General features: G+C 42.7%; 5 protein-coding genes across 8 annotated transcripts; 3 read left to right on the top strand and 2 right to left on the bottom strand.

The window, feature by feature from the left end:
* The first annotated feature begins 15,062 nt into the window (after positions 1-15,062).
* TMEM233 (transmembrane protein 233) lies at positions 15,063-32,467 on the top strand. Its single transcript, XM_076353396.1, has 3 exons — positions 15,063-15,297; positions 22,475-22,609; positions 30,622-32,467. The coding sequence occupies exons 1-3, from the start codon at positions 15,109-15,111 to the stop codon at positions 30,631-30,633; spliced, it is 336 nt and encodes a 111-aa protein (XP_076209511.1). The 5' UTR covers positions 15,063-15,108; the 3' UTR covers positions 30,634-32,467.
* A 7,354-nt stretch (positions 32,468-39,821) lies between these two features.
* Positions 39,822-49,249, top strand: PRKAB1 (protein kinase AMP-activated non-catalytic subunit beta 1). Of its 4 annotated transcripts, none has more exons than XM_076353390.1 (9): positions 39,841-39,856; positions 40,396-40,433; positions 41,411-41,585; positions 42,472-42,638; positions 44,388-44,481; positions 45,407-45,521; positions 46,801-46,934; positions 47,443-47,511; positions 47,594-49,249. In XM_076353390.1, exons 3-9 carry the CDS (start codon positions 41,421-41,423, stop codon positions 47,669-47,671), a joined length of 822 nt encoding a protein of 273 aa, XP_076209505.1. In that variant the 5' UTR covers positions 39,841-39,856; positions 40,396-40,433; positions 41,411-41,420; the 3' UTR covers positions 47,672-49,249. The 4 variants fall into 4 exon arrangements, with proteins under 4 accessions (XP_076209504.1, XP_076209505.1, XP_076209503.1 ...); XM_076353388.1 differs by lacking the exon at positions 39,841-39,856 and adding an exon at positions 40,537-40,757 and having other exon boundaries at positions 40,251-40,433; XM_076353389.1 differs by lacking the exon at positions 40,396-40,433 and having other exon boundaries at positions 39,822-39,856.
* A 2,415-nt stretch (positions 49,250-51,664) lies between these two features.
* CIT (citron rho-interacting serine/threonine kinase) lies at positions 51,665-125,973 on the bottom strand. The gene is made up of 47 exons (XM_076353365.1): positions 125,878-125,973; positions 124,974-125,115; positions 123,536-123,711; positions 122,096-122,197; positions 121,738-121,880; positions 120,699-120,792; positions 119,102-119,305; positions 117,733-117,886; positions 110,054-110,234; positions 102,659-102,764; positions 101,643-101,786; positions 100,162-100,281; positions 96,413-96,583; positions 96,088-96,141; positions 95,470-95,523; positions 94,164-94,304; positions 93,665-93,790; positions 90,628-90,723; positions 88,765-88,881; positions 88,212-88,321; positions 85,100-85,274; positions 83,454-83,651; positions 81,172-81,225; positions 73,152-73,349; positions 72,487-72,680; positions 71,843-71,978; positions 71,312-71,416; positions 69,771-69,911; positions 69,432-69,539; positions 68,579-68,741; positions 68,170-68,334; positions 66,771-66,908; positions 66,313-66,493; positions 66,013-66,104; positions 65,612-65,716; positions 64,563-64,732; positions 63,503-63,583; positions 63,156-63,291; positions 61,736-61,875; positions 60,763-60,855; positions 58,910-59,018; positions 58,649-58,777; positions 57,729-57,809; positions 57,024-57,102; positions 56,728-56,910; positions 55,534-55,837; positions 51,665-55,028 (listed from the first exon to the last, which is right to left on the bottom strand). The coding sequence occupies exons 1-47, from the start codon at positions 125,971-125,973 to the stop codon at positions 55,005-55,007; spliced, it is 6,213 nt and encodes a 2,070-aa protein (XP_076209480.1). The 3' UTR covers positions 51,665-55,004.
* Positions 125,974-152,007: 26,034 nt separating this feature from the next.
* BICDL1 (BICD family like cargo adaptor 1) lies at positions 152,008-206,725 on the top strand. Its single transcript, XM_076352969.1, has 11 exons — positions 152,008-152,709; positions 157,435-157,650; positions 185,495-185,611; positions 186,301-186,312; positions 187,682-187,828; positions 188,844-189,023; positions 189,334-189,552; positions 190,730-190,873; positions 194,264-194,394; positions 198,208-198,328; positions 202,495-206,725. The coding sequence occupies exons 1-11, from the start codon at positions 152,038-152,040 to the stop codon at positions 202,693-202,695; spliced, it is 2,160 nt and encodes a 719-aa protein (XP_076209084.1). The 5' UTR covers positions 152,008-152,037; the 3' UTR covers positions 202,696-206,725.
* Positions 206,726-208,107: 1,382 nt separating this feature from the next.
* Positions 208,108-225,046, bottom strand: RAB35 (RAB35, member RAS oncogene family). The gene is made up of 6 exons (XM_076352657.1): positions 224,906-225,046; positions 221,033-221,083; positions 220,144-220,267; positions 211,200-211,324; positions 210,981-211,105; positions 208,108-210,430 (listed from the first exon to the last, which is right to left on the bottom strand). Exons 1-6 carry the CDS (start codon positions 224,955-224,957, stop codon positions 210,302-210,304), a joined length of 606 nt encoding a protein of 201 aa, XP_076208772.1. The 5' UTR covers positions 224,958-225,046; the 3' UTR covers positions 208,108-210,301.
* Between the last annotated feature and the right edge of the window lie 5,029 nt (positions 225,047-230,075).

The following is a 230,075-nucleotide window of genomic DNA, read 5'->3' as shown; positions in this document are numbered from 1 at the left end:
GATGGTTTATTTTTGCATTGAGTTTATTCTGTAGTTATTCTGTGATCATGGATTAATTCTTGCCTTATTAAAATCAGTATTGAAAAACCAAGCATCCTTAGATGCATTTCCCAGGTTTTCACCTGACATGTTTTCCCCCAATGACCTTAGCATATGTTTGCCATTACTCTGCTGGGTAAGACAGTAGAATGACACCCTCGAACTCACAGGGATAAATATATGACCTTTGTGAACCTGTCTGGGCTTAACCATGTATTTCATGGTGGGTCACAATTGCTGGGTGATGGAATCAGTGACCAAGGGACCTTCTAAGCTGATGATCTTAATGAGCTGCTTACCTGCCTGTCAAAGCTTCCAGAGGACTCACTGGGGAGAAATGCTTTTGATCCTTCAGCCGCAATAAGGGGAAACAATGCCAGCTTAGGGTCCAGGTGAGTATAGTGACCACTGATGTGCAATATGTTATTGATTAATGGCCTTATTTTGTCCCCTTCCTCATTATCAAGAGATAAATGCTTTTCAAGGAAAAGAACGAAGAACACAGATTTCTTTGACTTACAGGCATCAGAAAAAAGTAAGCTCTTAAAGTTCTGTTGTGCTCCCTCTTTTCTCATTCTATATGTGGCGGTGATAAACTAGCATTTGTACAGGTAGTGAAGCCCTGTTTTCCCCTGTCCATGCTTTTCTTTCCCTGCATCTCAAAATCCAGTAGCAAACTTTCCTCCAAAACTCTGTAGGACTGATCCTAGTGCCCAGTGAAATCGGTGGCAGTGCTTCTGCCAGATGACCAGGATGAGGTCTCGTTCTGACCTGGGAGACCTCAACTCCCCTGTTCACTTCCATTTTTTTTAACTTCCTTGCAGCCTTCCATATGTTCTGAGAAACCCTAGTTCTGCTGTTCTTTTGGGATCATTTCACCACGGTCTGAGTCAAGTTTCATTGTCAGTGCTTTTGTGTTACCCTGTAGTAACAGCTGATATTACATGCAAACAAAAAGAAATCTTAATTTAGCAGCTTGGGAGCTCCTGGTTGAACTGTGGTTGCACGAGGTTAAAACCTTCATGTTGGTCCTTCCTCATTATATGGAACTGCAGATACAAGATTGTGAGTTTTCTTACATACAGGAAATGGAAACAAAGGGGCTTGTCCTCAGCTGGAGTACATGAGCCATACTGCTGAAATCAAAACTTTATACCAGCCAAGCATGTGACCTAACATGTCTGCCTGCATGTGAGATGAGATGATTGTGCCAAACGTAATTAGCTAATGTCTGAGCAGCTCTTTGAGATCCCAAAGCAGGATGCCGATGGTGAATGTTAAGAGTCTCTAATGTTTTTGTGGGATTATGAAATATCTTATGTATGTATTAGTTTGACAATGGCTTTTCTCTCTCCTATTGCCACTAGGTAACAAAAGGGACTCCTCCTCTAAGAAGAAAATAGATTGTCTTTTCTCCTCCTCCAGCACCAGCCTAATGGAAAATTTTCTGCTTCTTTTACTCTGAGGTGGAGAAGAGCTCCTCTGGAGCAAAATAGCAGCTTCCCTTTTCTTGCTTCCTGACAAACTTACAGTTTCCTCAGGCAAGATCCTCAACCCTACTCAAGTCTTTGCCAATTTAAAGGACTGAAACAATACAAAGAGGGTAGAGGTTCACACCCAGATAAAAGAAGACTTGGGCTCTTTAAACTTTTGGGGTTTTTTCCTGCAGATATCTTGGATTCTCCCAAATACTTCCGTGAACATCTCACAGTCTTCGACTCACTGCTTCAGTAGACTCTTGCAAGGTAGGTTCAAAGTAACCCATTTAACACATTGGAGATGGATGGACCAAGAGTCCAAGCAATTTGCTAAAGGTCAACAGAGCATGTGGTAGAGCTGCTGGATTAGTGTTCTGTCTGCTCATCCTTCCTCCCATTCCATTCTGGTCCTTTACAATTTCAGCTAATGGGCCAGTCATTCACAAAATCCATTAGCCAAAATAAACTGTGCAAGCTTGGGTTGGTCACTTACTTCATGCACTGGATGGATGTTTGCGGGATTCAGATGTTGAACTCACAGGCAGAGAATCTTGATCCTGTTTCCTGCTGCCTGATGTGTTCCCAGTGTCATTCAAACCCCACCCTCCTCAGATTACACCTCTGTGAAACTGAAGTAAGAACATTTTCCTGGGTCTCACTAGTATCAGGGCAGAAAGTTATTGCTGCATGAGAATTGCTTGGACATTAGGCTGGTAAGTGTTACAGGAAGACTCATCAATTAAAATAGTAAGTAATGCCTCTTTCACCATTCACCCTTCCCTTCCACTTCACAATGGTTCTGAAATTGTCATCTCTACTCTCTTTTCATAGGAAAGATTTCATCATGGTAGAAAAGACGCCAACCATCCTATTATATCAACAGCGATACTCCCACTGTGTTTTATATTGGAGATAAAAAGCAGCATCTTATAAATAGGGATTATAAAATAAACATCTCTGTCTTTCTTGGAGATAGGCTGTTTTATTGTACATAAATTGTAGGGGTATTCAGAAATCAGGGTATGTCTTTCTAATTGGAATTTCAGCTTTATGTATCACCGCTCTATTCTGCTGTCTTGTAAATTAATGGCACCATGCCAGCATGTTAAAGAGATGCAACTATATTTGGCCTCACACATTAATAACAGTGATTCTTTTTGCTAAGTTTTAATAAATATCACTGTTTTAGCATTGCAGGAGATAAAAGCTCAGGCTAACAAACCCCAGAATATTTGGGACCAGTGCCAGCTCCTATTAAGGTCAATGGAAAGGCTCTTATTGACCCTGTTGAGTATCGATTACTGTAAAATCAGAATAGGTTCTTATGACAAGTGCAAAGGCTGATCTTGTAACCAGCAGCTCGATCTTTTATTCAAGGCACTAAGTGTTTGTAGACATACTTTTTGCTATGCAGCAAGCCTACACAAAGCAAAATAAAAATACGCTTCCCAGTAGGAAAGCTGACTAACCACCAAAAGGAAGCGATCAAAGAGAAAAAAAGATGTGACAGAAGGAATGCAGCTGGAAAGGATTCTCAGATACCCCAACCTTAATTTCCTATCTCTGGTGATATTTCTTCTCGTGTGCCTAAAAGCAGCTTCCAAAGAAGGACGAGTGCTGGACTTGTACCAAGGGCATGAAGTCATTGATCTGGACAAATCCTTTAGCTGTTCAGTGGCAGAGAGGTTTCTGTACAGACACATTCTTCTTGCTGAAGTCCCCATCCTACTCCTCTATCTACAGACTTCCAAAGACTTGATTTCCTCTTTCTGGATGCTAAAAGGTTCAAAGGCCCCTTCAAGAGGCATTTTACTGGGAAGCGTGTCTGAGTAACGATTTAGTACTATTAAGGGCTGGTTTATGGAAAATAGTATCAGAACTGTTTTGAATCATCAGAGTAGAAATAACGATGCCAAATGTATATGTAGATAGGACTGTTCTTCATCCACTGCCTGGAGTGCAATGAGCGGAAGTAAAGCTTAATCTTTCCCGCTTTGGCTGGAACTGAATCTCACCTTTGAAAGTAATAGCAAGCTCTGTATCAGGGAAGGTTACCTTAGCCAGCCCAGCAGGCTCATCATCATAGAGAAGCTGGAATAACAGGTTTTGGGCACACATCTTCCCCTCTCCATTTTTGTTATAACCCACACAACGGTTGGCATGGCTTGTTCCATCCCACCCCTCAGTTCTGGGTAGGAAACATAATTGCCTCCTATTTTTAAATTTGCAGCCCTGTATTTGGGTGTTCGTTTTTCTTTAGCAAAACCTTGGCTTCCTTGATTTAACTGACTACTGGCTGAAAGAAACCAATGTGTAACCTTCTCCTGAAAAGATCATAAACAGCTGATTGCGAGAAGCTGGGAGGACATACCAGGGGTCTGAAACACCCTGAAATTGCCCTGTTTCTTGTATTCTTCTTAATCATCTGTCATTGGCCAATGTCAAAGATGGGATGTAGATGCATTTTGGTCTACCTGATGCTTGTGTTTTATGACAAAATTGGAGAGGGAGGGAAAAGTTGATACTGTTGGGTAACAGTCCAACATACCAGTGTGACTGTAGCATGTTTGAAGTTGTATTTGTCTATTCATCAGGGTAACAGGAAGCAGAAAGGATACTCATTCAGGAGCCCTTTCAACAGTGAGAAGCGAGGAACGCTCTTTTGCTGCTATGCCAGAAGGGCAGGGAAACAGCAGCATTCATCCCATTGAACCACCCACTGAGTTCCATGTTTTGAGGATGCCACCACAGCTGACTGTGACTCTCTTCCTCTTTGTGGTAAGTGGCCATTTCCATACTAAAGTGCGGTCTTAAGGAATAAAAGGCAGATCCTAGATTATTCTGCAGTCAAGAAGGGCAATAAAGGGTATATTCCACTGGAAGATAAAGAATTTGCTCTTGCACAAAGCAGAGCAACCTCAAAGTTAACTCTTTCCCATCAGAATATGCCTTCCAAAGGAGCTGGCATGCTATAGCTACACAAATCTCCTGCAGGCTTTAAACTGATTACTGCATCAGCCCCACACAATTACATTATTTTCAGTGGTGTCAGTCCTGATTAACAACGTCAGTTTTCAAGATTCTGATTTTCCATTGTTGAACTAGACCATTGCAGTGCACTTCACAGGGGTAGGATTAGACCCTAAAGGAGGGAAAGGCTAAAAAGAAAGGCTTTTTTCTTTGTTGACATGTCTTTCCTTTTTTTTTCTGGCAAATGGTTGTTTGTTTTCTATGTGATTTATATAGCTTTTTATTAGGGTGGCTATATTTTAGTACATCGCATTGTAAATTACACCTAACTTTATATGACGGATTTAATCATTGTGCTATAAATTGTAGTGGATTTTTAAAAGAACCCATCATGGTTGACAACTGGGGCATCTAATTTATTTCTAATGCCAGATTACTGTAACAGTTATCAAAACATTGTCTTGCACAGATAGTTTATTAGAACAATTCTCAGAATATTCTAACAAATGCTTGTCTTCAAGAGGCTGTTTCCTACCTATGGTTCTTCAAACCATGTTTACAAAGTAGGGCAGGTTGCAGCTAAGGGAAATAAGTATGGTCTATAATGAAAACTTCACGCAAAAAGTGTGGAGGGAAGATTACAATGTCCAACTGTTCCCATTTGTGGTAGGAAAAGAGGAAGAACTGTGACCCATATAATCTAAGTGGCTGAGATAAAAATGACAGAAAAGCAAGCTTTTGCTCTTGAAAAAAGATAGACTTGATTACTGCAGGCTTGCAGTGCATTCTGCGGCACCCTTATAAAAAGAATCCAGGACATGAGCAAGGACTGAATATTGTTCAACTTTTTTAAAAGCCCTCTCCAAATTCCACAAGAGAATTACCAGATTTCCTCATGCATGAAGTGTAAAAAGAAAATACTGGAATTATTAAACAAAACAATCATTTAGTATGGAAACTGTGTGGGGATGAGCAATGGGTAATCAGACTCCTCAGTCATAGGCAAGGAACATTAGCCAGGCAGTCTTTCTCTACAGTTACAGCCCCCTCTATAGCTAAAGGGGTCAAGAAGCCCTTCACCCCCACAGAAATCCAGAAGTACCTACACCCACACAAGTTAGTGTAGGTACTCTGGATTCTGGTCATTTCTGGAGAAGCAGTTCTCTCGCTGTTAGCTATAGAGGGGGCTAAGAGAAATCACCTGACTAGAGGTATATGGGTACAGTTCAGTTTTCTGAGTAGCCCTCCAAGGAGCATTTTTTCTGTGATAGTATTGCATCTGGATTTTTGACAGCCATGGAGCATAGTATGGCAATACTGTGCCAAAATAGAATATTTGCATATTTATCAGTCTGATGTGCTCATGTCTACCCAATCAGTAGCTTTATCTGCACTGCAGCTTGACTTGACATCACAGGACAAAAGCGAACACTGAGTTTATACGTTTGAATAGGTTTTTTGGAATTATGATAAATGTAATGTATAAATTAGGAAAAAGAATCACGTCCTGTTATGTCTACATCCAGGTCATTTCCTGGTGGGCTCCATATCCCAGAAACAGTGTCTCAGTTGCTTTTTTCCCATTAAATGACCTCCTGATGCAATAGCTAAATGAGCTCTGAGCCATGTTCACCAGTACACTCTAGGTCACTGCAATTACATTGAAATAAAGCTGGAGTGGCATTGATCAGTCAGATCCAAATCTGATGACTGTTCTAATTGCTGTATTTGGGAATCCTTAATGAAAGAAGAGTACACGTGTATATGTGTGAGAGAAGGAGAAATGGTTCCTATGGGATGCTATGCAATGGAAAAGTGCTAAGTATATTAATTATTTATAAGGGAATTACTATTCAGCTTATCCCACAAGTTCAGATCTGAGTCCAAACCCAAACTTTCCCTAATGGGTGCATTTAGCCTTTTGGTTCAAGCCCTGCCCTACTTGTAAGTAACATAACTGACCTAGTCCAGCCACAGAACAATATGCATAGCCACGCCTGTGTTTTGCTCGTTTGTATTGTGTGAAGCTGGAGCTGATCCAGAGAAGTCTATGAAGAGATTCCAGATTGACTGTGGGGTGAGTGAGAACTAATTAAATTCATTGTCTGTATCCAATGCCTTAATTAACAGAATGAGATCAAATAATATTAAATAATCCTGAAACACTTTCATAAACATTTAAATTTATGAAAATTATTCAAAACAGCATTTTTCAGTTATTTGCTGGTACAAATTATTTTGCAATTTCTTTGATAATACAAATATCATTCAAGTTGGCAAAATTGTTCAAATTCTTAAACTAACAGGTCTGTTAAAAATGTTTTCAGAAACTCCTAGAAAATAAATGTTCATGAATATTTCCAAAAGGCTGCATTGCACAGCCCTGCATTGCACAGCCACATCTGAAATCAATTCTAACAGCAGGAAATCTGAAAAATTAGGTGCCCAGTTTAAAAGAAGAACGATCTAATTGAGAAGGTGTCTGCTATTAAACCCCCTAGTAGTAACTATTCCTAGGAGAAAACAGGTAAAATTAGATTTAATGTAGTACAGGCTGTCCACACACAGTGACAGAGAAAGAAATATATTTTCTTTACAATGTATTTTAAATAAATGCTCTATCAACATTGTTTTTAATTAGATTACATAAACGATACTGTCTACCAGAAACTAGCACTGGAACCTCAGTGTGTGATAACATTCTTAGCAGATAAAGGTCTAAATTTGAAAAACACTACACTTCTTAGCTGTAGAAAAGTTTCAAAACATAATCAGTCTATTTTAACATCTTCCAAATGTATTCAACTAAACTGCTAATATTTCAGTCCCTTGCAAAACATGAGTGGAACACAATGAAACATACATAAGTATATCTAAGAGTTTTAATAACTGCTAACTCTGAGCAGCAAATCCAAACATGAGTTCAGTCAGGCAATTAGTACACGCTAAGGTCCGTGGGATTTTTTCAGGAAAAAAGTCTCAATATTGCCAATGTGTAAGGAATAGGGCAGCGTGAGAGCCGGAGTCAAAGCAATTAAGTCAACACCAGCACTTACATTATGCCAGCAGAGAGTGTACTGCCTGCTGTACATCCCTGAATATTATCTCTTTTTGGTCAAAAAGCACAACCCAGTCCCTGATCAGTCAAACTTAACAGCACGAAGATACTTTTTGGTCCTTGCCTAGCTGTCAAATAGCAGGTGTCAACGAACACACAAGTGTTATTGGCTGCATCCAGTCACCCTGTATCCCAGACAGGCCCATAGTAACCAGGGACAAGCCTACCTGAGGAATAACCACCTGGCCCAAGAAGAAAGATAGTGACCAGTGAGGATACGTATGCTAGACTCCTTCATTAGAGGAGAGGCTTGAATGGTTTTTTTGCAAGGGTTCTTAGCCTCTGCAACTGCTTCTATTCAGCACAGCCTAAATTTTATAGCTTTTCAGGCATGCTACAGAAGGCAGCTGCTAAGAACACTTCTTAGCATGGTAAGGGACTTAAAATGTGCTTTAGAAATGACTTATAAGCAAAATTTCTGCCTAGGATTCATCTCCCCTAACTTTTAATTGTTAAGGCATGCAAACTCACTTTGGGTGCGTTCTTCTCCACATGGATTCTAAAGGAAATCTGACTTAGCTGAGCTTTGATGCTCTGTTTTCAGATGGTTAAAGTGAGGTAAGATAAATCCTGCCATTTCACTGCTGCAACAGACTGTCTTGTCACAAGGAGAAAAACTTCCAGGAACATGAACTCATTTGCAGGGAAATGGAACAGTGAGATAAAACAAGGGCTCCTCACAGCACAACACAGGTCACCCACAACTCTGAGCAGATGCCCACTGCTGTCTGAGCTGGCTTAACAGATCCTTTAATGTTGATATGTGACTAAATCAGACAGGTCAGAAGCCAACAGATAGAATGGAAAAGGATAGATCATGAAAAACATATAAAGACATCTTCACCTGCGTTTAAGTGCTAGCAGGTTTGCACAGTCAACTTATTTATTGGCTTCAAATTGTGACAGTACTTCCTAAGTTTATCAGTGAATGAAAAAACACTCTCAGACCGTGAAGGAAACTTTCATTTTTATATGGACATTTTCCTGTTCACATATTTATTTACCATGAATAATTTATCAAAGTAACAGCTCATCATGGATCTTTGATGTTTGCAAAGCCACAGCCCACAGTTATAGTTCACAATGAAAAATAAGAGTATACAGCTGCAAGGGTAAAATTGCAGTTATGTTTAAGCTAAGAAAGGCATTTCTCTCACAATACCTATTACAGCATCAGCGTACACTAATCCCAGTGGTAGAATAATGCATCAGCCCCACAGACACTGCTGACTCAGTAATACCCACAGAAATACAATAGCAAAAAGAATCCTGATCCACCATTTTTAAGGAATGGAACATGGATCCTTCCAGCCATTACACTTTGATTCCTGAATGTTCTCATTTATTTATGGCAGAGTGTTAAAGGGCAGATAGACCTCTTGATTCAACATTTGTGCCACGCACAGATGTTGACTCTATCTGTTTCTCATGGAAAAGAAGTAATTTTCAGACAAGTTGTCTCTGTCTTCTTTATAAGTCCACCCACTGCTGCGCCTTCCATGAGAAATCACCATCAAAATTATTCTTGTAACTCCTTAACTACAGTATTCAGTTAAATAATACAACAGCTCCCCGTCTAAGTATAATAAGTATAATATGCGAGTATTTAATATGTACGAAAACCAGTAAACTGTACCTATCTGATTCAGCCTCATAAATTAATAACACCTTTGCTAGGCTCCCACTGAATCAACTGGAATTTAAGGGCCCTCAAGTAACTTTCTGTCTCCTGGATAAAGGGTTTTTAGCTTGTCCAGCACTGCCTGAATGGAGTTTATGAACATTCTGTGATACTGTCAATAGAGAAACTTACTTCAGAGCTAGGAACAACTGATAGCTTATTACAACAATTTCCTTTGCGTAATGTTGATGAAGAATTTGATCCAAATATTCATTTTGAATTGCTAAATGACAGGTAGGAGTAAGCAGCCTAAAGCAGCCTCCCAAATCTCTCCCTTCTCATTTCTTTTCATGCTTAAGTAAGTTTAGTGCTTTCAACATGCCTGTACAAATTGCTTCTATCTACAAGCTCCACTATACAAACAACATTATCACATAAACAGCAGCTAGGAGATACCAAAACATCTAAAATCAAAAGCATAATGGCTACTTCCCAAAGCCTGCCAGTAAACCTTCATGGTACAGCTGTGTTGGGGTTAACACAATGAATTACAATAGATTTCTTTCTTTTTGCACGTCTTGAAACTGTAGTAGTCCTGCATTCCTTAGTACTGCTTAGTCATCTGCTGTACCTGTTTTACTCATTAACATAATCTCCTTTTTTATCCAAATTTTCTGTTGGTTAATAGTAGTATATTCACTGCCATCACACTGAGGCTATCTCTTTATTCCTTATTCTGAGTTCCTTTATTCCTTGTTCTGAGTTCAGGACGAAATGTCACACTCAAATAAACATTCTGTATTTGCAGTAAGTTTCCTAAGAGCCAACCAAATAAGATTACAAAGGATTATCTGAAGATCAATAACAACTAGGGTAGCTCTTTCTTATATCTCACCCCATTCAGGATTCTCTGTAACTTCTGTTCAACTCTAACTGCAATTTCGATTCAAAAATATGGCTTCTCTCTTAACGATAAGCACCAGGCACAGAGTTCTGGTCCAAAACTTGAAAACCCCAAACTGTGGAGGTATGGGTTTAAGGCCTCCAAAAAAAACCCCAAAAAAACCCAGATAGAATGTTTTCTGCAGCTGAAGTTCAGGCAGAAGTAAAAAAGACAGTTCACCTCAGTTCAATATAAATAGAGGCTTCTAAGCAGAGACCTATCAGTGCAAATCAAATTTGGACACTGAAATGTACAAAATGTACAGAAGAAAGGACTGATTTAGCAGTAAGCCTGCAAAGAGGAAAAGCTGGAGACCCTGGAAACACTGGTTCGTTTGGCGTTGCTGACTGGGAACAAACAGGGAGTCATTTCCCTCCAATAGCTGCTTGGGTGACACAGATTTCTTTATAACTTACTAGCAACAGGAACCAATAATGCAGTTCTGTCTTTGTTCCTTCATAGCCACGGTCTCTGAATTTGTGAAGTGTTGCTAAATGGCCTGACAATCATGAGAATGAACAGCAAGCAGGGAAGGGATGTTTCCACGTACTTGTCAAGACCAGAATGACCAGATACAGAATTGTCTTTAAAAATGAAAGGGTGGATTAGTTTTCCCCTGCTCCCCTGTAGAAGAATACTTCTGTACAAGCAGTTATTAAATCAAGCTGAAATACTACTTTTTGGAATATGGGAGGCCTCCATCCAATCTCACGTGTCCCATCTCCAGGTGATCCCCCTTTTGGGGGAAGGGGAGAGTCAGAGCATTGAGCTACATGACAGAAGTACCAGCCCTGCTGTGTATACATAGCCTTGATCCCCACGGGCTTGCTTGTTCCATTTGCAAAACAGGGATGGTTTTTACTATCATGAGATATTGCGATGAAGTATATGAAGAATTTTAAATTACTGTGCAATGGATACAGTATGAGAATTTTAGACATTGAATTACTTAATTTCCAGTTCATAGTTTTCTCTTCCCTTGGGATTACAAGGTAGCCAGGTTTACTGTTCTCTCAGGAAGGATAAAGTACGGCTAAATGTTGGAAGATGCTGGGGAGGATTTTTTCTTCAGGTAAGTAGAACTCAGCTTGGAGCCTTATGTAGCCATTGACTGTTACTGTGACCTCCTTCCCTGAAAGTGGCGTTTAATTCTGGGTGGAGAAAGGTTCCTGCAAACATCTTGTCTGCTGTATTCAGAAAGGCTTGAGTCCATGATCTAGCCAGAGAACAAGAGTTCTTTGGAAAAGTATAAAAGTGTTGCTCACAGGTCTCCTTTATTATTTCTATAGTCCTTTTTTCTGCTTAATAACCCAGAAGGGCTGGAAACAGAGGCAATGATAGGCAGCTGTGTGACCATACTGAGAAATAACAGATAGCTTGTTTTAGAAAGATACTGTTTGCATTACTGTCAGGTTACTATTGCTCCGTTGGGCACGCTGCACTCTCTTAAAAATTTTCAGTCACGCTCTTTTTTTTCTAAGAGTAGTTGGGAAAGAGCAATGTGCTGATTTTTGCCATAGGAGAGCAGAGAGCTTGATCTGAAATTAGGTTTGTTGAACGTCACCAGCTCTGCTGCGTAGGGATTGACTGTGCTAATCAAACACAGTCCCATGTAAGGCCAGTTTGGTGACACATTGCCACATTGTTCCCGCAAGAACTGTGATCTGGAAATGCCTCCCTCACCTTACACTGAGCTAGGGAAGCCTAGCCCATCTGACCAGTCTCTCAGGCCAGTACGAGGTCCCACCAGCTCCTTCTGACGTGACTCTACACTTGAGAAGAGTTCAGAGTGCTCAGGATTTGCAGAGACTCTGCTCTCTCAGTGCTGTGGAGAACCAATGAGGACGCTCCTTGTATCACGTTGTCTGGACATACATGTTAGTACCAAACAACCCCTGAGCGTTAAACTACCATTTTTGTTCTTTATGTGGGCTTTGACTTGTGTGTGCAGACACTGGAACTTCTTTCCAGAACCACTGCGAGCCATGAATATGCCTTTGAGGAGAGTCCTACCAGCCAGCAATACAGCAAAGTGTGGTGGAGAGACCATTCTGCCTTACAACAAATCCTGCTGTCAAGCTATAGCACCCTCTGAAATCAGGGGAAGAAGACCTTTTAAAAAAAAAATAATACCTTGAAACTGTCATGTGTCTAGCCCATCTGCTTTGCCCATCATGATAAGCAATTTAGCCAGCATCTTGCCTTACTCATATCACTGGGAAAATCTCTGCTCTGTGCAGAGTGATGTTTCTTTTTCAAGACTCAGCTTGAAGTGCAAGGCTGTAAGCAAGAATATTGGGTACTCTGACTCATTCTCTTGGAGGCCTATTTTTATGATTGTTCTCCGTGGAACTACATCTTAAAACTGTCAGTTAATGTTCTTAAATAATTTTCACAGCTTTCTGCTGAGCCATCTCAGCACAGTGGTTCTTCCCTCTGATGTAAGAACCTTTCCCAGGTTCTCCGGAATATAACTACCCTCCATCACTGCAGTCCATGAAACCAAACTATTGACTAAATACCTCCTTCTTTCTCTTTACCTCAGTAAGTAGCTACAAGTCAGTGCCATTTAAAATTTAATCTTGTCCTAACAGGATATATTTCTTGGTTTTTAACCCATCTTCTGTATAAAACAAACCACTAAATTCAGCTACAACAACTGCCTCATGACAGAACCCTTTGTCTCAAGAACCTCTTAATGAGCTCTCATTATCACAAATTGCCCCTGAACATCTATAATATCTTTTGTAGCTCCACACATCTCACCACTTCCTCTCTCCTGCTTTCTTTACAATCCATTAGCATCCCTTAGCAGCCTCATTTAACAATTAAACTTTACTGTTTCTAGAAACCCACAAGGAACCCCAGGTTCTACTATTAGGTCTGTGTCTTTGAGAGACCTGGGAAGGGATTCACATGGTCCAACTTAACAGAGCACAGATTCCTCCTACAGATCATGGTCCTCAGAGAAAGATTTAGTGCAGGTTGTTGGCCTGATGTGACTGGTAACTCCACCAGTCTCTGAATCGCCCTCTTGGAGGTCCCCCATAAAGGTGCTTCAACTAAATGTCTGACGTTAGACAGTAAGAATCTCCATCCTTTCCTCATACCCTAGTTTCAAGTCTCCCTGGCTAATCTCTGCACACAACTTTGCCTTCTCTATAGAGTTGATTTGCCAGCAGGTTTTTGTTGTGCTTATGTTCAACATTAATGGCTCAAACTGTCCCATGTAAGCTGGATGTTCTCGTTGACATGCCTGATAATAGGTTCTTACTTACCTGTGAGTGTTTCCGCTACAAGCAGACGAACTCAAACTCATTAAGCCATTACAGTGTTTCCCTGAAAGTGCTCTCATGGATTAAAGGCTCGAGTGGCCCTGGAAGATGCTGATCCCTTGCAGAGGGTAAGTCTGCAGCCTCCATCCCTACTGAAATCAATTCTAAAAGTAATTGTGTGGTGTGATGTGAACTGTGTTTTCTAAGCTTGTCTGGTGGCTGTTTAAAGTCCCCTGAGAACAAACATATTTTAGATTTTACAGCTACAAAGAGCTTGTGCCTGAACACTAATGGGTACATTGGCAAGCAGATATAACTTTGGTATTTCTTACTCTTTCCTAAAGATATAGAGTCTTTTCTTTTGACGTTTTGATAGATCAGCAGATTCTCATTCTACATTATATTCCAGGCATGCAGCTGAGAGATGATTAACGTCTAGGGAAGTAAAAATACTGCACCTATATTTCTTATGTCTTTACTGTGTTGACTGCATTTTATCTTGTAGGATGACATCCAGAAATGGGAAATCGTGGCTCCATTCAAGTCAATTGCAAAACTCCCAGTGATAGAAGTAGCTCATTCATAAAGCTCTAAATACACCTTACTATTTTCTGTAACTTTAATTAATGAAATCCTCTCAGGAGGAGCCAGGCAGAGCAAAATCTTAACTCCAACCTTCATCTGATTGGAAGTCTCTCCATTTTGCTGCAGCTCCACGCAGGTATAAAGTTCTTTTTTCTTGTATCACAAGGCAGAAACAGAGCCTGTTCCTTCCTGGGTGCAGGCTGTTACACTTTTCCTCACCAACTTCAAAACTATGATGGAAGCAGATCTTTATTTACTTGTTTTGTGGTTGTTTTTTTTTTCCATACAGTAGGTTTTGGAAATAATAAAGATTCATTTCCTTGCTCCCCCTCCTGCATCCCCAAAATTGGATTTCACCTTACAGATGTTATGTTCAGTAAGGACTGAATCACTTGCTAAAAATTGGCCAAAATACTCTGGGCCTGCGCCACTAAATGCTTTAAGTTGGTTATTTTCTGCCACTCCTTCATGGTTTTACTAAGTTTAGCAAGTCACTGGGGTTAGGAGATGACAAATTCAGCCCAGATCAAAGGAAATGCCTTTGCAGACTTTACACCACTTGCTGATGGAGCTCACTGACGCTAGAAATGAGAGTCTAAGAACGCAGCGAAGCTCTCCCCGGGGGTAATGCAAGCTCAGTTAAGTCGTTTAACTGCAAACAGTTAAAAAGTTTCGGAAAAGACCGGAACAGCCGAAGGCCATGTGGCTCCGGACCCCGCCGTGCCAGCGGCGGCGCGGCGGGGGAGGCTCCTGGGACAGGACGGGGATAGCCCGGGGAACCCCCGCCCGTCTCCGGCCAGCCGCAGCCGGCTCACGGCGCTGGAAACCCTCGACGGCTTTGGTTTTCTTTTTTTCCGATTCCTCCCGTGAATTTACTCCGGGGTTAAAAGATTTCGCGTAAGAGGAGCTGTCGGCGGGCAGCCCCCCACCCCCGCCCTGCAGCGCTGCCGGGTGCCCGTCCCGGGGAGGCGCCGCGCCGCGCCGGGCGGCTCCCTTGGCTCGGCGCCGCGGCGGGGTCACGCCTGCCCGGTGCGCGGCGCTGGGCTTTCCGAGCCGCTCGCTCGCCGCACCGCAGCCCCATGTCCGCGCTCCCCGCCGGTGCCGACATCAAGAGGGCTCTGGAGAACAGCCCCGAGACCAACATCGAGGATGAGCTCCCCGACGGGCCGCCGCAGCCGCGGCCCAAGAACTACCTGCTCCTCAGCATCCTCGCCTGCTTCTGTCCCGCCTATCCCGTCAACATCGTCGCCTTCGTCTTCGCCGTCATGGTGAGTAGCACCCCCGCCGGGTGCCCAAGCGACCTTCGGCTTGGGGCTGGGTGTTTGGCGGGGCGACCTCCGGCTCTCCGCGCCGGCCCGGCCCCCAGCCGCGGCGCTCCCGGCCGGGACCTGCAGGAGCAAAGCGGGGCTGGAGGAGCCGTCAGGGTAAGGGGCATCCAGCCGCCTTTTTAACCCCTTGTCCCTGGCGTGTGTGGACAAAGTTAGGTGAGGCAGCGAGCCTGAGAGCATCAGCAGCTCAGTCAGGGTGTCCACTTAGCTATCCCAGCAGCAGATATTAAACGTGGAGTGAAAGGCAGTTGAAAACAAGTTTTCAATATTAGGCTGTATAAGGGAGGGAGGTTTATCCCAATTAATGGGATTTGTTACATCAACTAACTCGCACACTGAATTGGACATCGTATCTATGTGTGAAAGTGGCAACTGGGAAGCAGAAATCAGATTTGCAAAGGAGCAGATGTGGTTTCTACTTCAGCTAATCAAATATGATAGAAGTGCCTTTTTTCCAGTAAACAGATTCTTTAGCCTGATACTAACCATTGCCTAGAATAATACACACAACAATAATTATTGTAGGTTGTTGGCAAAAACCCTTATAAAATTGAGTATCGAGTACACTGAGAGAGCAGCCTCACTCCTACAATTGATTTGCATAGTCCTTAATAATCTAGCAATCCTGTTACCTTCAAAGGGATTGTTAGAACAGAATCTTCTCTGAGTTAAAAGTTGCAGAGTTAGATCCAGACTTTTCTAATAGGATACATGATCAGTGTAATCAGTAATACTGCAATGTATTTCTGTTGTTTAGGAGCTGAAAAGGGTTTAAAACATGTTGTGTGTTTTCATCCTTTTCTCTGACAGCCAGGCTGAAAAGGTAAGTAAAAATATAGTTGTTTCTTTTTGCAATTAAGTATAAGGATAATTACATATATCTAAAAATATACTAAAGCGCACACTTTTAAAACTAGTAAGATTGATCAGAAATCACACCTAAATGTCGGGATACATGCTTAAGCTTGAAAAGCACTTAAAGGAGCTATTCCAAAGCCATCTTCACAACCTTTTTTGTCCAGATAAGTATTAGCTGTCATTTTATTTTTTCCACGTTTATTTTCTTTGTTGTTAACTTAACTACACAATATGCTCTTTTCCTTCATTTGAGAAGATTTTGTTGTGCTGGTACCCAGCATCCTTTCTGTCTGTGGACACTTATGGTGCTATATAAAGTAATGAGAGCTGATGATCTGGGGCTGTGAGCATCTGTTCACTGTGACAATGCTTTCGCCAAAGCAGTGGGGCTGCACAGAAGTTAACTGTCAAGGACAGAATTTGGCCTCTAAAGATTTTTGCACCCCATATGGAGAAATCTCCACCCACACCCTAGTTGAAGTTCATGCAGGCTTTTGGAGTCAGGCTTAAGTAACTGTCACCAGGGGATATGTAGAAACCAGGGTGGGAAGAGCACTTCCTGAATGTTAAACAGTCTGTGCAGGTCTCAGCTGCCCACTCCCTTAAAGGGGGGAAACAAAAACCAGAACAATAATCTCCACTGTATGTGAATGCCTTCTGTTTCAACATAATTCTTACCTAAACCCTCTCCTTTTCCATGAAAATAACATGTCCAACTTACTTTCCACAGCCCGATTCCTCTGCCTTTTAGAGCTGCAACCTGTAACTGCTCCGTTAACCTGAACTCCAGGTTCTGCGTTTTAACCTATGCTGATAGTATTTCTACTTATGGGATCTACATCCTCCCTCTCTTTCTCAGCTTGTTTCCTAGAGTTGCTAAGTGGGTTATTTTCTTTTCTTACGGAAGATACCTTTATAGTCTGCAGAGCTTGCCTGAGATCTTGTGTCAGAAGAGAGAAAGACCCATAGAAGTGGAGTTCTTTAGAAAATTTCCACTTCCTAGAATGGGCCTGGAAGGAAGAGTGCTGTTGGCTTCTAGAGGGGCATGGTTCAGCACCCTGTTTGCCTGTGTCATGTCCTCCTTAAGTGCCCTCAATTCAGACAATGTTTTCACTCTAAAAGTAGAGTCTGGGCTCTAACACACCCCCGAATTAAATGACAGTCTCTTCTGCTGCCCCATTTACAACTCCAGCACTGGTTTCCTCACTTCTTTTTCACCTTTGCAGGCACAAACCTTACCATTTCAGATCTTACCTCGACTATATTTTTAGAATCAACCTCTCCCAAGTTCTCCCTATTGTGGTGATAACCTTTTCTTGTTCCTTACCTCCTTTGTGAAAGAAATTTGTTTCTCATGATAGGGGTAAGAGGATAGCTAGTAGAACAGACACTTAATGGCATCAGTGTGTTGATATATTATTGGCATTACAAGAGCAGCCCCCTCAAACTTGTTGCTGGTCACCTGCAGGTGCGAGGGTTGCTTGGCAGTTTTGGCAAATGCAGATCTGTTTTCCCCAGGGTCCTGGCCAGGACTCCTGGCTGTAGGATTACTGTTCTCCTCAGTACTCTTCTGCAGTTCCAGCCAGATGCTGTCGGTTCTCCTGCTTCCTGTTGCTTCCAGCAGCTGTATTGTGTTGCTGTACAATTAGTTGGCTCACTCAACCCCAGAGGTGCCTCGCTCAGACTTTCCTTATTCTTTCTCACGTAGGTGAGACCACAGGCATCAGGGCAGGAGTGTGGGGTGCAGGTACCAAGTCAGGAGGCTCATGAGACAGAAGAGACTTCTCTTGTGCGAGGCTGTGGCTAGGCAGTGTGTCACTGAGCTCTTTGGCTCCTTATCTGCAGTCGTGTCTTTTCCCCCTATTGTGAACCCGAAGAGCACTTACCTGGCAGTGAACTGGCAGTTGTATCTGAGAACTGGCTCAGGTGGACTGGTTGTATCTGACTCATGGAATCAGAGCTAGAGGGAGGCTGTGGGACAACTCTGAAAAATGAATCCTTTAGATATTTCTAATACCAGCACTGAGGTCTGATAGTTGAACAAACTTTGGCCTTTCTCAGTACAGCACCTTCAGTTGTCTTTATTTCAAAGATCCGTATGTCAGACTAGTCATCTAATTCCATAGGGGCTTAGATTTGTAACAATTCCAAAACAGTCTCTCAAAAGCTATTTCTCCCTGATTGTTTGCTCCTAACTCCCTCTTTATGTTGACATATTTCTGTTTAATCATTTGCATGTTTCAAACAACATATGTGGTCAAGCTGTGACAGTCTTGGCTCATTTGCCTCTGATAGTAACAAGTTCAACTGTATTTGTTACCCTTGGATTCAGATGCCTTGTCTGTATGTTAGTTTCTTTAAGCAGAGACAACGAGCAAGAGGGTGGTAGAAGTCATGGGACAGCAAAGGATGGAACTTGCTTTCTGAGGGGGTCACCTCTTCTAATTGGGATCCTAACGAGCCATGTACAGTGTGTTGGCTTTGGTCAGGTCAGTGACTAGCATAGTGACCAATGTTCCTGTACAGCTGTACTTCTCTTTAGTTAGAAAGTTTATTTGGAAAGTTTATTATTTATACAGCTTTTTTTTAAGTAGCTTGTAGGTACCTGGACATCTAATACCATATGGGACAGCCTGTACCTACTTCAGGACTATTAAACAGCAAGGCTCAGCAGCTGTTCTTAAGCATTTTTGCACGGCCCTTATCTTTGCAAACTGGTAAGCTTTTCCTCTGCAACGCCACTTTCAACCTGTCCCCAGAGACACAGAAGTCCAGCGTTTGCTTGCATGCTGCTATACAACCTGCAGAGCAAACTCCCCTTTCATTGTGTCCTGCTCATCACCTGCCTGTTTCATTTGCCAAAAAGCAGAGATCAAGCCTGGTTCTGAATCGCTCCCCGAGTCGCCCCTCTTCTTCTCCTTCCCTGTAAGTTGTTCTCACGGTGAGGAGTCATACTGAGCCAGTGTATCTCATTCTTCCTTTGATCTGAACTAGAGAGAGTGTTTCATTTCCAGGCACAACCAGATAAGGTTTGTTACAGCCTGGTTCGTGGAAAGCATAGAAAATGTTGATCGGAGAACCTCAGTCTGGTCTGCCCAGATTGGTAAGAGATGTAGAGGAGGATTTCTGAAGTAATTCAGTATTCTTTCTGCTTTTGCCATAAACGGTGCTCTGGGAATGTGGAACAGAAAATGCACATTAAAAATGATTAATAGTTTGTAGCTAATTCAGCAAATTTCTGTTCATATGAGGTTAAGTTGCTTCATTGTTGAACTGAGAATATCTTTTATAAATAGATGTGTGTGAACCTGATGAAGTCACTGAGATTGCTCAAGTAAATAAGCAGCTGCAGAACTGTGGCTTTAATTTAGTTTATGACTTCATAGTGAGTGAGGTAGCAGAAACCTGAGAAATCATATGGTATTAGGTTGAAAATGGCTGAAATTTGTTTTAAAAGTTGGACAGACCAAATGTTGCACGCAGATGCGGGCACCTATATTGCCTAGCCCGTGGAAATAAACAGATGTAACATTTAAGGTTTTAACAGTTAATGTTGTCTATGTCTAACGTTGAAAACTGGAAGCTTGATCCAAGGGCCCTTTGAAGCAGACGGAAGTAAATGAATTTCAAAGAGCTTTACATCAGACCCCAACCACTCCCCCAAATCTCTTATTTTTTCTTGAATGCTGTCTAAGTTATGCCATTTAATTTAAACCTCTTAATAAAGAAACTGTTGTCTCCTTCTTGTCTCTCCCAAATCCTCCTCTTTATCATTAATGCTGTTTTCCTCCTCTTCATCATGGATTTGTATTAAAATGACATTATTTATTAAAGTGCACAGGGTGAATTATTTATGCAGTACCTGCAGAAATCACATGGACATTGTCCAGACTTCCTAAATACATTAGTAAAATTGCACAGTACTGCAAGCTGGTGCTGCCGTGTCTTGCTTACAACTCTGTCTCAGTCTTGAGACTGCATGTATGGAGAACTGAGTTTAGAGTGTTTGCAGGACCACTCTCGATGTCATGGGAAGCGAGTCCTTTGATGGGTGGGGAGAACAAAGTCAGGGCTGGGGTGTCAGCGATGCCTCTCCATGTTTCTCCCTGTAGCCACAGTCACATTCATAGTTGCTGACAGAGGCAGGAGGAGAAGTCAGCCTGCTCAAGACCAAGCCAAGCCATGTTTCTCCTGATACTCCTTTTATTGGCCTTCCCAAATGTATTTTGAGAAAACCTAAGAAAGCTTTTCTCCTGCAGACAGGACTGCTGAAAACAGTGGAGTAACTTAGGTGAGAGGAACTGTGCCAGCCACCCTTTGTAACAGGAGGCCGCACTGGTGGAGAATCAGAGGTGGCATCATCCTATTTGACTATGTGTTTGTGTCCGTCTCTCATTTTCATCTCTTCCCTCTTTCCCCACTACATCCTTTAATCCACTAGCCAACCTCAACGAAATTTGACAGCAGAGCAGAGGTATTAGTGATATTCTTTAGGGAAATAAAATAGAGAAATGTTTAGGCACGTAGGCTTCCAGGAAGAGAAAAAAATGTATCAGTGCTCTCTTTAAGGGCAAGAGTGTGTCAGCAGGTCAGCCTTTCTTAGACACTAGAGAATAACTACCTGCACTTATCCTTGAGATGCAATTCTAGGAATATAGGCTTCATTGCTTTGGGACTGTCTTGGCACGAGTGATCTTACTGCAGTGCTAACACCAAGGATGCATCTAGCCCATTAACTTCTGTGTGCTCACTAATTGACAGAACACACACAGATAATGTCCCTAATTATTTTTCTGCTTGGGAAAAAGGCTCTACAACAATGCTTGGTATCCTCTGAAGTTCATTCCTTTCCTTCTCTCCACAGTCTCAGAACTTCAGTCTGTTGAATTAGCTGTTCTGTCTTTGCTACAAAAAGTGATTCATAACTAAAGCACTTTTGTAATAGCAGTTGGTGATACCTCATGCAGTCATTTTCTAAAGACAACCGGAATTATTTACTCCACAGAACAGTTCATTTGATCAGATCCCCATATTTCACCCCCCACACCTCCCATTTCTGGGATACTTCCTGGAATACTTAGAGATACTGAAGAACAGATTATGACTAACCTGATTCCCTGAGGAAGCATGCTGAGATAGTTCAATAGTGCAATCTGATAAAGAAATCTGGACTCGATGTCATGGTTTATGAACTCAAACTCTCCTGATCTTACAAAATAATTCTTAGTAATAATACTCTTTCTTAAAATTCTTTGATAGCATCTTATTCTTGGGAAAAAGTTATGACAAACTGTGTTAGACTCGTGTACTAGAATATTTCCGTGTCCTTCATTGAATCTTTTCTTTTAAAAATATGGTCTGGTTAAAACAAAAATTAATTCAGAAAATCCTACAGTCTGTCTCACAAAAGACTAGAAGATCAGAGTGGTTCTATCACACCTTGCAATCTCTGCATGTAATGAATATAAAGTATCTGCTAAATCATGGGTGGATAGAGATGAAGTCAAGTCTGTTGAGATAATATCCGTATGTCTGATGCATGCCTCAGGATGTATATGATAATAATTATCAGTGTGTTCCGAAAATGCAAAGGGACAGAATTTCTAGCCCCTGAAGATGGCACTCAGATGTTTTGTTCAGATGATCTATATTTCTTTGTTTTGTTTTTTCTTTCCACCACCAGCAAACTACCTATTAATTCTTCAAAGTTTGTTTTGGAAAGTAAAACACTGGAAAAATAGGAAATTAGTAAGCTTTTTTTAAGAAGTTTTCCTGAGACTTTCTGTAAAAATGCAGCCTGTTTATGCTCCTTTTCATGCCTATGGTCCTATAAAGTGTAAGAGTTTATTTCACCGCTAGTGAAGTGGCCAACTAACAGTTCACATATACTGCAAAAATATTGCCAGAGATAAAAGCCACTGATTTATGCAAATGGATGGATTAGAGTTGATTTGACAGCTCTTACACTGGTGTGTACAAGAAAACTCATCATATGAATATAGCCTCACCATTGAAAATAAAAGAACTGTAGTTGCAATGAAATGTACTGAAAATGAGTGGAACAGAAAACTGGACTCCCTGCTTACCTTGGACTGTTGGCAGTGCATGTTTATTTTTACAAGGCAAATCACCCTTTTCTGAAGTCCTTTCTACAGTACCAACGTGCACAGAACTTAATGTTAGTTCAAAGCAGTCACATTGGTTTGTGTACAGATTTCTGTTTAAAAAAAGTCACAAACTCTCTGTTTCTCTTCTACAGGCTTTAAACAGTTATAATCAAGGAGATATAGAAGGGTCAAAAAGACTGGGTCGCAATGCACTCTGGGTTGCTGTTGCATCAATTATCATTGGCCTTGTCATCATTGGAATCTATTGCGTAGTTCATTTCACAACGGTAAGCAAAATGCTACTAGTTCCAAGGCAAGCAGTTCTTCTCTGTGCACAGGCTTCAGAATAAGAAGATTGTCAGAACTATCTACTAATGTTAAAATTTAGGGATGCATGCATGTTTTCCAGAAGAGCAATTTTTACTTAGTTTGCAATTTAGAAAATTCTATTGTCTATGGTTAAATGCAAACGACTGTGTCTTAGCAGCAGTGGATTTTCTAGAAACTCTTGCAGCTTCCTTAGTTTTTTCCAGTTTAGGCCAGTTGCTTTTTGTTTTTTCTGCCCCTCAGTTTCACCATCTGCAAGGCTAAGTGCATAGAGATCCTTAGATTTCAGGTAATAGAGTCTCCCAGTGCTAATTTCCAGTCTCATAATCTGTCCAATATATCTTTTAACTTTGCAAGGAGAAGATGACAGTCAATTACTATTTTACTGTTTGAAATTAAGGTGACCATAACTATATCAAAAGTGATCACAAATGTAATTTTGACTTGGCTTGCTGTGGGAGAAGGTCGTTTGCTCTCAGTGCTGTGCAATTGACCTGCCTTCGTACACCTGGAACAATAGTGAAGAAGCTCGACAAATGAATCTCTCTATACTCAGTGGTTACCCAGATAGATTATAAGCTTATTTGGAAAAGAGGACAGAAGTAATTCTGGTATTGATATCCTTTCTTAAGGTTGTGCAACAATATGTTCTTTTCTCCATAGTAATGTGCACTTCTCATTAAAATAACCAATTTAAATGAATTTATTATTGGCTGTTTGGGTTGGAGAGCCTTTCAGTGCACTGTACAAACTTATGTATAAACTATAAACGGAGATCACCTCATCCACCACTGATACGCAAACATCTCTGGGGAGTGGAATGGAGTAGTTGGTTAAACATATACAACATTTTCAGACAAAATCTTGAAGTACGCCATATTGAATTGCAGGGACGTTAGTGGAGATGGGGTCCATTTCTGTAGGATGTTAGTTGATGGTGCTGTAGAATCAGAAGCTTACTGTATATTCATTAATTTCCCATGCATTTTGCAGGCATGAATCTCTCTTTGGTTCAGCTTGTGTTCAGTTTGTTCGCCCTCAAAGGTTTAAAACCAAGTCACCTCAGGCTGGGTGTGCCAAGTTTTGTAATTGACAGCAGCAGTAAATTCCTCTGTTCACTTCTACTACCTTACTCATCATTTCTCAGACAAGGATAGCAGCTCAATTTTTTTTTTAAGTAGGAGGAGAGAAGGGCAGCATGAGGAGTGGCAGACAACACTGACCTGAAGCATTCACATTAACCAGGGCACGTGCATTTAACCAGGGCACATTTAACTACCTACGTTTAGTTGTAGTCAACATTTCACTTCCGCTACAGTTAGGACCCTGTGTGCTGAATGCGTGAATGCTTCTTTGTGCCCACTGCCAGGTATTAGTGGTAGTTAGCACTTTACAGCTAGCTACTATTTGTAAGCACCTCTCTCTCTCCTACCCTCAAGGAAGTAAGCAGCAGTAAATCAGTGTAATAGGACTTTATGGTTTTTTGTTAAGTTTTGTCTTTTGAGGATTTTTAAAATTGGTTTTGGGTTTGGGTTTTTTTTAAGAGAAAAATCTCTGTGTTAGATGGAAGCATTGCCTAGGAACCCTCAGCACACTGCTGGGATATTAATTTCTGTATTCAGTGAAGAGTTTCCATAGAGGTCTCTTGGCCAAATGGTACCTTGAGTTTTGTGGGGACTCAAGGTTTACTGGATTCGCCCTGCTCTCTGGCTTTCCAGTCTCTTTATTACTCCCTTTCTCCCTATCACCTGTCACCCTCCAAAGAGCCCTTGCTTCTAAGAAAGTGTTTGATGGAAGCAACAATCTTCTTTATTCTTCTGATGTGAAAATGAGTTAACAGGAGCACCCAACTGGCCTTTCTACCCTCCTCCATGCTTACCCGAGTCCCCTTTGTTGCCTTACTCTTGGACATTTATATTTTATGCTAAATTGTCTTTGAGTTTGACATGCCACTGGTGTGGATGACATTGCATGCTCCGTGCAGTTATCTCACATCCATTTGTACCTTGGTCATGATTATTTACTAACAGCCACTTTGCACTCTGCTAATGTGAAGTGAGTGTAAATTAATTCTGTGCTAACTTTAATATATATGCTTCAGTATTAGTAAGGTAGTACAAAATAGCCTTAATGGAATAATATGACAGTCAGCCCCGTAACTGATTTATTTGATTACCATTAGGCACAGATTTGATGTTTCCATGACCTACACATGCATTTTTCCTGAAAGTTAATTTAGACTTCAGCAATATGTATGAAAAGCTTGACCCTTCCAGGATTCATTACTCTGTGTTTTATCCACTTGAATTCATCAGCTACCATATTACCCAGTTGCTCCTGCTGGCATTCCTTGTGGCTTCTTTTGGTCTTCAAAGGATAACAAGTCTCACTGCAAATTAGCACTGGGAGTACCCCCTTGTATTCTTCCATAGTCTTATGTGTCTCTCCTTAGAGTTTGTTGTTTACCATCCTACCATCTCATTTCTAATCTGTGTTAGTACTTTATCTGTTCTCCCATGGCTGCTAGAGCTTCTCACAAAGGGTGTTACTTGAGTATTCATAAACCCTTTGATAAATTTCACTAGCTCATTCTGATTTATCCATGGTTCTGCTGACGGTATCAAAGGTGCAGGGTGTAATGAGTTTGAGGGCTGAATGAGCATTGGGAGTTCTTGCACAACGTCCCAGGTCTGCACTTCTGGAAAGCAACGAACCTGAGACATCCAAGTCAGGTTGGCAGGAGGGAATCTCTATCAATTGTTACACAACTTTTCCTCTTGGTACATAAACTTGGTTAAGGCTCAGCTGGCTCTGAAGTCTCCTTTAAAACAACTCCTCACCTTCTCCCAGTGGGCTGGCTACACATGTCTTGGAAATGCAGATCTTCGTGCCAGAAGTCGCAAACTTCAGATCTTCCCCATCATGGAAGTCTCCATTCAGGTCTTGTTCAAGTATAGTCTTTAGTTGTTCATCCTTTGCTTTGTGGAGCTCAGGCACTCCCCTCTCCAAAGTCTCTGTGAAGACCCTGTTGGTCTCCTGTTTGTACACCCTGATGCTCTGCAGTCTGCTCACCTCCTCCTGAAGCCCTTTTCCTTGGAGACTCAGTGCTTCAGTCAGAGTACAGCTCCCACCAGAGAGGCCACCAACATCCCAGCCCCAAAGACAGGCAGCAGGCACTCCCTGCCTGGACAGCTACATCCTCCTTCCGAAGCTCCATCTGGGTCAAGGCATCCAATATGCCAGGCAGTTGCTCCAGCAGTTCTGGGGACTGTGCCCCATGGCTTAACACCACCACTGTTGCATAGTCCCAAGCAGTCCCTTGCTGTCTTCAGCAGAGTTTCTGGGTCTCCTTCTGTGCAATCTCACAACTTAATTGCTAAAAACCTTCTTTGCTGCTCTTGAGCATCTCTCATTGAAACTACTGTGAATTGAACACTCAAATACTTCTCCGTCTCTAGACCTGGATTCCTTCAGCATTCACTGGAAAGTAATTTCATCTCTATGAATGGTATTTCTGGAAGACCAGTTCAATGAGGTCAGGTTAGGTTCATGCCTAACTTGCTGAATTTCAGTAGCCTCTGAGTATCAAAACCCACATGCCCTATTAAAAATTCCAACCAAAGTTATCCATTGGTTCCCACATCTCCTTTTCTGGCTTTTCAGTACCCAAACCTACCATGCGTTCCGTCTTGCTTAGGAAAGGGGTTAAGTCCTGTGCTTTAAGCAGAGCTGAGGAGGGCTCCCATGGTACTCCACATGCCTCAGCCAGGAGAAAAACGTCTAGTCAGGAGTGCAGAGGGTAGAAATGGTAGAAGCTGCAGAGGGAGGAAGTGCAAGAAATTCCTGCTTTGAACAAACAGTGTCATTATACCCCCAGTAATACTGATAGTCTCAGGAAGAGGAAGACCCTTTCATTTCTCTGAAAATTCCTACTTCTGAACCCCGAGCTTCCTTGCATGCCTTCTTTGGTTTATTCAGTTGCAGAGCAATGGTAGCACAGGAATAACAGCAGGCTACACCTACGTCTGCATGGAAGAAGCAGCCTTGACTTTTCATTTAGAAGATTTACTCGGTGCTAAGCCAACTCTGGGCTTCTACTGCTGCCTTGGAGAGCCTCATTTATCTTTGATACTGGCATGTTATCTTTAGCAAACATACATTAAGATATATAGTGATACATATATATATAGCCTGGAACAGGGCCCAACCAACACTTGGGAACCATCTACCTTCCGCAGTCGTGGCCCTGAATGTAGACAAAGGGGAAGCTGTCACTTGCATCACTGGAGTTAACAGCCCAGCAATAAAACTTGTCTGTCTTGATCAATATAAACTGGCGTGTTCCTCATTATGCTGAGGAATCACTGAGCGTTAAGCTGTGATGTGTGCTGAAACAGGGCTGTCCCCCATTCCACACTAGGCCAAATTTATTCTTACTCCATTCTGTAACTTTTACCCTCTCCTGTCAGCTTCTCCTGCACTCCTGCCTTGTCAGTCCTGAATGCTGAATTACACTTCCACTGCTTGCTCAGATGTAACTTAAACCAGTATTTGTGTCACCACTGAGTCTAGCCCTGCATATGTGCCCAAAGGCGTGTTGTCCATCAAGAACTGCAGTGAGAAAAGGGACATATTTGTCTTCCATAAGGAGACACCACTACGAACTGAAACAGTGCAGAGCTGTGCGCCCTAGCCTGCATGTGGGCTTAATCTGCTGTAATATGCCTGGTTAGAGAGTAAATGGCAAGAGACCTAATGACAGGCGACACTCAGCTGTGAACCACATCCTGAATCCTGCTTCTCGTTCTGATGTCCTTGTCTTAAGAAAGACGTGTATACACACGCAAAAAAAACCAAAGAGAAGGCTGCAAGGTATGAAAAAACCTTCATATGTGGAAAGACAAAATAGGCACTATCTCTTTAGCTTGGGAAAGAAAGACTTAGGAATCGGTAGTTAAAGGCAGCAGTGAAATAGAGGGATTATTTGTTGTCTCTTATGAATGAGCTAAAGGGACATCAGAGGAAAGCAGCTTTAAACAAGAAGGAGGTACTTTTCCACATGACATACAATGCAGCTGTTGGACTTATTCCTTCTGGTTGCTGTGGATACCAAAAATACAAATTATTTGAAACAGCAACAAGTGAAGTTACAAAAAAAGCTTAAATGCAAAGATGCAGATATAATCTTGGGCTCAGGAAGTTTCTAAGCTGCAGATTGCCAGAGCTGGAAGGCAGTAAAGGGAGAAATATCACCCTGGACTTAGCCTTTTCTTATACAGCTCCTTTAGGCATTTGTAACATGTCACTGTCAGAGATGGGATGCTGCGAAGATCGCTGTTTGCTCCAACCCAGTACCACTATGCTTATGCTCCTTCATGAAGCTTGTTAGTAGCCTTTCTACTGACTTGAATGGATTTGGAGTCAGCCTTCCTGTCTCTTGCTAAGTATTTTGATCAGCAAAAGCTAATAATTTTGTCAGTGAATGAGGGTTCTCCAGTAGTTCACACTCTGTGTTTTCAGAGCAGTCTCCAAATTTTTGGAGCAGATTCCAAATTCTGTTTTGTTCTGCTTTTTGATAACACAAGACGCTTGGTGTCTTTGGATTTCACTTGAGTCCCACTGGCAGATTCAGAGAAACATAATCCTGGGCTGGAACCTCCTTAGTTAAGTGAAGGAGACCCCAGGTATCCTAAACCCTGTTCTTAACTGGGTTAACATGTCATATTCTACCATGGGAATCATGCATTCTTACTCCATTGCTGGGTTTGCTGCATAGCCTGTTACTAGTCTGAAACAATATGCAGCTTCTTACAGCACATACTTTTAGACTATCTCTAGCGTCTGAGTGACGCTTGACAATGCTGCTCAGGGCAGAACTAGAGCTCACGTGAGTTTTGCTTCCCAACTGAACCACAAAGCATATCATATAAGGCCCATGTCTTTTGTGCACCTCTCTAGTGGTTCTCTGCAGTCTAGGCAAGTAGGAGTAAGTCCAGTAGAAATGTGGAGAACTAATAAGAAGTGTTAGAGTGACGTAAAGACACAAGCTTTTCTGTAGAGCTCTGGCTGAGATAGCGACAGTTTTGGTCTGAGGAAGGGTAGCCAAAGTACCGAAGGAAAGGAATGCAAGAAAATCCTGCCAGTGGACCAGTGTCCAAGACTTTTTTCATTCACATCAAAAGTTCATTGTCTTTGTTTATCTTGAACCCTAGGGCCACAGGCAGGGTAGAATTATCTTCTGGTAATAACTTATGTGAGAAGGGTAGTCGTGTTCAGTGACTTTGGAATTTCATGCAAACCATTATGATATTTTAATGCTCTCATAGAGGTGCGTGAACTTCTGACCCCTTCTTTAATCTCACTTGATCTAGAACTTCACGCCAAGGAAGTCACAGCAATACCGCCTGTCAGCATGGCTTCAAAGGAAGACAGAGAGACAGCCAGGCTGTGCAGAAAGTACTAGCCTATACTGTTTCATAATCAGTAGGGTCTTAAATCAAGCATATGTGCAGTAATGCAACATTGGTAATTACTGGTAGAAGGAAAAGGAGTAAACATTTAGTCTGTGCACCAGGGACAGATGTATACATACATTTTTCTTACTAACTTATAAATAATTCTTCAGGCAAAAAAGGCACGCAAGATTATTTTTAATCTCTCTGCTGTCCCCTTCCTGAGGCTATTAAAAGCCTTTGCAGCCATTTCACTGAGTGACTGTCTCTCTCTCAGAGACAGAATAAACTGAGGGCCAGTACGATGGCAGGAATTACACAGACAGCCTCCAGATCTTTACATTGCCAATCCTGTTCTCTGTACCTTACCATAGAAAAAAAAGAGTTGGGGAAGACTACCTGCTTTTCGCTGCAGGGATTGACCTGCCAGTAACTGGTAGAGCACAAAGTGTGAAGTCAGGGCATTCCTATTGTCATTTACCCACATGAATTCTTGGTGTCCACCTAGCCGGTGAGCTCATATTGCTGCTTTTCTACCAGTAAGGGTAGATTATCTGATTATCTCCTTGATACCCTCCCTCTTTTTACTGGATTTGTAAAAATGTAAGAACTTCAAGTCCTCTACCTGTCTATCAAATGTGTTCAGTCAGCTCAGAGGCTGACAGTGGGCAGACGTGTAGATGCACAGAGGCAATGTGATTACATCAGCCTAATTTCCTTAGCAAACCATATTAAAAATTCTGGCCCAGTTGTTTCATCTGTGCATGGAGGAAATGTCCCCATAACAGATTCTGACCATTGGAGTTCCGAGTAGTGTCCAAGAGACAATCAACAAAGGAGTTAATGCTGTCTGCAGGATATATTTACTGTTTAGTGCCTCATGTCCTAGATCCCTCTTTAAGGAGCTGCTAAAAGGTAGCTGCTTGACAGAAAAGATATCTCAGGACTCCAGCAGAGAGCCCAGCGTCCAGGGTCAAGCCAGTGAATCTCAGATCGGTACATCCATGGGTAATGTCTGAGACCCACCCCCAATACAAGAATTTGAGGGAATTTCTCAGATCTTTCCTCTCCTAATGCAGATGCACAAGAGAAGTTACCCAGCCCTTTTAAAACCTCTGTCATGTATTGCTGTCGTATTTACCAAGTTGTCTACTGCTGAAAGTATTGTTCTTGCCTTACTGTTTTATGTACCACTTCAACGAAGCAGAGATGCTGTTGACCTCATGAAACTTTGTCAAATAAGAGCCCATTTCCTGGCAATGAAAGATCCTAACTAGCATTGATTCAGGTAACCCAGTTTAAATATTCAGTTCAGCTTGACAGATGACCATTAGAAATGTAGCTGTTTGATTCAGAACTGTATTGAACCACTAACCTAGAGGGATGTTTGTTAAGAGAACAAGTTGCCACTAATGTGGCATAATGTATCCATTAGATCTGTAGAATTAATAATTTAAACTCACAAGGCAAACTCTCTGTCTTGTCCTCCCTTAAAAATACATATTTTTGTGTCCTTGCAGCATGCTATCTGAAGACCAGGACTGCACTTGGAGGATATCAGCATGTAAATCTCAGGAGGGGAAAAAGAAGAAGAGAAGGAAACCCTTCATTCCAGACTGTTACATTTGACCCTACAAGTCTGCAGAGGCATGTTGCTGGTGGATGAACTGGTAGTCCAGTTAGTTAATCAGCATGGCGTGACCAGGTTTTCAAAATTATTTATTTATAAGGAATCTCAGTATAAAGCAGCATTTTCTCTTTTACCCTAATGTATAATGAGATCTTGCCCTAACTCCCTTTTCTTTCTCATTTACATGGAATGTATGCTGGATCCATGATGTTTCCTGGCTGACCCTAGCCAGACAAAGCCAATATGTCTAGACTGTTTATAGTGCACAGTGTAAGATCTGATGCACAGTCTGCTGAAGCTAGCAGAAGAACTCCTGTTGCCTCCAGTGGGTTTTGGATCAGGCCATTAAGGATTTTTTTTATTCCTTTGAAATAGTCTCAACACAATCATAACCATGGGTTTGTGATTTTATCCTGCTATGTGATTTTATAATGCTGTGGGCGTACTCTGACTCGGCGGCTGCTTTCTTCTGTCATCCTCAGCTTTTAGGTCTTTACCTTGGATTTTTAACCACCTGGGACCGATTTCAGTCACTTGATTATTAAGAGACTCTTCTTCCATAGCATCCATATTTTTCTTAATGTTTTTTGTTTTGTTTTGTTGTCTTTCATTGTTGAACTCCTTTGACTTAGCTCCAGTCCTGCATTAAAGTTGCACTGATCGTATTTTCCTCTTTAAACTTCACGTATGTAAAAAGTTCCTGGTTTTTTTATCTGACAAAAGATCTTTTTAAATAGATGTTCTTCTTCATCCCTTTGTTATTGTTCCTCTAGCAAGTCATAGTTTCATTGTGTTCTGCTTTGTTCATGTCTTTTTTTGTTTAGTTCATCTTCTCATCTTGCTATGAATAGTCTATATATCAATGCAGTTACAGATGGACAGACTTTTGTACCCTTACTGACGTTACATAGACTCTTGCCAATCCCGAGATATTACTCAGTGAACAGCCTTAGATTACAGAACTGATGGCCTCTAAATTACTGCAGTTTCTTGATACCCCATGAAAATTTAGCACGGGACAGCTGTTTTTTATTAGCTGAAAACTGTTTGAAAGAATGTTTTGTCACACAAATACTCCATGTTAAAAGGAGTAAACTCTGGTGAGCGTTAAGACAGATGGCTACATCTTCAGTGGTTGTTGCTCCATTTGCTTTAATTGTTACTACATCTTCAAGCAAGCTATGCCAACTTACACTTACTCTCCTTGCACTAACATAAATCTGGACCGACTACCTAGAAATGCATGGGAGTTTTGCAGGTGCAAGTGAGAAAAGAATCATGCCTGGCAGGAGTACAGCTACCTATTGAAAATAATAATAATCTCCCAGAAACCTTTACCTGTTAAAGCATATGCCTGGAAGTAGCATGTATTTTCTGTGCCTTGATATTATACTTTTAATGTGCTTTTTTGCTTTTCTTTCTGCCAAATTCTGTTTTTCATTGAAGTCAGTGATGCATCGCCTATCCTTAATTACTCCAGTATAAAACTTCACGAACACTGGTGAAATCAGTTGATTTCTTCAGCATTTACACTAATCAAATTTGTCCACATGGGAGTCTTGCCACTGAATTTGATGATCCCAAGAATTGGCTGTTCTGTGAACTCCTCTTTGGTTTTTGAATCCTATTTCAATGGTCTGATATGTCTTGTGGGACTTTTAGTAGCTTGCCTTATTACCAGATATGATAGAACTGTCATTGAGAAGTGGAATAAAATTACTTTTAATTCATGTTCATTCTGGTATGTGGGAAGTGTCTTTCCTAAGTTTTTTTGCCTCTTCTATTTTAAAGAGTAATATCCCTTTTTCTAACCCCTTGGACAGTTTCAGAATAAAGTGAATCAAAGCAAAACCAGGATTTCTGGCCTACGTGATACTATACAACCAGTCTGTACTGTAGCTAGTACATGCAGAAGTTGCTAGAGATCAGTTAATGCTCAAAATACTAGCAAGGCAGGCTCTTTGCTTCATTTTCAAAATAGCATCCGGAGTGTTGAGGCCTTTTCAAAATGGTCCCTCGGTGGTCTTTTCGGGGTTTTCCTACCATGAGGGGAAAGCTGTCAAATGAGATCACCAAAGGAGGTCTCTCAGCAGTCTGAGAGACAGAAATCTGACAGAGGTCAGATTTCCACCACCTTGAATTGCTGGCATCAAAGTAAACCCCATTGCATTGCTGTAGTAATAGTTTTCTACGTCAGTGTACTAAAAGTCAAAGTGTGTACAAAAAGTTTCATCCTTCTGCAAAATACTAAAGTCCAGTACTGTAAACTAAACCACAGCTAGTGGTGTGAGAGGGGAGAAAGATTTCCAAAGTTATTTGGACACTAGAGGATAGGGATAGGCAACTTGAAGTATTTTTTGAAAGTGCCTAACAAGGATTTAGATCAATAGGAGCTAGACACCTGACTTGTTCAGATGCTTTTGAAAACCATACTGGAATTCTAACTTGCATCTTGATGCTCATAAATATCTTTGAAGTCTTGCTCTTAATATAATTGAGAATTGAGCCATTGTGTCTTCAGTGCTTCTGAAGATAAATGTTGCTACCTTACAGTGCTATTGATCGGTATAAAAATAAAGGCTTTATATTAAACCACTTAATGTGACAGACAGGGGAGAATGCAGCAATTCCTCTAATGTTCTTTAGTGCTTCTATGTCATAGGTAATCTTATTTTTGCTTTACTAATGTACTGGTGTCAGTTCTCTTCATTTATTTATGTTTACATAAATTTTCAACCATGTTTGAGAAATGCAGTCAAACACAGCTTGTGCTGGAAATGAATATGGTCCTTGTACAACCAAATCATTCTGTTGTAAGTGTGAAAGACCCATACAAAGTGAGGTATCAAACATAGGGGAAGCTAAATGACATCTTACTGCCCAAATCAGCAAGACCCCTGGTGACAGCAGTGGGTGTGGAAGGCAGAATGCAGTTGTCTGACTGAGGAATTGCTGCCTGCTTTATATTTTGAGGGGCATATAAACAAATTTCATTATCTGTGACAGTCTCTGGAAATTACCTGTTCTTCATTGTCATGCATCTAGGTTTGGATTTGGCCCATTATTATTCTGCATTGCACCTACCATTTTTTGCTGGGGGAAAAAAAAAAAAGAGCTGTCATATGTATGCTCTGAATGATGTTATTGCATGAAATGGCGGGGGGGGGAGTGGTAAAACGTATTTCAGCTCAGCATCTGTGTCCTGGGCAGGTGAACAGAGTCTTCCTTCCACAAAGCTGCTCAAGGCTTCCTTTTTTTGATGCAGTCTTCCTGCACCAACTAATGCCTGAAATCCAGTTCTCTTTTCCTTCCTGCATGTCTTACAGGCAGAGACAGATGGAAACTTGAAATTGCTGGCCTCAGCTCCTGGATCATGTTAGCATCTTTCGCTTCTTACAGGGCAGCTGCATTCTGCAAAACAGCAGTGTGCACGTATCTTGATATGTAACCCTAGAAGAGGGCTTCTAAATATAAGAGGAGTCTCTTTGCTGCCATATGAAGGGGGTCAGCCAGACGCTTAAACAACATGCGGTGTATGTTTAATCAGATTGCACAGCAAAAAAAAATGAAGGGGACAATATGAAATTAAATTCTTAGGGTGCCTCCCTGCAGTCACACCCAGGAGTTTACAGCTGGTAAGTTGAAGATCAACACTGGCTCTTCAATTTATGTGGTTGCAACCACAATCCATGAACAGTGTGGCTCGAGGTTCCAGAAGCTGTTGCTTTTGTACCTGTATCTTTGGATATGTGCTCACAGTGTGAACCGTGTTCTGCCTCTCAGCCTAGAGATAGTTTATATCTGATTGCTACCACAGTGTCCGTCACTCTCAGAATCAGTCCAGATGCATCTGCTGGAACAGTGTGCAAGCATCTCTCTCTAGGCTCATTTCCTCACCTGGACCCTAACTTTGTCAACCAGTTATTTAAGATGGATTTTGTTACTGATTTGCATCAGCAGGGGAGAGACTGGGTCATCTTCCCAGTTAGTTTTTACTTTGCGTGCATTGTGTGTGCACACATGCACAAGAGGATGCATTTGAAGGACTGGATTCCCCGAGGCAAGTAAGATTTAAATACAAAGAAAGTCACTGGATTGATTTGGAGCCGAGCTGGTAAGCCACATCCTGGTTACCTGACAGCTGTTCAGGAGCCTGTGTTGTTTCGTGGAGGGAAGAGTCCATATCACCAAACCTTCACTCCTGATAATAGGGTAAACTAAGAGGAAGGTGAATAGATGTGGAACCTACCCTGACTTTGGAGGAGATACCTGCAGGCAAAGTCAGAGACATCAGAAGGCGTGTGCAGGGTAGTCTGCATGGCTGCTGCCTAACCTGCAGCTCTTCTGAGACTGAGCCTTCAGTCTTTCACGGGCAGTACCTTCAGGCTGAAACACTACTTGAATGTTGGTTTCCTCTTACTATCTTCCCATCTCCAACCTCATTTTTAATTAGTAGGTCTCTGAAGGTGTGCAGTGTTCTGTTGGAGTAGAGGAGTTGAGAAGGGATGCGATGGTCTATGAGTGATTTTTATGTGCACTCACAATTTTCCGTTTCCCAAGCACAACGGCATGTTCTGCATGCACAGCAATGGCATGTGTCCCTGAAATGTGAGTGAGCCTTTAAGGAGGCTGCCCAACTTCCTCTGCATCGCTCCCTGGCAGCCTGGCAAAATGGGCTAAATTCAGAAGTGAGCTAAAAGGAGGAGGGGGGTTGGAAATAGATCACTGAGCCAATGTAAAGGTGGAGGAACAAGCTTGGGAGCCCAAGGTAGAAAGGAAGGTTATAGTAAGAAATTTATGCGGAAGGATTGTGCAGTTAAATTTATCCTGTCTTGAGCTGTAGGATAAGTTCTGCTGCTGCTACTACCATCTAACTCACTCTCCATGGCACAGAAGCTACAAGAAGCACTTGCTCATGTGTCCTTTATTATGTGATTTATGGCATGTCTGAATTAGATCTACCAGCTCATGACTGAGGATGGCTTTTCTGGTTTTGTCATACCTAGCTGTAGGGCCGAGTCAGCTTCCACTTCGCTTTCAATGACTTCTCTTTGGCTAAATAAGCTTACGTCACGTCAAGGAAAAAGAAATTGCCAGATGTCAGTGGATTCATCAGGACTTTAAACTGCACAGTCTGAGACTTCAGGCCACTGCATTTCTTTTTCAACACACACTCTGGGATAAGAGAAGGGGAAACTCCACTGAAATGAAGGGATGGACACCAGAGCAGGCTGTGTGGTAATGGTTGAGCCATAGCAGCCTCGTGTACACATATCTCAACCAGTGTTCAATGGGGGCTTAATTGCCTTTTGATTTTAACCAACTCCAGGAGATAATCCAAACAGTGAAAATGAGGTTCTGGCCTGGAGCACAAGTGGTTGGTGAGTGCCATCCCTTCCTTGGGGCTAGCACAAGAGTTTAGCTTTGACTTTTTGTGCCTGAAAGGTTTGTAAGGCCATTCTTCACCCCATTTAATCAAAGATACACATTCCCCTAACACAGATCTCTCCTGACCTCAGATCTATCCTGTTTGGTCCTTATTTTCCTTAAAAATGAGTCAGCTGATGAAGAAAGACGGTAAGTGATATCTCCAAGGGGGTAGAATGACTCAGTGGTAAAGATGTCACTTCACTTGACCCCTCAGCCTGTACAGCACCGAAAGTGCTCTGTCATGATTGTTAGAACTTTGACAAAGTCTGCTGAGTCTTATGATCTTGTGAGCCAAGAGCCAAAATGCCTTAAAATTAATTTCTGAAGAAGTTGCTCTGTGCGTTTTAATAGTCAGGCCAGGTCTAGTTGATGTTTATTAAAGAAGATAGATGTGAGTAAGGGAAAAAGGAGCTGACCTTTGCTTGTGGCTAGTGACATGGTAAATAACATGGAGACCATGGGGCTCTTCATATCCTGCAGGTGTTTTACACGCATCTCCTTTTAAAACCTCACATTGCCCTATGAGGTGGTGTAGCGCAGTCATGACACCTGATAAAGCATTTAATCAACTACTTTTATCTTGGTTTATGGGTTGTGGGCAGTCTCAAAGTGGATTGTGCTTTTTTTTTCAAGGGAATTTCTTATTCAAAATTATTCAGTTACATTTTCCCCTGATCCTTTTACTCTCCAGCCTGTCGTTTGCAATTCAAACTGTTGTTGTGATTCACCATACAATTTCCATGATACCACTTCTTTTTCCTGAGCGGACAACCATAAATCCTAGGGCATTCACATTGTTGGTGTGCTTGCTGATACCAAGATTTCGTATTTGTTTTTGTGATGTCTAAATTTAATGTTTACTTAAGGTGAGTATTTGTGCTATGGAAATGTGGGTAGTGAACACAAGCAGGCCCCTGAATACACCAGAACAAAATAATCTGCAGTTCTGAATTTGTAATTAACTAAAAGATTTTGCAATATTCACCCCACCTAGCATCACCTTCCTTTGGCTGATGGAAAGCTAATAGCTAAAGGCAAAAGTGATTAAGAGTCTTCTTGAAGGTCATGCTGGCAGTTAGCGTCAGAGGCAAGAAGGAGATTTTTATCTAATTCTCTCTCTCCTCAGTGAAAATGCGTACAGTCACTATTCTTGGGCATCCCCCAAAATTGTAAGGCAGTGTACACAGCTAAACAACTGAGGAACAAATTATTCTGGTACCAACGTCAGGAGTGCTTAGCGAGGGCAAAGCCTAAGTGGCCTGCTGCTCTGTCCCCCATCTGAGAGATATGGCAGTTTAGAAAACTAGGGAGAGTTGTTGCGATAAATTATTTCAATGGCAAGTGACACCTCTGACATTCTCGCTAGGGAAGTTAACCAGGAACCTCATTTGTGACACATATGGAAGTCTTGATGGAAGAATGTGAACCAGCTCCCCATCTGTTACATCCTCATCTGGCAATAAGAAAAAGAAGGTTAAGACAGGTATGTAAAGGGGCAGGGGTAGAAAAGGTATTTGGTAGTCTTCCTTTGGAATGTGGAGGCTGGTCCTGGATGGAGTGGAGGAGGGGGAGTTTTTATGCCCTTCAAGCTGCGGAGCATGGAAGGAGGCAAAAAGTCACAGATGCTGTTAAAGGGAGGAGCAAAACTCCAGGGTTCCAGAAAATCAGTGGGTGGATGAGCTCTGCCAGGCCCTTGTGGCATGTCTTTAGCTAATCTCCTGCTTCCCACATCTCCTGCATTAACAGCTGTAAGGGAATTGGGCTCCCACTCAAGCTGATGGGAGAAAACAATACTCCAGTGCATGTGAGGACCATGGAGACAGACGTGGCCATGAGGAGGCGGAGTGATGATTTAGTGGGCAGCAGTGGTGTAAGACTCGTTGTTCATGGTGTAATGTCATCCAGCCCTCATAATTCATGGGGACCAGGCACCTCACAAAATGAGTTACAGGCTGATTGCTCTAGGACTGTGCTACACCCACCTGTCATGACTGACGGTGAGGGAAAACAAGAATCAGGGTTGAAGATGAAGCAGTCACAGGGAAAAGAGGGAGGAGAAGGCAGCAACAGTGAAGCCCAGCCACCAAGAGGTTGAGATGCCTGTGTCCATTGCCTCTGTCCTGTCCACAGGCCAGTAACTCCCAAACGTTTTGGCATGTAGCACACCATGGATGGATGGTTCATCCCTGTGTAGGGAGGAACCATCACATTTTAATACCAGAACTTCAAATTGAATAATGCTTGGACCTACCACAGACTAGTTACCACAGCCTCGTGAGCTATTAGCAGTCCTTATCCTCCAGTTTATTACCTATCTGTTGTTCTTAGAAGTAACAAAAACCATTGCAAAGAAGTGAGGATGGGCCCCGAAGTGAAGGTACCGTTGCTTGCAGTGAGTCTGGCTGGCTGTTGTGCACATCATCACAGTGGTCCTACTGGGCAAGTGATGGACGAGACATGGTAGTGTGTACCTCCAACCTACGCTGCAGACAGTTCTGCAGACATAACCGGCACACGCAGAGGCATGTGCATTGGTGCTGGCTAAAAAAAACCTGGGGAGAACAAAACAATCGGGTTTGGAGACAAAGAATTTAGGAGTGCTAAGCTGTGTGAAATATCACAATAACAACAGCTGCATTTTACAGCAGTGTAACTGTTCTGCAGGGGCTGGGGAAAAGCTGCCCACACACATTCCCCTCATGCCCCCCCCGGCAGGCTTTCCCGTGCCGAGGTATTCTACCCGTGAAAGACAAACTAGGAGCAGCTGTTCCTCAAAACATACTACGGGAGCCAGCCGTGCCCTTGCGATTAGGCGTGGTGAATCTGTCTATCCCAGCAGAATTCTTCCCACAACATAACAGCACGCCACAAGGATACGCTTCGGTTTGGTAGGAATCCTTCTGTCTGTTTGCAGGTTGCTTTGATTGGTTAAGAAAAAACCAACAATTTCCTTGTAAAGAGAACTGCCGACCGAGGAACCTGCAGTCCTCACGACTCTATGCCTGTTAGAAAAGTAGAAGAAAGACAGCAACAGCAGATGAAGAGCAAAGGGTAAAATGAGATAGTGCAATTGGAAGTGCTTAGAGAAATACATGAGTGTAATTTAATTTGAGAAACATCAGTTAAGGACTTAAATTTCCATCTGTGCTTCCTCCGTGGAAAGAGCTGTGTGCTGGTGGTTTCGCAGTCTGCTTTGACCGCCTGACGGTCAGCGTCCATACAGCTGGCTCTTGCTCCCGTTCCATGAAGAGGGGAAATGCATTTATTGCCTAGTTCCAGCATCCTGGTGCTCACTCATCTGCAATTCTGCAGATCCAAAACCTCCTTGTGGTGGTGATTTGGAGAAAACGGCTCCGAGAGGCAGGTGAAGAGCCATCACGCTTCGCTACTGAGCTCATACCTAAGGCACCAGTTTAGCAGTTATATTAAGTAGGTATGGGATAGTCCTGGTGGGACGGTCGGCGTAGAGCCTGGCGTCAGGGGCCTGATGGAGGCTGCCCGGCCCCAGAGCGCCCGGTGAAGGGGCTTGGCTGCTGCAGGGCCTGAGGGCCGCCTGCCTCGGGCGGGGGCCGGCGCCGGAACCTGCGCGCCGGGCTCGGGTTCTCCCCGGGGCGGCAGCCCGAACACGCGGCCGGACGGAAGCGGAAGCGTCTCGGCGGCGGTGGAGGGACCGCGGCGGGCTGTGAAGGCGGGAGGTGGGTTCCCTCGGCCGGGCGGGGCCGGGCCGGGCGGTGCGGGAAGCCGCGGGGCGGCCGGCTGGGAGTGGGGCCGGGGGGAGAGGCGGGGTCCTGGCGGTCGCTATGGGGACGGTTGCTATGGGGACGGCGGGGCCGGGGCGGGTTGCTATGGGGACGGCGGGGCCGTTGGGCCCGGTGCCGCAGCCCCGGCGTCCCCCGGCTGCAAGGCCCGGGTTTTGCCGTCCGTGCGAGGAGCGAGTGGTCCGTGGCCCGCGGCGGGCGCCGGTGGTCCCGCTGCGCGGGGGTGCCGGGGTGCCGTGCGGGTGCAGCCCCGGCGGCCTTTGTAACGCGCTCCTGGGCGCTTGCGGGGGAACCCGTGCCATCTGCCGGTGTGCTCGGCGGGTCCGGGGAGAGGTGCGGGGCGGAGGCAGTGACTGCCCGGCTGCCCACGTCGGAGCGTGAATCAGCTCGGCAGATAAAATACACAGGTGTGTTTGCTGATGAGAACTTCATGGCTCTTCGATCTCATTCGGGCCTTCTCTCCCACTCCTGCCAAGTCTGTCTTGCAGAATCAACAGGTCGCTATTTGAAGAAGGTACGGAACGCTCAAAGCTGTTGCAGTTTCACATAGTCGGTTAACATTTGCACGTATACTTTTTTTTTATCGTGCCAGTTAAATTAGTTGTTTGTTTACTTAGGTCACGGAGGCTGAGACTGGTTTCAGGTTGTGACTGAGCTGAGATCTGTACAGTTGAAAGTTGGGCAATGTCCATAATTTGAGCTTACAGGAAACAGGGCAATATCCTGTACATGTACTTGTACTCTGCTGGGCGCTCTGCAAGGCCCTGTCTGTATGGTTCCCCACGGCCACCTTGGCCACCTCTAAGTTGCTGCTCTTCACCTGTAAGTAGTCTTTCAGGTAAGATGCGGCACGTGCATCCAGTCTCATCCCTTCTCCCTGTGGATGTGGCCACACGGGCTGTGGAGCGGGAAGAAGTGTTGTGTTTCTTGTACAGCAGGCCCCTGCCTCTCCCAGAGAAGAGCGGAGACTGGAGGAAGCCTCCTCAGCAGGACTGTGCTGTTTGTGCTTTGGAGCCGCAGCCAGCCACTATAAGGATCCTCAGTAGTTTGGCACCTGAGATAACTTCATTTTCTAGTGAAATCACATTTCTACTAGGCTGTTTTTGAAGCGTTCTGACAGAACATTCTACTGATGCTTCAACTGATGTGGTAGAACGTTATATGCATGGGTATTCAGAAGACAGAAGAACAAGCACTTAGCTTGGGAAGACAGAATACCAGGTGCTGCAGTGACAGATACCTGCTTTTAGAGTGGCTAAGTCTTGCAGAGATGCTAGGATATCGAACCGTAGCACGTTATCAAGAGTCATTTAGCGTCTTTGTTCTGAGCGTGATATAATTTTAAGATGCTAGCATTTTGGGTTAATCAAGTTTCTTAGACGCTTCAACTCAGAAGCAGAGCCCAGGTCTACTGATGAGCCTGCTTTCCTGCCTACTGGTGTTCTGGCTTCAAAAATACATGTGCTGATCTGGCTTTTCCTCCTCTTTTAGGCCCTTAAAAATGGGGAACACAAGCAGCGAGCGAGCTGGACTGGAGCGTCATGGGCATAAGGCATCCCGAGGTGACAACTCAGGAGGAGCTATCAGTACGAAAGAGGGTGATAGACCAAAAATCTTAATGGACAGTCCTGAAGATGCAGACCTGTTCCATTCAGAGGAAATGAAGGTACTGGTGGCTTGTTCCTGTCTTCTAACGTTGCTAGCTTTGGGAATGCTGTCCAGTTGTGGTGCTGTTAGCAACCTTCAGTAATTCTGTCATTGAGTTTACACACAAAACTCTCCCTTGCTTCCCACGCTAAGGAGAGATACTGCATTGACGTTCAAGCAGATAAAATGAGTGTAGTGTCATGGTTTCCAGCAAGAATTAACTGTAGAAAAACTAAAACGTAATTGGCTCAAAGCTCTAAGTACAGTGCCTCTGCTTCCTTCGGGTCCTTAATGCTCTTGCAGTCAGCACTGACATCTTACTTGTCTATTATTTTCCATATGAAAAGATTTGTTAACTGGTTTTTTTGCTCAGTATTAGATGGATTGTTAGAAACATCTTGCTGTGTGTCATGTTTCGTAAGAATGTCTAATGGAAAATTACACTTAGATTTTGACTGTTGGACAGAGCTGTTTCCTATAGACAATTCATAATCTTTCTGCCAACTGCAAATATTTTGTGCGTATGATATTTGTATAATCTAAATACTTCTTAAGTATATTTCTTCTTAATTATTTTTCTCCCTCTTCTTATATCTGTGTATTTTGAAAACTCTTGTGAGCTCAAGCCATTTCTTTTTAACCTAATTTAGGCTGGAGGGAGGGGGATTATTTTGCCTTCCACTCTTTGTGCAAATTTGGAAGGCTTTAATATCTTTGCAGAATTTGTGCAAATGAATTTGTGCACAACATGAAATGCACGGTTTCTAATCTCTATCTGGCAAAAACTACCTGTAGACTTGTACCTTAGACAATCATGTCTGAGCACAAAAATACCTTCAGTAAAATATAGATTATCTAAGTCTGCCAGGAAAGAATTCCTTTCGATTAAGACATTGTGCTTGTAGGCTCCGTTGGAGAAAGAAGAATTCCTAGCTTGGCAACAAGATCTGGAGGTGAATGATAAAACTCCCACTCAAGCTCGACCAACAGTCTTTCGCTGGACTGGAGGAGGGAAAGAAGTTTATTTATCTGGGTCCTTCAACAACTGGAGTAAAATTCCTCTGACAAGGAGGTAATAAACTGCTGCTGCTATATCAGTGATGTTCCCCATGGACTGGCAATGCTTAGTGCAGTGAGAAAGGTGGTCAGTCAGTAAGATTGGTATTGTGCTTGGATTTACCACTTTCCTGCTTCTCTTCTCAAGCCCTTGATGAGAATCTGACTTTTTGATTTTTGGATGGTACAGGATGAAGGTTGAGCTGTGTGTCAATTTTGAAGGAGTGATTTGTTCACTAGGCACCACGCACAAATGACCCAAAACAATCCTTGTTGTGCAGTCTGCTACCTGGGATAAAGTGGGGGTATGTAAGGTGAAGTTGGTTTTAGGCATAGTGTCTCTGATGGCAGATGTACTTTCTTGCCATATCATTGGCTTTTGCCCAGCTCAAAGGGTCCAAATGCTACTTAGGAAACTCTGAGCCTGGGATACCTGCTGGTAAACTACATGAACAAGAGAATAAATCTGTGTTAAGGCACCAAGTGCTTTTTCCTGCCAGAGAGCTCTGGAGCTCTGCTTGATTCTGTACCTGAGTATTTCATTTAAACCAATGTTTTTTCAAAAATTTAAAACTTAATGGATGGCAGAGAGTCTGAATTTAACTGTCGATCTGAGCCCTGTTGTCTGTCAATGATGACATATCCATAAAAGATTGGTCTCCTGCCAATTTCTGGTGTTTCTCATCTCAGCGAGTGCCTACCTGCATTGTCATTGTTGCAGAAGTGTCTTAATTTCTTAGGAAACTTGAGAGAGGAGCATAGTGGCCTGATGAAATGGTATGGGAGGATTGTTCTGTGCATGAGCAATGTGAAATATCAATTATCAAGACAGGAGCTGGAAGGAAGGCCAGTGGAACGTCAGTATTACTGTCATACTCTAAGCAGAAAGCCTGGGAGACGGGAAATGGTGAAATGAATCTGGAAGAAGGACAAAAATGTCTCTTTACCAAAAAAAAAAAAAACCAGGTTTGTCTCTCGTCAGATTAGGTAGTCTGGGAAAGGAGATATTTGGACCTCCTTAGAGGCTGGATAAAATTGTGTTTCTGAATCAAATACAAATATGCTCAGGTAGAAGAGTTCATTATTCCAAACTGAAATTTCAAATCCAGCTCTGTGGTGGTATGCTTACACTCCTTACCTGAGAAGAAGTAAAGAGAGATACTGGCATTGTGTGGCCTGTTTGAATTGTTCACGTAGAATCAACTGTTTCTCGGCTTCTTTGAGATGCTGGTAAAGACTTCTGAAGAATCAGGAAGTTCACAGCACAGGAGTATCAAAATTAGCAAGCAGCAGCTATTCAGACCCAAAGTAACTCAGAAGTATTGAGTTGCTGCTTCTAGTCGTTGTTCATTTATCTCATGGGCATTTGTGAAATGCAATTTATGATGGCAAATTCTGAAATACGAGTAAGCTGATCTTGTTCCATCAACAGGAGTCTCGCAGATAAAATAAGGTCTCACATACTAACAAGTAGCATGAAGATGTGATGATGACTTTACAAAAGCTTAGTGCCAATTCCTTGATGCCAGGAATGTGATACTAGATGTGCTGGGACTTAGTGTCACAGAACAAATGATCATTAACATTAACCTTAGTTTGAATCTTTACCTTTAGGTTGCATGAGATTCTCTTAAATGTGGCACTGCCTTTTTAAGTTTTTGCATGTTAAGGAGGCTTGTATTCTGCGTTACAGTGTTCGTCACAGTTTATAGATTGACATACTTCTCAGAGTATTTCAGGGCTGATTGTTTGTCTTAAATTCCAGTCACAATAACTTTGTGGCAATCCTGGACCTGCCAGAAGGAGAGCACCAATACAAGTTCTTTGTGGATGGGCAGTGGACGCACGATCCTTCAGAGGTAATGTTTTCTTCGACTCGCTGTATGTATTCATTGAGGCAGCTGAAGATGAGAAACTGGCTGGTTTCTCTACCAATAGCTGGCCTTTTCAGGGAGAAGGTATTGGTTAACAACAGAAACTGACCTTTTAAGCTGGTGAGAGAGAGATTTCTGATCCCAGGTGGCGGCATCAGCCTCAAAGGACAGGAGATTTTGTAACAAATGGGTGACAAGATCTCTTGGGTATTGGTTTATAAGAGACGGTGAGCTTTTCTTGTCTAGTGCCAAACTGTCTTTTAAAGCACTGTAGCATTGCTGACAGCCCAAATCTCTCTGTGCTGTACTTGCTATCTGTGCCAGAATGTTGCTATTGCTGTTCTAGATATTTTCATAGTCCAGTAATTGTGCCAAAAACTACCAGGCCTTTTCCTCCTCCTCTGCTATAAAATGAGCTTTAACCCTAGCTCGCCCAGCAGTGCCCACCTGCTTCAGAACTAATCATTCACGGTTGCTGGTTCCAGTCTTCTCGCTGTCTTGGCAAACCTTGCAGAACCTTGCAGAATTTACCTTGCAGTAAATTTAGCTCTTAGAACCCTCTGCCCTGGATTCTAGTCTTAGCTTTAGCAGTAAACCAGCAATACCAACCATACTCTGTCCTACATCAGGCCATGCAGATCTTAGCCTGGCTCTGAAAGCCCTGTAGAAGCTAAAAGTAAAGCTTAGCTCCTTCTGTCCTCACTGTTAACTTTAGCCCAAACCTGATCCTAGCCTTATCTATAGCCCAAGAATTTATCAAGTGCTGTGGACCTAGCAGGTTCAACTGACATGCATGCCCCCCGCAACCCTAAATCTTGCACTTGCCCTTAACCTAGCACTGTGTAGTTTTGAGTATCTAATAGTCCTCTCAGCTCTTTTATTCTGACTTTTGTATCTTGTTTCTTCCCAGCCAGTAGTAACCAGCCAGCTAGGTACCGTCAACAACATCATACAGGTGAAGAAAACTGACTTTGAAGTATTCGATGCTTTGATGGTGGACTCCCAAAAATGTTCAGACATGTCTGGTATGAGCGTACTGGTAATTTTATATCACACTTTTTAGAGCTGTTAAAAATTCCATCTTCCTTTTCATCTGGAGTTAAAGCTCCAGTATAGATTAATCTCCGCTTTTGTCAGGCCCTGTGGACGTGTGCAGGAATCACAAATGCACAAAGGAAGAATGTGGAATGCATGAAGGAGGAAGCCTCTGACAGAGCAACACAGGTCACTGTAGATCTGATTAGGAGGAAGTCATGGGTGCTTAATAGCTGTTTGTTTGCCTGTGTGATGTGAAATAGCTGGTTTTGGTGCACTCGGTGGATCAGTCTCTACCTTACAACATCAACTCTATGTTGCCAGCCTACACTGCCCCTAATACCATCTTTCTCTGCTAAGGAGACGGGTTGAGGAGGTCAGAACTTGCACATTAAGAGGTAGAAATTGGGTGCATCTTAGTAGTGCTGTCACACGCTCAGGAATATGTCATATCCTCTCAGTTTAGTATAAATGATGTTTATCTTAGAATAATATAAAAATGCTATTTTTGCCTGAAGTTTCATATTCTAGTGTAACAAAAGAGAGGTAAGGTTTGGCTTGAGTCATCTCTGAGATCAGCCTTGCCACCTGTTCTTTATAGACCGTTATAGGGATGGACACCACGATTGAAATAGTACCTTAAATCCTCCTTCAGAAGACCTGTCCTTTGAGGCAGAAGGTGCTTTTGGTTGTTTTTTGCTATATGCCACTTTCCCCTGGACAAAGCTTTTTTTTTTTGAGAAAGAGTGTTATTTGTGAGAGGGACAGTGCAAGAAGCCAGGAGGAGATTCTAGTAGATGCCTTCCCCCCGTGTGCTGTAACAGCCTTTCCTTATATTGCTTTAGACTCTGAAGAGCTCTTTCTATTACCCTGTCCCTGCATGGGAATAATACCTGCCTTTTACATGTGCGTACCATGTTTTTAGTGCTTCCCTTGGAGGTAACGTTGTGGAGCAATGTTTACTACTAAGTGTTTGCTGGAGAAATGCTGGGCAGAGATGACAGTGACGTTCTGGAGTGCAGTAGGTCCCTCAGAACTCCTCCTCCCACATCTTCGCAGCTAGTCTCAAGTCAGACAGACTTTGGACATTTTAAATCACTTCTTGGGCAATGACTGATCCTCTGGCACTGCATCAGCTGCCACTGATGTCTTTTGGCCACATGTTCCTGGATGTGAAAATCGACTTGGAATACCGGTAAAAACGTACCTATAAAGAGCAGATATTCTTACAGACTATTTAAGAATAAATATTTAACATCTCTCTGGCAGAGTTGTCAAGTTCACCCCCAGGACCGTACCACCAGGAGCCCTATGTTTGTAAGGCAGAGGAGCGCTTTAAATCGCCACCTATTCTTCCCCCCCACCTCTTGCAGGTCATCCTGAATAAGGACACGGGCATTTCTGTGAGTACATTAGTTTGTTTTGCTGAATAATGGCCTTGAGGATGTGAACAGATGGGGAAAAATGTGGGTGCAGACAGGGGACAGGCAAGGAAAAACCTTAGCGTAGTTGCCATGTTGGTAAATTCCTTATTACATATGTCCAGATGGATCTATCTGAAGTAAATTTATTTTTCTACTTCACTCTCTTCAAAATTGAAAACTAGATTGCTATTTTACTCCCAGAAACCCTAATCTTCCCACTGCAACACTATTAAAATGTCAGAAGCACATAAGAAATAATTGAGGTCTGTTTCACGATCGCAGTGAGGATGCAGAGGGTTTCACCCCAGAGGGATCTTGGATTGTTCTGAAACTTTGTCTACATTTGTTGATGGACTCAGCGTAAGAAGCAGTGTGATGTATTTGAGGGTACGGCTAGTTACAGTCGGTGTTTATCACCCATCAGCTGTGATGAGTAAACTGTGAGTTCTGTTATTTTCACGCTGTCTCACTTTCTCTTTTTTTCCAGTGCGATCCTGCTCTACTCCCTGAACCCAACCATGTCATGTTGAACCACCTCTACGCACTTTCTATCAAGGTGAGAGGCCAGGGCATGTTCTTCACACTTGCAGCTTTTAGATAACCATGTAATATGCTCACTTGTTTTCCATCTCCTGTAGGATGGAGTGATGGTGCTTAGTGCTACACATCGTTACAAGAAGAAATATGTGACTACTTTGCTGTACAAGCCAATATGAACATCACAGTAGTTTGTGACCAATTGTTCTGGGCCAGTGCAGTCTCAGAAAAAAAATTCCTCTCTTAACCAAATGTACTCCTGCTCTGTGCTGTAGCAAATGAACTCTGATTTCATATTGTTTCTGAGACTTCCAAGTTCTCCTATATTTTCCTTATTTTCCCAGTCCCACCTTGGAAGTTCTTGGGAGATGGCAGCTTCATGGCAACTAGACAGATGGCAAAGGTGTCAGTGCCCATTGTCAGCTCAGTTAAAAAAACCACCAATTTAATTAGGCTGAAAAATGTGAGGGCAGCAACAGATTAAAGACCTTTAGCAGTGAGGCAGACTGTAAGAAATAAACAAGCCAGCCCAAAGTCTAGAAAGTTCAGGATTCTTGTGGAATCTTACTTGACCTCAACACTCAGCAAAAGCAAGCCCATTGCTGCTTTCATAACTCATCAAACACGCAATTATTTCAGTAGCAAGTTCCAAACTTGCATGGCTGAAATAAGTGCGAATATTGATGATCTTTTTGTAGCAGCCTTTCTAGGCAAAAATCAGCGACGCAATCACCGACAAGCTCATTTTTATTTTACGGTAGACTGGGGTGCACTGTTTCTACTGTGAATAGCTCTGTAGTTTTTCTCTTCGTGAGAACTGAAATACAACTTTTCCCCTGTGGAATTTCTGGTAAAGAATTGTTTTTAATGGCTAGATTTTTCTGTAAATCATAAATGTGTCCTGCAGTAATCTGCTTTTTGAAACCAATTTCTCTTGCTGTCATTGATAAGGACTTCCTTAAGCTGGGATAGGTAGCTGTAAGGAAATCAATGTGTTCAGTTTAGGGATTAGTTCTTCAGTAACAGCCTGAAGCCTGTAAGTCACCTGTGTCGCAGTGGCCAAACTTGTCCCTTGGTGTAAGCAGTTGCAGTGTGCTGGTTACAGCAGCACTGCACCCTTCTGTGCCCAGGGCTAGAGCTGGGCCTCCGCTCCAGGTTGCAGTGTTGGCCACGGGTATAAAATCCCTGGTGCTTCTGCAGCCAGGGCTGTGGGGATCTCTGCAACTTTTTATTCTGTTTATATTTTTCAAGTGATTATAGTAATGCCAGGTTGCCTGTACGTGGTACTGACAGCCTGTTTTATCCCAAAACAAATGCAACATTAATGCAAAACTGCCTGCCAGCGTGCCTCGGGCCTGCCCTGCAGGAGCCAGCTCAGGAAGTGACCTGCTGGGTCCTTCCCGCTGTTTGTTTTTTGGTGCCTGAGAGTGCCAGTGACTGTGCCAATGATAACCAGCCCCCGTCCGACTGCGGGAAGAGCACATCGCACAAATCAGTAAGGAGTTCGAGGGGGGACAAAAGCTGCAGCAGCCAGCGTTCAGTGGAACCAGCCACAGTGGAAGGGTGGTTTGCCATCCTCGAATCTGTTCACTAGCATGTTGCAATATCTTGAGTAGCTCAGTAGATCTGGGTATAGTGCAATGGTTTTCTCCAAAAACTCTTTCTTCATTCTGTGCTATGGATAGTATTTGGTATTCTGAAATACGGAATTGCTTTTGTTTTCAGCCTCTTTAGAAACAAATAAAACATTTTCAAGAAAAGTGGGTGACTTGCTTTGTTATTTATTATCCTTCCCATCTTTGCTTGTGTCGGCTTCCGTGAGTTTTCTTTTATAACCTGTGATCGCCTCCTTGCAGTTTTATGCCTTGGTGGATTGTGCAAGCTTTTCATTCCTGGATGCAGTTTGAAACACTTTGTCCACTTGCAGTTAATCAGCGAAGAAGACGAGGGAGGTGTCAGTGAGTATTTGTCATATAAAGCTTACAGGAAGAACAAGAGTCCAGTTACTTACAGGCTCCAGCGATGAGTTCCTTGGGCTGAAAAACTTGGTATTGGCCTTAAGCCTCCCGTCAGCTTCCCTTTGTTCCAGCCAGCCACTCTTCAAGCAGACCTTTTCTCCCAAGCCTTTCTCCTTGGCAGCTTGTAATTGCAGGTTGGATACAGTTTGTGGTGGCACAGGAACATGTATGGCATTGGGTTAGGCTGTGCAGTGGGGCAGCCTGCACCTTCTGTAGTATTTATTAGCACCAGAAAATGCTGGCTTGGGAGGAGATCGGGAAGAGGCTGGGGGATGCGTGATCAGTGCTAGTACCTGCAGCGCAGCATGTACTGCAGGGAGGCCCGTGTGCTTTGCTGGGGCCGGGAGAGGTAGAGGTTCCTTTTAGCTTGAGCTGGTTGTGTCAGGGCAGTGAAGAAAGATGCATCAATAGCAGAGAAGGAGAGCAGGTTGGAACAGTTCCAGTTAACGAATTTAACAGGATTGCCTTTTGTTGAGATGTAAACTCAGTCAAAACACCTAGCAGTTTAAATACAGAAGTATATGCTGGTAGATAAATGTGCGACCACAGCCATTCGTTGTCAGTTCCCTGCCGTAGAGAAACCGTATGCTTAAGTAATATTAAATAATGATGTGAAATAATGGCTTCTCCTTCCATAGCGCAGCGTCAGCAAAGGCGTGCCAGTTCCCGATGTCTTGTAGGGCAATGGCATTATTCACAGAAGCGGCATGGTGGGGGTCTCTTGTGACATGCTCTGCTGTCGGCATAGTAAAAGTGGTCATGGTCTGTTGTCTGAGCTGTTTAGTGGACTGAACGAGGGCTCAGTTTGAGGAGTTGTGGGCAAGTGAGCTCTGGTACCTGGCTGTGCTCATGCCTTTGCTTGGCGTATATGCCACAGTTAAGGCATGGGCACAAAAGGCTGGGAGCGCTTGGCCAGCCACCGGGAGCCAAGGCATCAGCAGTAAATGCTCCTGGGTCTCACTATGGGGCTGAGCTGTGCGCTGCAGGGTGCCAAATGCAGGTTAAATGCTATGGAAGCAAACTAGGTGAAGGCATTTGTGCAGAACTGAGTCTGTTTGGTAGGATAAGCGTCAGCAAGGCAAGTGTTGGAAGGAATTTTTCAGCTGTGTTTGAAGAAAAGTAAATGTGGGCATATATTGGCAGACAAGTCATGCAGTGAGTCCTCTTAAATGCTTTTAGTGCCAGCAGGGAAATGATACCACAAGTTTCTTGTTTGAATGACCTAGCATTAATTTTTTGCTAGAAGACAAGAGGAGCTTAGAAAGTTTGGTTGGTTGGTTGAAGTTGCAAAACAGATTTTTCACAAGTCAAAGACTAAAGAAGCAGAAACTTTGAGAAATGGAGAAGAGAATGGAAGGTTGAAAGTATGCAAGACTTAGGGACCTGGTCTCATTAGTTCTTGCTAAGCTTTGTGGATTTTTTTTTTTCTATTACATATATGCGTGACTCACTCCAGGCTTTTCACTGGTGTTGGTATGGTGGAACCACAGGACAACCAAGTATTTTATAGAAAATGTTTTTTGTTTTGTTTTTTTAATTTGCAGCCTATAGCCATGTCTCAGATGGTAAAGAGCACTTGGTACATGGTGTGCAGCTGGCACTGCACCATTAGCTTTTGCAGCCCAAAAAAAGCTTTGTTTGTGCGCCTCAGAAACCAGGGTGAGGGGCCCAGGCTTTGTGACCAGCAAGTGGCCCAGCACACCACCCGAGGGCTTGCAAGAGTAATTAATTCTGTGATCACCGCCACCTTGCTCTGCTTGTCTGGGGTGAGTGAGCGCAGCCGCCCACAGGCCCGAGGGTCTTTCCCAGGGAGGGGCGGGCAAGGTGACAAGGCATGTTGTTCCCTGGTGCCTGTGGCCTCAGCTAACTTCTCCCAGGAGCCACAGCCTTCCTCCAGGTGAGCCACAGCTGCCCCTCAGCCCCCCAGATCCCTTTCTCTTCAGCAGGAGCATCTGCGGGAGGGCTGGCTGCTGGCAGGGCAGGGGGCTGGTTGGTTTGGTTTTCGCTGTGGGGTGGGTTTTGGGCTGTGGGGGGTCTTTTTTGTTTGTTTTTTTTGCTCGGTTGTTTTCTGCGTGACAGGTGAATGAATTGGATTAATCACACTGTGTTCCCTTACTGTAATGGGATGAATCAAATCCCTCCAAAGGCAAAAGCTGGATCAAGAGTTGGATTTATTAGCTCACTTACATTCCCCACCCACATCTCACAGTCTGTGCTGTTATGTTTATTCTTGGCTGTTGCTAGGAGAGCACATTTTTTAAGGTAGATGAAGAGACTTTTGTTTTGTTACAGCCATTTTTGGGACTCTTGAGTAAGCCGTTACAGTCTGTGTCTACGGCAGAAATAACAAGAGCTCCCTGCCCTCCCCGACCCCCTAAATTTCAGCACAGACAGTGCTGACAGTGGATTTGTGCGGGGTTCTTGGTAATCAAAAGGCTCAATAATTTTTTTTTTTTTTACTCCACCAGTTTCTGGATTATTTTAGTTTTGTTACAATTCTGATCATGCATCATAGGACTGCAACAATGAGCTTTAAATAAGTATTCTTTGTGCACAGTAAAATAGAAATAAAGGAACATTTAACAAGTTAGCATTTCATCATATACATCAGATAGTAGGCACAATAGATAAATCAAGCAGCTTGGTTTTTATGTAGAGCATTTTCATGAAGAATGTCATGTAGACCAAAATGTAAGAGGAGCTATTAGTAACCCACCCACACACCCTCCAACAAGCCCTTTATTGGGGGTAAGGGGGTGGGTATGTGCACAAAACCAAAAACACTGAACAGTAGGAGGACAAATTAAGTTACCGTAGGCAGCAGTGTGAATATTAAAAACCTCTTCCTGTGAAAGAATACTTCAGACCCTGTAAAAACTGGTTCAGTTAAAAATAGATGTATTTACATTTAAGTCTGATCTAGCAAGTTTTCCCAGCAGGTGTAAGTTAAGATGTACAGTAACTCTGCAGGTTGTACTCAATCTGACTTGATTTGTGAATGTTTGGTTTGTTTTTTTTTAAAGTTGCAGCTATTAGGCCTTAAAGCACCAGCACAGCGGTGGGATGAGTAACTTTGTGCGCTTTGCAACCAGTACACTGCTGGGATAAATCCCAAACCTGTCATTAGATCACACTATTGTTAACTAAGATGTTTTTTTCCAGCTCAAGATGTGTGGGTCATTCACCAGGGCAAGATTGTTTTCCCAGATACTCACATGTGTCTTACCTCTGCCCCATCACTAGTTAAGTACGCGAGGGCAGAATTTAGCTGTAGGTGTTTGCAGCTGACTGCTGCTATAGTAAAATATTTGGACAAACGCACCTGTTTTAGTTCATATGAACATGCTTTGTTTTTGTGAAGCCACTTATGCTACTTGTTCAGGGAATAACAACTTTTAAAATGCTAAATATTGTGAAGGTTAGCTCTTTGGTAAGCTTTGACGCCTATAGATTACACAGCCTCTAATGCTGGGTGCAATGGTAGGATGGCTCAGTGTTACTCTAGATTGAAGGAAGCGTTCATTTCACCATGCCAGTCAAGATAGTTATTTGTTTTATTTGGTTATTGTTCAACAACAAAGTTCAATACTTTCCAGGTGGAGCCTTGAACTGTCCCTCTGGTTCCCTCCCTTGTCAATAATAAAAAGGTAATGAAGAAAAATCCTGTACTTTTAGAGACCTAAAACCTCATTTATGCTAACAAGCTTCAGTTGATACCTAATGTTACAATATTTCTTCATGGGAGCGAGGAGGACTAAGCTGAGGCCCCTCCAGTGTCTGAAGATGGCTGTCCACAACCACCATTAAAACAAAAAGCTAGTGTTGAAAAACGCACAGTTTACAATAAAAAAGTAGAAACCAATTCAATTCCCTTTTGTTACGAATATAAAGTTTCTTGTAAATATGTACAGTCCTTTGAGCTATTTCTATAGCAGGAAGCATTTCACGAACAAGACACAAGATACACACTTTCAGGACTCAACAAGCCCGTTTCTGAGGTCTTGAAGATCTTCCATGAGATGCAAAGATTTAAAGACTGATCTCAGTGACCTTTCAAAAGATTCAGACCAGGAGACAAAAACTTTCAGCAAGTTTCCTGCCAAATCATCTGATCTAAAATAACCCAACAGACGAGAACGGAATAACAATATTCATGAAACTCGCCAAAGGACACTGACAAGGCATTTGAATTTTTATGGGTTTCTAGAACAGGTTAGCACAGGCTTGCAAGGGACTAGCAGAAGTTTAAGAGTGTGGCCAAGGGAAGATTGGATGCAGTTTTGCTCTTTCCAGTTGTAAAGAACATGGTTGTTCACTTAGAATGTTGCTATTGCAGATTGAATGGTCAAAACCTGCTTTGAAAATCATTTGCTCTCTGCTTCATGTTCACAGCAAAAGAGAATAGAAAGCAATAAATGGCTCAAGGTTAGATACGCAGAAGCAAAGGCGAAGGTGTGTTCAGTAACTGCTAAAGCTGTTCATTGTGAGTATCCTCTCGTGCCATGACATTTGGTTCTTACTGTACGACAAGTTACAGGTCACGGGAAGAGCCAGCCCTGGGCTGCTGTTCTCTGGGGAGCGTGGGACTGTCAGGACTACGGTGCCATTTCTGAAGGGACCGTGTTCAATGCTGAGAGGAGAACACAAGTGTGACTGTAATTCTTGTCATAGAATAAGGCTTGTTAACTCTTCGTTGCCAAATTTCCAGAGTAATTAACGGTTATTTTGCAGCGTAATCTAAAGGTTCCGGTTAATTTACAAGTGAGGTACAATACACTACTCAGCAAAGCAACCTAAAAGGAGAGAGCAGCCAGTGATGGTGCAGCAGCATGCAGTGAACTGTCATGCAGAAGACCTGGATAAAGTCTTACACCCCAGTAGCTTATAGGTAATGCACTTTGTCTCAGGGCCGGGCACATGGGATCGTTTAAAGCAGGGTTCTTCCCTCCCCATCAGAGCTGCTCTAGAGCAAGTTTAGTGAGAACAAAATAACTTTCAGAAGTGGCAGGTGAACAGACTAATCAGAAGTAATTTTTCTTGTGTTCTGTAGAGAATATCCAATCGCACCTTCTATTGAAAGACTCACTCACCTTGGCCCTTCTGTTTCCAGGCCATCAGGAATTCCCAGCATGTCTCAGAACTATGATCAATTATCTGGTAAGGGGTGCTAACCACATTAAAGACCTGGGGTGGGACTCTAGTCCCATTTAATTTCCTTGATGAACTACTAGGGACTAAAGTGAATACAAAAAGTTCATGAACTGCTTGAAAGAGTAACAGTAGTACAAAGTGCAAAAACAGGAGTGCAGGAAAGTGCAGAGAAATTAACTGAGATGCGAACAATCTTCAAAAGCGTCACGTCTCCCGATGCGGAGCTAGCTTTGGCCCAGGAGTGCTGTTTTGGTAACCGGGCAGCAGACATGGAGTGCATATGCTCAGTGTATTTCCTTTTTTTTCCTGCAGGTCAAGATGACTAACTTTGTCTAGCTGAGACTTACACTGAAGACTGGTCCCAGACCTGGCAGGGAAATAAAACGACAGTTACAGGTTGCACGTATTTTTCTCACATACGCACAGGTGCCAGCAGCAGTACATCACCTAACTGCTGCTGCTACCGCTGAGCAAGTGCTGTATGCCCGCTTGCTTCTAGGTGCCATAATTCTGACAAAGGCAAGCGCTATCAGCATCACTCTGAACACAGCAGGCTCCCACTTTCCTTTCTCCAGACATTGTCCCCCTTCAAGTCCTCAATAACTTGATTTCTGTTAGTAAATGCACCTTTGCTTTCAGATCTGGAGGGCTTTAGCCTGTTCCAGAGTCAAGCTGCTTTTGCGGTTACAGAACTAGCACAAGGGAAGGTGTTCACAGAGCCAGCGAGTTACACCATGCGTGCTCTGTTTTAATGGAAGCTGGGGTGGAGGGGGGCGAGATTTGATTTGCTGTTGTACTTTACAGTACCACCAGCTCTTCTGCAGTACATGCCTTTTCCTGAGAACAGAAAAGTTCTGAGCCTCCTGACTTACCTTATTGACTTGAGCAAGAGGAGTTCTGGCACCACTCACAGGCATTCGTCCTCGGCTGCTCTCTTCAAACAGTCTCCCAGGGGACCTTTCTCTGCGGGTGCTCAGAAGCCGGCCTGGAGACTTCTCCCTCTCCAGTGGTCGCCCAGGTGACTTGTCCCTCCGCAACTCTGTCCTTCCCTCGCGGTACCGATGTGGTGTGCTTGGTTCTCGAGGGTGGCTTGGACCTTCCGGTGGTCCTGGGCTTGATGCTACCCGCTTGGTTATGTGCTCGTTGTATGTGGGCGGACCTCTCTTGTTAGGGCTACTGTCATTCAAAAATAATGGACGGGAACAGCTGAGCGACAAAAACCTCACGTTACATTTTCTTTTAGCAAAAATGTAACTTTCCCCAAACACCCAGCAGTGTTGAGGTGAAAAAGCATCAGACCTCCCTGAGCCAAGATGAAAAGTGCAAAGATACTTTGACAGCTGAGTATTCGTTACATTAGCCACACTAGTAAAGTGCCTTAATGAATTGCTAATGTAAGTCCTGTCTATGTAACAGGCTGGAAAACCACACGTTTTCATATACTTCAGCAGTATACTTTTCCATGTAGAAGTACACTAAAATTTGATCTATGCCTTTCCACATGCAAAATTTTCAGTAGCTCCAGGGTGTTCGGGCCAGGTTAGGATGAGCTACAAGCCTCAATTTCTCAGTTTCCAATGCACAGTGGCACTATCAACCCCAGTATTTATTCACCTGTCTGAAGTATCGCTGTTCTGCTGAACAGAACAAGATCATATCACAGCTGCCTCCCTAAGGCACGCTCATTATTTAAGAGGAAGGGGCTCTTGCTTTAGAGACCTTACAGTCAATTGATGTTCAGTGTCATATCAATAGCATCTAAGCTCACCAAGCTTTGAAGTCACAGCTGTATCAACGTAAAAGTAAACCAGCTGAAGATCACAAAGCATTTGTGGAAGAGATTACCCACATATTCCTACAGAGTTAATGTTTCTGGATTTGCCTTCTGGATTTTAAAACAGCAGAGACTGTACTCCTTGTTCTATTCCAGCATTACAGTAACTGGCTAACGCCAGCCTCTCTAAGAATGGAACAAGGGCATCCCACAACATCGGGGGGAAAAGCCATCTGGAGCGAAGTTTGCTTACGGGGTGCACAAGGACCATAACACACGGCCTTCATCATACCTGCGTGTAGCAGAAGATCCTCTGTGGTGCTGCTCATTGTTGGTCTCCTTCACTAGATTGCCCTTACAGCAAATCACCCTTAATTTGTCTTGGTAGGAGGAGGCCAAGTAGATAGCTCCAGATGAAATTGCAGGCCCTAGATACCGCGGATTTGGTATCTCCAAGTGGGCTCGTGCCGGAGTTCTGGGTAAAATTGCAGGAAAAAGTCTTTACAATGACAACACTGTACCTTTTCCTGGCAAGTACACAGTCTTGCAGCCCATGCTGTTCAAAGTAATGAAAAGAGAACAACTTACCCTAGAGAAGCTCGTGCCTGGATCTCGATCACTTCAAGGGAATTGAAGTGGGTCACAAACAGATAGGGCTCCCTGTAGGCTGAAGGAGCATCACAGAGGGAGGAAAAAACACAAAATACAATTCTCTATTAAAAACTTCTAAAAAGCATCAGCGAGCACAACAGAGCCTCACAGCCCCTTGGGAAAACTAAGGGAATATATTTTCTGTAATAAGACATAGACACTATTACTAAATAGGGAGATGCAAGCTTAAAGAATTGTTGCTTTGAAACTATCTGTATCTCAAGAATTTTACTAACCAAAGTATCGTGAAAAAGGCATTAAAAACAGACTATTAACTGAACAAAATCCCATTGGGTAGTGCGAAAGGCCTGAGGGAACCACACTGACATTATATATTCTTGACTATTTCAGAAACTTCCAAGCATGATTAAAAATTCCCCTAGCCAATTCAATCACTGTCAGACTAGGAACATTAAGGAACTATAACTTTGGTTTAGTTTTCCTCAAATTGTTTGTACTTCAGAAGGTTTGCCATTTGGATTTATAATGATCTTAAATCATGGGAAAATCTCCATAGTTTCTGGGAGAATTGGGAGAGGGAAGAGGAAACGGAAGCGCTGGGTGAAGAATACCTGTCCCACAAGGATGCTTCCCCCGTTTCAATAATTTCCATAATCCAAGTGAATGTCCCTCAACACCTACCAAAAGCTAAGGGCAAGCGATTCCATTTCAGGTCATCTGTCCTACTGCGTCTTCCATAGGAATCCACAAAGACACCAAACTCTGCCAAGAAAAGTAATGTCATGTCGTGAGCATGCGCCTGAATTTTATTCGTTTATTTTTGAAGGGACAAAGGCAAGTGACCCAGGGCTTCCTAACAGGGACAGTGTGCTTACTATCTTGCAAATCCTAGAGTGCCGTGAGTTAACTCTAATTGACGTTGAATTGGCTAGATGTAGGAGTACTTTCAGTATCAAAAGGTACTGCAATTCTAGGTCTCTCTATACCGATTAAGGTAAGGTTATTAATCTACGGTTGGGAAGAGTCCTACTGTAACTCACCCAAAATTACTGCTAGTGGGCTTTTGAAGACTTCCTGTGCATTTCCGTGACACTGTCCTAGAGGGCCAACAAAAGCCACTATACGAAAAAATAGCACCCTCTTACTTCATCACAAGAAGATCAAAAAGTCTTATCTGTCTGTACGGAAACCACACAAGAATGCCAAAGTTTGAAAACCCTTTAACATTTTATCAGGAAAATCAAACACCTGTTTGCACTTAACAGTGACTACAATCCCTTCCCTTCAGGCACAGAAGCCTACTTGCGGTAACTCATCCACAGGCACGGAGAACTTTTAAGCCAGAAGCGAGCTGACCAAAAGCACCTCAGCAAGTGCTATTTTGGTGCCAATGCCCTGTGCATCTTACTGCTTAAACCACCAGCCACAACCCTTCCAGGGCTTTTAGATTCACAGTCTTCAAGAAATCTTCGTTACCAGGCACTAGAAAGTCAGCTCTGTTCAGCTCTCCTTTACAAGAGTACTTCGGTACCGTCTGGCAGTTCACGTACCAGAGAGAGCAGACGTAGTGCAACAACTGCACAACCATACAGCACGCTTACCATGGAAACACAGCAGATACTCCTCCCTCTGCCCCGTTGGGTTCACTTGGATGATACTGACTGGAAAACTGTTGGTGGAAGCAGCAAACACAGCAGAGGCCAAAGTGTGGTCATTTTTATCCAGAAACTCTGCAAAGAGAATGGAGAAAAACAGCCTGATCAGCGCCAACTTTTTTTTTTTCCCCCTAAACTGCTTTAGAAAAGCCCCACCAAAGGAATCTGTGGAGCCACTTGGTGCATTCCTCAGGAAACGTCTCCTACCCTCCAGCGTATACTGCTTCATCTCAATTTCATAGAACTTGTTGGTTCCAATGATGATGCTGTAAGTGGTCAAATGGATGCAGCTGCAAGGCTCAGAGGTTTCAATCTCCTGGAAAAGAGGAGGAAAGTACAGACCAATATTAGTTCCCTGTAACAGTTTACAGATTTTTCTTGTTCTGGAAGATTATATATTGCCACATTTATCTCTTTAAAAGGGAGAGATGGCAACCTCAAAGTCACTAACTGTCTCTCAAAAGCAAAGTATTTCTGCTGTTAACACTTAGGAAGTTAGCTTGATGGCTCCCTTAAGCAAAAGGAAGACAAACATACACAATCTTCCTTCCTTCTTTGTACAACGTAATGCAGATACATTGTCCACCAAGATTTGTATTGTGATTGAACAGCTAGGATAGCTCTGCAGGTTAGCCTGAACACACAGATCCCCAGATCTTCTGAGGACAAGATTCCTTGCATAATTCCTAGTTTATCTGGGAATTTAGTTGGCAGAACAGAAAAGCAAATTCTGGGCTTGCTGCCATCTTGTTAGGATTTAAATTCAGTTGTCTGGATTAGCAGAGATAAGGAAAACCTGCCTTCTGAAACACGCCTTTACATGTTTTGTGTGTAAGCCCTTGTCAAGGCACTTGGCACCACGGGGGTGAATGGCAGCACTAGCAGAGGACGGTGACTGTACATCTTCAGTGTTTCCTGCCAGCTGCTGCTCCATTGTGAGCAAGAGCTACAATACTTGTAGATGTTCCAGGTTTGCTGGCATCCACATTGCTTGTGCCAAGATCATCCCCGTCAAACCTGTCTTTACTTTCAAGAAGGCCAGCATCTGAATTACTGTGCCGACTCTGCTTCCTTACGGCAGTGCAAGTGGGGATAAAAGCCTCAGTCAAGCTGTAAATTGAACCGGTGCCTTCAAAGTATCCTGCAGAAGCTCACAGGGGTATGTAGTTCGACCTGAACATCCCTTAATTTGTGAACTGGGGAGGACATGAGTTTCTGGGTACCAGCCCATTTTAAGGCGGGCAGCGTTTAAACACTCTGTTCTGAGAGTTTCTCTCCTGGATGTGTATGAGCGTATAAAATTTTTTCATGACAATTCATTGGACTTGTCTTCAAGAGGAAGAGCGGGTTAGATGCTCAGAGTATTATCTGCCTGCAATTGGCTGTCTGAAGAAGAGTTGCCGTAGTTCTGCTTTTCATACCCATGCCTGGCAGAATGAAGCAGTACATGTACGAGTACCGTACAGTGCTGCGGGTAGAGAGGGTTACGTACAGAGGAGGTGTACACACAGCCATGCAAGATCCGTATCTCACTGACTTGTTTGCTGGCCAGGAGAAAGTACACGTAAATCAGGGTAAGAATGGGAAACAGCTGCCTATCCCGTGATGGAATAATACCAAGTACCCTTTGATTTTCACTGGTACGGTAAACAAACTCAGATACCCATTGCTTCCTTAATGGAAAAGAAGAGAGAAGTCATTTGTTACGGATTTCTCCAAAGACAACAGAGGTGAGGGAACACTGCTGGATAATTAAGAAGATAGCCTTTTTTGGGTAAATAAGCGAGGGTAGGATTACAGCTGAGTCCAGTATCTCAAAAAAAAAAAAAAAAAAAAAAAATCACAGTTCTGTTCTGCATCTCTCCAAATATGCCAACTCTTATTAAAGGAAATCGCTGCCTACTCCAGTTTTAGTCAGTGCACATTGCAATTTGCTATCACTTTAGCTGACAAACAAATGTTCTTACGCATGCAAAAAGGTTTAAGATGTTTGCTCCAAAGCAAAGCCTTAGTGCAATGTGTGAATTACCTTAGCTACTGAAGGGAATTACTCAGCTTACCTTTCTGATGCAGAACTTGCTCAAGCTCTCATTGTATCGCAGAACAACCACTTTATTGGGCATGGCTGCACAGATACACAGACCGTTCTCAACCTGTAAGGAAGATTACAAGCACAGTTCAGGATGGTAATGCAGAGTAAATTCTAATGCTGAGGGTGTGAAACGGATCTGAGTACCTCCTGCCACAAAAAGAACTTTGCAGAGATAAGCAAGTACATTTTTAATAGGATAGTTATTGTGAATTAGTGAAATAGCGAAAAGCCTCTTCACATTCTCAAAAGAGAACGTGAATTTGAACTGCTTCTATGATTTCTTTTGTACTTGAAAGAAGTTAATAAAAAAATTCAAAGGTTTTCCACAGAAGAATGTTTTGTTAAAAGGGATAAGAAATTCACACAGGTTAGGTCTAAGTTTTAACCCCTGAAACATTTATCTTGAACATCACTTTGAAATGAATGATGCTCAGTTTGTTATCAAAGTAGTCCGCAGAAGTAACTGTTAATGAGAATTTTTGCTGTGGCTAAATGTTCCATGCTAAAACTGGGAATTAATGTAAATATCAAGCGTTGTCAAGTGATGCAAACACCTAAGTAAATTTGCTAGCCTGGAAACTGTTACATGACCTTCAAGAATAAACAATGGATGGAATTTGCTAATTATAAATCTCAAAATTGAAGTCAACTGTGAGGAGGCGGTTATACTATGCTATGCTGTATTTCTTATTATGTAGCAGTTTGGGCTATACCATCACGTCATCCTGACTGAATTTATTCACATTAGTAGTAGATCCTCCGTACCATCTCCAGCTCAGCCTCTCTCCAGCCCCTATACTCTTCTTATTTGAAGAAAAAGATGTAAATGAGAATATAGACCTTGGATTTGTTGCCAGTGAAATAAAGATGCTGATTCCATTAATATTAAACTCAGTGCAGTCTAAAGGGTGGCCTGGGGGCACGAGGAAGCTGTATCCTACCTTGCCAGCAGCAAAAAGGTGACATCCTTTGACAGCCTCAAAGACATTTGGTGAGATATCAGGCTGGGCTGGGAGGTGAGACTGGGCTAGAGATTGCTTCACTTTCTTTACATCAACAAGACAGAGAGCCCTTTCTTCTCCTAGAAACAAAAGTGGTTACATTTTGTCAAGGGAAAACTCCCTATTCTCTACAAAAGTCTGTTCCGTTACCTAAGCAGCAGCTTATCATTACAGGCTGTTACTGTGGTAACAGTCACAATGTACCACGCAGAATTCATTCCATATTATTCCTATTAAAAGTGAAACAGAAAACTTACAAAAACCCAACCACACAACAGGCAGTAAATCCACTGGGAGAACAACCATTCTCTCCGTGGATTATTAGTATTGCCAAGGTCTAGTAGATCACAACACAACAGGGGCCTCATTAGGACACTATTCAAAATTAGCCAGGAAGTTTTATTTTACCCTTCGGAACTTCTTAAAGTAAAAGGTGCTTTAGCCTCTCCGTGCCAACAGAACCGGCAATGGAGTTCCAAGAAGTGCCCTAATAAATTGCAATATAGACCAAGCCCAATTCCCTTCAGCAGTCTAGCGATACAGGAACATAGCCGCCTCCTAATTTTGTGAGAGATTTTCTTTTTCCAATTGCTTTTTTCTCTACCACCCTGAAACAAATAAAGCATGGACAGCTTACATCTTTACAAGGGGAAAAATGCAGAACAAACAGAACAAGAGAGAGAATTTGTTTTTCATTCCCTACAAATGTCATACAGACACTTGGTAATTTGGGCTTTCAGATGAAGACACGCCCTAATCTTCAGCATGCCTACATCCGTGTAGGAAGGATTATCTCTGGAAACCACAGATGGAGAGATTAAAGCTGGTGCTCCTTTCATAAAGGAATCTTAAACAAACCATGAAAGAAGTCCCAATTTTGTTACATGGATTAGTGTTTAGGGCAAGAGAGGTTCAGAGTTGTTGGCCCTAGGCCAACATGATCGCATCGTGGTCCTCAAATGGTTAACTACGTTAAAAAGAAAGGGTATGGAGTGGTTAGGAAGAGATACGCTCACTGATCACCTCAACACTTTTTAAATTGAACTTAAAATGACGACTGACCCCTAAGCTGGAAATGTTTTGCCTCTGGTTCCTCCCTCCCTCAGCTTTGGAAACTGAGAAATCACTTTCTGAAGGTTTAACTGAGCCTTCATTCACACATTCATTTACAAAGAAAGCCTCAGACAATACTGTGTTAACCACAGTAATTGATTCCTGACAATATACTGATTAAAAAAAAAGAAGACGACCTGTAGTGAATCTAAAGGAAGGCCGGGCCCTTTGGCACCACAGTACTCTAGCAGTACAAAGCAATTACCGTCTATTTACTGCCGGACAAAGGTAACATATGGCCCCCTACCTGCTATCATGAGTAGCTTCTCCAGATCCTTGATGAGGTGAATTTGGAAGACAGCACCCATTCCTGGGATGTGCGTTAAGGAATTCTTCAGTACATTCAGGGCATAGAGACCTTCTTCTGCACCCACCAGTACTACCTGCAGTGACAACGGGCAAAAAATGAAAGCAGCACTATGTGAGGAGAACGAGGAATGCTCCAAGAACAAGTTTGGACGACACTGTTTACCAGAGAAGAGAAAAAAACAAGCCAACTAGCAAGTATGTAATTACACATATTGCTCTTAAGATACCGTTTCCATGAATGAAATATCCAATACTCAGGAAGGCCCAACTGAATATTATCATTACCTGGTCACTGAAGGGCATCGTGCAATTTATATCCAAACGGTCTTCACCCTCTAGCTTCAGCAGGGAGTTTCCGAGCAATTTCTGCAAATGACAAAAAGATTTTGTTATTGTTGAGTTAATCTTTATCCCTTTCTCTATCAGTATTTTAACCATGTAAGGTCATCATTTCAGACAGGCAAAAAGCTTGGCACAGATTTCTTTATCTCAGAAAGCTAAAAATTGCGGGGATACCGCCTGCAAAAGAATTAGTAAACTTTTATCTACCTGAAACGCAGTCGGGCAAACCGATCAGAATTAACCTAAACTCAGACAGAACCTATTGTTGTCTATCCTTTCCATTTCCCCTAATCTGCTGCAATGGAGCAGCGAAATTTTCCTAGGGGAAGGATTAAAAAAGAGAGTCCAAATGTTGGTGAGAGCATGTATTTTCCTCAGAGACAAAAGGAATGCTAGCATGAGAAAAGAGATGATTTCCTGCTAGTCAGATATTCCCTACCTCCAGAGCTAACATTCCAATGTGCAATGCCATAGAATGAAATCTCCCTTTATCAGAAAATAGAGCGTTATCAGTGCAACAATGGTGAAAAAGGCTATCCAAACCCAAAACAAATCCATTTAACCTCGTCAGGAATAAAATTCAAACTAAAACACCCCCCACACACACACCCCAAGAAACACAAAAGCCCCGACTCCGTAAGAATGGGAGAGGAGGGAGCTTTCTGCTTGTTTGTTTCTTTCTTTTAAGCTTTACTCATTCGATGTGGTACATTATGAGATTGGATTTAAACCATGTCCTAACTGCGCTTTCTTCCTTTTCTGTTTGCTGGAATTAGAGAGGCACAATTTTGGGATCCTCTTACTATGCTCCAAGTCTCAAGAAGGGTATTGTAATATAAAGCATCGTCACAATGAACTAGTTTCCTGGTACTCGTACATCATAAGGCAGAAGTAATAACTTACCTTCACTTAAACCTCAGTATGTCAAATACCGAAAAATTATTTTTCAAAACTCTGCTCCCTCCCAGAATATTTTATTATTAAATGAAACTTTTATACTCACAGCATCAGCCTCAGCTTTTTCTCTGGAAACTCTCCCACCTGCCACTATTGATTCCAGTGCTGTGACCCAGCGCTGTTTGTCAGGGAAGCTGGGTGCTAACAGGTAGAGTGTTCTACCAGGCCAGCAAGTGGTGTGTGGATGAGACTCCAATTTTAGGATATATGGCACATCTGAGATGTTATATAGATAGAATAAGACTTAGATTAGTTTGTGGAATATTGTCAGTGGATTAAAATCAACACCTTTCAGCCTCATTGGAGAGAAGTTGTATTTATCATCATGACGTGTTACCATGGCAATTTATACATAGGTTTCTCCTTTACAGGTCCTGCACAGGCTAGCTACTTAAAGCTAAATATTAGCTGGATGTATGCAATCCATACATACAATGCTGTCTCTACTAAATAAAAATAATTTCTTGCCTTTTATTCAAAAGAGAAAGAAATACCATTGTGAAAAAAAGTACAAAAACAGCCACTTGACTAAAGTTTTCCCTGTACTGTTCAAGAAAAATCTGTAAAAATTGGTTATGGAAACCTTTGTTTTTAACAATCTGTATCCTTTAATGTTAAAGTCAAACATACATAATCTTTTCATCAGTTCTATTCAATACATACAAAGCAAAACATCAACATTTTTTCAGAATAAGAGACTGTATACACCCCACAGTATTTCTAAGTTAATGACTTTCTGGTTAGAGCACAATGGTGGCATGAATTACGACACTTCACACTTGATAGAGAGCATTGAGAGAAGAAATTTAAATAAACCGAGTGCTTTTAAGTATGTTACAAAACTCTTAAAATTTACTTCCATTTGGCTTGATGATTGTATTATTTGCAGTTCAACTACCATGACAGAAGCAACAGCCTACGTGTAACTAAATCTAGATGACTGACCTATTCACCTAATTCAAATAGAGGTAACCTCAAAATTACACAGTTACAGAATGGAAGTTAAAGGGAGAAAATTCTGTTCAGCCAAACAGAATGCCAACTGGTGGCAAGCCAGATGAAGTCCATTTGACCTCATCTACATTAGATTCTCACCTGTCTTTGCTGTATTGGTAAGTTCAGTAGCTCCTACAGCTCCATGGACAGTTACATCACCATCAGGAAGGCAGAGCTCAAATTCCTCCAGAGGCCTCTGTCCAGCTGCAGGGAGAACGGGGAGACAGATTACGAAGAAGAACAAACACGTAAATAGCAAGAAAATAATTGTGATAGCAAAATGAAGTGGATACACACTGGATGTTTCACAGCTGGATTATTACAACGTACCAGCTAATAAAACTTCAGGATCTGGAAAAACAACAATGTTGCCTTATTACAGAAGATTTAGCTAAATTAGGTATGGCCACAGCAAACAGTAACAATCTTTAAGCCTCTGAACTCACCAAACAGTATCTGAAGATTAAAAAAAAGTGTTCTTCCTAGAAATGCTAAGTTACCTTCTCTTGCTTCTGCATCATAAATGAGCACTTTCGTTCCCTCCAGGACAATATACTTCCTGTCCCAGCCCTGTTGCCCACGTTTATTATTCCTGAAGAAAATAAGCACAAAGTCACGTTGGATTTTCTGCTTGGATTCTGAATAAAACAAGCATGCAACTCCTAGAAAGACGAATTTCTGTGGTAATAAGTACTTATAACGGGCATGTACCGATTATCACATTGTAAGAGCCAGGATAATATAAGGAACCGTTCCAAATGTTTCAGCACCCGATAAGGCACCAAGATTCATGTTTATACCTTGGCACTTTCATCCATCCTTCAAGTCGTAGACTGCTGCTTGGCTCCTTCAGCTGCAGACCGGGAGAATTCATTTTATCCCGGCAGAACGCTTCAGAGAAGTGCGTGGCATATTCTGCTGGCAGTCCACAAGTAGCTGGCAAGCAAGTGGAGCATTTTGGGTGACACATCACCTGGCATTCTGACAAAAGGACAGAGAAAAACTTCTGTTCAATGACAAAAAAAATCACGACACAGCTGCCTCAACTTCTAATGCACAAACCCCGGCTTTTCCAAGACTCTCCTTCTCCTCTAAACCATCAGATGTTTTCTAATGTAGAATGTTTGCACCAACTAGTTTCAAAGTCTTCATACTCGGCCCTTTCTTCAGCTTTTACTGAAAATCTGCTCTAGACGGCTGATGCTTTTTCATTCTACCGTCCAGTTACACTTTGTTTACGCGCACACTCTGCTCTTACCAAGACATTTCGATGCTTGCCGTCCAAAGTGCACAGTATCCAGACACACCGCACATTTTGTTGCTCTCATATTTAGCCCCACGTTAAAACGATGTGGGATATTATGATGCATTCGCTCTTTTAGGCGTCGGCTGTACTCTGGAAGGGACAAAATTTATTATCAGGATGAAAACTGTGATAGGGATGAAAATTATAGTAGGTTTTGGCATTTTAAGGCCAAGGTGACTACATATCTCTATCAAAGCCCTGCTGAACATAGACACTATTTTCCTTTGCAATCCGCAAATCTTAAGCTACGTTACCACCTCAGTAATTACCTTATACAGATGCACAGAATGTGCCGCTTGAGAACAGACTGCAGAACTGAAACGGCTAATGGTTGGTGTAGCAAGATTATGTCAATCAAACCATCTAAATTTCAAGTCTGCACTCAGCTCCAAGGCTTACGATGTGCTAAACTAATCTCTCAACTTTGCTTATAGCTAACAAACCCTTCAACACCTATACTGTTGCAATCAATACACAGCAGGCCTTCTTCAAACAGCCTTCATGCTAACCATCAGTGCCAGCGTATCTTAAAGCATACCTAAAACCCCTGTTAGTGGATCTATATTGAGCAAAGTTTATCCTTCGAGGCACGGTCTTTTACTGATGAACATGATTCTCTTCCCTGCCCATGATCTGCCTCTTGAGGACACCTTCCCGTGCCAATGTTACCCATCCTCATAGCACCCTGTGCCTCCCCAGCTATCTGGGACGCTGGACCGGGGCGTGGGTTCTGGCGTTTTCCAGCTAAAGGCTGGAGGTTTTAGTTCAGAGTCTCTGGCTTCAACACTCACTCTGGAATACTGCTTAACTAACAATAAATGAGCAGAGCCCTCAATCCTTTAATTTCTTCTGATGACCTTCTCCCCTCCATTCTCAAGGATATGGAAGGGTATCCCCTTTTTCTAGTTAATAGGATATTAATGTCGTCTTTGACCTGGTATCTTCCTTTTATGCCTAACTGAAGTCTTTTCCCTTTGCCAAAAGTCTTGATAGAATCTTTCTGCTCAGCAGAACAAATCTGCAGTTTAGACAAGTGAAAGTGTTAACTGCTAAGGAAACAGCCATAAATCCTTTTGATCAATGCAGAGAGTAGTACAGAAAACATACTCCTTTGAAAAAAAACAAGCTCTTAAAACAATTCATGCCAATAATTACTTTGTTGCTGAAGTTTTCAGAAATAAATTATATAATCCAAATAGAGAATTTTAAACCAAAAACGAAAGCAAAACTTATCATCTAATATTCCTATCATGAAAAAAAATCTGGTTTTGAAATTAAAGAAAAAAAAAAGAGATAGCATTGAAATAGTAGACAGAAAAAACAGTAACGGAGAAGTTCACCACGAACCTACCCTCTGGTGTGGAAGATTCCTTCCTGCGACTGGAGGGCGGAGCTAGCAAACTGATCGGAGTAGGCTGATGCTCTGGTGAGCGGACTATGGCAGACATGATGATCTGCTGCCTGGCTGTGGCTGGAGTGGATGGATGGGGGTGGTCTGATATTTTCCGATGAGCAGCTATAGACGAGATAAATGCCACTCATTAACATAACCAATATGAAACACTAGTTCATAGCAGTGGTTCTGTATAACCATCCAGCGGTTACAACCCGCAGAAAAAAGTGCAGCCTTATTGCATCTTCACAGCAGTAGATAAGAATTAAGCAACATATGTTACTGCTACAGTGGCACACAATTAAAGCACGTTTTCAGACCAAAAAAGTGCGTCTCCTTCCAGATTCACCTTTTCTGTAACCCCTACCTTCTTCACGAGCAGATCTGAGTTCAATGCGTGTTTTCTGTAGAGCCTCCTCCAGCTCAGCAGAACGAGCCTTCTCCTTCTCCAGTGCCACTTTCAGCTCATTGTATTGCAGGGGAACCTGTGTGGGTAAAGAAGGGTCCTCTTTCCGCCGACTAAACAGGCCCTAGCAACAGAAACACACAGACAACTCCTAACTCCTAGTAAGAGATGGCTTAAACTAGGCAAAGTGAAACTAGCTAGTGGCAGTCCGGCCAGAGGGCCTAATGGTAATTCTGATACGTGTAAGGATGGATTTTTAGTTCACATTGGCACTGGAGAGAAAATGTCGAGATATGGATTAAAGAGGGACGTACATTACCTGTTAGTACTCACACCTTGAGTTTCCGAAAGCATCTAAACAGAGGATCTCAAAATACGTGGTTAAAATTAAATTACTTAATTCAAAATGACATAACGGCTTATGACAAAGATGTGACACAAGTCACATCCCCTGACTAATCAATCCTATGCTGTAACTACAAGACAACTGCTCTAGATAGCAATATGTTCATACACACATACATACTTACCATTAAAAAAACCCACACGGTTAAAATTCTATATTCCTACAGCCTCACTGAGGTGTAGCTACTGGGTTGTAACCTAAGTATTGTAGGAATAACAAAATACTGGAAAGCCACAAAGAACACATTCTGCCTAGTAAAGTTTGCGTTCAGCAACTCAGAACGCTCTTAAATGAGGACACATTTGTGTTACACAAAGAAAGGTAAAACAGAATATTCTGAATACACAGCACGTAACTAATCACAAAACCATCATTTAATTCCATGCCTCTCAAACCTTTTCCACCCACCTTTTTCTTTTTTGCTGGTTGGTCCATCTTTGCCTGCAGGAAATCAATGAGTTTGGTTTGCTGAGAAATAGTGCCCTCCATTTTCACTTTTTCATGGGAATAGAGAACCTGTGAACCACACACACACACAAGAAATTTCATCTTAATAGAAGAAACAAATGGATAATGCAACAGCAGAACAGAGCTAAAAAATAGTACAAGGAAAGTCTCACACAGAAGCAGTAGATCACATCCTAAAACCCCACTCCCTGTGGGGATTAAAATTTAGGATTAAACCCCACAGGGAGTGGGGTTTTAGGATGGGGAGCAGAGTCCTGCCCACTGTTTCCTCACCCTCACCTGAATGTTTTCCAGCTGATATTCCAGGTCACTTCTTTCAGTCTTCAGAAGATCTGCTCGATCTAGAGCCTCTTGCAGACCTTGAGTTAGGCGGAAGATGTGATTCTTTTGTAGATCCATTTGCTGCTGCAGCTTTGCCTGCTGTTAAGAGGAAAACAAAGGTCAGTGTCTTGGTTTTGTTGTTTGCTTGTTTTTAAATAAAAGCTATTAAATGTTATCATTCCTTGTAAAATAAGCATCACTGCAGAACTTAACAGTAAACAGACAATTCTTTAAAAGCTGGAAAATTACAATATTCTAAAAGTTCTCCTTCCTCTCAGAACACATTATGACTAAACAAGCATTTCTGTGCAGTGTATTTATATTAACTTGTAGCAACACCATTTCTTTCAACTGCATGTTCAAGTTATTTGCTTTTTTAAGCATTTAAAATCTTGTAATTGTTAATAGGACTGCACATATATGAAGAATTTCTCAATGCCATTTTCTCAAGCTCTCTATACAATCACCAGAAGCCATCTCAGTACTTTGTAATAAATAAAAAAAAAAAAATATCTTTCCTATAAACCCAGGTAAACTCCTTCCTCTATAGTCGTATGAGATAAGGAAAATTATGTCCAATTGTTTACATCTTTGTCTCCAACTAACAACAGAAAAGGGCACATGATAAACGGCTCCTAATTCTTTCAGGTTTTATACTTCTTTGATGAGAAAGTCCCTGAGTATGAAAACCATTAACGCTCATGTCTTATGAAGCAAGAGCCAGAAATCTTTCACTGTGATGCATAATGGAGTTCTCAGCTCTAGGACAACTTGTCAGTACCCCAACTACACCAAAAGGCTCTAACTGCCCTCTCTAATTGCCTGCAACCACCCTTCCCCTGCAACCTCTTCCCCCACTACCCGGGTCTGGCTGCCTGCATTCAATGTCTCACTGACATGGTGCAGGTGTGTAACCTTGGATCAGACTTCTGTGAACCAAGCTAAAGCATGAAAAAAAGAGCTGCGAGAAGCCTCGCCTGTGGCCTCCACCCAGGCACCCTCAGCACGTTGGCTCCCGAGCTGTTTTTAAGCTATGGTGCTTGCACTTGGTCTGGTCAGAGCTATGTTGTAAGAATGCTGTGCCTGGGCACAGACCTTGCCTTGCAGACCTGACCTAGGACGTGCCTCATCACTACAGGCTTCTGTAATGATCACCGGGCCCCTGGCTGAGCCCGATTACCTTCACCAAACCTGCTCTGCTCTTCTTGTTCAGGCACTGTGGGACTGTGCCCACTGGCTGCAAGGTTCCTGTCCTTGCCTGATTTGCTGTCACCCTTGGCTCCCAGCTCGCCTTCCCTTGAGGAGCAGTTCACTTTTACTGCTCCCCGACGTGGTCGCACGCTTTGCAAAGTTTTAAGTAAAAACAAACCCCCCAACTTTATTAATCTCCCCAGTTATATAGAAGAAGGATGGATGTGTAACACTGCTATTCACACAACTTCCCCCCCTCAAGATGTGGAACCTTCTTCTGAAGCTATAACATGAATTTCCAAGGTTACCTCCTCCAGAAGTCTCTGCTTGAGCTCCCTTTCTGTCTCAAGCTTCTGTTGTAAACTGCGTGCATTCATCTCCAACATAGCATGCTTCTTCTCCAGGTCATTGAGCTAGGCAGGTGGGATAGATGGTCAGAATAGCATTGAACACTAATAAATATAGCGTTCCACAACCTTAAAATCCAATTTCACCAAGCACACACACTAAAGAAAATGATACAATTATCCTTTACTTACTATAAGGGGGAAAAACCAACCAAACACCACTTTGGTACGCCATTGCTCAAACGCAGATATCAAGTTATTGAAGGACTTCGCTGTACACCCCAGGCATCATAGGCTGCTTTCTGCTTTAGTCTTTTTCAAAAGGAAATCCGAGGTCTTTGACTTGAAGATATAATTCTATTCTATGACGTCCAGTCTTTTTAATTTGCTCTAACATCTTGAAAAAGCTGCTCAAGACCACATTTCTACAAGTAATCTCTCTAGAAAAGTGTCTCATCTAATTATGAAAGTCTAGGGTCAAAAGTTACTTACCTTATCAGAAAGGCTCTCAGCTTTGAGTTTTTGTTCCTTTAGTGCTTGCTGGAGGGCTAGAATCTCTGCCTTGTGTTCTTTGACAGCTAGTTCTACCACCTGGCGAGATTCAGTAATACGCTGATCTGCTCTCACTCTGTATTAAAATGGAAAATAATGTTACCTAACTCCTTTCTGGGCTTGACCTCTTCCTAGCAGGCAGTGGCATCACTAACTCTTTCAGGGGATTGCTTCAACTTCAAGATGTTACTTTATAAAGCCAGACTGTTTGCTGCAACGCTGTTATATTATATAACCCTGTTCCTGCCCCTGCTAGAACTACAGCCCGAAAATTTCCAGACCCCACAGGAACAGTTCAGAGCGAAGACTATTTTTCCATATAATAAAGTAGAAGATAATAAAGCAAGACATTTTATAAGTTACAATGATAAATACCACTCCCCATGAATCCCTCACTTGCAAAGAAACAAAAGGAACAATATCACTGGTGAATGACTATTAACTAATAAACCATTTTTAGAACTACCTCACAAGATTTTATATTTAGTTCCAACCCCCATATCCTGTTCTAAATATAATTTTTGTATTAACTTCTATAGAGCATTTTGATAAAAGTTAATAAAAGGGGGAGGAGGGGGAGAGACCTGCTCTGTTTCTCAGTATCCAGCATCCTCTGCAACTCTCTAACTCGACATTCAAACTGGGACTTCTCATCCCCTAGAACACTTCTCCATGCTTCCCACTGACGCTCTTTCTCCAGGAGTTCATCATTCAGGGCCTCCAAGTCCATTACTTGCTCTTCCAGCATTGTACATGTTGTCTTCAAGGCCTCCATAGTCTAAAAATAAATCCTCCTATCAATTCTCACATCCCACATCAAGCGTGCACTTTAAGCTTCAGCCTTACCATTTAAATTACAGTACATGCAAATTGGCAGCAAACATAAGCTGGTAAATCACAACCCATTTATTTCAAGGCTTCCATACATTCGCTTGTGATTGCCGTTAATGTCAGTTCTATCTCATTATGAAAATTTTGAGATTTCCAGGGTCACAAAATTAAAATGAATAATTCTAAATTACAATATATTCAGAGTGCAAAATTTCTAAATAAAATTGCATAAAAATACAATGGGAAATACCAAAAATTTCCATTCGCTCAACTGCTCTGGGAAGGAAGGCTTAAACGCCATTGCCCCTGGAAGCATAGTCATTCCTTACAGGTTTCCGGATTTAAGAGAATTTTTCGCCTTTCAGATAATTAACTAGCTATCGCGAAGAGATTGTGGTCCAGACTTATAAAGCCTTACTTGTTTCTGACTGGTAAGCTGCATCTCTCTCTCAGTGATCTCTCGACGGAGATGGTCAACTTCACTTCGCAACTGGACAACCTCATCATTGGCCCCTGAGGCCTCATCAAGTTGTTTGGACAGGAAGAAATTCTGATTGTTCAGTTCTGCATTGTCTTCACTGAGCTGGTTCAGCTGCTCTTCCAAGTCCGTAATCACCTAGAAAGAAAAAGAAATTAAATTACATGTCAGTGAGTACAGTGTTTTGATGAAGTGTTCTCTCTCAAACCATTTATCGCCAAGCAAGGAGACAACCTGGCTCTTAATTTTTTTTCAAATTTAAGCAAAAGCAATATTGTAATGGTAGATTTTATGCATAGGAGTGTACTTCGATTAGGAAGAGAGTTTTGTTTCTTACAGAAAATAGCTTGGGTTTTTTTGTTTTTAATTTGATTTAGAGTATAAATATGCTGCAATGGAATTTATTATTTGAGAGAGAACCTAAAGCACTGGACCGGGAGTCAGGAGTTGTTTGTATTCTCAGATCTGCTGCTGACTTACAGTGTGCCTTTGCCAAAGCACTTTACCTTTTTTCTCCTCAATTTCCCCTTAAGTGAAATAAGGCTAATACCTCTCAGAGAGGCTTTCGAAGCATGATATTTAAGAAAGCTAAACAAGAGGGACAATGGAGGCAGTTCAATCTGATGAATCTGCCTAGCACTTTTATTACTGTATGTAACATTGTAGGTAACCAGGAAAAGCAGAAAAATTTTAAGAAATATATTCTATCAAAGTAACAGCATTATGGATGGCAGCACTGGGTATATGAAGAAAGGAAAAAGTGTGGCAACACAACAGACTAACAGAAAATCAGTGAAAAGCAAAAGCTCGACAAGGACAATAGCCTTGCCTTTAATGAAGTGGAAGCGTCCATTTGTTTCTCAGAATAGCATTATACTACACGCTTTAAACCACATTCCCCTTCAATTTAAAGAAAAATATGAACAACGGTGGGCCATTTTCACAGTCCCATTTGATTTTTATGAATGAAAGGCCATGAACACGGGATGGATGAATACCTGAACCTCCTCCTAACTCAAACACAACGTCATCACAACAGAAGAGAAAGAAACCTCAGTGTGATCTTGAAATAAAAGGAGTTTCAGAAACTGGTAAACTCTGTACAATTCAACTCTTACAAATGTGTTCTAGAGGCATTTTTGCCTAGATGTCAAAGAAAAGACGGATACTTCATTAAATGGGAAAAATTAAAATCCCAGAGCACAGTTGGCCACACATTCACATTTAAATGTTCCAATTTCCTACACAAGCCAAGGACTTAAATATCTAAAGCAGCAGAGCATACAGCTCTTCCCAGCTATCTGGAAAGATGACAACCATTTCTTTTTGAAGAATCTGTAACGCATATTTTGGCAGCCTTTTACCATGCCTCTCCTAGATCTAAATTAACAGTATTTGATTTTTAAACTGTCAGCAGAAAAAGTCCAACTGACATTACTCCCTGCTGGGGGAAGGGGAGTTCCTGCTACCCATATGTTCAGGGCGAAATCAAAATGATTCATACTTTAAAACCACAACATTTCTCATGACAATCTGATCGTGTGGTTGTTTCTTGAGCACTCTTACTGCCCTGTTCAAAATATACATTTTATTCTGTATTGTATGCGTCAAGTTTTCAAAGAACGCAGAGTGTCTCATACGGATGTGTTAGTGTCTATATTGCTGTAGGGTAAGAACTTAGAAGTGTATTTATACAAACAAAAAGGAACAAAATTACGTTTGTTTTTACAGTGTTTTACCCGCCATTCTTACAAGTAACATCTGAGATTTCTACTAACTGCCAGATAAGATAATCTCTCTTTTTCTTCTACGTGTTTTTATTTTTGTTTAACTACACCACAGATCTAGGCAGTTTTAAGATATATTTTATACATCCATGGTTTCTTCCACATATATTTTATATATTAATACAAGTACTTTCTATAAAAATTATTAAACCAGTTTTGAAATACAAGGCGGCAGAGGTGGGGGCAACACAAAATGGATAAGGTGACGTGCAGAGTTCATGTGTCAAACTACTTAATTTTTTTAAACTGGCTGTATTTCAAGTTGATTTTATCCCTTAAGGGCTGGAAGTTAAGCTCCCTTTCGCCTTTATTCTATGTTCTGAGATTTTGACTTCTCTCCCTGAATATAACTAAAATTAAACCAGACCATTTCATATTTCACCGTTACATTTTATCTAGTAGGATATTTCTGGAAAACTTAAGAGAAATAACAAAGCAGCTAAGAAAGAAGGGTTCCAGAAGAAGTGACGTGATCTCCTTTCTTGAATATTTTCCTAACAGTATATTTATTGACAATTCCAAAATGGCTTGGCTTAAATTCCAAATATATTATAACCTATATAATGTAATCTATACAGATTGATAGATTTTAATTTTTTTTTTTAAGAGAGAAAATTTGTTGTTCTCAGTACAGTTTTCCTTTTTTCATGGGGAAAGGGGAAATTTGTTAACAAATCCAATTTTTAAAAGCTCTCTGCAGCTATGTATAACCCAACAGGGTTACAGAGTTTATAAATACTATAAAGCCTAAATAGTAATGGGTAATACTGACACAGGAAAATGGGACATGGTGTGATATAAAAGCCTGTCCAGGGAACCAAGAAGAAAGAAAACACAGATCAAAAAACCACATTTGATAGGAAATGTTGTCTTAGGCATACATACATACAACCTATGCCAGAATCCTGTACCTGAAAAGAGTTAATAGCTTTAGGTATTTTTCTTTTCAGTTAAGGAAATCCCCAGGCAAAAAATTCGAAATAAACCAACCAACCCTGAGCTATTCTGGAGTTCAGTTTGAAGTATATTAAAGGAAAGTCTGTAAGAAAACACTATTTTATCCTTTAGAAAACCATACTATAATTACAAAAATCTTCAAATTTAACGTTTATAAAACAGCGCCAAACACTGGAAAGCTTGGAAAAGCAATTCTAGACAATCTAGGCAGCCACTGTATCATCACTCACAGAGCGACTGAAATTTTCTCTTCAATCTATGCACATCTTCATCACAACTAATCCACAAAATAGAGAGATAATCTAACTATACCACGCTAATCTTGGCAGACTGCTCACTACATGCCACATCTAAGCGCACAACTTATCTTTATACTGATACAGAAGATTGTATCTCATTTTTAAATATTACAGAGCAACCCAAGCGTAACAGCTCTTCAGCGACAGTGACCACATTCGGCACAACTCCCTCCCCACTGCACAGTTTCAGAAAAGCAAAGGGTTTCTCTGTTGTGAGATTGTGCAGATTCACAGCTATTACACCTGGCCCTACAAACTTCTCCAGGCACGGATCACAAATTAAATATCGTAGCACCAAGCAGTTCAGGGCCACGATGATTAGCTTTGCTTATCAGACACAATGTACAAAATTTAACCCATATGCTCCACGTATCAAAACCACTGGCAAAATAATGAGGGAGAGGAGAAAAGGAAGCAGTTTTAGAATACTACTAACTGCAGCTTGCAAACTTCTCCATAACCTTATTCCTTCAGGAAGACCTCTCACTTCTCAGATGCCACCAATAAACATGCTGGAAAATGCTAGGACGCAGCAAGGTAAACTGTTTCAGGATGCTATCAGCAGCATGTTATTTGGAGTTTAATGCAATTTTTCCTACAACCTTGATTCAGAACTTCCAGACTGATGCATAGTTTTACTCTATCCATTTCCACTCCTCCCCATCCCCACTAATCTTTACCAGAAAGCTAGCTGTCAGAAGTAAATAGGAAGGAAGAAAAAGCGCGCTCTCAGCCCCAAATTATTGTGAGGAGGAAGCAAGAGCAGGCATCAGACTCGCTTCGTCTTAACCTACTCACATTTGGATCCGAGAGACAAAGCTTTCCTAGCAGAGAAACACCACGCATCGCAATGGAGGAGAATACCAAGCCTCTTAATGAACGCAGCTGCAGCTAGACACCAGTCTGTATCTCTACCTGTTTGATCAATATATAACAAGGAACTCCCCACTTCCCTCCCCTTTCCATAGCCAGACAACATCTGTGACTTGAAACATACCTTACACAGAGATCTCAGTCTCCAAAACCTCATCATGGCTTAGCTCGAGGGACATTGCTCTCATTAATAATTGCAGAGTAGTAGGACATTGCACAGACCTCATTCCTTTCCTTCCCACACCAACCCATTATTAAAACATACCGTCTCCTGTACTCCTCTGTCAGCTCACAGAAGATGAGCTGCCTCTACCAACCATGAGCCTCACCCTCAAATGACGATATCGTTGTCCATGATGAAGGTCCCGTTAGCCTCTTTCACAGCAACCCCTCATCAACACCCTAGAAGTCTCTGACTTTTTGTCAGGCTACAAAAACTACAAAGCTCCATTTTTGCCTATGACTGGCATCTGCCATCACATTTTCTGTGAAATGAGAAGCGGGGATAACCCCACCCGCCCAACAGCCAATTTTTTTTTCCTTCCTCTTTTTTTACAAATTTAACAAAGCCATATAGAAGTTTTTGCCTGGGTATTAGCCTTGTTACAGTGGGCAAGATCCCTTTACTCGGAAACATAATTTAGCATCAAAGTATATAACATCTTTAGACATAACTTTGGAAGTTCTCAAGAGCACAGATTATGCTTGTATGCCAACTCATTTTGCCAATGTGGAATCAGGATCTTAGACCAAAGTCAGCAGGACTTTATGCGTGACTGAAGTTATACATGTGCCTAACGGGCTTGCAGATTTAATGCCTCAATATCTGACCTCATAGACAAATGCAGAATCAAGCCTGTTAATGCTTAAGATAGGAACACAAGACGATGACAAAAGAACCTCAAGGAGGGAAGATAAACCTTGTTTTATTGGAGAAACCTTGAATAAATGGAAATGCAATATCCAATTAGTATTAAGAAATGCCACTCGCCTTGCTAGAGTAAAAGCAACAGCCTGTACCTGAAAAAAATTTGAAGATTCAGATGGTGGTTCCCTGGAATAGCAATAGTATTTTACTAAGCTGAGTGTAAATACTTTATAGGATTCCTTTCTTCTAAATATTTATAGACTTTACCACCCGCTTACTGAATGTTTTCTTTCTCAAACAATTCTACTATTATTTAGATAACTTAGTCGTATTTTTCACTTCAAATGTGTTGACGACCCAACAACAAGCCATAATTAAGAGGCAGTTGGAAACAACTGACAAATACGTAAATTTTCCTATTTAAGAAAATGCCTTTTATTTCTAGATCTTTTTCTGATTGCCTGGAAAATATGTTTAACACTCAAACAGATCATATTTTTGGTAGAACAATTCTTTAAATGTAGGGAACTAGTCCTTCTCCCTCAACAGATCCGCTGGATGAGCTATCGTGAGAAGATTATGATAAAATATTGCTCTTTGTGTGTGCCCACATGCATCTCTGTGTGTACAGCAGGTACTAAAATTCATAATTTTTATTGTAATTATGTATCCTATTATTTCTTGCACAACTGAAAGACAGAGAAAGCAAATGCTAACATTTTCTTTTTGACCCCCAATAGCAAAAGAGAGATGTTACAAGATGAAACAATGCAGAGCTATCAGAGCAACTGAATATAAATTCACAAACAAGGCAGAAATTATGGCCAACAGCATAGCAATGGTCTCTGTGTGCACCCCAAAACACAGCAAATTTAAAATGAACAAATAGGAGAACCCAAAAAATGTCTACTTGGTCAGAGACCTCAGCAAAAGGAAAGAACAAGAGTGCAATGAGGGTACAAGGAAAGCAGACACGCATTTGAGGTGTAAGCCTTCTCTACAATCAGAAGCTGTGACCTTTGTGAAGCTAGAGAAACCGAAGAAATATCAAAGAAAGTAGATTAAGTATTTTTATTTATCTTTTGAATACTACGAAAGTACTGATGTAATTCAGTCTTTCAATTTTTTTTTCCCCTGCCTAATCTTATTTTCATAATTCTTATGCTGTTTTAGGCTTCTCAATAAGACTAAATAAAAAATAATCCCACACCAAAGATTGCCAGACTAGTTCAAGGAGTTTGTTTCAGCTTAAAAAGGATATCTTTTGAAAACTTGCTAAAAGAATAAGTCCACTCCTTATCATGCTGCATAAGTAGCAGCAGATTACAATTATTCCCTTGAAGTGTTATCTTATTTTAAAAGGAGTATAAATTCTAATCACCTTCAGGTAGAATCACATGGTCACCAAAAAGCAAAGCCTGCATCATACTGGTCACAATCAGATGAAAGTGAGGCTGGAACATCTGGTGAAGGCACCACAATAAGCGTTCCCTGATCCCTCACTGTCAATAGAAGATTGTCCTCTATTTTCTCTCGGTGCTGCTCAGTAGACAGGATGGACAGCTAGAACTACTCATAACACAGAACAAGAAAGTTTCTATCCATGGTCAATTACATTATACATGCATTCTCCTGGGCTGGAAAGAGAACGTATGATGAGCATGTATTATTCATTTAAGAACTATTTAATTAATTTCTTATTGATGAGGATGTCTGATCCCACTTATCCCACCGAAGGGCCTTACAATGCACAACACTTTTAGGAATCTGTTTATGCAGAATCTTCGAAGCTCTCAACATTCTTGAAATGTTATGGGTCACTCTTCACTGCTGGAGATTGTTCACCACACTTACAGAGCCAACGTGTTACTAGATAATGCGTTACAACCTCTGAAAGGCAGCCTACCATGCAGTGAAAAGAAGCTACAGATTTCCCACAACTGGTTTTTGCCTGCATGGAGATCACATAAGCATTTTCACAGAAAGCTGTCGTTCTGTATGAAGGGCAAGATAGAACAAAAGAAGATAGCTATGGATGTAAGATACACAATAGCACAGATGGAGCTAGAGGATCAGCCTAAGAAAACGAAGGAGTGAACAAAAAGTAAAGTTTCTTGTGCAGGATTTCTTTTAGATATAGGTTAAACACACTTTGGTAAGCTCTACTTCCTCATTTCTTCATATCAGTATATTCTATGAACAGAATAGAAGAATCCCCTTGCTTAGTGCTAAAGAACAACTGAGGAAACCAGAGTAACTCTCATCCTGAAAGGATATTTTTGAAAGATGAAAACCTGTACATTAGATAATTTTTCGTGCTGTAGGACTAAGTAAGTTTGAGGAAGTCACTGGAAGGAGGGAAACAATCAGGATAAAAAAACCCAGCAATTAAGCCCTGCTTACAGGGTGGGGTAAAGGAGAAACAGCCTAGAAAGATCAGCAATCAATGCTGATGCAGAGGACTGTGGTCCTTATTCAACATTTTTGTAATTCATGTCATTGGAAGACAGATGCTCTCCACCAACCATCATAAACAAGTTTGAAGATAGTGTTAATCTGCAAGAATCCCTATTGATAGACAAGCCCCCGGACATCTGTCCTGGATTGATGAAATGAATCTAAAAACAGGTCAAAAGACCTCAAGCAATAGAAGGAGCAAATTAAGATCCTAGAGTCCTCTCTGCTCTTTGAGCAGACGGCTACATGTCAATGTATTATTTGGAACCATAACATCTCCTGCCTCTTCAAACAGTGTTGAAGTCCTCCTTAAAACCCACAATAGCATGAAGGCTCTTCCACTCTGGCCTAGATCTACAATGCAGCTCAGGATTTGGACAGGTAGATCTTTTCTTCTTGTGAGCAGAAAAGATCTTCACCTACAATCATTTTTTGCAGCTGCTACACCATTCTTATTAGCTGCACTGCAATGAGATATTTAATTTACTTTCTTCTCCAAAAAGAAGAGTAGTGTTAATTTCATGATCAGACTAAAACCTCAAAATTGAGGTTTACCTGAAACCTAAAGGAAATCAAATCCAATCCATCTAGCTCCTACTAACACCTTGAAGCCAAAAGTCCACATTAGGAACTAGTGTCATCAAGGATTAAATAAGTAAATTGTTTGTTTCCTCATCCTTAATTTCAAAATAATTCAATGATCTGTATTTAATACTCACTGTGCAGCTATTACGAAGGGCTTCAAATTTACGCTGGATTTCATCTCTATGTGCCTAAAGGAGGTAAGAAGTTAATCATCAATTTTTCATACATTAGAATTCGAATCCAACAGCTGTTGCTAAACAAACTGCAGAACAATCTACCAGCAAGCAAAGTTTGGAAGGCAGACGCTGCAGGCTATGAAAGCACTCTGTAGTGGCAAAGAACTGATTAGCAAAAGTCACATCCTACTTAATCAAAACACACTTATGCTCCCAATTCTGAACTACTTTAGAAAAATGTACAAACTCGAGAACTGAATTATGTAAAAGGTTCCATCTGAAATGGTCACCAGAAGACATGTCAATTCCACGTTACGTTTGTACATTCTTGACATTTAAATTTGAGTTGGTTTTACTTTCATATCCAGATTGGTATTTCATATAAAATAAATACTGCATACAATTTAACGCTTGCAAAGAAAAACTGTAACGAAGTATTATGCAAGCTATCCCAAACAGCTCTGCCAATCTACCTGAATCCTACCATAAGGTACCATTTAATTCCGAGCCTCTCTAAAAAGCAGTGATGAAACATAATAATCAATTCTTTGGAAGACAGCATCCAAAGTATGGAAGAGTGCAAATACTTATTTTAAAGAATGCAGTATTGCATGCACCATTTTACCTCCTAATTTACAAGCAAAGCATGGCAAAGCAAAAGTTCTTGTTTCAGCCTCATGGCCTCTCCCAAAATTCATAAAACTGATTTAACAAGTGTCTAATGTCACACGCTATCTGAAAACTTAACAAATGAAAGGTCAGTGCACTAGCACATCCAGCCACCTTTCTTCATTCTGAAGATTTTCCTTAGAGCCAAGAGACTAAACAGGAAAAAGCAGAAGTCAAATATGAGAGCTAAAAAGCTATCTTACCACAACAAGCAATGTGAAAAATAAAAAAAGCATATTAAAAAATCCATAACAGAAATACTCCCGAGCCCACTGAACTGGACTATCTTACAACAGCTGGTCCAAAAGCACTACCATTTTGCCAAATTAACTGAAGCAATAACTGAGTGAACACAGGTCATGAATATTTATCTGTTTCACTGGCGGTGTAGAGCAAAGATATCGAGCACATTGCCATCCCATTGGCAGTGATATTAGTTGTTATGCAAAGCTTTCAGCTGGGAGGGGACCGCCTCAGTTTTGAGCAAAAAAGAAACTGATGCCATGTTCTATGCAGTTATTCTTAAGCCGTGGTGTTGTTGCCGTACTTTCCCAGCATGTACCCGCTTTAGAACAACTCTGAGTGAAGAGTTCTTCCATTCATCTACCCAAACATCGACCTAATACAAGCACCTATCTCAGCTGAGCCCACCATCCCTTCCGAAAAATAGCAATGGCAGAAATATTCGGAACAGTTCTTCAATCAAATGCCACTGGAGCAAGAGAATGCACATTTTCAACATTTCAAAATAACTGGATTTGAAGGTCATTTAAGACTGCTGCTCAATGGGGGTTAGCTGGTAGCAGGTCATATACTTCTCCACTCTCTCTCCCCACAGCCCTGGGAATCTTTTATGAAGGAAGTATTTCTTAGAATCAAGCAGTTTGAAAGCATCTTTTTGTATTCAAGAGACAGCAATCAGCAGCATATAATTTAGAATTTCATTTACTGGGAGTGGGGGAAAAAAGAAAATGAGGGGGGGGTGGGAATTGAACTTTTTTTTCCTTTATATCATTCACACACCTCACCAGAGACTGCAAGACACACGTGACAATTTTCAGTGAAATAACCATTGGAATAAAATTACATGCTAACAACACTATTTTCCTAGGAATTTGTTGTTTGTTTTTTTTTCCCCCTGAATAAGTATCCTCAAAGCAGGGTAACTGATAGGAAAAAAAAAAGAAATATCAAAACATTTATGATCATCAAGTACTTTCAAACTCATGAGATATTATTTAAATAAGTAAATCACAGAGTAAAACTCCTAACAATAATTTCGTATGCAACTTTCACCTCATCACAGAAGTAATAATGCTCTTACAAACAATCAATCCGTTTTGGCAGCAATGAACCACTACTAGGAAGCATTCATATAGTTAAAGATAATAAGACAGACAAAATTTGACATTTCAGCCATCCCTGCCTCTATCAGCACAAGGCACAATTCATGTCCTGTTGTGAAAATTAAAAATTAAATAGTATAAATCCATTTTAACCTCTTTATGAAACATGCACCTACATAATTCTAATCTGTATATACAGCTCATAGTACAAATTTTAGGGCTCACCGTGAGAGCTTGAATCTCTTCCTCTGCCTCAGCTGTAGTCTCCTCTAGTTCAGTTTTGGCTTCGCGGAGCTGATTCTCCAGAGCTGTCCGTGCAGCCTGCAGCCCAGTAATTTGAGATTCCCGCTCCTGGAGTGTCAGCTGCAATTCTGTCAACTGCCTTTTGAGTTCCAGCTTTTGTTCTTCATGCTCTAGACTAACCTGAAGAAAGAAAAGTAGCATCCGGATATAAGTTACTACCAAAGAAAATACAGCCAATGTAATCTCATTTCAGACCTCACTTTAAGATGCCATTGCCATGTCTATCCCAAAAATCACATCTTGACAGATTGCTTAAGTCACTGAGAAGTCAAGGACGCAGCTTTGACTACTACCTAAAAACTACTGGTTTGCTTTGCAAAAGGTTAAAAGCAACCTGGCATTTTGAAACAACAACAAGGGCACATGAATTGTTCCAGCTGTGACTCCAATATCACATATCAAACGTTGATATAAAAAGCATAAAAGCTGAAGTAGTTTGGGGTGAACTTTCTTCACTGAAATTGGGAATCTTTAAGTATCTTTCTATGAGAACCTTCAGGCATAAACATCAATACTAATTCTTTACATGTATGTAAACATTACATAGATTTTGCAATTGACTTTCACATTTCATTTTCCCTTCAGATTCTTTTTAAAGAAACCAACCAGATCATCTGGCTCTGGGTTTATTTGAATGGCTTCTGTTGAAGGTTTTCTTGAGGCATACTCAGGGATAAACATGTCATTTCCAGAAATGGATAAGAAATGAACAAGCAGCAGAACAGATCTCAGTGCTCAAAATCAATTCCAAACCTTAGCACCTTCTTCAGGCTGTCTGCTATCCCAAGTGAATCTGTCTGTTGTGGTGTAGATGCGCGACAAGCCTGCCAGAAATCTTACACTGGTCCCAACCAACTTCCGGTCAAACAAGGACATGTGTTGGTCGTCCAACCCTCTTAGCTAAAGGCAAGATTTCAGTCTTAGCTGAAAATTAGTGGAGTGAGACTGGAGAAGGTAAAAGAAGATTTGAAGTGGATCCAAACTAGTTGATACAAAACTAAAAATGAAGCACAGCTCACAAATCTTTAAAAACGCATATTTTCATATTACTGTTAGGTTTCCTTTCCAGAAAACTTCTGAAAAATGTGCGTGAAGCAACAGGTCTCCCGTTTTCTTACAGCAGTTCTGTTGTGTCCTTTGCTTTCTATTCTGTAGACTCTAAGGCTATGGTTAAGCTGGTCATTGTACATAGCTAAGGTTTTATTCTCTACCCCATAACCACTCTAGCTGGACAACATTATAAGAATATTGTACAAAAAAAACCCCATAAATATGATTCTGAGAAAGCAAGATGATATAAAAGCTCAGACTCAGTTAGGTCTAAGAATGACAAATCCTTAATACTTACTTTTATCTCCTTCTAATGAGCAATTTTTAATTTTTTTTTTTTTTTACTCCTTGGGGAAAAAAAAAAGTACTGCTAGACCAAACTAAATCAATACACCTTAAAAAACTATTTTTTAATGACACACAGAACTAAAACAACTTAATTCTAGTTCTCACTATAATACTCAAAATGGGGTACATTCAAGTAAGTTTGTTTGGAGGGATTAAACCCAAGTTTTCACCTCTCGCAGCCTAGTCTCTAACTCCAGCAGGCGGTTCTTGTCAGTGTGATCTTGGTGACTCATCTTTTCCAATTGTTCTTCTAATTTTCGATTCTGGGCCTCTAACTTTCCAGCTTGTGTTTCCAAGTAGAACTTCTGTTGCCTGAGCTCTGAAATCATCTCCTCTTGGGCTTTCCTGATAGAAGAAAAGCACAAGTGACAAACCCAAAATGTCTTTAACATATGTGCTTTCACGGGGGTGAAGAAGGAATAATATACTACAAGTTTCCTGTTAAGTAGAATAGTTAAGTTCATAGCTTAAATTCTACATCCCAACTAAAAAGTCAACTCTTTATTCCTGTCTGCAAAAGATCCATGTACTAGTGCATTCATCAACATACGCCCAGAGCACTAAAATTCCATGTTTTCAAGTTGCACAGAAAAATTAACCTTGTATGCGGTAATCTACAACAATATTTAAGCTACAGTTCATTCCTCTCATTTCACCAATTCCTTGTTACATGTTTTTCTATACAGGAAAAATAAATGCTAAGAATAGTTGCTTTCACAAAATGTATTTCCATGAGATAAGAGAAACCCTATGGTTTAGAGTTTGGAGGCAGAGGGGGGTAGTGTTGTGGGTTGTTTTGTTGGGTTTTTTTTAAGTTGTAATGGACCTAGAACTTGACCTACACTGAAGCGAAGCTTTGTTGTCTCTGATCAAAGTCTTAATCTACAAAGTGAACAAAAATAATTACTTGTGCTCATAGAATTTTGAGAGCTGGCAACGATTAATTATTACCATAAGAATTTGAAATGGATAACCTGATAAAAAAAAAAAAGAAGGAAGGAAAAAAGGTCTTCTACATTATTTACAATTCCTGGAATCATTTTATCATGCACTGGAAAGTTCTGCCTCACAGTATGCTTTCTACTTAGAAGCCTCACAAAGCTCTACATATATTAATGAATTAATATTTTTAGAAGTTCACTGTGAGATAAGCTGATATTAATCCTATCCCAGAGAAATTATGTGGGTTGCCCAAGATTAAATAGGAAGACTTAACAAAACTAAAAATAGAACTTAAGTCTTCTGACTCACGTTTCTGTGCATTGCACACAAAACCACCCTTTCACCCTTTCTCTTTTTTTAATTTACCTCTACAGATTATTGCCAGCCAGAACTGTCAAATGGTGCTATTTCACTTCCTAGAGTTTACTGGGCTATCTTCTCAGGAACCTGATAATCATTAGTTTCCTCAGATACTGATGGAACAAAAGCTAGCAGAGTTCCCCTCTCCTCTGAAGGGTTTAATCACTAGTTCTCCTCTTCACACATGCTCAGATTAGCTGTGGCTTTTGTGGATTCAAAATACAGTCCAACAACAGATTTATACATTTTCTCCACCACAATTCCCAAAATAAGCACAAATTCATTAGCTATCTGCATGCATAATAAAGCAATTTTCTCCTAAAATGTTTTTAATTCTGTACTATCTTCTACCAATCCTGCAAAATTGCGTTACTTGACAATATGTCTCTCAATAATCTATTCTAAGTAGTATGTTAAAACATTATTATATTTTTCCTTGTTTTCTCTGGATCTCCAGTCAAGTGTACTGCTCTCAGAGGATGCATCTAGCTCAGCTAAGTTCTTACACTCAGTTCAGCACCAATGACTGTGACACTAGACCTTGCATATGCTTCCCAGGCACACATTGAGACAATACTTCTGTTTTATTTCAGACTGAAGGCAAGTTATGGCTTTTGCTGCCTCAACAAACTTCCTGGGTGATTAACTGGAGGTCATCTGGAGCATAAAGCAACACAATTATATTTCACAGCTATTTCTGTGAAAATTTTTGGCTGCTCAGGCTAAAATAACTTGCCAGATACTTGAAATACAACAAAAATTGGAGCCATTACATATCTGGAGGCATAATCACCACTGGAAAGGAAAAAAAACCAAAGCAACTCTGCCAAAATTCATCCTTGCTTGATTCTATTCAGTATTATAGGTGAATCTATCCAAGCGCTTCCCACAGAGACACTACCTGACATTGCATCCAGCAGTTGACGGACACGGAAAACCTTTCTGCAGACAGCCAATGCTGATCAATCTCTTAACTCAGTAAGAGCATACACTACTTTAGCCCTACCTTGCAGGACGTATCAAACAATCCATGCTTTTTCCTATACTTGAAGTAGAATGCCTTTAAATCATTTATGAAGGAAAACCATCATTATAAGGACAAGGAATCTCAGCTAAAATCCAAAGCAAAATAAAGTTCAGGCAGACAAAAAGATCTGACACAGATTTCCTCTGTGTTTAATAAGTAAGAATTCACCACAAGAACAATTGCTGATTACACAGTGATTCAAGATGACATTAGATCTTGACCAGTAGTATACCCCAAAAACACTGAACTGACTATTACACCGGTCATTGATGAGAACTAAAGAGAGGCTGAAGCTGAGAAGGCAAGAGAGATACATGCAAGTGCTATCTGGGTTAGGAAGAAAACAAAATGAATTGAAGCAGCATTCTGAAGCTGGATTATCTCCTACTTCACATTACTTCTGCCCGTTTTAGTAACAAAATATCTCACTCTCGCAATCAGCAATTCAAAAACACGCAGAAAACTCTTTGCTTAAAAATCTAGTTTTCTTACTTGTCTTCTCACCCATCAGGGCAGGATGGAATGTTTGTGAAAGAAAGGTGTTTAATGTTTTCAATTTCAACATCGTAACTGTCACAGGAACCAAGGAAAATATAAATCTATTAGCAATATGTAAGTTCAAAAAGGAATATGCGCTTCTCCAGAGGTATTTTAGACATTAAAATTATTAGTATTCATTTAACATGTTTGGTAAACCTGCACAAAGCACCAGCCTTAGGGAAGGCTCCAAAGTAAACACTGTAATACAAACCAATTTTCCTAGTCATGTTTGAGGAAACACAAAACACACAGTGAACCACAACTGTCTGAAGAACAAGCATATTTTTGCATCACTGAAAAACAAGCAGGGAGCACAGCAGGCCTGCAAAAAAGAACCACTTTTACATTAAGAGAACAGATCTTACTGAGAACTGCTCAGTAGTGACCAGTATGATAGCAGTTGCTATACTTACATGTTCCTCTGGGTAAAAAGGCTGCTATTTGCTGCCAGTTTATTGGCCTCAGACAATTCCACTATTCTCTGCTCCAGTGACCTAATCTTCGAATCCATTGCATTGATCATCTGAAACAGAGCAGTGTGCCTTTGAGACTGCACAACAGAAGTGATTATAAAAACAACGTTTAAAAAAAAGTCTGAACTTTTTCCAGAAACAAAAAGAAGTAAAGGAAAACCGATCAAGTGGCCAAAAGAGCATCACAGATGCAATTACTGGAGCTATTTAGAACTGCTTTCTACTGCTTTAACATTAGGGGAAAGCAACCATTATATTATCAATGCACAAAATGATGGATACACAGCAAGCTACATGGCTACTTTTAAGGAAATATTCTTGAAGATACCTTGAATTAAAAAAACGTATCTTTTAAAATTAGTATTAATCAGTGGATTTCCTTCAAAACAGCTCAGCAGCACTAAAAAACCTCAAACAAGATTATCTTGATTGAAATCAGAGTCTCAGAAAGCTACTCTTAAAATGTTTTGATTTCCAATTCAACTATACATACCGCCTTCTGTTCAGCCAGGACTTTACATTTCTCACGTGCTTCTTCTTCATGTCTTCTGAGCATATTCTCAAGTGCTTCCTTATCTGCAAGATCTTTCTTCATCTGATTTTCCAACACCTAAATGAAGACATTTCTTTTGTCTAAATTATATCTGTTTCACTGGGCAAAGGGCAAGCAGAAAGAACATCATCAAGAAAGACAGAATTTTTTTTTAAGCAATTGATCATCTCTCAAGCAAAATTAAACCCAAGGAGCAATTGCATGAAATCCACGGAAGAGCAAACTCCAAAAAAGAGAACTCCCTCAGTTATCTCTGAAGACTGAATTTAATGATGGAATTTTATGAAGACATGGAGATACTGTAGGTTTTTTTAATTATTAATTTAAGTCATATAAACTGTGTTCAATACATATTCCTGACTAACGCAACAGAAAATAGAACAAATCTATACCCCAATATGTACAGTAGAGGAAGTAAGGAAGCACACATCCTTTGGCTGCCCTACCAATATGGCTCAGAAGTATTTGTATGTTCCGTAAGTATGCATGAGAAGGCACCTGAGACCCCATGAATTCTTCAAGTCAGAGACACCAAATGAAACAGCTAAGTAAAAGGCTTCTTTTTGCAGCACGAATACCTGGCATTAGGAACAGGACTAAAGCAACTAATTGTTACATTTTTTTAAAAAATGCGTGTTATGTATGTATGTCCAGAGCTTTAAATCAGTTGTTAAACTGATTTCCTTCACAGACAAGTTTTCAAAGGCACAAAGTCTGGACACCACAGGATATTTTTTACTGTTCCAGTTACAAACATCCCATGTCCTCTTTCATCCCTTTGAACCTTTTTCACCTGGCTTCCTGATTCCTCCTACTAAACCCTGTATCATGTGTCTCAGTAATACACTGGCTCTCTTTTTCTTTTAATTCTTCTTCCAAACCCTATCCTCTTTTCCAGTTTTTATGTCACCACTTCTCCTTTCCCAACATCTACCTCTGATCTTCCTACTTTCTATCACTCTCCTCTCATTTCTGATTACCACATGCTCTGGTCTGCCAGGAAACCTTCTTACTTCTCTTTTTTTCCTTCACATTTCTCCCGTAGAAATTCCTTCTCCCCTCTTAAATACTACATCCTCTCACATTTAAGCTGAAATGTAGAATGAAAGTCCTAGGTAAACGTACTAAAAGATTGCCAAAAACAGATTATGCTTAGTAGAAACAAAGATTCTTACAAAATGCATTTACTGGCTGACGTACAGCAGGTTCTTTAGAAAAATCCTTAGCCAGTGCACATACTCCTATTTCCCAATTTGTTTTCCTAATTTTAGATGGTGTCTATGATTCTATTTCTAACTGTTTGTTGAAGTCTCATGCTACCCTGGAAAAGACAAAAACAAAGTGGGTGGTTTCTGTGGCTTCTTGGCAGATGTTACAGCTCCAAGAAGATGGAATTTCAAAAACGTTCGAGTATTTGCTGAATTTAAAACTTGCAGGTAGGCTGTGTGAATACTCTTAGAAAATCATCAGTAGGAACTGAAAGCTTTTTCAGGATGTGAGATCCAATAGCATTAAGTAAGTATTATTTAGTCGGCAACAGTCAAATTACAATCAACAACTGCCTTCCTATAGTTCTGACTTCAAATGCACCTGTTTTAATGCAGTGCTACGGACAGATAAGGTACAACAGCATGGACTAGAAGAAAAACTTATTCAGATTCCACTAAGCCCTCTGAACATTTCAGTGGTGGTAAGCAAGAAGGCAACTCATAAGACAAAGCAATCAGAGCCTAAAGGCAACTGTTTTTCCCTGAACTCATTCTACCCACAAAAGCTTGTAGGAAGACGGTAAGATTTTTTTACTTTCAGTTTTTCCTCATAGAATTGTTCCTTCTGTTTCAGCTGCAACTCCAGATGTTGTGCTGCAATCTGAGCCTCACGATGCTTTTCTTCCAGCTCCTAAAAGCAGCAGAGATTCATATTCAGACACAAAGAAATAGTAGGTGCTGTATGTGTTACACAGGTATCAAACATTCATTCATTCTCTTTAAGGCTTCACACTATAAAAATCCCAAGACCAGGGCTGTCGTCGTAAAAAAAACATTATGAGAGCTGCACATTATCACTTTTAAGCTTTGCATATTGCTGCTGACCCATCTACTGTAGAGCAGATATACTGCTAAAGACAAAGATTTCTACTTCCATGGTAAGAATCTCCATTTCCCAGTAAAATATTCCCAAAGATGGGCCAGGGATGTTTTGTGAAAACAAGCAGTTATAAACACTTTATAGCTGCAGTGGCATCACAGGAAGTTCACATCTATTTTTAACAAGGTCTCTCACTTGTTTTCTCACAGAAGACCTCCATAATGGGGCACTGCTGTCTATGCTATTAATTCTACATTCATAGAATAGGAATAGTATTTACTTTGCTCTATTCCTCAGATGAATGTTGCCAGAATAACTATTTATAAATTGCTCGGAAAATGAAAAGTGCAGGATGCAATATAGATGGTAGAACATACCAGAATATTTTAACCTCTTTACTTCACATCAGATAGTTTGAGCCATGCACAGTAAGGATCTAAATAATTCTGTATCTCAGAAGTTACCTATTTCTGCTGTCTGACTATATTATTCAGGATATATCTATAACCACCTTTCAACAGGACACCTCGCAAGAGTTGAGCTTAGAACTTTATGCTCATTCATTGCCATATTTGCCATTCCAACAATTTCCTTAGAACAAGAGGCAGATCCAGGTCTGTCATTCACTACCACTGGGTTGACTCTTGCACAGACAAGTTCAGGTTTGGGGATGCATCCAGGCCTCCTGTCTGCCTTCATTACTGCATAGCACAGGAAAATTTCCTGGCATTTCTACTTTAGCTCTTTTCATATTCTCTTTTCTGATCTTCCTCATCTTGAAAACATAGACTTTTTTGCTCTTGTAATTGCAATAGACCTCTTTTTCCAGAAGTGAGAATCAAAGAGGAGGTTCACCAAAAGTAGGTCATCTCCAGTGCCTAGTACCCGACACCTCTGCAAGGAATGGAGATTGCTGCTTTTTGCAATTGAAATATGTCTCCCAGCAACAAGAGGGACAACTCACCTCCCCCAGAAGCCCACACGTTTCAGGTCCTGGCAGAGAATCAGACAACCAGATCAGCAGCAGCTTCAAAGCTACCAGCATCAGACTGCTCATATTGTAGCAGAAGCTTCACCAGTTTCTGCAGTGGCACTTAACAGCCAGTGTGGGCTTAAAAAGGTAATCTCTTCCATTCCAGTTCTCACTTACTATTCTCTGTGTAGCACTAACTTTGTTATTAGCATCATAGCAATGATCTATGCTTTCAAGCAGTAATAAGCATCTTCTCTAACTTGTTTCTTACTTGTTATTCAGTTCTCTACAGGCAGATCAGCAGGTACTTCTCAGGTACTGCTAGATGAGTGTACATGAAACCAATGCCTTTATTCAACAATTTCCACCTTATTCTATGCAATTCTGTATCTTCGGCTCCCTTCCTACCTTTCTATACCAGGAAAGGTCAAAAGCGTTTGAAGAGATCAACTTGAGGGAATGAACAGGGTAGAAGTGGAGAAAAAAGGAAACTATTACCCTGTGCTCCCAGATCAGAGCTGCAAGGGACTAGGAAAGACTCTGTAGAACTATTTCTTCAATGCCTGTTTGACTTTTTTGTAAAATACTTCTGTGTGTCTCCAACATTCTGTCAGAACTCCATGGAAACTATCTATAAGAGCAGCTAAACATATCCCATGGTGTAAAACAATTAGTGGATATTTCTGCATTCCCTTCCAGTTTTTCCGCCACAGAGAACGTAATCAAAACCAAGGAACAATCCCCAAATATACACAAGAGGCTTATGAAACAATTCGAAGTTTTACACTATTTCTAAACATAAAGTTGGCTCCGTGCCCAGCAAAACCATAGTCTCCCACTTACCATGCACTCATGTTATCAAAACAATTTGAAACAAACAGCACTACTGAAGAACTGATTCTACCTTTTCTTGAGCACACTCAGGCATTCTTATGCTAAAGTCTACATACGCAGCTATTACCCAGAACAAGTATGGGTCATCTGTCGACTCCAAATACAGTTATTTATACATTTCCATTTAGCCTTCCTCAGGTGTATCTATGCTCAGGATTGCTATCAATAAAATGTAATCTTTTTTTCTTTGTCATATTTGCAACACAGAAAGAGAACTCATGAGAAACACAAAATTAATTTAATTATTCCACTATAAAATTATGCTTCCTGTCCCAGGGAAGTAGAAGTATTAGAAACACGCTCTGCTTGGTTCACTGTAGACTGACATACCAACTCCCTATAAAGATTTAATGGGTTTAACAAGGAGAGAAACAAGAAATTGCCAACGGAGAAGGTATGTGGGTGAAAATGGATTCCTGACAAATATTATCTTTGGAGACGAACAGTTTAGATGACTAATTTCTCTCTGCTTCAAAATGGAAGCATTTCAAGTAGATCTGACCTCTAAATTCCTTTGCAACTTAGTTTAAAAGCTAGACATCAACGTTTTCATCGTTGCAGTATCCTGTCCTGAGAATGTTTTACTTCTGAAACAATCATCAGGTAATTAATTTAAATATTACTAAGTTGACTTAAAAGTGCTCCCACTGAGACAACTAGAATTTTAAAGTAGTATTAAGACTAAAGTTACAGGAGTGAGTTTGTAACTAAAGGTGCAAATAGAATTTGAACGCTTAAACTTTCTCCAGTATGACTGGTACAAGAAACAAATCTCTTTATTCAACAATTTCCACCTTATTCAATGCAATTCTATGTCTTCCGTTCCTTTCCTACCCCTTTCTTACAAACTCTTACCCTTTATCTTTCATTTTCACCTCTGCTCACCAGAATTTTTTCTGCCATCTGTTGAATCTGTTGAGATTTAGTTTGAATATCTTCCTTTAGACGGTTTTCTCTTCGTTCCACAGTCTCTAATCTCTTCACTTGATTCTCCAGAGAATGGCGTCGTTCCTGCAGAGCAATTATTAACTGCCATTTAGGCTAACCAACTCTGCATTATCACAAAGCAATGAGTAGTTTCTAGAAAAAGTCAGCTGAAGCAGTCAATATATGGTTATCTTTTATATTTGAAATCCTCATCACGCCTCAAATCCCTTATGCTAACCACACGTCCTTATAGACTCCTCACTGAAAATAAAAAGCCACTCTGTTTTCTTTGAAGAAATATATGCTTTTTAACTAAAAAAAATGGACTAATGTCTAACATCACTTTCCCATGAATAGTTACTACAGGAATACAGGCTGTTCACAGTCATCCAGATGAGACAGAGACTGAGACACATCCCAATAACTGATTTACTCTAGATAGACATTCTCCACTCACCTCCGCTTCAAGCAATTTCTTCTTCATGCTTTCATTAGAATCTTCCCGATTCTGCAGTTTCTCTAACTCCTTCTCAGCTCTCTCCTTTGCTTGACGGATATTCTGAAGAAGTTCAGTTGCCTCTGAGCTAGCTTTCACAGCCTAAAGGTCCAAAGGGAGAAAAAAAGTTAATACAAGAAAAACACACAAAAACTTGGTATGTGAAAAGTTCATAACCTCAAGATGGTCAACATTCTGAATAAAATTGCTACAGAACTTTGGCCTAGCAGTCTAAAATTAAGACCACCTACAAACATGTGCAGGAACCCAAATTCTAATTTCTGTTACATAATTCTTTTCTGTTTTATAAAAAAATGAAAATCCAGGAGATCTACATGTTTGTCTTGCTGTACTGCAAGTTTCTAATTGTCTTTATATGCTGAAAGTAAAGTCTACCCCAAAATTCAGCTCAAGTTCTTGGAAAGAATTCACAAAATACTCTTACTAAAACGCTAGGAGAATAACCTGTTGGCCTACAGATAATTCCTTTCATTAATGAAAGAAGGGGAGGGGGGATTAAAACATGACTGTTTTGAAATATTAGAAGTACTATTTCTACATCGTTTTGGCCTCCTATTCATATTCTAGATCACTGACCTTTGAAAAAGCCCTCTCTCAGCAGATGCCAAGTTTGAAAAGCGCTCTCAGTGGATTATTATGACAACCCCTTTCTTTTCTGCTGAAAGATCCCAATAAGAGAAGTTCCCCTACTGTTCTTACAGTGCCCTCTTAAGTGACAGACTGACCGCAACTGCAAACATTAGATATTATGTACTTCCTTCAGCTTACATTGCTAAGGTATTTTAAGTCTCCTGTGAATCCTTATCATTCAACATTTTTACTGTGAATAACTGAACTGGAAAGTGATTTTGCAATTAAAACAGAGTATACTGGGAGACTAAGCCAAGTCCAACATGTATTTTACTAGTGAGCTAAAAACATCTGAACCCTGTCTTCAGAAGCAAGAGACCAGTGCATTGCGTACAGTATACCCAAACTGGCCTTTTAAATTAGAATTTCTCTACGCTACTCCAGTTCTGACTCAGCTTCATTTGTAAAAATAAACACTGTTGACATGTCTCAAGAGCTGAAAGCATATTGAGAACACCAATGATTTCAGATACCAGTTCCCACCCCCTTTTCCTTATCGTCCCCTATGCTATGACTAATTCTATTTTTGAGGATAAAAAAAAGTGCATCCCTCCTCTGCATTAAGGTTTCACTGGAAAATCCTGTGGAATATTCACTTTCACCTCCCAGACATTACCTTTGTCAGCTTTTCTTGCAGCTCCTGGATTTTGGCCTGCTGCTCTGTATTGATCTACAGTTAAATAAAAAGATGGGGGGAAAGAGTGTCGTAAAACCAACAAGGAAAAAAAAAATGCTCTCTACTTATGATACCATATTTATTTTAATTCACTTCCCAAAAATCTTTGTTTCTCCCTGTACATTCCAACACACTAAAATGCTCCTTGGCAAATCTACTCCCATTTTACTAACTTCTGGTTGATTTCATATTTTGGTCACCGAGTAGATTGTTCAGTGTGAGAATACTCAGAATTCCTTTTATTTTTCATTTGCTATTCTTTATTCATAAAGAAAACCCTTATGTATCACTAACCTAACTCCAAACTTGGATTACGCATAATAGCCTGTCTTTGCCTAGCTTCTGAACACAATCCATTAAGAACAGGATATCCAGACACAGCTTTATATCAAACCAGAAAGAACAGTGAATCACACCAAGAAAAAGATTAAAAAAAAAAAAAAAAATAGGGAGGGATGTGAGGCTGTGCATGCCATTGACTAGCCAAAGACACTCTTGGTTTCTGTGCATAATATGAAAGACCCAGGAAGCAAACTCCAGGACACTGAAGTAGCATACCTTCTCCAATTTGGAATACAACTCTCCTGCTTCATTTTTTCCTTGATCTTTAACCTGTAACTTAAATATAAAATATAATAAAGTCTCAGGAAAAGTTGTAGTACACTGGTCTTCTATCCAGTCATCACCTCATGCAATTTAAACACGAGCAGTTACACAAAGTATAAATTACATTATTCTGAGCGTACAATTGAAAGACATTTTGTATTAGTTGTACAAACCATGCTAATCTTTAGAGGACACACACACAACTTTTGTGTGTGTGTAAAACAGCACTAGAAATTCAAGCAAGCATCAGTCCCCTCTCCCACGAAGCCTAAATTACCTTTTGCAATTTGTTGTGACATTCAGTAGCTTTACGTTTGAATTCTTCAGCTGCCAGTCGGGACTCTCTCAACTCCGATTCATAAAGATCACTACGCCTGCGAGCTGAAATAAGATCCTCTTCTAACTGATTCATCATCAACCTCATTTCTTCTACTTGAGCTTGATATTCCTGTAGTTGTGGTGGAAGGGAAGGAAAAGGTATTACATTTTAGAGGCAACAGGGGAAATACTTGGAGCAGCAGATCCTGGAATACTGATTGCAGGCAAGAGGCGCATTTAAGAATATGTGGAAGAAAAGTAAAGTACAAAATAAAACAATAAGACCTAAATGAAATAACATATCCATGATGTTCTGGTTTGAGTCTTGCCATTTTCAAGTCAATACCTCATAAAAGTCAAAACATTGACTTTTTGAGAGTGGCTTCACTGCAGAAACACATACATACATCTACATACAAATGATAAAAATTACTTACATTTCTAATTTCTGAAACAGAAATGTGCCTTTGAGTTGATGTCTCTACTAAGTGCCCAGATGCTCCCTCAAGATATATTTTCTCAGGCTGATAACATGACAGTTACCACAGATCTGCACAGCTTGGGTAAAAGGAAAGAAGGAGAAGCAGAGGGGTAGCATACTGTGGCTTCTAGCCGTCAGTTATTTTCTCTTGACAGAGTTAAAAAGGATCATATTGCTCTTATGGGACACAACCTAAATTCAAATATTAACTTAGAAAAACTGTCTAAAAATCACATTGCCCATAAAACATATTTGCCTATACAGGCAGAAATAGTGATTCCCCATACAGGACACTACAAGTTAGGGCATTTGGATGGGGGAGGTTGGAGAAGAAAAGAATATCTGAATTGACTATTTCAATGAGACTGGGTACTCCAACTGAGACTAGCTCACGAGATTGCTTCTCGTATCTTTACTGGAAAAAAAAGAATTTAATTATGTTTATTTAGCATTTACTAAGTCCTGTAAGTGTACATTTTATAAAATTACTCTAAACAAAAACAAAAAAAACCCCAAAACAAACACCAAAACCAGAGTATTTTTAATGAAGCTGAGAACAAGTAGAAAACATGCACATCAAGAGCTAGGAAAAAAGATTATGAAGGACTGACAGTGGGGGAGTCTATCTTTCTTTCCATTTTAACATCTTGCGATGCACCTGACTACCCCCATATTCAAAAGAGTAACTGTCTCATGTCAAAATTGTGGTTTGTCATCACTCCTTCCAGACAGCCAGCTGTCTTTATAGTTAGACAAGTGATTGTGTGAACACTGACCCTAATGTCAGCCTGTGATTCTCTAGCAACATGGAGACCTTATGCAGATATTTAAAGAAGCTGGGTCTTTAACAGATTGCGTTACTATCTGTTATGGGGAGGATGGCAGAATGGCTCTTTGGTTTGTAATCCCCAAATTAGTTCTCCAGTTTGTAAGGCAGACAGGGAACCTACTCTTTCCAGTTAGTCTCTCTATGGATGATCTTATTTTCTTGCTGGAAAGAGTTAGACCCTTTTTATAATAAGTGAGAATACATTAACGCAAATATTCGTTTCATACAAACACATTTGTGAATAAAAAAAGGCAGAATGGTTTGAAGGTTCTGCTCAGAAATCATAATTTGTTAAGACTTCCTGAAATACTCAGCTTTTATATCAGCAAACACTTGACCAAAGAATTACAGGTATGACTACAGTTGCCACTGTGAAAATGAGTGTTTGGGAAAGGAAGAGAATGGGGAGGGAGAAAAGAAGGAAGAAGAGGAGATAATTAGTAATATTTCATTTTTTCTTGTTTCTTGATGTTTGCAAGACTATCTTTAAATAAATCTCATGGTCAGGTCAGAGGAACAGGCCGCATCACTCAAGCCAACACAGAACAATACCTCTTGCATATGCATCGGTCATAGTTTAAAAACTATCAAGATGTACTTAAGCACATATTAACGGACAGGCAAAGCTCAGGGCATATACCTGAAGCAAATCACATCAGGGTAGCTGCATACAAATGAGTGGGCCTTTCAAAAAATATAGATTCTGATTTGTTGCAAGTTCATCTATTCATATGGGTCTTCACCAAGTTAACAACCAGAACACAGGTTTAGTTAAAACAAAACAAAACCAAACAAAAAACAAACATACACCCCAAACAAACAAACAAAAAACCCTCACAAAAACCACAAACCCACCACGCTCTTCTATTCAAGTACCTGGGGTTAAGTTGAACCTACAGTCTTCCCCTGAAAATACCAAATGCCTAATTATTCGTTTTTGAAGATTCTGATTTGCTGTTAATTTTACGCGTTCTCTCTCAAGCTTCAGGTTTTCAACAGCAAAACTGTAAAGGACTCTTCCATCTCACCTACCAGTTCCCTCTGACTTAAAAATAATGACCCAAGTCTTTAATGGCTAAAATCCACCTGCTGGTATGAGTCAGCAAAAACATCTCTGCATATTTTATTGCAGTGTTCTTGCACGTGAGTTTCAGATAGCTCAGAAGACCACCCCAGATATGAAAGTCTGCAGGATATTACAAACTCATTTGTTGACCTAAGCAGCATTTTTATGTCATCGTGAATCTTCACAAGCCAAATTAAAAGATTCTGGGACAAAATATTTGATTAAAAATTACTTGCATTATTTTTCCTGTTACATGCATCTGTACTGCCTAAGAATCTATTGATATTTATCATCACCAAAAATGTTCTACACTTCAGTATTTAAAGCAACTTTGCTAACAAAGCACCAGAACACAGAGTAATGAGCTTCAGATCCCTCTATTACATAAAACAACCATCCAGAAGAATGCTGTAGAATGCTGTAGGGGCCCGAGACATCCAGAGGGTTATTTTTGCATTTCATTACTTTTTACATAGGAGCTGCTCATGTCTGGAGAATTATTACCAAGGTTTCTGGGCTTCCTTGTCTCAAACACTATGAAATTAGACAGTTGATGTTTGTAAAGTGCTTTGAAGATGAACAACAACAGATAATTGCAAAGAATTGTTTGAATGCCATAGCAAATTTCAATTTCTTTTTCTCAATACAATATGTTGCTATTAATTCATAAAACTGAATGGGTTCTGTCTTGTAGACCATTTTAAATCCTAAAAATGTCCACATTTGTCACCGTATTTTCATTTAATTTTGACTTTTTTTTCCTTACGAATAACTGTATGGATTAATGAATTTTCAACATTCTTCTGGTGGAAAAAAATATGAACATCTACTTTGCAAATAGATTAAATTAGGAAAAGAACAGTTAGGCAACGCGGATTCTATTTTGAAAGACTATTAAGCATTTTAAATGGCCAGATAAGAAGAAGAAAAAAAAAAAACACACAATGAAGGCTAGCTCAGTTCTCTCCCAGGTGAATATTCATGAACTTGTTGTGAAATTTTTATAGCTTGACCATTTAAAATGGCTAGTTCATTTCTAATGCAGCACATTACTAAAGCATTGCAACTTTCTCCTAAGCTGGGTTTATAGACAAAGGACTTTCAGGACTAGGAAAAGAAAAACTTGAAGTTTGGAGTTTGTGCTGACTTGCAATATACACAAAAGTGTAATTTTGTTGCTTCCCATTTTGTTTAAGAAACCATGTGAAAACACACAGATTGGGAGTCATTGCAGCCTACCAACATAAAACGTAATCCTGGCAACAGAGCTAGAATATGCCAAGAATGCCTATGTGTAGATAGCCACTCTGCTCCCCGAAGAGACAAGTATACCTGTTCTTTGATCTCTTGCAGTTTTCGGCTTTGCTCTCTGATATCATGAAGTAGCTGTAGTGCCTTATCATCTTCCTGAGACACCTCCATCCGTGCCTGCTCCAGGCTTCGCTTTAAGCTCTGCAGAAAGCAAAATGTTCAATACATAGTCTTTGGTTTTTCAGATGGCTGTATAATGAAGATCTTTAGCTATACAAATGCCTCCTCGACTGCAGTGAGGCACCACCAACAACAAACAAAAAAAAAATTGAGGCACCAGTGATGGAACCCTGAAGAAATTCATGGCCAGTGCTGCTTCTCTCTGGATAGAAGCAGCCCATTTTACAAACACTGTTTACTACACTGAAATCCGAGTTCAAATCTCTACTTCGTCACATCAGGTTTAGACAAAACGCAAATAGAGATCACAAAAGGCATCCGTTATTGACAGCATTTATCTATATTTTATCTAGCACTATTAATTCACAACCTAGATACAATCCTTCAACTTCATGTTACCAACAAGCCTATTCATTTTTCTTGTTGCTGTTAAGTCAGTTAAATCCTTTAATCATCGTTAAACTTCTACAAAGAACGGAAGAGCTGCTTCTGTATCTCACCACATACCTTACCTGCAAATTTTAACAGACCAGTGGTCCTCCTATGAACTGTATATTATTCTTCAACAGAAAGATACAAACTTCATTTTATTTATTTACCTAGTAGCATCTGGTATAGGAAAATCACTCAGCCCCATTTTAAGATATGCTTCCCAACAAACAAACCCATCAGAAATGCTTTTCAATTCTCTGAAACAGAGTATTATCTGGATTTTTGTTCTTGGTACGAGACAGGAAACAGAATATTATATCCAACTGAAAGAATACAGAGACTATTAACTACAATGAACATACCCTCGCTGGAATCTTGCCAGGACAACTGGGCAGACATTCCAGCTCCCATGAAAAATGCCAAATGATTTTTGAAGACACAGTTTTAAGGCTTCATTTTTATATTCTGTCTGAAAAAATAGCACCTGTCCTAGCATCATCCCTGACATGATGCTGGGGAACTGGATCAGTCTGAACTCAGAATACCACAGATGGAGGCAACACCATTGTTTCCTAATCTTCTTATTTGTCCTTGAAGATTTCTGTCTAGGTACTGGTCAGGCCCTATCCTCTTCTGGCTAAGAAACCTGCAAGAAGTCAAACCCAAGCGTGTTCTAGCACAACCAATAAGACAAACATCACAAATAGTTTCAGCGAGACCAGGACAGTAGTTATTCCTGTATGTTCTAAGCACATGACTGTGAAACAAAGTTTGACTAAAACTATCAAGCAAGCCTCCGCAAACAATTCAGGGCTCCATATTCAACAGATATCCTCTCACATATTATTTTCTTTCCATCAAGTACCCCACTGAAACCATGATGGAAGAGAAAGGCAAAGACCACCAGATTTCAGGCCTTCAGAGCTGAAAGGACTGCTGTAAGGGCTCACACTGCATTCTGTGATATAGGTGGCCAGGTCCTGCTCCAGGAGGGATCGCTGGGTCTCAGAGGCTTTCAGTTCCACCTCCTTTTGGCTAAGTACAGCCTCCACCTCTGACACTCTCCGGTGCAACCGCGTCATTTCCTGCTCCATCTGCAATAAATATCAAGAGGTTATAAAGGGGGCTTCAAAAGCTTTGTTTACTGCTACTTTCAGAGCTCTCTTTGTAAGGAATTTGTCTCCAAGAGACTTCTAGCTATGTTTCTCCAAATGGTGTTTAAAGTCCAATACCATTGTCTCTGCTCCAGGAATGCACAGTTCTTCTTAAGGACAAGTAGTAAGTCTAAGTCACCCCATTCATTCAAGCTGCTTGTTCATATTCAGCCATTCTTCGAACCCCAGTTAGCAAAGAAGACACAATCATTTTTCACCTGACTTGCAGAGATGGGTCACTTTAACCTTATCCCAAATCCATGCTGGACCAGAAGATGGTTTCCCCCCATCTCCTTGTCAGGAGCAAATGGTCAAATCCAGAACAGAGAGGGGAGAAAAGTAATTGAACTCTCATAAAAGTCTCAAACAAGCAATAAGTTTTAAAAATACTCCACCGGCTTCCCTTTATTGGAGCACAGCAACTGTTGTAAGATGTTCACCATAACCAGTGACGTGACAACAGTTACGTAAGTAGAAGCTGATGAGTTAGGAAGAGAACCTCAGAACAGTACTGTTGTAATTGTGAGTATGATGAAGAGGCACGGCCTGCAGGAAGAAGCAGTTGTCTGTGTCACGCTGAGAAAAGGACTGTTTAAAATCCAGAGCCACTTCTTGTTAAGATAAAAGTATCTAGAGCAATAGCATGGCCTAAATTCATCTCCCTTTGTATTGGACAGGAAGCCACCTCACTGAAGGAAAAGCACTTTGCCCACCACGAGTCTGGATGATCAGCAGCATCTGACAGATCCCTGGACATACAGTGGTTGCAGATTCCTGGAGCAATGGAGATGGCCAATCGCATAAATAAATACCTTGTGACACTTGTCCTGGGCGTCTTGGAGTTCTTTGCTCTTGAGAAGAAGTTTCTTTTCCATGGAGCTGACCTTGGCTGGAGAATCCACACTTGAAAAAACAGATCTAAAAGAGCAAAGCCAAACAGCACATGAATATAGGCAAAAGGTACAGAAATCTGCATTTATGCAGCCTTGGTAAAGTCATTGGGTACTTACTTATACCAGGATAAAAGGAAGGTGCCGCAATCACAGTCTAACAGCCATCATTTCAGATCAAACATACCATAAAACCCGATGACAGTACATCATTATTAAATAATCCATGTGTACTTCTAGTTACAATATTAATATTTTCCATCAGCGACTTTTATGTCAGAGTGCAAAACAATAAATCACAGCAACATTTTTGCTTAACTTGTATGGATTTATAAGTGTAACAAAAACAAAGCATAAAGTCAATGTAACCAATTTGGAAAGACAACAAATTTTCAGATAATTGCTTTTTATTTTGTACTTCATTTTTAAACAGGTTTTAAAATTATCATCAAAGTACAAAAGCCCTAAAAACTTTAACATGTCATAATCTGTACCACAGGAAGAAGAATTCAATATCCTTCCTTACCTTCTGTGAATCAAAATTGAACTGAAACGTTCCTAACCCAATTCATATGACCCCTACGAACTCAATCAATATCAATATGATTAGTCACACTGCAGAACTTCAGAGAGTTCCACTTATATGTAATTTTTTTCATGAGACAACTTAACTGTACTATGCAAAACAGTTTGGCTCCAGAAACCTGGGGAAAATATTTACATGTTCTTAAGCTTTCTGTCTAATTGGGACTCAACATTTAAGAAGTTTACCATTTGTGTTAGTCTAAATTCTTTCTAGAAAAGGATAGGAAGCCACTCAATGTTTTGGAGCATATTTTTAGTGCTTTGCAGTCTTAAATGTGTAATTTGCAACCAAAAAATTAAGCACACACATCAAAACATAATTTTAAAAATCACATTCTCCCTCACATAAAACGATTCAAACTAGATATTTAAGCAGTTAATGATGGAACCAGTGTTAACTGATGGATGAAAATGCAGAAGTACAATGAAGGTGCTAATAAAGGATCATACAGTCTGCCCACACATTGCTTTCTGCTTCTCCTGGCCACAGTTTGGTATGCAGCCAGTTATCCCCATGGAGAGAAATGAGCTTTGAGCAGCTCTCTGCATATAGCCATACACCCACACGCAGCAGCACAGTCTCTTCTTAACACCAAGGAAAGTTTGATTCCATCACCACCATTTTCTGAGAAAAATCTACTCCTTAATCCAAATAGATATGCAAGATAGTCACAAAAAAAGACACATATGGATTTTTATGAAAATGCTGCAGCAACGTATCTGTATCAAAACAGATCTTCAGTACCACCACCTTAAGCAGTCATTAGGAAACACTGTTTTGATATTAGCGAACAAACATAGCAAAATCCACCAATTCTGCCTTGAAAGGTCAAATATTAATATTTCTTCAGAAACCTGATGTGGAAAAACTTAGAAGAAAGAATCCTGCATGTCAACAATACATATATGATCAGGACTTAATAAAAAACAAATGCTAGAAGTGAATGCTTTTGTAAAGCATTCCTTTTGTCCTGGTCCAATCAATCTGATCCATCAGATTATCATATTTAAAAATCAATTTATAAAGCATGTCTATACTCCTACAGAGGAAAGGCAACCATCTGAGAAAGACGCATATTAAATCCCATAACAGCTGGGTGTACAAACAAGGCTAAAAATGAATAGTTGAGAAAAAGCAGTCTAAAAATACAAATTAAAGCTCACATTAACTAAAAAAGACGCTAAGGAATCTGCTTTAAAATGTTAATCAAATATATGTAAATAGCTGCAAATGTGTACTGAGACAAGTCTGAAAATCTTTTTATAATAAAAATTGAGCTTTACAGGTCTGAACTGTACTGGCTAAAGCAATTATATTTTTTTTCTTTTATTATAGTTTCAACATTATCCATCACCTTTTTACTTTTATTCTTTTCAAAGCTGGGACATTACCTAAGAAAACTCTAGCCAGTTCTCACAGACTTGGTTTTATTTGCTGCTTCTACTTCACCTCCCTAAAGGGGCTAATTTTATTTGTTATTTTTGCTTATTTATTTTATTTGCTATTAAAAGAATTGGAGCCTAATATTACAGGCACCATTTTGCATTTCAAAAATTTCTCCTAGCAAGCCAGCTTAAAGCATCCATATGCACTGCACAGATTCAGGCAAGAAGATACAGAGCTCTGCAAAGACACGTTGTTCAGCCAGGAGTGATGGGATGGGACAGAGCCCAGGAGACCAGCACTGACAGAAGTTTGAATTTCATCAGGTGACTGTAGAGGGAGCTGCTCCTCAGGGTTGGTGTCAGTTTTGTAAGGAAAGAGAAGGCTACAAACTAGAACTACAATCTTTCTTCCTCATCCCTGTCTAAAGGGAGGAAGAAATCCCTTAAAAATATATGTCCTGGTGACAGGACAATTTTCCTGCCATGGAAACAGTACATCTTATACCCAAGTGAAGCTGACTGCAGTTAGCACTGGACACAGTTTTTAAGAGACATCCTTTCCCAGTAATTCTTTCCTGTGTACAAATTATATTAGAACAACTTCATGAACATCCATACAACCTTCAACGTATCAGAAAGGGGGCAGACAGAGGAAATCAAAAGAAATGGAATAGTGACTAATCTAATAAGCCTTGTCATGGTGATATAAGCTCTCAACACGGCATGACAAGGTGGAAAATACCCACATTGCTGGGGCACTTATATTCTTCCTCAGTCAGCATCATCTCAGAAATTAAACACATACAATCCGACATCAAAAGCCATGATGCAAAGCTATCATTCAGGCTGGTACCATCTCAGAATATTTCATGTAATTAACTGCTACATCTGGATCAATTCTCTTAGCACAACAGAGCAGTTTCTGCTGTTTCCTCTGAAGTGCAAAAAAAAGATTAACAAAAGGTAACCAGCACACATCAACAAGAAAATTGCAATAAAAGATTAAAAAAAAAAAAAAGCCAGCCAAATTCAAGTCTATAGTACCAAGCGCTGATAGCACTAGCTGTGCCAATTTACTTTCAAAAGAAGCACTGCCTGCATGACTAAAAAACAGGTTAACTTACAGCTAGTGATTTCACAGCTAGATCAGCAACAGCCTCAACCAGCAGAACTATCAGAAATGGTGCTAGTTGTGTAAAAACTCCTCCAGCCTTAATGTGGCTGAGATGAAGAAAAAAGTATTAGTATAGGAAAAGCTATGAGATGATTCTGAGGTATTGAACTCGTATCTTAACCCCTCTTGTGCATCATACCTTTCTTTGTCCTTTTATGCCACTCTTATAAACCCCCAACTCACCTATGCTTCTTCCTTCTCACAACGATTGACACCATCTGTCCTAATCCTGGCCCCCACACAACATGCCTATAATCTCATCCCCCGTCCCTCATGCTCTATTCTTTTTAGCATTATACTCATCTGTACCTTCCGCCCCCTCGTAAATGCTTGCTCAGGCCTAAAAAAAAACCAACCAAAACCAAACAGTGATACCATCAATCTGTGAATAGAGCTAGCTGAAGCAAAGCATATTTTTGGTATGCTCATCCTCTGCTTCCTCTTTAATCTATCTTTGGTGAAAGAGTTTACCAGAACCTGACAAACTGTTGGAAGAAATCAGTAGTCCTTCTTTTAGGAAGAATGGCCCATTTTAACTCTCAGTATTTTATAATGACAATCACAAATCCATATCAAATTTTAAAATTTGGAAAAAAAAAAGAAATCTTGAAAAATACCACTTCTTAGGAACCTACAGAAAAGATCTGGACCATCTACCAAAGCCTCACAGACCACAGTTCAAGAATTACTAGGATTACATTTATGACATTCTGAAAGATAATTAAAAAAAATAAAACCCTGTATCAGCAACTGAGATTAGGTACTAGTCCCACTGTCAGCCTTGCCTGGGAATATAGCTCTAGGTTGTGGTTTAGCAAGTATTTGCTAAACTACTAACCTAAGTTTTGTATCATAAGTAGTCAGGCCCCTTTAGCTCCTTACTCCAGTCTAAGAGAGGACAGTGCAAGCAAAAATTTACATCATAAACTATTTTTTTTAATTAGGTACTTTTTTTATTAGGTATTTCGGTATATTTTATTAGGTATTTATTTTTATTAGGTATTTTGGTAGATTTGGTTAGCCCTGGATTTATAATGTTTTTATCTTATGCCTTAGGGCTTCTGCTAGTCACCTGCAAAGGACAAGAACAATTTTATTTCACCACTTGATGCATATTTCTGGCATCTACGGGGTTTTCTCACTTGTTCTAAGCACTGGAGATCAGCCGCAGTTAGGGACAGGAAGTAAGGTGGGGCTGGCTTTTAATGGAATTAAACTCTCAGTTGCCTGTTATCTTGTCACAGTCACACACTCACAGCCAAACCAGCAGCCAAATTTGCAGTCAAACAGGCATTTCTCCCCCAAATCAAGAATTCAGAGGCCATGATGGGAGAAGGAGTTAGCTGGTCCTTCTCTGCAGCCCAATCCCAGTTCTTAGAATCATATAGGAGATTTATTTAACAAACACTTTGCTAGTACAGGAACCTACGACATAAGCAATGCCCTTGATTTCTCCTGATGGCTTCCTACGACACATTATTGTCATGCCTTTTGCTCTTTTGTTAGATCTTACATTTGTTACAGGGTCACAAATTCTTCCCAAAACTCACGGTATGGGACAACATACAGAACATTTTCATTCAATGGACCCTTCTAAACTACACACCAACTATATAATTTCTGGCAACAGGTCTAAGTGACTTAGGTGAACCCTTCTAGCCCTAAGTGGTTGGGAGAAAGAGAAGAATGGAAAAGAGAACTTCTTTTATCCTTCTTCTGTCCTTTTTTTTCCAACTGTCCTTTATCTGAAGTATTTGAAATTCCTAGCTCGGCTATGGCTTCTTACTGTCCAGTGAACAAGGGCAAGAGTATAACCCTAAACTTCATAGCTTTACAGCTCTCAAATTAAAAGCAATGAAAGTTTCAAGGACCTTTTTAATGGCACTCTGCAGTTGCCCGGCCTAACTGTGAGCAGCACTAGAGGCATTAGAGCTATCATGCTGCAGACACAGGAAAACAGATCTGCATCACTTAGCAACCATAAGGGTTAGACTTTCGGAAGAAAGATTTTAAGAAGAAAAATTCTGGACTGATAAACTTGATGATTTAGGACCTTCCAGAGAAGACATCCCAAAATCCACAACAGATAAGCCTACCCCCCCATTTACTGTTCTCTTCCCCATCTAGAATTTGATATTCAAGCTAGTGTGGGCAGAAACAGTACTTTATTTCCTCAAGTAAAACATACACCACACTATTTTGTAAGAAAGAAGTTATCTTTATGACCCAGTGTTGCAGTGATATTGAGAATAAACTAGTCACTGCATTATTTAAATACAGATATTTTCAAGTCTCCGTACACTCTTTGCCATATTTAAATCACCTTCTTAGAACAAAATGCAAGTATTTACTGCTAAAAATATCAAAGTGCATTCATCGAGATCTCATTCAAAAAGAGATCTAAGATCTACTTATATTAAAATTATTTTGGGGAAAATTAAGTACATGATGTCTTTCTGTTCCAGCTCAGGAAAAAAAACAGGCCACACCAAGCAGAAATTTTACTTCAGTCAAAATTTCTCCAGAGCACATTAATCTCTATATTCTTTTGCTGTACCCCTTCTCATCTATTACCAAAATTCAGCTATAACTTCAATACGCATCTTCGGTACTAGCTCCACAAAGAAAGCATATTAATTAATCTGCTATATCTATATTACTTTTCAGCCTTCAGCCTCCAGCACGGTTACACCACTGTTCCCGAGACTTTACCTCACGCTCCTCTTCAGTTCTAGTCCTGAGCCCCGATTACATATACATTTTTACCATACATACATCTATGGTCACTGTTGAGCCTCTTCTGACTGTCGTGAATGGTCATGTAGCCTTGATAGATGGATTGCAGTTCCCCAGGCAGAAAAGATAACACTGTAAGTTGTTTCACTCCTAAATCAAGATAGATTTTAACTCCAGGTATCTACAGACATAACATTCCATTTTTCTAATTCTGCTGACCATTAGATAGATCATTTCACCAAAAGAATACTTTTTTGGCTGTTATGTCCTCTCCCTTCCTTCCTCTATTGTCATAAAAGCAACTCTGCTGATAAGGGACAATCAAAGATTCCTTTTTTATTACTGGCATAACCATCACATAACCTTGATTCACAGCGTGGGCAAGATCAAACATGTCAACAGTATCACCAGATTTGGTTACACACTTACCGCAGAGCAACTATCACCACCAATATGACAAAAATAATGAAAACTTGATTAAGACAGATTGACAACGAAGTCCCTTAAGGGAACTCACTAGCAGCAACGAACGATGGTTGACACGAAAACACAGTGCCTTAGTGCATTGAGTCACTAACCCAGCTAAAGCCATTGCATTCCTGAGAGGCCTCACGATACTGAGGTAAGGACTTCTCAACTTAACGTACTGCACTAATACTTTTTTTAATAGCTCTATCATCAGAAACTAACCACCCACCACACCAAATGGTTTATACCATACACTATTTATATTTTTCTTTTTCTCCGACTCCATTCTCTCAGAAAGCATGTTTTCTTTCAATTGAAAACCATTTTTTCTAGATCTTTACCTGCCTCCACAAACACATACCGTGCATACTTCATGTGAATCTCCAGTCTCTTAACACACAATACAGCAGTCTTCGTATTTAACTTGACCCAACAGCACACAGTCAGCTGCCGTAAAGCTCCTTCTCCTGTTCACTGACCCATCGCTGCACATTCCCAGATTAGTGGAGCTCCATTTCTGTGGATCACTGATTCAGCCTTACACATCCCCAGCACTTGGTGCCCACTCTCTGACCCAATAAAATAACAACCCCCCACTTTTCCATCTCTGAACTCCTCAGCATTCTCCTTCTTTCAGGGATCTGCAATACCAGAAATGCGATCACCTACTGCTCCCTGGTTAACAGCAACAACTAATTCAAAGTATTTGAACAACAATTTTAACAATAACTGTTTTAGAATCAATCTTTCCGTTCTCTTCCCTCCCCCTCATCCCAGAAATAATCACAGAACAGTAGGACATGCACAAGCTACAGCAGCAACAGATAAAGCCAGAATCTGGCAGCTTCCCTAAAGCCGAGTACAGGCCAGTTGAAACAGCTTTTCCACACACACACACCATCCCCACTGTAACAAACCTTCACATTTTTCCAGTGGTCCTGTCCACCTAAGCAGGAATTCGTACTTACTCTGATCTGAGGATCCCTAATGCCTTGATGAATGTAAACCCCACAAATGGCAAATCTTCACCGGAGAAGCCTGCTGGGTTCAACTGGCGCGTAGAGGATAAAACCCGCGAATTCTTCTCTGGTTCATCAAAATTTGAGGTGTCATCATCAGATTTGAGAGTAGGAACGAAGGGGGGAGGAGCTGGTGAAAAAAGCAAGAAGAAAAGACAAAATTCAGCTACAGTTCACTCTGCTACAGTCCCACTCATTCAGTGCTTGCGATGGCACTGCAGCTCCTGCTTTTAATCTTGCTAACACAAGCAGACTGAGCTGCTGCTCTCAAATCGTATTACAGCAACAAGAGATTAACCCTTAAGCTACCAACATGGCTACCACTCTGCAGGCAGAATGTCTCCCACACTGATTAAACTGGGTTTTAGGTTGGGGATTTGGGATTGTTGTTTTTTGGGTTTGCTTTTTTTTTTCCCCAGGTTTGTTTTGGTTTTTTTTAAACACATACATTAAATCAAATCAAAGCACCAGGCTAAGAAAATCATTACTGTAATATAGCTAAAAGTAATTCAACTCTGATTCATCTAGAAAAAGAAAATGTCTCCAACCTAACCAATTGGTGACACTACGTGAGAATGTAGCCTGATCCTTTGCTAGTCATCTAAGGGATATATCTACCCTTTAATACTCCCAAGAATCTTCCCAGCATGGGCTTCTAATCAGCAGCAAACTAGTCTTTCCCCTGGAAGATTCTAATAAACTATAGCTACCAGAAGCTAACTGGTCTTTAGGAAGGGAAGAAATATCAGTAAGATTTTATTTCTCTAAAAGAGCTTGTTAAAGATCTGGAACTCTTGTTGGGACACCACTGCAGTCTGGCTCTGATACAATCAGCTCTAAAGAGAGGTATAAATAGCAGGAATTACAGTGTATTTCTTACTATAATTTCTAAATTGGTACCACTTAACTTGTTAAGCAGTTGCTTAATTTCAGCTGATTTTCTCATATTTGCTTGAGTTTAATTAACCAACAGAACAAAAGAACAAGTTCTTCTCAATGATGTGCAGCACCCGAGCTACCTGCTGGCTTGGCTATGTGTGTGAAGGGAATGAACACAAAAGCCTGCTGTGCAATTTCTACCTCATTAAATCACATTTTCTAAGTTTTTGGGGGGTTTGGTGTTTTTATTTTTGTTTGTTTTTTTTTAATTTATTTCATCACTCAGGTCCTCACTCACTGCAAATCTAATCTCTTTTTTGCTCTATAAAGGAGACAGCTCTTCAGCCACCAACTAGAACACAGCCCATTGTCACACGCTGATGGAAGTGTAGTGTGCTAAAACCGTTACCATGGATCCAGTATAGATCTCCTGTAGCTGAAGGGCTGATGAGAATTGAAGAACCGGGAATAAACATTACAACCCCTGCAGTGCAGGCTCCCTGCTCCTCACTCTCTGCATGCTCGGAGTTTAACCCTACCTGCCCGCATTCGTGACAGATGCTGATGCTTATCTGACTGACACAGGCAGAATGAGTCACGGCTGGAGCTTGCTAGCTCCCTCTAGGTTGCCAAAGCCTTTCACAGCCCGCTTTTTAACTCTTAATTCTCTAGACAAACGTACGCTTAAACTACCCACCAGACCAGCATTAATAGCCCAAAAAAAAAAAAAAAAGAAAAATCTGTCTGTATAAACTGCCAAATCACAACTACACACGCAGGCTTTGTTAGCAGCTCCCCAAGGAGCCATTCTGACGCTGCTCCCAAGCAGGGAAGTGAGAAGAAATTCCATGAAGCAGATAGGATGCTGCTCACGTACAGTAGTTCCAAGTACATTAGAATGAGATAAACAGGGGAAATATACAAATTAAATAGGTTCTGTAGTAAGCCGTTTTACTTACTGGCCCCAGATCATTTAATTTTTCTGTCAATATCATGAATTTATTAATTTCTGCTATTTTATTGGTTATAATATAAATTTAGATCTAATATAATGCTGATATTTATGTACTGTAAACATAGCTTTGGAATGTTGATTGGGATCTGTTTTTTGTGTTTTTTTTTTTTAATTCACTTCATGTCAGGATAATGTCCAGCTACTCTTTCATATGCTCTAAATGATCAAAACAGAGAAGCAACAGAAAACAGTTTGTAAGCATATCATCTTTAATGTAAATATAAGCCCAAAGTTACAGTTAATTCATAGCAGAGGAGGGGAAGTTCAGGAATTAATATTTTTCCGTTTAGGACCTCTGCTGAAAGAACTTTGCACATCCCCTTACAGCAAGGGGTTGCCATGGGGTTTTTAACATTGTCTTTGAAGACAGATACTACCTATGAGGTAAAGTAATAGAGAAAACAGCAAACTATTCACTTCATCTCGGGAAGTCTAGAATCTTTCTTAAAGAGGTAGCAAAAAACAACACAGCTGCCTTTCTATAATGGTATAACAACCCTGGCATATACTCCTCAGAGTTTGACAGATAACTTGTTCTTTGAAAGAGAGATCTAATGCCTTACTTCTCACCAGAAATTAGCTAAGAAGATCTTAAGAGTCATCTTCAAGCCCTTGCAATTAAAAAGAGTCTTTCCTCTTACCAACAACAAGAATTCCTAGTCAAACCACATGCATAAAAGGAAATATAATTTAAATATGCCCAAGATCAACATGCACATAAAAAGATGAAAAGCACTCAATAGGGCAACAATGGATGCAAAAAGATAAAACTGAATGTGAGATAGAGCAAACCTTTGGGGCTTGTGGAAAACTAGTTTAAAGAGCACAATGTTTTACACTACAGTTTCCTCTAATGCTTAATAAAAGACATGAACAAAGAATTGTGAACACTAGATTAAAAAATAATGAAAAAATCATTTGCCCTCTATTTTGCATTCACTGAAAATCCATGACTAACAGTTCAAAAACTCTTGAACTTTGCAGTATAACCTTGTTACAATATTGGTATCAAGAAATAGTAGCAACTAAAAAGAAAACTTAGAAAGAACAGTCATTCAACAAAAACACCTCTAGATGTCAAGTAAGTCTGAACTGTCAACAGTGACTGGAAATGAGAAGCAGAACTTCTTCAGAAGTTTCAGGACACTGGAGGAAAACTCACTTAGGAGTAAGAGGGAATATCTTTAAGGAAAAAAAGCTAGACCCACTCTGTCTGATTTTATTAATTATTTGGTAGCTTCTTCATAGTCTTTTATTGCTAAGACTATGGAGTCCTTTGACTGATGTCCAAAATATCTACAAAATAAATGGAGTAGTCTTGTAAAAACAAGCTAAAACAGACGAGCCATTTTGTTCTCAAATGTGGGTCACATGGTGACATAATCTCTAGTTAAATAATTATTTCCTGCTTAAAATCAGAGGACTGTCACACAACTATAGTATTTTCAGAGCAAGATGAAGATTGGTAAATGCAAATATATTGATATGCTCATCAGTTGCTTCTTTAAGGGGAAGAATCCTTTAGTGGAGGTCAAGATAAGCTTCTGAGAACTAAATGTTAAAACCATGCCATCGCATCTGACAAGGTGAAAAATTTGCACTTTTTTCAGGCTCAGCCAAAAGGGAGGCAAAACTATTACTCAAAGAGATGGTAAACCTGATGCTTCCACTCGTACAAACTGGTATAAAGACCTCTTTTTGTCTCCGATATGTTACAAACGAACGTACATGTTCTGTTTACCATTTAAAGTATCTTGTAGAGAACTGCATGTTTTAAAAAAGCCAATTGCTTGCCTAGATACCTCCCCACTTGTGGAAGGATGTAATCCTCTTCCATCTGTTCCAAAGAATGACTTTCAGAGGAAAAGGGGGTGTTGTAGGTTGCTAAGTTTAAAAAAAAAAAAAAAAAAAAAGCAAAAAGCAAAAACCAAAACCACCACACATACACTGCAGTACTTTAACCAGTTTATTATTAAGATTAGATAAAATGTCTCTTATGGAAAGTCGCTTTTCTTATTTTTTTTTTTTTTTTTTAAACTCTGCACTAGTGTGTGTATTTATGACTTGTTCAAGGAGCATTGCCTTAATCGGGTCTTTCCATCCTTTCAAAATATTTTCATGCAAATTCAGAAAAGAGATACTGCATTTCCCCTGGGACAGTGAAAGACTTAACTGAAATAGGAAATTTAAAGGAAATACAGAACGTTTCTTAAGAATAAAAATGGGTCTTTTCTTGATCTACAAGGTGATCTACACGTGCTTTCTGAGGAAAAGCATCCACACAGCCTTTTTAAGTAGGTTAGGCATTACTCTTCCTCAGGCTTTAAGAGGCCTATTTGAGCAAAGTGTTATGGAAGAAAAACAGAAAATAGAAAGTCCAAGACACATAGTTTAAGGATGCTTTCTCTAAGACCACTTTAAAAAAGGCATTATACTAGTTCTAACCAATCTATACAATACTACCTTAACATCTTTTCTGTTCTGTCAAGACAATGACCCAACACATACATTTCTGTTAATAAAAGTGATCTTCAAGCTGACATGAAAGTGATCTCCACTTAGAGAAACAAGTCAAGACGTTTTTCTGAAGGCAAGCATTCAGCAGTTAAACATCGAGATGTTTCATTTAACATACTGAATGACAACTTTGGGTTCACAAGGATAAGGAAGTCTTGGACTAATGAACAATGAGATTTGGGTTCCTGCCTGTTTAATAGCAGAAGACAGCCTAAAAATCAGTCTCCAACACTTTCTCAAGTTCTTCCATTTGCACAAGACATTAATTCTTTTCATCTCATATATATAGTTCCCTCATGCAAGTCCAAATACGACATTCCGTTTTCAAGACCTCTTGGACTGCAGTTACAAAACAATTCTTAAAATGAAAGATTCTTTATACTGTACATACATATCGCTTAGATGACAATGACAGCCTTCTGACCATCTCTCACCTAGCCTTCAGCAGGCGGATTTTTGGTTCCAAATTAAACAGCTGATGTAATTTATGGATTTCAAATAACAAAAGGTGATTAACAAAATCCCCAAATTATACAGAATGCAACCTTGTTGTCAATAACTCAAGTATGTCATCCCCCATTCTCTACCTCTGATTTTAGATACTTATCAAGTACTCAAATAGTTCTGTTATCAACTTTCCAGTTAAAATCCTGATCATTTAGCTGAAACACAGATAGAAATACATTTATTCTAGGTAAATAAGTTCCAAAATATTTTCAGAAAATTCTGTCAAGTAAATCAACACAATCTTTCAAAAGTTTTGGTTTGTTTTCTTTCGGTTGGGGGGTGTGTGGTGGTGTCTGGTTTTTGGGAGGTTTTTTAGAAGCTTTAGAAGTCATTAAATAGCAGAAATCAACAAATACAGAGAGCAAAATCTGTAAGTATGTTTCCGTACAATACTCCAAGGAAGGGGAAAATTACCTGTTGAGACAGATTCAGTTAAACCTGACCTTAGGTTTAACAGTTGGATTCTGTTTCTGTAACTTAAAAGCTGCTTCTACAGACACATGCTACTTGAACCCAAGGAAGCCGGGAGCTTTTTTAGAGAAAACTGTCTTTTGGGAAGGGGTTTACTGAAAAGTGTTTCATAGGTTACCATGACAACAAAATGTAACACTGAAAAACCCCTTAATGACACATTCTTAACCAAAATCGGTGCATTAAGAATGGTTATCCTGGAGTTCCCAGCATGATCATTTAAATACCTGCAAAGCAAGGATACCTATTTTTTCCCTACCTTTCTCAGTCTGAAATAGGAAAAACCATCATTGCTTTTATAGACTAGAGGAAAGTCTGACCATGCTGACACAGAATTTATTTAACAATCATAGAATCATTTAGATTGGAAAAGACCTCTAAGATCATCGAGTCCAACATTCCATACCCCCAAAATCTTTGACCAGATTAACTTGAGGGAGTGAGATTCTTTAAATCTAAATCCTGTGACCTCTTCCAGCACTCACTAGTTTCCTAATTTTCTCAGGCTGCCATTGCTCCAGTTAAACACCACTATCAGCAGAGGGCAAGATAAGAAAGAAACTTTTAGATTTTAGATAGCCCGGGTCAAATCCGACAAGGGTTTTGAATAGAATGACAGCGACACTGCCCTGAATAAACCAGCAAATGGAGAATGACTGCAGAGAGCAAAGCAACAGGTGATACATTGAATCTGCTACTAAAAGCAAGCAGACCGCTGTGTTTTGTGCTAGTTACAGTGGGGTTTTATGAAGTTTGAGACATAACAACGAAGTCAGGGGTCAAAACTGCATGAATCTTCACAGTAGGTAGGTCCAGATATTACAGGGAATGATGCAATCCACTGGCCAGCTGCAGACAGAAATGGGATTTTTAAATCCCGAATGATTATTTCGACATTATAATCACATCAGGGCTGCCTACCAGCTTGTCCATCAGTATCACTGTTGTCACATGAAAAGGCAAAACACTCAATTAGCTTGTGCAGTCGTGTGAATACTGGACCAACGATTGCCAAGGAAACACCAGAACATATACTCACGTGTCATTTATTTTCCAGATCTGAGATAATATGATACAAATGCAATACAAAAATTTCAGAAACAGAAACTGGTGGCTTAGGCAGGGTTCTGGGGAAAGAAGGCAGAGCGAGCTGAAGTCTGGGAAATGTATGCTAAAATGATGAAAAAGACTCAAGGTTCAATGGCTCTCAAAGGGCAGAAACAATGGAATTTAGCAGAACAGCAGCTCCACAAGTTTAAAATTAATGAATCAACAGAAAAGTGAGTAAACATTCTGTGGAGCTGACAGCTGAAGTGCTGAGATAGTCATCAAAAGTAGCAGCATTGGCTTAGCAATTTATCATGGAAAATGGAGCACAATCATTGCTCTTACAGCATATTTGATAAAGAATATAAGGCAGACATGTTCCTTGCCCAGATAATCTTACAGTCCAAATAATTTAAAATACTGTCCAACACAAGTCAGGTACTCATACATAGATCATTGATGATCTGTGAAATATATGCTTTCGCCATGGAGCTGGTGCCTCAGTACTTCCAAATACTAAATTCCATTGCTCCCATAGCATTATAAACAATTTTCTGCATAGAAAATTATGTTTCACTGATTTTATTCCATTCCTAGTGAAATGAACAGATTTTTGACAAAAAATTAATCATGTATTAGCCATGTTAACTTTGAGGAAAAAAAATCCAATGCCCCTATGACCACTGACATTTTATCACCTACAGGAGCTAAAAACCAAACAAATAAAAAGCAACAAAAAAACCCAAACTTAAATGAAGCTGGATCACAAGCAATAATAGAGAAATCTGAAGATACAACAAAAAATAATAAGCTTAAGCCAAAATTAAGCAAATTGAGGTGGAAAAGGCCTGAAAGAACATACTGATGCATTTTAATCTGAGGAAAGACATGGAAAGGACCATTTTGATTTTCTAGTCCAGTGCTTGCAGTAATACGGCAATTCCATCAGAAATTCATATAGAATTGTATTAAACTTCATCTTACCTTACAATTTTCACCTGAGAGATGTTAACATAGCCTATCCAAAAACCAAAATGAATTGTTTTGTTAAAAACACCTGCTCCAGGACACAATCCTGTTTCATTACGAATAATTATTCAGAACAAACACAATTAAATACTCACATTGTACAAATTTTCATGTTACCCAAAGAAACAGAAATTGTTTATAAATGCAGTATTATTCTACTTACAGTTACGGATATTATTCCAGTCAATTTTAGAAAAAAATGGATGGCAGCAGAGTCCCTCATAACCCAGCCTTTCCTTCTGCCCACAAAGCAGGCTCTGGATCAGATCAAGAAATTCACTACTAACTTTCACATCCTCTGGGAACTTCAGAAATCTCTGCATTAGAAAGAAAAGGATTTCTGCTCAGTAGGAAAACAGTCTTAGAACAGTAAGATTAAGTTTCATTATTCTGAGATATGTCAGGCACAAAGAATAAATATTTATAGCATGCAAATAAAAGCATTGTGTATTTTTTCCAAACAGGTTTTCATATGCATTTACTGCAGTAAAGATAAGAACATAGGAACAACCATACCCAATGAGACAAATGGTAGACCCAGATCACCATCTTATGCTGAACAATGGCCATACACAAGTGGAAGAATAAAACAAGACACTTCCCCAGAAAATTCTCCCAAACTTCCAGGGATTTGTGGCTTAGGATTTTTTGAACCAGGGATGATGTCTTTTTATTTGCCAGATCTCAATGGATTCTTCTTCTGTGGATTTTTCTCGTCACTCCTTGAACCCATATAAACATCCAGTAGCTGCAAACTTATGGCAAAGAGCTCCCCAGCGCGAGAATGTGCCATATGAAGTATCCTTTTTTGTTTGTAATGTAATTACTGCTGGCTACTTTCATTTGATGCCCCTAATTCCCATATTAGAAGAGGTAATGGGCAAGCATTCTTTGTTCACTTCCTCCCATCTATACACGTGGTTTTTTTCTTTCCTACTAACTCCTACCATTCTATGTGCTGCTTTTTGGACTGCTACCAAGAACTAAACTAACACTTGCATAGATTATAACATCAAGATACTGTTCTTGAGCCCACCACTGGGTAAAGTAGGGATACTTTTCCCTTCATATGCATTGGTTTAAGTTTATTTACACTAAATTTCACATGATGTTTTAATCATGCAGACACTCAATATCCTCAAGCCTTTCTGCAGCTCTTCATAGCTAGCCCTTGTCTTTACTACCCAGAAACACTTAGTAAGATTCAGGAACTTTATCAATCCACAATTCATCCTTTCAATCCCTTTTCTAGATTATTTTGGAGATGCTGCAATTATAGTTGCCTAAGATGGACAGCTAAATCTTTTTTAATTCATGCATCACAGATGGCTATTTTTAAACACCTGTTACAAAAAATAACTTGATATCTACAATGCGGAGACATATAAAAACAACAGAAAGCATATATTCTAAATATTTTACGAACATGACAAAGTAAGAGACAGCCATAAGCCTCTTTTTTCAACTGTAAAAACACGATCTTTAGTTACAGCCTTTCTACCCAAGAACATGGAAGGGGTTCTCTCTACTACCTGGAAGTTCATGATGTTATTGAAAGTTTTTGCTGAAGTCCCTTCAGTGAACGGAGATCTTCCATAAATCATTTCATACGCAATGACTCCTAGGGACCACCAGTCACATTCTGGACCATAAGAAGCTTTGCCATCCCCATTCAACCCCGTTAGCATTTCTGGTGCCATGTAGTCAGGTGTGCCAACAGGTAGCTTGGCACTTACCTAGAAGCAAAGATATACCAAGTGAAATTACAGCACTTTCTGTTCATTGTGATCTTGGTAATAAAACAGGTTGGTTTTTTGGGTTTTGTTTTGGGGGGTTTTTTTGGTTTGGTGTTTGTTTTTTGTTTGTTTTTTTTTTTTAATTAGACACAGTTTTCAGCCCTCCAAGTGAATTTTAAGTAAGTAATTTTAAGCAAGGCTGTTAAGCAAAAAAATGCAAGGTAAAGGAAACTGCTGATAAACAAACAGAAAGAAAGCTATTTGGTATAAAAAAAAGAAGAGTCAAATTATCAGAGCTAACTGTTACTAGAAACTGCAAACAGCTCAAGTAGAAAAGCGGCATTCCAAAAAGCACAGGATTACTAAACGCTAATGTTTTAAGCAGTATACGTACTCTAGCACTACTGCTTCAACTGGTATTAACAGGGACATCATAGCTGAATTTCAAAAATAGTCAAATTTAGACATAAATATTCCCTGCCCTCATTCCATTCTGCGTCATCCCTACTTTTTTACCTTGTGTTCATGGTCAGCAAAGTACTAGTATTTGAATTTCTGGAGTGCTTAGAAAAGGTAATTCAGGAGCCAAAACTGCAATCATTTTTGCACTCAGTGGCATAAAGGATGAAACTAAACAGCAGGCAGACTAACACAAAAACCTGAAGATGACTGAAAAGATAATGTGAAGAAAAAAATTAAAAGAAAAATGCAATGCAGAGAAGTACTGAAAAGGGAAGAACACAGAAAACAGAATATTAAGAGTCACAATACTAAGAAAATTGTAAACCAGGACAGGAATCTGGTATAGAGCTTCATATTCTCACTCAGATATATTTTAATTTCAAATTATCACTTGAAATTGTATGCAGTTACCTAAATTTACAAGCAACTTATAAAAAACTCAGCCGACTCACGGCTTTGAATATAGTGCTTTCTGGTGAGTAAAGCCCAGAACATTGGAATGTGACTCATTTCAATCAAGAGCTCCCCGGTCTTCAAAACTATGCCACCTTAGTTACAAACACAGTTTTCAGTCCAGTTATGAACAATTATAAATCCATGTCCTTCTTTAAACACAGCATTGAACAGTTGGAAGAATCTCTAGAAGTATGACTTTGTATTGCAGTGCAGCACCATGAGAAAGTAGACTTGCCTTTACCTTACTTGCGTATTAAAATTTTAAGAGGCAAATATATGTCTACTGAGAGCTGCAAAAGATACTCAAGCTCATGTATGAAAAGCCATTCATAAATGGAAAAATACCACTGTGAATAGATTCCATATTGGACAAGAAAGGTAGAAGAACAAGGTGTAATCAAGGAACAGATATAAAGTTAGTTTTCCCTTTTTGACTGGACTATCCAAACAAGCCATTTTAAATCCACATTATTACCATTTTGTTCACTGTCATTTTGGCAGCTGACCCAAAGTCCACCAGTTTAATGTGTCCTGTTCGGTCAACAAGAACATTCTCTGGTTTGATATCTCTGTAAGCAAGAAGAAAGCAATCAGTACCTTTCCATACCGTTCCCCACTGTCACATCTAGACAACAGGACATCCCTTTTCAGCTACGCTCAACCGTGTGCTCAGTTGCATAAAATCTTAACAAGTGGGAATCTTATTTCCAACTGTTGTTCTGTTTCCAAGCAAACATGAAAGTAGTAAAGATCCCCTTATTTCATGGAAAGTTAATAATTATTGACAGAGGATGGAAAGAGAAGGTGGTTTCACACCTTGACTACATTCTAACTGAGTTACAGTGAAGTATTACGTAGCTTTCTTCCCAAATCTCCTCACAACTTATTCTGTACATCTTTCAAATCCAGGCAGCTACCTTGCATTAAAAAGCCGCAGTCTATGCTCTAAGCGCAGCCACTACAGCTGCTTGGAACATAAAACACTTCATAACGTTTCCAAAGCCTCAGAATGGAATAAATTTATTAAACACCAACGTGATTTGAAAATGCATACAGTAACAGCCTTCAAGCCTTGATATGATCTTTAGAAACCTCTGTGATATTTAACTACTCCAACATCCTATACCGCCCTGTTCACCAATCAGCACACAACAAGTTTTAACAATTACACTAATTTCCCATACTACTTGGTGCTAAAAGCAACAATCTCTGGAAAAGATTTTAATTTTTTTTATAGTGCAACATTAAGGCTTCTTTTTACTAAGCCTCCAGAAAATATATGTAACAATCCTTTCTTGATATTAGTTTGAACTTTACATCAAAGTTAATGCCTTTAGCTACAATTATAGTTGAGGTCTGATTAATTTTCTAATTTTCTCTTCTGTTACAGCATGTGAAATACTGTCCTGAAAGAGGACGGAATATAAAAAAACAAGAATGCATCACTCCAGAACGCTTTTTCTGGAATGATACTGATCAAATATTACGTGCAACGCAAAGCAACCTTTACCTACCGGTGTACATAACCCATCTGATGGACACTGTGAATGGCTAAAACCAACTCTGCAAGATAAAACTGCACCATATTCTCATCTAGTTGGTCCTCATATCGGTTTAAAAGTGACAGTAAGTCCCCTCCAGGCTGATACTCCATAACCTACATAAAATTTTAAAGGAACAGATAGAGTCCAGATATACAAAAGACATTCCATTCAACTCCTTCATATTACACCGGACACATATCAAACAGTTGCATGTAATGCAGGAAAATTTACAGAAGATGTGCACATTTCAACCATCACATTGTTCTTCAACATAACAATGGCAATAAGTGTTCAATAGAAGAGAAAAGAAGCAAAGACTAGGCATTACCAAGTAGAGATTTTTCCTGTCTTGAAATGCATATTGTAACTGTGGAATCCATGGACTGGTGCTCTGAGATAATATACTGCGTTCTTCCTCAAAAAATGACACCTACAAAAAAAGGAAGCATTCGGTTATATCATGATGAAAATGAGTTAGAATACAGTAGAATCCCCTAGCATTAGAAAGATTTGAGTCTGTGCCAAAGGCACCCACCGCAAAATAATTACACAGAAAATATTAAATGTTATTTCCTTGTGATGTGCACCTTAAAAAAAAGGTAATTTCACTCCTTTGTGTTTTCCGTTCCCCTCCCACCTTCTGTTGTCTAGCTTGCTTTCAGCTGAATAGTCCCTGCAAAGGCCAGCTCCCTTTTCAAACTGGTGAAGCGTCTGCCAGTCTGGAGTGCAATCTTGGTTGACCTCATCTGGACTGGCCCTAATAAAATAAAACTAATCTCAAAAGAATCAGACAAGCAAAAAAGAAGCTAGAGCAATTATGGGATAGCATCTTACAGCTAATTCAGTAAGAAATCCATTGTAAGGTATTAAAATACAAGGCTTTCTTGAAATCCTCTAGCAACGATTTAGTTATTTAGATGTGCAGCCAGACAACAAGAAAATTCATTTTATTACAGAGATACTGCTAGTTCATTTAGATCAACATTCCCTACTTTCACTGACCCACACGCAACAAGATTGAGCAAGTGTCATATTGAGGGTAGTATCATACCTTGCTTTCTTGTCAACCTATGCCACAGCAAGAGCAATTTTAGTTTATCTTCAGTTCTGATAGCCACAAACAATGCTAAGGGATCTCAGGAGCAACCTAACCGCACCAAATATTGGGAACAACTGATGTAGGTATTGCTGTATAAATTCACAAGGTCTTTCGTGGAGTATCTCTGTTCTACTTATCTCATGTCAGTGAAAGATTAACTTCTGTTTCTCACCAAACTATGATAACAACCTCCATTATCCCTTTTTTAAGTTTTCAAGTAACACATTTCTCAAGCTAGTGAGAGGCTCTCCATAAAAATCCAGTCACCACAGTTTGCCTTCACACCCACTCTTGACATTCTATGTCGCTCTTTAAAATAAAAAAAACTTAATTAATAGATCGCCTGAAAATTCAAGCCATTATCAAGCTGATCAATACTGATCCAGTATTTTCTTCATCTGTTTTTAGTTGTCTTGCAATTAGATGGTAAGCTCTTTGAGACAAGGGCCATTTTTTGTTTCGGATGGCACCTCACCCAATAGATTCATGGTCTATGACAATGGCTTTTAAACACAGCAAAACTACATACAAATATATTACTTCACTGAAACATGGGATGATCCTTCTCAAGATACATTTTTAACTTAATTCTAATAGTAGTGACAAAAAGGAAATGTTCAATAAATTGTAATTTATCGTTCTACTGTCATAACAGAAAGATATACATACATGCTCCTGCACCAACAAGGACTCCTTGCTCATCACCTTCATAGCATATACATCACCAGTAACTTTCTCTCTTACTACTTTTACATCTGCAAAGTGACCACAGCCAACCACGCTCTTTACTTCAAAATCCTTCACACTGGGTTGCAGTTCCCTTAATTCAGCTATAGTCTCTGCATCTATAAAAATAAAACACTTATTTTTACATTAGCCAACTGGCATTTCATAACGAACACAGCATCATAAATGGGGAATAAAACAAAAAAAAAAAGTAGTTAGTTCCAGACTCTCAAGAAATGTTAAATCATTCCAGAATATGCTTCTTAAAAAAAACAGTATGCATAAGAACTAGAAAAAGACTGTATTAAGGCATAGTTAAGACTGAAATATGGTACATACAAAAGAATCGGGAAATGGTAAGACGGTTCCCATAGCAACCATAATTCTGTCCCATTCATAACATCATAGGCCGATAGCCTCTTTTGTTTCCAATTTCTTTCCAACCATCCTTTACCGATACAAAGTGTATGCTCTAAATGAGGGCTTTACCCAGCTGAGTGCTACAAGTCAAGTGGCATGGTTTTCTCCTCTGCCTGTGGGAGGCACTAGTCTATTGTCTAACAAATAACCACAGACGTTTTATTTCAGATATTCCATTCAAGTTTTCCATTGACTAGTTTCAACCAGCATGCACTATGACAATCAATTGCTCTCTGTAGATTGTTCTAAAAATTCTTCAGACTAGCAGAAAATTACTCTCTGCTAATAATATCTAGAAACTGTTGGATGGAACTATTATAGAGGGCATGGTAAGTTACTTTTAACCAAACGGCTTTCTGGTATAACTTAATGGAAAATTGATGAACCTCCCCCACCGCAAAGAATCTGCGCAAAGAATCAGTAAAGTATCTACTCCATTAGAAATTATATTTCTGAAGGACAGAATTACTATTTACAAGCTACACATGCAAAATTTGGATAACGCATGCAAACCAAAAGATTACTTCAAACTGAAAGAGCCAAGTATTACCAAATTTCTCTCTAGATCTCTTTTTTCCTCATACCTCTAGTCACTGTCCTGCTCTCAACTTCTGACATCCTTCTACCGTGCAGACTTGGAGCTTTGCTGTATGCAGTACTTGGACACTTAAAGACAGTGACTCCTCAACTATAAATATAGTACAGACTAGGAAGGATGCACATTCAAGTCACAGCACTTCAGAAGCCACTTGCATTTGACCTTTTTGGACCTGAACAAAGCCCTACTAAGATTGCCAAGGTCCCCTTTGCAATGTTGGGTCTGTCCACAAAAAGTCTGATGCTCAAAGTCCTGGGTTACAATCATTAATGAATCAAAGCAACTAAAGCATTACTTAAGCATTCAGATTCTTAAGCAATACCTTTTAAAATGACACCTGAAAATTAGTCTAAACAAACTTACACTTCTTGACAAAGTTGCCAACATGTTTAATTTTCATTAAAGCGGGGTTTCTGCATTCTTCAAAAAGAACGAATAAAGAATCAAGGATGCCTTCCCGGGAGAGAGGAGACATCTGCTGTTGAGTCACAAAGAGTGGCTTCCCCTGGAAAAAAAAAGAAGCAACAGCAGATGGAGTCTCAGACAACAATGAAAATCCTCAAATCAATAACATATGTATAGAGCAGATTATATATTATCCATTTTAAAAAATCACTACTTCAGAAATTAGACAAATGATGCAGAAGTGTGAGGTAAATATATCAACTATGTCTATCTGTAATAGCTGTTACAGGTATTTTACTTTTAGACAAAACAATCCTTTAAAGATTGTTAAAGTTCAAATCACAGCTTTCTTGAAACTATCTATGTCCTACTGATGACTCTGATCAGAGTGGCTTTTTTCTTGACATTGTACCATGTGTTTTTTCTCACGGTACAAATAGTTTAAGCAATCAGTATCAACGTTAGCTCTAGAATGAAAAACTGCTGAACCTCAGATGATCAAATAGCAGCTGGTTAGGTAAATCCATCTCATGACAAACCCTCAGCTACATCACCCATGAAAAAACTACAGATTACAGGGCACAGGATGCAACATTTCATCTTTATGTGGGAAAATCCACTCAGGCTAAAACATTAACAGATGCACATAAATATAAGACCAGCTACTCTCCACTGAGCTTTGTGCAAACTAGATACACGCTTTGAACTTCAACAAGTTATCCCCTTCTTTTACCCCTTCCTCCAAAGGACCGCACAGGCACACTTTGAGTGCCCACATGAACAAGCAAAACCGTATTTTGATACGCTGGGTATGGACACCAACGAAACCGAGATCAGTAATCCCACGCCAGATGCTCTTTACCTGAAAGAGCAGATTTAGCCGAGAAATTCGGCTGGTGATGGGCTCCATCGGTCCTGCCTCTACCAGATTTCGGGCGCCGCATTTAAACTTCAACATCTTTACAGATTATCTTGTAGAAAAGATCACCTGAAAAAGAGAGCCGGGACTTTCAAGCAGAGGCAATAACAAAGGGGGTGGGGGGGTATAATTTAAGCAACATTTGTATTTCCTTGGAGACAACATTTATCGAAAGTAGCAAGTTTGAACGCATCCGGAGTGTAACAGCAATTAACGCGTTTTCTGGGAAAGGCGGGGAGAGGGAAACGCTGCAGACGGAAGACAAACCCTGGCGGTGCAGAGCCCCCCAGACGGCGGCGTTTGCGGTTCGCGGCGCCAGAGGAGCCCGCGCCCCCACAGCCGCTGCCCCGGCCTCCCCTCAGCGCCGGCGGCGCCCGCCCCGGCCTCCAGCCATCCCACAACCCCCCGCGCCGCTCTCCCCACCTGCCGCCCCGCTTTACCGCCACCCAGGTTTGAACGGAGCGAAGGGCGTATCCCGGCGACCATCACTTCCGATGACGCGCACCAAGCGCCCCCGCCTTCAGCCAATCCCGAGGCCGGTCTGGCGGGAGCGCAGTCGTCACGAGGCGCGGCCTTCCTAGAGGCGCGGCTAAGGCCCCCTGGGGACGTCGGCTGCGCGTCACTCGCGCGAGCGGGGCGGGCGCGGTTAACGGTTTTAACCGTCAAGTCGGCCGTCTGTCCGGCCTGCCCGCCCCTGAGGGGGCCGGTGCCGCGGGGGGGGGGGCGCGGGGCTTCCCCCGCTCCGCTCCGGGCCTGGCAGCCGCTCGCTCACGCGGGGTGGGGTGGGGAGGCCGCGAGGGGCCATCATCGCTCGGCCGGGGGGGGGGGAGCGGGGGAGGTGAAGGGAAAGGCAAGGCAGGGCCCCGGTAGCCTTCAGGTGGGGACGAGCTGTGCCAGGTCGCGGCTGTGGGAGGCTGCCGTGTGCTGTCACTCGGGTGCTGCTCGGCTCCCGCGGTTTTCTTCCCGTAAGGTGTTCGCCGCTTGTCCTGTATTTCACCTCTTCTTTTCTTTGCCAAATCTTGAAAGGCAAAAATGACTCATTCTTAATAGTTCTAACTGGAGCTGGCTCAACCGTAGACTAGACGTCATAGTTGGCAGCAGCTAACTGCCAGGTAGGACAGCCAGAGGGGAAATAAAAATGTTTTCAGAAGCTTTAAAATTTCCTCTCTAAAATGCTTCTTTGACCTTTATATGTGTGTGTGTGCCCCCCTTTTTTTTTGTGATACGTGCAGTCATTTTATTCACGTATAGGGTAATTAGCTTTCAAGTGAAGTATCGGTGAAAATGTTCCAGCTCGGCATCCCCTCCAAAGCGCCTACGTGCCATTCATCAAAATGCGAAGCGGGAATGCAGCATGACCTTGTTAACAATGGATCAGTACAGTGATGTCAGTGGAGAACATCAGCATGAAGCATCGATGCTATCTGCAAACATCACAGTTATGCAAAACAGGATGCTATTTCGAAGTACAGTTCATTGTTACACAGTGTCTTGGCAGGATTTAAGCTGGTAACAGAAGTCTAGGTGATGGGGTTCCTTAAAAATAATCATGTGGCTGTGTAGTGACATAAAACAAGATGTTTTGCTATCCAGCAGTCATTTTAATTAAGCTAATACTGGCTTGGCATCTAGCTGATAATAAATCCATCAGTGCATTACCTTATATTATGACTTTATACAAATCACTTTACAGATTTGTGCTTCCTTCCAGCTCTTCCAGTCCACCCCTGGAACACTGACGTATGTTTGGTGTATTTCTTGTCTCAAACTTACATATACGGGTTCATTTCAAGATTAAACCTGAAAGAGTTGTTAAAATTGATTTATTGTCCACCACCTGCACTGCCAGTTTGCTCTTGGGATTCCATTCAGAGCACTGTCATTGTCTAGGTCTCATCCGCAACGGCATTGCACAGGAGAGATCAGCTCTTAAAAAGAAGCACAATAAAGAGCTTCCTTTTCGTAAACCAGTCAATTTTCATGCTAGTGCATTTTAGTAAAATACCGCATCCTGCCTTGATACCTGGAACCCTATCACGTCTAAGGGTACATGTCCTAGATTTTGGTCGAGTCTCATTGTCTGACATCCAAACTAGGAGGAGAACTTTAGGCTCCTCTGCCTTTCCCCTTCTGCACAAATGCCATTAGCCCTCTCTCTTTTAACTGCCAAAATTACTGTTAAATATCCACACTGTTTCTAATGCCACTCGAGAATTTACCATGTCTGCACATTAGTTTAGATTTAGAAAGTGGGGGAAGCAAAAGAGCTGGGTTCTCCTTCTGACAGCTCATTTCCATATTGCGTTCAAATAACAAGGTGTGGCTGATTCTCTTTCCATCTTTTCTGCAGGGTGGTGTAGAACAGCTGATCCACAAACTGGATGAGGAGATGGGTCGTTAAAGGTTTCCTCTCATCCACGTTAGGCTACCCTTTCCCTTCTACAACACGAACACTACTTCTGGGACGCCCACACGATATCCCAAATTGGTTTGACCAGCCGGGTGCGTTGCACAGCCCTTCTTGGCTAACAGGTCTGCCTCAGTTATCTGACCGGCCTCTCAACTGCCCAGAAGGTTCACCTAGAGTATGAGTTTAGTTGCTACAATTTTCATGTTTATAACTTAATCTTCCCAAATAAGGATTTCCTTGTTTGTGTACCGTTGAGTGCTTGCAATTAAGGAAGCTGGCTGTTCATTCTTTGGGACAGATTCAGTTTTCCTCAAAATTTAGGTGAGGACTCAAGTTAGATCAGTTCCCTGCAAGAAGGCCCTTAAGCACATATTTTGCTAGGAGCAGCCACGTGGCGGAAGATCACTTACTGTTTTTTTCTTCTTTGTCGCTGTGTAAAAGACTCACATAAACAAGAATGTCTACTAGCAAAATGAAATAGTAGCAAAAAAATACAGCTGCACCAGAACTGTTACCAAACATTAAGAAAAGAAGCTGAAGTGGCAGATGGAGGGAGTAGAGGAGAGAGAGAAAAGCTGTGCAGTTTCAGTGATAAAACCTCAGTACCCATTTCCGATGTCTCAGGTAAAATATAATGTATTCCATTTTTCTTTAAATTGGTGATCTGAAGTCTTCAGAGTGAAAGTGATGATTCCTTCATACTTTTGGTATTTTTATCAAGAGCAATCATAGTACACTACTTCTTTGTCTTTGTAACGGTCAAATTATATATCACTTCTTGATCTTGGCAGCTACTCCTGTGGATAACCTCACTTAACTTGAAGGATCATCAGCAGACCTCCAGTTGTACAAAACAAGGGCTTATTCCCTACTATTAAATTAATAGGTCATTCAAAAGCGTAAGAGAATAAATAGCTCTATGATTTTCCCTAAACAGGTCCCAATATAGTGTTCAACGTGTTTTGACATCTCGCCATGCATTGAATTGGTTACCATCTGTTTGGCTTTTTTTTTATTATGAGTAGGGGGTTCCCTTTATTTCCTCGGCCAACATTCTCCTCCCTCATGCTGTTGTATAGTGCACCAAGGTGACCACCTTCCAAAGATTGCTTGTCACTGTAACACCCTTCAGGCTTGCTCGGGGTCTAAGACACTAAGTAAATGTAAAAGATCAGGCCTGTAGGTATGCCAACTTTTTGCCCAGAACCTGGCACTCAGATTCTCATCCAAACTAACATCGCCATATTTTAATGGGCAGAGAGATGCCAAATCCCCCCTAACACCATCTGGCTGTGAACTTCTGTATTTACAGCAGCATCACTCTTAAATATCTTTGGAGCAGCAAGACACTCATGACTGCTCCCAGGAAGCTAACTTCCTCAGATTTGCATATGGCTAGAAGGTAATAAAAAAGGCTTGTGTTCTCACAATTCTAAGAGCTAAGCATGACCAAAGAACTCCTATTTTTTTGTCTGTCCTGGTTTCGGCTGGGATAGAGTTAATTTCCTTCCTAGTAGCTGGTACAGTGCTGTGTTTTGGATTTAGGGTGAGAACAAAGTTGATAACACACCGATGTTTTAGTTGTTGCTAGGTAGTGCTTACACTAGTCAAGGACTTTCCAGCTTCCCATGCTCTACCGACTGAGAAGGCTGGAGGTGCACAAGAAGCTGGGGGGGGGCACAGCCAAACTGGCCAAAGGGACATTCCATACCATGGGACATCATGCTCAGTACATCAACTGGGGAAAGCTGGCCGGGGGGGGCCGCTGCTCGGGGACTGGCTGGGCATCGGTCGGCGGGTGGTGAGCAATTGCACTGTGCATCACTTGCTTTGTGTATTATTATTATTATTACTACATTATTATTCTTATTGTTACTATTATTCTATTTCAATTATTAAACTGTTTTTATCTCAACCCACGAGTTTTTCTCACTTGTGCTCTTCCGATTCTCTCCCCCATCCCACAGGGCGGCGGGGGGAGGAGTGAGCGAGCGGCTGTGTGGTACTCGGTTGCCGACTGAGGTTAAACCACAACATTGTCCTGCCCTGGAAATCTCTTCAGCTCTGTTGTTTCCAAATTTTAATGCTAATCCGTCTATGCACCCTGGTAGCAGTTTGCAACCTAGGCTTCTAGAGTATGTGGACCCCAGAAATAAATCGTGTTCTTCAGTGATTCTTTTGTTGAATGTTATGGCTGGCCTTTACCATAGCTAATCTATATGCGTATGAAAACAAAGCCGGAATTATCCCTTATCAGCTCTATGCCTTTCTCTAACTCACGAGTATTTAAAAGATCCTGTAATAAACCAAGCTTTTCCAATTTTTTTTCCTAGCCCTAACCCTGATCATAGCTGGGTTATCACTTTCTGCATCAAAATAAAGGGTTAAACTTGGCTGACTTGAATACTGTCATAAACCCTTGCTAATAGTAGCTCTCACCATTGTTTAATTGGACCTAAATAATCCTTAGATCCTAGGCACATTTTTTTCCACTTTGTTTTCCCAAACTATCACAAAATAGCCAACCTAGATGCAATAGTCGTGCAAACTACAGGGGATATAAATATTTGCACAGTACATCTTCAGGAATAACAGTTATGGAAGAGGTAAGTAAATTCCTTTTCGGAGAATATATGCAGCCAAAGAGAAAGAATTGCCAGGAAAACAATGATACTCTTTCCTTCTGCAGTATTTTTAATTTCCTCCTTAGAATTTTTGGAAAAAGACCACTCTGCAGTCATTCTCCTAGGATAAGCAGAAAGGAAATGAAACTTTAAAAGACCTAAATGGCTGTTAGGTGTTTTTTCCATAGACTTCCACTAGAAGTTAGGTACAGAGATACATCCGATAATATTCTTGAAGATTATTTTGATTGAAATATTAAAGGCCTTTTTTGTTTGTATCAGCTATATGCTAATAATAGTATTATATTATTACTGATGTTCACTGGGGGGGTTATACGTTGTTTTTATTTTCTTCATATTTACAGAAGTAAAATCCATTAAAATAGTGTTTTAAATACACATGGTAGCCTTCCTATTAGATACATAGCCATCATCTATCTTTTTATTTATTTCTAAAAATGCACACAGACACGTGATGCTCTTCAGACCTAATCCCAGTTCTGAGGATTCCCCATTCCAGCACACACTCTTCAGGGACTACCCACGTTTTCTTACCAAACTCCCCTAACAGACAGCCCTATGTTGAATTTCTCTAAGCCACAACATAATCATGCTGAATTTCTGGTGTGACCAAAATGAAATGGTAACTGCGTTGGGTCACTAACAATCCTTTTTATACGCAAACTGAGCATTTAACCACATGAAAGTGAAGCGCTTTTTTCATCCTAACTGTCTTCCATGTTAATTTTTTTTATATTTATCCTAAAACAAACACTTCATTACTTACTGGAGAAATAATTTATTAATTTTTAGATGCAGTGAAAAGCAAATGATCTTTTACTTAGCTTCAGGCTTCCTTTGTGCTATCACAGGAACACCCCTGATTCCACAAAAATTGTTTTATAGAAAGCAATTTATTAAACCTCACGATCTGTCAAGACACATGAATATTGATGTGTTCACATTAACATCTCCTGGAGCTGCTGAAAACTAAATTTGTCATGACTTAATGGGAATTATATGTTGCAGAGCAACAAGTGACAGGGGCTTAATTAAAGCAAAACTGACAAAGTATCTGAGCAACTATAATAAACGTTTTGTTTTAAATGTAGCTAAAGGACTACTTGCATGGTGTCATTGACGTGGAAAGGAAGGCAATGTTGAACTCTGTTTTAGAAGATAAAACCTAGAATGGGACAGGTGCAGTTTATCATCTGGGAATTGCATATAACAAAATACTCAGTTACTCTGGAATTTAGATATGGTAATCATGTAAAAGATGGCCATACCAAATTACATTTTACCTAGATTCCAGAAGAAGATATGAACTGAGATACCTTTATAGTGAAGATACCAAATTCTTTTGAGAGCACAATTAAAACTTACTATTAGAATTTGATTTTACATTGGTCCTAAGACAAATGAATTCTAGATGTTCACAGGAGGACTTTTCCCTTGCCTTAAATCAACAAACAATAATTTGCTTGCTTGTGGGATGGTCATCAGCGCTTCATTGCCGTGTGTTGGAATTCCATTTAGAAACCTGGCATTCCCCACCCTCCTGTGGGCTGCAGAACACTCTGTATCCTGATTTGTGGTGAAAGAATTTCTGACTCAATCCAGTCTGTGCACTATATTCGGAAACTGGAAATCTGACCGTCATCAAGGGAAAGAGCCCAAAAAGATTCATTGTGTCTTAATAGAAGTAGTAGGCTTTTAGTTGATCTCTGTCGCTGAGATCAGCCAGAAACAGAGATGTGCCAGACAGACATCTCCCTATCCAATACTGATGAGTAGCGGAGCCATGCATACCCATAAATCTCTTTGGCTGACTTCCAGAAAGGTGTAAGAATGTGAATTAATTTAGGAGCTAGCTAGATGGCGTTGAAAGATACTCATATGTCGCTATACCATTGTGATTTTGGGGAGAACAGGTCTAGTTATTGTTTGGAGTTTTCTGGAATAAATAAGGTTAGACTGATGTTGAAACTACACTAGGTAACAAAATGGCAGGCAGCCATCTGGGGAGGGAAGCATCGCTAAATCAGTTTTCCACTGGAGTGGAAAACATCCCCCTTTTTGAAACAGGGTTGGTTGGTAGTGTGGTTTTTTTTAAATAGGTCAGTTCAATGCCAGTTGCAAACTACAGTTCAGTTAGGAAGAGCCTGCTCATATCAAATCCACACACTGAGGCAGTTGCTCCAGTCGTCTCTGCTGTAGAAGTCAATGGGAAGTATAAGGTGCTTTCCTGCAGCCCAGTGTTGGCTGACAGATGTAGCTACAGCGTACTACAGAGTTCCAAGATTTGTTATCTAAAAGCAAAATAAAACCACTCACACTTACCTACAGTTTAGTAAAACAAATACTGTCAGACTGAAGCATCAAAATTAAGTATTAAAATAGATTAAGCAAAATATGTCTGTTAAAATTATGTAAGCTCTTTTTTTTAAAAAAAAACCCAACTTTTTACTAACTCTGGTGAATTGAGATACAGAGGTAGACTTGGCTTCTTCATATAACTGAACTTGAAAGAAATTCTATCTTTTTTCTTTTGAAGATTTATTCCAAAGATTCCAGTAAACAATAATCTGTGCACTGTAGCCTTATAGGCATGGTGGCAAGAATTAATAGGGTAGAAAAGAACAATAGTAGCACTTTGTTCAGGGTATAAATAAAAGCATCAGATGAGGCAATGACAGCTTGAATGTAGAAGGACTCTTCCAGGTAAGACTAAAAGAAATTTAGATATGATTGCCTGTCTATTTTTTAATTTAGAATCACGATTTTGGTACTTTACAGATCTAAGATGTTCTTGCTCTGAGTGGGTGTGTTCATTCCTGTCTTGAAGAACTCAGCAATGACAGCCTACATGTTACTTTATTTAATTCTTCTAGAATTAGTTCTATACTGTTTGCTTGGAGGCCAAGAAATACTTTACCGTGACTATTGTGGGATTCTGATTTTTAAACAGCCTTTGCATGTTCAGAATTGTGATGAATAAGTGATTAAGAGAGAACACTGACAAACAGTGAAGTAACTTAGTGTTCATATAGGGATTGGATGACAATTTCTGGCTGCTCTGGAGGTCCCTGCATGGTCAAATCGCTCTTTTTGGAGCGCTGTTCACCATTCCTGACATGCTATTGGCCTGGCTCACATTGTTTTCTTACACTTTTAAATTTCCTTTGCTACCTGGAAGGAAAAGGTTACAAAACCAGTATATTCTTCCTCAAACAGAAAAAAAAAAAAAGTGTGGTGGGAGGTTGTCGCAATGATGCAATGTTCATGGTCTGCCAAGGAATTGCATTTAGCCATTTTTAGCCAAAGGCTGGATACTAAAATAAAAGTCTTGAAAGAGGAACGGAAACTCCATGCAAAAGAGTTTCTGTGGAATAAACATTTCCTGGAAAAAAAAAGGGTTAAGGCTACCTTTCTTTTTTCCTTTGTTTTTAAAGTACTGCAGATGGACTTAAAGTTTTAAAAATCACTTTTTAATAAAAGGTGGGTTTATGCTCCTGTTTCAAATTCCTCTATAATTGAATGAATTACGTGAGTATTAAGGTAAAGTATTTTCTACTTTCTGCTCTTCCCATCAGCTATCCAGTTTTCCTTAGAGGAACGAGTCTTGTGCATTGATTCTCTGAAATTTTGAAATGGATCAGATGCAGCATTTATGAATTGTGCCGGTGGATGAGAACAGCAAATAGCCGTTACTGTCTTGGACACAAAGAGAGAGGTGCAAACTTTTTGGGGCATAGTAAACATTACAATTCTTAAACCTTTTAAACATGAAGCAGAAAGTAGTCAGTTTTTATAGCAAACAATTATCAGAAAAAGCCTAATAGCCAACCTCAAAATGACAAAAAAACAAACAAAAAAAATCTATGCTAAGTAATTGTTATTTGCTAACAACCTTTCTAAAGCAGAACACCAGCTACCACTTAAAATCCTCCAGAAGACAGCAGTAAAAGGAACAGAGGAGGCTGGGTTCTGCATCAACTCAATCCACCATGAACAGATATTAGGAAATAAAGATTTTACATTTTAGAATACAGGATGCTGGAATAGAAGAGTATTTGCAAACAAGCTGCATAATTTGTTGCACCTCTGTCCTCTGTCTATTCTCCTGGGTTTCACTCTGTTGCCTTTCAGTACCCCAGCATCAAAAGATGATATATCATCTAGTTCCTGTGAATAAGAACAGCTATTTCTCTCTTGAAAAGAGTTCTTTAAATCCTACTGGTTTTCTCTTTTGCCAAGCTGGGATTCTTCAGCACCAAACTGAGCCAGAGGCACAGACAGGCAACGCTGGCAGTGGTGTTCAACAGCTGTGTAGAGTCTGCTAAAGGGTGGCTATTCTAGAGCCAGTCTTCCCACCTTATATATAGCCCCTTGGGGCAAAAATGCCATCTAGACATCCAAAAAGATCCAGTAAACAGGCTGATACAAGGTATTTATAAATGATGAAGGTGCAGACACAAGCCCGTCTCACCACCCTGTTGTCAACTGCCCAGCTGTGGTACGAGCAGGAGGACACACAACTCCTACAGCATGAACCAGGAGTACCAACACATCAGAACATGGCAACTGCTAAATAACATTTTTCTTTTCATCCCTATCAACTCTTTTTGTAAGGGGCTATTTCTGCCCAAGCTGCATATAAATTGTACGTTGTTAGTAGATTGATGCTCTCTCGCTTCATCTGCACAGTGCTTCATGCCAAAACCACGAGACTGCAGGACTTCAATCATAAAGAAAAAAATAATCAATAAGCCTGGGCAGCTTGTGACGCTTAGTGACAGATTTTCACTGCCTGTATGGCTATATTTTAATTTAGACAAAAATAGTTAACACCGCACTTGCCTGCAAAAAGAAGTCATCTGCTTCTTATCTAATGTGTAATTCAATAATTCCTATAATTGATCTTCATTGACAGTTTATGCAAGCTCACTCACCCACACCGCACATATTGTGCTTCCTGACATAATTCCCAACATAGACTCTGATATTTCGACAGAGGAAGCTTGTTAAATCAGGTCAAACAAAATAAAGAGTCGGAATCTGCTGCAAGTCCTTGCAGCTGTCTGTCTTTTCACCCTCTCCCCCCCCCCTCCAAAAAAAAAGAAACCCAACTATTGGTATTTTTGTAATGGGTTAAAAATACAAAAACCAGTTCTGTTAAACGTTGATAGGCTTCAGAAGAAAAATACATCATCATTTTTTCCCTAGATGCCAGACTATTACTGTTGATCAGACATAACTGCCAATCTTTATTGTTTCCACGTGGTTTGATTTTCCCTGGAAGTGCCATATATATTCTAATGATCTGCTGAATTAAAAGAATTCTAAATCGGTTCCCAATTGATGAAATGCTATTTCCGAGATAGGCCAATAAAGGACATTTTCTCTCATAGACAAAGCAACACAAAAATTATGGAGGTGATAATGGGTCTTCAGGTGTCTGAAAGAGTGATAGGTAATTTCAGAGAAACACAAACAATAGATGCATTTTCCATTTACAATAATTGTAAATAAAGGGGAACATGATGTTTCTGTTTTATAAACACAATCACCTGTCTAGCCAGCATTCTCCAACTATTTCAAATGACTCTTATTCTCCAAAGACATGAGATATATGAAGAGTTTAACAGACTAATGACTAATAGATACAATTAATGTTAGCAGAAAGCTAGACAAAGTTAAATAGAAGCACGCTAAAATACTAGACGCAAAAGGCTGGAAGATCATTTCCAGAGCATATACTAGCACAGGGGAACCCCTGGTTTAATTTTCTATAATACAAAGAAAACTCCAGCTTTTTAAACAAAGCATTATTTGAAGCTCAGAGCAAGGCACTTTTCCAAAGATGTAGATTCTTTTATTACAGATTCTCTTTCCAATTCTAAGACCTAATTCTATAGCAGTTGAGCAAATGATTCCCATAAATAACCTCCTTCACCCACAAGCCTTCTCCCCCATCAGCTGGGGTAGGCTCTTAGGCTAACTACCGACTGTGCTGCTGAATGATTTTCCAATTTCTGATGGCTATAGCACTTCAGGTTAGTTATGCTGCACCTTATTGAGCCAGTAAGTCATCAGGAGAAAAAGGGAAGCAACCAAGGGTGACACATGTGCAGACGCAATAAAAATCACAGTAGCCCGCGCTCACCCTTCATGCCCACAGCAAGTCCCTAGGGAGGCTGCTGCACAGGAGAGGGATGTTGGTGTGCTCCGAAGAGTAAGACAATATTTCATGAGCTCTACAGACTTACCATTTTATGTGGAAGCATCTTCTTTTTCCCACACAGTAACTTCTGAAACACTGAACAAACAAAAACACTTGAAGGGCAAACCCATAAATATTTCAGTTACTTGTATACAGGTTACTCTTTCGGAGTTAAAAAATGGAGTAAAACTGACACAGCATGTATCTTACCTGTCACTGGCACTGAGTGGCACAAAACTGACCCAAGGAGTAGCAAGGATTACTAGCTCTGGGCCAGACTGTGTGGCACGGACAAGCCATATAGCCTCTTCTGGGAGGATATTCAAGAATGCTTTGGAAAGTCGTTGCTTCCCTCGCTTTTGGCCTTTGCTGAAAGCTCTTCACTTAAACATAAATTTGGGGAAGCAATATTCATCTATTTATGCAATGTCCTTCAATCAAAACAGTGAGGGAAAATATAAAAATTAATCAAATTCTTCACATAAGGCTACATCTGACACTAACATAGAAGAGGATGATTAAAATAGGCAAAAAATATATTCATTTAAACTAAGATGTTCTTTTAATAGTAAAGTGTTTCTGAAAGAAACCAGATACCCAAATATGTGGGAGGTAATGCAAGCTAGCCCACAGCACTGAAATAATGCACGTAAGACTTTTGATGACTCTTCTCTTCCTGCCCAACAAGGCTGATTTCATGTGGTTCAAAAGATCTTGTCAGGCAAAGGTCTGGAAGCTTTATAAGACAACCTGATCTCCAAGAGAGAGGAGAATCACAGTCCAAAGCACAACAGGTATGAAAGGGCAATCAGCCAAACCGAGCTCTGCTGGAGAGCCTCAGTTGCTGTAGAGTTTTCTCATAGTCTCTGCATCTAAGATGAAAGGCCGTGAAGTAAGCAAAATGTGCACACGATCTCTGTATCCTTTTACAACAGCATGTCAAAGTATTCATCAATCCCAATGAATAATATTTGGCTTCATGTTTGTCACGTCTCTCGTTTGTCACGTTGCAGGTCACGCTGCTTTCACACACCCCATGGGAGAAGTTCACTGTGAGCTCAGACCGAGGCTGCACTAAATGTTCATAAATGTCATTTCTGAAGAGACTGAGCTTGCCTAGCCTCTGCAGGCATGGAATGCTATAAAGCAAAATTTAAAAATGGGAAACAAGCATGGAAGATACTTTATTAAGGTAATGTTCATATCTGAATTTCACCCCCATATAGATCATGTGTGGGTGAATATTAAATTTAAGCAGTTAACTGAATGCTGAATATGTTAGTGACAGATACGGTCTATGCACTTCCTAAAATGTCTAGAAGTACGCAAAGCAATAATATGGGAAAGGCAAGACAGAAAGACAAAGGAAACTTTTGATCTTAAGGTTTATTTTTAGGTCATATATTGAATGAAGGTTTGGCTTTTCCATAGAACACCCACACTCATGCAGCAGAGCAAAGATTCTGATTAACGTGATACCCAGAGTATCACAACTTTCTCCATGGTTGTTTTTTTCATGTAATGTAGTTAGTTAATTAGATCTCCTCTGATCAATCATTGAATTACCGCTTCAAAAGGCATTATGATATGATGAGAGTGCCTCGCAGCAGTTAAACACTTTGATTTTTCTGTCCTAACACATTTACAGATACTCTGAACTAGGTCCTCCCAGAAGAAATAAAGGAATACTTTTTCTTTTTTAAATTACAAGGACAATTTATCTCACAATTTAAAAACTGACCAGTAAAATTGTAATATGGATTCATTCTCTCCCCTTCTCCTTTCTGGTGTTTAAGACTAATTGCTTTCATGTTTTCCATGTGTCTTATGTTTTGATCTCAAGCTCTTTGGAGCTGCGACCTTCTCTCCCATTCGTGTTCTATTCAGGTCTTTTAATACCATCACCGTTACACATCTGTGATTTCAGCTGTGTCTCCTTCCTTGATCCTCGGGAGTCTGTCTCAAAAACCAAAGAAGTGTAGTCATTACAGGAAGATACTAACAGGATCTGTTTTGGTTTTGTCGTGGTTTAACCCCAGCTGGCAACCAAGCACCACACAGCCGCTCGCTCACTCCCCCGCAATGGGATGGGGGAGAGAATCGGAAGAGCAAAATTGAGAAAACTCGTGGGTTGAGATAAAGACAGTTTAATAGGTAAAGCAAAAGCCGCGTGTGCAAGCAAAGCAAACCAAGGAATTCATCCACTCCTTCCCATCGGCAGGCAGGTGTTCAGCCATCTCCTGGAAAGCAGGGCTCCATCACGCGTAACAGTTACTTGGGAAGACAAACACCATCGCTCCAAACATCCCCCCCTTCCTTCTTCTTCCCCCAGCTTTATATGCTGAGCATGACGTCATATGGTGTGGAATATCCCTTGGGTCAGTCGGGGTCAGCTGCCCCAGCCGTGTCCCCTCCCAGCTTCTTGTGCACCCCCAGCCTGCTCGCTGGTGGGGTGGGGTGAGGAGCAGAAAAGGCCTTGACTCTGTGTCAGCACTGCTCAGCAGTAACGAAAACATCCCTGTGTTATCAACACTGTTTCCAGCACAAATCCAAACCACAGCCCCATACCAGCTACTGGGAAGGAAATTAACTCTATCCCAGCCAAAACCAGCACAGTTTTCCTCTTGCGACTTGGCTCTTGAAGAGAAATTGTGATCTCAGGGTTAAGGCTGTAAGTCACAACTTCAGCATGAGATTCGTGCATGACCTGGATTTGGCGACTGTTGGCTAGTTACTGCCTTGGCTTCTCTTCATCCCTCTGTGAAAGGGGAACAGCGATTACAGGACAGTGTTACCCCAAGACTTGCCTCATTATAGTTTCTATGAAGCGCTTTGGATTCTTTGGAAAACAGACAGTATGGGAAGAGATGGTATGTAGTTTTTGGAAAAGTCTGGTTTTGCTGCCTCTCCAAAAGCAGATGACATTGCATGTGTAATATTCAGGGACCTTTGCATAGTGCTGTACAGAGGAGTTCTTCTGCTAGCAGTAAAGCAGACAATAAAAAAGCTTTCAAAGTCGTGCTTCTGTTAGTGATACAAGTCCCCAAATCGGGAGAAAAGATGCATTATTTTTCTGAGCAGTATAAATGATAGAAAATAATTTACTTTTTAATCCTAAAGAAAGACATTTGCCAGATGAAAGAGAGCTGAACTGTAGTATAGGAAGTTCTGCAGTTGCCTTTCCAGCAGGATAGTGCAGTCTGCAGGTAATTAAACAACAGAAACCAATACCCATAATTCAACAGTATGTCTTAGCTATTATTTGGCAATTCTTTTTCTCTTGAAAACTCTTATACATAAATATGAGCTTAAAATGGAAATTACTTATAACAAGTTTTATTTCATTGTGAATTGTTATCATACAGCAATATGCAACCACATTTTTAAAAAAACAAATCTCTTTTACTGCCAGCCGAAGCTGACCTGCACTCTTACAAAGTCTGCTATTTTGAATCTGAATGTGCTACCTGGTTACGTGGGCAGCAGGCCCCAGAGAGACGATACACCAGTCTGGCAACTCTCCATTCTGTGAAGTGGAAAGGTGCTGACAAACTGAAAGGGGTTTAGAAACTAGCAGGTAGAATGAGAAGATACAGGATTTTAATTTTTCCGGACAGATTAAGACCTGGGTATTTTTATAACAAGGTTGATTACAATCCCCAAATTAAACCCCACTACTCAGGGAAACAAATTCTCATCTGGAAGCCCTTTTCCTAGTACTTGCAGTGTTCCCCACGGCCAGGCCAGCAGAGGAAAGACAGATTTCTAGCTGCCCTCCAGAGCCAAGAGGAGGAGAGGTTCCTGCTCCAGACCACCCTGCAGAGCCACTTTTCCTGGGGCCCAGGGAGGCTGATGTTCCTGTGCAGCCCCTGTCCTGCAGTATTCACAGACACTACTTTGCTTTCTGAAAGCTATTTCAGGAGGAATGGGCATTTTAAACAGAAGCCACTTGGACTAGTCAGACTTAAGCATTAAGAAGTTTTGTTATTTCTTTCATTCCTTTTTTAGTGTTGGTTTCTTTCTGAACACCTGTTTCAACCCAGAGGACTCTGTTTCTCATGAGCTAGTATTTAGCAAATACTACGAAGCAATTTAGTATCTAGTCAACATTAAGAAACAATACCTGGCTTTTCCAGCTTGAACTGATATGGGCAAGGTGAAAAACAAGAATGTTTCCAAGTACTATCCCGAGCCAGAACGCACACTGATAGACATGTCACCCTGCCTGGTCCCTGCCTGGCCTCTGCATCTGGATGCCAAAAAGGTCAAGCATTTAACTTCAGGCTTCAGGTGAACACATATAAAGTAACAATGCTTTTTTTAGTAACTGAACTGTTTAAAAGAAACAGAAGTAAAGAAACAGGATGCATGATTCCCTATCCTCTCTCCACCTGGCTGAACAACAGTGACTTAAGGGACAGGGGGCAATGGTGACAAGGTCCTGCCTGGCACAGCAGGCGCATCTCCTCTGTGACTACCCCACCTTCCCAGGTGCCCTTGCATAATAGGTACAAGGCTCTGCAAGTGGAACCGAACAATAACGAGGACGGTTCATCTGGCTTGGAGGTGTCGCTGAGGGTAAGTCGGCCTACACCCTGCGTCGAAACTGCTTCCATAAAGAATTATTGATTTTTCAGGTAGGCAGCGATGAAGTTGCAACAAGAAGTCCGAGGGCAATCAAGAGAGACTTCAGCGCCCTGGGACAACTGGTTAAGGGATCAGGAGCACAAGTAGTGTTCTCCTCTGTCCTTCCAGTTGCAAGGAATGATGAGGGAAGAAACAGGAAGACCCAGCAGATCAATACCTGGCTCCGAGCCTGGTGTCACCGGCAGAATTTTGGGGGTTTTGATCATGGGTCGGTCTACACAACACCAGGCCTGCTGGTGACAGATGAGATACACCTGTCTCAAAGGGGGAAAAGGATCTTTGCACAGGAGTTAGCAGGGCTCATTGAAAGAGCTTTAAACCAGATTTGAAGGGGGAAAGGGATAAAACCAGGCTTGCTAGAGATAAGCCTGGAGGTGGCACACCAATGTTTGAGGGATGGTGCGCTAGTGAGGTCCTTCGGTCTGCCATCTCAGTGGAGGCAGGGGATGGAGATCCATGTGGCAGCAAAGACGCAAGCGTTATGGATGTGTTAGAAACCACAGAAGCACCTGAGAATGGTCATGTAGGAATTAGGGTTTCTCCCCCAAAAAGGTGGCGGGATCAATAGCCCAACTGAAGTGCATCTACACCAATGCATGCAGCATGGGCAACAAACAGGAGGAGCTGGAAGCCATTGTGCAGCGGGAAAACTATGATATAGTTGCCATCACGGAAACATGGTGGGATGCCTCTCACAATTGGAGTGCTGCAATGGATGGCTATAAAGGGATAGACAAGGAAGGAGAGGTGGTGGGGTAACCGTGTACGTTAGGGAGTGTTTTGATTGTCTAGAGCTTAATGATGGTGGTGATAGGGTTGAGTGTTTATGGGTAAGAATCAGGGGGAAGGCCAACAAGGCAGATGTCATGGTGGGAGTCTGTTATAGGTCACCCAACCAGGATGAAGAGGCAGATGGAATATTCTATAAGCGGCTGGCAGAAGTCTCACAATCGCTAGCCCTTGTTCCCATGGGGGACTTCAACTTACCAGATGTCTGCTGGAAATACAATACAGCAGAGAGGAAACAGTGTTGGAGTTTCCTGGAGTGTGTGGAAGACAACTTTCTGACACAGCTGGTGAGGGAGCCAACTAGGGAAGGCGCCCTGCTGGACCTGTTGTTTGCAAACAGAGAAGGAATTCTAGGTGATGTGACAGTTGGAGACTGTCTTGGGCTCAGCGATCACAAAATTATAGAGTTTTCGAGTCTTGCAGAAGTAAGGAGGGGGGTCAGCAGAACTGCTACCCTGGACTTCTGGAGGGCAGACTTTAGCCTGTTTAGGAGACTGGTTGACAGAGTCCCTTGGGAGGCAGTCCTGAAGGGCAAAGGAGTCCAGGAAGGCTGGACATTCTCCAAGAAGGAAATCTTCAAGGCGCAGGAGCAGACCATCCCCATGTGCCAAAAGATGAGCTGGCGGGGAAGAAGACCAGCCTGGCTGAACAGAGAGCTTTGGCTGGAACTCAGGAAAAGTTTAGGACGAGAGGAAATGGCCTCAAGTTGCACCAGGGGAGGTTTAGATTGGATGTAAGGAAAAATTTCTTTACTGAAAGAGTGGTGAAACATTGGAACAGGCTGCCCAGGGAAGTGGTGGAGTCCCCATCCCTGGAAGTATTTAAAAGACGAGTAGATGAGGCACTTAGGGACATGGTTTAGTGGACATGGTGGTGTTGGGTTGACGGTTGGACTCGATGATCTTAGAGGTCTTTTCCAACCTCAATGATTCTATGATTCTATGATTCTAAAAAAAGGAGAGTTTACGACCTTTGAAAGAAGGGGCAGGCAACTCAGGAGGACTACAAGGATGTTGTGAGGTTATGCAGGGGGAAAATTAGAAGGGCCAAAGCCCAGCTAGAACTTAATATGGCTACTGCCGTAAAAGACAATAAAAATGTTTCTATAAATACGTTAGCAACAAAAGGAGGGCTAAGGAGAATCTCCATTCTTTATTGGATGTGGGGGGAAACATAGCGACAAAGGATGAGGAAAAGGCTGAGGTACTTAATGCCTTCTTTGTCTCAGTCTTTAATAGTAAGACCAGTTGTTCTCCGGGTACCCAGCCCCCTGAGCTGGAAGACAGGGATGGGGAGCACAATGAAGGCCCCATAATCCAAGGGGAAATGGTTAGTGACCTGCTACACCACTTAGACACACACAAGTCTATGGGGCCGGATGGGATCCACCCAAGGGTACCGAGGGAGCTGGCAGAAGTGCTCACCAAGCCACTTTCAATCCTTTATCAGCAGCCCTGGCTAACTGGGGAGGTCCCAGTTGACTGGAAGTTAGCAAATGTGACGCCCATCTACAAGAAGGGCCAGAAGGAGGATCTGGGGAACTACAGGCCTGTTGGTCTGACCTCAGTGCCGGGGAAGGGTATGGAGCAGATTGTCTTGAGTGCCATCACGTGGCACGTACAGGACAACCAGGTGATCAGGCCCAGTCAGCATGGATTTATGAAAGGCAGGTCCTGCTTGACTAACCTGATCTCCTTCAATGACAAGGTGACCCGCCTAGTGGATGAGGGAAAGGCTGTGGATGTGGTCTACCTAGACTTCAGTAAAGCCTTTGACACCGTTTCCCACAGCATTCTCCTGGAGAAACTGGCGGCTCACGGCTTAGACAGGTGGACTCTGCGCTGGGTCAAAAACTGGCTGGACAGCCGGGCCCAGAGAGTTGTGGTGAATGGAGTTACATCCAGTTGGCGACTGGTCACGAGCGGTGTTCCCCAGGGCTCAGTACTGGGGCCGGTCTTGTTTAATATCTTTATTGATGATCTGGATGAGGGGATTGAGTGCACCCTCAGTAAGTTTGCAGACGACACCAAATTGGGTGGGAGTGTTGATCTGCTCGAGGGTAGGAAGGCTCTGCAGAGGGACCTGGACAGGCTGGATCGATGGGCCCAGGCCAACTGTATGAAGTTCAACAAGGCCAAGTGCCGGGTCCTGCACTTCGGCCACAACAACCCCATGCAGCGCTACAGGCTTGGGGAAGAGCAGCTGGAAAGCTGCCTGTCGGAAAAGGACCTGGGGATGTTGGTCGACAGCTGGCTGAATATGAGCCGGCAGTGTGCCCAGGCGGCCAAGAAGGCCAATAGCATCCTGGCCTGTATCAGAAATAGTGTGGCCAGCAGGAGTAGGGAAGTGATCGTGCCCCTGTACTCGGCACTGGTGAGGCCGCACCTCGAATACTGTGTTCAGTTTTGGGCCCCTCACTACAAGAAAGACACTGAGGTGCAGGAGCGTGTTCAAAGAAGGGCGACGAAGCTGGTGAAGGGTCTAGAGCACAAGTCTTATGAGGAGCGGCTGAGGGAACTGGGGTTGTTTAGCCTGGAGAAAAGGAGGCTCAGGGGAGGCCTTATCGCTCTCTGCAACAACCTGAAAGGAGGTTGTAGCGAGGTGGATGTTGGTCTATTCTCCCAAGTAACAAGTGATAGGACAAGAGTAAAGGGCCTCAAGTTGCACCAGGAGAGGTTTAGGTTGGGTATTAGGAAAAATTTCTTCACCGAAAGGGTTGTCAAGCGTTGGAACAGCTGCCCAGGGAAGTGGTTGAGTCACCATCCCTGGAGGTATTTAAAAGACATGTAGGTGTGATGCTTAGGGACATGGTTTTGTGGTGGACTTGGCAGTGCTAGGTTAACAGTTGGACTTGATGATCTTAAAGGTCTTTTCCAACCTAAACGATTCTATGATTTTATGATTCTAAACCACAGTTTGAAAGCATGAAAAAGGAGAAGGATGCTGGGGAATAGCACTGACTAACTCATGCTAATGCAGGGTCCCTCAACCATGTAGAATGAGCTTCAGCTAACCAGAAGCAACTTAATTACTTCTGTTTAATGGTTTTCCACCTACATGTTTATCATAGTTCATGCTCTTGAAAAGCACTGAAGAAACAGCTCTGGGGATGAAAGGCTGCTCATCTCATAGGTAATGGGTGCTGCAAAAACTCTTTCTGAAAGCTTCTGTGCTGCACATATCCAGGATGCCTCCATCCAGGCAGGGTTGTCTGGCTCCTAATGATGTGACAGTTCAGGCTCTGTGATTTTTTTCCAGTGCTTGGGATTAGTAAATAAGGGGATCCCTTCGCACCAGTTGAAAGGGTAGGTTTTGTTTGGACAAAATACCCCAAACCAAAAGCACCTCAAGGCTGCCCATTCCTTTATCTTAAGGCAGGAAATTAGCAGTAGATGGGAAGAAAACTCTGTTGCACACACAGCTTCTCTGAAATGTTTAAATGATTGAACAGGAGCAAGAGGTTCTTGTATCAGATTATCAAGCTCTTGCAGTGTCCAGTCCACCATAAATCTTGGTATCAAAACCAAAAGGACACACCCTTCCTGCCACAGCCACATGCAGCATTGGCCACAGCACAGCCAGGGCAAGGCTCATGAGCCCTGCAGATGGAACACAAAAATGTTCTCCAAATCCAGCAAGGTTGGCAGGGGGGTAACCTAAACGTGGGCAGGAACAAGCTCATCTTCAGTTGTGCATATCCACTGGTCACACATTCTCTAATGAGGGACAACAACTGACCAGATCCTGCATGGATGTGAAGGTGCTGGTATTTGCACCAAATAGTTAATAGGCCCTAAGGATTAGTAATTACACAAATAAATATATGGCTAATTAAAAAAATGTTATCCTGTACTTTTTACTTTCAAACTTCTTGTTCCCAAGAAGTGAATCAGGCCTCTCATCAGATAATTTATAGAATACCAGTTTCCATAACAACATAATTGCTCAATGAAGCAAAAATACCTGGCAGAGTTGCCATTATCATGAAAAAATTGACCACAACAGTGAGTGAAGGAGGCTGCATTAAAACCAAGATTGCTTCATGTCAATGTGGCCAATTACAATCCAATAATGCTAGATCAAAGACCATCGTTCCTAACATGAGTCACTATGAATTGCAGCATGTACACAAGAAGCAGAGCGAGACAGTAGTGAACAAATATTTTTCCCCACAACAAAGCACAAAGTCACATCTAATCATTTAATGGTTGCAGAACTCCATGGCCAACACTATGACAGGTAATTTTAGGACCTAATGGTTTCCTATAGAGAAATACAAGCAAGAACATCTCACTTAGTTTGTGTCTTCATATGAGCAAAGGCACAGGCCACTTTTTCTTTTGTAATAGGAGTGTTTGTTCCACAAAGACTTGTCAAACATTGTCATGTTGTAAGATTCAAGAGGGAGTAACTCACACCCACTGCTAAGAACACCTACTTCATTAAAAAAAAAGCAGCCCTAGTCTAGATGTAGATCTACATCTACCCCTGGAGCCATTACATCTTTACTCCTTCTGTGGACTGCAGAAGCAGCAAGCCCAGGGCCAGGTTTGTGTGAAAGTGCTCAGGCCTAACACCTCTCAAATGGGCCTGCGGTGCCCACCCTGCATGGCCCTGTCCCAGGTCTGCTCGGGACCGTATTGTGCTCACCGTGTCCCCGGGACATTTTTTGTTTCTTTGCAGCTTCTCCAGCTGCGAAAGCTTGAAGCAATGAGAAGCGGTGCTGCAGCCACTCTGAGTAGCTTATGTCTGTAACACAATGGTGAAGGCACGCGACGGCAATCTCTGCAGCTGGTGCAAGAGTATGTGAGGATGGGAGCCCTCCTGGGATAAGTGTTGGAGGATTGTCCTGGTAAGAGGGAGCCAGCTTGGACCCTGTCTGTGTCCGGAGTCTACCTGGAGCAGGTTAAGTCAAGAAGGAGCCCTAGGTGCAAAGTAGCATGTATGTCATATGGCTGGTCAGGGCCAGGTGTGAAACAAAGTCATATTGCCAGTGTGGTACCCCTAACAAATCAAGCTGGCCTGAAATATTGGCCCTGCAACTCCACTAGCTCCAGAGTAGTTCTGCTTGTTCCCAGGACTCTCAACTTTGTTCTAGAGAGACCATTACAACAGCATGCTTCCAAACTTCACACCTCAAAGTGACTAAAAGCTATAGTACAAAGTATTTACGTCTCTAACTCATAGATGTCTCAGCACGATATTCATATGTGCCATATAACAAGTCAAAACTATTACCCTATTCTTTTCCCTTTGCATGCCTTGTTCCTTACATGCAGGCAGTAGGGTGAGCACAGTATGGTGTCAGCTCTGTCCTTAGGCAGTCCTGAGTCACCCAGGCCATGCTTTATACCCTTAGCAGATAAGGGATTTTTCCCCTGACTTCGATGTTATGAGTCACCTTGATGGATGAGTGCTTTTTCTGCTTTAACTGACGTAATATTGATAACCCTGGGAAACAACAAACTTGCTGGGAACTCTGTGGGGATCTTGAGCCTTGGGAAGAATCAGGATGGTCTTTTATTTTACTACATGTTGCTTGGCTAACACTCATAACAGCTTTCTTCTCCCTCCTGTTTAACCAGAAATTTCTGTTCTCCCTTACCAACCTCTGCAAATACACTTTCCCATCTTGTATTTCCTCCACCCAGCACCAGGGAAAATCTGGGCACACACATACTGGATAGCTTTGGACATTACAGAAGCAAAGAGGAAAAGAAAGGTTGCACACGAGTCTTATCTTTGGCTTTGCAGTTCTGGCCTGCTTCGAAAGCGAGACATGTATGTCCTTCAATTATTCATTTGGGTAACTGCAAACTCTGAGCAAACTCTCTTAGGCTGCCTGCACCTCTTGCTACCCATCTTGCAGCAGCAGGAGGCTGTGGTACACTGAAACACCTCAGCACGGAGGTACACAACCAACCAGAATAACTAAAACATTTGTCAGAAATAAAGTGCAGTAAAGCAAAGAGAAGAATAAAGCAATTGATCATTCAAAAAGATGAGAGAGAGAGAGAGAGAGAGAGAGCGCGTGCGCATGGCAAAAGAAACCTGATAGCTTGTGCCGCCTCCCCTAGAAGACTATCAGCCCACTGACAGGAAGATTAACGATGCTTGATGGGAATTCCTCTCTCACCACAGTCAGCTTTAAAACCACAGGACAATAATCTGCTTTTACAGGTTTGCCTGTGGCTTTCCCGCAACACATCTTTTTCTCCCCTTACTCTAAATAAAAAAGGATGATCCCTTGCAGTGCTTGTTTTCTGAGTGCTGCCCTCACAGCTGAGGTGAAAGCATTGATTGAAGCACTTGGACATTTATTGGATTTGTGGCTTTTCTGATGTGTGAAAAATGCTTTGTCCTGCTTAACTTGTACAGTCCTACATACTCCAGTATTTGTTGGTGTAACCACCAAAGGTCCAGACCCTCTGCCACACTTCCTTTGTGAAGAGACCAACCAGTGAAATCCCTAGAAGGCAGAATACTAACGTCAAAACATCGGTTTTGAGATATACTTGACACTGGGCTTGAAGAGCCTGCACAGCTTAGAGTTCACCTCTCCTTGACCCTCTAGGGAGGACAATACACATTGCGATATCCGTACCTTAAGCTGGATTGCCTGTTTCAGTACCTTGCCTCTTTAGGAACCTGTTTAGCAGGGTGAATTGCACTGGCAGATTGCCCTGAATCACGCCTTGAGTGAAGTTTTCCAAACATCCCCATGGCTCATTTACGGAATTGGGTAATCGTGGGATGGGGAAAAGCAAGAAGGGGAAATTACTTAGCAACAAAGTCAGTGCTGTCCTTTTTCCCCATACAGGATAGAACGTTCTGCTACTTGCTTTTCTTTTACAGCCCTGTAAGTTTTTCACCTGAGCAAGAAAAGAATGATTGCTCCTCTTATAGGCAATCTTACACCACCCTCTTATATCAATGCTTTATTTTCATCCTCGTTTCCTAATACCACAGAGAAGGCATTCATATGTCCTGGACAAGGTGACATTTTTGTGTTATGTGATGACATCACTTGCATCAGTCACTTGCTCTCAGTTGTCTGTGTGCCTGAATCAGCCTGGCCTTTTTGCATTTTCAGAAAGGGTCATCCCTGTGGTGATTTCCATGCTGAAAGATAATTTGCACTGTACACACAGGAACCTTCCGCACTGCAAGAGCATCAGCTCCTGAAATGCTTGATCTAAGTCTCCACAAGAACTACCCACTATTTGCAGTTCTTAGTACCTGAGCAGTGAAGTCTCACATCAGGCTTGAGCAGTGCAATTAAAAAAACCCCTTGTGTTTTACTTGTTTCACTTAATTCATTCTTCTTTTTTCTAGGCTGAGGTTCTCCAAAGGACATAACCAAGCCTAACTAGGGGAAGAAGAGCAGAAACGGGAGTCAGGTGTCCACCTACGGACAGCAACTGTCTCAGCTCTCAGCTGAATTACACTTTAGGATCCTAACGGGTAATGCCACCATATAACTGTAAAGAAACTGTACTGTTGTATTCTTAACAGTTTTTCATGGATATTTGATTGGGATAACACAAGATAAAATACTAGTAAAGTAACATACAAAGCAGTTTTAAAAAACAGTAACCTAATATATTTCTAAAAAGTCAAATCAATAATTAAATTCACAGGACAATAGATTTTTCTTTGAAGTGGAAGTTAATAACAAGTCATGCTGTGAACAAAGCTTTAATCCAAGGTTACTCCGGATAACACTGTCATGTTTTGCAGTCAATAGGCCCCAAATGAGCATTAAGCTCATATAGCTGCCTGACTGAGATGGTGGCATATCTACGATACATAGCACTGATTTATACGTGCTTTTTCTCTCCATCCAGACAATAGCTTTTTTTCCCTCCCTATCCTAACAGCTGCAGCTACGGGTTCTGTTTCAAGGCTTTGTTTGGGGGATTAAAACCATCTCAGTATAATCTCTTTCTGTTTTATACACTGAAAGAAGCATTAGAGATGAAAATTAATGCCACAATGGATTTCATTAATCACACCAGAAGGCTTGGTTTGCTGTAGTAGGCACTTCCAGCAGAAGGTGCTCACAATCAGTTTAAATATTAAACGCCCTCCTCTGTTTAAATAGCGATGATCAAATCTGTGAAAGCATGGTTCCTGCATCGGGGTAGGGGGATTCTTTTAAAAGGGCCAACACTGTTCAAATCATCTCACCTTATGGTGAGTCCGGCTTTCCAGCAACGTAAGCGTCAGTTGATTGCAAGAACAAAGGGTCTAGCAAAATCGGTGCCTGCGGGAATTGCTGTGAGATAAAGAAGGTGTCACCTCTGGGTCACCAGCGCAAAAGAAATCAGGGGCATAATAGCCAACCGTTACCATCATGGGACGGGTGCTGGCAGGCAGCATGGCACAACGTACCAGGTCTCTGCCTGGTCTTTGGAGAGCAGGTGCTCACATTACAAAAAGCACCACTAGCATTGACTGACGCTGCCAGGAAAAGGGCCAAGTATCGACAAGTCCTGCTAGCTGGGCTGTTGGGGCGTATCCCCCACGAAAGGCTAAGCCCCAGTGGCAGATGGCTAGAGGGAAGTTTGCATTACCACAATTCATGCTTTGACTGTTAAGAATAATCAGCCGTTCTCCAGGGCCCTGGGTCTGACGTGAGGCAGGAGCCAGCCCTGCTAGAAAACTGCATCAGCCATCAACTGTCCCAGCCAAAAACAACCCTGGACTGATGTGTTGGGGCAGTTGCATACAGATGAACATGGTCTAAGTGAATCTTCTGTAGGAGGAAGGAAAGCAAGCCCCATGCAAGCAGAGTCTAAAGAGAAAAGCTGTGAAATTCATCATTTCTTTCTGCAGAATCTGGGAATCAAAAGCACAGGTTTCCTTAAAAATGCTTTTGTTCAATCACTATTAAAGCCTCGCTTGAAATTAAAGCATAATCAGAAATTGAGGAAACGCAGTCTTAGCAAACGTGACAATATACAGTTTTACCCCACCTTGCTCTGCCTCAGCCTCCCTCCTGTGGCAAGAAGGAAGGTGATGCCTGGATCTAAAGGGGGAGAAAGTCAACAAAACCAAAACTGAAAAACCAACTGGTCCTGCCCCCAATAGAATCTCCTCCCAGAGAGAAAAATGCTATGAGCAGAATTGACTACAACTCCCAACGTTCACTGAGGCTGCTTTTAAGACAAATTTTATCCGGGAACATCCTAAACAATCTGAAATTGAAAGCAAGCCCCAGTGGTTGTTGGAAGCTGTAGTCAGCTCTCCAGGGGTGAACTAGTGAGTAGAAAGATCCTGAGAGCTGCTCTTGTAACCAAAAGAGCCCCACTAGGGATCTGGAGGAGCAGGTAGCAAGCAGGAAGAAAGCGCTGTGCCCCTTCGGGGGTGCCAAGCTCCCTCCTTGGGCTTTTCAGGACACCGCAATGTTTCGGGGGGATTTTTGGCCCGGGCCTGCAGCAGAAACAGCGAGAGCCGATCGCAGCAGGCGGTTCCAGCAGGCACAGCAGGACCCGTGCACAGTTGAAAAGCACCCCCACCCCCCTCCAAACACAGAGCATCCGCCCGCCGCGCGCTCCGAGCGGCCCCGTCCCTGCGCCGATGAGCGCCGTGCGCGGGCGCTGCCGCCGGCGGGGCCCGGCGCCGGGGGGCGGGGGCCGGGGGCGGCGGCGCTCCCCGCCCAGCAGCCGCAGCCGCGGGCCGGGCGCGGGGGGCGCAGCGGAGCGGCGGCGGCGGCGCGCAGGGCCATGTCGGCGCCGTGCCTGCGCCTGCCCGCCGCCGGGTCAGCACCGGCGGAGGCGGACAGCGCCGGCGGCATGGAGCCGCCCGCCGCCGCCGCCGCCGGGGCCGGGGCCGCCGCGGCCGCCGCCCTGGAGCTGGCCCTGGAGGAGGAGCTGGCGCTGCTGGCCGCCGCCGGGGAGCCGCCGGAGCCGCCGCCCGCCGCCGCCGCCCGCGACCCCGAGCTGCTCTCGCTGATCCGGCAGAAGGAGAAGGACCTGGTGCTGGCGGCGCGGCTCGGCAAGGCGCTGCTGGAGCGCAACCAGGACATGAGCCGCCAGTACGAGAGGATGCACAAGGAGCTCACCGACAAGCTAGAGGTGAGGCCCGGCCGCCCTCCTCCCTTCCTCCCCCGGCCCGCGGCGCTCCGCAAGGGCCCCCGCTTCAGGGCCGCGGCCCCCGGCAGCCCCGCGGTCTTTCCCCGCGGAAAGCGGCCCCTTCCCCGACAAATGCTGGGGGCGGCGGGCAGGCACGGGCCCTGCCGGGCAGCCACGGAACTCCCTGTGGCCACGATGGGGAAGAAAGGGTCTAAGAAAACCCTCTTAGGCCTGGGGGAGGCAAATCTGCTGTTCTTCCCCCTCCCCGGCTGCGAGCTGGCGTATCGGCCTGGGGATGGGCCACAGCACCTTGCTTCGAGAGGTTCCTGTGGGTGCTGTTTTGCCCCAGGACCCGGGTACCACCTGGGCGAGGAGACGTGCGCTGTGCTTGACTCATCACGGAAATGCCTCGGAAGTTAAATTTATACAGCAGGTACTGAGCTACAGAGCATATGTAACCCCTATGCTTAAGCTGTTGCGGCTAAGGCATTAGGCATGGCAGGAGATAAGCCCTAATGATACGTCTCTGTTAGCTGGTTGCTCTGAAAAATACCTACAGGTATCTGGAGAGAGCTGTTTGCCAGGAACTCGGTGGATTCAGCTGTTTATTGATTTTTAAGGATGAAATAGAGCTATTACAAAGAAAAAGACTTGTGCAGGCAGCTTCTTTTGGAACAACTCTCTTGCACAACTATGTAAGAGAGCCACTATCACCCCCACTCTTTTTCTCAGAGATACTCTTGAAATTGTAATTCTCCCAGCAAGTAATACTGCTTAGAAGACTGAGAAAAAGCCTCTCTCACATTTCTGGAGAGAGTTTGAACAGTGCTGGATTAACACTCAAATTTCAAGTCACAGCCCTAGACCAGTTCTTTCTGCACAGTCCTGCGTATTCCTGTGTTCCTTCCTCACAGACTTACATCTCTCAAGTTCAAGGGGATTTGTGAAATTACTGTATGGCCTTTGTTCTCCTGACAAAATTCCTCTGTATTATTAAACTTAACACTTTACCCTAGCTGATTCCTTCCTCTTTGCAGGGAAATCTTTCTGCATTTCTGATAGAAACAATACTGAAGGTGACATTTGCTCAGATTGTTGTTTAGTGGCACTATTTGTCAGATTAAAATTTCCTAGAGCATTAAAATTTGCCAGAGCAAATATTTTCAGGTTGATCTTTAAGCAAGAACAGACGTATGTGGCGTTGTGCTGACGTGGTTTTCCTGATGAGTTGGAGTAGAACCTTTCCTACCGTTAAAGGAAAAATGCACAAGTTTAGGTACTCGCAGAGCTGCCTGTTAGGGAGTTCGGGAGTCTCAAATACCACTCGCTGTTTGCAAAATGTAAAGATGAAAAGGAGAGGGGAAAAACTATGACTTTATAGTACTTTAAATAACATCCCCCAAATGTTTACCTCTGCTCTTACAGGCCCATTCAGAAGGTGAATGAAGGGATGGTAAACGCAGCCAATTGTTTACATCTTTTCATCCCATTACTATCGCTCTAACTTTCCAGTTGAGTAACAGATTCCTGCTTTTCAGACTACCCATCTGATAGGAATTAGTGTTATCTACTTAAGGGCCAGATTTTTTCCGCTGGGTTTGGCAGATCTAAGATGGTGCTACTTCACACAAAAAAAATCAAACCTGAACATTAATCTTCTACAACACAAGCCTGGTAATCCTAGCCTCTGCAGATTAAATGTTGGCCTCCTCCTGTTGCCACTGAAGTGAACAAAATTTCACAGTAAGCTTTTCAATTTCAGAGGAGCAGGGAGGAAGGACCCACATCTGTTACCTCCTTGCCTATGCTGAGAACTTTCTGACGATGACCAGAAGCAAAGTCTCAGATGAGATCCTTGGTAACAATTGCGCCTGATATAGTGATGTTTAAGTAGCATTTAGGAGGAGAGATTTTCTCCCAGTTAACAGTTCAAAGTTGGTTACAAGAGCTCACTGAAGCCTCTCCATTTCCCAACAGCCAATATGCTGGCCTGCTCCTCTGGTGCTTTGCCCCAAGACTAAATATGTTCTAGTTTTGTGGGTTCATTACTGAAGTGCAGCATTCCTGCCATACACCTACTCTGGCAACTCTTTGACTTCACAGCCTGAATTCAAATTCATTTCTAATCATGGGATTTAAGTCCTGTAATAAATTCTGATATGTGGTCCTAGTCAGTTTTATCCTCTGCAAGGGATTAAAATAGCTAATACCTCTGTTTCTCTGACACAGAGAAGCTTGCCATGTCCAAGCATTTTACATACAGTATGAACCTTCTTTATCAGCTGGGAAACTCCCCCTTGCTCTCACCTCTTTAAATGAGGACCAGCCCATCTCAGTTAAGTTGAAGAGAAGCTGTTTTCAGAAGAAAACGTCTTCTAGAAAGCAGTTCTGTGTAAAAATCAGTGAGCAGCTGGTGGATGGAGAGACACTCAGAAAACAAGAAACTCCCCTACTGAGGACAGCAGTTTGCCCTGTCATCTCTACATGAAAAAAACACCTATCCAGATCTGCAGCCATGCAGGTGCTGGGGTGCGGGCAGGTGAGGGGAGACAGCTGCTGGGAGAGGAAGAGGCAGGAGGAATCAGGCAGCATGTCCAGTCTGGTTTATCCTCCCTCTTTGCAACAGCCTCTCTGCACCCCACTGGTTCTGGTTTCTCCATCACAACAGAATAAACTTGATATTCTTCGCCTCCCTCTGACTCCAACCTGTGTGATGGCTGTTTGGAGCTGTATGTAGTGTGGATTTTCTTTTGCAGTAAAGGACTAAAGTGGTTTTTAAATGATTGACAAGGCTTATTGGTGGCTTCTAAATCACATTTGAGTACGTCTGGGGAACTTCATCTGCAGTGCTGCTCCTCAGCAGGCTGAAGTTTCATCTTCCATTTAGAGAAGGCCCTGGATCTTTCTAAACGTTGCCTAGCAGTGAAGGAGACAGAGCTATAAAAGACAGCATTTTCAGTGTGCTGCTGAAAGTGAAATTGTGGCTGCTCCAGCCACACTTAGGCTACAAACAGGATTTCTTTGCAATGGTTGTCATGGGCCTGGTGCTGGGATCTCATGCCTACCTATTGCATTAAAAATAATTATAATGCTACTTAGGTCTCTCATTTGCAAGGGGTGCTCACTCTTTTAGTGACTGAAACACAGGAAAATACTTTTGCTTTGGGCCAGTGCTTTTAACCAGCCTTTCCTCACATTTGAGGGTTTTCCAGAAAGTCCTGAATTTGCAGGAAGATTGGGAAGGGCACAAGCAGGGTGCTGCTACACTGCGCTGGAAGGAGCACAGGAAAGGATTTGGAGATAAGGTCAAGAAAGAGAAAACATGGCATCTTCTGCAGAGCAAGAGGTGGAAAATTAGTGATAACTCAGGCCAGAGGGCTGCTGGAGAAGTGGAGAGCTTTGACATTCAGACCTGCTCGGGAAGGTGGCAGAGACCCTGCAAGGGAGGCTGTGTGTCATCAGCAGTAGGCACCCAGGGGAAACAGCCACCTCACAGCCTGTGTTTCTAACAAGCAATAAAAAGCCACTTCACATAAATGCAGTGCAATTTTCTTTTCCTCCTGGCAGGTTTATTTTCCCCTCCTATCATAAGTGCCATGGGGATTGCTCACTGGGGGATGATACCATGGGAAAAATGGGTGAGTGCTGCCAGTGCTGGGCCCAGTGGGTTTCTGTTCTTTGCTAAGACACACTCCTAGAAGGCTGGTGAATCCGATAGAGAGTAGCAGCAGGTTATTCGGGGGGACAGAAGACAACCAACAAGGAGAGGGCCCCTGCTCTTCAGGTTTCCCTGCTAATCTTGGGACATGCCCATGTCTCCGATCTGTGACTGTTCTGCAAGTATGCGCATGGCTTCGGTCACCAGGGGAAATTCAAGCTCAGAGTTTCAGAGCTGGGATTCTTTCAAATGGGCACAACATAAATCTGTTTTGACCTGATTTGCAGCTCTGTTTCAGTCAAGCCCTCATTTAACTGAGCCTGTAAAACACGTGAAAGTTCCACCAGATTCGTGCTGTCCCTTGTTTTCCAGCCAGTCCTAAGCAGAGCAGAGTCTCCAGAACTGAGAGTGGTTTCTAAAAAACCTGCAACCCAGAACATGCATGTACATAATGCCTATAGAAACTACCGCATTGCATCCATTGCCATTCCAGAGCAGACTGCATCAAACAATAGAGTTACTGTGCACTATCAAACTACCAGACAACTAATTAGGTCAGGAATAGAAGGAGCAAATGGATAGATGATTGAACTGTTGTTCATAAGACCCATATGACAAGAAAGATGCCTCATCTAGATTCCTCATCAGCAGTAAGGATACAGTTTGTGTAGTTTTGACTATAAAGGCAATTTTTAAAAGAATTATGCCACTGCCTACTGAAATATTGCTTTGGAGTTAAGCTAGGCTCTGCCAAATCAATTGGCCTGCCTGACCTATATATTCTGCCTATTGACATGCAGCCTGCTTTACTCTTTTGGCAGTTGTTTCAGTAAAAATTCAATGTGCTGATCTCCAGAGCCCAAGGACAGGCCAATTGCTGGAAATGGAAAGCAAGTTTAGTGCCACGTGACCTGTGCTGACATGGGATTGCCACCTCCATGGTATTGTCATGCTCTAGTACCATCCTCTTTCCTGCACAAAAGGTTTCAGCCCTAAGCACAGAGGAGGAAAAGGAGGCAGTGTTCGCTTTTTCCCTCCCTTCCTAACCTCTTCTCCCCCCTGTTATCTAGCACCTAGAACAAGAGAAACATGAACTAAGGAGGCGATTTGAGAACAGAGAAGGAGAATGGGAAGGAAGGGTGTCTGAACTGGAAAGCGACGTGAAGCAGCTGCAGGATGAGCTGGAGAGGCAGCAGGTTCACCTGCGTGAAGCCGACCGCGAGAAGACACGGGCCGTCCAGGAACTCTCCGAACAGAACCAAAGACTCCTGGACCAGCTCAGCAGGGTGAGTCACCGCAGCACAGTGAGGGCAGGCACCCAGCCGCCTTGGTCATGGGAAAGGCTTGCAGCTCTGCTATAAACCACCATTCAGGCAAACGAGCAGGAAAGCTTCCTCTTTAAGGAAAAAAAAAAAATGGTTCTGCATCTGATCAGATTACACGGGTATCCCTATAAAACATGCTGCCTTTAAACTGAATTTTACACCTTTAAGGAGTGCTGCGTTTCATTGGCAAAACAGTTATGTTTCTGGGTTGAGCGGTCATTTACTGCATATATGTCTCTCTCAACTGTTTTTGTATCTAAAACTGATTCAGAAAATCTGTTTCTAATTTACAAATAGGCTGAACAAATGTAGCACACAAGAAAAAGGCTAATCTGTGACAGTGAGGTGAAAGGCTTTTTGCTGGCCTCCCTTTTTTGACATACATTGGCTATAATGTTGTAGAATTGAACATACCATGTCATTCTAAGATGGTGTGTTCCTGCAGATAACTTTGCCATGGTTAGGTGTGTGAGAACCTACTGAAATTCCTTGGAATGGCATGTTTCAGCAAAGAGCTTAACTTGCCTCTGAACGAAAGAGGATTTATAGTGAGGCTGCTACAAATCAGCCTAATTGACTGAATACTTCCAGCATGGGTTTCTTTCTGACAGCAAGAGACTTAACAGTTTCTGCCTCCTCCCCCAGAATTTAACCTGTCTTCTAGAATTAAGAACCTTGCTTTTTTTCTACCCACTGGACAGTTAGTACAAACCATAATTTTAATGCTTGAGAACACAGTTACTCCAGCAGATGAAAGCATTTTCTTCTCACCAGTTCCTTATCCCCAAAATAGCATAGAACAAAAACACACACCACAGACTCATGCTGAAGAGGCCCATCTAATGTTGTAAGAGCACATTTCAGACTATGCTGCCAGAGGTGAGTCTGTGGGGCTGACGCAGGGATTGCCTAATGGAGGGTCGAAGCCTCGATCACAACACTACGACCAGAAGACTATGAAATGGGCCAAGTGTACAGGTCTCTTAATTTGTCTTCACTCGATATGGGTATGCAGTTTTCCTGTGCCTCTGGAGGTGAGAAGAGCAAGTCCTGGGTATAACACTCTGTACCAGCACTTGAGGAAATAATTCCTCATTCTGCTATAGATTTTCTTGTCAAGTACTAAAAAAAGCCACTTAGTCTGTGGATTTGTTTTTCAACTGGCTTTAAAAAAAAAAAACACAGACCCCCTAACTTCCTTAACTCAGGAACACTGCTAAGTTTATCCGTGTTTTTAAAGCAATATTTGCCAAGGTAGCAGAGGAACTAGTGAAGATCTTTCACCTCTTCTCTGGGCAAAGCATATTTCACATACAACATGGATGAGAGATTCCACCCAAGCCCTTACAGAGCTCCTGTGTCGTGTCAGGCTTCTTGTCCAGGGCTAAGAACTTGGCTCCCATCAGATTTGGTGACCCTCAGTGATTTTCTGTGTGTGCACAATTTCCATCATTGGCTGGGAAATGTAAGATTTGTTCTGGTCCCAGCATAAGCACAAACTGAAAGACCAGTCTAGAAGACAGGAGAGGAAAACCAGACAGCTTGCTTTGGGCTTTAAACCGCATGGGATTATCCTCACATGACACTTGTGCTACAGGAGCCTCTCACAGCCCAGATGCTCAGAGAGCTGCTCAGCTAAGCCTTGTGGCAAAGGAACCACCAAGTTAGGTCTACCAGCATGCAATGTCCAAGCATGGGTTTTGTTCCCTTAACTCCCTATTACTGCCAGAAATAGTCTTCATCCACCCACTTCAGAACTGCCACATCCTGGGAAAAAGTTGAGTCTTGGTGCTGCCCTCGCTGCTCCAGCCCAGTCCTGCTCCCAGCTTGGAGATGAGGACTGTTGTTCTCCAACACAGATGAGGCAGACTGATAGAGACAGTTTACGCTTGCCGAGGCACAATTCAGTGCTCACTGAGTTTGTCACCTGGCCAAAACTTGCTAGTAACTCAAATATAGCAATGGATATAGCAAGGGTGTAAACAGTCTTCCTAGAGTCATGAGAATCTGGGCAAATTGAAACAGAGTTGGAACTGGTCTGTTGTCATTCACTCAGGGCTTTGGTTGAGGCTTTTTAAAATCTTAGCATTATATTAGCATTTGATTACTGGGTGCTTAGTATTCCACACTTGCTACTCCATAGTGCAATTGCAGCCTTATTTATCTGGTCTCTTATTCTGAAGAGGTTATGCATGTAATCCTTGAGGCAGTGGTAGTGCTTAAACCCTGCACCCACATGGTTCTGGCTGCTGTTACTACTTCGGCTTTCAATAAATGAAAAGGACAAATACAGCTGCATGGATATGCTTGCCTACAGCTGTATTGCCATAGGCAGGAGTCTTGCTGGGGATCACAAACTGAGCACCGGGAGAGGAAAAACCCTACAAAGAAGTGCTGTTACAGCTTCTGTGAACTTTGAGGCATTGCTGGTATCCTCCTTGTGTTCCCAGTTCTGCATTTTGCACCTGCATTTTTTGTCACAGTGGGTTGTTTGGGAGGAGAGGGTTATGAGAAGTCTGTGATACAGCAATGAAAGCCTTATTCAGAGCCTCAACTCTGCCCCATCCGACACTGTATACCCTACTAGAGGGCTTCACTCACAAGGCAGAAAGAAAGGTTCCTCTCTGGTACAAGTCATTCTACACTAGTAGGTACTAGCTCTTTAAATTTGAATTTCTACAGTTTTTAGCGATTAACGCCTCATGGCCCAATTTCCAATACTTGAGCATCTCTCTCCTGGGGAAAGTGTTCCCTTGGCACTAGGCTGTATATGTCAAATGACAGTCTCAGCCTCACGAGTGACCAGCCCACGTGGTCCTGCTTGCTCCTTCCGGGGTCCCTGGGCTTCAGCCCCTTTTACCTCAAAGCAGGGCAGCATCCACCATCTCCTTCATCCTACCCCTCCTCAGTCCTGCTGCTGTGATATTCTTCCACCAACTAATTAAGCTTTAGGACTTTTTTTTAACCCTGCCTTCCCCAGAGATGAAAGGCCAACCCAAGCACATACTTTTTTCTAGTTTAAACCTAGCACAAATGCTAACCAACCAAGCACGCAGTCCCGCACACCCACACAAGGATAGCAAAGGGACCTGGAAAGCTCTGTCTTGCAATTAAAGCATGGGACTGAAAAAAATCCATCCTCAATTCTGGCAAAGACTGATAAGGAAAACTCAAGGATGGGGATGGACTGGAACAGACTTAAAGTTCCAGTCTCTAAAAATGGGGATAACTGTCTTGCCTCAGAGTCACCAAGAGGCTAAAATAAGGTCCATAAAATGATTTGAGGTCTTCAGATGAGATGATATAGGAGAACTTTAGATATCTAATAATAGTAAGTAGGCTATAAGGAACTTCGCCTCCTCTTGAAATACAGCCTTTTGTGTGGTTCTCTGCTTTTAGCAGAATGGAGATACTGCCCAGGGTTATAGCAGTATTAAACCATGGGGAAATTAGGTGGGCTGGACTGGGAGCTCATAGTGAAAGACATGATTCAGATGCCAAAAATCAAGTTTAAGATTTCCACAGTAACCTTATTTTTTTAATTTGCTAAGTGATGATTAAAACCCCTTCTGCATGTTGATTTGATTTCCCTCCCCCTGCCTCAGCACAGCAAAGCATGTAGTAACTCTCAGCAGTGCGTCCACACCAAGCTAAATGCCAATTTTACCTAGGGAAACTGCAGAGCACATTACGAGCAGTATGCCAAGGTACGTACCACTCACCATAAATGCTCAAGTACAGGAGTCAAAGTACAGTTTTGCTGAGAAAGTCGAGGCTTGGGAATTATTACATGTTCTGTTTCCAGCTCCTTCAGTCTCTCCCATCTGTTTCAGTTCCCCATTTGGAAAAAAAAAATCCTATGCTTTCTGTCCTTTTAAGTTATAAAATTTGGGGGGAACGGGTATAGGGAAAGGTCTCCTCTTACATGTGCCCACAGCACCTAACACAGCAAGAGTCCTGTCCCCACCTTTGGGCTTCTAGGAGCTACTAATGCAAATAACAACAACAAGCAGCCCTCTTCCTATAACGAGGCAACACATTACTACTTTGTCAGGGAGTGAATGAAAAAAGACTTTCACACTGTTTCTAAGTGGCTTCACCAGATGGCTTTCCCACACATTTCCTGCTACCAAGCTCTGGGCTCCTGTAGCTGTTTGCTGCATGTAGCCTGGGCGAGGATGCATCCTTCCCAGTTCAGCTGGGCTTCTTTTATGGTACATAGAGCATAAGGAAGTAATTTCACAATGTCAAGCTCAGGTAGTTTTTGCAATGAAAAATCTGTTTTCAGTGGCAGGAAGAAGCATGTCATCTTGCACTGCTGAAATAGCTCTTTGTGTTTAGAGAGGAGCGCTTGGCTGCTGCGGCATCCCTCACAGGGGCCCTCAATCACCAAGTTCTTATATTCGCTCAGCAACTAGTGCCAATGTACTGCTACCAAGAATGAGGTGTTTCAGTCAGTCCCTCTGGTACAGCAAGAAAACGATCAGCCAGCCCACAAGTCTCCAAAGGAGGTTTTATTTGCTAGCCACAAAACCTTCCTTTCAGTAATATTTCAATCGAAGGAGTTTGTTTCTAACTTTGCGCTGTAACATGCAGCATAGCTTCAGAGAACTGGCAGGCACTGCCTGGCTTTGATTTGAGAGAAATATTTTTATTCAAGAACAAGCCAACCATATTATATTTGCCTTTCCAAATCACTTTTACTTTAAATACATCCTTTTGTGGTCAATAACATAGTTACAAGAGAGGCAGCTCTGTTGACAATTATTGATTTGAAGAGCTTTTTCTGAATGGTTATTTGTTGGGTCTATCAGCATAGGAACAATGTTGGTTTTAAGAAAACCAGATTAATCATTGAAAAAAGTTACTGGAAAAAGTGTGCTGGGCAAGATTCATTGCTTTTGCCATGCCAGAGCTCTGTAGCCATTACACTGTGAGCTAGCTTGTCTTTAATTCCTTATTTTATCTGTACAGATGCTTAATACAAGCCTCCTTATGTTTCTTGTTTATTAAGTCATCTCCAATAGCCCAGCAGGGTATATTGGGAAACTCCATGCTTAGCACAGAGGCAAGTAAGTCAGGCTGAATTTAAGTACTGCTTCAGGGGGGTTATTTTTAAACAGAACAGGATCCTGAGTGGACCTAGGCTCAGCAAGAGTTGCTTTGACTAGCCCCACATTTCAAGGTGCAGATCAGTCACTACACTGAATTCTTTTTCATTAAAAGTCTCTAGTTTTTGCTGTGGCTCAAACTGTTTACCGGACCTATTCAGTAAGGAGTAGCTTACTGTAAGGAACTCCATACTGAGCTACTCAATAGCACATGGAGTCCTGCATAGCAAGTCTTGATCCACATCACCTCTGAGCAGTCTAAATTCAATGGTGGGGCAGGCAGATTGCATGAGAAAAGGCAGCATCCCTTCCTGTTGAAGGGGCTGAAGTACCTGCATTTAATGGCAGCTTAGGTAGGGCTGCCCACTCCTTGGGGTAGGCAGACAGCCCTTCCAGCATTGCTTTGTGCCTGGCATAAGGCACACTTATGTTATACGTGGTGGGGCGAGAGGAAAGCAGATACCAGCACAAGACAGAGCCAAACACTGAAGTCAGCAAATCTCCCATTAACCACATCAAGCACCCTCCAGCTCCCTGCCCTTCTAGAGCATCAGCAGATCCCAGCACTACGTAACCAGATCCCTGATCACCCAGTGAATGCTGATTGGTGTACATGCAGGAAAGGCTCCTTCTCACCAGCTACTTCTCCCCTAGCAGAGAGCACTTGTTAATAATTCAGCTTCATGCCACATCAGGACTGGAGTGCTGAGGCTTTCTATGCTAAAGCTGTAAATATAGGACGTGACTGCAGCTGCGTGTTCTTGCATGTAAAGTCCTTCAATGAAATGATTCAGTGCCCTAGAAGGTAATGAAGAAACATCTTGAGGTCACTGCTGAGTGGCACTCACCCACCATCCATCTGGGGGAAGGGAGACAGGCAGGAAGAAAGGCTCAACCCTCTCTCTGCTGAGAGTCGGGCCAAGCTTGCAGCACCCATTAACCCCATTTTAGGGCATCCAGAGCTTCAGGAGCCAGCTGGAACAGGGTCATCCGGACACCAAGGCATAAATGCAGCAAACACCAAAGAAGTAATTTTAGCGAAGATGGGGAGTGGCACCCCTACAGAGTTTGCCCAAAGATTTTGCACCCACCCATTTCATGCAAGATTTTTACCCCTATATCCTTTGGTTTAAGTACTGGTGAGCACTGAGGGAATGGGCAGAAAGCTGTACACAGAATAAAACAGGGGCACATACTGCTACTGAACCACAGTGCAAAGCCCTCCCTAGGGAAAGGGCTAAAAAATTACTATTAAGGTAAGAAAAAAAAATTATGTTACTATTAAGGCAGTGGAACTACACAAATCCCTGCTCATGGGAAAAAGGATAGCATCCATCGGTCCCAGGGGCTGGGTGGGACCCTCATCCTCCCCCGGGGCAGTAGAGCAGGTACCCCACCATCCCTGGGGACCCCTTGCTGGTTGCTAGGTGACAGCACACCACGGTCCCAGCTAGTGACGTTGCTGTGGCAACCGGGTGTGATTTCTCTGCTTGTAATGCCATGACAGTCAGCGGACATGCAGGGAGACGCACTTGTGACGTCCGAGGCAGGCAGGCGGGTGGCAGAGGCCCGTCTGCCACCCCCATGGGCTCAGCTCGCTGCCAGGATGTGTTCCCAGCATCTGCCACTTCATTCCCGTCCCCCCCCCCCTCATTTCCTCCACCCCTGTTCACAGAAACTTTTCCCCAAAAATCACCCTGGAGATCTCCCAGCCCAAGGCAGCCTGCTGTCCACACCACCCACAATGAGCTTTTGAGCCTGCTGGGGGAAAGGTAAACATTTTATTTTCTTGATAAAAAGAACTCCTTGTGAGCAGGTCAATCAACCCACCCAAAGGTGACTCCACCAGGACTTGACACAATGCATCTCCCGCTGCGAGTCCAGCTCAGGGAGCACAGCGCAACAGAAATTATCTGCCCGAGCCACTTAACCTCCATGCTGCGTGTGGCTCATCTTTCATCCTCAGAGGCTTGTGGTGCCTGGATGGAACAGCAGAGACTGGCCCCATGAGACATCCCCAGAGCCCAGACCTCCTGTCCCCCACACCTTGGGCAGCACACCAGCATGGAACAAGTGTCTGGAGCACTATCTAGGACAAATATACATAAGTGTTAAGCACCTGGTAGTCAGCCATACACTGCTCTTCTCTGCACTTCAGCTGAGCCCAGCTCGCAGCCCCAGTTTCACCTCTAGCAAGTGGTTCAGGAATAGATTTCAGGAGTTTCTGCAAGGCTTCTGCCTTGAGACATTAGCAGCACAACTAAGCCATGAACATATGAAAGCAGGAATCCAACATGAAACTGAAGGTGAACTTGTTCTAGGGTGAGGAGAAAAATCTGTATGAGTCCTTCCTCCCCTCTTGCACTGCACTAAAAATTTCAGGTGGCTATTCTGTTTGGGTCCAAGTCTTTATGTTTATAGGAATTGGTTTATTATGCAGTAGCTCAGAAGTAGGGACACGTGGGCAGAAGAGATTTTTTCAAAATATTTCTGCTTATTCACACTTGCTGTAAACACTTCCTCCAGGAGATTCTAGAAAGTAGGACACAGAAGGTGTTTGCATCCAGCCACTGCATTACTAGCTAGAACCAGAGCTAAACATGATTGAAGGCTTTGCAAATATCTACATAAGAAAAACCCAATTAAAAGCATTTGATCTTTAAAGAGCCATTCTGGGTTGTAAAGTTTGCACACCTTATAATGAAACTCTCTAAATTCCTTTTTTTTTTTTTTTAAGTAGGATTGCTTTTTCTAAATGCAATTTAGTAGACAATAGCTCAGGAGGGACGTCTTTTCTACACTGAGGGGTTTTTTGCCAGCTGTATTAGGTGCTCTGATTACCCATGAAATCATGAGGCCCCTTGCAAAACTGCCTAGATCTTAATCAACATTTTCTTTAGAATGGCATTTAGCAAAACCCAGTTTATTTTGAGCACAGATATAGGATCAGCAAGACTCTCTTGCTGACTTCTGATGGATGCTGCAATGCAATACAGAGCTAGCTTATGCTTGGCAGTACAACTCATGGGGGTGGGAAATGCCACCATAGATAGGAACAGGAAGCTGTCTAGAGGTGAGAGTACAACAGGAAACAACTGACAGATTAGGACATAAATCAAGTGACTTGCATGACAGAGTGACTGAGGTAAAAGGTTGCTGTCGTGGTTTAACCTCAGTCGGCAACTGAGCACCACACAGCTGCTCGCTCACTCCCCCCCTCCGGTGGGATGGGGGAGAGAATCGGAAGAGTAAAAGTGAGAAAACTCGTGGGTTGAGATAAAAACAGTTTAATAATTGAAATAAAATCCTAATAATAATAGTAATAATAATAATAATAAAATACAAAGCAAGTGATGCACAATGCAATTGCTCACGACCTGCCAACCAATACCCAGCCAGTCCCCGAGCAGCGGTCCCCCCGGCCAGCTTTCCCCCAGTTTATGTACTGAGCATGACGTCCCATGGTATGGAATATCCCTTTGGGCAGTTGGGGTCAGCTGTCCTGGCTGTGCCCCCTCCCAGCTTCTTGTGCACCTCCAGCCTGCTCAGTTGGTAGAGCATGGGAAGCTGAAAAGTCCTTGACCAGTGTAAGCACTGCTTAGCCACAACTAAAACATCGGTGTGTTATCAACATTATTCTCATCCTAAATCCAAAACACAGCACTGTACCAGCTACTAGGAAGGAAATTAACTCTATCCCTGCCGAAACCAGGACAGTTGCTCATAAGTAGTCCAAGAGAGCATTTCATTTGGAGGAGATACAGGTTGGCCTAAATTTCATTAGGTATCCTCCTAGAGAGGCTCAGTTCTGTAGCTGCAGAGATTTGCACCAGATTTCCTTCATGGACAGGATCCCCATCAGTGTCTGAGGCGGGGGGACCACCAAGATCAGAAGTGTTGGGAACATTTCCATTTTCTGTTCTCACCATCTCCTAATTAGTCTTCCCTGGAAGGTTCTAATGTTGAAGCATGTAAAGAACATTTTTAAAAGGAAGAATTACTTGGATAGTTTCAGCTGGGTTATGATTCTACCAAGATTAGCACAGTAATGCAGATGTGTAATAAATGTAGAGCTATCACAGAACAGTTACAAGATCTGGGGATATATGGGTACCTAAAGCATCCAGCTCACTTGAATTTGTGCTTTAAATACCATTTACTAGTTCCACTGTGCAGTTCATCTGACAAAAAAAAAAAATCTATTGTGTTTTGTCTTCATTGCTTCCCCCTTCCCTTTTGTCCCTGAGTCTTTCCCCCCTCCTAGATACATCTCAAAAATCAGTTGAAGCTTAAGTTATCACCAGCCTCAGGCTGGTAGTTGTCTCTGCAGTTTTGTTCCTTAAGCTGATGGGAGACCGTGTTATCCCTTTGCGATTACCTTGGCCTCCACTTTCAGTACACCAAGAGGGGAAAATTTAGCCTTGTGATTCCCTTGTTCTCTACATCCTTGGAAGTCTGTTCCTGAATCCACTTCCAGACTTGGCACAGTTTTGTAGTAACAGGGCTGCTCTTAGAAAGCTATTCCATTTGGCAACTATTTAGCATAAGTTGTTCATGTTTATTTGTTGAATAAAGCACCATTGTATTTGGTTGCCTACAAGCTCAGATCAAGGAAAACTGAAGTCTTCTGCAACTCAAGTATAGACCAGCAGATTTGTTGTTCACACCAGGGCCATGAGGCAGGTACAAACCTTAAGACTTGCTAGGGGGAAGGGTCTACGCTTACAGCAGAGATCCATAGTCCCAGTAGCTTTTGCAGGTGAAGTTTTCAGGACCAAGTAAACACCCACAAGTTTTAACAGAAGGGGACCTTTCTGAGAAGTATGTAAAGGTTCTGTTTCTTTACTTGGTTAGCAAGTGTTTTGCATAGATTTTGTTGCAACACCAGAAAACTGAGGCACTGAGAGACTAGGCAATAATTGTCAGTGTAAGCTGACAAACAAGACCCTGGTAAAGTTAAATCTCCTCTCCACTTCAGCAGACTGCACAAGAGTTTGAGCTTTTCTCTTGATCTTACAGAATGGGGATGAATTGTTTTTGTGGGGTTTTTTTTTTTTTTGTTTAAAGTGTGGATTAGGAATTTAGTGAGCTATGTCCCATACTGAAAGTGTACCACCCCAGGAAAAAGCTAGTAGTCCAGGCATTACTCCTTTATAGCATTTAAGCTTTATTCTCCATATCCCTTACATAAAGGACAATGTGTATAAATTGCAGGATAAGAATTAGACTGGACATGAAGAAAAACATCCTAGCTGTAAGGTTAGCTGAGTAGGAGAACAGATGGCCCAGAGATTCTACAAGGTCTCCATCAAAGGAAGCTTTCGGGAAGTGGCCAAGTAGTCACCAGCCAGGCAGGGCTGGCCCATTTTTGCCTTGACATGAGAACTAGGCAAAGGTAAGTCTGAAAGAGGCCTTCTGAGGTTTCTATCTTTTATGCAGGCACGACTTTCAGTAACATCAGGTCAAGTCTTCCTGCTATTTATGAATATTGAAGGAAAGAGGCAGAGACACCTGAAGGAATACTCACAAGAAAAAAAAGTGATCTCTAAGGCTTTGGAACAGACTTGCATTTTCACTCTACACGGGCATAAAGTAATTGACGGGTGAAAACAAACATAAACAGGGGACTATTCAGAAGTAGGTTCCAACCTTGCTTGAGCATGAGCTCTTGAACAGACCCAGATACTGGGGGAGTCACGCTTTCCAGCAGATTTATGGTTAGATGAAGCCAAATGAGAAAGTCTGAAATGACACTTTGTTCAGAAGAGATTGTTTGTAGAATTTAACAGTGTGTGATATTTGTCCAAATAACATCTATTCATCAGCTATGAAGTTGCACAGGGATTTGCTAACTCAAACTATTTCTGTAGTTTTTGCCTCTAATCCAGAGAGATTTATTTCCCTAGGCTTTACTGGATGTTGTATTTCACATTGTGCACAAAGTCTTCCTAAGTGTTGTGCTTCTTACTCTTTATTTCCCTCTCCAACTTAGCACAAGGGACCAGACATCTTAGTGAAGACAAACTAACAAATATTCAAAGCTTTAAGAGCTCAAGGTAAATGCTTATGAAATTGATGATTTCATTAATACCGCTACCTCTTCCTGGGGCCTTTCTGTGCCTGAAGCACTGGTGCCATGGGCACAGTCCCTTACCCTGCAGAGCTGCAGACAAGGAGGGGTCTCCCAGTCTTGGGCTGCTTTATCAGCCTCTGCTGCAAGAAACCATTACTCCCAGATCTGCTGAGCTACCCCATATTCATGTCAGTCAAGGCAAGACAGCCCAAAAAGCCACTATTCAACCTGCTCAGGCTCATCTGGCTTGTTTCCATGGTATGGTGGAATGAGCTCAGCCCAGAGGTAGAGGTGGAAAAGGGTAATACACACTTGCGAACAGCACGATTTTTTTTTTCTTTTCCCCTGCCACATGCAATTGCATATCCCTGGTGCTTTTAAAGCTAAGTAAACACAGGCACCTCAAGATCTCCAAGGCAGCATCCTGCCTTTACATGGAGCCCATGCTGGACACAGACCCCAAAACAAGCAAAGAGAGAATGGTGCCATTTAAGAGCAGGACTGGAGGCAGGCAGAAACATTACTCACAAGCAATTTTCTTGACTGGCTGGAATAGACAGGCCAAGCACCATTTTACTTTGAACCCCTTGAAGGAGAGGCAGGTGCCACTGCAGAAACCTCTACTGAGATTGTAGCTACTGATTTGTACAATTTAAAACAACTCCTCAAAACCCACCTACAGAGGATTAACAGGTTGATTTACTTCATTTAAAGAGGCCTCCTCCATTCCAGGCATTATCCAAACCAGCAGCTCAGAGCTGCTTACCAAGATTAATTCTGGCACCATGAGACACAGCCCATCAGCTGCAGGCTGGCTCTCATCAGCCCCTTCCTTTCAAAGGAGTCATTTGCATCAGGCTTTGAAAACTTGGGAAATTCCTTCTGTCTTCCCATCCTTCATAATCCTCCATCAGGAGACAGTACCACAGACTAAGAAGGTCAAGTTGGGGGAGAGGGAAGGAGACAGGCAGCCTTTCTCCCTTCATTACAGGTCACTGCCTCACCTCAACACAGGAAGGGAAGATTTGCCCAGTGTGGGACTGTTCCAGACCACACGGCTTTAATGCTCCTGGTCCTAGATATGGGCTGCCTCCATCAATCTCTGTCCCTTCTCATGGCCAGGGAGCACACTGCCAAGAAAATATTTTGCTATGTGAAACAGATGATGAAGAAGCCTTTCCAAGCATGACTTTGTTCAAATGAAGATATTAGCTCTCCTATTTCTTTTAATCTCCCTAAGCAGAGCTATAAACCATGCCAGGTCAGGGGAAACGGCCTAATCTGACAAAAATGCCTCTTCAGACGCACATACCAAGTAGCCCATGGTGTTAACCCTTCCCACAGCTCAGGGCACGCGACATAAGCACCCAAAGCCAGCTGGGCGTGGTGCAACTGGGCTCACCCTGGGGACAGGGAAGGAGGAAACAGCTGGTTATGCTGGAAAGCCATTGCCAAAGGACACATCTATGCCTCTATACATATATACACACACACACACACCCCTCCACTCTTCCCTCCCCTCACATCACTTGGCATACAAGACATTTGCATGAGGCACCTGCTAGTATTTCAAGCATGTGAAGTGGACAGTTCTCGTTAAGCCTGTGTCAGCACCACAGACTGAAATTGCTTGTTTATACCTACACAGTCTGCTGATGCTGCAGAGTGCAGACAGATGGGCAGCCATCTCGCAACACCGCAAAAGCCTTGTCTGCCTCTTTGCACAACAGTGGATGAGGCCACTGCAGGATAAGTTGGAAATATCAAGGCCAAGTTGCTGCTGCTTTAATATCACAGGGAAATTTTTTGCTTGTGTACCAACAGTCTCCCATATTCACCACAGAAGAGGCAGTACTTCAGAGGCACTCAGATAATCACTTTTTGGTGCATTCCACCAGCATCGTTAGGCAAATGTCCATAAATACCCTTCTCGCATATCTTGTCTCACTGAGATTATCCCTGTCTCCTTGGCAACCATCAGATGATGTATAATGCTAGTAGGGATCAGCCCCAATGAGCCTTATAACCCTGATGTAAATTCCTACTCTATGAAGAGACCTGACCAAACACTCTTCTTGCCTGGTAATGTTAAAATGTTGCCATAAACAATATTAAATCCAAGAACCTTTCAGTAAACCTGAGTAAGGATGAAAACTAGTATGGAGCTTTTTAAGTGGCAGTATTTGTCTTGTCCTCCAAACAAATAAGTTTGAGACATGTGGATATACTTGGCATTTCATAGCTTGACAAGTAAAGCTGTATTTTGAATCAGTACTTAAGAGAATGCTTGTGCTGAAAACTTGGGCTTTAATATCTTTATCTCCTTTGTCCCTTGGTGCCAGTGGGGATCACGCTGGGAAATTCCAAATCCACACAAGAGCTTAACAAACTTATGCTACGCTTTAACCTATTAATTTCTGAAAACTAGCCTGGATTCAGGTCAACACTTGAAATCCATGCGTATACTCTGTCTGACACCAGTTATATTGAGACTTTCTGCCTCTGAGCAAGCCACTATGGGCTGCACCCTTGTGCCCCACTCCTCCCTGCTGCTCAAGCAGACATGACCAAAGCATCAAGTCAAGGAGGTACATCCCCAACACCACAAGCTTTCTACAAGTGGAGCATTTCTCTGCTCCATACCACGTTTGGGCCTGGTGAGGAAGAAGTTGTTTGTCCCTTGGTACCCCACTTGGCCTACCTGGGCACCCAGAGCAGGCTTTTGCCACGCATGGTACCAACATCACACAGATGAGACCTGTCCCAATGTAGGAAAAGCAGCATACGCCAGTGCAGGGAGCCGAGCAGCACTGCATTATACGTAAGTGTTAAGTGTTAGAGTATCTAAGTAGTAACAAACAGCCTGTGGTGCGCAAGTGACACGGTTAAACTACTTGTTCCTTCTTCAATCCATTTGAATCTTTATAATGTCCCAGCTTGGGGAGATCTGCTCAAATTCAACAGAACAAACAAAAAAAAAAAATCTTTGAGCAGAGCCAAGAAAAGGAGGCTAAAAGAAGCACCAGCCTCAGCAGCAAAACCAAAACCAGACACACTACAGCAGAAATAAAAGTATTTCTGTAATTAAGCAAACAAATCTCTGGCACAGCATTGTGTCTATATATTAATTCAACAATGTGCCATGGCTGATATCTGTTAGACCAGTCAACTAAAGAAAGCGGGGGGAAAAAAGGTCTTCAATACTGTTCCAGGAGGTAGGTCACAGAACAGCCAAACCAAGGGGTAACAGGGAAGCCAGTGTAGGCAGGCTAATGACAGGCGGAAGAAAATCCAAGACTTGGCACAAGCTGGTTAGCAGTGATGCAACATGATTTCTTTGCACGCTTCTGTGGACCTGTTTGCTCCCCAGACATCTGCCAACTCCAGCGCACACCTCATCACATGCAAGACAGGAGGGGGGAAAAGGGGTCAGTGGCTTAAGGCAGGTGATTTTTAGCACAGATAGGATAAAAGTCTTCCTAACTAACTCACATGCCTATGTACTGGCAGAAGTTTTAAGCAACACCGTTTTAGACACTCCTGCACACACAGCAGGCCCTCAGTAGACTTAGTATTGCTACCGCAGGCTTGTGCACATAGAGAAATTCAGCTACACCAGCAGGAGGAATAAAAACTGCTGGGAGCTGAATACCGTGATCTCCTCTGTCACTGATCACATTATTCTTGCTTTCAGGCAGCAAGAGGAAGAGAAAGTTAATCATTTATATGCAGCGATGCTAGGGAAGATCCCAGTTTAAAATCCTACTGTAGTAGCCTAAGAACTGGAGCAGTAGATCAGCCCGTGCTCAAGTACAGGATAATCCACACACACTCATGCAAGGCAGTCCTCTCTGCTGAAGATAAAGCGATAAAAGAACATAGCTGGAAAGCAATGAAAGTTGCCACAGTTAAAGTATGAGCACACTCGGACAGGGCTTTCAAAATGAAGCACGCTCCAACAACCCAGTAACTTGTCAGGGAGACTTTGAAGCTGAAGAACAGCCGCTGCCACACCACTTTTGTTGTGTTTTACTTGGCGTACTTTAGCTGGTCTCCTGTTACCTAGCTAGGGCCAGAAAGCACATACACAGGGTACATGACACTCATCAGTACTGACATTTGCTTAAAAGCACCAGAGCCAAAACCAACAGCATTTTCACCACCCTCTCCCCTTTCTCCCGAAGGGCACCCATAGGCCTTTACATACTTTGCCTCTCCAAGACAAATTACTGAGGGTGAAATGGGGAATTTTGGTGAAGGAGGGAAGCGTGCTCCCCTTTCTCTGGTCATGACAGCTTTATCAAGGATGCTACTTCTCTCCAGACAAAGCCTCAGCCATCAAACCTTCAGCCACCAGGGAAAGAACATCTTTTCTCAGCATCAGACACATAGGACAGGCTGCCAATTCTCACAGCATCTGTCAGTACAATGTTTTCCAATCTAAGATCTCGTGCAGTACTTACAGGTCTCCACACCCCAGTGTTGGTTTGCAGGCAGCCTCATGGCTTGGTTGCACAGAAACCTGGCCTGCAGATCACCCCCAGTCCCCATGTCTGCCTGGCACCTGCCCTCTGCTGCATGCCCCAGCCCAGGGTCACCGCAAGCTTGCTGTGTCTGCATGGAGTCAGTTGTCAGAAAGCAACAGCCTCAGTGCCAAAAAAACCCCACAGCTTGAATGATTCTTATCACTCTAAGCAGCATCTCAGACTGCAGGGGAAAGGGCTTTCAATTCAAGGATGCCTGACCTACATTTGCAAAACCTTGGCTATAGGTGCAAGTCTAAGTATAGCATGTGTCTGCCAAATTTGCTGCTCACAGCCAAGCACAGAGCCTTTGTCTGCAATGCTTTCAGTGGACTCTAGTTCACATGCAGTTACTCCAGCACAGCTCTTGGGATTTTGCTACAACAGGTTTGTTTTGTTTTTTCTTCCGACAGCAGTCCACCTCTCCTCCATCAGAAAAATAACTGAATACACGAAGGGTTTGTGGCTGAGGTGGCTTCCCCCATACAGGACCATCCATACTTTACCTTAAGTGATACTCTCAGATGCACCAAAGCCTGAAACTCATACAGAGAGGGGCTCTTTCCAGTCCCTGATAATGCATTCCCCTGCATGTGTATGATTTGGCAGAGTATATTATATTTTATACACCATCCTACAGTATGTGCTGCACCCACCTTGTTTTTCAGCTAAGTTTGCTGTCCACATATACTTTCTTTATTTTTTATTTTCAAGCACAGCTTTTTGTAGGACTTAAAGTACCAAAATGCCAGTGAGTTTGCCAAAAGCTGTTATTTAAATAAATTCATGCAAGAACTTTTTAAAAGCTAGATTGTAGGAGGACAAGGCTCCAAGGAGAGATCCACATTCTTGTTTCTGGACCCTCCCATCATCCAGAGACTCTGGCCACAGCAACACCCATGCAGTCTCTTCAGGGGAGCACCTCACCTGGCAAGTTGACACATGCATAAGAAGATCTGGCCACTTACAGAAGTGCTCAGCAGCTTCCCAAAAGCTGGGTTACAGATATTGTTCAGAAAACTTACCCTCAACTTTGAAAACACCTGCTGTGGCTTAATTTAGCAGCTCTAGCTCATGGTAGAAGTTTCTATTATATATTTGCCACTACATACTGCTATCGAGGTGCAGACTGCTCTGAAGGCCAAGCCCCTGCCCTGAGGATCTACGACTTAAAGACCTAATCCCCTTAGTGCTTACATCTGTGGCACTGCACAAAAAGGTAAACAAGTACTTCTATGTTCAAGCATCTGCTGCACTGAGTCATAAGCTAAGCCTTAGTGGAAACAGAGCAAAGCTGAGCTGAGAGGAGACAAGCGTTCATGTACTTACTACATATGGTAATGTACAAAGTATAGATTTGTATTCGACTTCAGCAGATCAGAGTGCTCAGATGTTATTACTAACACATTGTAATTATCTTTTGTCAGCTATCACCAAGAGCAAGGTCTGCCTTGTGCTCAAAGTCTGCTCCAAAGACCTTATACTCTAAACAGATCATTTCATGCTGCCAACAAGGGAGAACAATTCAGGAATAGCTGGAGGCTGCTGAAGTACAGCAAGAAGTATTGCTAAGTTAAATGGTATCTCTAGAAGCTTTTTGTCTGCAGCTATCCAGCACAGTTCTGTTGTGTTTAGAATGACACATCAAATACTAGCTGACCAAGAAATATTTTTAAGTAAAATTTTACCTAACAGCTCCAGAACAATCCTTCAAGAAAGTAGATTTGGACCTTTTTATTTAAGCATTGCAATTGTGACATGCTGCCATGCGTTGCAGTTTTTTTCCCAAAAAAACTTTGTGATGCATTTGCTCATTTTTATCACACTCACCTTTCATTTATGACCCTACTGCACCTATCAGTGATAAGAACACGTAGTGAAGAGAAAGCTTTTATGGAATAGTTTGAAGCTGTAGCTCCCATCCTGGCCAATATTCACTATAGGGTTTGGGTTTCCTTATTTTTCTACAGAAAGCAGCCACAAGTTTTACTGCATCAGCTATGAGCAATAAAGCCTTCTGCACAGAACATCTTCTATCTTCCTTTAGTCAAGCCAAACTCAAAAAAAAAGAAAAAAAAAGAGACTTCTTAGCTCTTCCTCCTCTGGGTTTTGAAATAAATTTATCAAGTTGTGTTTGCTCATTTCTTTCACATCGGTACTGTTGTTAAGAAACAGCCTGATGGAAGTTGTTGGGAGTCAGACTTGGCAGGGATTTAAAAGCTAATAAAACATCTCCCAGGTCAGTCTACCATAAAGTTTAAATATACATCTACGTTTTCTAAAACGTTTTCTCTCTTCCTGTCTGAAGGCTTCCTGAGAGAGATTAATATATTTTAAGCCAACTCCTTGAATTTTGCCCCATCGGTTTTTGCCATCCACTCATTTCACATGTATGGGAATGGACACCAGTATTTTTGTGCAGACGTGTTTGTAAGTGCAAGTTTGAGCATCAGGTCTACATACATTGGAAAGCTTTTTGTTTGTATATTACTACTAAATCCTAAAAGAGTATATTCTGAGCTTAACAGGGCATATAGATGAAGATTTCAAGAGCAGGCAGAGCTTCTAGCTCACGTTAGATATCCCCAACAGAACTCAGTTCATTTTCTTTGAAATAAAGAAGATAGAGCGCTTAAAGCCAGAGTAAGAGACTGCAAGAAGCTTAATTATTGTGTCTTGCTTCCAAGCACAGGCATTTGAGTTTGAACGCCCCCAGGTTTAAAGTCTTAGACTAAAACAATTTCATTAAAAAAATAAATTCAAGAATGGAGATTGGCTGTCCTGACATCTGACTACCAGGGGAAGTCAGCAAAGCATCTCAGAGGAGGAGGGTATGTTACATTTCTCTTTGTCTCCACCATCATAAGCTTCTGCTGCTTTTTTCAAAAGGTTTTAATGATCATGTTAAGTCTTCATGTTTCCAGTTCAGCCATTTCCAAACTAGTCAGGCGTTTTGTATTTCATTAGGCTATCATCTGACCCACACTTATGGCTCACTAGCAATTTACTGGAAGAAATATTTTTCGTCCTTTAGCTCAAGTAGAAAAGTCGGACTGAGCTCAAAACAATCTGGATTAAAAACCCACATCAAAGGTAACTTGGCCAAAATGCTCTATCAAGATAAAATATGCCTTTTGTCAGGGAAAAATAACTTATTCATGGAAATTAAGCATTAGAAATGCATTAGAAGTTATGTAGGAGAGCAGATGACTGAACTTACTGATGCAAAACACAGACCATCCGGCTTTCAAACTGTACCAGTTTCCTCTGCTAGGCCAAGGCAAAACTTCAGAAACAGCAGTCTCGCACAGGTGTGTGGGGACGACAGACTTTTTAACCTGAAGGTCCCAGACCCCCTTGCAACACACTGGACCCAAGCTGTGCTCCACTGAAATTAATGTGGTGGTTTCTCTCAGCTCTACTTTAACACCACTGGACTTGATTACTTAAGCCATAAGCCTTTCTGCTTCCATTTACAAATAGGTAACTAAAGTGCAGAGGAACAAATGCTTCATTCAAGGTCATGTGCAGCATCTACACAGAACTAGAAGAGCTTGCTAGTGTTACACTTTATTACCCTATTCCTTCTCAACAGCCAGGAGCCAAGTTGCTGCCAACCACCTCGTATTCAGCTCTCCATTCAGAGCCCTACCACAGACACCAGCCCTGGGAGCCACTGTGCAAGGCTGTCTCATCTCCCACATTTCTTCTGCAAGCAGAATTTGCATACAGAGAGCAAGAGCTACTGAGTGCACTACTTAGCATTGCGTGTCCTCCAGGCACACTTTGTCCTCTGAGTTATCTCCAGTGCTAATTTATTGCAGCATTCAAAGCAATGGGCCTCCGGCAGTCCCTCCCACAGGAAGCAGGCTGACTCATTTTTCCACAGACTGTATTTTCCTCTCCACAAGAGCCAAATGCTTAGGTCAAGAATAAACCACAAAAAAGGAAGGCTCGTGTTTAAGCACCTCCGAAAACATGTGTGCAACCCACATGCACTTGTGAAGCCATTTCTTTCATTCAAACAATGAACATAGAACAATTACACCCAACTAAACTTGCCCCCATATGGCACACAACTGTCTTTGCTTCTGCTCTGAACAGCAGTTCTGGATCCTGTAAGATGATTTAGCCTAAGCTAATGGTTTTTGGCCTCAGCCAAACAGTTATCTGAGCACTTACTGAAAAACAAGATGAAGACCACCATTTTGCATTCATTCCCCTAAGCTCTTTGTCAAAGCATTCAGATGTTTGCCTTGCAAACTGGTTCTCATATACCAGCTAGCCTTGCAGGAAGGAAAAAAAAGAACTTGCCAGGAAAACCCTGACTATCTGCTCTTTCACACTTTGCTTAGTGATACAGCAAAAGTTCACTATCCCTATTAAAAGGATTTTTCAAGGGCGCTTGGAAAGAAAAAAGTAGCAGTACCTTAATGTGTCCGAGTATTAACAGCCATTATCTCCAGCAGCACTTCCAGCACTCCAACCATGAGAAACATGGGACCAAAGTCAGCCAATGCAAGCACTTCACCCCCCAAAACAGGCAATCCAGCTTCAGGCTGAGCAGGTTCAGGTTTTGCAGAGGTTTCCACCAAGGAGCTAAACAACTCCACTCTAACAACACTTCTCCACCTCAATGGGCAGGTGCAAGCTCAGCCCCACACAGAAAAAACCCAGCTGCTCCCTGCTCTCTCTTACGGTCAGCTCCCCCCCGGCCTCTGCCTCTCAGGTGTGAGGCATCTGAGCTGATGCGGCATTAACTCATTGCCATCCACAAGAGCCCACTGCATGACTGGGGTGTGTTGAGAGGAAACTACTCACATTCTTGGTTTATTTTATTTTAAAGCTCAGGTAAATAGGAGTGAGGTCAAAGGACACACTAAGCATTTCCTAGTTGTCCTACAGAAGGGAAAGGGGAACAGATCTGCAGCAAAGAATTCTCACTTTCACGCAAGGAATAAAGTATCATATTTCCAAAATGTCACAACTGTGGAAGTAGTGCAGATCTTAGCATAAGATGCCACTGCTGTCCTTTGTCTCACAGAATCCTGTCAGACTAGGTTTAATGCTACAGCCATGAGGTTTTTCCCATCAGTAATATGTCCTGAGCCTGATGCTTATAAAAGAGTAATTCCAGTGCCTCTTCTCCATTATTCAGACTCCTCGCGTTGGCAATTAAGGATCCTCATCCTTTAGATCTTTGATTCCCTTTTTTCTTGACAGGTTCATTTTGTGCTAAAAAAATGCTCATTTGTTTCCTCTTTTGTCCACCTGCTCTGTTGTCAGTACAGGACCCCCCAACTAATCTAGCTGGCCTATGCTCTACAACATCAGCCTGTTTCCCACTGAAGCGAAGGCTCATCAGCCTGCACGGCTGTAACAAAGGAGGTCAGGCAGTGTGCCGCAAAATCAAACCCCTCTGTCTAAGCAGATATGGATTTATTGGATCCTCTGAATAAGAAGAGAGAAGGAATAACCAGGAGGAGACCTGCAGGGTTGTAAAGACCATTGCAGGTAGTTGTAGACCATTGGGTGTGAAGGTGTGTGGTACAACGGCACCAAATGCCAGATACGAAGTAATTTGCCTGAATTGCACTGGAAAAGGTGACAGAGACAGGGAGACAGTGTGCCACGTCCAGCTCACAATTTCACATAAATGTATGACTTCAGTGCCAGGCCCCAGTGAGGACACCTCAGGCTGGATGCTGCATGTCCCTACCGTGGTGGCTTCGCAGATCTTACCTAAATGAAGCAGCAGTCACCTGGGGGTCAAAACCAAGAACACTGGGGAGTGGGCTGACGGGTGCTATGGCAGGTTGCAGACATGGTTCCTGAGCAGAAAGAAACCTGTGTTAGGAAGTAAATCTTACCTGCAAAAGCTGAGCAGATATACTCACTCTGGCTACTGGTATTTCAATCCACCTGCCAGTCTGCTTATGGCTACTGGATATATAATAGGTATATATTACATAGCGCTATCCTAGCACTTTTACAGTCTTAAAAATCCATTTTTTCTAAAAAAATCTCATGGGATCAATGTTAGTGGTCTCTGTTGGACGTTTACAACCAAAATATTTTGGACATGTGGCAGGTTTCCTGAATTCTCATTTTTCCACACAACTTCTCCAGGCAGCGACAGTTCTCACACCAGGACCAAGCTGCTATGTACTTTGTGTAGTTAAATTTCCCCACACCTGGGCGGTAGCAGAGCAAGGGATGAGGCAAGGAGAGGAGAATTCAGCCCTACCACATCATTTGGCAGAGATGGGGACAATGCTGGCCCCGTCCATGACGCACAACACTCCCCCCAGCTCCCATGTCCTGCATTGCACTGGGGAGCAGTGGGAAGAAGTCCTCTGGAGAAGGCTTAGCCAGGTCCCCCTCCTCCTCCTCCTTCAACCTTGGTGCTCACAAGGCTGTTTCTCACACTTTTTACCTCACTCGTCACTGCCAGACAGTGTTTTGTCCTTTCTTAAGTACATTTTTCCAGAGGTGCCACTGGCGTTGCTGACAGGCTCAGCTGTGCCCTGCGGTGGAGCTGTTGTAGAACCGGCTGGAACCGGCTGTGTCCGGCATGGGGCGGCCCTGGCCTCTCCTCAGAGAGGTCCCTGCAGCCCCGCTGCCGGTGCTTGGATGCCTAGACGCAATGAATTCCACCCCTCGCCTCGGTGAAACGTGTATTTAAGAATTGTCATTAAAATACGCACTCGTCATGCACCCTTCACAAACTTCACTGATGACATCAACCACAAAAAAATCTCCTCACACCAAAATCAAAGTGGCATCATCACAACACTGCGAAGGTAGGCAATATACACACTCACTACAGCTCCACCCCTCATCCCTTCACCACTTTACAACAACAAAAAAATCCCCACTATTAATCCAGTCCCTGGCAATGGCCAGTCCGAGCTTTGCCCATTATGTCTCCCAGTCACTGTTTTTACTTCAAATTCCTCTGACTTTGTGTAAGTGATGTCCCTGTCTTTATCTCAACCCACAAGCTTTTTCATCTTATTTTCTCCCCCGTCTTGCTGAGGAAGGGGGGCTGAGAGGGTGGCTGGGTGGGCATCTGGCCAACCCACCACAGTGTCATTGCTCTTCTCCACACGTGCGGCGGCGTTGCCGTAACAGGGCTGAGGGTGCCGCCACGCAGGGGCCGTCCGTCAGGGAATCCCTCCTCTGTGCACATAAATCAGCAAATGCAAACTGAAGCCCTCAAAAGGTGATGAATGGCAAGCGCCGCTATTACGTAAGCACTTTCCTGGATAGACTAATGATTCAAATAACAATTTAAAGTTGACCTGAATTAAAAGCTTTGGTAAAAATCTCTCAAAGATTCCCAAACTGGGCAGCCTCCAGGTATGCAAAATATAGATGGTTGCTTATGGTGCCGGCGTGCCAAGGGCTGGAAAATAGCCATGACCTCACTGCTTTCTTGGCAGAGGTCGGCTAGCCCAGAAAACCAGGCTTCCCACCACCACTGGTGGGCACCGGGGTGCTGGAGTGCTGGCTGCGGTGGCGGGGCAGCAGTCCCAATCCTCTGGGGCTTCCCTCAGCAGCCAGATTAATGTAATTTTTTAAATTATTGTTCTAAAGCAAGATGTTTGTTGTTTCCTCTTTTGCTTGCGTTTCAGTAGCCAAATATATTTTCCTCCCAGAGAAGAGCTGGGAATTCAGGAACCTGAAGCCAGGAGAGGCAGCGATTTAGGTTTGAAGTGTTAATGGTACCACAGTGGGAACAGGGAGTTCCTTGAACTCAGCTATTAGCAAATTAATAAAAGGGGTAACACACTCTCCTGAGTGTTACAAATTTAGCACTAATTAGGACTTCTCTTTCTTAGCTATTTTAGGCAAGAAAATCTTCAATATCTTTTGTTAAATCTGAATAATCTTGTTTGTAGAAGTAAATCATATGGAAACATTGGTTTCTTCACCCAGCTACAGTCTATTAAACTTTTTCCATTCTCCTTTTCTTTCTGACATGACTTATAGCTGGATATTTTGTATGCAGTTAGTTTTATTTAGCAAATCTTCCCCCAAAAGAGGGTTTTCTTTGAATGAGACTAACCTATAGGCCATTCATTTCTCACAGTCCATCCCAAACATTTCAAAGATCCCCTCTTCACAGGAGCGTCAGTGCTCCAATTTATTTACATTTATTTAATTTATTTATTGCTCCTATATTCCAGATGTTAAACCTCATGGGATTATTGTAACTGGTAAGCCATATTTTTCTGCCAAGTATCTGCACAGTTTTGTGTATTTTAGCACTTCAGAATTAATCACGAGAGAAACTTAATCAGGTTTGCAATGAAAAAAAGCCCTTAATTAGAGCAGAGGCCAAAATGTCCTCCTGCTCTTCCTTTCTTCTTGCACTGCCCAAATCTCATCTAAACCTTGCCTGAAGTCCAGAAAACAAATCTCACAGTTGATTGAATATATCTAATTGTGAATTGATGTCTACGCTTTTGCAGATATGTTTCAAACTCTGCCTGGTGGCTGTGTTGGCTAATTTGCCTATACCCAGGAAATTAATTCTTTCTTAACTACAGAGCAAAGCTATGATGTTGGGTGATATATGTCTGCCTTTCTGGAAAGAATATGACTTCTCTCTAGCAAAATCAATGCATCGCTAAATGATTGACATAACCACAAAAGATATTAGCTTTTAATGTTTAGGAAAACACTGATGGGAACGAGAAAGCCCTACAGTTTGCATGAGAGTGGAGCCAGACTGGCTGAGGCAGAAGAAACTCGCTTCAATTCAACAAAAGCCATAGCTTATTTGAGAAATAAAGGGAAAATGTAGGTAGGTTACATCTTCTGATGACACTAAGTAAAAGAGCATGTTAGAAGTAATCAGTAGTGAGCTCATGCTTTAAAACACACATACACATGCACACATGTACAGCAGTGGGGAGAACCCAAGTAAACACCATATGAAAATACGCCATAAAGCCTAACAAATACTGGACACTGTCAAGGTGGCTTTCCATAAAATAATGCAAACTGATGTTAAAATCTAGACTTTATAATCAATTAGAAAGGGTAGTTTGGCAGCAGTATTAATAACCTCTGAAACAAACGTAGCATGAAAAGGGGGTTTCCATGACCAGAGTTCAGCTCAGAAGACCTTGTCTCACGTCTATGAAAAATCAAATCTTTGCAAAGGTTAGACTAAACGCATCAGCCATTTCCCTATCTAGAAGAACTGGATGAAGAATTTTCCTCATTCTCCTGTGGAGGGAAACACATGATACAGTCATTTCTGCTTAATTCTATTAAACGGCTGGTCAGAGAGAGTATTCTGCACTGTATGAGGCTAAAGAAAGTACTATTTTTACTTTTCTCTACTGCATGACATAGGATGTGAATGGTGTATGCTGAGGTGACGCTGTAACGTCCTGTCTGCTTTAGGGCCCTAAATGCTAACAATAAGTGAGTCCTTTCTTCCCTCCATAGGGGCTATAACTGCAGGAATAAGATGTGTGAGCGTGTAAGCTGAGCAGCAAGTAGGTAAATTCCAGATGATTATAAGCTGGTGAATACAAACCTTACAGCCCTGCAAGCAGTCTAGTACCGGAAGGGACCTTTGAGGTCAACTCATTTCCCTTCTGTCGTAGGCAGCCCTCTGAAAGAAACTGCATGATAAAATGATCCAGCTCCACCACAAAATTAATTTTTGCCACCATTTCTCCTACTGTAATGGTGCAGGAGGAGGAATCCTACTGCAGCTCCTTGGAAATGTAGAAATCTTCCTATTCCCAGCCTTAATATACTCTTATCCAGTTTATTCACATCATTTTTTCTGCCAAAATTGTGCTTCTGCTTAAATAGCACTTCTCCCTTCTGTGTGCTTATCCATGATGTATTTATAGGGAGTCCTCTCTCAGCATTCATTGCATGAGATAAAACAAGCCATCCTTTTTTAGTCTCCTTTCATATAACAGACTTTCCACGGTCTGGCTCACCCTTGCAGCCCATCCCTTCACCTTCTCCCATCTGAGCATGGGGACCAGAACTAGCAACAGCAGCTAAATACTGTCTTACCAGGGATTTTTACAATGCTGTTAACACTCCCTTGTGTCTTACTGCTATATTGTACATTTATACTGTCTGTACATAGAATTGTTCTAGCATATAAATCATGTTATACAGTTAACTATCAAATACCGGTGTGTCATCTCATCTGGTACCACTTGTGCTCCTTGGGAGTGTGGTCAGCATCTTGCAGGCAAAATCTTTCGGTGCTTTTCATCTGGTGCTTTTTTATCCTTGATAGCTCCTGCCGAGTATTTCAGCATGAAGATGTTTCAGCAGTCTTTACAAAAGCAAGTGAATCATTCAAAAAAAGCACAATCCATCCATCTTCTTTAGTGTCACCAATTAATAGCTGCTCAGGATGCTTTGAAATCTATAGCTGCTTAAGGGAAGAAAAATAACCAACCCCTTCTATAGTACTCTGCTATCATTATATTTTGTGTACTCTGCCTGTGCAAGGAAGCTTTATTAGATAAATGAGGTGAGGGCGATACGCAAAGGCCTCTGATGTGAAGCTTTAAAGAAGGGGAAAAGAGCAGTTATGCTAATCCAGGATAAGAAGGGAACTAAAAACCAATTGGTAGACGAGATTATTTCTTATTGTTGGAAACCATTTCTCATTCCAGAAGCCGGTGGTCAGAGCCTGGCTGATTTTGGTGGACGCTCTTCTGTCTTCTGCTGCCCCTGCAAGCAAGCAGTGTTGGGGGCAACCACAGTTTCCTGCACTTGATGGAACTGGAACAGCCTTTTACCTCTTCCTTCTCATTTGGATTATTTTACTGCAGACTGTGCAAAATAAGGGACCATTTTTAAAAGGGAGTAGTGTTGCCTTTGTGGGCAGCTCAGGCTGGGTCTGTGTATTCATTCATCAGGTCACAAACTGCTAGAGCAAAGTCACTGCACCCTTTGGTGGAGCTGCTGCCTTGGGCTCTCTGTCAGCCAGAGCACCCTGGGTCAAATCCTGACCCACGTTTGCCAGACATAAGGATGCACTCCCAAACCTGCCCACAGCTGCTGACCCCAATGCAGGTTTTCTCCTCTTGCCCCCATCCCTCCCTCCCTCCCATCTCACCTCCCTGTCTAAGGCATTGTGGCCGTTGATGGCATTTGCCATTGAACATACAGCTTGGTCTGTGCCCCGAGCAGGACGGCAATGCTGCCTCTTGAGGGGGATCAATTCACTTCCAGCTAATGTGCCGGAGGGGGAGGTCTGTGCCTAAGTGTAATGGAACCTGATGGAGGCTAATTAAATAGAAAACTATCCATTTGTGCTGTCTCATTAGGGATTTGTCATAAAAACCTTATGTTCTCTTACAAGCCTAAACAAGTGTATTCACCATGTAAAAATCAGCCATAAAGCTGTCTGGAGAGTAGTTAACATGTCTAAGCTGTCTTTTATACAGACTGTCTGCAGCCAGGTCCTCCAGGTAGGAATGGCCTTTCCACTGTCCTCAAACCACCCCACATAAATGGGGCATCCCTCCTTTGAAATGGGAAAGAGGGCCAAGCCCAGAGATCCTGCACCGACAGTCACGTGGAGCAGATGCTTCTCTGTCTGGCCCTGACAGGAGCCAGAAATCAGAAGCAAAGAGCACTTGTTATTTTAGAGCTGTGCCAAGGATATTCAGAGGTTTAGAAAGTGTAAAGTTAATAGCAGTGTTTCCTGGGGTCTATGGAGATTGCCTCCCCTCTGCCTTTGCGAGTGGCCTGGTCTCCTCCTCAACCCCGATCAGGCTACTATTTTTGAGCAAAACTAAATTCCCTGTAGGGCATGGTAGTCGTCATGCTATTTTGCAATGGAAGAAAGTTATGGGCTGTGTCCCTTTGGCTGCCCCAGGGGAAAATCAACATGGTCTAAATGGCTGCTCTTGTCAATGTCCATCCAGGATGAGTTTTTCCCTCGTCCAGACTCTGCAGGCTTCAGAGTTTCTGCCAAAAGTAGGGCTTGTGCAGAAGTCATATTGGGGCAGATCTTCCCATGAGCAGGAGGAGATAACTGCTTTCCATCTATGGGATGACCCCCCACAGTAACGCCAATTGGTGTCTTCTTGCAGGCGTCGGAGGTGGAGCGGCAGCTCTCCCTGCAGGTCCACACCCTCCGGGAGGACTTTCGGGAGAAGAACTCCTCCAGCAGCCAACACATCGTGCGGCTCGAGAGCCTCCAGGCCGAGGTGAGTCACGTGCGCTGGGCCTCACTCCTTCAAAAGGTGGCCAGGGCTGTTTTAACTTGTATAATGAACCCTTCTGAACTGGGTAAACAAAACCTGCTGCTTGGAGCAAACAAAGAGAAGGATGGTAGTGGTGGGGCAAAGGACTCCCCCACTGAGGATTTTTGCTGCAGCCCAAGGCTGGCTGGGGTGGCATGGGTCAGCTTCCACCACTGCCTCAGCCACAAGCATGCCTGCAAAATGAACGGATGAGAAGGATCTTCCAGGAGCTAAACCATGGCTGTGTTCTTGCAGGGCTGCTGCCCAGTACAGGTTAAACTCTGGGTCATGGTGGGAAGGTCTGCAAGGGGTTTTTTTCTGTTTCTCATGCTTGCAAAGAAAGCAGAAATCCTCTCCTCCCTCTGAGCCACGCACGTGGGAAAGCAAGGAGTCCCTGCCTGTTTTAGCTCTGGTACATCAGCAGGAATGATATTACCTTCCTTCCTCTTCCCTTCCCTGATGGGGGTCACTGGAGACCATGTAGGCAGGAACCAGAGGGGTAGATGTCCAACTCTACTCCCCTACCACTTTTTTTACTTATAAGCTGTCTTGAAGAGCTTTTCTAAAATCTCTCAATTTCTTCTTTTCTCCCGCTCCCACCTGCTCCCTGCTGGTCCCTCGCCTTTTCTTCCCCTCCCCTTGGTGTGGAGCAGCAGGTCCTTGAAGTAAGTATAGAGGCTTGGAAAGGGTTCACCCATGTCTGCATTGCTGTCATCATGCATGCCTGTCACTGTGCATTCCTCACCTTGCCTCCTCGCCTCCTTCCTGTCTCTTGCTTTCCAAATCCCTTTCCCCTGTGCCCTTCCTATGGCTCAGGGCCCACAGCAGAGCGATGTTTTTTCTATTACATGGTCATTCACATGGTGTCCATTACTGGTTTGGATACCAAATATGAACTCTTGATACAATCTCTGTATTATACCTCTTATTTTTCTCGCATGCCTTTTCTCCAGCCCACGCAAATCATGATGGAGGTGGGAAGAGACATCTCAGAAACCATTAGTCACCTAAGAGCAGCTTTCTAATACCTACAGCAGCCTTTACCCTGCAGAAATAGCAAGTCCACACACTTTGCTAATATTCCTTCATGCAGCCAAATCTTTCCAGCCACCTGGAAAGCAGCAAAGAGACAAGGTCCCAAAAAGGCCAAGAAAGCAGTGGGAAGTTGCTGAATTTGTTTATGGTCTATGAATTGAAAGGAGGCCATAGGGAATATTTAGGGTTATACTGGACTGGTAAATGGCATACCCAGTCCCCAGAGGTCCTGTGTGTACTAATCTGGGAAAAGGCTCCTTTTTCATGCTTAAACAAGAAGTGACCTTGGCTAGTGCTGATTCATCCTGTGCACTGTTCCCAGCTAACTGAATCACAGAGGTTTTGCTTGGCATATTGTCCCTCTTCACCTGAAATCACTGCCCTTGACAATTAAAAGAAATGAACCAATTTTAAAGGCAACCAATCACTGGGAGACTAAAAATAAGCATGGCACAGAAAGGAGTCTTCACAAGTAAAAAGACAGAAAAATCCCTGGTGAGGACCTGGCGAACGTGCAGCAATTAAGAAAAGTGTATGGGCAGTGCTGTGGCACAGCCCTGCGGGGAGCAGGGTCCTGCAGGCTCACCCTGTGGTCTCCAGCACCCGTACAGGAGAAAATGCCACCATACTCAGTTGGGGACCAGCCAGGAAAAGTAACTAGTTTTGCCTGGTCTTGCAAATTTTAAGGTACAAGGGGTGAGCAGGGCTGGTCTCCGCTTAATCCGTTTGGACATTTCTGCCTGCTCCCTAGGCTTCTGCCAATGCACACCCAGCCCCTTTGGAGCTGCCCCTGCAGCCTAGGGAAGGAGGAGTTTCCTTTCAGAGCCTTCCTAAGCTTTAAACCACACACAGAGATACAGTTTCTCTCATACACGTACAGAATACTTATGTGCATACTTTTGCTTTTTGCTGTTTCATTTCTCTCTTGGGAATGTGATTTCCCTCCTCTCTGCTCCCTGGAAAGTGCGGGGTCCAACACCGCCTCTCTTTCCTCCGCAGATCAAAATGCTGACAGACAGAAAGCGGGAGCTGGAGCATCGCCTTAGTGCCATGATGGAGGAGAACGACCTGCTACAGGGAACCGTGGAGGAGCTGCAGGACCGAGTCCTGATCCTAGAGAGACAAAGCCATGACAAGGACCTGCAGGTGAGGAGGCAGCAATGGGACAGGGAAGAGGGGGGAAATGAAGTAAAAGATATGGTTTGGGGTAAAATTGACCAGGAAGATAATCAGGACCTGGGAGACAAAACAACTGGAAGAATAAAATGGCTCATGTAAGCATGGCAGCAAGCAAGATCCTGGGGGGACCTTGTTCCCCATAGAGACAGATACCAGGAGCTGCAATGAGGCATCTTGACAGCAAAGAGCACCTTGGGAGGGAGATCTGAGCAGGGGAGTGGGACAGGGTGCTGGGGAAATGAGGGAAATGTAAAAGGAAGCAGAGAACTCTGGTTGCAGTTCATTTTACTTAATTTTTTAACAATAGAATGGGCTTCAGAAGGGGCTTCTTTAGACCCCGCTGTCCCAGAGGGCAGTAACTGCCCTTGTAGCTCTCACTGCTCAGATGGTTTCCCAACAAGCCCCATGGTGTTTGCAGCCGTGTGTCACCAAACGTCACTCCCCAGAGAACAAGCTAGCACCTCTGTGGCTTCAGGCATCTTAGTAGAGAGCAAGATTTTTTTCTCTTCTGTGGGTTGACAACCACTGGATCCTCAGCTCTCCAGAACAGTCCTGAACCTTTTTTTCCCTTTTTTTAACAGATATTTGTATTTATATATGTGTATAGATTTTTTAAAAACATGTCTATATTACTTTTCTTTTTGGATTCACCTCCTGCTGCATTGTTTTCAGCAAATTTTTTTACCTGAGTCCCAACTTCTTCACAATATTCCTCATTTTAGTGCTGATTAACCTGCTATTTTTATCTTTCAGGATATTCTGGAGTCTAAACAGTGTCTAATGACATTTGGAGATTATTAAGCTCCAATAAATAGCAATACGAGCCAAGAGTACTTTCCTCCTGGCTGGAAACCCTCTTTTGTGACACCCATTCCTCCCTCTCAGCTCCTTCACAAATCAAGAGATTCATCCAGTCCATATCACCTCCACTAATATTTTTTTTTCCCACTTCCTTGACAAATTCCTTAATTTTCTTTGCAAGCTGCACCAAAGCCAGTTGGAGCTCCAGGAAGTGCGGCTGTCCTACCGGCAGCTGCAGGGGAAGGTAGAAGAGCTCAGTGAAGAGAGAAGTCTCCAAAATTTCAACACAACCAGCACGTCCCTGCTATCTGAGATAGAGCAGAGCATGGAGGCAGAGGAGTTGGAACAAGAACGAGAACAGGTATTTGCCCTTCGGCTCCTGGGAAAGCCCATGGACCTCTGTGACCAGGCCCAGAGGGAGAGGGAGTTTAATGAATTTGATCTGGATTTGGAGCTGAACCAAGAGCCAGAAAATTGGGGTTGTGGTCTCAGCTCTGGTATCAACACCCTTTTGACCATATGAAAGTAAATCTCTGCATCCATTTCAAAACCAACATCACAAGCTAGACAAGTATTTGTGAGGTTTGGCAATCACATGCCTCACTTCACCATGGAAGGAGGATCTCCATGGCCTTGATGTCCCAGGCTAATGTCAGGCTCTCTTGTTTCAGCTGAGGCTGCAGCTCTGGGAAGCATATTGCCAAGTGCGATATCTCTGCTCCCATCTCAGAGGAAACGACAGCGCAGACTCGGCAGTTTCTACAGACTCGTCCATGGATGAGTCTTCAGAAACCTCATCAGCCAAAGATGTCCCAGCCGGCAGCCTACGGGCAGCTCTCAGTGAGCTGAAAAGACTGATACAAAATGTGCTGGATGGGGCAGACTCCACGGTAAGTTGGTGGCACAGAGAGACCTTGGCTTGTGCATGTCCCCTTGCCCAGGTGACAGAGCTTGCTGCAGGTTTCTGCTGGATCCTGAAGTCCCTGGTCTCTGAGAAAACCTCTGTGATCCACAGAGATGGGCTGTCACAGTGCACAGCCTGCTCCATGTGTCTCAAATGGTCAGCCAAGAGCCAAGCCGGCACATGGGGTTTCAGCCTGCAGTGGTCAGATCACCGTAAGTTTCAAGCTCACATAACCGTCATTGGTCTGGGAGTCATTCTGGAAAATTAATGAAAGTAGGCTTTCTTTGAGATTTGCAGTAAGTTAGAGTTTCAGCGTGGAAATACTGCAGTTTGTCTTATACATCACAGTTCAGTTGTTTCTCTTAGGATTTTCCAAGCCTTGCTTTATTGGCGATAGTATCACAAAAACATTGTAACCCCTATGTGGGTAGGTTCTGCCCCTGCAAATTGACACTGGGTACAAATGTCTTGTCCAGAGCTGCCAGACTCAAATCCATTGACAGGTGAAGGGTCCTGCTGGCACAAGATGGTGTCTGTGGGGGATGGTCCTGGGGCTGCTGGGGAGGAGGGGATGGCATGGAGGACCGCTCAGCATCCACAGGAGCACAGAATTACGAGAAAATACCTCACTTTTTGCAATGGCTCAAATCAGGCCTATTTCCATCACCCACAAGCTGGTTGCATTGACAGTATGACTTATTTGAGATGCCATGGTGAGGAAGACGGTGCAGACCCTGCAACTGCAGACCCACATGGGAGTACTCACCCTCCTCGTTTCAGTACCTGTAGCAGCTGGTAAGAAGGCTGAGCACAGAGATGAAGTTGTATTTGTTAAATAAAAAATATTGAGTCCTGCAAAAGGTCTACAAACACAGAGACTGTAGCCATATGCTACCAAGTGGTCAGTAGGTCTCTGTAAATGTGGTTTGTGCTAAGGTGAGAATTTGTCTGCATGCTTTTTTTATCATGTGTAGAAGCACTACCCTTGGCTGAGCATGTTTCCACTATGGAGGTATATGGGAACAAAACTGAAACTCTACCAAAGTCACGTTCATACTTTCTTCTTCCTTGTTTAGTATCCCCTATCCCAAACCAGTATCAAATTAATGCACTTGCCTTTTTTAAAGTGAAATCTGAGCAAGAGATTTCTCTCCCGCTCTCAGAGCTCTCGACGAAGCGACGACGACACCTTAGAGGAACAGATTAGGCGAACAAGTGAGGATTCGCGAGCCCTGAGGGAACTAATGGAGGGAGAACGGGGGAAACTGAGGCAGAGTTTGGAGGAGCTGCAGCGACTGCACAGCCAGGTTAGCAATTCCCACACTTTACATGTAGTCTTGTAACACCGGTGTTCATCCTCCAAGACATGCCTTCCGTAGAAGAGATCAACATGATAAATAACCCAGGAAGATTTGGGCCAAAACCAGTTATGTTTGGATGAGGGAGACTCTGTTAAACCCAGTGCAGAGGCTTCATGCATTTAGGATCAGGGTTTTGGACAAGTTGTCTGGGGCCCATCCCAGACACCATCTCAAGCAGCCAAACTTCCTTTAAACCTTTCCCCCAGTCTGCTTTTCAGCCAGCCTCTCGCTTAAATTCTTCTCAGCAGAAGACCCCAAAGTACAAGACTGCTTGGTATGGGGTACTGGAAGCCCATAGGTATCCAGTCTGACCTGTCTTGCTTGCACTAAGCCCTCGTAAAGGGTATATGCAACTACTGGATGGACAAAACAGTGCTGCTCTGCCGTGCATGGCTCAAGGTTCGCCCCTTTCCACAGCAGTATCATGAAACCCTCATAAATGCACACCTAGAGAATCTTAATGATGGCTAACCTGGCACCAGGCAGCACCCCAGGGCAAACAGGGACTGGCTAAGACAGTCTCAACAGCAACAAATGATCCAACCCTGAAACCATCACCACACCCAAAACATAGAATCACACTGTATCCGCACTGAATGTAGCATCATCTGTGTCTGAGGTCCTATGCCAAAAGCAGCAAATGGAGACAGGCACTCAAGGAGATGCTCTGCAGTCCCTATCTCTATGAAACAAGTCTCCAAATGCTGGAAGGGATCTGGAGGCTGCAGCAGAAGCAGCCTTTAGCGCAGCTGCTTGTGCAGTACCAACTGCATTGGAGCAGGGAATGGGACTAATGCCCTTGGCTGGTCTTGCCAGTGGTGCTGTATCGCCCTTTCGCTGTACCCCTTTGGAGAGGAGAGGAGAGGAGAGGAGAGGAGAGGAGAGGAGAGGAGAGGAGAGGAGAGGAGAGGAGAGGAGAGGAGAGGAGAGGAGAGGAGAGGAGAGGAGAGGAGAGGAGAGGAGAGGAGAGGAGAGGAGAAGGGAAGAGAGGAGAGGAGAGGAGAAGAGAGGAGAAGAGAGGAGAAGACGTCCCTGTTCAGAAAGTCAGCACAACCTGGGGGTCTGACAGCCTTGTGTAGGACTACGGGAGGTCCCACCACAGGGCCAAAGAAAAAAGAGTGAGAGCATCATTAAATACCCCTGGCAGTGATGGCTGCATGTGTACGAGGATGCGAAATAGACTTGCTGACGAAGCAGCTGATCAGAGGCAGGCTGCAGCGAGGGAGCAGCCCTGGCACGTGTCCTTCCCTGAGGACTGCTCCTCTCAGCGATGTGGCTGTCACAAGAGACAGCTTCCAGGGTCCAAACTTGTGTTCCCAGTGAGACATGAGCCCAGATGCTCCTCTGGTCGTGCTGTCATAGTCCTGTGCTGACAGAGACCATTAGTGACAGAGACCATTAAAGGCTTATTCACAGGTTTTGAGCAACCACCCGTACAGCAGCCTGCTTGTCTGGATGCAGCACCTCCTTACCACTGCTCCCGGGCACACAAGGCCTTGACAGGACACCAGGAGGGAGCAGCACTTGGTTGTTCTTTGCTGTGGCTGGTCTCCCCGAATTCCCCAGCCAGGAGGGACCAGAGGACCTGCCCTGGATTGCAAGTCTGGACCCCTGTCTCTGCTTTTAGGGGTCCCTGACTACTAAAGCTCTGAATATTTAGGGAGCAAAGGGAAGACTGCAGTTCTACTTTCTTCTCACACCTCTGTGTTATATGGAGAAAGATGGGGCATAACTACAAATGCAGCAGACATTGCTCTTGGAGAAGCACTCCAGCCTCACGCAGCAAGTACACGTCTCCTGCAGCTTTTGCCCATAACCCAGCCTTGCACTTGCTCAAGGTTAATAATTATTTTCACCTCCCATAGAAAAGGCAACACTGTCTTCAGTTCAGTCCTAAAGAAAATCAATGCACATGGAGATCTGGTCCACTTGGGGCAGCAGTGCTTTGCTGCCTCCGCATTCCTCTGTCCTGTCACTAGTATTGATACAATAAAAGGGGAACTCCTCCTAAATGGCTTTTGGGACCTTGTAGCACCACACACATTCATTGGTCCTGCCTGAAAGCTAAGGGGAGCTGGTGGAGACAGGAATCGCCCCTGCCTCTCTCTACACTGGAAAGTGGTTTCACACCTTCTGCCTGGTCCGTTTCCTCCCTCTGTGGCATCCCATTCTTACCTGAAACACAGACAAAAACAATTAAAACCCCAAACCTAGCCCCAAACGCAGTTTTTTGGGCCTCTTGATCCACTGTCCCCTGGGATTTCTGCAGAAGTGCTCAGCACCTTTCACATAGCTCCCACCACTGCTCTCCGTCACATCATTGCTCTGAGGTGCATCCCGTGCTGGGCTGCGGGAGGGCACAGCTTGGGCAGAGCTCCCCGATTCCCTGGCAGCCTCTGCACACAGACAGGGTGCGTTCGCACCTTCCTCCCCCCCGACCCAGCCATGCTGCGCTAACGGCAGATCCTCCCACGCCGTTGATGTGATGAGCCCTTTTTGACTGTCTGCCCTCTATTTAAAGATTTCTTTGAGGATTCAAGCACTACTGAGCTGCATTTAGAGAAAGGAGGTGGGTCAAACGCTGGAAGGGTTTCCAGGTGGTGGAGTAGCATAACAGAGCATGCGTGTGCCCTAGACAAAGAAATTAAACTTGTATGAAATATTGCAAAGCTGTGCTAATGCAATCCTTGCATGATTTCACACCCTATTAACTCACTCTGCACAGGACCAAAATGACAGATCATTTCTCAGACTATTTAAGATTCTGCACCTATTTTAAAGTCTAATTAAAATTGTAAGATGTGCCAGTAACACCTTCCATGGTGTGGAAGGGAATTTTCACATCCTTTGTCTTCAGCTTCATACTTCTACAAGACACGTAACGGCCCCCTCCAAAAAATCTTATTTACTGCTAAATAATGTTTGCAATAATTTAACCCTGGAAAGATCAGAATGCAACAGGCAGACTCAGAGGATGCGTGCACAAGACAAACCGCTTGGAGAGGGGCAATATTTCAGCGCTGATGCCATCGTGACAGCAAAGTTGCAGGCGGGTCCTGCCCCGCACAGCTGCAGAGCTTTCAGTGCTGTTGATGCATGTTACTGAGGCTGTTGTGGTGACCCATCTTGCTCAGACCGGCACTGCCGGCATCCCGGGCCAAGCTGGCACATGTCATGGGGGGTTGCACCAGCACTAGTAGCCCCCTCCCAACAGACACGGCTTCTCCTACAAGCAGGGGCGCTCAGCCTCCAAGTTGGCCCATGTGGCTTTTTTTTTCCCCCCACTCGTGGTGAATTTGAGCAACCCTGGGTTTCACGCCCTCCCTCTGCCCACAGGTCACACTGCTGAGTGTGGAAATGACAACGCTGAAGGAGGAACGGGACCGGCTGCGAGGTGCTGCTGAAGACAAGGAGACAAGTGATCGGCTCCTGCAGGCCATTAGGGACCGAGATGAGGCTATTGCCAAGTAAGTGATACAAACAGCCAAAGCCAGGCTGGGTTAGCAGTTATGGAGTGCCTTAGCAGGAGATGCCTCCAGGGTGGGTTTCTCCCACCCTCCACGAATTTCAGTAGCTGTTACAAAGTGATGGAGTGAGTCTCTGCTTTGCTGGCATTGGGAAATGTTGCCAGGAACTTGGGAGCAGGGCAGGAGATGCTGATTTCCAGAGCTCCCCCATGGCAGGATTGGGGGCATTTAGGAGGATGCTGTGAACCATTTTTTGCCATCCCTAGTGCTGGTCTGAGTTACAGCAGGGAGGAGAGGACTTCAGGGAACCGAATGGAAACACTAGGTCTGCCCTATTTGTCATATTTTTCTTCTTTTGTTCTTCCAGACGCACAACCCTGCTGTCCCACCCATCCCCCCTACAGCCCTGCTTGGGCTTTTTCCCTAGACCATTTCTCTGGTCACTCACTCTCCTTTCCTGTTCCAGGGTCTTTTTTGCATTTCCAGTCCTGTAATTCTCTATTTCTCCTTTCAGGATTCTCCCACTGTTTTGACTCCTTATTTTCTCCATCCTCCTTGCAGACCTGTGCAGTTTTGCTACTCTGTACCCCATACCCCCATTCCCCGGCTCTGTGCTTGGGCTTGCCACACTGCCCTGAGCACTCTTTGCCCTGAGGAGAGGGGCAGAAACATTCACCCCACCATGTTCTAGATAGAAAGGATACATCTGATAATCTCTTCAATAAGCAGATGGGCCAGAACACCACCAATCCATCTCCTTGTAGAAACGTCTAATACTCAAGCCCTTGGCAAGAGGAGGAGCACGAGAGCATTGCACCTCTGAGGATGTGGGGAGCTACACAATCCCTTCGTCTTTTTTTAAGTGACGCGATCATCCATGCTGCTCTCGCCCGGGTAGCCGGCTACCAAGTTCCCATCACTGTCTTCTAGAACACCTCCATCTGTTGGCAAAAATCAGGAGCATCCCAGCTGCACTGCCGGGTGCAGAGAGGTGGTTCTGACATTTCCAGTACGAGTGGGTTGCTGGTTCTGCTGTGGCTATGGTAACGTGCTGCCACTGCGATAAATCCCCCAGTAATATCCAAGCAGCAATGGGGAGCTTCACAACAAAAGGCTATTTAAGGTGCTCAAACCCACATTCGGGAGTGGAAGGGTACAGCTTCTCCACAGCAGTTAATGACCCTGCTGGGACAAAGCACTAATATTTACAGCTGACTGTCCTGCAGCAGCAGGAGCCCAGGGAAAGGGGGATGTGACAAGTGTGCACGGGTGAGTGGCGGGTGATTAATGAGGAGAAAGTGGCTGCAAGTGAAAGCAGACAAGAGCGTCTTGTTGCTAGAAATGAAAGCATCCCTCCACAGAGTGAGCGGGCTGCTCCCAGGCAGCGAGCCGCCTGGGAGGCTCGTGATATACTTCCCACCTCGCACCTCAAGGGTTAAGTCACTTTTGTTGAAACCCTCCTAAAAAAAAGCCCTAACTCTGAACAGAAATAAAATCACTGCCTGAGGCAGACATCTGGCATGGAAAATTTTTAGCTTGAAGCTGAAGTTTGGCAACATGGGAAGCAATAGGAAAATAGGATTCTGTAATAGGAGGTGTTAAGCAACCACTACCTGGAATATAAACACAAATTCCCAAATTGCTCTTCTGCAGGAGAGCACAAGGGAGCTATTAGGAGGCGATGAATTAGCTACAGTTAATAGGATGCAATTATTTCTCCCGAAAATGTTTGCAAGGAAAGATGGTTCCCAGCAAGTCATGTTACGGTTTCCCATCACGCAGCAGTTAATTGAAAACTTAAGGTCTATGCTCACCTGTGTGCTCCCAACATGGTGAACAGCATTTCCCAGCTTGGGCAGCTTAGGAAATTGCTCCTTCCTAGAGGACAATCCCTTTCCACTAGCCAGTAGCAGCTGGAACATCTCAGCCATTGAGCACTCAGGCCCTTTGGGCAACCTTGGCTATGGTGTCACATGCCCGGTGGCCACCAAATGCCTGGAAAGAAACACAGCAGCGGTGTTCCCAAGGGCCAGCACAACCCCATTGAAACTGGGAGCTTTCCTTAAAGCATAACTTTTAATTCAAACAATTTTAGCAGTTTGTCATTCTTAAAAAGCATATGCTGTGATAAACTTTCTTCCTTCATTTCTTCCTTCCTTCAGTCCAAGTCCCAGCTGAAAGCAGAGTTGTACTCTTTCAGGGGTTTTATTTTGTTTGTTTTATACTGCAACTTATTGATCAAGTGGTCAGACACAGATCATTTGGTTTTCAGCACATACCATTTCCTTTCCTATGCATTAGTAAACAGAAGAAAAGGAAAAAATAGTTATATGCATGTGGTGGGTTGACCCTGGCTGGACACCAGGTGCCCACCCAAGCCGCTCTATCACTCCCCCCTCTTCGGCTGGACAGGGGAGAGAAAACATAACAAAAGGCTTGTGGGTCGAGATAAGGACAGGGAGATCACTCACCATCACGGGCAAAACAGACTCAACTTGGGGAAATTAGTTTAATTTATTACCGATCAAATCAGAGTAGGATAATGAGAAATAAAATCAAATCCTAAAAAAAAAAATCTTCCCCCCACCCTTCCCTTTTTTCCGGGCTTAACTTCACTCCCAATTTTCTCTACCTCCTCCCCCCTGTGGCGCAGGGGGATGGGGAATGGGGTTTGCAGTCAGTCCATCACACGTTGTCTTTGCCTCTCCTTCCTCCTCAAGGGGAGGACTCCTCACACTCTTCCCCTGCTCCAGCGTGGGGTCCCTCCCATGGGAGACAGTTCTCCACGAACTTCTCCAACATGAGTCCTTCCTACGGGCTGCAGTTCTTCACGAACTGCTCCAGCGTGAGTCCCTTCCACGGGGTGCAGTCCTTCAGGAACAGACTGCTCCAGCATGGGTCCCCCACCGGGTCACAAGTCCTGCCAGCAAACCTGCTCCAGCGTGGACTCCTCTCCCTCCATGGGTCCACAGGTCCTGCCAGGAGCCTGCTCCAGCACGGGCTTCTCACAGGGTCACAGCCTCCTTTGGGCATCCACCTGCTCCGGCGTGGGGTCCTCCATGGACTGCAGGTGGATATCTGCTCCACCGTGGACCTCCATGGGCTGCAGGGGGACAGCCTGCCTCGCCATGGTCTTCACCATGGGCTGCAGGGGAATCTCTGCTCCGGCGCCTGGAGCATCTCCTCCCCCTCCTCCTTCACTGACCTGGGTGTCTGCAGAGTTTTTTCTCTCACATATTCTCACTCCTCTCTCTCTGGCTGCAGTTTGTTGCGCAGTTGTTTTTTTTCCCCCTTCTTAAATATGTTATCACCGAGGCGCTACCACCGTCGCTGATGGGCTCGGCCTTGGCCAGTGGTGGGTCCATCTTGGAGCCGGCTGGCATTGGCTCTACCGGACATAGGGGAAACTTCTAGCAGCTTCTCACAGAAGCCACCCCTGCAGCCCCCCACTACAAAACCTTGCCATGCAAACCCAATACAATGTAGATTCTACCTCATTTTAGATCCCCATTTTTAATGGCAGATCCTGCACATTATCCAGGCACACTATATTATCTTACACAGCAGTGTATCTGAATATCTTTTTGTATTCTTCATAGTGTACTTACCAGAAATCTGCTGGTTTTATAGTAATGATGTCTACAGTTCTGTCCCACTCTTCAGATGAATAGATTGTCCAGAATACAACGGAGATGAACAGCTTAGGATTTGGGGACTTGCCGATGAAAGAAATTGTGGACTTCTCCTCAAAGATATATTTAACACTGCCTTTAAAAAAAAAAAGAAAACCCCGATTTCTTGCTCTCCCCTCAGGAAGAACGCGGTAGAGGTGGAGCTGGCCAAGTGCAAGATCGACATGATATCCCTCAACAGCCAGCTGCTGGACGCCATCCAGCAGAAGGTGAACCTCTCGCAGCAGCTGGAGGCCTGGCAGGTGAGCAGCCCCCAGTCACGACAGGGCAGGTCACCTTTGGGTGACTTTTCCCCCCGTCCCTTTGGGTTTGCTGCGTTCTCAGCCCAAGCGTCCATAGATAGGAGCGTTTGCTTTTGGCTCTGCAGGAGCCAGTGACGCAGTGGTGCTTGGGGGGGCAGGTTGTGAAACCCTGCTCAAAGCCTTTCAGCTGTGAGCTGTTAATTAACTATACAGGAATACCCACTTACAATGGAGAAACAAACTGTATCTCACGGCTGCATGTGGCATGGGTAACATGCACTTTGCAGAGTAACCTGCTGTGGCCTGGAGAGGGAAGGTGTCCGTGCAGGAGATGTCCCTGGGCCGGCGCAGCCTTGGAGATGTGTGGGCACAGCACGTCCTTGCATTTCTGTAATGGAGCAGAAAGGTGGGAGGCAGAGAGGTTGTGGTGATTGTTTCGCGGTATAACTGCACTGTTTACATCAACTGAGAAGATCTGGCAAGATGGAGAAGCTAAAATCCCAGCTCTCCACCAAGGTAAAAAAAAGAACCAAACCCACAGCAGTTCAGCGGCTGCCCTGGAGATCCTTTACTTGGGGTCGGTGGGGAAAACCCACGTAAAGGCAGAGAGCCCTTGAAAGCAGACAAAGCTGTCTCCTCCCAGAAACTAGCACTGAGGGAGGGCTACTTTAATAGAAAACAAGCAGATACAAGAGAAAAGGTCTGGGCCAGTTATAGTGATTTGTTGCAGTCCATGCAAGACCCCGACTCTACTAACAACCAGCCTGACCAGTAGAAACCTCTCCCGTACAACCTCGCTCCTGTTTCAACTCCACTGTGTTTTCGTTTCTCTTTTTTTTTTTTCTTTTCTTTCTCCTGCTTACAGTTTGCTTCCTCAGGGCTTTTTACTATCTGGCTCCTTTGGTTTCTGATCTAGTGGCCTTTCTCAGTTCCTGTACCAACAGCTTTAGTCGTACACCCCTCCTGCCTTTGAGGTGAGCTCCCCGCACCCTTGCCAAGCACCTGCCATCCCCGCGCCTGCTCCATTCGCTGCCACCATCACCCATACCCGTCTCTGTCCTCACCGTCATCTGGCAAGAGGGGCCAGTGGGGATTCTCCATCACCCACCGATATTCTGCACACACACATCCCCCACACCCCAGCACCAGGCCAGGGCACAAAGGGGCAGCATCCTACACCCCATGCTGAGGCTTTACCCTCCAGGTCACCACGGGGAAAGCCAGGCTGAGGCACGCATATCATTAATCCTCTGTATTCGGCATATCTAGTATCTGGAAAACTTCTTGAAATACAGACTGGGATTTTACTTCTCAGCCTCGTTATCTAGTAAGTGACATTCAGTGCTCTGCATAGGAGCTGTCTGTATCCAAGTTCTGCTTCAGTTTGGATGAGTGGTATAAATTGAGACCTACTTACTAGTACACTCAGTATTTAGTGCTGGAATATCCCCAGCCTAAGGTTTTAACAACAGGCGTTCGCTTTCTCACTTCACACTATGTCATCTGATTGCAGCAATACAGCAACCCCAGTCCTGCTCCCATCAGCTCTCTGAGATGAGGATCAGGCCCACTAGCACTGCAGAAAGTTGTCTCCAACATACTGACCTAAAGTGTTATTACGCAGCAGCAAAATAGTCTTCAAGCACTTAATGTCCCCAGAACAGAAGCTCAGCCACAAAGGCACAAAACAAGTCAGATGATTTATATATTTTGGGGATTTTGCAAAGCTGAATATTTCTGATAAAATGGGATGAGATTCTCTGCTTTAGCTGGGCATAAATGGAGGCTTTAGTCTGGTAAAATTTTGCTCTTGCACACTTTTAGTCTGCACTTTACCAAGGACCATCAGCAAGATTACAGTTTTCTGTAAGCACATAGTCATACAGGCTATAAAATACGCGACAAGCAAAATCCTGCACATCCGAGCCTAGCACAGGAGTAGCACAGGAGTGGATGTGCACCTCACCCCCATGCCTAATCTGACCCCCACTGGTATTCATCTTTATCTGACTGGGGGCAGGAGGGGCGTTACTGGGAGCAGGGAAGGAATACGGAGCAAACTTGGAAGTGAAGAGGGCTGCTTGTCTGAAATGAGAGCTCAGTGACTTCAGTGCAATAGTGACAGGGGCACCGTTGGGTTAGAAAATGCTGCAATGCCAGCAGAGAGCTGCAGCCTGCATGGCCACAGCCACCAGCCTCCAAGGTCACCTTGGGCGGCTCCAACCCTTATCTCATGCAAGGGAGCCCATCTCCAGCTCGGGAAGAGGATACATGCCATTCGCACCTCCTTCAGCCTCACCCCTTCTGCAAAGAGCAGAAACTCCTGCCCGGAATGCCCAGAGCACACCAGTACCATGTTGTCCCGCTTTATGGGACCTCTTTATCAGGCAGGTCTCGTACTGCTGGTGTTTGTCCTCCCTCCGCATCCCCAGACACTCCTGTGCCCCTGCCCAGTGCCAAGGCAGGGACCGCAGCTCTGCCCCAGCCTTGCTGCGTACATCTACCGTGAATCTCCACAGCCAAGTGCTGTGCTCTCTGATTCACGCATCAGACAGACAGGGGGACAAATGCAGTGCACTCTCAATAGTGCATACTGTATTTTTAAATATATGTAATTTTTTAATACATATATAAAAATATATATTAAAATCATATTCATCCCTTGTTATGTGGTTAGCCAAGGATCTGCCATGCTGGAGCCTGGGTGCCTACCTCATTTGCTAGAAGAGGTGCCTTCAAAATCCAAACGCTATACATTTTCACATGGCAGCTTCACCTCTGGAAACCTGTTTCACCTTAATGCTGATGTTTACCTTAACCTCTTCAACTCCCCCTCTGCCTTTCCCCTTTCCAGCCCTGCTCTGAAAAGATCCAAAGCTTCCCCAGTTCACGTAGCTCTGCACCCTCCTGCTGCCCCAGGGGAAGTCCCCATACTAAATACAGGTCCAGGCCATGGCTATCAATCCTTTTCCCTGCATAAAATGCTGCAACAAGAGAGTAACCATCGTTCAAGTTTCCAGTCCAAGTTGGTTGTTTTTATTCCACATGGAGCTACAGAGCAGCTGGGGCACCCGCTGGGCAATGGCAGCACCTTCCCTTCCGTCTCAGTGCTGCCCTGATGGGCTGCCCTGCAGGATGTGCCAAATGAACGGCACTTCCACCACTACAGCCCATCTAGAGCATCCTTGTTCTCACCAGACAGTGCCCTCAGTCCTAATCAGGGACCAAACCACTGGAGAACAGTTGATTTCTCCTGTGGGGCTAGTTTGTGTACACACATTTTCACTAAGCTACAGTTTAAATATGCAATTATAGCAGAAACACTGGATCTGAAGGTTTAAAATTTGTAGAATTGATAGCCAGGTTTTCGAGGAACACATTAGCACGTCATTAGCGGCAACAGAACTGACTGATTATTTTGTGTAGAGTAATTTCACTGTGCTGCAAACATGGATTAAACCAGAGCGTTTCTGATACATCTAAAAAACCACGGTGCAGTTGTTCACGCCAAGCTGTCAGTCAGAGAGCTCCCACCGCTCTGCTGGCTCTAGGGGAAGGAGCAGGTCTAAGGGACGAGCGCAGTTCTCTTTGGTAAGTCTGGTGCAAAACCCATGTGGGGTCTGGTGGGCCCACACCTGGCCCCAGCCCCTCGGCTCCCGGCGGCACCTTCCCCAAAGAAGCCCCACTAACAGTGGCTGTGCAGGCAGCTCTGTCATGCCTACCTGCCTGCCTGCTCCACATGGCAAGCACATAGACGTGCTCAGGACAGACATCCTTACTTCTTCTGGCATTTGCTTTCAGCTGCATTTGTTCTTTTTTATTTATTTCTGCCCCCAAAGGGGACATCTGCAAGCTGCAGACAGCAGAGAAACATAGTTTAGAGGTGTCACAGAGTCCCAAGCAGGCACGATGCTCCTCTGTGAGACCACCTGAGCAATTTGTCCCTCAGAATTGTGTGATTTACCTTCCTCGCTCACTAAAAAGCCTCACAGCAGCAAGCAAAGCTGAGCCTGCTGCCAGGTGGAGAGCTAGACCTGTCCCCACTCTTGTCATCTCTCCTCCATCTCATCACAGCACGTTTCACACCCATTTCAGCCGCGTCCCTGCACGAGCTCCCTTTGAGCATCAGCTGCCACTAACAACCCTCTCCTCTCCCTCTGCTGCAGGATGACATGCACAGGGTCATTGACCAGCAGCTGATGGACAAACACCCGAAGGAATGGAGCCAGCTTGCTTATTCCTTCTCCAGTGGCTACGGCGCAAAGCGGAGTGCCAGACCCTCCCCCGTGTTCAGGCCGGAGCAGCAGGGGAACGAGCCCGTTGGGGCAGAAGGGAACCGTCTCTTTTCCTTTTTCAAGAAAAATTAATTTGAAAAAGAGAAACCTCTCCAACAATTCCTGCTTCAAGATGGGGAGTGGGGCAGCTGCCCAGCTTGCTGATGGACCCAACTCTGATCCACTTAGAAAAAAAGAAGGGGGCAAAGGAGTTAACCCTTGAGACTCTGCACTATTTACACTGCACCTGGTCTGAACCAAATGTTTACATGAATTGGAGATTTGCAAATTGACAATGTGATACTAATAGAAAGAAACTTTTCTTATTCTTTAAGTGAAGTTATAAACTTCAGGGTATATTTTAGGCGCTTTGACACAGTCCAGTTTCTGCTGTGAAGAATAATCTGATTGTCTTAAAAGCATTCTCATGCTGGAGAAGGAAATAAGCAGCCCCAAGACAAAGCAGCACAGGGGATTGAGGACTGCCGTCACAGCAAGCACAGGGAGAAGAAGAGGGATGATTGCAAGAGAAGAGAGGGGAGTCACTTATACCACCCTCCGGTCCTGGCAGCTTCATCCATCCCACTGAGACTGGAGTCGCTCTGGCCCCAGCATTGCCATGTTTTGACAAGTGTAGCTTTCTCCATGATGGAAGTTCAGCCCTCACTGCAGATCCTGCCTGGGCACCATCTCCCCTGCAGCTCTGCGTAGCTGTTCACCCCTTGCTGGGAATCCAGGCTCCTCGCAGATCAGGGCAGTTGTAAGATGGCTGATGTTACTGTCTTCTCTAGCTCGCTCCTGTTACAGAGATAAGAGTTGCAGAGTCTGTAGTTACACAGAATGTTAAGGATTTCTCCCCAAGAGACTGACCATCTACAATGGATTATAAACTGGATAAAAGTTGTGGATGTGCAGTCCTGGGGCACCTACTGTCCCTCCAATGGCCAAAGGTAGTTGTGGGGCTTCAGCAAGTCACACACCTTTCCCCAAAGCCGTGTACACCTCCCAAACAGAGTAAGAAACCTGTCATTTTAACTGGATAGGCCCCCAAAAAGCCTAACTAATAATTCACTGGAAGCCTACCCATAGTGACGTCAGTAGGTCTTTGATGCTGGGTTGGCATCTGATCCTCAGAGAAAGCACGCAGGCATCTGCCTTCGCTAAAGCCAAAGGCGATTAGGGTGTCTACAAAGCTCTGGAAAACCTGCAACTTACTCTGCCCCACACAGTAACATTAGCTATGGCCTGACGAAAATGATGAGTATTTGTCCCTGCCTGCAGGTCATTTACTACTCAGCCCTTCGGCGAGCAGGTAGCCAAATCTCCATTTGACCGAAGATGATCAGAGCCTGCTTTGCCGTAAGCATGACTTGATCAACAAGAAGGAACGTAGCTTATTTGGTATATGCACACAGCGGTGCTGGAAATCCTGCAATACTTAAGTAGGGACCTTCCCTACGCACTAGATGGGCACCTTACAGCTCTTCTCTTTAACACAGTCTACCATCATAAACCAGCGAGGAATGCCAGCCTAAGTTCAGAGATGTCCTGCTGCTGTCATGTAATTTTCACACGTTCTCCCAGCTCACAATACCCACAGGCCCTAATTTGTTTCCCTGTTGCTTTAAAGAGGCTACCACCTACACCGTCCCACAGGAGACAGAGCTAGGTACACATCCAGCTCTGCCCTGCTCAGCAACTTAGGTGCTAAAACACCATCCTACGGGGAGCTGCTATCTCTGCTCACTATTTACAATAACAAGCTTTCTGCAAGAATTAGGTATCAAACACCTTCTTCTAAGAAGCAGGTAAGAAGTTGGCGGCTTGGTTTTTTTTATTATTATTCAACTTACCTATGGGATAGGACATCCATAATACCTCAGTACAAATATCCTCTCTGCCTACAAAGATCTGAGCATTCCCATGTTTCCTTGTTAGCATGAAACTACCACACTGGTATGAAATCATGCACTGAGGTAGCTCCATGTTGCAAGGAGCAGAGTACTCTTTGGGATTGAAAATGATGGTAAAATGCTGAGTGGCAAAACCCATTTACTTGAAAGCAATGAAACCTGGATTGCAGATCCTGCTCCAGGAAATACTTGGGTAAAGCACCACCAATACAGCTTGCTGCTTACAGGGAAAGGAGTCTGGAGTCTCAAAGGCAGGGAAGGAAACTAAACCTTGGCCCGTCCTTTCCAGGCAATGCTCAACTGTTGAGTATCTGCTTGTATCCACTTGTGCAAGTGAGGGAAAGGGACTTAGTGCAGTGCCAAGCACGCTCTCAGGATGGCAAGTCCTCATCCTCCCAGCTTACCTACATTGTGACTCTCAACAGGGCAGAGACATGAGGCACACGCTCAGCATCTCCTGCTGTCAGGACTCAGTTATGCCCATATGTGTTAACATAAACCTTGATACCTGCAAAATTAGGCGTGGGTTCATGGGTGCCAGCGATACCTGTGAACAGTTGTCTTATACGCTGTTTGAAAACAGTGCTCTGCTTATTGTGGAGAGCCATGTGAACATCTTGGTCCTCACGGACCTTTTTTCTGCTGTCAGTTGTTATTCCCCAGGCCCCAACAGCTCTCTTCAAGCCACACGCCCAGCAGCTGTGTGGGACTCTACCCCCGTGAGGATGTTTGTATCTATGTATGCAATCCTAAGGCAAGGGCCTTAAGTGATCCAATGAAGATGCAGTAATGAGGTGAAGAAAGGTGCCTTCTGCTACATGTTTGCTGAGAGGAAAGTGACTCATTCAGTTGCAGGGGTAGGCAATTGAAATGCACAGCACATCTCTTCATTTAAGGAGGAACCTACCTTAATCCCATTGCAATTTTATTTATTTAATACAGTGATGGAAGAGATTGCAAGAGGAAAGTCAGCATGTTCTAAGGTACCAGTTGGGTATGGTTTCTTAAAACTAGTCCCTTAACCCTAAAGACTTAGTTGCACTACTAAACCCAGAAATACAAGAGAATTGGGTTTAATGAACTGGACAACACACCAAAGGAGACCTCCTTGTGCTGAGCTGCTACTCAACAGGAACAGAAACTGCCTTAACATAGCAGCTAGGTTTTGTTGTTTTGTTTTCAAATCATCATCAATGCAGTCCTTCACATTCTCATTTGTCATGTTGTGTTTTAACAAGGTCCTGACTATTTCACCTTGAGCTGTCATTAAAACACTCATCTCCATCCTGTCGTGGCCAGGAGCCTGGAATCATCCTTGCAGTGTTGGGTTAGAAGACACTCCACTTGTGATACTTGATTCTTCTAGGACACACATGGCATAACGGAAACATCGGCTCCAGTGAATGAGATGGAGGAAGCACATTAATCCAGCAGGCACTCAGGATCCTGAAGTAGATTTAAGGAGTGGGATCAGCAGCTCTAAACACAACACTCAGCCTTGCTTTTGAGATAACGGTAAATAAAGCAGTAGTGCTGCACAGTCACTGTTCAAATACTGCACAGAGAAGAGATGCCTGCTGAGATTAAGGTTACAAAGAACTTTCCCACAGTTCAGTAACAGGTGACTGTTTGGGCAAATGTTTATTATGCTAGCCTAAGGGAAAAGGGATCAATCTCCCTTTAGTAAACTCTGCAAGGGAAGCAACTGTAAACAAGAAACAAGTAAGTGTAGATGCAAGGCAAGTCACTAGCACTTTATCTTAATACAAACGTAGATCAGCAACTTGCCGACGAGATGAACAATAGATCGATTAATGACCACAGAATAGTTTTGCACAGAGAAGCAAGCAGTGAGGTTACAGGCAGTGCTGCATGCACAAGGACTTGATAGCTGCATGCACTTGTCCTACTTAGAATGGTAAATTCCAGATATGCCTCTACATCAGGCAAGCTCTCTACTCCCCGCTCGGCTATAAAAAGCAAGATTGTTTTAACCAAAAAAGCCAAGAAAGGAAGTGTCTGGGTGCTGCAGCAACGATTCCCTTAGATTGAGAGGGGAAAAGCACACAGCAGGGACAAGCAGAAAGAATGTATCTATAGATATGTACATATACCACAGTGCTGTAATTTTTGTATGTAGCACTAATGTAAATAAATGTATGGTTTTTATAAGATACATATTATAAAAATCTATAAAGGCATATTTTTAGTAAAAACGATGCTCTACTTCTTTTGTAAATAGTTCTCTTCAGAATAAAACAGATCATTTATATGATACCGTCTCAGCTCTCAAGTCACTGCTTATCATGCCTAGCTGCAGAACAAGCTCACTTTTTGAACTGTCATCTTAACACCTAACAGCACCTTTAGTACGTCATCATCCCAAGAAATTCAGCCACATAAAGCACTTGCATGGGCTCAGAAGAGAACGGTCCTGGAGAAAGAACATTTGAAGCATTTACATCTCCTGCCGCACAGGAAAACAGAAAGGCGAGCTCGTAAATCATCTCCACCTTCCAGCCATTTGTATCATTTACTGGCCTTTATATGGAGGGATGTGCAAACGTTAACGAGTTTAGACAGAAAACACAGACGGACAATGAAACACCTCCAGCTTGCGCCAGCTGCAGTTCAGACCATCTGCACGTCCTCAGGATTCCCCTTTACATAGTCATACCAGAAGAGCGCAGACAGAAGAAAAGGCACCTCCCCACAGCAAGTTTTCATCACACTTCTCCAGAAATGAGGGCTTGCCTTCAATAGCCCGCTCGCGCGTCAAGGGCAGGCGGGGGTAAGCGAATGCTAAGGGCAACAAGCACAGCGACGGCTGCCTAGCTCCTACACAGAAAAACACACGTTCATTTCCTGGGAAAGCAAGGAGAGACTCCAGATGCTTTTCAATCAACTCAGGGTCTGACCCCTGCTGCCTTTGAGGAGAAGCTTTCAAAGCTCGCTCAACACTTTTTGTTGAACAGAAAGACAAAAGATTGTAGTAAAATCATGAGCATCTCACTTTCACGCAGAAATAAGGTTACCAGTTCCAGCTTACTCTTTCATTCACATTTAAAACTAGAATAGCAATGAAAAATTTGAAAGCATTAATTGCTGTTTTGCCAATACCGCCTCCCAGAAAAAAAAACAAACAAACCTCTATGTGCAGCAGAAGAGTTCACCCCCGGCTTGCCACCTTCCACCTCCAGATGCTGGACAGCAGAGGAAATAGAGCCTCAAAAAAGATTTGGCAGCTTGTAACCTTTATTTTTAGTTTTTTAAAATTATTTAAAAAGCATAATTAGAAACTTTCATTACAGAAATAATCCTAGCAAACCAGTTAGACATTCCATTGCTCAACATTTAGGAAACTTCACATCAGCACCACTAGAGACACAGTCCCCACCCCTTCCAATTGAATAGTCAGTGGCAAGAGCAGAGAGAGAACTGCTCCTCTACAGCCAGCTCCAGGAAAAAATAAAAAAAAAATCCCACTTCAAGCCAGGAAGTTGGACACCTGGATTGGCAGAGTTCAAACCGTGGCCACAAAGACCTCGACTCAAAGAGGACCAATCTTTCCATATAAGAGAACACTCCAGGCTTGGGTGCACCATTTCCTCATTTTATTGCATCATTTCCAGTAAATTCAGACATTTTCTTTGCTTCTGCCTATATGAAGTTACTCCCTCCTAGATCTGCACACACGCTACCACAAGAGTCCCAAAGTAACGCGGCTGGGCGCTTTAATCTGAAAGTGGTAACCGTCACAGGACAGCTTCATTTCAACAGGAAGGCTTTGAGGACTGACCCCGCTCCTTCCTTGGGCACACGCCACATTCGACATCAGAAAGCAGACAGGATGGACTGGTCTAACTCAAGCCGCCACTTTCCATAGCCGCTCAAGTCTTACAATTATCAGAGCTCACGCTAGCAATATCATCCCAGCTCATCCTTATTCTTGGGTTACCAATGAAAGATATGTGAAGAAAAGAGACGGGTGAAGGCAGCTGGATACACACTCCCAGCACCTGAACTGATTAAAAAAAGAAAATGTGTTACACATTCATTGTTTGCGTTTTTTAAAAAGTCTTTAAAGTGATTGATTGTGATGTGATTGTATGATTAGGGCTCTTACCACAACCCATAAAATCTAAAAAAATGCAGGCAAAATAAGTGACTAAAATTTAGCCTCTCCTGGGGGAGGGGGAGGAAGGGAGAAAAGTGGGCTGATTCAAAGCTCATGGACATTGGTGAATCATATCCTACCAAACTACAGCCAGCAATTCCACAGGGCCACTTACTGACAAACTGAGTACGTCCACCTTCAAGGTCTTAAAGGAAGTCATACCCTCCATGCCTTTTAGTCATTTTTAAGGAAAAATTCTTCTTTTTATTATTATTATTCAGGCAATTATTCAGGTGCTGAGCATGTACTTTCAGCCCAGACATTTGATATTTTAGTTACACGCGCATACACTCTCCACCTTTAACTACATCTATTCAGGCCGATGAACTGAGCCCTTGTTTTCCCAGAAAGGCCAACAAGGGCCAGGAAAACGTTGCTGAGCATAGCGAGACCAGTTTGTTTCCAAGGGTGATCCTCCACCACCACATAACCCAAGCAAGCAAGCTTCCCATTTCTTTACATTAAACAGCAGTCCTCCTTTCTAACAGAAGAATCCTGGGAATGATCCTGCAGCAGCTTTCATATTCAGACATCAATCCAGAACAGCTGGATTTATTTTCATGCCTTTTCCTCTCTCAAAAACAAAAGTTTGCCACCAAAATTCACATTCAAGTTCAGATCACCTATTTGTGGACAGGGCAACGAGGAGAAGTTTGGGTTTTTTTGGCAGAATCACATGGGTTTTGTTGTTCTCAAAAGAAACGGACCCTCACTTAGGACCCTGGCAGAACCAGAAGCAAAGGTCAAAGGAGTTAAACTTTGTGTTGTGTTGTTTTTTTTTTTTTTAAAAAAAAAAAGGTTTTATCCAAATAAATCCCACTTCTGCAGGTCAGTTTGTTTTTCAGTATCTTGATACAAACTAAAGGAGAGCACAGGTACAGCCGGGCTGCAGCACGAGAAGGTGAAACTCAAGGACCCAGCCACAAATCTGGATCATGGCAAACTGAAATTCAAGGCCCCAGCAGCAGCACCAGCTGCCAGCCCAGGGGCTGGTGAAGTGAAACCCCAGGCTCCAGCAGCATCACCTGCAATCCTGGTACCTAGAAAAAACAAAGCCTGAGCCCCAGTCGAAGCCTGGAACTCCAGGTGAAGCCATAGGCCCCAGGGGCACCAGTTGCCAGCCTGGAGCCCAACAGAAATGAAGCCAGAGGCCCCAGGAAGCAGTTGCTGCCAGCCTGGGGCCAACTCGAATTAAGAACTTTGTACTATTTCTTTAAAAAGATGAACTCTGCAGTCCATGATTGGTTGACATTAAGAAGGCATAAGCCAAAGCGACAACAGGGAGGCGAGGTTGGTTAAAGCAATATACATTATATACAAACTCTTGGGTTAATTAGTCCACTTGGTAGGCAACGTCCTTTCTTGTCTACAAGGCGCACTGGAATGAGCAGGGGAGGAGAGGGGGGCAAGATTCCATCCGATACCTTCTTGGCACTGAAGTGGTAAGGTGCCAGCGCCTCTTGATAGAAAACATGGAGAAAAAATAATCTTTAAATAACGGCACAAAACTGAGAAAGTCCTCCCAAAGCCTGCCCCAGTGGAATTGCCCGAGTCTAGCTGGAGGGGCTGATCTGTCTGAGAGCAGAGTCTCTGCAGCAGGGAAAGGGCATTAGCAGCACCGCTTCTTCCTTTTACTGTTCTTCGTTAGCTTCACCACATCATTCTGTTGCTGCTGTTGCTGCTTTGCTAAGTTTTCTTTCTTTGCTCGCAGGACTAGCTCTGTAATGCAATTAAACATCTGCAAGAGAAACAAGCAAGTTCAGATCACCCAGGAGCTCAGGCTAGCTTTTGTGGGATGCTGTTCTTCTGAAGCAACTCCGCTTTTCTAGGTATTTCAATAACGGCTCCGAGATCTTCCCCAACCCACTACGGGCCAAGCAGAAATCCAGTACCTTCCCAACCCACTCCCAAGCTAAATCATAACACCTCTATCCCCCTTCCCAAACCAGTAAATAAAAACAGGTCAGTTTGGCAACTGAGGCCAGGAGCGAAGATTGGGCAGTCCTACCTCCTAGAAGCATTCTCCCTAGCGACAAGTCCTTCCCGAGACCATGCCTAGTATGTTAGCACTGTAAAGCTAGCGAAAATGCAACATGGGCTCCTTCATTTCACTTCCCCAACTCTTCCAAGTACAGTTGGATGTCTCTTTTTGACATTTTACCTACTCATTTGCAACTTATATAAAGCATTTTATCTTTCTTCCTCAGTGGGAAGAATGTAATTTTTATTTTTTCCCAAACCATTATCCTCAAATCGTTTTATCTATACTCTTCTGCATATTATATTACCTCTTCCACATTAATATTTTCTTTGGCGCTGGTCTCAAACAATTGGATCTCCATCTGCCCAGCAAATTTATAGGCATCTTCTGTTTCTACCACTTTTCGCTCTGGGTCATCATTCTTATTCCCCACTAAAAAAGGAAAGAAAAAAAAAAAAGTCAGTCTGGTACTTCAGCTGGTCAGCCCACTAAATAAGACGTTGTAACTCTCTGATTAGAAACTTACCTAGTATCCGGCAGACATCATCACAATTTTGATTAATTTCATGCAACCACCGTTTTACATTCACAAAAGATTCTGCACTGGTTACATCGTAGACAACAATGACCCCATGTGTTCCTCTGTAATACCTATGGAGCAGGAAAAGACAATAAATGTTAACTCAAGCTACGTAGCACCTTCTCAGCTCTTTCACTTAGCTTCTACAAGATTCGTAACAAATCCCCAAGTTATGGTAATCAAGTGCCCCCATTTTCTTTCCACTGGGAGTCGTTTAATTCTTTTACAACAGCTAGATCACATGCTATTCCTCTAAACCTACAGAGTTCCCTGCTCATTTAGTCTACAAAAGCAGGTTTCAAAGTCCAAAGACTGCTGTTTACTTCCTTGTTCAGGCTGTCAGGACCTTCAAAGATGAATACTGTCTTCCGGCTATGTGAGCAAAAGGTAGCGGTGCCCCCAATACGTCCTCGGAACTGGCTGTGATGTGAACCTTTGCGTTGTACAAGCCACATCAAGTTTTTGCAGTAATTTTGTTACCTGTGAAAGACCACTTACAGACTAAAATTTCAGCAGATCTCCAAATATACTCAACCCGCAGTCACAGTTCTCGAGCTCACAAAAATTTGTCTTGTTGAGCGACTGTGTTCTGATCACACCTTCCTACTCAACAGATCAACTCCATATGTGCAGTCAATGCGCTCTGCTACCTTTAGCCACTAAAAACAAGCTCCATTTCAGTTTATTCCCATTAGTCTTGGGCAACCAGCACCTTTAAAAGATGATGAGCAATTCTAATATGCAAGAAAAATATCTGAATTCAAGTACCAACATTATCACCTGCATGAACCTACTAAAGGCAGGCAGTATGCGCACCGTGAAAATGCTATATAAAAAAAAGCAAGCTCCACCTTCTCAGTTTTCAGCCACATTCACAGGGCTACCAGGTATTTTCTCTACTGTAAATTAGGCAGCTTGGGGCAGGGGGGGGGAAGTAATTGAAACAGTTGACAGCGAGGCCCTCACCAGCATCCAGTTTTTATATTCTGTGTAGCTTTAGTCTTTTCCTTCCATTTACTCCTCTTTCTTACGATCTACATTAAGATTTTTAATAAAACAAATTGAAGAATTCAGCATACCAAAATCGAGGATTTTCCCTTAAATTGTGACAGCATTTCTAGAGCTTGATCTCTTACCACTAACACCTCTTGCAGCACTGTCCCTTCCACTGCACTTTAAAGACGTCCACTGTGACTACTCTGGTTCTCTTTGATAGTTTATTCCAACTCAGCGAACACAACTTTGAACTTCAAAGCCTTTTAATCTAATCCAAATGCACTACCTTACAGAAGATCTCAAAGCTTTGGCTCACTTCTGCCACTGATGCGCTTGAGCAAGTCACTGTCTCTTCCCCACCTTTAGCCCCATCATCCCTCCTATAACAGAAGCCACCTGCCTTTATAAACCATCAAGACAGACTTGCCACAGACAGGCACATATCACATACAGAGTGCACGCATCTCCCCCCGCCCCTTTCCTCTCGTGATCACTTTGTAGTGATAGTTTCTGGATATCAATACTCCTCTATGATGCGATACATACTCTACAGAAGTAGGAGAGCCTGCTCCTATTGCCCATCTGGGCACTTTCAGAAGACAGTCAAATGTTTCTCCCATGCCATGTCTTACCAGTAATTTATACTGTACACTCACTTTCCCTGGCAAGAACTAACTCAGGTAAGAATTATTTATTCCCAGCCCATAAGAGATCCTGTACTTTCAAATATTCTAGTCCAGTTGCAGTCGGTTCCTTTAACAGCTTTAGAACTTGCTACAGCACTGCATTTGTGCTTCACTTCGTTACAAGCTCAACTTTATTTCGTAACTTAGATCCTTTAGAGGAAAAAGTATTCCATAGCCTGAATCCACACGTTGCAAAAACAATCCATCCTCTCCAGACACTAACATGTACTGCACACAGTTTTTGATGAATACTGTTTTGTGTGATAGCATCAGAAAGGAAAAGATCTCCGATCCTATCAACACACTGGATTTCTCTACATCTGAACAATGAACTAATTATCTTCAAACTCTCCCGTATCACCTAATAGTCTTTTAATTCAGCAACCCTCAGGCTGACCTACCACTTCCTCCCTAACACTGAGCATTACATTTGCAAAGACAACATTCAGCCTTTAGAGAAACGCAGTGGTTCAGTTACACCTATGCAGAGCTGCTTCATTCTGCTGCGCCCACCATAAAACCATGCCTGGTACCCCAGTCATCCAAACCAGAGGACCCAACGGAGCACCCTGCTGCTCCTACCTTGCCCACGCACCTAGGTTTTCTTCTAAGCAAAGCATATGATGTCTGGGAATAGAATAACGTGCACCCTGCATGTACAGATCCCACTCCTGAAATGTCGTCAGCATAGTCGTCGTTTGCTCCTAGGGATGAGGACTGTGGGCTGGACCAAGCAGCACAGACCACTACGGCATTCAAAACTCTGCAGGAGCTGGGAGCTCCTGCCACAAAACACTAGTATTGCCAACCACCTCATCAGAAATATCTTCCTTTGTGCAAGACAGCAACCCCTGACTCCTGCTGAGTTCCTACCAGCACACACTGCTTCTATTTTTGGAAGGGAAAATTGTCTGGCACATTGTTCTAGAAAGGTTGCCAACCCCTCATCTACACTAAAATGTCATTTTCTCCATTGGCTGACATTACCTCTTAGCAGCCCGAGAGATAAGACCGTGACTACCTTTTATTCTCTCTTAAGCCCCATAATACACATTTTTCTCAAAAAGCTAGTCATGCTATTTTCTATCATTTGTTAGATACAGCCTTGTGTCCTAGATAACATTTTAGGCTTAACAAGTATGGCAAAGATTCTCCAACCCCAAGTGCAGGACAGTACTAGAAAACAAAATCTGATTTATCCTACTCCATACTTCAGATTTCAGAACGATGCAGTGCAGAATTGCTTTTATAACAAGTTGTAGGCTTTGGTGAGTAGAGAACAGATGGGGCTTTTGGCATTCAAGGAGGAGTAGGTGTAAATTTTGTGCTTTTGGCAACCAAGGGGTAGTTGAGGCTTTGACACTAGGGAAAGAATGCCTTATCTTCTTCCCAGCCGCATTTTAGAGAAGATGGAGACCACAGAAATGACAGCAGAAGAGAAATGAAGTTCTCAATCTCAGCCTCCCATTCAAGGACTAAATGACTGATGCTAGCTGTCCTCTATATGGTAGGTGCGCTCTGCCACGTACCCTACAAACCTCAAAAGCCAGTACCTGCTACTACTCCTAGTGATAAATACATTAATGAAATACAGCAAAAAAAGAAGTTATAGAACAGTTACTCATGTTTAGAGTGTCCATGAAAGTATCCTGTTCAGGTGAAAGACAACCAAACCTGACCTGTATATGCCCTTGGATGCTTGGTAGTAGCCAACTATCTTCCATATGGTTGGAAAAGTTACCTAGATCTAAAGGCTTTACATTTAGCTTCGGTGTGGAAAAGGCTTAAGAATGCTAACATTTAAGTTGAAATAAATATCTAAGTTGCTTGTTCTACCTATACAATTATGTTTAAAGATGCTTAAAGACATAAGCTTACTGCCTTTGAAACATTACCTACTAATACTGCAGACTTGATACAGAAAATCTCCAGAACTGGTTAACCAAACTCATCGCGTTCTTCAGCCATCTGCATTCTCCCCTCTCATCTCTGAAGACTACCTTTCTAAGCAGAAGGGAACATTTTGCCATTCATTGCGGTACTCCCTACTAAAAGACACCAATAAAGTTCTCCGATTTCCTCCAGGAAATGCTTCCCAAGATTAGCATCTGGAGCTATAACAACTAGTTTCATGAAGCGTGACGGTAGCTAAGTCAGATTTAGAGGGGAGAGAGTATTATTGACTGCATCAGTTCAGTAGGGCACACATGTTCATTTTTCCAGGGGGAAAAAAAAAAAAGTGTAACCGGCCAACGTGAAAGATAGGTCATTGGCTTAATCCAGCATCCTTGTCAGTATTTCACTAGTTTGTAGTATACGTGTTTCCTTATTTTTCATTCCTCTAGAATTCTAACCAATTCCAGAGATTTCTAATAATCTGTTTTCATATTGTTCTTTTTTCAGGTTCCTGGAAGCACATCTATTGTCACAGGTCAGTTGACTAGTCTTTTGACCGTCATATCTGGTTTACAAGACACATCAATTCCATCATCTCAAAAGGCTCATCCCTCTCTTGAACATGCCATTCCACACAAATGCATGGCAGAAAGTCCCTCTGCTATTACTATTCATCCTGAGCTAGCATCTGACAACTATTATTTAAAGCTTAAATTCTAAAACCACAGTCCCGAATGAGGACAGAGTAGCCTTATCTACAAGAGCAAATCAAGTACAGCAACTGGTTGTTCATGCATCTTAAGTATTCCTGCTAATACAGCTGAGTCCTGGCATGCTACATCTCTGGTGAATTTAAATCAAATTTAGAGTTTGGATGACATTCCATGCCAACCAAATTCACACAGCTTGGCCTCTCCTCCCACTAGGCACCAGCTATCCCAGTATTTCCACATTTAATAGACAGTAAAAACAGCTGCTGTCTTTTATACTTCCCTGTCTGAAATTCTAATCTAGTTTATTTTTCCTGAATTTCTGTGGAATACTCCAGATCAACTTGATTTCTGTTCCTTAACAGTTTTATTCTGTTTTTCAGCTTCTGTAGCTGTAGTCAAGTAAAATCAAAATAGAACAACCTTTTAATGTTTCCCAATTTTCTACTATTAACTTCCTACCACCTCTACCATTTTGCAATTCTAGGTCTACACAGCAGTACTTCCAACCTATTGCTATTATTACCAGATGGGCTCTAATTTCAGTCTTGCTTGCCAGGCTTGGCTCAACATCAATCTGAACTCTACTTTTAACTGTAAAGGGACTTCCTGGCCTACAGTAATACCGAAGGAACACCTTTTTATATTCTTAACCTCAATCTAAACCTCAGTCTAGCCAAACACTAGACAAAGACTACTACAATGTTGACAGCGCACTCGCACTGCACCCATGATTTGGTAGCCAAGCCCTTTTGTAAGTACTAGCATGGTAACTGATTTGTCACTCAGTTTGGGATAAGCAAATCAGTTATGGTATTACTTTGCCAATTGAAAAAAGAAAAAAATAAAAAAAGAGAACCATTTCTAAAATCAGAATCTCGTTATCTCCTGTTTTTATAGGTGATATGTTTAGGTCCAGAGCGCCGCTTGAAAAATATGAGCAAACGCTAGACAGTCACAGCTAGCCGACCTAACAGCAAGAGGAGCCCTCGTGACAGTGTAACCAGCATTCCCAAAGTGTTTTCCTCAACACTTCAAATGCACTCGGACACAGGAACTTCTTTGCTTAAAGTTGCACAAAATTCAAATCTTTCCTCCCTGACCAGAGAAGATTCTGTAACTACTTTACCAGAGTTAAGGCAGGAAAACTGGGGCCTTCACTTCCCCAAGAGTAAAATATACCTCACTTCGGTAAAAAGCTATGCAAAAGAAAATAGCAGCAGAGTTCAAACAGGTCATGGCACAAATGCCCTCAAACCATTTCAGCTTCTCCATTTTAAATGTTAATTGAAGAAAAAAATTTACATAAAACACTATGCGAAGCCCAATCTGTGCTTGCCATGGGGCTTGCTTGCCTTACTGTATATTAGAGTCTAGTGCTCGTTAGTGGCTGCTATTTGCTTTCGCTGCTTGCTGCACTGCTGATCATCTTACTCCGCTGTGCCTGGGAACATTTTGATAACAGCAATGGCCATGCACCTGGGCTGGCAGATGGCCGGGGCATCGCTGCTGCTTCTGTGCTGCTGCTTCTGTGCTGCTGTACTGGACAGGCTGGAACTCCACAATGAACTCGAGCTGAAGGGACTGTGACCTGTGGGATGAGTCCACGCGGGAGCAGGACACCCCAAAGTGCCTGCAGCTGTGGATAAGTCCACACCAGAGCAGGTACTTCTTGAAGCGTCTGTGGCCGTGGTTATGTCTGTGCCGAAGCAGGCACAACTCTGAAGGGATTGTAGCCCAAGGATAAGTCCACACTGGAGAAGGTGCACCTCGAAGCATCGGTGGCTGTGGATAAGTCCATGCTGCAGCAGGTACACCTTGAAGCATCAGTGGCTGTGCATGAGGTCATGCTGCAGCACCTCAAAGCGTGTGGCCATGAATAAGCCCATGATAGAGCAGGTACGCCCCTGGAGGAACTGCAGCCATGGGTAAGGCCATGTTGGAGCAGGTTTACCTCTGAAGGGACTGTGGCTGTGGGTAAGGCCACGCTGGAGCAGGTATAGCTCTGAAGGCATTGTGGCCCATGGAGAAGGCCACACTGGAACACGTGCGCCTCAAAGTGACTGTGGCTGTGGATAAGTCTATGCTGCAGCAGGTACACCCCTGGAGAGACTGTGGCTCATTGATAAGGTTCCACTTGGAGCAGGTACACCCCTAAGGGACTGCAGCATGCAGGTAAGTCCAAGCCAGAGCAGGGGCAAGGGGAGGAGTTCACTGCAATGTTAAACCCTGTGGTCTGGTCCAAAGGGACCAGGTGTAATGGAAATACCTTTAAATTGTTGTAACCCATGATTTGAGTTGCATGTTATAGGAATTACTATAGCAGGAACCACCTGAACCAATGGAGGACAAGCCTTACAAGAAGCAGTGCAAGCGCAGCAGCGACCCGACCTGAGCTGGCTTCGGTGCCCAATAACTCCACGTAACACACCACCTCTCCTGTCCTGAGTGACCACCATCACAGGTGGAGCCCAAAGTCACAGACTAAATGAACTCAGTGGACATTTTGTGGACATTTATGGACATTTTGTGGACCTTTTACAGGAATGGTCCATAGACTAAGGGAATGGTATCTGTGTATTATACTAAAGGATGGGAAGGGGGGTGGTGGTTAATGAGGATATATTGGAGAGTGTGGGACCTGAGCATGACGTAAATGGTATGGCATAAGGGGTGGAGAATGTGCTGGTTTTGGCTGGGATAGAGTTAATTTTCTTCATAGTAGCTAGTATGGGGCTGTGGTTTGGATTTGTGGAATACTGTAGAAACAGTGTTGATAACACAGGGATGTTTTCGTTACTGCTGAGCAGTGCTGACACAGAGTCAAGGCCTTTTCTGCTCCTCACCCCACCCCACCAGCGAGCAGGCTGGGGGGGGCACAAGAAGCTGGGAGGAGACACGGCTGGGACAGCTGACCCCAACTGACCCAAGGGATATTCCACACCATATGATGTCATGCTCAGCATATAAAGCTGGGGGAAGAAGGAAGGGGGGGACGTTTGGAGTGATGGCATTTGTCTTCCCAAGTCACCGTGACACGTGATGGAGCCCTGCTTTCCTGGAGATGGCTGAACACCTGCCTGCCGATGGGAAGGAGTGGATGAATTCCTTGGTTTGCTTTGCTTGCACACGCGGCTTTTGCTTTACCTATTAAACTGTCTTTATCTCAACCCATGAGTTTTCTCAATTTTGCTCTTCCGATTCTCTCCGGAGAGAGGGAGGGTGAGCGAGCTTGGTTGCCGACTGGGGTTAAACCATGACACCCGTTCACAAAAGGAAGCCTCCTTTCCTGGTATTCCCCGTTCAGTGCCAGATACCATGGCTTTCTAAACTAGCTGGCATCAGCCCCACGAACCAATGCTCATTAACGCAGCTCCGAGTCGTGTCAGGGAATCTGAAAACAGGAAGGCCATTTGCTGACTCAGCACTAATTGGGGCACTCTGTGACTAGCCTATGCGCACAGCTGATGGAAGCTGCAGCAGTGCATTGCTGCCTCCCCCTCACCACTTCCTGCCCGAAGCTGCCTGCAACACTGAAACAAGAAGTGATGTCACACACAGGAACCCTACAAGGGGCAACCACGTTTTTTCAGGCTAAACACTTAAGAAACAATGGAAGTAATCCAGTAGTAATATCCGTATAGAAGCGCAGAGGAAAGGGGCGGTGACACATCAGGTTCAATTTTGCTATTTCTAGCTGTTTAGACGTAACATAGATGCAACCAATCTCATTATTTTTATGTCTGAGTAAGTTAACCAATACATCAGCTGAAAACGATCCTCCTCTCAAATAAGAGCCAAAAGAGAAGTCAGTCATGAAAGACCAAGTGAAACACCTAGGTCTTTCAAGAATTACTATTTTTTGTTAATACCCAAAGGAAACAAAAGTCCCATTTCCAAGTGTATCTCTTCCTCTTCCCCTAGTGCCACGGTGAGCAGTTCCACCTTTACTGCAATCAGTTTACAAACGCATTTTATTCTTAGTTCCCACCGCTGCAGCTCTGGGTGTGGTTTCTTCAGGAACAGGAAAAGCTGTGCACATGCTGTTCAAAAGGACAATGAGCATGAAACTGAACTTGAACCAAGGAAAAGGTTAACTTCATGTGGGCGTCTGCTTCAACAGAACTTCACACAAAGATAGCCGCTAAAATGCATTTGTCCTAAAAGAAAACTAAATATTGGAAATCCTATTCAATCTCAAAGCTATTCATTAGTTACACGACACTGATGGAGGGTTTGCACTCTGTACTTCTGCAATACAATCAGAGGATGACTTTGGACAGGCTTCAGAGACAAGTTTTCTAGCCTATGCAGAACAGTGAAGTAACACCAGTTCTGCCGTTTGGAAACTAACAGCAGAGGAATAGGACAAAACCATCATGGAAATGCACAGAAGAGTGAGGAAATCTGAAATCCCAGTTTCAAACCTAACCACAGTATCACCACCGCTATCAATTCTGAAACAGCTGAGAGAAGTCCCACTGTACAGACAGCAAAACTATCATTAGCTAATCAACTGCAACATTAAAATACCTAAACCATAACTCTAAACCACAAGATCCATACACAAAGTTACATATGACTAAGCCCAGTTATACTCACGTTGATGTAATAGTCCGGAAGCGCTCCTGTCCAGCTGTGTCCCAGATCTGTAGCTTCACCTTCTCTCCATTGATCTCAACTGTCCGGATTTTAAAATCCACTCCAATTGTGGTAATGTAGCTGCCTGAAGGGAAAGCGTAGATAAGTGAGAACCTAAGTCTTGTTTATTTTGGATGTCCCAAAGCACACTTCTGAATGCTATTTGGCAGTAGCTTTCAGATTGGATAGGAGAACAAGGTTCCCCCTATCTGCTTATCTTTCAAAATGCCCTATCAGGTCATGCTGATCTGCATATTTTTATCTGCAGCTAATACCTTTTTTTCTAGCCATAAAGCCACTATCTCCCATGCCACCCTTAAAATTTAAAACTCAATGTTACAAAATAAAATTATTCTTCTACCGCATTGGTGGTCAAGAGTAAGCACCCAAATATCTCAAGAAACTATGCAAGTATTTCACTTGTGAAAATTTTGAGACAAAGCTTTGCTTTAAATGTTTGTGCAATCACTTATTTTGAATACAGTCTGTTCTAAGAGTTTCCTCCCAATAAATTAGTTATGTCACAAATGTAACTGGTTTAGCCACAATATTCAATCAATCTAAATCCCAAAGGGCCAATAGGAAGTCTGCACAGAGTACAGCTTAAGCTAAAAAACCTAAGCTATTTCTGGAACCATGTCAGTATTAAATACTGTGGGACTTTCAGTTGCAAGTGAAGATCAGACAGGAGGGCTTGTATAGGCTTATACCAAGGGAAGCAAAGTTAGAAACTTAATGTATTCCTAGTACAGCTATCAGTGGGTAAATGCAGAACAACAACTCCTTGCCAACCAGCAGCACTGGAGCAGACCTTGACCATTTCACTTACTGAAGAAAACAAAACACTCACCTGAGAACGTATTATCTGCAAAACGCAACAGCAAACTGCTCTTGCCCACACCTATGACAAACAAAGACAGCAAGATCTTTGAATACAGTCATCATGGGTATCAGGTAACACAACAGTATTTTACCCATTCATTGCATTTTTAACTCTAACTAGGATCTTTTCTCAGCAGATAATTTAGTACCATCCACCTTGACTATTCGTCTTAGTACTCTCCTTGAAGATTTGATCAAGCACACTGCAGTCACTCCAAGACTCAGTATGCTTCTTGTAGCACTACAGGGTTTGGGGTTTTTTTGTCCCCTCCTTCCTCCAGCCCTCAGCAAACTCTCAAACAGTAGCTTTTGAACTGTGGTCAGTTCTAAGAGGTCATAAAAGAGTAATAACTAAAAGCAAGTTTACGATCAGTAGACTTATATTTGCTGAGGAAAGATCCAAAAATGAGTATGTCAAGCTAATTAACAAGTACTCAGAACACTGCTCTAAACTACTCTGTTGAATTCCACTTGCACATCATGCTTAACACCACTGCCTACCTCCCATTCATTTATGCCAAGCTGAACAGCAGTGGAATTTGGACTACTTAGACAATCAGACTAGGGTTTGGTACTATAAAGCTTATGTTATCATGGCCACAGTTTAACAGAAGCCTAAACCAAACAGGGGAGTTGGGAACCATTGTTCTATATTGCCATCCAAAATAGGCTTGTTCCACATCTAACAGGAAGGACACATACCTTTCTGAAGTTTTACCTTTTGCCAAAATGTTCCATGAAACATTTCTCTAAGTGCTTTGAGGAGCACTTCATCCAGGTTTTCCTTATATGATTGTTTGCACTCTGATCACACCCTGTTGCAAGGGAGCATTTTTCACAGTACTTCAGACAAGGATCATAAGAAACTCATTTCTGCACACCCAACCAAGGGAATCTGGGTATCAGAATGCCTCAAAGTTGTTATCTCTGCATAACATCTCTGCTGTTAATGTCCCTTCCTCTCCCTTCCCCAAAAAAAGAAGCCTGCTACGGCATGAAGAGGAAATTCAACTTCACCAGGGTGATTATCTATTAAATCTTTTCAGGTAGAAGTTATTTACACTAATTGTTTTGATGATGTATAACTTGCAAGTTCTTAATAGAAGACCTGTGCAAAAGGCATGTGCAAAGACTATGCAGAACTCCAATAGTTCTCAGCTGCTGGCATCTGAAGATAGCTACCAGCACAAAAAAAAAAAAAAACAAAACAACTAAAAATCTGCAGGATTCCAGTAACCCAGATCTCATTTGCAAAGAGTTCAAATCACCAGACATCTGGAGAAGCCGTGCTCACTTCTCATTGAGTATGACAAATCTTAAAGAAAAAAAAGAATGCTACTAAAAAATATGAAGTTACAGCACGTATACACTGAATACCCCTGAGCTCGAAAAAGGTAGCAGAGCAGTTCCTAAACTTTAACAGAGGACTGGTTATTTAGCAAGAGCTAAACCCCTGCAAAATACTAGTTGGCTAAGGTTTAAAAAAAAAAGTTTCAGCAAGTACTATGCTTCTTGATCAAGCAGCCTTGGCCTCCAGATTAATAAAAAGTAGATGCTGGAACCCACAGACTTGTCAGACCACACCACCTTCTTAAAACATCAGTCAGCCTCGGGCTACGCTGCAGAGCTGCATGGGCTGCACATGACTGCTGCTTTGCCAGACTGTCCACCGCTGCACAGACACGGTCTTGTCTATACTGGTCTCAGCACTCAGGCAGCTTCCAGAGAAGAGAAACCTCCTGAACTCAGGAAGTTCTACATGCTCCTGATGACAACGATCTCACTAAACAAACACCATCTCTGACCTGCACTGTTCACATATAGAGAAACCACACTCTTCGTGACCCTCCACCTCCTACACAGAGTTATTTGAAGAGCTGAAAAGAGAAGGCTAGCAGGGCCTCTTTGCTTGTTGAAGACAGCAAAATGAAACAAAACAAAAAAGGCCTACTGGCTTTGCAAAATCAAAATTAAAAGCAAATTTCTGTGCCATACCAGTTTCTAAACCCCATATCTTACTGAATGGTAGAGTGAATTAAAGAAGCACAAATGAATTAAAGAAGTGCATGCAAAGCACAGATCATCTGTATTATTTTTAAATATTTGGCATGAGATCACCAGCAGCTTTTCAAGATGACCTGTTCTAAAAACACACAAACCTACTACCCTCTTGACATATTTGCATACAGGGGAAAGCAAATGAGACATAATCATCCTATCTAGTATCAGTCCACTTCCTATTGTAAGGAATAAACATCAATAAACAAGGCAAGCAAACTGTTTTGTGAAAGCAGGGACAAAGCTTTCCTTTTGGGGTTAGCAAAAATGAAAACAAAAAAGAAAAATCAATACTCAAGCTACACAGTGAGATCTAATTACAACAGAGAACCACAGGCAACCCGACAACTCTCACAACACTTCTTTCCTCTCACTGTATACACTATAGGGACTCAAGAAGACTCGGCTAAGAAATTTCATTTAATAGTTCAAAATGAGGAGAAGTCTCTCTCAGAGTTTTCACCATCCTGTTTATCTTGCCTGAACAGTTTTGAAACTCACCAGCAAGCAACAGAGTTACTGCTTTACCCAGAATGCGGCATTTGGTTTTAATAATCCATAGGCTCCCAAAAGTGCCTACAGTTTTAAGCTGTTTTGAAGCAGTTACCCTTTCTCCCTCTTTAAACCCCTTCACGCAGACGCAGTTTAGTATAGAGCAAAATATTTTTACATACAGCTAAAGCTTCTGGAGGTGACAACTGCCAAGATCGTGCAACATTACACTTTCACCGAAGAGCCATGCCTCGCTGCATGCCGGGACCTGCTGCCTTATGGACCACACCTCTGTTAAAAGAAGAGGGTGGATGCCATCTTCTCCAGTTTATGGAAATTAAACTGTAAGCTGTTGGAGCGTTACCAACACTGAACCAAAGGCAGGAATCTTCCCAGTCCCAGTTCTTATGTATCTAGACTAAAGCACCAGACACAGGCTGAGTCCACACGCTAGCCCTCCAGAAGTTTCTGAAACTGCTGCAGAAGTATGTACAGGTCTATTTTCAAAAATCTGTAACTAGCCCTTATCCATAACTATTTTAGGTCTTTGCATCCTATTCTATAACTAGAAGTACACAAAGCTACCAGCTCTTCAAGGATTTATCAAAAAAAGTGACAAACTCTAGAACTGAGACTTCAGGTTGAAGCACGGAAAGAGTCTTAAGGAATAATTAAGATAATAAAGGGTATTAAAACGTAGTAGTTGCCACACTGGAAACAATGGCCCCTAGGGCTGAGGAGCAGCCGGCCCTTCCCATCGATGCCTTAAACCGTCTGCCACAGGGGAAGGGAATTCCCTCCTCATCCCAGCAAGAGATTAGCCGGCGCCCTCAGAACGTGCGGCTCCCGAAGGCTGATGCTAGCACGAACGCCGATGCTGTCCTTACTTATACCTGGCAATCTCCCTTTTCCTAAACCTAGCCACGCTATTTACCACAACGTCCTGCGGTAGCCCGTTCCGCAGGTTCATCAGATAAAAACTTACGAAGCCCAAGCAAACGCGCCCTCTCATTCAACGCGCGGGGGTCCCCCAGCGACCCGCCCGGGCAGAGCCCAGCGCCGCGGCACCGACAGCACAACGGCGGCGGAGCCTCGCCGCCGGGGAACCGGCCGCAACGGCCCCGCGGGTGCCCCGGGAGAGGGCCGCCCTCCCCGCCTCCCCCGCGCCGCCCGGTCCGGCCCCACCGCAGCCGCCGCCGCCCTCAGGCCCCTCACGGCCCGGGCGGAGGCGAGGGGCGGCCACCCCGCCAGCGGCCTACTCCCGCCCCCGGGCCGCGCCGCCCGCCCTCACCGCTGTCGCCGATGATGAGCAGCTTGAAGAGGTGATCGTAGTCCCTGGCCATGGCCGGGGCGGCGGGAGCGGCCGCGGGCGGCGGAGCGAGGGGGGAGGGGGCGGCGGCGGCGGCTCCGGGCCGGATCCACTTCCCGAACAAACAGCCGGAACTGACAGCGGTGCCGCCGCGCATGCGCACGGCCGACGGAGGCCGCCAGCTGCGCCGGCACGCCGCCGCGCATGCGCCGTGTCCCGCCCCCCGCCTCGCGCGCATGCGCGCTCGCCGCAGAACGCGGCGCGACGCGCCTGCGCGGGAAGGGCGACGCCCTCCCCTGTCGCCTCCGCGGCGGTCGCTGCGCATGCGCCCGCTCGCCGGTGCGGCGCCCGATGGCCGCGCCTGCGCAGAAGGCGGGGCGGAGTGAGGGCTCCTCGCGCGCCTTGGCGGCCATGACGACCTGTGAGGGACGGGCCGTGGTGAGGCTGCCGCACTCCCTCCTCCGCACCGGGGCCCGTGCCCTGCTTCCCCTTCACTGCCAGCTCGTTTTCCCCCTGTGCTGAGCCGCCGGGCCATCTCCGGCAGGCGGCGGTGTGTCCACCTCAGCTCCCATACGCACTTGCATGAGGCCTGCGGACGTAGCAGAAGGGGAGGCCACCCCCAGGAATGCACCAAAGGCGTGAGGGAGCCCCAGCGCTTTCAGGCCCTGTCAGCTCCACTCCTGGGAAGGCACAGGAGCAGACCACAATGGCTAGGAAAGTGTTTTGCTTTTTCAACAAGACGCCTGTGCACCAAAGCAGCAAGTTGTGCAGCTACAAGAACAATTCCCATCAGAGGCCAACCTGCAGGTGAGGAAGCCCACAGCAAAGTGATCTGAAATGCCTGGGTGTGTCATGCAGGCCTGGCAATTTAGGCCAGTCTGAAATTAAGATTCCCGGGGCTTTTAATCGAGACATGTGCCTAGTTATGGCTTGGGCAGGGCCTTGAGCTCACACACATCGGCAGCTGTGCCAGCACCATGCACAGCCCAAATCCACAGAGTTTCAAACAGCCCGAGTAATTTTGCTGTCAGTTGCACAGATACTGACTACACAAACTCTGCAAGGTTATGATCGCTTTTTAGGTGGAGGCACAGCACAAGAAGAGCGCTGGGTTTCTCTTAGATTATTTTTCTACAAAAATATTTGTTCTTGCTGGTACTTGAACTCCTGAGATCAAACAATGCAGTGTTTTGGTGTAGAATGTGTAAATTACTTAGGACTTCCTTTCCCAGTTAGTAAGGCTTTTCAATACCTCTGTAAAAACACAGTAACAAAAGGCAACATGCTAGGTATTGCATCTGTCTTAAAAGTAATTTTAGTTTAGCATAGAGTCAAACCAAAATATTGACATGATTAATTAAACTAAGTTGATTTTTTAAATTTTAACCATAAGTTTACAATTCATTGACACAAGTATCTCATTAACATGCATTTGTCTTTCAAATGGGGAGAGCTGTATTAGCACTGAAGAACACAGACCTTTACGGTCTACTGAGCCTATAAACAGGCAAAGGAAAGATGACACAGAAATCAAGGACAGTTAACTTGAAAATACCAATCCATAATGCTTTTGTAATTACAATCTAATTACTTGTTCTAAAGATGCTTAAAGAGTAGGATGCACCTACATGGAGGATCTTTTTGGTAGGACCCAAGCACAAGTAAAAGATTGAAATCAGTGGAGCATCACCACTGCAGACCGTGTCAGTGACGTTGTGAGGGTGTTCACGCACCAGAACAGGTTGCCCAGGGAGGTTGTGGAGTCCAACCCGCCTGGACAGTGCCCCGAGCAACCTGCTGTACTCAACCCTGTGCTTTGAGCACAGGGGTTGGACTAGCTGAAATCGAGAAGTGCCTTCCAGCCACAACTGTGCTGTGATCTGTGAATGTTTCTTAGAGAATGACAGTTTTTAGCAGTACTGCTTTTTCCCTTAACTTTGACTCAAAAGCTATAGACTTTTCTCTGGATTTAGACAATAGGGTTTGGTTAAGAGGAATAAGAATATTTTTTAAGGCAGTGGTCGCTAATGAATGCTGATTTCCTAGTTCTTCTGCATAAGATATTGTGGTATGGTTCCACAGTTAGATTTGTCCAATTTGTATGCAACTCATCTGGAAACAAACCAACCCAGTATGGCTAAAATAGCATGTCTGGGTTGAAGATTTTTTTTTTAGCACATAAAATTGCATCTTCTAAATACTTTTGATCAACAATATGGCTAATGTCTGTGGTTTTAATTATAAACCTTCCTTAATCTCAACCTTCAAAAAAGTATTCTAGCCTTCAAAGCTCACCCCTGTCAAGTCCCACACATCCTGAAATCCACTTAGATGAACTCCATCTCACATTCACTCTGCAACTTATGCATTTGCAACACCAAACTCTATACCTCATCCTGTGTTATCCTCAAATGTATGATGTAGCTAACTGAGGAGCAGGAGAAAGGTTGGAGCGTTACCAGACATGAATGTGTGTTATTTATCAGACTTATGCTCACAGAAACCCTGCTAGAAAGGGGTTTGCAGCTAGCCCAAACCTAGCCCAGTGCTAAAGCAATCCCCACCACATATCACCCGCCGCAGTAAAGCACTTGGGCAGCCCATCATATAACCCAACACGTGCCGCGAGCACCAGGATAACTGAGGACGCTGCGGGGCTGCAGGGAGATCCCTTGAATCCAGCATACAAACCACCAGCTCAAACCCAAAATGACAATGACTCCTATTACCTTTATTTTCAAGCTCATGAAACCTCATCATGTGAAAAGCGTGAGACAGCGTGATGTTACCTAAGAAAACGGACAGTACAAACTGTGACTTATCTAAAAAAAAAATCAAAATACTTGAATATTTTATGCTTACACATTTGTCTCTTTTCCATTGAAATTTTTAGCACCTTGTAAGTTTAAACATCTCTCATAAATTATTTTTTGATCTTCTTGAAATACGGTTCAGCTGTCACTCAGAGACAGTTGCTTGACAGTTCAAAGATGTTATTACAGTCAGTTGTGGGGGAAAATTATCTTTTACTGACAACTGGTATTTTTAAGACATTTGAAATGAGACAAAAATTAATTCTTTAGTCTCCAAGTTGGCACAATCAATTTATCAGATCTCATGTTGTGGCAAAAATTATGGGTGTTTTATCTCAGATGTATTATATTGCAGTGTATAAATAGTTTAGTGAAAAGTAGCTATCAAAATCCAAATTCAGTGTTTCACTGTAATTGAAAAATCAGTGTATTCTCAATAAGTGCAAGTGAGCTCCTACCTTTTACTCCTGCCTCTCAGAAACAACTAAACTGAGTGCAGAAATTCAGCTGCTGTTTGGAAAGATGAATGAGTTTTTCCACTTGCTGCTACATAAGGTGGAAATACAAATCATCAAAATACCCTTAACAACAAAAGATCCTATTGGCTAAAATTAACAAGTTAATAAAAAAGGCGTCTATTTAAACGTAATTCACTTTTACGTTTATGTGGAGCACCAATTAGAATCCGAGATAAAATAGGTAAGCCAAGGTGCCCATGATCAAGAGCTCAAACAGCCATTCTTCAGAGAAACTTGCAATTTTTTTCTTCCTTCCTGTCTGCAATGATGAAGTGAGTGATTCCAATACCACTGAGCTTTTTGCCACCTATTTAGTAGTTTTTGAATGGCAGAAAATTTTGTATACGTTTCAGTGCACAAAAGTTTTTGCATTGCATGGTTTAACTGCTGTTCCTCTCTTATCCCAAAACACAGCTAATTCATTAGAGGTGAAACTAATTCCAGTGGCCTGAGACTGCCAAATCCTTAAGAGCATTTAGTTGAGTTTTCACTCTTATTATTGGTTATTACCAATTCAGTGCAAAATACATCGTTTTAAGATGGTTTAAGATTTGCAAGTATTTTGGAAGGCAAAATCAGAATTAAAAACCACCTTCAGAATGCAGATAAATGTTACGAAATAAGTAGAATACAGTTTCAGTAAGACCAACTGGAAAGAACTGCAGTTTTGTAGAAATCGCCAACTGCATAAATACAAGATTGGACATAAATAGCCGAAGAGCAATTTTATAGCTTGGCTTCATAGCTGATCACAAACTAAACACATCAACATCACTGTGCTGTTGCAAAAAAGGACACCCAGACCTTGTGTTGGGATAGACAACACTGTGTTATGTAGGGCTTGCAAAGTAATGTTCTCCCCTAGAAGACCTGGTCCAGCAGCGGACACCACGAGGCAAATACGAATCAGGATGGAACAAATACAGAGGGCAGCAGTTTAAGTTTAGAAAACATGAAAATCTATGAGAAAAGACTTGGAAAAATCTAAACTTGTTTCATCCAGGGGTGAGAACACTGAAGTGACGACGCGGTTGCTGCAAAAATGAACTGTTTTCAATGTCTATGGGAATAGGACAAGCAACAATGGACTCAAGTAGCAGCAAGGAAGATTATATTTTTTTTAGACACGAGGTAAGCTCTGAGAGTCTGAAAAGTTTATATAATGAAATAGATGGCATAGAGAGGTTATGGAATCTCCATCATACAATGCTATAAAAAACAATTATATGGGAATCAGTTAGGAATCAGCCAGAGCTGAGCCTATCTTTGATAAGGGGTAAAATAGCTGATTTTCCTCAAGTCCCTTCCAGCAGTATTCCAGCGACTCCTACCCAAATCTCTGTTGCCAGGAGCCAACACCACAGGCTTGGGAGCTGACATAACATCAAGAACATTTTGACAGGTTCTTGAACTTTTGACCAGAACAAAGCACAGCGCTCCCAAGTATCTACTCGAGATTGTATCTTGCTGTTTGAGGCATCAGTATGGTGAAGATAAAATGTTTTGCTGTTTGCTCCTACTGCCACAGCAATCGGCAAATTGGTTCTAGCAGAATGTGTGTTCTCATGTGGTTACATTTTATGCTCTCAAATTTTATGATGTGTAGTATTGTGTTCTCCTCCCTTCATCATGGTTTGAGCCATCCAGAGTTACATGCCAGGAAGATTACACACACACACCACCCACCCATTTGAAACAACAAATCTTAATGCTCTGGCTTCTCAGGTGCAACCAGCTTCTGTGTAGTTTCATAAAATAGATAAGGCTCACTTAACTATTAGTCTACATAGAATGTAAAGCTCATTTTTCCTTCTAAAAATT

This window comes from Aptenodytes patagonicus, chromosome 15 (genome assembly GCF_965638725.1).
Source record: "Aptenodytes patagonicus chromosome 15, bAptPat1.pri.cur, whole genome shotgun sequence".
Classification (NCBI taxonomy): domain Eukaryota; kingdom Metazoa; phylum Chordata; class Aves; order Sphenisciformes; family Spheniscidae; genus Aptenodytes; species Aptenodytes patagonicus.
The sequence above is the reverse complement of the archived record's forward strand: the minus strand, read 5'-3'. Positions and strand labels throughout refer to the sequence as shown.

Bases quoted from the DNA above. Each gene is read 5' to 3' on its own strand.
- TMEM233 (XM_076353396.1), top strand. From the start codon at position 15,109: ATGTCCGCGCTCCCCGCCGGTGCCGACATCAAGAGGGCTCTGGAGAAC. The intron at 15,298-22,474 runs GTGAGTAGCACC...TCTCTTCTACAG, and splicing joins CCTTCGTCTTCGCCGTCATG to GCTTTAAACAGTTATAATCA.
- PRKAB1 (XM_076353387.1), top strand. From the start codon at position 41,085: ATGGGTATTCAGAAGACAGAAGAACAAGCACTTAGCTTGGGAAGACAG. The intron at 45,522-46,800 runs GTATGAGCGTAC...TCTCTCTGGCAG, and splicing joins AAAATGTTCAGACATGTCTG to AGTTGTCAAGTTCACCCCCA. The intron at 47,512-47,593 runs GTGAGAGGCCAG...CATCTCCTGTAG, and splicing joins TCTACGCACTTTCTATCAAG to GATGGAGTGATGGTGCTTAG.
- CIT (XM_076353365.1), bottom strand. From the start codon at position 125,973: ATGTTGAAGTTTAAATGCGGCGCCCGAAATCTGGTAGAGGCAGGACCG. The intron at 81,226-83,453 runs GTGAGCCCTAAA...TACCTCCTTTAG, and splicing joins AAGAGATTCAAGCTCTCACG to GCACATAGAGATGAAATCCA. The intron at 56,911-57,023 runs GTAAGTTGTTCT...AATTTTACCCAG, and splicing joins CAGGCACGAGCTTCTCTAGG to AACTCCGGCACGAGCCCACT.
- BICDL1 (XM_076352969.1), top strand. From the start codon at position 152,038: ATGTTTCGGGGGGATTTTTGGCCCGGGCCTGCAGCAGAAACAGCGAGA. The intron at 187,829-188,843 runs GTGAGGAGGCAG...TTTCTTTGCAAG, and splicing joins GCCATGACAAGGACCTGCAG to CTGCACCAAAGCCAGTTGGA. The intron at 189,553-190,729 runs GTAAGTTGGTGG...TCCCGCTCTCAG, and splicing joins TGGATGGGGCAGACTCCACG to AGCTCTCGACGAAGCGACGA.
- RAB35 (XM_076352657.1), bottom strand. From the start codon at position 224,957: ATGGCCAGGGACTACGATCACCTCTTCAAGCTGCTCATCATCGGCGAC. The intron at 221,084-224,905 runs GTGAGGGCGGGC...TGTTTGTCATAG, and splicing joins GCTCATCATCGGCGACAGCG to GTGTGGGCAAGAGCAGTTTG. The intron at 220,268-221,032 runs GTGAGTGTTTTG...CTTTCCCTTCAG, and splicing joins TGCAGATAATACGTTCTCAG to GCAGCTACATTACCACAATT.